Below are 288,358 nucleotides of genomic sequence, written 5' to 3'. Positions count from 1 at the left end.
CCTAGTGACTCTTCCTGCTGCCCATGGATCCAGATGTAGAACTCGCAGCTACCTCTCCAGCACCATGACTGTGTGCATGCTGTCATGCTTCCCTCGGTGCTGATAGTGGACTAAACCTCTGAATTCTAAGCAGCCCCAATGAAATGTTCCTATGGTCATGGTGTGTGTTTATGGCAATAAAACCCTAAGATACCTGCATACTTTTCAACCAGTCCCTGTCACAGATGAGTAAACTGAGGCACAGACCATCTATGTAGTGTAACCAGTCCTGTTACACATGAGCTGCAGCCTGGTCTCCTATGTGGTGTTCCTCAGAACTAGACCCCTGTCAAGTCGCAGCTGTGTTTCTAGGAAGGGACACCTGCAAGCAGCAGAACCACTGTTTTCCCTGAGGGGGACTCCTCAGAGGACGCCTCTGTGAGAAACGGTGATAGCACACCCATCAGACACAGTCCTCGGTGCACTTTCTCATCATCCCCAAACACGCCTCTGCCACGTGATTACTCAGGGATCTTGCTGGAAAAGAGTTGGGGTTAAAATTGTTTCCTCTTCTGGTTATGATTAGGCCATGGAAGGTCCAAATCCTAAGGCTACTGACAACAGGACGAATATTTTTCTTGATACCAAATATTAGCATAATGAGAAACTCTTCTTTTAAGATGTCTTTATTTTTATTTTAGAGATTTTCTTGCAATGTATGTATGTGTCCTGTATGTATGTCTGTTGCCCATAGAGGTCAGAAAAGGGCATGGATCCCTGGAACTGGAGTTACAGTTGAGAGCCACCATGTAGGTGCTGGGAATCTGGGTCCTCTGTAGGAGCAACCAGTACTTTCAACATCTGATCTATCTCTCCTATCATGGAACTCTTGATTAAACTAAACATCAAAAGCATTCCTGAAGAAAAAAGTCAAGTTAATAAAGACCAGGGTGGTAGTGACTATTAGGAGCCTCTGTCTAGATCCTCTTTGCTTGCAGGAGTCACTTAGCTTGTAATCACCTTCCCAGAGTGGCCCACACCCAGAAGCTGGACACAGCCACTGTACAGAGCGGACGGTCTTGATGAGCGTACGTGCGTGCATGTGTGCGTGCATGTGTCTGTGTAAAGATGGGAGTAGAACGTAAGCCCTTACTCATGCGGAGGACATGCTTGCCCACTGAGCTCTATGCCAGCCTACCTGTCCCTCGTACAACTCTAGAAACTGTTTTCCCTCCAGGGTTCCAAGGCTGCCACTGATACTCCCTACAACCCGACCCCACCCAATCTCCTGTGCCTCCCCTTCTCTACTACAGATGTACCCCTCATCTACCTTATAAGTGCGACCACCAGAGTCCCAGCTTACCATGGGTGAGACAGTGGACACAGGCAGAAACTAAGGCTCACGCTGAAGAGCCAGTATTCCCTCCATAGATACTGAGCCAGAGGGAACAGAGACTTGAGTTGGCATAATGCCCACTATCCAAGTGGGAGCTCTGTGTGGGGACCGTATCTTCCTTCCTACCATTGCCCCACAGTGTTCCCTAGAGTCACACTGTCTTAGTACATGAATTTCCTAGCTTTCTTTGGAGGGAGAAGTTTGGAGGAAACAAGGTTACGTCCAAGAATGTTCTGGGCTCCAGAGTAGCTGGACCAACTGGTCAGGTTGTCCAAGTCACAGAACCCAAAAAGAACGCCGCAGTAGTAGCAGTGAGGTCACTGATGACAAACATTGAGCATCACAGTGTGTCTCACATGAAGCTTCCGGCATCCCTCTATGTGGGGTTATTCTAGGCATCAGTCAGATTCCGCAAAACTCTGCTTCAGACATGGCCAGCAACATCCATCACCTGGGCAGTTACAGGGTTCCCTAGATAATTTCATGTGGGAACCTAAGTTCTACTTTCATCGGTCACAGGATGTGTTTCTTTGTCAACAGTGCCTGCCTGTGCTTACATCACTGCTACCTAGATACTTGCTACACCTGTCAGTCTCAGTGAAGACCGGAAAAGCACTGGGCTGGAAAGAAGCCAGCAGTCTCAATCTGGGTTTCCATATGCTCAGATATGACCTGTTTCATATGCTCAGATATGACCTGTTCCTTATGCTCAGATGTGACACGTTCCATGTGTTCAGATGTGACCTGTCACACATCACAGCACAGATCATTGCATGAAGAAGCACCCATACCTACACCCAGATCTCTCCATCTTAAATTTTCTTTCTCCATTGGCCCCTTTCTTTTCCCTTCCCCTGCCTCTTTTTCTGTTTTTCCTACCTTGCTTTGCTGTTGTGTCTGCAGAAGTCTAAGCAGATGTTTGTTTACATAGTTGCACGCAGTCTCACTTTAAAATTATGCTTCTAAAAGACTGTGTGGAACAAAGCAGGCTGGATGGGTGCAAAGTGGGTCAGAAGGAAGAGGAAACATCGGGCCTGTGAAAACACAAGGCCTGAGAATAAACAAGGACGACAGCTGGAAGCTAAGCCAGCGCTTGTGCTCAGTGTGTTTGTGTCCCCAAGCACATGATGCTGATGTACACTGGCATATGACTGTTCCCTCTTGCTCTGACAATGTCATCACACCCTGTGACGGCCCGTAGCAGGGACTGTGTCCTTTGTCTAGAAAGCTAATGTCAAAAGGCACTGAGGTGGGGATGAGCTCTGAAAGGTTTACATTCCTCAGCTCTGCATGCAGCCGTGGAATTATGTCAGAGCAAGGAGATGAAAGGAAGGCTCTTCAAAGGGAGCCGGCTCAACCTCAGGGCAGCCTCTCCCCAACCCCAAGCTTCCTACCTCCCGAAGTATGCAAGGAATGGCCAGGGTTCACTCAGGACCGTGGAGTGGCCTTCGTAAAAATCACTTATAACTTGAGCGCTTTTCCTTATTGGATTCAGTCGTGCGTCTCTTGTTCTCCTTTTTCTGTCACGGAAGATGTATACTCTCATAAAGTCTCACACACACACACACACATACACACACACACACAAAGAAAGAGGAGAGGAGAGGAGAGGAGAGGAGAGGAGAGGAGAGGAGAGGAGAGGAGAGGAGAGGAGAGGAGAAACACTAGAAATTTGGGTCTGAAAAAAATGCTCTCGGGACAATTTCTTACAAAGTCCTGCTGATGAACAGGTAGAGCTCCCGTGCTCTGCTACGGGGTTGTGGGTGGACCCTGTGGGTGAACCCTATGGGTACACACTGTGGGCAACCTACTGGGCAGCCTGTACTGAGACTCCACTGAGCCGACATCTAGGATCTCTTGGGTTAATCCCCTAAGGGTCCATTTTCCACATCTGAGAAAGTGGGACCATCAGCCCCTGACCGGGCTGAAATGTGGTCACTTTTATTCTTTTCCAGATGGATTCTATGTTCGTGACTCTCCTTTCTCAGAAAATGTCCATCTTTCCAGAAACACATGCAGAAACAATTAGAGGGATAATTCTACACAGTAGGTTTGCTCATCTGTCCCCGTCATGTACCTTCTGAAGGGAACACACAGTAGAGAAAGGGTCGCAGGGGCTTCCCACCTAGAAAAAAACCAACTTCTTTGTAAGTTTTGAGATGATCTTCGGGGAGCAGAAGGGCAGGCCACCACAAGGCCATTCTGATGAAATCTGCCTCTCTGGGTGGCATTAAATAGAAATACAGTTAATGAGGGAGACAGCTCTGCAGGTAAAAGCCCGATGAACTGAGGTCGAGCCCGAGAAAAGGCTTCCAGCAGTTGTTCCTCAACATCCACAAAATTAGATTGGAAGTCAACCGTAAGGAAAAGGAAAGGGCTCCTGGTTACCTAGCTCAGGGCTTGAGCCCTTGCTTAGCACACACGAGGTTACAGGTTTGTTGGCAGAAAGGGGAAAGGACTCTGATTTATGCTGTGAACACATGCTTCTCGTGGTTAGCAATCTCCCCGCCTGGCATTCTGTGCAAATCCAACGCTGTTTGCTGGTAACCGGATGAAGACAAATGACGGAGGAAACACGCCTGTCTTCAGAAACTGCTGGACTGAGTGTCTTTCTTGGCACATGATGGGAACATTAGGTAATGTGTGGCTACACTCAAGTGGTTTCATTTTCAAGCAAATACCACAACTTCAAGAGGAGACAGATTAATTGCCTAATAAAATATTAATGCTGTATTGACAAGCCTCTTCTAATATCTACAAAATGACATTCTTTTTAAATCTCTCTCTCTGTGTGTGTGTGTGTGTGTGTGTGTGTGTGTGAGAGAGAGAGAGAGAGAGAGAGAGAGAGAGAGAGAGAGAGAGAGGGAGGGAGGGAGGGAGGGAGGGAGGGAGGGAGGGAGGGAGCACTCTATAGCACACAGTCACGTGTGTGCAGACATGCACAGGCACATGTGCACTGAGAGTTACCTGGTAGTCACAATAGCAGCAACATCACCACTGTCTTAGTTGTAGTTAGGTCAGTTCCAGGCGAGGTCTCTAAGTGGTCCCTTGGAACTGGAGCTCATTCCACAGAAAAGAGGACTGTCTTTTCTTCTGTGTCAGGTCAAGTCTTGAAGTAGGGGCATTAGTTGGGTTTGTGATGTGTGGGAGACGCCCTCCCTTCCATTACACAGCAGCCAGAGTGGTCCTCGAGCAGCAGCTCAGAGTAGGAACAACTTCTTTGTGCTGTGTTTTCACCTGGACCAGAGTCACCCCCTGCAGCCACATTTTCACAAGTAGGCAACTGAGCCACAGAGTCCTCAGATGACTCTTATGTGGTAGCCCCCTCGATTGTCTCAAATTGCATTTGACATAGCTAGGTCTCCATGTGTAGGTTTGCTGACTCCGTGCTGCCAGCACAATGCAGATCCTAGAACCATCTTTGACTGGATTTATGTCTAATCATTTCCCTTGAGACCCTCCCCACCCCCAGCTAATGAATACTCTTGTTGTGGTCTGGAATTAGAAAAAAAGACATTTTCTCTAACTCCCCTCAGGTAACTGTGTCTTTTGTTTAAGATTTTTAAAATTGTTATTTGTGTGGTGGTGGTGGTGGTGATGGTGGTGGTGGTGGTGGTGGTGGTGGTGGTGGTGGGGTGTGTGTGTGTGTGTGTGTGTGTGTGTGTGTGTGTGTGTGAATCTACCACGTTTGCGCTGATTCCCAAGGAGGCCAGAAGATGGTGTGTCATCACCTGGAACTAGAACGTGAGTTTCCTGATGTGGGTGCTAGTAACTGAACTCAGGTCCTCTGGAACCTGAGCCAACTGTCTCTTTCAAGGAGAGAAAATTCAAACCTGTCCTTGACCAACCCACTCTTGACTGGTAATCTTTCTCAAATGCTTCCAAGTGGAAGTGCAACCACTGAGAGGCAGAGGAAGGACGATGAGGAGTTCAAAGCTCTCCTTGGACACAGAGCGAGAATTCCTCTCAATGAAGCAAAATGAATCAAGCGGAATGGTTCCAGACAGCGCCAGGGAAGACTCATGTGCTTCTGGGCGGCCCCTGGGAAGGCATTGGCGGCTGTCACAGCTTTAGTATGCAATGCTTCCCACAGCCTCAAATGTCAAAGTCTACCTTCGCAGAAGGAGACAATACTGTGGAGAGTTCTGGAAACTTTAATAAATGGGATCTGGCATGGATCTCCCTGGGAAGGGGAAATAGAATAGATTTCAGAGTAGACTGGGGGCAGGTGTGGATGCGAGCAGGAGGAATTGGGAGGAGGGAGGTTGAGAGTGCTGGGACAGATGACTGGAACTGGGGGGCATTTCAGGGTGAGGTAGAATCCTAATGCAGTGGAGACTCTCAGGAATCCACAATGGTGGCCCTAGTGAAGACTCCGTAATGGAGGATACTGGCAGAGACCCGCAGAAAGCATTAGATGGAGCATGGGGAATCCTGCAGAAAATAGGAAGGATTGTAGGAGCCAGAGGAGTCAAGACACCACAGAAAACAGCCCACAGGATCAACTAACCAGGGCCCAGAGGTGCTCAGGGAAGCTGAACCAGCAATCAGGGAGTCTGCATGGGTCTGACCTATGTCTTCTGTATATATATATATATATATATATATATATATATATATATATATATATATATGTTTATAGCTTGGGGTTCCTGTAGTACCACTAACAATGGGACCAAGGTTGTCTCTGACTGTTTTGCCTGTTTTTGAAACCCTTTTACTCATTCTGGGTTGCCTCATCCAGCCTTAATATGAGGGGATGTACCTAGTTTTATAATAACTTGATATGCCATGCTTGGTTGCTATCCCTGGGAGACCTGCCCTTTTCTGAAGAGAACGAGGATCTGGGAGAAAAGGAATGTTGTGGGGAGGAACTGGGAGGAAAAGAGGAAGAGGAAACTTCGGTTGGGATGTAATATAAGAGAAAAAAGTCTAAAACAGAGAGAGAGAGAGAGAGAGAGAGAGAGAGAGAGAGAGAGAGAGAGAGAGAGAGAGAGAGAGAGAGAGAGAGAGAGAGAGAGAGAGAGAAATGGGGGCCAGCTGGAGGAGTAGTCATTGTGGGGCCACAGGGAATATCTTGTCCCTTGCTCCTTCTGGTCTCTCTGCCTGCCTCCTGTCTGATGTGAGGCAGCTTCCTTCAGCACAAACTCTGCCCTCCACGATGTTCGGCTTTGACCTCTGTGATGCTCTACTTCCTCCAGATGAGTTCTCTGAAATCATGAGCCAAAAAAGAAAACATTCCTCCTTTTTCAATCTTCCTTTCAGTTATTTGATCAGAGTAACACAAAGGTGCGCTCCCTACCTGTGGTCCTCTAGGAATCTGTCTCTGTCTGTGTCTCTCTGCCCCAGCCCTGTCTTATCTCTTGTGACCTGTCTTAGGTTCTCCCTGAGCCTCTCCTTGGAGAGTTTTTCAAGCTCCACCCCCAAAGCACTGGGGCTACTAAGGAACACACAGGCCCTGGGATTTAGAAGACCTCTGGACAATGAGATAGATTTGGGGATTGGGTCATTCTCTGACTTTTACAAATGTCTATGAAGACTCAGGCCCTTCCACTCCACCTTCAGAAAGATCTCTCACTACAGCACGCCAAGATATTACCAGCTTGCCTGATCCCAGTTTTACTGTGGAGTTGGGTTCTGTTTATGCAAGAGTACATTCCATTCTCGATTTAGTTAGGGACAAACTGGTGAGGAGAATGAACCTCAAGCATAATACAGGCCGCTTGACAAAAGGAAGAGTCTGGGTTCTAGGCCTCTGGCAAAATTCAATGTATTTCCCTGCAACCACCACCTCCAAGTTGGGCTTCACAAATTGACCATTAGTATTCTTGATAAACATGTAAAGAAATAGACCATTTTGGAAGGCAGTCTGACTTCAGAGATGGTTCTCCATGTTGGTCGTAAAGGGCTGAAGACCAGATCATCACCCAAAGCAGAGCCTTGTTTGTTCTGTGTGAGAGGAATAATTGACTAGATAAACATCATTATCACTAAACATAAAGAGATGCTTGTCTTGCTGCTGGCGGGCTGGCCCTGGGTGGAGAACTCAAATGGCATTGTGTGACTAATTCTGCCAGCGACTATGGACAGCCTTATTAGGAAAAGAGAATGAAAAGGACAGATTTCAAAGGATCACAGCTACTCCTTCCTCCCCCACCCTCGCGGCGGCAGCTCTCTCCAGAAGACATTGTTTGTGTGCTGCCTCCCCTGCTCCCCTCTTCCCTGTGAGAGCCAGGGCTCCAACTACACTGCGATTTCTGACCCTGTCCCTGGTTTGAAATAACAGAACCCACATGAGATTCCTTTTGAATAAGCTGATAATTCTCGCAACGATGGGCTGTTTTCACATTTACCTTCTCGGTTTCCAGACTGAGCTCTGAAAACTGTGTCTGGCTTAGAGCTGCACTGGGCCACCTCAGCAAAGATCCATTTGCAAAAGTGACTGTCCCAGACCCATGGAGCCCAAGAAACAAAGCAAAGAAAAACTGTTGCCTAGCTCCCTAATATACAAGGCATTCTCTAAACACACACAACATACACACACACAAAACACACACACTTCTGAAGTCACATTATGTTCGCAGAACAATTATAAGGACAAACCCTGGGCTGGTGAGATGGACGGTGAGATAATTGGTGAGATGGTCAGTGAGGTGGTTGGTGAGATGGTTGGTGAGATGTTTGGTGAGGTGGTTGGTGAGGTGGTTGGTGAGGTGGTTGGTGAGGTGGTTGGTGAGATGGTTGGTGAGATAGTTGGTAAGGTGGTTGGTGAGATGGTTGGTGAGGTGGTTGGTGAGGTGGTTGGTGAGATGATTGGTGAGATAGTTGGTGAGGTGGTTGGTGAGGTGGTTGGTGAGGTGGTTGGTGAGATGTTTGATGAGATGTTTGGTGAGGTGGTTGGTGAGGTGGTTGGTGAGATGGTTGGTGAGGTGGTTGGTGAGATGGTTGGTGAGATGTTTGATGAGATGTTTGGTGAGGTGGTTGGTGAGGTGGTTGGTGAGATGTTTCATGAGATGTTTGGTGAGGTGGTTGGTGAGATGGTGGGTGAGATGGTTGGTGAGGTGGTTGGTGAGGTAATTGGTGAGATGGTTGGTGAGATGGTTGGTGAGGTGGTTGGTGAGGTGGTTGGTGAGGTGGTTGGTGAGGTAATTGGTGAGATGGTTGGTGAGGTAATTGGTGAGATGGTTGGTGAGATGGTTGGTGAGATGGTTGGTGAGATGGTTGGTGAGATGGTTGGTGAGGTAATTGGTGAGATGGTTGGTGAGATGGTTGGTGAGGTAATTGGTGAGGTGGTTGGTGAGGTGGTTGGTGAGGTGGTTGGTGAGGTAATTAATGAGGTGGTTGGTGAGGTGGTTGGTGAGGTAATTGGTGAGATGGTTGGTGAGATGGTTGGTGAGGTAATTGGTGAGATGGTTGGTGAGATGGTTGGTGAGGTAATTGGTGAGGTGGTTGGTGAGATGGTTGGTGAGGTAATTGGTGAGGTGGTTGGTGAGATGGTTGGTGAGGTGGTTGGTGAGGTGGTTGGTGAGGTGGTTGGTGAGATGGTTGGTGAGGTGGTTCAGTGGATAAACATCCTTGCCACTTAGGCACTAAATTTGGTCCCTAGAACTGACAAAAAAGAAAGGAGAGAACTGACTCCGGAATGTTGTCCTTTGAATTCCATATGTGCATGTGCATGCGCATGCGCGTGCGTGCACACACACACACACACACACACACACACACACACACACACTAATAAACAAGTAAATAACTCATTTTATGTCCTGCCACCCAAAATAAAAAAAAAAAAAAAACAAGGAACATCTCCTACAAACCAGTGTGTAATCACCCACCCAGAAATGAACAGTAACTCATTGCTGCTAATCTTGTGGTCGTTCTACTCTTACCAGTCAACCTCCCCAGTGTCTGTTCAGGTTGTTGCTCAGTGTGTGTGGTATAGAGGTCATAGGAGCACATCTGCTGTCTGCTCCATCTGCCTCTGCCTTACTTTCTTGAGGCAGGGTCTCTCACTCACTGAACCTGGAGTTCCAGTGGTTGTTAGTCCCAGCAGTCTATGGTGTCTGCTACCCTAGTGCTGGAGGTGCAGGCCATTGTGCAGCCGTGTCATTTGAACTCAGGTCACTCTGACCCACCGAGCCTTCTCTACACCCCGGAGTATTCTTTTTATAACAAAAACCCCACCTTTGCTGCTGCCCATCCTGCTGCTGCCCTGTGGCTTTAGTATCTCCTCTTACTTTTTATTCACTTTGATCATTAGATAAAGGCCATGCCCACTAGGCCATTTCTACCCTTGATAATCAGTAAGTGAGTTTAAGAGAAGTTACTTCGAAAGGAAAGACATTTGTATGACAGAAAAAGGTGTGTTTTGAGTCAGCCAGAGCTTTGGAAACACACTTATGAATACAGAAAAATGATGGGGAGTAGCTCTCCCAAGAACCCAGCTCAATCAGCATAAAGAGGGTCAAAGGTGGGGTTTCACAGGAAACCCTTAAAGCTAGAATGAAAACATATAAGCTTTATGAGGGGTGGGGACCTTGGAAACCCCTTTGCTACCTTTTCATCTCCAGTTTCTAGTTAGATTCCTAACAGAATAAAGGAAACTTGCCGTGGCAGTGTTAGGGGTTTTTGTTTGTTAAAACTCACTTGTCCTGAACACAGAAGGCATCCAGAAACCAGAAGCAGAATTTGAAGAAGTCAAGGGTACGTCTGAGATTATAGAGTTACAAAGCTCTGGCCGTGTATGACAGGAGTAAGTCCTGCCTGGAAATGTGTTTCACTAAGAGACTTCTAATCAGTGATTCCTAGTCTGTGGATCACGATTCCTCAGAGTCACTATCAGATACTTACATTGCAATTCATAGCAGCAGCAAAATTGCAGTTATGAAGTAGCAATGAAATAATTTTATGATCGACCAAGCTGGGGGGAGTTGGGAGGACCTTGGTCTTAGCATAGAGTGGGGAACCCTGATGGCTCCTTGGCCTTGAGAGGGAGGGAGGGGAGGTATGGGTGGAGGGGAGGGGAGGGAAGGGGGAGAAGGAGGGGAGAGAAAGGGGAGAAGGAGGGGAGGGAGGGGGGAGGAGGAGGGAAGGAGATGGAAATTTTTAAATATAAAAAAAAATAAACCATGAGAAAAAAAAAAAGAAATAATTTTATGGTCACCACAATTTTTAAAGTAAATTTATGGGGGTCACCACAAAGTCAGGAAGTATATTAAAGGGTTACTCTGTAACTTAGGAAGGTTGAGTACCACTGCTCTAAACGGTGGACACTCAGTGGAGAATCCCAACACTGCAGTTAGTAGTGTCCTGTCTGAAATCCTAAATGAAGGCAATTGAAGTTGTATCATTTCACTTCAGAGATAAGGTTATCAGATGATGAGTTATGACTCCCTTCTGCTGTACAGCTGACTTCTGAAGTTCCTGGGAAGGAACCAGGCACAGTTTCTGACTCAGCAGAGCCTCACTCACAAACCCCCCATCTCTCCTGGCTTAAAGATTCCCTTATTCCCACCACCAAACCGTGTTCATCCTGGCTGTAATTCCCTGGGAGTGTGAGTCCCATTTTATTGTCAATATTCCCTATAACTGCATGAAGACTCATGATCACCAACATTAACAAGACCAACCTCTAGAGAAATACATCTGTCCCAATAAAATGTGTTAGATAGTGAGCCATTTTATCCAGTGAAATGCATTTAGGAATAAAAACATTATTTCCCAGAAATTATTTTAATAATTTTGTTATATTTTGCATATGAAGACATTTTGATATAGTGATAATTTCTAAGATAAACAGGGTCCCTTACCTGCCATCTTATACTTTGAAAAGTCAGCACTGATATTTCTTTTTTGTTGCCAACATCATTTGTCCTTGGGAAGGCTCAGTGTTTGTCCTGAGGAGTTTTTGTGTTGGTCTTCATCATTTCTTAAATACCTTAAAAAATCACAACCTTAAAAGCACCCTGCCTTGCTCTAGTGCTAGGCCATGGTCAGACTCCTAGTGCACAAAGAGTCCAAGCATATGCATTCATATCAATGTGTGTGTCTAAATATCTCAGGGAGCCTAAGAAGATTCCAGTAACAATTACCCCAAGGTGTTACAGCTGTTCAGCTGTCTCAGGAGCAACTAGCATTGGAAAAGTAGGGTTTCCCACCAAATCGAGTCCCAGTTCCCACCCTAGAGGATATAAGGTCATCATGAAGTAAGGATAGTGATGTTGGCTTAGCCAAGTCCCCTTTGGTGACCAGAATCACAGAGCAGAAGGTCAAGAGAGAGCCACAACCAACTTGTCTCTTTTTGGTTAGGAAGGAAGGAAGAAGCCAAAACAGATCACACTAGGAACTGGGGAAAAGAAAGAGGTTCACAAAAATACAGGCCCATTCAAAAACAAGTACCAAAAAATTAAACCAAATAAGGCCGAGGGCTTAAAGAAGAACAATGGGTCTCCTCAAGCCCAGAAGATTCCAGTGGATCTTCAGAAACAAAATATATTGGACTTAAAGCAAGAAGAGAAAAAAAACGTTTTTAGTTTTTTGACTAAGCAAGAAGACCAAGCAGACCTTGGTCTCAAGGGAAACAAACCACAGAACTGTTTCAGACTCATTATCTCTTGGAACAGCCATCAATCTGAAAGAGGGGCATCATGGGAGTGACACAGCTCAAGAGAATGAAAGGAATGGACAGCACTCAGCAGCTGCCAGCCAGAGGCTGAGTCTCAGGTTTCATGGTGTTGAGTACAGTTATTGCCGAAGGGATCACAGTCAGCTGTGAGGAGGGGGTGACAGTTATCATCTGCCAGGCAAGATAATTCTCCTATAGGGGATTTCAGAAGACTCTTGTTCTGTCTTGGACTCTAGGACTCTAGAGATAGATAGAGATAATACCATCAAACCTGCTCATTGCCTTTAGAGCTGTGGTTCTCAACCCTTTGGGGGGGGGGAGAATGACCCTTTTACAGGGGTCACATATCAGATACCCTGTATATCATATATTTACATTATGATTTATAACAGTAGTAAAATTATAGTCATAAATAATTTTATGGTTTGGGGCCACCATAAGATAAGGGGTCGCAGCATTAGGAAGGCTGAGAGCCTCTGATCTAGAGGGAAGATTACTTTAGTTCAGATAACTAACCATTTTTTAAATGGAGTGCCTCTGAAGCAAAAGGCATTATCATGAAAGGGTGGGTATGATGGAACCTGACCATGTATCAGAATGACCTGTAGGGGAAACCCTACCTCACCAGTCTACAGTTTGGAAAGTCTGGGTAGAGCACTCTCATTTGGTCCCTACATAATGCCCAGGCTGCTGTCTAGGGAACATTTTTGAGAGCCGCTGTGAGACTCATGGTTGGCTGTTCCACGTGCAACAGAAAAAGGAGCACCTACAAACAACACGCAGTGTGTCGTGGAAACCAGCGTCCTGTTCTGACACAGCAGTAAAGGTGTCAGGAGGAGTTAGCACTGGCGAGTGAGGGAAGCCTGACCTGACGGTGCTGACTCTTCTAGAAGCAGGAGTTGCCTTGTTACCAGCCACTCCAAGAGAAAAGAACATGCACAAAAAAACGTGAAGGAGTGTGAAGCATGTGTCCACAACCTCCCAAGGTGCGCACGCGGCCAGTATCCAGGGCCGGTAGATAGAGACCATATTCTGGAGGGGCTGTGATCAGTGTGTTATAGGGCCTGGGGCTTGAGAGTTACTGAGTCTAAGGCCCTGGCAGTAACTTGGGTCAGTGTGTCGAAGGACCCAGAACAATTTGTATGAGGAATGGTGCTGAGAATTTGTGTTGAAAAATCATGATCAGTTTGGAGGAGCCACACCCATCTCTTCCCTGCTGTAGCACCAATGTCGGGCGTGCTTTTGAATGAGAGAGTTAGCCAAGAACTGAATGAGCCAATGAGCTCACTGGGAAAAAATCATTGGCCTGTGAACTAGGAGACCTTAATGGGTCCGACCAGTAAGGCACTCCGAGAGAGGAGGCAGTCTCTCCCCCTCTTCAAACCTCTGTTTCCTGGGCCTTAAGTTGTAAAGTGGATATTAGACCACCAGATCTCAGTGATGGCTACATATTAGGATAACTTGAGGAGTTTTGAAAATGTTGCTCCAGAGGAGTGTGCCAAACATGAAAGCAGCAGAGAAATTCAGAAGATGGAAGAGCCTGTAAAACTGTGGCAGGATTTCTTCCAGAAATGAATGGGAAGCAGAGAGGACGGGACCCTTCACACAGGAAGAGCCTTAGGAAGGTGCTTGCCAAAAGTATTGAGTGGCTCTCATCAGGATCGTGATTCGGAATCAGTTAATGAACTCATTCTTAAAAATGTATGTTTTCATTAGCATATATTAACTACACATAATAATGGGTTTCCGTATGGAATTTTCAGACATACATATAATATATTTTGATCATATTCACATGTTATCACCATGTTTTGTCCTCCCACCACCTTGCACTGGGTCACCTTCCTCTTCCCAAGTCGTCCACTTCTATTCTCATGTCTTTGCATAGATGAACCAGTGAGTTTTATCAGAGTTGCTTCGAAAAACATGAGCTGAAACATGAGCCAGGGGTTATTTAGGGGACCACTGGCACCTTCCCATTGACTATACCACTGAAGAAAATGTCTCCCTCTCCTGCAAACAACTGGTACAATATTTCCTCACTATAGTCTTTTCCCTACTTTTTGAAATAGTAATATTTCATTGTATATTGGAAGTATGTGACCTGTTTTTTCATTTTGATTTTACAGTGGATTACAGTTAAGAGATTTCATGAATCTCAGAAGAGATTTTGAGCTTTAGACTTTTAAACAGGGTAAGATTGCGATAGACTATGGGGACTTTTGAAGTTGGACTGAATGCATTTCTATGTTGCTATGGCTACAAGCCTAGGGGGCCAGGGAGTGGACTGTGGTGGTTTGAATAGGAATGGACCCTGTAGATGCATGTGTTTGAATGCTTGGCCCATAGAGAGTAGCACTATTAGGGGGTGTGCATTGCTGGAGTAAATGTGGCCTTGTCGGAAGAAGTGTGTTGCTGTGAGGATGGTCTTTGAGATCGCAGGTGCTCACTAGGCCATTTTACTCCTGCTGGCTATGGATCCGATGCAGAACTTTCAGCTCCTACTCCAGCACCAGGTCTGCCTGCGTGCTGCCATGCTTCTTGCCATAATGATAATGAACTGAGCCTCTGAACTCTAGGCCAGTCCCAATGAAATGTCTTCCTTTATAAGAGTTGCTGTGGTCACAATGTTTCTTCATAGCAAGAGAAACCCTAGCTATGACAGCCTGTATAGTGCAGTCTGATACTACTACTCTTTCCCTCCTCCCTCTATATTTCCCTTCTCTCCTGCCAACTTTCCCTCCTTCCTATAAATCCCTCCAATCCAAATTTTAAAAAACATTTGAGACTGCACCTGGGAAGGTGCAGTTATTTTATTCTGGGGTAGGGTTACTTCTAGTAGTGTGTGTGAGCCTGCACAGCTATGCACACAGCAGAGCTCTTGTCCCCTGGAGATACAGACTAACGTACTGGAGTCAAAATGATGTCATACTTGGGGCAGGTTTGTTTTAAAATACTCTTGGCCACCAAAAAGCAAAATATGTGTTGGAAAGGGAGATAACACGCTTGAGGAATGGTGATGGTTGGGCTTGAATATGGCCGTGTGGCTTGACAGTGGGGACTGGGAGACTGAAACATTAAGACCAATGAGTGAAAGAAGCTGGACCATGAAATTTCAACAATATGGTTGCCTAAACAACACAGTGACATCATCTAACATCCTAGTGTGGACAGTGAAAATTTCACAAGGCCTCACTCTCAGACAAAAAAAGCTACAGGTCATTAACGGCTGTCAAGAGACAAGAACAGTCTTCTCCAGGAGTGAGCCACATGATGGGTTAATCAGTCCCAAATGTCAGCCCTAAACACATGCACATACCAGCAATATATGTGGTAGGTTTGTGTGTCTGCATGTGATACAATAATAATTATAATTAAAGAAGGGGTCATGGAATTGAGAATGTTTGGGGAAGACAAAGGAAGAACTAGGGGCAGAGAATGGAGTAGAAATTATGTAAATGAAGTATTCATGTATAAAATTCTCAAAAAAATAGTAAAATAAATATTTTAAAAATTTAAATAGGATAGATTCGTTTTACTTGCTTAAAATGAAACCACAAGAAAATTGGGACTCCTAGAGCAAATTCTTGGCAATGATCAAAAACGTTCTTGTTCAGATTCATTGGCTGAACCAATGTTAGGGTTTAGCAGCAGAGTTTCTTGGCAGGTCTCAGGAGAGAGAGGAAGACTATCTTAGAGTGTGGACATGGGAGAGAGATAGAGACAGACAGAGAAAGAGAAAAAGACAGCCGGGAGAGAGCGAGACCAGGCTGGGAGACGGAGAGAACAAGAGAGAGCAAGAGAGGGGCCATATAAAGGGCTGGCGACTTGTGATGCTGTAACTAGCTGCAGTACACTGAGTCCCTGAGGGCAGGCTGCAGGAGTGCCTGATTTTCTACAGTTCTTCTCTTAGCTTGTTCCCATGTTGATGCTGTATAAATCTCAGAGAACATAAACAAACAAACAAACAAACAAACAGATAAATAAATAAGATTAAAAATAAATTTAAAAACAAAAACCACAAAATAAATAATAAATAAATAAATACATTTAAAAGCCGAAAAATAAATTAATTAATTAATTTAAAAACCCACCAAATAGTAAATAAATAATGTGAGTGGAGAGAGCTTAACATATGAAAGAATCCAGTTTGCAGAGGAGTCTGGAAGCTCTTTCCTAACCAGGCTTCTATAACAAACAGAACTTGTGTGGAAGGTGTGGGGGAGCCAAGGAAATATAAACCCAAAAAGAGGGGGACAATAGAGGGCCATAAAACCTTATGGTTGTGGTTGCATGGTTTGGGGACTCTTTCTGCAGTTCACGATCCCACTTCCATTCTCGGGAGTCCCTTCCCTTTCTTAGTAAACCATTTGTTTCTGTTCCTAACTGTGTGTCTGTGCAGCCTCGGAACACAGAAGCCTGAGGTCTAATACTGTCTGAATTTGAATCTTCAACCCTGCATTCCTAGGCTGCTTCCTCCATCACTGTGGCCTTTCTCTCTTGGACTTCCACGCCTAACTTAGAAGACTTTTCCAGCTTTCCTCCTGGCAGTTTCCAGGATTTTCTGCTTGCCTCTATTGTTGGTTTTGTCCCAGTCTCTAAGAAAATTGTCCTGAAACTTCTTTTGGAGTATGTGTTTAAATTCTTTTAGAAAATGAGACTAAGGACCCTCAAAGGGATGCTTGCTTTGCCTGGGCACAGCCACGGGTGTTTCATGGCTTGTTTCTCCATACATGTATGTGACTTTGAAGTGATCTGAAGATATCGTTGCTTGACACACAGTGATGAACAGTGTCCAGGATGAGGGAGGGGCAATGGAGTCCTTGTGTAGATGCTCTCAAGTCCCCAGAGGGTTCTAATGCTGCAGCTGCAACTGTAATCGGCTGCGTTGTTGGGGATATCATTCTACAAGAACAATTAGTCAGTGGGGAATATGAAGTCTAGATCCTTTCCCTGGGCGTTTAAGGGCTGCTAGGGAAGGGGGCAGCTTTTTTTGAACCCTCAGAATCCCAGTGGGTCTATCTTCTTGCACACACATGCATACACACACACACACACACACACACACACACACACACAAATTAAATCTGCTATTTTGACACAATTTTGGGTCTACATATACTTGTAAGGACTATTGCAAAGAGGTTGCATATAATCATTACCTAGTTTTTCCCAGTGGTTAACATCTTGCCCAACTGTAGCCCTGGGTATCCTCACTGGGAATGTTAGTAGTGATGAAGTCAAAGTGTAGAACATGGGACCTGGAAAGATGGTCTAGTGACTGAGTGTTTTCTGCTTCTGGGGGACCTCAGTTTAGTCCCCAGCATCCACGTTGGGTACCCACAACCATCTGTAGCTCCAGTTCCAAGGAATGTGATGTCCTTTTACAGCTTCCACAGGTACATAAATTAAAAAATAATAATCAAATAAATGCATGTTAAAGAGGAGGCAGAACAGCTTCATCTTCACATGAAAGCCTCTTGTTGATCTTTTCCAGCCACACCTACTTCCTGTCCCTGTACCTACTGAGCTCCAGCAACTGCTACTGTGTCTCTTCATCCCTGTAGTTTTGCCTTTTATAATCATGTTTGTATAATTATAATTATAAAGCATGAAACATTCAAAATTGCTTTCCTTCATTCCACAGAGTTCTCTATAAATCCTTCCAGAGTATTGTAAGTACCAAAAACTTGACACTTTTTAATTGCCACATAATATTCCACAATATGGATTTACGGGTTGGCTTAGCCATTTCATTGTTGAAGGATATATACTTGCATTGGGCATCCATTATTCCCTTTTTGTAGATTCTTAACGTGTGAGCTTAGATGAGTGATCTGAGGTGTTCACTTTCAAGGGTAAATCTTAGTTTTAAAGTGTTCCCTTTACATGCTGCTTTAATGCATTACCAGTCACAAATGCTGAGTTTTCATTTCATTCCGTATGATGCCTTCTTCAATTTCTTCTCCAGCTTCTGCATTGTTTAGAACTGTGCTGCTTAGAGTCCAGGTTCTCAGAGTCTGTCCTGTTGTGTTACTTAGTGAATCCTGATTTTATCTTCTTGCTGAAGAATGAATTCTGTGGGGCTTTAATTCTTTTTTTGTTTGTTTGTTTTTTGTTTTTTTTTGTTTTTTTGTTGTTGTTTTTTGAGGCAGAGTTTCTCTGTAGCTTTGGAGCTTGTCCCAGAACTAGCTCTTATAGGTCAGGCCTTGAACTCATAGAGATCCTCCTGCCTCTGTCTCCCAAGTGCTGGGATTAAAGGCGTGCGCCACCACTGCCCTGAAGGGCTTTAATTCTTTTAAGTACGCTGAGATTTATTTCATGGTTGGAATATGGCTTCCCTTTGGGTATGCTCTATAGTCACTTGAAAAGACCTGGTAATGTGTTATTGGCTGCACAGGTCTAGACTACTGGACGTCTACTGGACGCTCAGTTAAGACCCTTGGTCTTTTGTCAGCCCTCACTGATGTTTTTTCTAGCTAGCCTGACTGTTGTTCAAGAAGATGCTGATGTGAATTTCTGTCTTTTCTTTTGTTAGATGGTACACGCTGATTCTCAAGCTTTGCTGTTTTGAACGTGCCCACGCCAGATTGCCGCCGCTCCCTGGTGGATGCAGGCTTTCAATTTAATTTGCTTTGCCTCAAAATCGGCTTTGTCTTCCTCTGTCTCTCTCCTCTCCCTTCTCCTCTCCCCTCCTCCTCATCTTCATCACCATCATCAGCTCTCTTCATATCTCCATCTCTCTGCACTATCTAACTCAGGCTAACCTCAAACTCAAGATCTTTTCAATTTAGCCTTCCAAGTGCTGGAGTTACATGTATGAACCACACCTGACTTCTTTTGTTTCCCTTCTAATCTGTCTGTATCATTATATTTAAGGTGACTTTTGGTTTATTTTTGTGAGTGCTGTGTGTGTGTATTTGTGCATGTGGGTGTATAAGTGTGTGGAAATCAGAGGTCAACCTCAAATGTCTTCCTCAATTGATCACCTCCTTAGATTTTTAGACAGGGTCTCTCCCTGAACCCACGGTTCCCAGATTTAGCCAGACTGGTTAGCTAATGAGTTCCCAGGATTCACCTGTCCCTACCTCCACAGAAATGAGATTAGAGACTCACACTGCTACAGTCAGCTTTTACCATGGTTGCTGGGGATACGACCTCAGGTCCTTTTGCTTGTTCTTTACTGACTGAACCATCTCCTTCCCCCTAAAGTGACTTTCTTATAGACAGCATATAGTTGAAGCATGTTGTGTCCACCCTGCCAATCTCTGCCTTTAGATTACTGTATGCAGTCCATTGGCACTCAGTATAATACTGACACATTAAAAGTAAGTCATCAATTTTATTTTATTGATCTTTCTGCTTTTCCTTTCATCCTATGAGCTACTTTAACATTTTCTAGGATAACATTTTGGGGTGAGTTCTGTTTAATGTTTTGGAGTGTATCTCTTCTATATTTTTTTAGCAGTTACACTAAACAGCGTCTTACTTATGCATTATATTTATACAAAATAACCAGCACATTCTTCTCGTGTTGCCAGTTGGAATGACACGTAACCTCATCTTCCTTTAAACCCTTTACCTGCCTAGTTTATAATTATATAAATCATTTCCTTGATGTACATTTATAGTCACATCAGCAAGAACAATTGCATTTTTTGCTTCAATCACTGAACATAATTTTAAAAAATTAAAAGAAGGAAAATGTACTTTTTACTCAGGTATGTTCCTCTCTCCCCCTCCCTCCCTACTCTCTTCCCTCTCCCTTCCTCTCTCTCTTTTCTCTTTTTTTACCACTTGCTTTGTTCTTTCCTCATGTTCCATGTTTATTTTCTTTTTGTTCTTGTGATTTTTTTTCTGTCCCATGATCTTCTTTAGCTGTTCTGCCTGAGCATCCCTAGTGGGGACAATTTTTCTTAGTTTTCCTTCATCTGAAGATTATTTTTTCTCATTCCTGAAGCAGATTTCTGCTGGATATGAGGATTATGCTTGGATAATTCTGGGCATTTTTGTTTGTTTTATTTTGTTTTGTTTTATTGAGGCGTAGTTTCTGTGTAACCCTGGTTGTCCTAGAGCTTGCTCTGTAGACCAGGCGGACCTCAAACTCAAAGATCCGCCTCTACCTCCAGAGTGCTGTCATTAAAGACCTCTGCTGTCATTGCCCAGCTAATGCTGGATATTTTTAAAATCTTTATTTATTTTTATTATATGTGTGTAAATGCTGACCTGCATGTATGTCTGTACATCATGTGAGTGCCTGGTGCCCTTGGAGACCAGAAGATGCCCTAGAATTGGAGTTATGGGAGGTTGTGAGTCACCTGGCAAGGGTGCTGAGGACCTAACCTGGGCCCTCTGGAACAATAGAAAATGCTCTTAGGGGCTGAGTCATCTCTCCAGCCCCTGCTTAATTTTTAGCTTTGGCATTTCAAGATTGAGCCATTTTCTTCTGGTCCCAGCAGTCTCCTATGAGAAGTCACGGTCAGGGCCAGGTGCTGGTGATACACACCTTTAATTCCAACACTCGGGAGGCAGAGGCAGACAGATCTCTGTGAGTTAGAGGCCAGCCTGATCTACAGAACTAGTGCCAGGACAGTCTCCAAAGCTACACAGAAAAAAAAAAACCCTGTCTCGAAAAACCAAATAAAAAGTCACAGTTCTTAGAATTGTCTTCCAAATGCAAGCTATTGTTTCTCTGTTACTGCTGTTAAGAACTTCCCAGAGTTATATTTTGGAAGTGGTCTCTTGTACCCATCTGTTCAAGGCTACTTCCCACTTTCTCTTCTATGAGGTTCAGGGTGGCTGGACTTACGTTGAGGTCTTTGGTTCATTTGGATTTGAGTTTTGTGCATGGGCATAGATATGGATCTATTTTCATTCTTCCACTTGTTGACATCCATATTGATATGCCAGAACCATTTGTTGAAGATGATTTCTTTTTTTTCATTGTATAATTTTAGTTTATTTGTCAAAATTCAGGTGTTTATAGGTGTGTGGATTAATATCAAGGTCTTCAATTAGATTCCATTGATCCATCTGTCTGTTTTTGTGCCAATATCAAGCTGTTTTCATTACTACTACAGCTTTATAGTAGAGCTTGAAGTCATGGATGATGGTGTCTCCAGAAGTTTCTTTATTGTACAGGATTATTTTTGTTATCCTAGGCTTTTTGTTTTTCCATATGAAATTGAGTATTGTTATTTAGAGGTCTGTGAAGAATTGTGTTAGGATTTGGATGGAGATTACTTGAATCTTCAGCTTGCTTTTGGTAAGATTGCCATTTTTATTATGTTGATCTGCCCTATCCAAGAGCATGGGAGATATATCCATTTTCTGGTATCTTTTTCAATTTGTTTCTTCAAAGACTTAAAATTCTTGTCTTACAAGTTTTTCATTTCTTTGGTTAGCATTACCCCAAGATATTTTATGCTACTTGTGGCTATTGTTAAGGGTGATATTTCTCTGATTTCTTTCTCAGCCCTTTCATCATTTGTATCTAGAAGGGCTTCTGATTTTTTTGAGTTGACCTTGTATCCTGCCACATTACTGAAGGTGTTTATTAGCTGTAGAAGTTCTCTGGTAAAAATTTCTGGGTCACTTATGTATACTATCATGCTGTCTGCAAATAGCAAAAGTTTGACTTCTTCTTTTCCAATTTGTATCCTCTTGATCTCCTTTTGTTGTCTTATTGCTCTAGCTAGAACCTCAAGTACTATATTGAATAGAGATGGAGAGAGTGGACAGCCTTGTCTTGTTCCTAATTTTAGTCGATTCACTTTGAGTTTCTCTCCATTTAGTCTGATGTTGGCTGTTGGATTGCTGTGTATTGCTTTTTTATTATGTTTAGATACATTCTTTGTATCCCTGATCTCTCCAAGACTTTTACTGTAAAAGGATGTTGAATTTTGTTGAAGGTTTGTTCAGCATTTAATAAGATGATAATATAGTTTTTTCTTTATTTCTTTACTTATATAGAGGCTTATCTTGAGTGAGGGAGCCATTGTGGGGCTCGCAAGAAATCTGGCACTAGGGAAATTCCCAGGAATCCACAAGGATGACCCCAGCTAAGACTCTTAAGTAATAGAGGAGAGGCGATCTGAACTGGCCTTCCCCTGTAATCAGATTGATGACTACCTTAATTGTTACCATAGAAGCTTCATCCAACAACTGATGGAAGCAGATGCAGAGATCCACAGCTAAGCACTGGACCTATCTCCCAGAGTTCAGTCGAAGAGAGGGAGGAGCAATAATATGAGAAAAGGAGTCTGTGGATACCCACAGAAACAGTTGACCTGACTGAGCTAGTGGGAGCTCTGAACTGACAGTGGGGAACCCACATGGGACCAAACTAGGTCCTCTGAATGTAGGTGAGGCTTAAGCTGTCTGTAGGATAACTGGCAGTGGGGCCAGGATTTATCCCTAGTGCTTGAATTGGCTTTTTGGTGCCCATTCTCTTTGGAGGCATACCTTGCTCAGCCTAGATATATGAAGAAGGGTCTTGGTCCTGTCTCAAAGTGATGTGCCAGACTTTGTTGACTCTCCAAGGGAAGCCTTACCCTCTTTGAGGAGTGGAAGAGGAAAGGGATGGCAGGAAGGTGGGGGGGGGGAGGAGTTGAAACTGGGATTGGTATGTAAAATGAGAAAAGATTGTTTTAAAATAAATAAGCAAATAAAAACAAAGAAAATAGAGAGGAGGGAGAGAGAGAACTTTGCATGGCTTTCCATTTTCAGCAGTTTAATTGTGACGAGTCTGCAGGATCTTGCCTGGGGGGGCATCTCAATAGTCCACCCAGCCTGTTTGTTCTGCAGTTTTATGTCTACTGTCAAATGTGGAGCAGTTTTTAAACCATCATCCTCTACTACATCCTCAATCCTTTTGTGATGTGTTAGTCTTTGTTTCAGCCCCACATCTCTAGGGTTCCGACAATGCTTTTAGAGTATGTTTTTCTGTTGTTCATTTTGCAGTTTCTGCTCTTCCACCTTCAAGTCCACTGGTTCCCTCTTCATTTCCATCCATTCTACCACTGAACCTACTCACGATTTTTTAAATTTTTAGTTATTACATGCCTCAATTATAAGTTTAAGTTTTCCAAGTTGTTTTTTTTTCTTTATATCTTCTATTTCTTTGCTGAAAGTTTGATATTCCTTTGCTGGTTTCCTTATTTTGTTTTGTCTTATGTTTTGCTTGATTCTAGTAAGCCTGTGATTACTGTTGGGACATTTAAAGCTACTAGGTCCTTTTTGTCTTCTATCCAGTGCCGGAGACCAAAACTAAGGCCTCAGGATTCTGCCACGAGGTTGCAACCTGGCCCCCTCACATGACTGCTTAAAAACCCTGCCGGGGTGGACATCAAGGTTCTTTGTTTGGTTGGCATGGATGGAATTGGATCACAGATTTTTCTGAGTTATCTGAAGCCCAAAGCTGTTGCTTTCTGAAGGTCTGCCATCACGTAAGGCAGGCCCTTCTTGGTTATCTGGCCAGTGCTGGAGAGTCAGCTCTTGATAGGTTTACCTTGTTTCTGATTATCAGCATATTCAAACTCCAGGTCCTGAAGCTCCAATAGGCGATACTTGATGGACACATGCAGAGCCCACACCTATGCTCCTTGGGGTGCCCTGAAGTCTCCAGTCTACCCCTCCCACATTCTTCCATTTGTTTTGTAAGTAGCATCTGAGGTGGTTGCCTCAGTTACTGTTCCATTGCTGTGAAGAGACACCATGACCAAAGCAACTCTTATAAAAGAAAGCATTTAATTGATGCTTGCTTTAGAGGGTAAATTATCATGACAAGAAACAGACCGGCACTGGAGCAGAAGCTGAGAGCTTTACATCCTGGACAGCAGGCAGAAAGAGAAGAGTGAGGCTGGCATAGGCTTTTGAAACCTCAAATCCCACTCCCTATGAAACACTTCCTCAGATAAGGCCACACCTCCTAATCCTTCCCAAACAGTTTTGTTAACTGGGGACCAGACATTTAAATATGAGCCTTCAGGAACCAGTCTCATTCAAACCAGCAGTGTTCAACTGGACATGTGGGAGAAATCAGGAAAAATAGGTTTACCAGCAATACATAACATTTTTAATGACTATATTAATTCTTTGGTGTGTATAGGTTTGTGTTTATATGTATATCTGTGTACTGTGTACAAACCTGGTGCCAGTGGAGGTCAGAAGAGAACATCAGATGTTCTGGAACTGGAATTACAGACAGTTGTAACTGAACTTGAGTCCTCTGGAAAAGCAGCAAGTGCTCATAACTGAGAGTCATCTCTCCAGTCTGAAATATTATATATAGTATTTTATACAGGTAAAATAATACACTTAAATACATGTATATGTACATGTTGGTATGTTATTAGGAACAGTTCTTGACTGCTTAGTTTTTTATTATTGTTGTTATTATTATGTTGATGATGTTGTCCTGAAGATTGAACCCAGAGCCTTGTACATGCTAGGCAAGCACTCTACAGCCCAGATCTGGTAAAATGGTCAATATGCAATAGTGAATTGGTGGTGTTTTCCTATCTGTGGGCTCTCAGTTACACTTAGATAAAAGTAACAGGTTCTAGTCTGCTATTATTATGTAGTTGGGTGGCTTTAGATAAAGTTATTTCCACGTCTTCAAAACATCAGAAGAAAATCTGGGTATTTCCACCATAAAGAGAGGCTAAAGATACTACCCATGACAGCACAGGCCTCTAATCCCGGGGAGATAGAAGTAGGTAGATCTCAATGAATTCAAGGCCAGCCTGATCTCCATAGCAACTTCCAGGCCAGCTTGGACAGCATAATAAGATTCTGTCTCCAAAAACAGAGTCAAAGCAGATCAGGAAATAGATTTATACAATGTGCACTCATTAAAATGATTGTGTTTTCTATATCAATTGAAAAGAATTGAAATTAGGACCAGCAGATTGGCTCAGTGGGTAAAGGCATCTGCTGCCACGCTTGAAGAACTCAGTTCAATCTCCATGACCCACATGGCGGAAAGAGAGAACCAACTCTTCAAATGGTCTTCTGACCACCACATTCATGCCTTGATATGTGTGTGCCCGCACACAAAATAAATTAATAAGTAAATGTAAAAATGTTTTTTAAAGACTGATTTGATTTTAAATAAAAGGCTTATCTTCCCTGGCAAAAACTTCTTCATTGGATGACCTGAGTTTGGCCTTATAGAACTCTGCGACATCTTTGTTCTCCAGTCTATGGGTAACTAAATCTTGATCCTGTGATCTAGTTAACCCAGTTGGCAATTGTTACTTAAAAACCGCCTTCCCTCTGCTGTGATGTTTCCTGCCTAACTGCCACATGTCACCATCAGGAGAGGCACAGTCTTGCAGCAGCAAGCCTGGGAAGCTGACGGCTCACGAAACTAAAATAAACACTCTTCCCAGTCCAGGCTCCCACAGCTGCAGAGCCCAGGGGCCCCATCCTGTGCCTGCCTTTTGCTCTTCTCCCACAATCCTTCTCACTCTCTTGTGCAGCGTGGTCCAGTCACCACCTCATTTGCTGCTATTTTAATGAACATCAGTTGTCTGGAGAAAGCTTCCCTGCAGCTGTCTCATTCAAAAGAAATTTCAGCAGGTACACACGGATCAGAGCATACACAAACAGAGCTGAGACTTTGACCACACAACAGGATATGATAAGCCATTAAAACAGTAACTGGGATGGCACCAGGTAAGCCCTGCGTCTCAATGCTCCCCAGGGGGAACATGTGGAAGTCTGAGAATCTTCTTTCACATTTTCTCCACATGTCCTCTTTCTTCTGGCAGCCTTCCAACAGGCTTTTGGGAAATGAGGGATCTGAAGTCCAGACTTCAGACTGTTATGGAGGAGATGAGAGACCCTGAGATCCAAAGGACTCCACACAGAGTCATCCCCTGTCCCTTAGGCTTTGCCAACCTGATTAATTCCTTGTGAGGATCTCAGACTGTCCCAGCATGCAATCTGGCAGTCCAGAGGTGAGCAGCAGGGGCCGTGGTTCCATCTACAATACACAGTGTAAATAAATTCTGATCCAAAATGGAAAGCAAGCTAAGGAAGAATAAAGGACTGCAGCTGTGATCGCCTACCTGCTGAGCAACAACAGCTGGATCTTGCCTCTGAGGGCCTGTGCCTAGGCCTTACACCCTGCTTCTTCCATAGCTGGGGATGATGATGAGACATATGCTGGTTTCTGTGCAGAGGAATCCAGTTCTCGGAGCTGGGTGACCAGCGCTTGGGCCTTGGATCCTCCTTGTTCTTTTGGCTTTAAAAACTGGTGCCACTTGCTGTTGATTCAATGAGATGAAAACTTCTTTAATATAATGTTGTTGGGCTGGGCAATGAGGTTATGTAAATAATATCCTACCTGAGACTTGCTTTAGAATATTACAGAAGAGAATGCAAAGAGGAAGAAAGCGGGAGTGGGAGAGCGTAAACAAAGCAGGTTTGTAATGGTGTTTCCAGATGCTGGAGGGCGGTGCTGAGCCTGGGCAACACTACAGGCCGTTCCTCACCCGTGTGTTTCCAGATCCTGGAAGATGGTACTGAGCCTGGAAAATGCTACAGGCCATTCCTTACTCGTGTGTTTTGTTTTTACATCTGAAATTTTCAAAAATTAAAAATGAAAAGAAGGGCTGAAAATGTCACTCAGGGGAGGATCACTTTCCTGATATGCAACTACAGCAACAGAAAAATAGACAAAGGAGTAATGTCCACCTTGCATCCCAGTAGGTACAGCATCACAACGGATAGACATACCATTGGAAACAGTGTCTTGCTTTAGAAGAGGTCATTGCTGGTTCCGTATGCTGCTGGGGTACATATCTCTTCCTGACTGGATATCTTTGTCAGAGCTATGATGATTCTGCCAGCAAACTTCTATGGAGTCCCCCTAACGGCTATTATCTCCAGATGAAAGAACCACTAAAAGCTTTTCATGACACAGAAAGTTGGGGTGAGAAGACAGCCCCAGCTAAGTTTCAAAGACCTGCCCCTTTTTTTCTGGTATAGATGTTTCTCTGCCACAAGTTCACGGCTTCTCCATTTCCCCTTACCCTTAGTTCTCCTGCCTTTCCTCCCTGAAGAAGATGCTTTAATCTCTCCTGGGTCCTCTTTGCCATAATCGAGAGAGAGAGAGAGAGAGAGAGAGAGAGAGAGAGAGAGAGAGAGAGAGAGAGAGAGAGAGGACACAGACAGTTGAGTGAGACCAAGGGCTAAGGCCAAGGCCATCCATCTGGAAGGTGAAGGCTCCTGGGGTGGGACAGACAAGTGGCAGGTGGGTGAACATCATTGTCCATGAGTTGTAGGATAGCACATGCTGGATGCTAGATCTGGAAAGAGATGTGAACTGATTGCCTTTCCTAAACAACTGGTACCTTCCCATAGCCATTTTATGAGTCCCCACTTATAAATAGGGTTCTCTTCAACCAGACAACGTTTAAATCAACTCCTGTTCACTGTAAAAAGCAGTGGGATTTATTTGACACACTCATGCCTGCATTGAACTCACTCTTATCAGCTTTACCCCTGCCCTGGTTCTTAGCTTGTCTGCTCTCCCACCTCCCCTTTCTCTTTTCAACTAGTCCCCTTCTAAGGAATGTTTAACCAAAGGTCATTAGCAAGAGAAAAATCATTCTACCACTGATAGAAAGCAAGAATTTGCTGTCTGGTGTGTGCAGGAACCAACGGCGCAGATTTTTTTTCTGCAAAAAAAGAAAGTCTTTATTGTAGGTCCATAGACAAATAGGCAAGAGGTAGTCAAGTTTTTCTCTCTCAAGGATGATAACAGAGGGATTTAAGGGCCTTGGCACAGACAAAGCTAACCAAAGGAGAACTCAGGCTGCTACCCAGGTCCACAGGGGACTTGTGGGTGCATTAGTATTGGGAAGTGCCTACAACTGTAGACAGCAACCTCCTGTCCAACCTGGGACCACGAGGCTCTCTCCTCATTCTTCAGTTTTAATTGTGTTGAACATCTTGTTTCTAGTGAAGTGGAAGGCCATTGCAGGTCTAGGGGTTCTGCTCCAGTGTCCTGAAAAGCAGGCTGGACAACACTTTTTACAGACTGTTAGTTGCTGTTCTCTCCTTTGGGTCAGAACCAGGTAGATTTACAAGAAAGAAAAATGATGTTTTCCCCCAACAGTAATCAGAAATGGACAGACTAGTTCCCCTGCTCTCCCTGTGGGGTTCTTACAGGATGGAGGATATTTTCAAACATTCAGGGTTTTTGTTCTTTTTGTTGTTGCTGTTATTTCACTAACAGGAAGCCCTGTTTGTTTCCTAGGTCCAGTCTGGAGCCTGTCACCATTTCCTGTGTTTATTTTGGAGCACTGAGTGCTTCTCCTTCCTATGAGTGCTCTGTTCTGTGTCCTGGAGTCTACTCTGCTGTATTAGTAGTTTGGGTTTATGGTATATGCAGTTTATAAAAGACCACTAACCAAACTCATTGTGTGAAGATTTCCAATGAAAGACAGCTCTCCCCTAGGGGATCGCATTGTGAACTACTTCTGATTGCACAGTGAAGTCTAGTGTGCTCATAACGGCTCTCTTTCCTTCCTGCTCCCATAGCTCTCGTTTATACCTCCCTGCTGACTAACTGACACCAAATGTATCCACCGGAATTTGTGTCTTCCACCTGCGACTCATTCCGGGCATCCTGGTTGCTTTCCCATTTATGTGATAAAACCCCATGAGCAAGACAACTTTACAGAAGAAAGGATTTATTTGGCTTACGGTTCCTGAAAAATAGTAGCCCATGAGGCAGAATAGAGGTAGCTGGTGGCAGTTGGCTGGACCAACATTACAGAGCTCACATCTTCCACAAACAGGAAGCAGAGAGAGTACATTCAAGATGACAATAGTCTTTTGAAACCTCAAAGCCCAACCTCAATAACATTCTTTTTCCAGCAAGGCCACACCCCTAACCTTCTCCAAACAGTCACCATCCAGGATCAAGTATACCAATGCCCAAAACTTTCGGAGGCGTCTCAAACCACCACACCACCCTTACACTGTGCAGTAACAGGTACTTGTGCTCTGTCCCAGACCCTGTGTGTTCTACCACGCTGCTTCTCAGTGGCACCCTCAGGCAGTCTTCTGTTGCTGTGATAAATATCAATACCCGAGCTAAAGCAACTGAAAAGGAGGAAAAGCTTGATTTGGGTTCATGCTTTCAGTCTATGTTGACTTGGCCCTGCTACTCTGGGCCTGTAGTGGGATGGTATATCATGACGGAAAACGGAGGAAGCTTCTAGAAGCAAATGAGTGGGATGCCAGTGCACCCTTCCAAGGCATTCCCCTGGTGACCTCCTGAGGGTGCCCTACATGCAGTGCCGCAATTGGGGCACAAGCCTGCAATGCATTGGCCTTTTTTAGCACATGTATGGTACAGGTGCTTCAGCATCCAGTGGCTTTCCTCTGGACCCTCCTGTCTCTCACTTGTTCTTTATGCCACTCATCCCTTACCTCTTGAATCAGTTACTACCACTGCTTCTCCTCCTGTCTTTTAAAACTCATTTTTGCTGCTTTTACTAAACCCATGTGCTTTTTCCTGCTCAAGGTCAGTTAAAGTCATCACTAAGGAGAATCTTTATGCTAGGGCCCAACCTGCCTTCCCAAGCTCCTCTCTTCTTTCCACCCGCCTTAGTCTAGCTTCTGCTGCTGTGATGGAATACAACAGCAGCTTAGAAGAGAAAGGGTTGGCTATGGCTCATAGTTCAAAGGTATAGTCTGCTATGGCAGGAAAGTCAGGTGGGGGAAGCTTGAGGCCGCTGGTTGCACTTGGAAAACAGAGGTCAATGCACACAATCCTTGTGCTCAGTTTACTTTCTCCCTTTTACACAGTACAGGTTTCCAGCTACAGGATGGTGCTACCCACAGTGAGCTGGTCTCCCCACCTCCTTGACTTTAGTAAATGAAGATAGCCTTCTTCGGGCATGCTCAGAGGGCACCCCTAGCCAAGGTGATTCCTCCCAGGTATGCTGTGAGGTTGTCTTCTGCCTGATTCTGGACCTTGTCAAGCTGACAATGAACACTATCACATCACTCCAGGCACTAGCTGAAGTCTGGGCTGTCGTCTAAGCAGGTGTGTGCTTCCTGATTTCTGCTTTTGTACACCTTCATTACTCCTGTCCCTGGCATGTGTGGATCCTTCTCACTTTGTCCCGTGTATGGAAAACTGTATTAAACAAGCACCAGGACTTCATCCTATCTCCTGTTCTTCATTTACCCACAAAAAATTGATGGAGGAGTGTTTATGTGTTACTTTCATTATTAATAAAGAAAACTGCCTTGGCCCTTTAAGAGAAAATTAGGTAGGTGGAGTAGACAGAACAGAATTGTGGGAACAAGGAAGTAGAGTTGGGGAGACGCTTCAGGCATTCGCCATAGTGAGTCTCCATGCTGCTCCTCTCCGAGATGGACGCAGGTTAAGATCTCTCCTGGTAAGCCACACCTCGTGGTGCTACCCAGATTACTAAATATGGGTTAAAGGAAGATGTGAGAATTAACCAATAAGAGGCTGAAACTGTGGGCCAGGCAGTGTTTTAAAAGAATACAGTTTCCGTGTAATTATTTTGGGTAAAGCTAGCTGGGTGGCGGGACACAGCCCGCCGCTTCACACTACAGATTGGCGCCCAACGTGGTGACTAAATCCACTTAAAAACCTGAGTTGGCTTTAAATAAAGGAGAGAGAGAGTTTAACATAGCTTTTTGCTGTTTGCTGGACGTGCCGTAGAGAGATTTCCTGTTTTGGCAATAGTGGCAGAGAAAACGCTGAGTCATTTTAAAACGCGGCTTCCTGGTGCTGTGCCGCCAGCGCGAACTCTGGCTTTAAAGCATTTCAATGGCTTTTATGGACTGGATGTTTGTGTGCCTGCTTGGGATCAGAAAGAAAGTACTCTGAGACCATGCCAATGGCTCCCTGCTCCCTGCCTGCACCTGGGCAGATGGCGGAATCAGGCTTAGGCGAGCGGGAGAGCATGGTTTCCAGGCTGCACGGTGCTCTGCGCGTCAGATTTGGCTGTAACTTGGATGAAAAGAGTTTCTGTGCTGCACGCTCAGTCTCAGAATTAAACTGCTGAGTGCGGCTCCAATGTGGACTGCTGTGTGCCTGGAACTGTGTGCAGCTCAGGGGCACCAAATGACTGAGGCAGGAGCGGCTTTGGGTCTGCTCCGCCATGCTGAACTGTACTGATCTCAGGCAGGATCTATCGTAATTACCATGATAACAGCGCAGTTAAGGTTTAGACTTGGCTGGAAACATGCGGTACCGTATTACCTCTACACGGCGCAACTTAAGTTTTTAAGTGCTTAACCTTTTAAGAAGTGCTCCTGGATAGCAAAAAAATTACAGATTCACAATAGGAAAGATTCAGACATAGAAGGCCTTTAAATGGCTCACAATGTTGGATAAATATACGTAGGCTTGAGAGAGGAAAAAATAAATATATAGAGAATAAAGTTAATGCCTTAAAAAAGGGGTAAAGTCTTTAAAGAGACAGAATAAAGTAAGTGATAGAGTAAAAATAAGCCACGTAAAAATGGAAAATTCACAGAGAGTCTGGATGATGTATTTTATTGTGTTTTCTTTGAAATTTTTGACTGTAAAGGAGCTAAATACAGAGAGACATTTCATTATATGGGCTGCCAGTCTAGACCAGAATGGACTTCTTAATGGTATGACTTCAGAATTTGGATCTAAGAACATGATGCTTTGGAAAAGAGTTTCTTCTTTTGTTTTCACAGAGGATGAGACTCTGTGGATTGCTTCTATTCCAATATGGTATGATAGACCACGCCCTCCTGAAAGGTTGCTGTGAACATCTTCAAAAAATTACTTCACTCAACTGCCAACTGAGAGAAACCTAGCACACAGGTTACACCATGAAAGATCTGATTAACAGCACCCCCATTCAGCAGGAAGCAGTTTGGAGAGAAATAACTGCGACCATATTCCCAAATATTGCTTATAAATGTTCTTTTACATTTAAAGGGGGAGATGATATAGATATGAATTTGCATTGGTATAGATTTTAAGGTCAATTTTGTTATATGTATATGTATTTCTGATCTTTATTAAGCTATTGTGATTGTAGTTCATTTTAAAAACTGTAATGTATAATTAGGAAATATAGGTTGTTAATGGATAATCATTGATAATAGTCAAGCTTGTAGTCATGTTATTAGATTTTCTAGATATGTAGAGATATATTTCAGTTAGATAGACATTCTTCATATCTTTCAAAGACTGCAGAATGTGGCATTTAATGTTTTAATAACTTAGGGTTTTTCATGACAATGAGACACGTCTGCTCCTGGCAGCACCAATCTACTTCAAGAGGAAGATGGGCATCGAAGAGGCTACTTATGGAGTTTGTTAGCCATTTGGGCAAGAAACTGCTCTTGCCTGGACTGTTGCATAAACTGGACATAAAGAACCCGCAGAGAGAGGACTGCTGAACTTGCCTAAAGGTGAGATGTTCCTTCTGGGTTCCTGATTCATGAAAGAGTCTGCGAGACATTCTGCAGGACACAGCTGAAAGTGACTGAACTGTCTTTGGAATTTCCTGCATCATGGAAATGTCTGCTGGACACCATGGGCCTGAAGGCTGAAGATGGATGCCCCAACGGTACAGAGGAACTTTGGGTGACTGTCCAGGCAGCAAGTTGTCTCTCATTTCTAGAGTTTGAAAGCTGCATATTTCTTGTTTACTTAGGTAGTCTTATATCCTTCTGGAGTCTTTGATGGAGTTGAAGAATGGTTCAATAGTTATAATTTTCCTTAGTTATGATAAAAGATAAAATAGATTTAAATATTGTAACTGTAATTCTTGCTTGATAACTGTTTTGTTACATGTAATTTTACTATGTTAAAGTTAAAGCCTTTCTTTTTTGTTTAAACAGAAAAAGGGGAAATGATGGAGGAGTGTTTATGTGTTACTTTCATTATTAATAAAGAAAACTGCCTTAGCCCTTTAAGAGAAAATTAGGTAGGTGGAGTAGACAGAACAGAATTGTGGGAACAAGGAAGTAGAGTTGGGGAGACGCTTCAGGCATTCGCCATAGTGAGTCTCCATGCTGCTCCTCTCCGAGATGGACGCAGGTTAAGATCTCTCCTGGTAAGCCACACCTCGTGGTGCTACCCAGATTACTAAATATGGGTTAAAGGAAGATGTGAGAATTAACCAATAAGAGGCTGAAACTATGGGCCAGGCAGTGTTTTAAAAGAATACAGTTTCTGTGTAATTATTTTGGGTAAAGCTAGCCGGGTGGCGGGACACAGCCCGCCGCTTCACACTACAAAAAATAGTTAGTGGGCGTCCCCTACACACTGGTGTACTCCAGGTGTGCATGCTCTAATGATGGAAGACAAGCAAGTGATGTGTTTGGTGGTGATTATTCTTCATGTTGTGTAGTAATATAAAGCAGACACAAACAAATGCCAAGTGGGGGAAGCAAAACATTTTCATTATACCTCCCCTGTCAAAACTGTGAGGGCAATAGGTGCATTTTTCAGGTTTGGACCAGTTTTCTGTGACTGCCATAAAAAAAAAAAAAACAAAAACAAAAACAAAAACAAAAACAAAGAAAAGGGGAAAAATGAATGACTTGAAGAAGCAGAAATTTCTAGAAACCAGAAATCAAGACGTCAGCAGGACCTTGTTCTCTCTGAGGGTGCATGGGTTTTTTTTCCCCGTCTTTCTGGTAGCCCCAATGACCTTTGCTTTACCTGTGACTTCAATCATCACATCACTTTCTTTCCTCCATATTTTGCTGTGGCCTCTCCCCTTCTATAGGGGTCTGAGGCCTTGGAATTAGGGAAGGTCCCAAGTCCAGGGTGGCTCTATCACAGAATTCTAAACACTTTCAAATATCTTCTTTGCAGACAATATCAGATCCCAAGGCTCCTGGTGAGCATGAACTTAGGTAGGAACACACTATGTAGCCCATTGCGCTCCTCTGCAATGAACAGACAGTGGCAAATGTTGAATTATAAACATATAAAGAGTAATGGCGCTCTCGAAGTAAAGGCCTACCCGTGTCTTTTCTCTTGGTTCCTCTTGCAGTCTGGATGTGAAGTAGGCCTCAAAATGGTTCATGTGATGAGGTTCCATCCCCATATGGAGATCATAAGAGACTGGATTTAACCATAACGTGAGTTCGAAATATTATTGGCAAGGGTGGGAAGTAGCAGAAAGAAGGGCCCTGGGCCATTTCTTAGAAACATATGCCATTGTACAAGTCCCTTCCTGTCACTTTTTCCTGGCTGCCATGAGGAAATAGCTCGAGTCTTTCACACACTTTGACCATGATGCTTAGCCTCACAGCATAGAAAGACAGAAACTGAACCAAATAAGTCCTTCCTCCTTTTCTCAAGTATTTGTTAGCACAACCAAAAGTCTCATACACTGCCCTTACATCTCAATCAACCATCTAGGGCTGGCGCTTAAGTGATACCCCAAATCAAAACAGCCTGTGGGCTATATACTATCTCCTCAATCCTTTGTGGGAAGGGGAACAGGCCTGACTCAACAGCAAGGGGGGCAGGTGGGGCTCAGAAGCTGTCTCCACAAAGGCTCCGGGTCCTCTGTTTTGCTTTGGTTTTGTTGTCTTGCCATGCCCAGAACTGACTCGCTATCTGTCTTGGCAGTCCCTTCAAAACCAATGAAGTCTCACAGTCTTGATTTCTTGACTTTTGGTCTGTATGCTTGAGCTCTTGATTTTGATTCTCCTAGCAGAGTAAACACAGCTACATAATAACCACTAATTAACTAAATAACTGATTAAACAACAGCTAAATAGCCTAATAGTAACTGAGCCCCAAAGCTTCTACCTCCAGCATCTTGAGCAAACATGAGGAGGAGAAACTAGAAACGTTCTCATTTTGTACATGGAAAACACACCAAGGCTCAGCTAGGATTTCACTCTGCTGTTCTATCACTGACTCCCCGCAAGGGCTACAGTACCCACTGAATCACAGATCATAGCGTATGGGAAGCCACTCATCAGAGGAATTGGTATATTTAAAAGCATTTGCTTGCTTTATTTCTTTATATTGGAGTTTGAATTTCTACATCTATTTCCAATCCAGTTTGGCTCATGAAAGTGTATACAAGAGTCCTACTTGTTTCTGAGCCCTCTCTTACTTAATTGGTAACTTTGATACAGTTTTATAAGTTTTTTTAAAAAAATATAAACACAATTTAAATGGTAAGAGTTCAAGGAGCTGCACAAATAGACTCACAAAATCACAGAAGAGGATAAAGTCAAGAACCAAGCCAGCAGAGAGCACGGCAGACCAAGAGAGTGGCATATCGAGGTCAGGCCACAACAACCCGGAAGCAATAATCGGCCAGGAAGAACCCTCACTTAGGTAAAAATCAGGGGATTAGTGTGACCACACAGAATGACTGTTAAGAACAAGACTTGCATTCATGATAGATACAGGGCACAAGCCTGCGACATGGAGGAGTTTACCACTCCCCTGCTTGAGAAAGTTCATGGAACACTATGCTGAAAGCCATCTGGCCCTGCTGCGTGCTGGCGACTCCCTGCGCACCAGCTTTCCCAGCAGGCATTGCTGATGCTCTCCGCAGTCTCTCAGCATTGCATTGAGAAAAACAACTGTTTATGATACAATAAGGTAAATAATCCTGAACGAGGGGCATCGATACTTTAGGTACACCTGCCCAACTATCCTGTACTAACACAAGACAGCTCAGTTCCCCCCTCCCATCCTACACCAAGATGCCTTGTATTTTGGGGGTATCACTGGGACTGAAGCTGAGGGCCCTCTGCTGCATCTATTTCTGATGTGCCTGCTAAGTCTGTTTCCTCTCCCGGTTAAATTTAGCCAGACTGATTAAATAATTGCCCACCTCCACAATTCAATAACTGGCAAGATTTAGTTGACTCCTGAAATTATTGCAGTTTTTTTAAGGGCTGTTCTTGGTATTGAATCAAAAAAACCCACTAATTTTATAACATCAAAGTTTTCTGAGTTTTGTTGCTTTATGGCCATCTATGTTTCAAATTTAGTTTTGCAAAGAGGTATTAGAGAGCATTCAAGGGGTTTGAAATTATGTATATACAGACAGGAATTCTCACTATGAGAATTTATAGAAAAAATATCAAGTTACCATACTTTCTAAGAGAGTCAGCTGTGTCACGTCATCTTGAGAGGGGGCATGATAGATGGCCTGCTTGATTGGTGCCCTCACCTACCCTTCCCAAACACTGCACAGTACCATTTCTGCTTCTTTGGTGTGAACTACCATGTTGGATGGTGGAGAGGGGTTTAATACCCGCTAAAGCCAGCTCTCAACTGACCACTGGCATCAGCCGGTAGATGAATACAGCAGACTCCACACCCTTGCCTACAGTTCCTCAGGTCTGTGTCCTATGCTGGTTCCCAGGGTCCTCAGTGGTGCTGTGCCCAACCACCAGCTCACGGGTATTGCTTGCCTCCTTTTATTGCCCATTCTCCACTGGTCTCTTCTTCCTTTCTTCCATAATACGTATTCTCAAGTCATCTTTGGCCAGCTTCCAGAGACCCAAACAGAGGTGAGGTGAAAGCCACTGAGGAGTCATTCTTAATCTTGAATCTTTCAGATCTACTTTCAGATGTGGATAAAGCCCTGGGCCTGACTTCTGGGGTAGCTACCAGAAAATGTGAGGATTAAGCTTCTTAGCAGTGCCTAATTGTGCCCAATGAAAGGAGCTACCTCTCACTGCTGCTCCCCTGTGAACCACCAGGGCTCCTCCCCTGCAGTCCCACTGTAGGCAAATTGTTCCTGGGAACTCCATGCTGGAAGCCATTTGACCCCAGAGGGCTGCAGAATCAAACGCTGTGGTGAAGGCAAGCACTGAGCTGTGAGTCCCTTTGCTCTGATTTTTCCTGTCTTTTTGGTCCTCTCTGGAAATGTGTGGGTGTTTTAACATTGATCCACTCATCTTTCTGAGAATTCAAAGACTGGGGTGCCATCCAGTACAAGGCCTTTTCACATTGGTTTATGAATGCTCTTCTCTGGAATTAGCTCACACCATTCTCACTATTACTTCCAGAGAATTTTGTTTGGAATCCATATGTATTTGCTTTGAAGGAACCTTTGGAATTTGAAGATGTCTGGAGGTGACTCTGGTTTGTACAATCTGGACTTTGTCAATTTGGTGTCACCTAAAAGGCTCAGATAAGGACCGGTTTTCAAGCTGAGTCTATTGGCCAATAATTTTGCGGATTCAACACAAGCCCGGATTTGGTGTAGAAAGAGAAACTAGAGGACCAGAAGTACTGTGACAGCCTCCCGGTGTTGTAGTGAGGCTTAGACTAAACAGCAACATAGAGAGCGACTCACCCATCCTAGATTGTTATGGGTGTCACAAATATAATTCTTTTCTATTGCAGAGTGAGTCTTGAACATTTACCATGAAGTCTTAGCAAACTAAGAAGATACCAGAGAGGTTAGCATCCCGTCTTTGACAATATGTTATTCTCTCCTGGACCTCTTAGATGTCTCTGTGGGGCTGCCATCATGTCATTCCTGTGACTAATCAGGGTGCCCTGCAGCCCACTACCCTCTCTGTGCTCATGCTCCATGTTTGGAATTAAAGTGTATTTTACTTCATGGGCTCATAGTAACAGCAGGCCGTAGCTTTGTTTCTTTCCTTAATGCGAAGTATTGTTATTCTGCCTTCCTTCCCTGGGATAGTTCACATCGATTGACAATTTAATGAGATTTAGAATCAGCAAAGAGACAATTCTCTGGGCATAGCTTGGATGCATTATCTAGATTGTATTTATTGGGGTAGAAAGAGCTAGATGTGGATAGCAACATCTCGTGGACTGGGGTCCTGAAGTCATGTAAAGGAGAGAGTGAGCTGAGCAATACGCACCTGCTCTCTGCTTTCCGAATGTGGATGCAGAATGACCAGCGGCCTCAAGTCCCTGCTGCCCTGATTCTCTGCACAAATCCTTGAACTTTAGTCAGAATAAACCCTTCCTACTTTGAGTCATTGATATCAGGTGTTTTGTTGCAGCAAAAAAGAAACCAATATTCCACCCCTCCTTTTTAAGAATTACACATTGGTAAATTCTAGCTGTAAATATTTATGAAGTCCAAGCAATGTGTTGTTTCCTTAATATGATGTGGAATGACAAATTCAAAAAAACTAACCCATTGCCTAAAACATTTAACATCATCCATTATAAAAAAAAAATTCAAGATCCATCCTTAAGAGCCAGTGAAACACAAAATAGTCAAGCATTAACTGCACTCATCAAACCGAATAGCTTAGCTCAATAAACGCTCACACTTGGGGCCAGTGAGCTGGCCGGGAGGGTAAAGATGTTTGCTGTCACACACAGGAGACTGCACCCTCACATTGTGAAGCCAGAACACACCCTTTCTTCCCAAAGTTGCAAAAGTTAGGCTTTGTTTCAGCAGTAAGAAGAATGACTAACCCACTTGCCAACAGTCTAAAAGGGTTGGTATTCCCTCCTTCTAATGAACATTGTATGGGCTATTAGACTGGAAGTCACAGTTCTTCTCTTCTTCTACCAGGACTTCACTGTTGGTTTCCCTGTAGTTCACCAACCCCGGCTGTCCGTACTGAGCTATCCGTGGCCATGCTGCAAGTGAGACAACATGAATTCCTGCCACACTGAACACTTTCTTCTCTCTAGTCAAGGAACCTGCCCTTGTATGCAGAATGATTTCATTCATTCTACTGAAAGATCTTCTTACTCAAAATGTCCCTCTACAAGTTTTCCTGTGTCTAGAGGACCCACTACAGAGCTCTATCATTGGATTTAATTATGCTGGTCAATGGAGTCCAAGACAAAAGGTCAACAAAACTCTTAGGTATCTTTTCCCTAGACTCAACCCAGAGCTACCAGTTTCACTAAGATTTCACCATCTATAATACATCTCTCTCTCTCTGAAAGTTCTAAACAAGCCATGTGCAATATAATGCTCTATACCTAATTACTTTAGCAGATGTCTCCCTGAGAGACCACATTGGCATGATGATGTCTAGAAAGGCTAGTGATGGTGACGCCCAGTGTCACCCAATGTCAGACATTGAGTCTCTAGATAGTTCGAGTGTCTTTTGTGGCTGGATCTCGTTGCTCTTTGAACATGGGCCTAGTCCAAGTTTGCACAGTGCCTTAGGTCCCGTATTCTCCTATTTGAAGAGTCAGCCTGGCCTTCTTGCAGAACATTCCATAAAGAGGAATGCCTGAGCATATTTATCTTGCTGTCACTCAACTTCTCATCTACTCTGCTTTCTGTAAACTAAATCTGGAAAATACACTCCTTATCCTTCAATGGTCATGATCTTTGTTCTCTCTTTAGCTGAGAATCCTGTGGTCATACTCTTGGATTCTGTGACTCTTTTGTTATGTGCTCAGCATACAAGTTGTCTTTGTCCTTACCTGCCTCTGGAGCAGATTAATGGCCCAGATGGAAGGCCTCTGTTAGATATAAACCATCTTGCCCAGAGAAGCACCGCAGGAATCACTGGAATGCAGTGTTTATCCTTCCTGTCTCCCCCATTACACAGATGCAAATGCAAGTTTAAAGCATGGCTAAGCTGGAATATTAGAACCCAGAGAACAGTATCCCTGACTCTCTTTCAACTGATCCTGTCCAGTGAGCATGGGGTTTTCCCCATTCTGTGTTCTCACAGCTAACTCTCACTGACTTCAGGCTGTTTTATGAGTGTGGCCATCCTGCCTCCACAGCCATGTCTGCTGGCAATCTAAAGAACCACATCATTGTACAGTCAACGCACCTCTGTAGTAGCCCTGGCCCTGAGAATACACTGCACTCCGTACGCTATACTAGTATAACCTTTCCGAGTCCCTCTGCTGAAGAGTGAGTCTACTTAGGAGACCCGAGTGACAGCCCAATGTGGGGCAATAATTGGCTTCTGGAGTTTCAAGAATCCTAGAGCTTCTAGTTCACAGACTGTGAGCTGAAGATGAAATGTGTACTTTCTGCAGTGGGACAGCTGGAGGCTTACACCTACAGTGATCATGACAGTGACCTCTAAAGCACAGAGGGCTTGTAGGGTGTAATTAATTATGTGAGTTCTGATTCAGCCCCCCGTGTATCAGACCCACGAACGTGAGCACTGACGCTGCATGACACAGAGACCATTCCACAAAATCCAGTGGAAGCAGAGAAAGGAAGGGGATGCCGCCAGGCTGCTCCCTCATCCAATATACTTGCTGGTTGGTGGCCTGGTCTATCACTCTCTGGGATTTCCCAATAGGTTACTATTAAACCGCTCGGGGAATGCTTGCCTAGCATGTGTAAGGCCCTGGTCTGATCACTAGCACTGCAAAATAAATAAATACATACATAAATACTGTACAGTGCAGCTAGAGGCATGAGATGAACAAGTCTCTGCTCGCATTCTCTGTCATGTTGGCAGAAGTAAACAAAGCCACCAACAAGAAGCAAAGGATGAGAAGCATCAAGAAAATTGTACTTAGATTGAAAGCCTGGCATCCTATCCTTAGATCTGCTAACTCAAAACTGCTGTGACACTCGATAGTTCACTCAAGGGGCAGGCTAGAGATAAGGAGGAAGAACTGAAGATGGATCCACCTGATATCTGTGAGCTCCAGCACGGTGGGTCCTCAGGCCCTCTCCACAGAGGACAGGCAGGAGGTTGCCCTGTTGGCATTCTGTGTCACCAGAGCCTGCCTCTGTCAGTGTCCAGCATCTGGTCAGTGTGGGGACCACAGGCTGCCATCGACAGCACCCGGGATGGGTGAGCCAGAGTAGGGGGCAGACTGAGGCCTGGTGCTGGCGCCACACTTACAGGTCATCCCCCACATTGCATCTTTGGATCTGCTCCAAAGCCATATGGCTCACGATGGGAATAAAGTTAAGGGACGCTTTGTACAAAATGAGACCGAACCCAAGTGTCTGCTCTTCAGTTGACTTGGTAAATCAGCACAGTGCACTTCGATTTTTTTTCTGAGGGTTTGAAACTAGGATCTTTATGGAAGTAAGGCAAATTCAAACAAAAAGGTTTTTGTTCCTTTACATACCAACATGAAAGACTGAAAATTTTAGCAAATGTATATCATATGAGGATGTAGAGAAATAGTCCCTTTCATGGGTTGGTGGTTAAATATTCCAAATATTTCTATGGAGAACAATTGATAATGTCTACAAAAGAACTGATGTTCACCCTTTGATTTGGCAACCTTACTTCTAGGAGTTGATCCTACAGATGTACTTGTACAAGTATAAAACTATATACAAAAGAAAATTTGCATTACAGCATTGTAATTTTAAAAAATAAAGATATAACTTGAAAGTCCATCAATAAAGAAATGGAATATAAAGTATATTGCTGAAAAGAATACGATGAAGATGTTAAAAAGAATAAAGTAAACTTGTGTGTTTAAGCAAAATACAATATGAATTGTTATTAAGTCTATAATAAGTATGTATTAAAGTGAGTTTGATGCTTGTATAATAGTGCTTAACATATGTGAAAATATGTATTTTCACATATTGGCATGTATGGAAAAATCTGGAAGGATGTGTTAGAAACTACTCATATAGTGGTTATCATTCGGTTGCTGGGTGGTGTACTGGTGGGTTTTCATCAGTTTGGCACAAGCATCGACATATCCGGGAAGAGGAAATCCCGACTGAGGGACTGCCTCCATTAAACAGTGGAGCATTTTTAGACTGATGACGGGCGAGAGTGGTACCATGCCCGGGCAGGTGGTCCTGGGTCATACAAGGAAGTAGACTGAGGAGGCCATGAGGAGCAAGCCAGTGAGCAGTTCCATTCCATGGTCTCTGTTCAGTTCCTGCCTCCAGGATCCTGCCTTGAGTCCCTGTCCAGGCTTTCTTCCATAACAGACTGTGATCTGTAAGCTGAAATAAACCATTTATTCCCTAAGTTGCTTGGTCATAGCAATTTCTTACAGCAATAGACTCTACCTAAGGCAGGTGGTGTTCTACTCGTATTTCTGTTGCAATGACAAATACCTTGATGAAATGAAATTTAGGAAAGAAAGGGTTTTTGGCTTTTAATTCAAGTTTCAGTCCACATTTGGGGAAATCAAGGCGGGAACTTGAACAACCATTCCCATTACACTGGCGACCAGGAGCGAAGAAAACTGCAGGATCCTGTTTGCTGGTTCTTATCCAGTCTTCTTCTGCTTCACATGGTTCAGGTCCCCATCTAGGGAATGGTGATGTCCACGATGGGCAGGTCCTCCTACATCAGTTAATAATCAAGATAATCCCCCACAAGTACATTCACAGGCAATTCTTAAATAAAGCGTGATTCTAGGTTGTGCCAATTTGGTCATTAAACCAAGTCATAAGGCAAATAAATTTTTATTTATTATCTTCTCTTTAATTTAAAAGTTTTAAAAACTCCCGTATTACATTAGTATTTTTTTGAGATAGGATTGCCTTATGTAGCCCAGGCTGGGTTGCCTTATGTAGCCCAGGCTGGCCTTAAACTCAGGCTCCTCGTGTTTCAGTCTTCCAAGCGCTGGGGTGAGAAGTTTGTATAACAAGTTCTGGGGGAGGATGGGGAGAGCGTGGGGGAATGGGACGGTCGGGATGGAGGAGGAGTGGATATGGGAGCAGGAAGTATATATCTTAATTAAGGGAGCCATTTGAGGGTTGGCAAGAGACAGGACTCTCGAGGGGTTCCCAGGTGTCCAAGGAGATGTCCCCAGCTTGTTCCTTGAGCAGCTGAGGAGAGGGCGCCTGAACTGGCCCTATACTATAGCCACTCTGATAAATGTCTTGCATGTCACCATAGAACCTTCATCTGACGATGGATGGAGACAGAGACAGAGACCCACATTGGAGCACTGGACTGACCTCCTAAGGTCCAAATGAGGAGCAGGAGGGAGAACATGAGCAAGGAAGTCAGGACTGCGAGGGGTGCGCCCACCCACTGTGACAGTGGGATCAGTCTAATGGGAACTCACCAAGGCCAGCTGGACTGGGTCTGATGGAGCATGTGATCAATCCGGACTCTCTGAATGTGGCTTACATGGAGGGCTGACTGAGAAGCCAAGGACAATGGCACTGGGTTTTGATTCTACTGCATGTACTGGCTTTGTGGGAACCCAGTCTGTTTGGATGCTCACTTTCCTAGACCTGGATGGAGAGGGGAGGACCTTGGACTTCTCACAGGGCAGGGAACCCTGACTGCTCTTTGGACTGGAGAGGGAGGGGAAGAGGGAATGCGGGGAGAGGGAGGGAAATGGGAGGAGGTGAAATTTTGTAATAATAATAATAATAAATAATAATAATAAAATCATGAAAAAAGAAGTATGTATAACAACTTCTGACTGGTAACATTTTAAAGAATCATTTTTATTATTTTTCAAGTATGTGTGTGTGTGTATGTGTGTGTGTGTGTGAATATGTACATGTGGTACAGTTGTCCAGCAAGGACAGAAGGCGTCAAATTCCCCTGGAGCTGGGATTATAGGCAGTTGTGACCATTTTGTATGTGTGCTGTGAACTGAACTCAGACCCTCTGCAAGAACAGTAAGTACTCCCAACTGCTGAGCCGTTTCTTCAGTGCCCACATTCATAATTTTTTTTTTTTTTTTTTGGTTTTTCGAGACAGGGTTTCTCTGTGGCTTTGGAGCCTGTCCTGGAACTAGCTCTTGAGGACCAGGCTGGTCTCGAACTCACAGAGATCCGCCTGCCTCTGCCTCCCGAGTGCTGGGATTAAAGGCGTGCGCCACCACCGCCCGGCACACATTCATAATTTTTAAAACTAGCATCTATTTCTTTAGAAGTATTAGCCCTGAAGGGCTGGGGGGATGCCTCCACGGGTAGTGTTTTTGTTGTATACTTAGGACAAGCATGAGAATCTGAGACTAATCCCCAGCATGCATGTAAAAACCTAGGCATGGCCAAACGCCAACATAATTCCAGTCCTAGGGAGGCATAGACAAGAGGACACTTGGAATTCTCTAGCCAGATAGTCTATGAGTCAGTGAGCCCCTGGTTTGGGACAGTCCCTGACTCAGATGAGAGAGGTTAAAGAAGTCCTTTGTCAACCTCTGCTTCCACACCCATGTACCCAACCACACACATGAACACACACACACACACACACACACACACACACACATGCACACACACTCACACACTGAGGGGGGAAAGAGGCCAACACTGAAAATCTCAGACTCCTCTTCTATAGAGCATACCAAGGCCTCCTCCAGGGCTAGAGAAACATGTTGAAAACCTGAGAGGGGACGCCGGCCGCAGCATCCACAAGGGCCTACTTCTGACTGTCCTAACAGCCATGCCAGCCTTCGTATTGCTTGCAGAAAATCTTTCTATGAATTTGTCATCCCAAGTTTTCCACAGAATTTCTCATGTGCCAAGTGCATCTCACCTATAGTGTGGCCTGGCAGTAGAAGGTAAGGCTATGATTCTCTCTTCTGACACTTAGCCTTCTGAAGGGCAAAGAGCCCTGACATTTGGAGTTGCCAGCCCCGCAGTGGTACACTGTGCTCACTGGAGGCCTGTGTGCAGCAGTGAAGAGCAAAATGAAGTTCAAAGATGAGTTCCTGAGACCCATACCAGAGAATGGCGGGGCAGACTGGGGCCACACTCTTGATTTTCTATTTGGGCAGGGCGACCCGGGTGCCCTTGGTTTCACATTACTATGTGATTAGGGAATTATGACTGGAATCGTCTGTTCCTGAGCCCTCTGAGAAATTAACTCTTGCAGGAGAAAATATTGCTATGCTTATTTCTCCTTTCACAAATGTTCTCTAGTTAGCAATTTTTTATTCTATCTCTGATGTTTAGTACTTGCCTTTTCAAAGAATTGAAACCACCAGGTTCTGACTCTGCAGTTCTATGTAGTATTAATATTAGCAGGTTGCCTAGGAAACATCCAATTCAGAGACAAGTCCCTTGTATGAAGGAAGCAAAGGAGGCCAGTGGTCCTCAGCCAGGGAAGCAGGATCCAGTGTCCTTTGATACCAGGTCCAATAAGGTCCTACCTACTTGCCGGTCACCGCCTATTGTGGTGAATCAGCAAGAGGGTCGCACGCACTGGGGCGGGGTAAAGTGGGGAAGAGTTTTTAGAGCTTCTTAGGCCCACATCCAGCTCTTCTCCCCTGCCACCTCCCCCCAAGAGCCTGCCTCTGTCAGAGGAAATGCACTCACGCAATGAGCTCCTTTGGGGTCTGGTGTTTCTTTCTCACTAAATATCCTTTTCTGAGACTCAGTCTGCATCCCAAGATCCCCAGAGCTGAAAGAGAAGCCTGGTAAGAAGGCTTATGTGTTCACACTCAAAGTGCATGAGGCTCACAAGGTATCTTCATTTTTAAAAAAATGCAAATTCCTAACCGCCCTCTCAGAGAGGCTGCCTTGGTGCATGCTGGGAAGGTCCCAAAAGTCCACCTTTTAGAGCAAATTCACCAGGCCTCCCTTGGTTTCCCAGAGGATTCCAGCCACACTTGGAGAAGCAAACCCCAGCCTGGCATAAAGGAGGCACTTTCACAAGGGCAGTGGGGTTGGAGAGTTCATTAATGCAAGAAAATAAACGACTGAAGGAGAAATCAGGACACTGGTAATTCTTAAATCTCTGGGTTTAGAAAGTCAAGAAGGAGAAATGTGGAGCCTCCTATGTGAAGTAACATAATAACTCTTGTCTACAGTGCTTGGCAGTGGTCATTGCCAAAGCCTTAAGACCCTGTCCTGCCAGTTCTGTGAGAATCTGATTAGAGATAGCATTTGGGACAATGAGAGAGACCCAGAAGAAGGCTGTCTATCAAATCACCTGCTCAGAAGGGCTGGGGGCGTGTGGGGTGCCTATTCCCCCAGCTTTCTCTCCCTCCTTTATCTGTTTTCTTTGCAGCATGTTCTCAGCCACTCGCTACTCTCTGACCCATGTTCCTAGCCTGTTCTTACCCTTGGAAACCCAGGCTCCGAATGGCAACTCTGTGTGCCAAGTGGGAACTCTACGTTTAATACACACCCACATGCCCATGTTAGCACAAAACCACGGTCTTGTTTCAAAGGGAATAAAAGTGTTTGTTCAGAACCAGATTATGAGTGGCCATTGGCCCAAGAACGTAGATTCAGGTTACTGTGAGTGGAAGGTGGGTAGGAGCAGCTGAGTGGCGGCGGCAACCATCTTCTCTAGGTTTCAGACTGGATCCTGTGATATGTTTGATCTTAGGGTTAGTGGAAGCTAGTAGAATTCTTAATCATTCCAAAAGCTTTGCTTAACAGCCACAGAGACATGAGGCCAGATGCAGACGCTGGTGGTAAATGGCTTTGAGGAGACTAAAGATAGCCCAGAATAATGTTGGCTCTCGATCTGCAGAACCCACTTTCCACAATCATGAAGTTCCAATGAGGCTACGGAAACTTCATCATAAATGGACTTCCTCAGAGAACTTCAGTTCAACACCCCCAACACACACACCAGCGTGACAAGTACAGTGTTCATCGTGCGATAAGCAGCCCCCATCCATTTTCCTTCTCAATCCCTGCTGGGTAGTGGTTTCTCCAAGGTCAACTTTTCCATCCTGCAGGCAAGCTCATCGAGACTCAGGATGTTCCAAAGGGAGGGTCTTCAAGACTCAGGAAGTAAATCACACAGGCGATTTAAGAATGTCCTGAAACTGACCAGGTTTGCTAAGGTGTCCCCTCCCCAAGATTATATAAACAGTGAGGACATCTGAGAGACACTCGGACCTGTCAAACTGCCTGTGAGCCGCATGGTATGCTCAGGTTTCCAGGTTTTGAGAGCCATCACCCTTGCTGGGCAGGTGTGGGTGGGTGGGGGCATGTTGATGATGCAGCTGTCTGAGTCTTCTCCATTCAGGTGAGCAACTCCCTCATGCCACTTAAGGAACCCAATAAAACTCATTAGTTCACCAACTTGGACTTTGGCTTGTCATTGGTTCCCTATCTGGGATGAGTAGACATTTATTCCTATCTCCCTAGGAATAGTGTAACACAAGAAGCCCGACATCTAGATTCATTTCCAAATGACAGATAATGGTCTGTTTCAGTAAATATATTGTATCGCCTCTCTTGAGGTCAAAGAGGGGCTGTGTGATATAGCAGCAGCATCACAGGATGGCTCTATTACCTGCAGACAGTGTGTACCACCACAAGGGAGAAGGCATCTACCGGGGCCCCTGAGTATGGAATAGAGCACCCCTCCACCTGCCGCCTACCAACAACATGGGAATACGACACAAGGCAGAAATAACCCACTGAGCCTTGGGACTCATTACCATATGTGAGTTCAGCATTAGTCATGGTAATAGCCGTTCCCTCACCATAAATATCTAATTAACTAGCAGTTCTGTGCCCTAATTAGGTTTCATTGTCATCTTGACACAGCCTAGAGTCATCTGAGAAAGGAAGCTTCAGCTGAGGAAGTGCCTAGCTCAGAACAGCCTCTGGGCATGTCTGTGGGGGATTGTCTTGATTATTAATTCATGCAGGAGGGGCCAGTCCACTGTCTGGGCACCATTTCTAGGCAGCTAGTCCTGGGCTCTATAAGAAACCTAGGTACACATGAGCCTGAGTCATCCAGGAGGTAGCATTCCTCCACTGTTTCCACTTCAGCTTCCTACCTTGGGATCCTGCTCTCAGTTCCCTCAGTGATGGAGTGTGGCCTAAAAGTCTAAGATGAAATAAACCCTCTCCTTCTCCAAGTTGCCTTTGGTCAGAGTGCTTTAACACAGGAAGGCGGCATGTCCTACACACAGTAAACACGTCCTGACTCTCCAACTTCCCCAGGCCACCACCATCAGCCTGCTATTCTGGGGGCTGTTGTGCTCCACCTTGCAGCAATACAGGAGTCTCTATGCATTACAGCCCAGCCGGTGGGACACTGTATCTCCAAATTTGGCTTTAAAAGTTTCCTTTCTAGACCATTTCTGGCATTCATTAAATTCTGTATTCTCTGTGAAGCAAACTCTGGTATGGAAACAAACATCCTTAAAGCTTGTGGGTAAGTATCTCTGTCAGTTTGCACTACAGTAACAAAACACCACAGTCTGGGTTATTCATAAGGTACAGAAATTTATGTCTTCACTTTTCTGTAAGCTGAGAAGTACAAGACCAAGGCACCAACAGATTTAGGGTCAGGTGAGGGTCCAGCATCCCTGCTTCCAAGGTGGAGCCTTGCCGTCCTGTCCTCCAGAGAAGACCAGCATTGTCTATGGATTGGGAGAAGTACTTAGCTGGTTCGCTGCTCTGTGCCATCAACGAGAAGTGGGTCCTTGTGAATGAATGGATTCCTTACCATCCTCACTTATTATTCCTTACTTATCCACTGCGATAAGGAAGAGGTTTCGGCACAGTCTTGCCAGCTGTGCAGGAAGAGAGTGAAGCAGGGTTTCAGGTCTGAGATATAGCCCTGGCTCTGCTTCAGGTGGCAACAAGCAGGAGTCTCCTGGTTGTTAATAGTCTATACGTATATATTTAATTCCAAGAAATGTTGTAAATGAGTGGTGGAGCTTACAATTGTTATTTTTGAAGTTTTAAGGGGACAAGGGTAGAGCACAGTGAATTGTCTGTTAAAACATCTGAGTTCCTGACACTTCTTGGTATGTTACCGTGGACAGCCATGTAAGTCCTCTATACTTCATTCCTTCATGTATTTAATGGGGATTAACACCACTTTCCACATTGGCAGTGAGAATTAGATGACATCATGCATTTGTAGTAGCTTAGTTTCTCCCCCAAATTATGATCACCTAGAACCTCAGGATATTTAATTTTTGTTTTATCAGTGTATTTCTTTTGTGTGTGTATGCATATGTGTGTATGTGTGGTGGATCCACACATGTGGGGGAGGTACATGGCCCTATGCATAGGTAAGTGGAGGCTAAAGGAGGATACCAGATGTCCTCTATCACTATCTTCCTTATTCCCGTGAGACAGGGTCTCTCACTAAAGCTGGAGCTAGGCTGGAGCCACAAACCTTAGCGACCTTCCTGTCTTCCTCATCCTGTACTGGGATTATGGGCATGCGTGGTCATGGCCACCTAGAGGTACTGGGATCTGAACTCAGATCCTCATGCTTGCACAAGTGTTCTACCCACTGGGCCATCTCCTTAGTGCCTCTTTATTTGAAATCTAGTCTTAGTAGATAAAAACAGGCAAGATATGGCCATACCGAATTAGGGTGCCATTGAAATCTAGTCACTAGTGTCCCCCTAAGAAGAAGGAAGACCACTTAGAAAGGGGAAGATGTTCTCTTCAGTGATATAGGTGCCCAGGCTCCTAGATATAAGCACTCACTTATCCTCCTTGAAGCACTCCTAATGAAATACACTTTTAAAACAAGAAGGAGGCTAGCTGGCAACAGAAAAAGACCAATGAGGGGGAAACAAAAGAGGGTAATGTCAGGTGAATATGATGGAAATACATTATATACATGTATGAAGAAATGAAACTCATTATGTATAATTAATATATTAATAAAATCCCTTTAAAATCAATGTTGCAAATATATCATAGCATGTGAACTGAGGTACTAATTCCATTCTATTTTATATAAGCTTCAAGTGAAAATCTAACGTGGAGAAAGTGTATCCTAGTGATTTATAATGTGAAAAAACATTTTTAATTAAAGGTTAGTAATAAGCATTATAGTTCATGTCTCTGATAGAATTCTAGATTGATATGAAAATAGCCATCATGAAGCTTCTATAGCAATATTTTTAAAACATTAACAATGTCAATCTTTAAAGGAGACACCCCAGTAACTAGGAAAAGGAGAGCAAGGGGCAAAGGAGGGGAGGGAGGAAGCAAACAAGAGAAGCTGCACCCACATAATCTCCCAACTATGATCACCTTAAGAAGACCACTGCAATGACAAGACCAGTTGGCAGGCCACTGTGGGTGGGGAAATCTCACAAGGCCCCACCCGAGATGAAAAGCTTTAGCCAATTAATGGTGGTGAAAGGAGGGAGACTCGGTCTTCTCCAGTAATGAGCCCCCCCCCCCGTTATCCAGTCCCAAGTGGTTAGCCCTAGACACGTTTGCACATGAGCAGCACAGAACAGAGTCAGCAGGTTGTATTTATACACACATGTGTATATGTGTGTGTGTGGAGATCATAATTGAAGAAAAGGTTATTAATTTTAAAAGAAGTAGGCAAGCGGACACAGGAGTTGGAGGGTGTACAGGGAGGGGTGGAAATGATGGATGTACAATATTCAGGTATGAAATTCTCAAAAAGTTAATTTTTTAAAGGGTGGGGGAATATACAGAGGAAATAGACATGCAGGACAGAAGGGTAGGTGATGAAGGAAGTTGACTTCAGAGTGACGACCCAACAAGCCACAGGATGTCAGAGATTGCCAGTGACCCCTGGGAACTGGAGCAGGCCAGGGTTCTTCCTTAGTGCCTTGAGAGTAAACTGGGACCTGACAATCAACTGACTTTTGACTTCTGACCTCCAAAACAATGTGAAAACATTTTCTGATGTTTTAGAGCACCCAATTTGTAGAGTTTGCTACAGCAAAGCCAGGAAATAAAACCAGCATATAATCACCCTGCTGATCCTTAACACAGAGCCCAGAGTACCAAGAATCAATACCAATAATTAATTGTTACCCAAAGCCAAACCTCTGTGCCAATTATTCTAATGTGAACCTTCTCCCTGGCTGTCCTCATCTTGCCCAGCATTGAGTATAGGACCCACACCCCATCATCTCCTGCATTACAGTTCCTTTCTCACCTGTGTCCACAAGATAGAAACAAAGGACTCAGCACCTGTGTCTACTGCAGCCCTGCACAGACACTGCCATATCCAGCAATAAATATTTGAGAGCTTACAAGAGGCCAGGAGCAATGCCAGTCAAGAGGACTATAAAAGCTGATAGCCATGCCCTCTGTCCTCCAAGAGCACGGGAGATGGCCCATGAATCACCTCGTGGGCCTGGCTAAAAGGGCAGGCTCTCTCCCATGGCAGTTCACGGCAGACTTGACTCAGTAAGGCTTGAAGTACGGCTGAGCCAGGTTCCCAGACTCATAAATTAAAGCAATTTCCAGTCATAGGTCAAGACCAGGTTGTACCTGACACTTGTGAGGGAGGCTGAGGCAGGAGACTCTTGAATTTGGGAGTCAAACAGACTACATGGTAAGACAGGGTTCCCTAAACACACCCTGGACAACAATGGGCGGTAACAGCCTAGGCTTAAAGATTTTTGGACTATACCCTGTAGAAATGAAAGAAAACAAAATTCATTAGAAATTCCATCCTATGATTACTCAGGGACATGGCCACTTCTTCCACAAAGAAAGGTTTTACTGAGCAGACGCATTGTAGAGACACTGATTTTCTGGTGGCCATGGGATGCCTCGGCTCACGCTGTCTTTTCTAAGACTCTAGGTTCCTCTGTGATCTCTCGAATCTTCTCAGATGCTGTCCCATGAAGATGTTGGGGCACAGAGTCAGGGGACAGGAACAAAGAACCCAGAAAGCAGGAAGGTTCTAGAAGTTTGTGACTGTCGCAGATACCATTTAGGGTCAGTCATTAAGGTCTTCCTTGGAACTGTGAAAACACCTCTTATTGAGAAATGTTGGCAAACACAGGCTCCCTTAACTGAGCTGCTCAGAACTCTTAGCTCCATATCCCATGACTCAGCCCAAGCACTGGGGGCTCAAGGCGGTGGGGAGACAACAGAACGAATTCAAGTCTGTGAACAACTCCAGGGACTCAAGACTGCTGTGACAGTGTCCTAAAGGCAGGAGTTTCCTTATGTCGTCCACCCATGATGTGATGTTTTTACAACATAGTATTTCCTACTCGTTCAAATTTTTTAAAAATCAACTTTGTTGAGGTATAATTTTAATCTAATAAAATCTGCTTATTTCGAATGCACGTTCTGGTGGGTTCTGACAGGTTCACACACCCAGCTAAGCCACCACTGTGATCAGCCCAGGAGAGACTCCCTTGGGCTGCTTCCCACTCAGTCTTCCTCCCCCTCCAGCTCCAGGCAGCCTCCTAAGCTGCTTTCTGTCAGTATAGATTAGCTGTGTCCTCTCTGAAATTTCATATACATGAAGTGACACGGGATATATTCTTTGATGTACTCAGCTTCGTTTCTTCAGAACCATGTTTTTGAGATCTGCCCATCCATTGCGTAGATTACTAGTACTAGTTCATTTTGCATACGTGGCTGACTAGCACTCAGTTTATTTATCTATTCACCCTTTAACATGATTAGGGCCCATCCTGTGTTTGGCCTATCATGAATTAAGTTTCTGTGAACACATGCCCGCAAATCTTCTGTGAATAAACGGTACCATTTCTCCTGGGTAAACAATAGGAGGAGGGTGCCTGGGCATCCTTTAAAGTGTAGCTTCAGGTTTATAAGGAAGCGCCAAGCGGTTTCCATAGTGTTCGCACAGTTGTTTCCCACCAGGAAGCTATAAAACTTCCATTGTTTCACATGCTTGCCGGAGCTGGCACTGGTGTTTCTGCGTCCTAATTTTGAACATTCGAATGGGGTGTGCTCAGATATTTTGATCAACTTTTATTGGATTGTTTCTAAATATCTCAAGTATTCAGGATGTAAGTCCATTGAATTTCAGTTGCAAATGCATCACAAAATGACCATTATGTCCCTAATTTTCTCAATGCCCTCGTCAAAGTCAGTTATCTATATATGTGTGGCCCTTTTCAGGGCCCATGTTTCTCTGATCTGTATATATCTGTATGCCAGCACTTGATTCATTTAATTTTTTAGCCAGCTTTGAGATTTGGTTTGAGTATAGATCTGCAACTGTTTCTCTCCATCATTTCAGGATCTCCTATGTTTCGGGTCCACATGTGCCTTGTTAAATGATATTTTACCTTTTTCATATGGTAGTTTATTATAATTTCTAGTTTCCATAATTTCTTAATGACTTTGTCCTTGCCCCTTTTTTGTGTAATTCACAATAGCATTGGGCATAGAGCATGTATTATTCAAAAGTTGTCTTTAAACTTCCTGGAGAAGTTCACAGAAGGAGATGATATGTAAGAAATGGTTTCCTTTAAAGGAAGTCCTCAAACTGAGCTCAGCCAAGACAGAGAGGGCCCTGGAATAACATTTAGTCAAGTTGACAGACCTAGGAGCAGTTAGTCTGGCTGTGTAGGAAAAGGAGGTAAAGGGTTTGAAATGGGTTCGAGAGGTGGTTCCGTGGGTAAAGCATCTGCTGTGTAAGTTTAGGACCTGCTTTCGAGTCCCGGTACCCAGGTCAAGGCAAGCATGGCAGTGTGTTTGCAACCCAATACTGCGGCATGGAAACAGGTGGATTCCCAGGACGTGTTAGCCAGCCAGTTTAAATAATCTGGGAACCCCAGACTCTGAGGAGAGACCCTGTCTCAATTCACAGGACTGAAAGACTTAGAGGACAACACCGTGTGTTGACCTCTGGCCGCCACGTGCATGTATACACATGTTGCTGGGTAACAAAACTCTTCCAGGGAGATACAACACACGTCTCCTCACCTGTCGCAGACATGGCTAAAAGACAGCTGCAGCACCAAGGCCCACCCCAGCACGCGGGACACCTCACAAAAGTGGGGAAACCCAGAGCCCACTGCACAGAGTGCACTGCACAGCCTGTAGGCAGCTCGGCAGGTTAGAGTATCCTTTCCAGGTGACTCAGTTGGTCTAAACCTCTTCCAGGCAGCTTGGCTGGTTTCTGCTTCTCCTAGGCAGCTGGTCTGATCCAAGAGTCTTCTTTGCAGTTCGCCTCCCCTCATCTGAGATCGTATCTCAGCTTCTATTGCTTATTCTGGTAGGGAGGGACCTACTGAATCTGACCAGTTTCAGGGACTTCCTAAAGCTACTTTGTATTGTTTGCCTTCCTGTTTAAGGAACTTCTGGCAGGATGGACTTTTTTAATCTCCAAAGAAGTTGTCACACAACACATGTGCCCCCCAACACACACACACACATACACGGTGCATATACACAGTCCTTTGATCAACAATGCATGATATGTAATAGTGGAACATTTTTCATTCCCCATCCCTGCTTCAGTAACATGTGTCATTTATGGTTGGGAAGACAGAACATCTTCTAGGAGGTAAGAAATGGCTCTGAGTGACTTTGGATCATTTAGAAGATGTAACATTGGTTAGGACTTAACATAGAGCCCTGAAGAGAAGCCACTGAGAAGTGGGAATTGCTGTCACAAAGAGAATGTTCTACAATCTTAAAATGCTTTTAATGGGAATAGGTCAATCTCTCATTAAAATACAAATGCCCAGAGGTGGTACTGTTACCATGAAAAGGTTAGCATGGGCCAACAGGAAGAACTCAGAAGAACCATAGGAACACTCTACAGCTTCTGAATGTTGCTTGGGAACTTTTGATGGAAGAGGCTGAGAAGAAGAGGGAGGATGGGACAGACTCTGGGGTAGCCTGCACCTCTGGTCAAGTTCAGAATATGCCTGTTAAGGACAAGTTGGCTTGCTGCTTCCTCCACTCACCATGGCACTGGCACTGACCTAGTGATTCAGAGTCCAGACGGCTAACTAAGAGCCACTACCACATCTCAGCTGGACCTGAGGCTGGACCCGCCATCCAGCTAACCACACCTGCTGTTCTATCTACTTTGCTTTTTGCTGTTGTGATAAAACAACAAGGCCCAAAGCAACCTCAGGAGGAAAAGGGTTTATTTCACCTTTGGTCTTACAGCCCATCATGAAAGGGGCAGGAACTCAAGGCAGGAACCTGGAGGCAAGAAATGAGGTAGAGAGCATTGGGGAACACTGTTGCTGGCTTGCTCCTCATGGTTTGAGGTAGAGAGCATTGGGGAACACTGCTTGCTAGGTTGTTCCTCATGGCTTGCCCAGTCCGCTTTCTTATACAACCCAGAACCACCTGCCCAGGGCGAACCCCAGCCGCTGTGAACTAGATCTTTCCACATCAATTATTAATCAGGAAAATGCCTCAGAGGCTTGCCTAAAGGCCAGTCTGATAAAGGGGATTCCTCAGTTGAGATTTCCTTTTCCCCAGTAGGTCTAGGTTTGTGTTAAGACAAAAACTAGCCTACGTCCTAAATACATGGTAACCTCCATGCAGACCCAGGTTAGTTCGTCAAACCCTCACTCATGCACCTCTGCTCATCACCAGCAGTGTCTCCTCTGCGAGACCCAGCCTCACCGGTGCTTGTAGCTCTTCCCCTTCCCTGTTTATGCAGAACTTTTTTAAAGCTTAATATTTGTACTTTTTTATGGTTAACAGTGACGTGTCCCATGTCTCCGTCTTCTCCTACTATTCTGAGGACAATTTATTTCACTTACCAATTTCCAATTCCTGTTTAACTTTGCCTCTGAGCCTCTAAAATTGACCCGGTTTTTCTGCTATCACAATTTGGGTCTCTCAAAAGAACCTCAGCCTCAAAGTTCCCCAGGTTGAGCTCACGACCTCTTTTCAGTGTCTACTTGATCAAGGTGAATTCATTCCCCATTGCTTGATTTGCAAAAAGCCAGAAGTGCACAGTTATCCTTACACCCACATCACCCCCATTCTCCATGCCCATGTCACTCGGGGGTTCACTTCCTCCGTTTCCAGAGGTCCCGGTGTTCATCTCTACGCTGGCTGTTGTTCCCTAGCGCCAAGCTTGCAGTGCCCTGCCCGCAGCATGCTTGTGGCTTCCTAACTAACCTCCCTCACTTGCACTCCCCCTTGGCTCTAACCCATTTGCCCACATTTTGCAACCACCAATGCACACACACACACGCCCAAAGTCTTCCTTTGCTTTTGGGAATAAAGATCCCAATCCCTAACATCTCCTGTACCCCTGTGTAGTCTCCAGATGGCTGCCTCACGGGCCTCTTCTTATTTTCTACTTTCCAGCCATACTGGGCCCTCCCCACCTCCTTCTTTAAAAAAAGAATTAAAAAAAAACAAAAAAAAACCCAAATCAAAACCATTTTATTTTGAAATAATTTCAGACGTACAAAAAAGTTGCAAAAATGGTACAAAGGTTTCCTGTATGCCATTTGCCCAACTTCCCCAAGTGTGAGCATCTTACATAAGCATGGAGCAACCATGAGAAGCAGGGAGTTATCACTAAAGTGCACTACACCTCGACTCACTCATCTGCAGACGCCCGTGGATTCCCTTGCTGTTTCAGGACCTCCCAGTCTTCTTCAGCCTGGAGAGTCCCCTAGACTTTTCACCACCTGTGGCCCTGGAGGCTGGATGAATGCAGAGAATTATCTAACAGCTCAGTTTCCAGCTTGGGTTTACTCTCATGTTTTCTTATGTTGAAATTCAGGTTATATATTTTGGCAAGGATGTCTCAGAAGGAATGTGTTCAACAACATTGTATCAGGAGGGGCAGGTACCAACTTCTACCACCACCGGTGATGACATTCACATTGAGCCTTTGCTCGAGAAGGTCCTGGCAGCCCTTCCCTCTCTTTCAGTGAAAGAGAGATATTTTGGATCTCTATAATCATTCATTTTCTCTTTATACAGAGAGCTAATTTTAGCAACAATTAATAATCCTCACATGCAATAATCATCACTGTGGTACTTGCCCAGTGTTGCTTTTCCCTTTCTATCACAGGCTCCAGTTAGTCACTTGCTCAGTGGACACTGATCTGTTTCCTTCACCCGTCTGATACCACTATGGGCTGGTGCTATTGAAGCCCAGAGCGTATCTATTTAGTCATTGCGTATACTGTCTACACATTTTAACCTTGCTTCTTTTCATTGCCCTTAAAGTCAATCCTCCACAAGGCCTTTGACGTGCTGTCCTTTGGACTTGGAATAGTCTTTTAGTCTTTCCCGGCCCTCTTCCATGCTGGTTTCCTTGGGTAGAGAAAACCCTTTAGCACATTGAAAAGTTCAGCCCTAGTATCAAATCTCAGGGAAGATTCTCAGCAGACCTCTGAAAGTGGTTCTGTCTCCAAGGTGATGGCTGTTCCTGTTTGCTCCGTCAGTACACGCACCACGGTTGGAAATGGATCTCCCTGAACATTTCTGAGGGAAGGGCTTCTACCTGGTTTAGACTAGAACAATAATGAAGCTTTAATAAATTATTTAGAGTAACTGAAGGATGGATTTAACAGCTGACATAGATGAGTGGAGATCTTGGCCGAGCAATAGTTCATTTTCATTATGGGAAAGGGCTTCCCAGCATCTCAGAGACTCAGATGAGAAGTGGTGGACAGCTTGCCATGCCGAAGACTCATTTTAATTTCACTGATGGCTCACTGAGTGGGTTAGACTGTCCTAACAAATTCTTTCCCAGATAACCTCAATCTCATGCAGGATACTTAGCATTGTGTCTTTGTTTCGTATATATTTATTCAATATATTTTCATCTACATCTGACATGTGATGTCTCATAATTCTGCAGTGTCTTGTAACAGGTAATTTAAACTTTGGATTCTGAGAGGAAAAACACACTTTGTCAAGGACTGCAAACTCTTATTTTCCTGAGCCCCAAATATCTGGCATGTTCTTCTCACCCATGAGGCAGCTGGCTTAGTTAGAGGCTAGATGTAAAGGTTTATATTTGATCCCCAGAATCAACCCCACGCTCTGCTCAAGTGGGATTCTCAAATGGTATTTGGAAGCTTTGGGCACCGAGCTTTTCTACCACTGAGGACAGAAAACAAAGACTGCTAAGGGCGACAGACTTGCAGTGGGGCAGCTGGAAAGCCACATCCTATGTGCCATGCTCAGACTGTCTTTTCAGCTGCTTGCACCAGTTCTTAGCTGGACGTCACATTCCAGAGACATCATTCTCCATGAGGTGAGAAGAGCCGAGGCCAGGCCGAGCCTGGGAGACTTTGAATCATCTGAGTCAGCCAGAGGTAAGAAAAAAAATACAGGAATGTTGATTTTAAAATATTTATCCTTCTGTAAAAACTTGAGAGACAAGCAAGTTTCCTCTCAACTTTATCTGGAATGTTACCTGCATTAAAAAAAACTGGATTAGTTAGGGATGATGAGTCTCTGAGCATTTGCTTGCTCTACTTGCCTGCTAGGGAGCTCTCTGTATGATGAGTGAAGGCAGGAGCCTCAGAGTCCTGTGGTTGCAGCAGTAGCCGAGAGTCTGAATGTTTGCATAAGCATCTGTTCCCACAGAGATGCTTGGTCCACACCCAGTGACCTGTGAGAGGGGAAGCTTGTGCTCGATGAGGAACTCTAACCTCTTATGGGCACCAAACTGCCTGCTGGGCTCTGCAAGAGATTTTTTACCTTTGTCATACTCGTCAAAAGATATGCCCCGCTTTGGTTCCGAGAAGGATTCATCTCCTCTTTCCATAGTAGAGGCAAACCTGTTCCTATGCTTGGACTTTAAAATTTAGAGGAATCACATTGTATCTTCCAAGGCTCTTCACTGTACAAGTAAGTGTCTGGAAAAGGCAGCTGACCACAGAAGGGGGAGTTATCTCCACAGTGGTTCCCCTCCCTTCTCATCAAGGCTTTTCTGTGCGTACCTCCCAGTTCCTCTTTTGATGACTCCTATACAAATGCACAGTTTCTAAAGACTCCTGTACACAAGGGCAAAACCTTACTTGGCCTCTAATTCAAAGTGTTGTTCAGCCAGGCAGCCTCCATAAACACATCCTTGAGCAACCTCAAGCGAGCTGCCTGTTGGGATATATCTTATGCACATTAGTTATGGTCTACTTGACAGGCTTACACTAGAGTCACCCGAAAAGAGGGAACCTCACTGATGGGCCTCCATTAGACTTTCTGTGGGCATATCTGTGGGACATTTTCTTAGTTAATGATCGATGTGGAAGGGTCCTGATTTTCATAGAAGGTAGTTGAGCAAGCCAAGGAAAATGTTGGTAAGCAGTGTTCCTCGGTGTCCTGCTGGAGCAGGCTTCCCTGGCGATGGACTATATAAGCTATAAGATGTAGTAAACCTCTTTCTTCCCAAGTTGTTTGTGGCTAGTGTTTTTATTGCAGGAACAGATGAGCAAACTAGAACACACACCTAGGCTGGGGGATCTGTGGGCTGATGGGAGGAGTCTGTGCCACTTCGGATTTCTCATTCTTGTAGTGACTAGCTATAATGTGTCACCACACACATAGCACAAAGCAGACATTGTGTAGATGTGTCAGTCAAAATAAATAGGCTTTCCTGGCATAGCAAATTATCTCTATATACAAGTATGTGTGTTTTTCCCTCCTTCACTGTTTGTTACTGTTGGTGGCTTGGAGGATCCAGGGACGAGGCTGACAGGTGGACATTGCTGGAGAATTGCAAGCTCCCATGTTCAAGGCAAAGAACACTTTGTAGAAACTAGCCCTGGCCATAAACACTCCAGCCAGCAGGCACAAATGTCTCATCGCTCCTAAAAAATACGAGCAGATGTTGTCACATGCCCCACCCCCATTCAGGGAGCCAAGAGTACAATGGTCCCATGTGCCCCAAAGGCAGAGAGATGAGACGTTTGCAGGCCAATATGATAGCCACAGCTTTAATTATCATTGTTAAAATTATAATGAACACATCCTCTGCCAAACAACATTAACCTGCTTCTCCAGCAACTGTTCCACTTCCCCTTCCTCCTCCTCTTCTTCCTCCTTTCTCTTCTTTTCCTGGTAATGGAACCTCAGTTTTGTTCAGGGTTTACTCCCCACACAGTGGTCAACCCCAGGGAAGCAAAGTTAGCACCCTTTGTGTGGTCTTGCCTAGGTATGAGTGATAAGGGGCCCTGCCATCTCCCTGCTGGTCTGGCTCAGAGAGAAACACATGCATTACAGAACTGTGGCATGCGCACAAGGCTCTTGAAGGCTCTGGGGGCTTAATGATAATGTGTGACTGTCTCCCCAAAGAACTGGCAGAGATGATTTTTCTTTCTTCTTGTGGACACTGTCCAGTGCAGACACAAAGCCTGGAACCAGATGCAGCATTCTTGCCACTGGCCTGAGGATGACATCTACAAAAGGAGCCTACTGAGAAACAGGGCCACCAGATCAAAGCAATGTTTACCACCATCCCTGTGGTGGCTACTCTTGGTTGTCAGCTTGACTACATCTGGAATTAACTGAAACCCAAGTGACAAGGCACACCTGGAAGTGATTCTTTTCTTTTCTCTCTCTCTCTTTTTTCTCTTTCTTTCTTTCTTTCTTTCTTTCTTTCTTTCTTTCTTTCTTTCTTTCTTTCTTTCTTTTTTTCTTTTTTTCCAAGACAGGGCTTCTCTGTGTAGCCTTGGCTGTCCTAGAAATCACTCTGTGGACCAGGTTAGCCTCAAACTCAGAGATCTGCCTGTTTCTGCCTCCCAAGTGATAAGTGTGCCTCTTCTAATCTTGATCTTTAAGGTGGGAAAATCCACCTTTAATCTGGACCACCCCTTCTGCTGGCAGCCTGTATAAGGACATGGAAGAAGGAAGCTTGCTCTCATTGCTTGTTTGCACTCACTCTTCTATCAAGCACATTCATTCACTGGCGTTGAAGCTTACTTCTTTCTTTGGGTTTCCAACATATTCTGAAGACCAACAGAGACATCAAATCTTGTGTACTGAACAACAAGATTCTTGGACCTTTTGGTAGACAGTCATTGTTATACTAGCTGTGCCACAGCCTGTAAGCCATTTTAACAAATTCATCATATGTGTGTGTGTTGTGTGTATGTGTGTATGTCTATATATGTATGTATAGACATACATATATGTATATGCACATACACACGCATGTATAGATTTGTGTGTGTGTGCTTCATTTATAAGTTCTGTTCCTCTAGAGAATCATGACAAGCACAGGCCCTTAGACTTCCCATCACTAATTTTCACCCTTAAAGCCAGGATAAAGAGGATTTTGTTAAGTTAGCTAAAGTGGCCTAACTAATATTAATCATTTTTCCTAATAACCTTGGCAAAGACTGGCAGTGTGGAGTGAAAAAAAGGTAGAGCTGGGGACAATTGTCTCACATGGTGTAAGAATCCAGCAGGAGCAACTTTCTTGAAGTCTTCATGATGCCCAAGGTACACCAATAAAACGTATCTGCCTTGCACCCCCTCTTAGACACCTTGAGCCCTGGCACATGGACTCTTTGCTGGCTGAAGCCCTGTCTCTCAGGAGGGATCTTTACACTGTTTGGAAGAAAGCCCTGTTCCTGGCAGTGGTGATTAGCTACAGATCTTGATCGCCAGCACAGATTTCCTGCTGGTTCCCTTCGATCACTCTGGAGGGATGCTCCTATGAGCTTCAGCTGCAGGCTTTAAGGGCAGTGTCTTGGTATATATTCACATCTTTACCACAACCCTTCTTCTGGTTGCACCAGCACAGCTGCTGCCCAAAGACCATGTCCAGACCAGAGAGCCCTTGCTGCACCATAAGGCTGGATGATCTCCCGGAGTGGATTCTCATAACTCTCGGTGTGGCAGCTAAGCAAGCCTGTTGGCCTTTGCCTCCATCATCTGAGGAGTATCAAACTAGGGGCCGAGAGAACCCCTTTAATCAGCATCCTAGAAGAAGAAAGCTCTGTAGACCTGGGACTCTGCTGCTGCTGGCTATTTATTTATTGTCTGTGTTTTTTCTTAATATTGAAGGGGACATTGTTTTTTTTTTTTAAATTTGGCACAATGACTAAAATCTTGGCTTATAGTTAGGGGAGTTTTAAGGAGGATGGAAGGGTTATTTTTGATAGGCAGGGTGGACTGATAAGAAGTCTCTTATCTGCAATAACTCCATGACAGACAGAAGCATGAAGGTCCTCAGCCACAAGAAGCATTGTTACCCTGAGTATCAGCTGACTGTTTTTTGTTGTTGTTGGGTTTTTTGTTGTTGTTTTGTTTTTTTGGCAGGGAGAGCTTCATTGCTGCCATGGGTTTTGCCTTAGAAAGCTAAGGCAAATCTAAGGCAAAAATTCAAAGATGTTCAGGAAACTTCAAGTCTACAGGGACCATTGTCAATCACAGAGTCTGGATCTGTTGCAGGGGTGCCTGTGTGGAGCCACCAGGAAGCCATAGATTAGCTCTCTTCTGTGTTGAATGAGTGGAAACAGTAGTGAATTTTTTAGACCAATGCTGCAGCAGGTGAGGTGACATCACTGCCATTGTCCCTCAGACACTTCTGTGCTGATATCAGTGTAAAAATCTGAAGTGGGAGATGGTTCAGTGGGTAAGAGTGTGTGTGCTGTAAGAGGATCCTTAGCACCCAGACAATAGCAAAGCCTGCTGCATGTGCATGCAACCCTAATATACAGGAGGGTGTGGTGGGAACAGGGGGATCAGCAAACTGAGGAATGGAGAGTTTAAAAAATAGGATGCGAAGTGACAGGGGAAGATACTGTGTCCTTTCCTGTTCCACTCCTTCCATAGGTGTGTATCCCTCACGTTCACATATGCTACATACATGTGCACATGCATACACACAGTTACATGCACATTACATGCACACACACACATGCACACACCACCTACTATCTGAAGGAAATAACACGGGACTTCTGCGACTTCAGAATACAGATGCATCCTTTCCTGAGAACTTTCTTTCCAGTATTCCTTGTCGCTGAATGACTTCTACTCCTGTGTTACAGTTGAGTCCTTGTCCTTTGTACCTTTGCATGCTGTAGTGATCACTTTGAGGGGCACCCTTAAGAAACTGCACAAGTAACCAGCGACAGGAGACCCTGGGCATTTTTAGGAAGAAAACCCAGGCACAGAGAACAACTTTCAGTCAGAGCAGCTGCCAAGGGGCCACATGATGTGTTGGGAAAAGCTCGGCCGAAATTCCATAGCCCATACCTGTGGCCCCAGCACTCAGTAGGAAGAGGAAGGGAAGTATTGAGCTCCAAGTCAGCCTGAGTCACATAATGAGACTCTGTTTCAGAACACAAAACAAAAAACAGGACATTCCCAAACTTCACTTGCCAGTGGCCATGAGAAATGCCTATTTGTCCTATTAGCTCAAATACAGAGCTGCTGAGCCAAGTCCTTCTCCCCAGCATTTTGCACAAGTCCTAAAGAATCCAGGAAGAGTTTGCTATAGCACAGGAGTGAAATGTTTTTGATGAAACTTGAAGGTTCCATGCAAGTTTCCACATACAGACAACAACATTGAATGAAATTGAAATGTTGCTGTCATCAAATAGATGATTTTCTGAGGAACCAAGGGCTGAAGATGAACTGAGAATGATTAAGACCATCAGCAATATGTAGTGCCTGGTTGCTATGGTTGAGGTAGTAGCATTCTAAGTTGAGCCAGTATCCTTAGTTCTCGACAACTGCCTTGAGAAGTGAGTATTACTGTCCCCAGGTTACAGGTATGAAGACTGATTGACACAGAGGTTACATCACTTACCAAGAGTAACATAGCTCAGAACACACACCATCTGACTCTGTAAGTTTTAGAAGATAGCAAACCGTAAGACCAAATTAGAAAAGAGATAGCAGGCAACCAAAGGCTGGGGAGAAGCAGTGATGGGAGACAGTAGATAAACACGTCTCTTCTTGGTATAGCCTATGCATTGTTGACTTTTGCAGCTCAATCCATGAAGAGTATAAAGTAACTGGGCATGTGCTTTTTACAACCACTTTGACCAAACATGGCATGCTCCGGTGGGTGGAGCCAAGAGGGTGAGAGTCTGTTACCAACTTTTATAACCTTTTATTAAAGGCAAGCACATGCTGTAAATCCCTGTATCCCAGCTACTGCAAAAGCTGAAGTGGGAAGGTCACTGGAGGCCAGGAATTACAGGATACCATAGATTGAATAGTGAGACCTTTTCTCTTCAAGCTAACATACATGATCATGTGGCTGTATACCCCTCTTAGTAGCCATACTCCTGCTATTTTCTGAGTATTATTAATGATAAAGTCAGAACAGAGAGTGGAAAATTAAATAGAACTGAGGAGGTTTTTTTGCATTTGAGAATTAAAAAAAAAATTCCAGCTGACAGCCACCTAGCTTAGTTTCAATGGCCGAGACAGGCCCAGTAAAGAATAGCTTCAAAAAATAGTGCAGACTACAGGAGGATTTCACAACCACATCTTATTTTGATCAACTCCTTCTGATCTCACCCCTAAATCTGAAGAGGAAAAAGATTCTGGAACCCATTGTTAAGTTTTGTTAAGACTCATGCTTGTCCCAGCCTGATTTCTTTCAGATTCTGCCTCCCTTACAAAAACAAAACGTACTGGCTTAATGACATTCATGACCACCATGCTTGTTTCTATTGAGAAGCAGGACTACCAGAGCTGTCTTTTAAAGATCTTTCTTTTATAATTTTGGCTGTTTTCAGCTCACCTTATTTGTCGTCCTTCTAAAAATTTTCATCTACCATCATCCTGGGGTCCAAGTTTTAATTTTTCTAATCTGTCCAGACTGCAGTAACCAATGTAATGAAAAACTATTACAGCAAAAATATCTAACCTTTGCTTACATGGCAACATTCTTCAGCAGACTACAACTTCAGGCTAAGGAGGGAGAACACTGCCTTCTGAACACTTGTGGGCTGAGGCTTGCTTCCCCATGTAAAGGCATCTAAGATGTTGGACATACTTGGCATAGCTATAAAGGCTGTAGTTTCCAAGGCTCACTTGTTGTGTTCCCTTGTTAACAATGCTATCTCATTCTGTCCCCGTTCCTGGCCTTCCAGCCTCGGCATTATCAGAGCTCAGACACTGGGCACTGCAGATGGCTCTGGGCCTTTCACACCTGCTCCAACAGAGCAAGCCTTACTTTTATTTGTACAAAGCATGGTTCAATAACACTCTGCAGCCTTGGACTGTTCTTAACCCAAACTCATTGCCCTTCTTGCCCATTTGGGGAACCTCCATCCACACTGGCTCCTTTGGCAGTGAACCGAGCCTCTCTCTACTTTTCTGAATCACTAGTCTATGTCTTCCCACAGCAGGCTCACTCCCGTCTTGTACATCTGCATGTCTTCCGTCCACAGAAGCACTACAAGGCCACCTACTCTTTGTAGAGGGAACACTGTGTTTCAGTGTCTGCTCTGCTAGTTCTTGATTTGAAGTTTACCCCAGATCAGAGAATGTTCTCTTAACTGCACCCCTTCTCTGATCCAGATGTTCTTTGGTACATACTCTCTAGCTGCCTAAGGGAGGGACACTCAGGCTTTTAAATCGTGATCCAAAGGAAGAAGCCCATTTGGTGACACAGGAGACACAGGCCTACAGACACACAGACACACACACACACTTGCGTGCACACACACACACTGTCACTCACTCCCCTTGAAAATATAGTAAACTTAAATGCTCTACTCAGGATGTACTTTACTGTTTTATTTCTAATTTTGCTTCAGAAGTAATAAGATAGGCCAGGGGGTGTGTGCCTGTAATCCCAGCACCCAGCAGGTCAAGTCAGGAGAATCAGGAGTTCCTAGTCAGCTGTGTAGTGAATTTTAGGCCAGCCGGAGCTACATGAACCCGTCTCAACTAACTAAAAATTGTGGGTAGAGGGTGGCTCAGCAGGTAAAGTCACCCACTCCCAAACCTGACAACCCAAGTTCCATCTCCAGGACCCACTTGGTAGAGGGAGAGAGCAGACTCTGAGTTGCTCTCTGACCCATGGGTGCACTGCAGCACACGCACCTTCCATACATAGATCTGCGGGTAGATAAAAAATAAATGCAATAAAAAATTTAAAAACTGAAAAGGGGGAAAAAGAGAAGAAGAAGGTGTTGTTTGGCCAAAAGCACACTTTAGGACCAGTATACTAAAAAACTCTGATTCATGGACCCTAAGGCCACAGAAGCAAAAGAGTGCCAAAAGATGTACCGTAAGTAGGAGGTGACTTAGGGGAGAATTTTCACAAAATATTACCAAAGAAATGGGGACTGCTCCAAATAGGTAATTTGTAAGTGAATGCTAGGTTTTTACCAACGATTTTGGATCCAAGACTTAATTCATTCCTTAATGTGTGTATATGTTATATGCATAAATTTATAGTATATGTACATATTTGCATATATGCATTATAAATATTTTTGGAACATCGAGTCCAATCTAGTCTTCAGGCTTTCCCAAAGTGGATGAGGTCCCTGTTCTCTGGCTGTTCACAGTCGAATAGTGGAAGACACTGAATAATGGTGGGTGAATACAGGCCAGCGTTTTAAGGGTTATGACGAGGGCTCACGGACCGAACTGTGGGATCCAGTGGGAAGAGTGGGGGCCTCCAGGAGGTGGCAGGAAGGGGAACTAGACAGGCACGAGTGTGTCTGTTCTGGAGCTTGGAGACACGGCACCCTTAGGCATGTAAGGGGTCACATGTGAATTGTTCCCATGAAGGGAGGCCAGGGCAGACAGAGTAATTCTCAAGCAAGTCAAGGTGCCTACTGAGGCCCCAGGGAGAACTCTGGGTTTAAGCAAGACTCCAGGCCCTATTTGCAACACCATTTAAGGCAAAATGGGGAGGACATTGAAAAGTCAGACTGGGGCAGGGGTCTTACTAGGAGATTGCTAAAAGCCAAAGAGGAAGTAGTGGGAATGACTTAGATGACAGCAACAGTGGAGGGAGCACAGAAAAGGGCTTATGAGAGGCATCAAGGATTGAGTAGCTGGTGGCTTGAAGTCAGCAAAATGCAAAGTTTATGCCTGGGATTGCTCTCATATTCCCAGTAGGCAATGTCAGAGTCAGTGGGTTTGTGTCACACTCAGGTAGGGGGTGGACTTCGATTACAAAGTTAGGGTGGCACTGAGACTCTTCCGACCTCATTGTAGTTAAGGTAACTATTGCTATGGTAAAACACAATGAAGAAATAAGCTAGGGAGAAAAGGATCTGTTTGGCTTACACTTCTACATCTTAGTTCATCATGGAAGGAAGTTAGGACAGGAGCTCAAACAGGGCTCCTGAGAGCAGGAACTGATAAAGAGGCTATGGGGGAATGCTGCTGACTGGTTTGTTCCTCCAGACTTGCTCAGTTACTTTTTTGTAGAACCCAGGACCACCAGGCCAGGTGTGTTACCACCTACAATGAGCTGGGCCCTCCCACATCAATTACTGATTTAAAAAAATGTCCTACAGGCTTGCCTGCAGCCTGAACATATGGAGGCATTTTCTCAGTTGAGGACAAACAAGACTTTAGCTTGTGTCAAGTAGACATTAAACTAGCCAGCACAGGCCTGAAAGATGAAGGGGAGCCTGGCCTGGAGAAGAAAGGGTTTAGATGAACCCCAAAAGAAAGGTGGGACAGTAGAGTCTGGGGCTGAGGCCTTGAGAAGGTCTCCCGCTGAAAGGAGTAACTTACTCCGCTGAGCCTTTGCTTAGCTTGGCCTGGACACAAACACTTCCCTCCCCCTCCTGTCTATACCATCTGCAGATTCGCAGGCACTCTCAGATCCAAGCAGGAAGAAGCTTCCCTGTGCTTACTCAACACAGCCAGGTTCTGCTGTGGGTGTCATGGTTTCCCATAATTGTGTGTGTGTGTTTGTGTGTGTGTGTGCGTGCGCACACATGCATGCCAAGTCCACTCCACAGGTCAGCGTAGGTGGAGGGAAGAAGGTTAGGGTGGAGGTTTGGAAGAAAAACCCTCAATTTCCTCTCTAGTATATTGGTGTTGAATATATCTATATCAATGGTCTATATCCCATCCACTTGGTATGTTGAGATCCCAGCCCTAAGTTCAGAATGTTACTGCATTTGCAACATGTCTTCAAATGGGTAATTAAGTTGCAACTATGTCATAAGTTTTCATAAGATATTTGGATAGCGACAGGATCAGGGAAGACCATGTGAAGGCAAAGGAAAGAGGGACATCTATTAGCCTTAGGAGAAATGCCAAGCTTGCTAGCACCTTGATCTTGGATGACGAACTCCAGAGCAGCAGGGAAATAAGCCCTCCACAAAGTCCCGAGTTTGTGACTTCTCGATAGTCAAGCCTAAGCAAATACACTTACTTTCCTTCCTTTTTTGGGGCCTCTTCGGTGTGAGCTAGGAACAGACTCCAGAGGGGGGAAAATAAGAACTGAACACCCTGAATAAGCTAGCAGGTATTGGAAGGAAGTACAGTTCTAACACTCTCAGCTCAAACAGAAACGTAATGTATTTCCTTAGATAGATTTCACTGTCGCTCTGCTCGTCACACAGCGTTTCCACAAACTTGAACTCAGAATCACCTCGGAGCATGTGAGAAATGCAAACTGCCTGGCCCCACCTGCAACTTGAATGGTGAAGGTTGAAGTCTTGTGTTAACGGGTTCGAGAGCTCCAGCAATGAGGTTAGGTAAGTAAGTTCCCCTGGAGTCAGTGGTGGTGGTTGCGGCGGCAGTGGTGAGACTGGACTTTGCACAGATGTGAGTGTCCTAGCAAGGTCGGTCTCCTTGGCAACCAGCCCGGAGAGCTACAGGCTGCAACATTCACTCGGGTTGCCAGGTCCTGTCACTAGAACCGCTGGAAGCTCATGCCAGTCGCTTGGGGACTCGGAGGTGAGCTGCGTCTCTGACTCCCGGAAGCTTAGGGTAAATTGAGCCTAGGGCGGATGAGCCCAGGAGCGGCGGAGCGCGTGCGCGGGGCGCGTCCCCGGGCCCGGACTGGGCGGGAGCGCGCCGAGGGGGTGGGTCGCACCGGCTCCGCTGGCCTGGCGCGCCATCCGAGCCACTCAGAGCGCCAGGCGGCGGACACCCGGGGGCCCCACAATTAACACCCGACTCCCGCCCGCCGCGCGGAGATTCGCGCACCGGCTGTCCGGGGAGGAGGCGCTAGGTCAGTTCTGAGCCCGCAGATCACTCTATTCCAGACACTGCGACCATCCGAAGCGGTGCAGACTCTGCCCGCGGCCTCATAGAGAGCGAGCCCGGGCTGAGGACTGTGCTGCGGACCCTGAGGTGCTGGGCGATTGTGCGTCCCCCGGACCACCGGGACCTTGTTGCAGGCGCCGGGCGGCAGGTAAGCGAAAGCAGCTGCGCAGAAGCGCGGAGAGGGTGAGTAGGGTCGGGAAGTTGGGGTCCCAGAGGACGTTCTTCTGGTATGGACCAGGCCCTCGTGCCGAGATGTTCTCTCAACGGGACCCTTAAGTTGCCCTGTGGACCTGCGGGAGGCTGAGAGTTAAGCAGCTGAAGTGTATTTACCTCGCCGAGAGAGCGAGGCAGCATGTAGCCACACCCCCAGCCTGGCCTTCAGCGGCGACCCGACCCTGCGCCCCAAGCCCGGCGGCTGCCACCGCACCTGGAGCTCCCCGGGAGCTTCTTCCTACAGGGAGACCCTAGTATCACAGACTCCCGCCCTTTCCTTCCGTCCCTTCAGTCCAGGCATAGGAGAGGCAATGAGACTCGGGGCACAAACTTAGTTTGAACACTGTAAACGCTGCTCTTCCAGTGTTTTTAAAACTGCACGTGCGTATTGTGGATACGGGCGCGGGGCGGGGGAGGGGGCTGGTGAGAGAACTGCGCCGCTTGGTCTGAAAGGGGGTAACTTTGGACTTTCGTGCCTGTTGGGGAGCAGGCACAGCTTTTAGGATCTGGCTCAGACCGTCTCTGCGCTCTGAAAGGGGTGTCCCTGCTCTGAGTGGCCTGCGGGGCTGCTTTTGGTGGCCCGGCAGAGGGCGCCAGCTCCTGATCACCGCCGGGGCCAGTGGAGGGGAGGGGATTTGCGAACCTCCAGGTAAGGAGCGTGGTGAATCATCCAGCGGCGGGGGTGGGGTGGGTGAGCCTGGCTCAGTTGCAAAGAGGCGGCGAGAAGCTGGGGAGACGCCGGTTGGGACTGTGGGGCTGCTGTGCAGCGGAAGGCTGTGAAAGTGTCTAGGAGGCGCGGGGAGAGCCGGGCAAGGTGAGGAGTGGCCGGGCTCTCAGAGGCAGCACCGGGCCAAGGACGGCTGTCTCGGGATGCCGCTGTGTACCCTCCCCAGGCTGGGGTACGGGGTCGGTTTCACGGCTGCCCGCAGCTCTGCGGGGGCGAGGCTGGAACCCGGAAGACACCAGCCTGGACGGGCGGCGGGTCCACAGGCCGCTACCACCGGATGCTGATTTAGCTCGCGGGGTCCCGGGCGGTAACAAAGGCACCGTGAGGCTGCCGCTTCCACCCACTTCCGTCCCGCTGCCACTGAGGGGAGGTCCGACAGTGTTTGGATTTTGGAGTTTCGGGGAAGTTAGGTGAGAGGAGGGGCGGGGAGGAGGGCTCCTGGGCCTGGTGCACGAGCGAACACAATTCCAATTTCGCGGTTTCCTCCCTTTATCCAGTCGCCGGGGATTGCCTGGTCTCCTGCGCCCTGGGCCGTACCTCGGTAGGGTTTGCTTGGGTTTGAACTGGCCGCTGGGCGAGCCCTGCCACCGCCTGCCCATGACCCTCCCCCGTGGTGTCTGCGCGCCTGCTCCCCAGGGGCGGGGCTTAGCACGGGTGACAGTAGCCCCTGCACCTAGAAAGTGGAGCCCCAGAAAGTGTTGATTGTATTACTGTGAGCAGTAACAGAAGAGATTCCGAGTCTCGGGTCCGGTGCAGGTTTAAGGGCCTGCGGTGTAAGACTTGCAGACCTGTTGAAGTCAGTTTGTTGCAGTTGTGGTACCGTGGAAGGGAAGAGGCCATTTGGTTTCTACCACTCAGTCTCCATCTCAAGTTGTCCATTACAGACTCTAGCACAGGCACAACTATTGTCACGCCGATGGATCACAGGGGAGGCTTCTCTGTGTGTCTCAGGATCGGGACCTGAGGGGAAGAGGTGTTGCTTACAAGAAAGCCAGACAGCCACACTCTGCTGGTAGGTGCCCTTAGCCCCAGGGTTAGAACCGAAGTCACCTTGACACATCTCTCAGCCCAGCCTCGCTTCAGCCTGCTGCGGTAAGCATGGGGCTGGCTGGCTTTGATGACGCACTTGGTACTTAGGAAAATCCCTCTGATTCTGCTTTGCATCTCACCGCCTCCTTCAGAGGGTGAGCTCTGGAAACTAAAAGAGCCAACAGATCCACTAGTGGTCGGTCCTGCTCCAGAAGGGGTGCTGGATGCTTGCTGTTGCAGAAAAGGCTGTTTCTAAAGAGATTCTGCTTGGCTTGGTTTTGTTGTTTTGAGAGAGGGTTTCACGCTGTAGCTCAGACTGTCGGAACTCAGGGCAGCGCCTCTGACTCAGTCTTCTGAGTGCTGGGGTTTCAGGCATGGCATTTTTCTTTGTGGTAGATTGTTGAGTCCGTGCTGTCTTCCTGGACACATTGGATCTAGTTGGATTTTAGACTTCTTCCGTTAATGCCACCACTCGAGTGACACGAACTTTTTGTAAAGTTTAAGGAATGTGGAAGAATTAAATCTTTAAAAAGGCAAAAAACGAAAACCAAGAACCGTCCTGTAGAATTACAGGGCAGTCCCCTGAAAGGAGTCACCACTGCCTGTGCTTTCCTCACAGGTGGACCTGGAGTGGGGAATTATCCCCAGCACAAGACTGTCAGGCCCCACCCTATGTGACACGCCCACAGGGCTTAAAGTGTGTGTTAAATTTAATGAGAGCTGCTTTGGAAGTTGCTTTTCCTGAGGAATTTTTAACAACCCTCCCCCCACAGTTTCTTTTACAGACCTAAGAATATACTGTCTACATGGTTCTAGTAACACTGAGCTCATGTTTAAGACGGGCTTTGGTATGACCCTGAATGCTTCTGAAAGTGTGTGGCTTTAAAAAGAGGTGTGTGACTCTAGAATAACACTCTGAGGTTCAGATTGTCTTAGTGTGCCAGCCATGGGGACACCCAGGGGTAGTGAGTGAAGGCTAAACCTGTGGGGTCAAAGTGACTGGCCTCAGGCTGCATCTGCCACTAACACTGCCTTAGCCAATTGCGCAACCTCTCTGAGCTTCATTTTCTTCCTTTAAGATTGAGATAATAGTAGTCTAGCCTGATTTCCAGCTACAAGGATAAAATTAGATAATGTATGTAAGATTCTTGGCATGGTACCCAGCACATAGTAGCTGCTCACCCAACCAGTGAGGTCTTTCCTTCCGTGTGACATCTAGACAGGTAAAGACGGAGATAAGCAACAGTTTGCTCAGCCTCATCCCACCCCGCTTTGTCAGTTTTACAGTATTGTGTACTGAGGAATTTCTCTTCGTCAGCAAGCTGCGGGGTTGGGGGGGGGGGTTGTTGGTGATGGAAACTTTGTCCACTTGCAGGAGGAATTTGCAAGGGCCTCCGGAACTCTGAGGCTTCCCTCCTGGCTGCACCACTGGGTGATTTTGTGGCTAGCTTTCCAGTCATTTCCCTTTCCTTTAGATTTAAAGCCAGTGTCCAAATTACCACCAAGACAAGACTTAAAAAAAAAAACTTAAAACTGAACTGAGAAAGGGAAGTAAGCATTTCTTTTCTGTCCAGTTAATGAGCCATCTATAATACTAAAGAAAAGAGCGTCTGCTTCTGTAAAACTGTGCCTCGCAGTCTTGGAAAGAGGACCATTTTACTTGGAGAATGCTGCTGTTTGCTGAGTCTGTAAGAGGCTGGGGAGGAAGGGGAGCGGAGCTCTCCGTGTTGTTCAGCCATGTTTTCTCAAGCATGGTAGACTGTAGGACCTGACAATTGCTGTGCTTTTAGAAGCTGCTGGAAGAAGACACATGGGGGTAAAGCTGAACAAACACAGAGGAGCCAGGTTGTCCATTCCACATGAGAAAACCTGGGAGAGTTCTCAGCTTCTTAAACCCAGATGGAGGACTATTCTGTCTGCTCTCCCTCTTCTCCTTCTCTTCTGGATTTTGAACCTTTATCTTTCAAACACAAGTTGAAACCTTGGCGGTTCCGTCACGCCATTCGCAGCCATGGCGTGGTTGTCTGTGGTGTAGCTCGGAGACAGGGGCTCTGTCACTGTGCAGATCCCACGTGTGGACATGGAGTGTAGCTCTCCCACCCTGGAAAATGAGCTGACCCTATAACTGGGTTCTCCCTCCCTGAAGCTTTGTGCCTTTAGCTTCATTTGTAGCCACTTGTGCCCCAGTGTGCAGCCTGAAGCAGCTGCAGGACATGCGCCAGGCCCACCCTGCACTGTTGCTTCCTTTGTGGGGATGATGAACAGGCAGTGTTATTTTGGATCACATAGCAGACTGTTCCAAAGCCGCTTGCATTCCCCAGCTGTTCCACCACGTTTTTGCATAAGGGAGAGAACTTGCCAGCTGCTGGACCACTGAAGTTCCATTTACTTCTTTTGTCCAGTGATGGGGAGGTTAAAATCCTGGAAGCGTTGTTAGCCTGTAGCCTTTTAAATGGTCTCACTTGTCTCTGAAACATCAGCGGTGTCCCAGACAGAGTTAGGGTTTGTCAGGACAAGACTTCAAAACAAATGGCACAGCTTTTCTTTTCAAGGTAATTTTTTTAAAGATTTTCTTTTGTGTGTGTGTGTGTGTGTGTGTGTGTGTGTGTCTGCAAATGTGCATGTGCACACATGTCGTATTGGTATGCACACTTGGATGCAGGAGCCCAAGAAAGACAGAAGAGGGTATTAGATTCCCTGGAGCCGGTCAAGCTGAGTCTTAAAAGCAATGTCACAACTTTATTTTTTTTGTCTAAATAACTTTTTGAAATATTTTTTTAATATTCTTTTCAATTATGTATATATGTGTATGTCTGTACATGGGCATGAGGTGCTCCCGGAGGTCTAAAGAGGTCATCAAATATCCTGAGACTGGAGTTGCAGGTGATTATGAGCTCCCTACATGGGTGCTGGGAACTAAACTGGTATCCCCTCAAGAACAGTGTACACTCTTACTTGCTGAACCATCTCTCCAGCCCTTCAAATTAATTTTAAGGGATAACTAGTAGGTATAGTTTTCTCACACTTCAAACAACATCTGATTTATATTTCATTGACTAATAAAGTGTTAAATCTAGCAGTAGAATTACATGTTTTAAAAAACCGTGCCATAGCCGGACGGTGGTGGTGCAGGCCTTTAATCCCAGCATGCGGGAGGCAGACGCAGGAAGATCTCTGTGAGTTTGAGGCCAGCCTGGTCTACAAGAGCTGGTTCCAGGACTGGCTTCAAAGCTACAGAGAAGCCCTGTCTCAAAAACAAAACAAACAAAAACAAACCGGTGCCGTATGTATCTGCCTTAACTGTATACATTTTCTATTGCAGTGGTTCTCACCCTTCCTAATGCCGTGACCCTTTAGTACAGTTCCTCATGTTGTGGTGACCCCAACCATAAAATTATTTCATTGCTACTTCATAACTGTAATTTTTCTAGTGTTCTAAGTCATAATGTAAACATCAGATATGGCAGGGTATCTGGTATGTGACCCCTGTAAAAGCATCATTTGACCCTCAAAGGCTTTGTGACCCACAGGTTGAGAGGCAGATATTATTAGCACACATTGTATGTGGTTCTCAAAGAATTAATAGAACTATTATATTTGAAAAAGAAAACCTGTACTAAGAAGGGAATGCCTGTTGTTGTTAGGGAGACACTTGTCACCATCTGCGCCTCCATGCCTGCTAGTGCTTGCCCAGGACCCTGAAACATCCATCTTCATTAATGCGAACTGTGAGTTGATGGCCCTTCAATACCACAGTGTGGGTTACAGTCTCTATTGGACTTCACTTGGCCTCTGTCTCCTTTGCTCTGTGAGAATTTATAAGATGCATGGGCCTCAAGCCCCCTGGCTCCTGAGCCCTGCTATGGGCTCTTTCTGTTATCACTGAGTTAGACCCTGCTCTTCTCAGTTCTTCATCCCTCCCTCCATGGCCCCTTAACATACGCACACACTTTGTACTTCATCTGCTTGAACAGAGTCCAGAGGTTTTTACACTACTTCCATCTTTGGTTGGTTTTCTTGTTATTTTCACTTTGGGCTATCGAGAATGTCCAGCCTGGTCCTTAGGGCTGATGAGCAAGTGTCTCTTGTCACAGAAGAAACTGAGGCTAGCACTACACGAATCTCCTGACTCCAAGTTCAGCCCATCCCTAGCTGGGGGTTGGAAGGGTCCACAGAAGAGCGTTTAACTGAGCGTTCTTGTGCTTGTCCTGACCACAGTGGTCCTGCCCAGATCTACCCTTTAATAGATCCTCTTATTATACCTTTTGCATTGCCATTATTCTCTTGACAAAAAGCTATCTACAAATATTATTTCCTAAGGCACACAGCTCTCCTTTCTGTTACATGTGCATGTATGCCTGCACACACACACACCCCTGTGTGCGTATACCCCTGTGTGCATACAGAGACCCATAAAATGGCTCCTGGACCCATTTTCCTTTCTAAACCAGGCCAACATCTTTCGGAGATGACTCCACATTATAGCATAGAATGGTTCATTTCTGTTCAGTGGTTTGGATGCTGTAGATTTTCTGACGCTGTCATAGATGGGAGGCCAAAATTAACCTGGCCTGTGCTGAAAAGATGGCTCAGTGGTTAGGAACACGGCCGTGTGGTTCCAGCAGCCACATCAGGCAGCTCACAACTGTTTTTAACCTCAGCTCTTGAGAATCCAGTGCCCTGGCTTCTGAGGGAACTTGTACTCACATATACATACCCACGCGCATGCATACACACACACATACACACACACACACACACACACACACACACACCTACATGTGATTAAAGACAATAAAAATAAATCTTACAAAACCCAATCAACAATAGCAGAAGTGACCTGGCCAATCCTTCTTACAGAAGAGCCCTTGGGAAGTAAACCTGTTTCTCCCTGGGAGTGATATGTTCTCCCTTCTACCTCATGCTGCTCAGGGCTTGGAAACAACACCCATTTCTTTCATTTCTTTCCTATAGCTTGAAGGTGACAGACTCTGAGGTGCAGTCCCAGAGCCCCTCCTCAGCACCCTGGGGCTTGCTCTCTCTGCATACTGGGATAGCTCTCCCTCAGCCTTGGATGGACCTCTCTCTTGTGGCTGCCATTCTGCCTGTCCTGTCCTGGTCTGCTGCTGTCACCCAACTGGCCACCTTCTGGCAGCCCAGGGTTTCAAGTGTCTTAGGGAAACCTTGCCTTGGATGCCCTTCTGCCACCTGTCATTGGTATTCAATTGCATCCCCCCACTATCCAGCCTGCTCTGACTTGGAATAAGTCCCCATCACCCTGACCCCAGCAGCAGCCCTTGGGTTTCCCTGACCCTTTGTCTGCAACTTCCCTGGGTTTCCGGGAACAGGGCTTCACGTCTTTTAGGCTGCTTTGCTCTTTCTTATTTTACCCCCTTTTGGACCCAGCCTCCTAATTCTTTTCTCTTTGTCTTTACAACAATTTGCAAATTTATCTCTTTGTTCTGAGTTAGTTCCCTTTGGCTGTCCCTTCCCTCTAGCCTAGTAGATGCTTTGAATACACTATCAAAGTTTTTGTTTCCAGGCAACTTCTGCCTTTAGAAAAGGTTCTTTGGAATTGAAGTATGGAAATACCAGTTAAGAAACTGGTCAGGTCAGGTCTTCTAAAGGCTTGAACTTTGGGGAAGATTGTTTGGAATTTATTTTGGCTTTCCTTCCACGTGGCAGCACCCAAGAGCAATTGAAATGTATGCTTGTTTTGGAATACCTTCCTTTGTGCAAATGGAAATTGTACGTGCAGAGCAGAATTAATTTGTGCCCCAGCCCCACCCCCTTTCAAATTATATTGCTGGAGAATCTTTGGACACAGTTTGTGCCTCGTTGCCTGACTGAGTTGTGTGTAAGTCACAGAAGATTGGTCTTATATGGTTTTCCTGGGGCCTTTTGTCCTTGGGTATGTGACGGTGAGGCCGGGATCCTATGCTGCAGAGTGAATCTTAGGAAATCCTTATCAGACTGATCCTAATGAAGACATCTTGGGAAGGGAGCCCCTGACTGTTGGATGTCCTTGACTTCCTCTGTGTTGCTGAGGATCCCACGAATAACTTCTCCCTGCCCAGAACCTAAACTACTCTTTCTGAAGTGTGTGTGTGTGTGTGTGTGTGTGTGTGTGTACTTTCCCGGTGTTGAGAATACAGCTCCGTATGAGTCCTGCCCTCACAGAGCTTTCCGTCAGGGCTCCTGTGCACACGGAATCTGCATATGTGCTGGGGGGGAGGGTCCATTCCAGAGGATAATAGATGAGGTGCTGTAATCACCTGAGACCTGACAGAGGGCCTCTTGCTGTCTCTGAGCAAAAGCCACTATGGCCCAGCTCCTCCGAAGAGATGAAATAAGAAGACAATCTTGGTTTGAACCCAGATCCAGGGTCATGAATTATGGGCTCTATCAGAATACTCTTGTGTGTACTTGTCCCACTTTGACCCCTTTCCCCAGGGCTGTTTGTTGTGGAGGATAATCTAAGTCTGGAGGGACTTGTGTAAAGGATATTCAGTAGAGATTTAAAGACCCCCTCCCTGCTGTGTAAGGAACACAGCATGCAGATCTGTCTGAGTGAGTGTCCTTACAGTGTTCTCTGTATTCAGATTTCTGCCAACTGTGTTTGTAAAGAAATCTATTTTCCCTTTGAGTGCTGCAGCAGCACGCTCCCAGCTTTCCTGCCTTCCAGGACAGAGGGCAGCTTACACCTCTTTGCCTCTTTTCTGGGTGTTGTACATTACAACCAGTTGTCTCTAGTTTCTGCCAGGTAGCTTCCACACTTAAGATCTCTGCAGTGTAAATGGGCCCTTTGCTGAACAAAACATAATTATCAGGACAAGTATGTACATGCACACATATGTGCATATCAGTACAGAATGCCCAAGTGCACACCAATACAGGACACACATGCTTAATGGTGCAGGCACTTGTGTGTACCAGTGCAATACATGCATGCATGCACACCTGTGCAGAGCATATGTGTATACAAGTGTGTGTGTATACATACTGATGAAAGTGTGTGAACGTCTGTTCCTTGCTGCCAGAACGGTATAGACTGTCCTGTCCTGTGCTGTTAGCTCTTGTCAGGGTGTAGGTTGAGTTGGGTTCTAATGAGCAAAAGTCATAGTTGAAAATTTGGAGGTTAATGTGCCTTTTTCCAAAGACTATGGTTCTTGTTCATGGCTTTCAAGTCTAAAAGTTCTGTGTATAGAACTAAGGACTTAGATTCCTGGGAAAAAGTGAGCGAGCTGATCACGAGAGTGAAGAACAAGTGTAGAGGGGACATCCTTCAAGCAGTGGTAGACCGTGTCCATTCTGTTCCTGAAAACGAGTTTGGTGGGAAACGTTGGAACTGAACTCATCCCCCCACCTCTTAGCCCACATGCTTCATACTGGACCCAGAATTATTTAATCATCTTTTGAAAACCATTCATCATGATACACTTCTGACATTGAATTCCCAGGAAAATGAAAAGCATGCATAACAAGAAAATTGCAGGTTTATGAATGTTGGTTGATTATTTACATAAACCTAACATCTCTTTGCTAAAAAACGAGCAAAACTTCTTCAGCTTTTTTGTTAAACTAAAAGCTTTCACAAAATGATGCTTTTCCTGTTCTTGGTTCCTAAAGCGCTGGAGGAAGCTCTTTATTTTCTTCTGCGTAAAAATTGGTTCCATCTTAAGCAGGCCTCTAAAAACAAGCCCCCATCTACTGGTGGTTTAAATGCGAGATGTTCCCCACAGACTCATGAATTCACACTTGGTCCCCACTTGGTGGTCTGCTTGGAGAGGCTTAGGAGGTGTGGCCTTGCTGGAGGAAGTATGCCTTTGAGGGTAGGCTTTGAGAATTCATTGCCTTGCCCCAATTCTAGTCAGTTCTTTGCTTCGTGTGTAGAGTTGACGGTGTAATATCTCAGTTTCCCACCAGCATGCTTACAGCTCCCTGCCAAACACACACACACACACACACACACACACACACGCACGCACGCACGCACGCACACACACACACACACATACATACACACACACACTCACACACGCACACACGCACGCACGCACGCACACGCACATACACATACACACACACACACTCACACACACACACACGCATGCACGCGCACGCACACACACGCACACACGCACGCACACTTTAAGGAATTCTGGAAGCTCACTGTGGAGAGCTCACTTTGACTTCTGAGCAGATGCTCGTCCAGGCCAGACAGCAGCACTCCCAGAGCTTGCTCCCTTCAGACCCATTCACTTCAATGCACTTTCTTCCCCAGTTTACAGCGCAACTAGAATATTGGTTCTCAACCTGTGGGTCTCTAACCCTTCAGGGCTGCATATCAGATGTTTACATTATGAGTCATAACAGTAGCAAAATTACAGTTATGAAATAGTATCTAAATAATCTTACGTCTGGGGTCACCACAACATGAGGAACGGGAACGGCAGCCTTAGGAGTTGGGAACCACTGAGCTAGACGAAGCCTTGGCCAAGAGCAGTGCTGTGTATGCATGGACTGTATTCAATCTTTCTTCTCCTCTTAAAAGGAGACTTTTTTTTACGGTTTATTTATTTATTGGGGGGATTCCACAGGTGCCACAGAGCCTGTGTAGAAGTCAGAGAACAACTGGGGGGAACCATGTGTGCCCCAGAGATGGACCTCAGGTCGTCAGGCCTAAGGCAAGTGTCTCTACCCACTGAGTCATCTCGCTGGCTCTCCTCCCAGAGTTTTTAAATCCTCTCTGGTTGCCAAATTCACATTGGTTGCTTATAGTTTACCCAACAGTGGCTGCTCTGTTTCATCTTTTCAGAATGGTTTTTCCTTTGTTTTGGATTCTGGGGACAAATGAGCACATTAATGAGCTGTGGCAGCCCATCGCTGGTAGGCTTGGTGGGCCTGTTACCATTGCCAAGTACATATGAGAATGAGCATGTCTGCAGACTCTGTGTTCTGTAAGAGTTCAGCATAGGGAGAAGGCCAAGACAACACAAAGCTCATCAGAAAAGTTTCGTGTGTAGAGACTTTGTTTCCCTCCTTCTCTTTTGAAATATCAAGTTTAAATCTCAGATGGCTTTTAAAATGTATTTTTAGTGACCAAATACTTTTATCTGTTTGTATTTTATGTATGTAAAATACTTTTATGTTGTTTATGTACAAAGATCTCTGCTCGCATTTTTCATGATCTTCTTGTGATGTATTTAGTGGTGTTGTATGTTGTTTTGAATAACTGTCTCCCAGTCTCTGGCATTTGAAAACTTGGTCCCCAGTTGGTGACACTATTTGTTGAGGCTCATGAGGTATGGCCTGGAAGGTACTCACTGGAGACTGGCTTTGAGAGTTAAAGACTTGCACCATTTCTAGGGTTCTCTCTTGGCCTCCTGTCTATGATTGAGATGTGAGCACCCAGCTCTCAGCTTCCAGCTCCAGCTCCCAGGTCTGCTACCTGCTGCCTCCACTTGGCCTTGTGGACACTAATCCTTTGGAACCACAAGCACCAAATAAACCCCTCCTTCTAGAAGCTGCCTTGCTTGTGGTGTTTTTTTTTTTTTTTTTTTTTTCAACCACAGAAAAGGAACCAAAACAGCAAAACGGATATCCCCTTTCACAGAGAAAACAGCATCAAGGCCCCCAGAGGTAAAAACGTCTGATCAGAATGGCCCATGGGTAGCAATCAGTCACCTCTTCACGGTGTGACCTCTCTCCCACTCCCCTCCCTCCTTCTCTTCCTTCTCTCCCTCTAAGAGTCCATATTGTATTGAATTGTGGCATTGTCACGGGCTTCCTAACCTTCCAGGTTCTGGAAAGTTCTTTTTGTGCAGAAAGTTTGGGTCAAGTGTTAAATCATTTTTTTAACTTCCACAACTCTGTGTGATGATCTTGTATAAATTGTTCCAGCTTTCTCTTACTATTATACTTTTATTATTGTTATAATATTGACAAAAAATTCTTTCGCAGTAGTTTGGGAAATATCATTTTATAAACCTTTTATACTTTCTGACCCAGTAATGAAGTACATAAATCTATGAAGTGCTTGGTTGGTAGTTTAATACCCCCAGTACCTCCTGACAGCCTACTGTACCCCCAGTACTTCCTGAAAGTCTACTATACTCCCAATACCTCCTGACAGTCTACTGTGCCCCAATACCTCCTGACAGTCTACTGTGCCCCAATACCTCCTGACAGTCTACTGTACCCCAAGACCTCCTGACAGTCTGTTAGCAGAACACTGGCCTTAATCGGATGCCCTGTTGTACTTTTGTAAGCTCTGTGGTTTCCCATATAGCTCATTTAATTTAGTTTTTTTTCACCTTAAAATATAAGGAAACTATGACCCATCGTACGTTTTGCCCTCTTAAAAGTTGACTACAATGCTGCCCAGCCTCTTTTCTGTACTAAGGTAGCAGCTGCTAGAAGCCAGTTAGTTATCACCCTAAACAGAGCCCAGCCTTCTGCTCATTGAGAGACCTGACTCAGGAGGCCTTGGAGGCCAAGGAGAGAGGAGGGCTTTGCTGCCGCTGGATTGGTTTCCTTGTCTCTGATGGGATTATTCAGGCCTGAGAGATGGAGATCTGACCCCTGCAGGCTCATGGTGGTGTGCGTACATGCGGGGCCAGACCAGCATCTACTGAGCATGTGCTAGACCAAAACCAGGCATCATCTGCACCTTAGTTCAAGCTAGCTCTCAGTGCTTTCCCATGGGAATAGTGGTGTGCTAAGTCATGAGGAGTTGGCCTTGATTTTGTTTTTTTCTTTTTTCCCTCTACATAGCTCTGACTATCCTGGAACTCACTATGTAGACCAGGCTGGCCTCAAACTCACAAAGATGCACCTGCCTCTGCCTCCTGAGTGCTGGGATTAAAGGCTGCGCCGCCACCACCCTGAGAATAATGAGGCTTTTGAATCTAATGGAGGTTTGGTGTCACAGCCAGGTCAGTAAGGAAATGAACCCAGTCTTTTAACCAAATCCACCATGGTTTTATTTCTAAGCCGTGACTTTTTCCTTTTCTTTGGATGAGAAAAAATGATTCTTTTTCTTTAAAAGAAAAAAAGATGTATTTTTATTTGTATGTGTGCCCATATGCACCTAGAGGACAACGGTGCCCTGAGCTGGAGTTACGTGTGGTTATGAGCTACCTGGGTACTGGGCACTGAATCTGGTCCTTTGCAAGAACAGTGCACAGAGCGGTTCGCGCTCTTTACCCCTGAGCCATGTCTCCAGCCCCATGGATGATGATGGGGATGAATGTGGCGTGTTCATGTGCCATGTTGCACGTGTGGTGATCAGAGCACAGCTTGGAGTCAGTTGCCTCTGTTCATCATGTGGGTCTCAAGAGACTAAACTCAAGTCAGCAGACTTAGTGGCGAGCACCTTTACCCACGGACCCATTTAGCCAGTCTTTGAGTTTATAATGCAGTACACAGCTTGTCCACTTAGCTTTGCCACATAATCACCATTGCTGTTGTCTGTGATTTTTAACTCTTTTTTACCTTTGATCTTCTGATCACAGTGTTAATGTCCACATCCCCATTCAGTTTCCATCAGTGCTGGGCTCAGTGTGAAAATGTAACCATCTTTTTCTTATCAACTTAAATAATACATTTATGGTTTTTTCTTTTTGGTATAGCAAGAGCAAGTTTTTCCATGTAATTACCAGTCATGGTTTACATAATTATCACTGTAACTGCACAAAATGTTCAGGTGGATGCATAGGGCGCTTTGTAGTGTGGGGAACAGAATTGCCTCCACTGCCCCTCCCTTTGCCAGCATGGGACAGATCAGAGGTGTGCTCCTGGACCAACTGACACCCCCCCCTCACCGGTCACCATCTTTATGAGGGTAGCTTTGAGCCCAGCTCCTCCCAGAACAGCGAGGCCAGGCCTAATGGGAAAATATCCCGTGGTGCTTCAGTTTAAATAAAGTAAGTTCATATTGACTAAAGAATAGCACTGAGCTCCTCAGTCCAGTAGCCAAGTGTGGAGACTGGGTATCCTGGGACAGAAAGAAATAGCATTTGGGAATTTTGAAAGGATAGCCAAGGAAGTAAGTGGTGTCTAGCATGTCCCTGACTGTTCCTCAGGGGCTGGACAGCCACCCACTGCCAGGACCACTTGGCCAAGTTGGACCTTAGGCCATTCTGCCCTCCTAAGGAGGCCACTCGGGGTGCGCCAGCTCACCACAGTTGCTCTTGCCATGAGCTCGGCAGTACTTCCTGGGTGAGAGTCCTGTAGCCAAGAGGCTTTTCTTTTCACCACTCCCTTCCCTCCAGCATGAGGGTGGTGGGGAAGCTGCCTCTGGCTGAGTGGGCTATGGAGTTTTCAGATCTTCACTTCTATTAATAATTACAGGTTATGAAAGTACACCTATAAGTGGGGAAAATGGATAGTTTGTTAAGTGTGTTGAGAAGAAAATGATATAGGAGGCTATTCTAAAATTCACAAACCACCTTATGAACTAGAGTGTTCATGGATAAATGGATTCTGTTTCATTTCATCTTGTATGGACCCTCTACACCCCCCTTCTCAGCTCAAAAATTCAGTTTATATTAGGAAATTTATTTATTTGGAAATACATTTCTTTATATTTTAAAGTATGAATTTTACCTGAAATGGGGGAGTGCTCACTTAACTTTTAGGGTTCTTGTGCCTTTTATTTAGTCCATTATGCTCTTCAGTGTTTGTGTGTGTGGTGGTATGTATGTACATGTATGTGTTTGTGTGTGTGCACATGTGCTGTGAGGGGCAGAGGTCAAGGACAAGTGTCTTCCTTAGTTATTCTTCACTTTTGCTCACCAGGAGCTCCTCATTCAGCTAGACTCCTCCTGTTTCTGCATCACTCCCCCCCAAGTGCTTACGGGCAGAGGCTGCCATAGCCAGCTTTTATGTGAGTGGAGGGGATTTGAACTCAGGTCTTCATGCTTGTGCTGCAAGCCCTTTACCTGCATCACTTCCCAGTTGCTTGCTCCGTGCTGTCTTCTGTTGTTTGCTCAGGTAGAACTAAACTTACATGGAACAGAAGTCTGCTTAGTCACCTCAGCAGGCCTAGAGACTTGAGAAGATCGTTTCTCCACCCCATTCCTGCTATAGACACAGAGTATCTAGTAGAGTATCTAGTATGGAGTAGACACAGAGATGGTATCTAGTCCATCAAATGTTGCCTGTTTTCTGAAAAACAGCACACCATGCAGACCCTCTAGTCTTTTATGTCAGAGTGTGTCCCTGAAAGCCCTCAGGGAGGGATGGCTGGGGAGGGAGCACAGTGCAGTGGTGTGGGAGGCATTGGATCGTCTAGCTCCTACTTGACTTGTCCTTCTGACACCATCTGCTGCGTAGACAGGGAGCAACTTCACTGTCATTGGCCTTTGCTTACTCCTCAGTGTAGGAACTCCCTCGCAACACTGTTGCCCAGTCGACCTCCCTAAATTGAGATATTAGTAGTTGCCCCGCCATGTATTCAGACTATCTTGTGCATCATATACCTTGGGCGTTTTGATTTTAGAAGCTCGTAAACACATTAAGTGCTTCAAGGGGCCATGAGGTAAAGAATTCTGCTTGGCATTGTTAAGTCTAACTTTTTCTAAACTATTTGAAGATGAAGACTCCTAAATTCTGAGGAAAACCCTTAAATGTGTTAGAATATTATTAATGTGTCTTTTGTAGTTAGGGGTGTGTTGGACTAGCTTGCCTGCCAAATTTGGCATGATATCTGTTTGTGATAATACAGTTTTGTTGACAAACAGTCTCATTTGTTTATCTGTTCACCTACAGTGGTGGAGTTGGAAAAGTGCAGCAGCCCCATATGGCCCACAATGCCTAAAATACTAGGGAATTGTAAAAGTGTACTTGCCCCTGATTATCGTCTTCAATGAGATTCACAAAGACAGTCACAGAAAGATTCGCCCATCAGAAAGCAGTGGTCTCATTCCAGAGGCAGAACATTCGGGTTCCAATGTTACTGTTTTGTGTTTTCTTTTTGACTCTGTTATAATATGTTACACACACACACACACACGCACACACACACACACACACACACACACACACACACACACTTAAAATTGATGATAATGCACTTAGTTATTTCCTTGTTTCTTTTTGAAATAGGATCTCTGTGGCCAGTCTGGGCTGAAACTCACCGTTCTGCCTTAGCTTCGGCTTCCTGAGGGTTAGAGTGCCAGGCACTAGCCACATCCGCCCTGGTTATTCCTTTGACAGCCCTTCTAGTCGTCAAGTCGTGTCTTTGGGAGCTTTTATCCCGCTGTTGCTGTCAACATTATTGTTGCCATTGCCCTAGGGAGCTTTGAACAAGCAGAGATAGGAACTAGTGGGTTAGCTTAATTCAAAATTAATGGCATAGGATTAGAAAGATTTCATTTCTTCCTTTGGAATTTTTCTGGAAAATTTTTGAGAGTTTGAAAATGTTTAAACTCACAGGAAAATGGGAAGAGCAGTATATAGTCATATCCCTGGGGAGGGCACTGGGGGTTATGTGGGTGGGGTCGTTGTCATAATCCAGGATTATCTTCCAGCTCAGACCCATTAATACCTGCAGCCTGTAGTGTCTTTGCCATAGAGCTGCCAATCAAGGCTTGCACAGAGTGCTCTGTTACTCAGCCAGCCACAAAGATCCTTTCTTTTGGACAATGACTATTTATGTAGTTTACCTTAATTTTGGCTGTACAAAAAGATTCCTAGAGGGGCTGAAGATTTAGCTCAGTGGCATTGCCTTTGCCTAGCATGTGCATGCCTTGCTTCAATCCCTAGCAACACACACACACACACACATACAAACACACAAACACACACGCACACACACCCCCTTAGGAAAAGCGCAGATAGAGAAATACTCCCTTAAAAATATTTTATTTATTTACCAATATATGAGGCTGTAGAACATGATTTGCAATGCATACATCCATCAGTAAGTCATTAAGAAGTTCTCATTCCTTCTTTGTCCTGCTGCATAGCTCCCCTGGGGCTGGCACACACTCCACGTGGTTCAAGCAGTTCTGCTGGGAGCATTTCAGTCTAGCGCATAAGTAAAGGTGATCTTATGAAATAGCTTCTTTAACTATATTAAAAGCCAATGTTCCTCTCCAGTCTGGGACTTCTGAGAACTGTCTGCCCACGTCTTTTGATGTAGGAGGTCAGGTCCTGTGGTGTTCGGGGTTATCTTGTTGGTGAAGGGATGATAGAGGGGCAGTGGCATAGGCACCTAAGCTAGCACAGGGCTCAGCATGGAATACAATGTCGTGCTTTCCAGCCAGTCCCGCCCCCACCCCGAACACCTGGCTTCTGCTCATGTCACCTCCTTCATCTTTACCTTCATGCCACCTATTCAGGCCCAGTCCCTATTGGGGGTATGGCCCCATTAACTTGTGTTCCAGAGGATTTTATATTCTCTCTCTCCTCTGTCTCGGTCTGTCTGTCGCTCTGTGTATGTGTACATGCTTGTGCATGCATGTGTTTGCATGTGTGTTCACAGTTCACACGTCCTGGCAGAATGGACAGAATTGCTCTAACACACTCCACACTGGGTGATCCATGAGAGATGTTTTGATAGCAATGCTGTGCGGGAGCAGTTACCCCCACTTTGAGTAAACAGGAGCAGAGGAAAAAGGTGAACCTCTCAAACTGCTTCTCTGTCCCTGCAGGTGATCATTTGTCCCAGGAAGTTCCTCTTAGGACAGCTCTTTGGATGTCCGCCTCCTTTCATTGTGGTGGTAGCATTGGCCATGGCAAACATTTGTATTCTTGGGGTGTTTATTTGTTCCCACGCACAGTCTACCCTGTGAGAAGTGTAAGGATGCCGAGAGCCAGCTTGGCCCAGTCTTTAGGGAGCTTTGGTCTAGAAAGGGAGCAGGCGTGGGTGATAAACTAGGAAACACAATTTCATTCATGTATTATGCTGGGAGGAATGATGGGAATGGGGTGGTGAAGAGCTTCTAACCTGGTGATTGGGGTGGGCTTCTTAGAAGAGATACCCTGTTAGTTGGAATTGAGAGAGCACCCCTGGCAACTGGCACTGACAGCTTAGGTAAGAGTCCATGCTTGCCTTCACTGTCCTGGGGCTGACTTAAGTGTACCATGCCTGTTGTTGGAGGCTCTTCGGGGCTGGGATACGTTTTGTGACAAATCATTAAATCCCCAGAGGAATATTAGTAAGTGGTTGCATACTTTGAATCACAATTAAATTATTTTAGAAGTTTCTGCTCCATAATAAACCCTTTCCATCTCCTCTTAAATAATTGGGAGGAGAATTTCAGTTTCAGTTTGAGCAGTAAATGATTTGCTTGAGACAAGACTTTCAGTCTACGATTAGGTTATGTTCTCCTCAGAAAAGAGGTGGGGAGAGGAGAGAGTCCGTGGTGGTGAGAGACAGAGTAAGCATTTCAGAATTACCATAAAGCTGCACAAACACCTTTGCTTTCTTAGTTGACACAGGTAATCGTGCATCTTTCTGGAGGTGCACGTGATATTTGCATGCACATCTGCAAGGCACAATGAGCAAATCAGGCTAATTGATACTCATTACCTCGTGCATTTACTGCTTCTTTGTGAAAGCAGCATCCTGTGTTGTGATTTCTTGTGAGCTTGTTTACTAGTGAGTTCCTCCTCCACCCATAAACCGCTTGGTCCTGAGGAGAGGCTTGTGCACTGCTTCAGACTTTGTAACCCCGCTTGGCGGGTCAGCTATTCAGGGTCCTCTGAAGGGGCGCTACCTGAAAGACATGGGCTGGAGAGAGAAAGGAGACCAAGCAAGATTCTATTTGTCAAGGTCTCGTTTATTAGGGTGAAGGTTACAGCTTATATAGCCCTTGAATAGGGTGGAGGTAGGGGTAGGAAGGAACTTTGCTGGGGTAGCGAAAGGTCATCAGTCAGTACCCCTGGTATAAGCCGAAACATGTGATTCCATTAACATTTTTCAAGATAGTTGGAATAAGAGGCGGGTTCCGTTAACAGATAGTTCTCAAGATAGTTGGGATGTGGGGCGGGTTCTCCGCAAACATCCTTAGGGCAATGACCTCTGCTATCCTTTACGACAATGGTCCCTGACAAGACTTGGACGCCACAGCTCTGAAGGTTAGAGGAGCCATTGTGAACTTGGTAGGCTGGGAGCCTCTCCTGAAGATGCAGGAATTAGCAGTGCACTGAAGCAGTTCAGAACCCACCAGACAGCTGCCCAGAGGAAGTCTTTGCTGTTATCACAACTTTACCTTGGGCAGTTTCTTGGTCACCCAGGAATCCTACATAGGCTGAGAAATGCCCCAAAGTTAGGGGTACTGTTCCTCCAAGCAGAGCCAGGACCTTTTGACAATCCCCTCCTCCTGCCTCTTTGAGGACACTGGTGTCTAGACCCTTAGCAGAGATCACTGGCTAATTTCATGTATCTCTGCCCCTCTGGCCTCATGTGAGCCCTTTGTTCAGGGCAGGGAGCCCCTGCAGCTGACAGAGAGGCTTGTGTTCTTGCCTGTGCCCTTCCTGCTTCCATTGTTGTGAATGAAGAGAACCCTGGCTGGGAGGAGACGTGTACTTGGGGTGTACGTCTCAAGGGAAGAGCCCTCTGACAATAGGTAGAGGCGATGGTGGGCTGGTGCAAGCTTTCCAGAAGGGGATGCACACACCAGCTGGCATTGGCCCGAAGCTAACCAAGCTGCCTTCCAAATCAGTGTGGAGAGGGAACGGCTGAATTAAGAGAAATTGTAGATATCAGTGGGAAACTATGACGTAAAGGAAATAATCTTTAAAAACTGTTGTTGTAACAGAGTCTTCCTAGAGATCTCAGAACTTGCTTTGCAGCCCTTAGTTGGCCTCTGACTAGAAATCCTCTTGTCCCTACATCTGCAGTGCTGGGATCACAGGTGTGTGCCACTGTGCATGGCCACACCTGGGGGAGCAACCTTGAGCCTGCCTCAAACTTAGGGCTTTTTGGTTGGTTGTTAGCTTGCTTTTGTATTTACTTTTACAAAGATCAGTGTTTCTGTTTTTTGTTTATTAGAAGCAAGTGCCTGGCTGTTTATAGGTCACCAAGCCTATGCCCTTGTAAGTGCTGACTTAGGCTTACTAAAATCCAAGTGAGTTCTTATTCCTTTTACAGTGACCTGAAGGAAACAGTGTTTCTCATTTAATGAGCATACACTTGCTGAACAGCCTGGCCACTGGGTCCCAGAAAACTCTCCCTCCTGAGATGCACAGAAAGGAAACATGAGGAAGCAAGTCTGAGTACCACTCACCCACAGGCAGGTGTGCTCTGTACCTCAGAGAACAGTTGTGAGGGCAACCTGACTAGGAGCAGGTAGTTCAAAGCCACCCAGGGGCCAAGGCTGTGGGCTCATTGCTTAGTGTTCCTTTTAGAGTCAGTCACCACGGTGAGCTTTTCCTTCTCTCTGTGTGGTCTGTGTGTACATGTCCAGCCTGGGGTTGACATTGGCTGTCTTCCTCTGTCACTCCCAGCCTTAGATCCTGAGACAGGTTTCTCACTGAACCTGGAGGTCGCTAATGGCCAGGCTATCTGTGTTACTGACCCTGTGTGATCACATCTGGGTGTTTAATGTGGGTGCTGGGATCTGAACTCAGGTTTGCTGACCGAGCAGTCTCCATCCCCATGGTAAGTTTTGATGTGATGGATGCAAAGGCAGTCCACACAGAGCCATGCCTGAATTCTGACACAGGATGCTTTTACTGAGAATTTCTGCCCCATCTGAGAGGCTCCATCAACCATGGTGTGAGCCGATGTTCTTGTCAGCCCCAGGGACTGAGTCCAGGATGTGGAACTGCAGGGCTTGACTCTGTGGTGAACCTGCTGCTTTCTACAGCGGATAGGTCAGCTTCAGAGTTTCCTCAGATTCCGTGAGCAGGACAAACCACATGGAAAGATGTCTTGACGTTCTCTGGGTATGGAGTCGCCCCCTTTCTCTGTTTGCAGTATTGGGGATTGTAACCTTGGGCTTTACACTCTCCAGGCAAGCACTCTATCACCGAGCAATGTCCCCAGCAGGTTTTCTTATTTTGATGAAACATTTATTCAAAAACATGTTGTGTTCTGCAGAAATCGTTGTGAGGTATTAGCATGAGGCTGTTTGTTGGGACCACTTTTGCTCTCCATCTTTCTCAGCTATTTTGTCTTGTCTGATGTCAGACCAGCCATTAAAATAAAACTTGATTTTTTTTTCAGGTCTGGGGACACATGCCTTTAATTCTAAGGGGCTAAATTAGGAGGATCATGGATCCTCTTAAGTCATCTTAAGCCACACAGCAAGGCTCTGTCTCAAACAAAGAAACATTTTTATTTCATCTTCTATGTTTTTTTAGAATGTCAGCCATAACAGGTATCATGGAGAGTTGTAATTAAGATATTTGCTAATGACATTTGATAATAATAGCAATAGCAATACTTATACTAATATCAAGTTAGAATGATTTCCTGAAAATGTATTTTATAAATGTACTTATGCTGAATTATTTCCTGTACAAATGAGTAGGGTTTTTTTGGTGGGAACCCCATTATTAGATACTTTTTTGGATTATCAGCAGATTGTGTGTGTGTGTGTGTGTGTGTGTGTGTGCATGTGAGTGTGGCTGGTCTTAAAAGCACTTGTGTCACATTGCTGGGGAACCTTGACTGCATGCCTCTCACCTCCAGTCACACTGCCTTAAGGAAAGCGTGGCATTGGTTCACAGATCTGAGAGGAAAACCCAAGGATGAAGCCAGCTTTAGTTGGGAATCAGGTGCCCCCTGAGTTTCGACCCACTTGTCAGTTCATTGGATGACCTGAAGGATGGCCACCAGCTTTTGTGGCTTCTTCTTATTCTTCCTCCTCCTCTTCTTCTCCCCCCCTCCACTCCTTCCCTCTTCTCCTCACTCCTCCTCCCTTCTTTCCACTTCACCAGGGATTGAACCCATGACCTCATACACTAGACAAACACTCTATACTACCAAGTTATATCATTCCTAGACTGCTTTTGACTTAGTGAAAAGGCCTGAGTTATCAAGGCTGGCCTTGAACTCACTTTTTAGCCCACATTGGCTTTAAATGGTCCATAATCTATCCTACTTTGGTCTGAGTTTCCAGCTTTTGTTGGGGATCCAAAGCAGGTTTGCCTTATTCCAGGATGCACGCCAGAGAGAATGTGAGTTTGGCAAGAGCTCATCCACTAGGTAGCTGTTTACTAGGCAGAGGGACAACAGATTATTATGTCCCTGAGGGTGGAGGTTGGCCTTGTTTGGGGGACAGAGAAGCTGGGTGGTTTAAGGCCTGGGGAAAGGTAGTTGGAGATGCAATTGTCAGGGGTACAGGTAATCTGACTAATCTACTTCATGGCTCTATAGACATGTGGTGTTTATGAGAGGAGGGTAAAGTTTGGGCTGTTTGGGGTCAGAGGGTCACTTATTTTGGCACCTGCAGAGGGCTAAATGAAGAATCAGTGGCTTCAACAAAAGAGACCTTCAAGTGTCTGAAAAGTAACCTAGGCAACCATTATCACTGAGACCCACATGTGTGAGCATGAGCCAGAGCACTGCTGGCAGGAGACTGATAATAGGTGCTTAGCTTCCTGACCTCCCAAATTAGAGACTGAAAGGCATCGAAAAGCAAATAACTAAAAGAGGTTGGAACTAAGGGGATTATTTATGCTTCTCTTGGAAGGGAGGGAGGGAGGGAGGGAGGAAGGAAGGAAGGAAGGAAGGAAGGAAAGAAGGAAGGAAGGAAGGGGGAGGGAGGGAGGGAGGGAGGGAAGGAGGGAAGGAAGGTTCCTTTTCTTTCTGCTCTGAAGTTAATCCTAAGTTAAGTCTTGAGAAAGGAATGTCTTCAGTCTGGCTCACAAGCTCATTGTAATGGATGGAGTACAGGGCTGGGTAGGGCAGGCTGATGGAGAGAGGGAGAATCCCCAAGTGAAAAGAGGCATAAAGCCAACAGAAGTGGCATGTGTCCCTTGGATGATGGAGGAGACTGCAGAATATGGCGTTTAATGTTTTAATAACTTAGGGTTTTTCATGACAATGAGACACGTCTGCTCCTGGCAGCACCAATCTACTTCGAGAGGAAGATGGACATCAAAGAGGCTCCTTATGGAGTTTGTTAGCCATTTGGGCAAGAAACTGCTCTTGCCTGGACTGTTGCATAAACTGGACACAAGGAACTCACAGAAAGAGGACTGCTGAACTTGCCTAAAGGTGAGATGGTCTTTTGGGGTTCCTGATTCATGAAAGAGTCTGCGAGACAGTCTGCAGGACACAGCAGAAAGTGACTGAACTGTCTTTGGAGTTTCCTGCTTCATGGAAATGTCTGCTAGATACTTATGGGTCTGAAGGCTGAAGATGGATGCCCCAACGGTACAGAGGGACTTTGGGTGACTGTCCAGGCAGCGAGTTGTCTCTGTCATTTCTAGAGTTTGAAAGTTGCATATGACTTGTTTACTTAGGTAATATTATATCCTTCTGGAGTCTTTGATGGAGTTGAAGAATAAATAAATAGTTATAGCTTTCCTTAGTTATGATAAAAGATAAAATAGATCTAAATATTGTAACTGTAATAATTGCTTGATAACTGTTTTGTTATATGTAATTTTGCTATGTTAAAGTTGAAGCCTTTCTTTTTGTTTAAACAGAAAAAGGGGAAATGATGGAGGAGAGTTATCTGTCTATGTTACTTTCATTGGTTAATTAATAAAGAAAACTGCCTTGGCCCTTTAAGAGAACAGAAAATTAGGTAGGCGGAGTAGACAGAACAGAATGCTGGGTAGCAGGGTTGGGGAGACTCTTCAGGCAGTTGCTATAGTGAGTCTCCATGCTTCTCCTCTCCGAGATGGACGCAGGTTAAGATCTCTCCTGGTAAGCCACACCTCGTGGTGCTACACGGATTACTAAATATGGGTTAAAGCAAGATATGAGAATCAGCCAATAGGAAGCTGCAGATGACGGGCCAGGGGCCAGGCAGTATTTAAAAGAATACAGTTTCCGTGTAATTATTTTGGGTAAAGCTAGCCGGGTGGCGGGACACAGCCCGCTGCTCCTTCTACACTTGGAGCAGAAGTGATCCATGAATCCATGCTTTCTGCAGCCCTGCCTCTGTGAAAATGGCTGCAGGACCAGATTGCAAAGAAGAGGAAGGGTCAAAGCCAGCAGCATCTGCAAACATGTCCTCCCTTCTTCTGGTCAGTCTGGGGGGCCTTGAACTCCTAGGCTTAAGTACTATACTTCTCAAATGTGACCAGGTTAAGTACTCAGATAACCTGGCAGAATGAACTTGTGATTTTTAGGTCGGACAGGTAGCCCAATGCTGTCTCACATGAAGAGTAGCACCAAAAACATTTCCTCAGAGCTTTGTAAGCCATGGGAAGGGATTCACTGAGGGCATCAGACTGTCCTGTGACAGTGTCTGGCTCCTGGAAGGACATTGGCTGGAAGGGTTCAGTAATTGTATCTTCCTGGTGAGAGGCCATTGTGCTCCTGGATCACTCAGTAGTTTAGAGCATGAGTGTGAAAATGTATTTTGTGCTACACAACAACTCACAAAAACAAATCACATGATGTGTAATAGTGGCCCATAATAGGGTATTGCCTAGTGACACTGTGGCCATCTTAGCTTGCATAAATGTGCTCTGTGATGTCCTGAAATAACAGCTATGGCTGAGTTTAGATTTGAAAAGGAGTATCCTGGGCTGGAGAGATTGCTCAGAGGTTAAGAGCATTGCCTGCTCTTCCAAAGGTCCTGAGTTCAATTCCCAGCAACCACATGGTGGCTCACAACCATCTATAATGGGGTCTGGTGCCCTCTTCTGGCCTGGAGGCATACACACAGACAGAATACTGTATACATAATAAATAAATAAATAGATAGATAGATAGATAAATAAATATTTTTTAAAAAAAGAAAAAAGAAAAGGAGTATTCCATAGCCAAGTAACACGTGACTCTCTCAGTGAAGAGTGTGGCTGGTGACATTCTCTATGAATTCACATCCTGTTTCATTGTGGCTAGAGGCGGTACCTTCCCATGAGCACCTTCATCCAAAGGCTCTTATCTACACAGCAGGCAGGGTTTGTCTGTGGATCCACCAAGCATGCTCAGTCTTGGCTACATCTACTGCAAGAGGCAGCTGCATCTTTGACCTGTGGTTTCACTACTGCATCATCTTCCGACTCACTCCCTTAAGACAAAGAATGTGGCCTGAGTCTGGAAGGCAGACCTAGCAGAATCAACCCTCATGATGTCAGAAGGGAAAATAGAGAATGCAAGCCATTCTCTGCTATGTTGGATTTCATCATAGTTAACCATTTCCACAGCCCTAGGAAGCTGAGCAAGAACTACCCAGGGCTATGTAGGGAGGCTGAGGCTTTTGGGTGACTGAGACCCGGATGGACCCAGTTGCTTGTGCTCTTTTGCCTGGAGTTTCAACCTCATCTGGTTCTTGGCCAGCACCCCATCGTCATTAGCACGTTATAAATGAGTGAGCTGGCTTCAGTGTGTCCTGAGCTAGCAGTAAAATCAAAATGACCCAACAGCAATTATTCAAATATTAAAATCGATTCTTTTATTCAGCTTTTAAAGAAAGTGGAGGTTTGGCCAGATGCAGCCTATCCAGCGTCGTTCAGAGTATGTACAGCACAGGAAAACCCACAGGGATTTAGTTAGCTGTTTTATGTCATCTGCTGAGTGCATTTGCCTGCAGCTGGGCGGCCTGGACTCTGAATCTCACGGAAAGTTGTGCCTCGCTGCCTGGTGTGGAGTGAGTGCCATTAAAGACATGACTGAAGTTCAGCAGACCTGTGGCTTGCGTGTCCTTTCCCGTTGTGCTGGTGTGGCTAACCACCTACACTGCAAATGCGAAATAACTGACCTGTTTTCCTTCAAATCCCACTACCTCGTCCAGTGAGATCATTTAAGCAACAGTTTCTGCTTAGGAGATACAGAGGTCATTCGGCTTCCAGAACTTCAAATTCATGCTTTAGTGAGTAGATGTTCACATTTGCTGCCTTTGAGACACACAATCTGGCTTTCTAGCCCAGGCTGGCTTTGAACTCACCAAATTCCTCCAGCCTTCAAGTGCTAGCTTTGCAGGACTGTGTCTCCAAGCTTAGCTTCTGTGTGTCTGTGTATACGTGTACATGAACACATGGCAGCTGCATTACTTGTTATAAGACCTGAGTAGCATAGCCCCCCCCCCCAACATTCTGAGATAGAGAGGAAAGGCCCACAAGAATCTTCTGTCCCTAAGGACTTATGGGCAGTTAGTGGCAGTGGTGGGAGGAGTGGAGAGGTGGCTCTTCGCTCCTTGAGGTTTTATAAGCAGTTCATGGTTCTTAAGGGTTGAGGGTTGGAGAGATATGGGTAAGGCCTTATATGGGTAAGATCCCATGCTCCTGTGACTAACCTCTAATCTGTGATTCCATAAGCAACCCTAGTGAAACTCTCTGGGTTACACCTGCACAAAAGATCATGGAAATAGAGGGAAAGCCAATTAGGAAGAGGAAGGGGATCAGTGAGAGCAGGAGGGAATAAGAGAAGGCAATGGAGGTGAGTTCTATTGAAATGTGTCATATACGTGCATGTAAAAGTCACAATGAAACTAATTTATTATGTATAGTTAATGTATGCTGATAAAAACACAGGAACGAATCTAAAGAATCTATGAGTTTGCTCCTATGCCTGTTTTATTGAAGAGAAAAAGGGGTTTGGAGAGGGTTTGAAATTTATCTCAGGTATCAACTTAGACCACAAAACCCAATATGGACAAGTTCAACAGAACTGCCATATACGGGCTGCCCATACATGCTTCAGTATTGCCAGGGCATAAATTTCATTGTTCAGTTTTAGAAAGTGACAGCACACAGTCTGTGGTATACCCACCTCCTCTGTGGCACATGGCCACTGCCCAACATAGCCAGGGGAATTAGCCCACTGTGCCACATCCTCTGAGGAGGTGTGGTAACCTGAGGACTCAGAGGATGTGGCAACCTGAGGACTGTATAACCATTTAGAGGCAGATTTCCTGGGACTGCTTGCTAATCATTTTGCCCAAATGGGGATGTTTCCTATGGTTTCTGAAGTCACAGGGCTTGAAAATGTCTTTTATGTAGCCCAAGCTGCCTTTATCTTGTGATTCTCTTGTCTCTGCTCTCAAGACCTGATTGCAGGCATGCCCTGACATTCCTACTGCTCAGCTTCCTACCTGAGGTTGTTGGGGGGTGCAGCAAGTGAGCTGAGCAGGGACCCCTAGTCCCTGAGTCACTCGTTGGCATCCTGTCTACAGCTGGCATCCTGGTAAGCTGAGCAGGATGGCTCACCTATAAAGTCCCCAGTCTTTGCAAAGGGAGTCTAAAGCTTGCTTTTCTTCCTGCTCCTGGAAACAGTGTGGGGATAGTGCAAGCGCATGCCCACAGTAGAACATAGCAGAAATCTTAGAATTCCTGTTCATGCCCTGGTGTGGGGAGCTTGCCTGTCCTAGGAAACCTGGAAGGAGGTATCAACCGTGTCTTGGTCCCCAGCTTTGAATCTCCACTCATCGAGAAAGGAGTAAAGTTGACAGGAAGACTCAGTTACTGTGGTCTTGATCTGAGATGCCAATATTGATGGCTAAGTCGAAACGTGTTTGTTGCTTTGGTTGCGGACGCTCTGGAGAACCTGAGCCAGATGAATCTTTAGACCTCATTTGTTGTCCTCTTCAAGATACATTATTCATGGTTCCTTACTTAGACTCCGAGTTCTGGTGCAGAACTTACCTCTTTGCTGTGGAATGTTGTAGTTTTATTTAATGGGAAAACTATTCTCTTATTCTTTATTTTCTTGGAAGAAAATGTCCCCTGAGTAACTGATGCTTCTAAAATGAAGCCTTGGCATTAATGATTTGGGAATAGCTTTCATTATCCAAATGACTTCTGGATAGCCTCAAATATTAACTATTACTATATAATAAACATTTTGCATGTAGGAAAACTCAGTAAATTTGATAATTCCCAGGGAACTTCAGACCAGAAATGGCAGGCTTAGGCAATGAGGCTAAGCACGATATGCAAACCTGAGACTGTTAACGAACATGAAGGTCCCCATCTCAAACCAGGGACGATTAACTTCCAAGGAAGGTTTCAGAGCTTGAACCAGAGACTGAACGCCCAAGGGAGGGCTCAGTGCTCATGTCAGCAACTACTAACAATGATGTCCCAGAGCTTAAAGCAGAGACTATTATTATTAATTATTAACACACAAGAAAGTCCCAAAGCTTCAATTAGAGACTATTAACACACAGGGAAGGTTGTAGAACTTAGAGCAGGTACTGTTAAGACACAGGGAAGACCTCAGAGCTTAAATGAGAAATGTTAACACTCAGAGCTTCCACCTGGCAAGCGAGGGAGGTCTCAGAACTTGGTTCAGATAAATTGCATGTCAGAGCTCAGAACTCAAGACTGTGTAAACACTTCATACTCTGACATTTTGTGGAAGAATTGAGACAAATAGTCATTTGTGTTGGGATTTTTATTTTTATTTTGTATCAGCTAAAGCACATTATTTCTGATGTCAGGAACAAAGCAAAACATGGTGTTCCTTGTACTTAGGCCATGCTCTGGATCCCAGCACTCCTGTTTCTAAAATGTGTACTTGGCTCAAAATGACATAAATACTGTCCAAAGTACTGATTTATGCTTTAAAAAATTCTTCCTAGGGCCTCTACAGCATGTCTTTGTTATCTGAGGATAATGAGAACCAGAAAGGGGGCACTGGTGACCCACTTAAACAAGGACCAAGATTTCACAATATGTTTGCTGGGGGAAGACTTTATAAGTGTTGTCTTGAAAAACCAAACTGAAAAATTTGAAAATAATTATCTTTTAGTTTATATTTAACAAAATTTAGACAATCATTATTACTTTTGTAGATCTGAGTCAGGAAAGTAGGCGCTGGAAGGAAACCACAGCCTACTCTCAGAGAGATCAGTGCAGGTATCAAGGGTTGATTTTTTTTTTCCCCATGAGTATAAATATTTGGACAGTTTAAAAACTTCCTACCGGGCAGTGGTAGTGGCATTAAGGCATTGCACTCTGGAGGCAGAGGCAGACAGATGTCTGAATTTGAGGCCAACCTGGTCTCCAGGATGAGTTTCAGAACAGCCAGGGCTACACAGTGAAAACAAAAGAATCCCCAAACAAAAACTTCCTTATGATATGAATAGAAAAAGCAATAAAGAAGGAAAGGACACTTGTGCTTCTATGTATGGTGGAGGAGAAAGTTTACTGTAGATAAAAGGGAGAAGATAGCCAAAAGCAGGGACATCTGGGAGAGTCCAGAGTGGAACTGACCCTGAACCACATGAGTAGAGGTGGGGAGGGGCAAGCTGGACCGAGAGGCCAGGAGGGTAAAGACTAGATGAAAAAAGACCAGGTAACCAAAAATGGCAGAATTATATAGGGAAGGGCAGCTGGGGGTAGGGAAGCCCAGCCCAGTTCCTTGGCTGGAGAACTTTAGGGTCTGGGATGGAATAGACTAGCCATACCCAGTGACAGGTGTGGACCAAGGGATGCACCTCAGCCGGCTTCAAGACCTAACATGCCAAGTTCAAATGTGCTTTGCTTCTGTGTTCTCTGTGTGTGCGTGCATTTGTGTATGTGCATGTGTATTCACATATGTGGGTGTTTGTGGAGAACAGAAGCTGATGTTGGGTTGGGTGTTTTCCTTGTTACTTTATGTGTTGAAACAGGTATCTTCCTTGAAACTGGAGGTCGCCCATTTGGCTAATCTTAACAAGCCGGCTTGCTCCCGAGCTCCCCTTTCTCCTTCAGGATTACAGGCAGGCCACCATGCCTATGAGCATTTATTTAAGTGGATTCTAGGGAACTGAACCCTGGTCCTCAAGTTTGCACAATCAATATTTTACTTGATGAGCTATCGGTCCAGTCCCATTTTTTAAAAAATCCTCTACCTTGGGATCAATTTTACTAAAACATTAGATCAACATGAATTTAAATAGGGTTTTCTTTAGCTCTCAATACAGCCATTACATTGTAGTGCTTTTTGTTTGTTTCCATTTTGTGTGATTGTTACTATGTGTTAGCTTGTTTTTGAGACAGTCTTGCTACCTAACTCAGGCTGGTCTCTAACCTGGGCTGTTTTCTTGCAATGAGTTCTCAGGTGTTGAGATGACAGGTGTCCACCCTCACACCTGGCTTTCCAGTCCTTTCCCCACACATTTGATATGACCATCATGTCATAAAGATGCCTGGTGAAGGCTTTGGTCATTTTCCTTTGGAATCCTTTAGATTCTTTAACATGAAAATCATTCAGAAATGTCTCGTTTTGCTCCCTGCTTTATGCTGTTGTCTTCTGTGACTGCTTCCTTATCACTGCCCAGTCTCCATGTGTCACTGCTGTACCTGCTGGAAAGATTGGCTGTGTCATTTTGTTAACCTCACGCAACCCCACATTGGCAGCAAGGGTTACAGTGTTGTTTGCAGTAGAGGCACAGGCAGGAGCAGGTGCAGATAGACAGATTTCTGCATAGAGCATTAGTCATGAGGTGAATGTTCATTATAAGACAGCTGAGTGTTTGGAAGGTATGCATCTCCCAGCAGCTCCTACTGTAAGATTTGGGTCATGGGTACCTAACAAAAAGCTCTGAATTTTGTGTGAGTCAGTGGCTGAGTCTTAGAAAACCAGAGGCCAATGAGTGGACAGAGCTGGCTCTACTCTGTTCTGCCACAAGGAAGCAATGTTTTGCAAAGAGCATGTCAGACTTGTATCACAAGTGCATGCTCACACTGCATGCTCACACATCGCTACATCGTCGTCATTTGTTGTTGCTGTAAACAGGAAAACAAGCTAAGGTGAGCTCCCAGTGACAGGAAGCAGAGGACAATCAAAAGACAATGGCAGGACGATTGTCAGCATTGCTACCAGGCAAGGCAAAGGAGATGGAGATTATGGGCTGTCCAGGAGGCTGAGGAATAAGACGTAGACTCAAGGACTCTGGATGGCCTCCTGGGTGCTTGGGTGCCCTGTGTGCTATACCTTGAGTTTGATTACCTTCAGTTGTGACCTTTGACTTCTGCAGCTGCATGTTAGAGCCACAGCCCTGTCCCAAGAACAAAGCAATTAATTATCCCTAAAGCAGGTGAGCTCACAGTGGAGCAACACCCACAGCTGAATTAGCCGGTGTTAGGTTGTTTTTTTTAAAATGCAGCACTTTTATTTATATATTTACATTTTTAATTTATGGTGTGTGCGTGTGTGTGTGTACGTACGTGTGTACTTGTGTACATGTGTACGTGTACGTGTGCACATGCATGCTCCAGACAGTACACGTTTATCTTGGCTGCTGTGGTGATCAGAGATTAGCCTTTGGGAATGTGTTCCCTTTTTCTACCATTTGAATTCCAGGGATGGAACTTGAGTTGTTGACAGGCTTGGTGGCATGCACCTTACCCCCTGAGCTGACTTGATACCTGGCACTTTTTATTTTTCTCTTTCATATCTCGAGTATTTCCAACATGCCCATGGGGGAGTTGTTCATCTGCTTCCCCTTATCCAGATGAAGAAAGGCTAACTGACACTTTCCCTTCTCACCGAGTGACAAATGCAGTCTCCGGGTGTCCTTGCTTCCTTAACTTGTGTGGGCAAGTTATTGGCAATATGGGTTGCACATAGCCTGCCACAGCAAGAAAGAAAACTATAATTGCAGAAACTGGGGCAACTTAGTTGTTTGCAGTAGCAGATTCCCAAATGTTTCAAACGAGGCTGGCTTACGACAAGCAAGACAAGGCAAGTTCAGTCATGATAGAAATTACCTGGTAGGGACAGGAAGCGTGTGTAGTGGAGAGTATAGCTCTCAATGCTGAGCATGCTGAAGGCCCTAGGTTCAATCCCCAGCACCAGAGATAATCAAACAAACAGCTGCACAGAAGGTCAAAGGTTGCATAGGGCATCGCTAAAGCAGGAGCTCCGCTGTAACCGCAGCTTAAGTCCACACCACCTCGCCTCATCTCACACATGCATCTTCCAGCTTTAGACCTTGACTCCCCCTCCCTCCCCGTACTTTTCCTCTTAGAGTCGAACGCTGGAGATGGGTGCTTCCTAAAGCAAGGGGAGAAACCCAGGAAGATGACGATTCTCTTCGAGTCTTGACTGATGACTGATGACCACTTCACAGTGGTCTCCAGTCTGTGCCCATGTAGGGCACAGCTCACAGTTTGCTGTACCACTGCAACAGTGGCCCATAGAACTCTGAGCGTTGGCCGGTCTCTCTCAAAGAAAATAACACTGTTAACTGTGTTGTCCATCGGCACCATCATGATTTAGTTATGGGAGGCAGAGGGTGGGGGGGAGTGGGTGGGAGATGGGGTGGGGTGGGGTGGGGGCTGGGAGTGTTACTGGGTTTCTTCACAGCCTACATACCCTTCTCAAACATGTCTTTCCAGCTAGGTGAATGTGCCTGGGGATTAAAGTACCACCTGCCTTCTGTCTTTGTCATTGCCCATCCTTCCCGGCAGGAAGACAGAACCTAGGGTTCCATCTGAGTTATACTTCCTGCTCCTGACTCCTCATGTGCTCATCCCTGGTCTGCCCCCCCTCCCCACCATGCTCTGTGTGTTTTCTGTGCATTTTGAGAGCCCGCAGAAGTTTTACATTATAGCCTGGCAAGGCACAGGAACTCACTATAATCTCACAGAATTAACTATTTTTTCAGTGTTAGGGATCAAGCTAGAGATTCTGTGTGCTAGGCAAACCCTCCACTCCATACATTGTGTAAGACTTGATACTTACCCACCCTCTACCCACCTCCATTTCTAGCTCTTGTAAGCCCCAAGACAGCTGATGGTGTGAGCGCAACATGGCTGATTCCTCCTGTCTCTGTGACACTCCCCACTTCCTGCCATCTTCCCAGAGAGCTGGTTGTGTTTTCAGGCTGGAATTCCTTCCCTGAACCCTGCAGGGCCCATGCCAAGAGCTTGCAACTGAAGCTCAAGTTTGCAATTGACTTGTCACACCCCCAAACTGTTGTCTTTCTCATCTGCACACACTATTTTATTTGGGACAATCCCAGTGCCTGCCTCAACGTTTCTGTGTCAGTCTATGCTCCACTTGAAATAGCTCTGCCTAGTGGCTGATATGTAGTTAAGGGAGCTCATTTAAATTCATATCCATCTATTCGTTTAGCACATTGGTCTGAGGGTCAATGGATAGAGTGTGAAAAAAGCAAACAAAGATGGAGATGGATAGCTGGTTCAGTAGTTAAGAGCATGCATTACTTTTCCAGGGGACCTGAGTTCAGTTCTCAGCACCCGTGTTGGATGGCTGAGCCGCAGGTAGGGGCACCCACAATAACACACACTTCCATGAACACACAGACACACAAAATTTAAAAAAAACATTTGAATTTATCCCAAGGAGATTTTTGTTTTGCTTGAGATGCTATATAGACCCGGCTGACTCAGGTTATGAGCCTCCTGCCGCAGTCTCCTGGGTGCTGGCATTTCTGAGATGTCAAGCAGTCTGCTGACAAGCCTGCCTGGCCTGATGGAGATTATGCACTGATGGAAATACCCCTGTGGTTTTGATGGGGTTGCTGCAACAGAGGGACCTGGTTCAATTAGGAGATAGTCAAACCAAATGATTCTTCTGACCATTCCAACAAGAAAGGAAGTCTACCAATTCTTGGTTCATGGCTCAAACAAAGCAAATGTTTTTGGATTTTTTTTCACACACTTTAAAAATCACTCATAAAATGCTGGTCCAGTACTATGCTTGTGATGTGTAGGGCTATGTGGTGCTTTGAGATGATCTCTAAACCCTCATCCTTGGGAATCGTATCAGCTTTCGGGAAGGCAGAGGATGGGCTTGTGCCCCTGCGGTCCCTCCCTGGTGGAGAGCTGCTCAGGGCCCTCTTAGGGAAAGTCTCTGTTCTGCTCTGCTTCTTCTCAAAGCAGTGGGGCAGAATGTGCTCTGAGGAGCACAGGCAGAGGGTGTGCTATGCTGGTTCTCACAGTCCATGTGAGTCCAGGTAGGTGACCATGAGGAGCTCCCCCAAGGGTGGCGGGAAGTGTCCCTGAAGAGTGAGTGCTGGCTTGGGAGACTGCAGCTAGGAGCTGATTATAAATGTGACAGTTGGGAGGATCTTCCCGACCTTTAAACCTACCCACTCTGCTGGTGAACTCCTTCTGAGTTCTCCTTTTCCTGTTCTGTGGGGATGGCAGAGTAGTCATTAAACGTGGGTCTGTGTTTCTCAGCTGGGTGGTCTCATCTCCTTCTGTCCTGTACGCTGTCTGAACTGACTTATCTTCTTCTGTCCCCAGGGCCAGCCCTACAGGGAGCACCCATAGATTCTGGTTACTGTCATCCCCCCATCCTGCCCCCGTTCTTGGCTACTCCATACTTGGCATTGAACTCCACCATTATTTACATGCTCTGCTTTCACAGTATAAATCTGTCTGTGGTTCAGAGCCTACGTCTGGAACATCAGAGGCCGTTATGGTGCAGGCTTCCAGACTTCTGACCTTGTATCTTTCATTCATGGTGTCTCCTGTTGGCCACTAGATTCCCAGCCCCACCAGGAAAGGGTTCTTTCTTCCCAGTGATTTCACCATAGCACATTCTCTGTAAACTTTCATATGCGCTAAGGCTGTCTGATCAAACCAGAAATTCTTTAGCAGGAGTCTGGGGTATGGTGACAGTAGGTGACTTCCCTTTTCAGCTGTTGGGTGTGACATCATTTCATGTGGTAATGTGTCGGGAAGGGAGTTGCATTGCTTCTTTGGTGGCTATAAAAGTTGACTATTCGTGGATCAGGATAGAAGAGAAGCAGAAGCAAGAGCTAGCACCTGGGTCTCCACTAGGTCGCCTTTGGAGGCTGTGCATGCCAGCCCTCCCCAGGAAAAGGTATGGTGGGCTGCAGGCTCGGAGATGGGAGAGCAGGAAGGGCGTAGGCTGGTTGTCACCACTGAGCTTCCCCTGGGCTGGGTCTGGTCGGATGCTTGCGGTGAGTCACTGGGAGGTGAAATGTCTGTCTCTCAGGGTGGGTTGAGGTGGACCTTCCATTTCACTTCCCCATGTGTCTAAGCAGCAACCCCTGCTCACAGGGATGATACGGCTCCTGATGGTCAGCAGTTTAGAGACACAGCTGATGGAGGAGTCCAGGGTAGGTCTGATGTTCTGGTAGTCCCTTCCAGTTTTGCCTTCCCAGATGATGGGGAGGAGGCAGGAAGGGAAGCTTTCCCATGGCCTCTGTGCTCTTGTCATCTGCAAGAAAAGGAGTTGTGGGCAAGAGGACTTTAAGGCTGCTAGTTGCCTTCCTGTTGACTAGAAAATGATCCTGAGACAGCCAGGAGGATGTTACTTTAACAAAGCTGTGAAGCCCCTTGTTTCACATCCTCCACTCCACCACTCCAGCATCAGAAGTCTTCGTGTCCTATCTGAGTCCCTTCATCAGGACTTCACTAGCTCTTCTTGGGCTGCCCAGAGGCCACCCGTGTGCTCTCCCTCACGCCTGCTTCATCAGTGTCCAGTGTGGTCCTTTGTACTCTCTTGGTCAGCTCCCAGTTTCTCCCTCCCGTGGAGAGAATCCCATCCCAGTGTACCCATAGCCCCCGACCAGAGGCCAGCTGAAGAGAAGCACTGTGGTTTGACTCTCTAGTCCTTCACAGTGGGGATCACCTCATTCTGTCCTATACTCAGTGCCCTGAGCTGACCCACCTTCTGTCCCCAAGACCAAACCCACAGGTAGTGCTCACATATTCTGGTTAGAGTTATTCCCCTCATCCTGACATCCTTTTTGGCTACTTTTGATTGTCATCAAACTCCACCTTTCTTTTACCCACTCCATGTTTTTACAGTGTAAATCTTTGTCTGTATTCCCAGAGCTGAAGTCCTGGGCTTCAGTATGGCATCAGGGGCCTTTCTGCCTTTCTGATGCAGGCTCCCAGACTCCAACCTTGCCTGGTATCTCATTGTGGGCACACCCGTGGGAACTAACTCTCTGCAAATACCAGGCTCATTCTCAACCGTGTGGCTTCACACACACCTCTGCTAGCTGGAATGTCTATCCTCTTCCTTCTCAATTTGCTAAATCTGATGATAACTAACGGCGCCATTTCTTTGCCTCTTCCAGGAAGCCAGCTGTATCAGGTGCCGCCATTGCAGGAATGAGGAGAGTGGGCAGAACTTAGAACTTCTCTAAAGACTTCTTTCTCCAGCCTCTATGTAAATGTATAAGCATTTAATAAATGGCTGGCATTCTCACCTTTCATCTTTCTGTTTTAGGCAAATGCTTGACGAACAAAATATTTACTAAAGTACTAGGGCTAGGAGATGGTGCAGTCAGTAAAGAACCCACCACGCAAAGACGAGGAACTGAGTTCACATCCCATTGCTCACATGAAAAAGCCAAGCACGGTGGCACTCGTCCATAACACCAGAGGCAGGCAGATCCCAAGAGTTCATTGGCCAGGCAGCCTCGCTGAGTGGATGAGCTGCAGGTTCAGTGAAAGAAACTGTTTCCAAAACAAGGCAGAGAGCTATTGAGAAGATTCCCGACAACTTCTGGCATCCACATGCAGAGGCACTCGTGTGTCTGTAGACCACAATGCACATATGCAGACATGTACACACCCACAGGAATATGTATATATGCCACTATATACACACAAAGTCCTTTCTGTTGTGGAAGGGAGTAGATCCTGCAGACCACAGATCTGTAGACTCCATGTCCATGGCTTCAGTGGCTTCATTCACTGTCACTCCTAGAATCCCAAGACCATTGCACGTCTACTTCCTGCCATATCTGAGAATTTTTGAGGTCACTGGAAGGACTTATTCCTCCACTGCAAACATATAACCATACTCTCAGGTGTTTAAAATTTTACATATGCGCTCCATAAGAAAGCCAGTGTCAGAGGATGGTCAGGCGTGCAGCCCAGATCATCCTACGGTGTGTGAGGGTGACTGCCAGGAGAGCCTAGGCCTCCGGCGTGCCCTGACCTCTGCTGTGGTCCAGAAATGTGTCTCCTGAATACTCAGGACTCATTTCTGACTGCGATGGCCTGAACTCCTCCAGATGATGGTCTGTGGACTGCCTGGAGAGCCAGTCTTCACAAACACGATTCTAGTGAGATTCTCTACAACAGGTAGGCCTCCATTGCTGTGAAAATCACCATGACCAAAGTTGTGGAGGAAAGGGTTTGTTTGACTTACACTTCCAGTCTTAGTCTGTCACTGAATTCCAGAACAGGAACTCTAACAGGGCTCCTGGAGACAGGAGCTGAAACAGAGACCACGGAGGGGTGATGCTTACTGACTTGCTCCTCCTGGCTCGCTCAGCTTACTTTCTTATAGGACCCAGGACCACCAGCCGGGGGATGGCACCCACCCACAATGAACTGTACCCTCCCACATCAATCACTAATTAAGAAAATGCCCTACAGCTGGATCTTATGGAGGCATTTTTCTCAATTGAAGTTCCCTCCTTTCAGTTGTCCCCAGTCATAAAACTGGCTAGGACAGTGTCAATTTTAAGAAGGTAAATGACCCATGATACCCAGTATCTTTCCTCTAGTTGAGGGCACCTGGGCATCAGGGCCTGCAGGGAGTCTTCTAGCTTGAACACGAGCACTTGGGCTCCCTGAACCGAAGGTGGGACCTCAAGCTATGGTGACTGATGAGACAGTATCAAGCACGATGCCTTCTGTGACTTGCCTGATAGGGTGACCAACAGTATTCCAGGGAAAGGTCCCTGTGGGACCAAGAGGCCGAGGGAACAGCGGACCGCGGTCTTGGCAAACACTGAGGGCTTGGCCAGGCCTGATGCTCCTGATAAAACGTTTCTTTGGCTTAGGGATCTTCCCAAAGCCCAACTAGAGGAATGAGCAGGAGGAGTGGAAAGCTTCCCAAGTGGTTGCCTGAAGGCATTACTTGGGGAGGAGAGCAAATGACTCATCTTTGTGACATTTGAGTGCCCAAGTACAGGGTGGAGCAAGGCTGGGGACCCATCTACAGGAGGACGTACAGCAAAGGCATCCGGCATCTGGACACCGAGATGAGGACAGGACTGGGGGGTTCTTTCCTTAGGTTACAGCTCTCTCTCTCTCTCTCTCTCTCTCTCTCTCTCTCTCTCTCTCTCTCTCTCTGTGTGTGTGTGTGTGAGAGAGAGAGAGAGAGAGATAGAGAGATTATGCGTGTGGTGTGTACACGTGAATATGCACATGTGTGATATATGTGCACATGAGCGTGTGGATGGCAGCATCTCTGCAAGCCCGTGTTGAGGTTTGCACAGAGGGGGACATCAGGTCTCCTACTCTATTACTCGTCATGGTTTCTCTCCTACTGAACCTGAGCTAGGCTGACACCCAGCCAGCCCCAGCAAGCCTCTTGTCTCCACCACTCATGGCGTTATAGTCCTGGGATTATATGTGTGTGCATGCAACCACACCCAACTATATCTGTGGGTGCTGCGATCCAAACTTAGATCCTCATGCTTGCTCAGCAGGTGCTCTTACTCTCTAAGCTATCTCTTCAACAGTAAATGGTTGACCACAGGACTTCATTCACCTTAATTTTGAGATGTCTCTAAGGTCAGTAACTCCTGGCCAGGATGGGTTCTGGTGGCCTGAGAGGAACTCTTGTTACTACGGGCTAGTTGTCAATAGATGCTTCCAAGCCTGAGGATCATGAAAACACTCCAGCAGGAACAGAGAGCTGGAAAATCCTTTCCATATGGCCAAATGGGAGGGAGTTGCATCCCAGGCCAGTGCCAGCTGAAATGCTGCCCTAGTGTGGCCACAGGCTGTTGTCAAAAACAGAAGACATGGCTCCAATGTCCCTGAACCAAAATCCAGCTCAGTGCTCAGTGCAGGAGCCAGCTGTTCGGGGGCCCCTCAGGTCCAGAGTGACCTCCGCTGCCCTGCCTGCTGGGCCAGCCAGAGCCTTGCAGATCTCTCTGCTTACCTTTGACCAGAGATCTCTTTGAATCCCCTTGCACGTTCTCAGAATGTGCCTCGCTTTGTTTTCATGGCCAAAGACCACTGAGTGTGCTCACTGGATTGCAGTTACCAAGGATCTGTTGGAGCAAGTTAAACAGACTTTGCTTTTGGTGCTGATGGTGCCGGTCAGTGGAACAGCACATACTTAGCATGTATGAATCCCTGTGCCGACTCTTCAACACTAGAAGACAAAACCAAACACACGCACATGCATACACACACACACACACACACACACACACACACACACACACACAGTGTTTATTCTCAAGGGATTTATATCATGTGCACACAGACCCCTATCCCTTGAACTTAAGAAGATGAGATTGAATGATCTCATGGATGCTTCAGTAACACACAGGCATAGAAATGGCCACTTAACCTTTTGTATAATCCTTGAGTAAGAGATCTTTCAGAACAGAATGGAGGAAAGGGACTGGGTTTTCCATATGGAGGGTAGAGATCTAGGAGGAATAGTCTTTCAACTTAGAACAGTTTGAAGATGAGGAGATTGTAGAAGGGAACGGCGGGCTGTATCCTGCCACCCGGCTAGCTTTACCCAAAATAATTACACAGAAACTGTATTCTTTTAAAACACTGCCTGGCCCATAGTTTCAGCCTCTTATTGGCTAATTCTCACATCTTCCTTTAACCCATATTTAGTAATCTGTGTAGCACCACGAGGTGTGGCTTACCAGGAGAGATCTTAACCTGCATCCATCTCAGAGAGGAGAATCATGGCGACTGCCTGAAGCGTCACCCCACTCCTGCTACCCAGCATTCTGTTCTGTCTACTCCGCCTACCTAATTTTCTGTTCTCTTAAAGGGCCAAGGCAGTTTTCTTTATTAATTAACCAATGAAAGTAACATAGACAGATAACTCTCCTCCATCAGGAGATAGCAAGGAATAGCACTTGCTCGCGGGGGCTGGGAGAGCAGAGACATGAACCCTGCGGGGCAGTACGGACTGCTGTGGGCAGAGACATGAACCCTGCGGGGCAGTATAGACTGCTATGGGTAGAGACAGCTGCCAGCAGGTAGGAGAAGTGGTTCCAAGTTTCCTTCTGGGGTTCATGAATGCCTCTTGGGCCGCCTGACCTGATATCTATAAATATATGACACCTTACCCCAAACATTCCCCATATCCTCCTAATCCACAATGTGCTATTATGGAAACTGAAATTAAGGCTGCTTGTCAGCTGTCTTTGAGTGACCCTCCAGGTGACTCCTGAAGTGAAGAAATGAATCAAGGAGGTCACTGCTGCCCTGGTCAGGGAGATGCAAGAAGGGCTGTAGGCCAGGGAATGCAGGGCCCTCAGAATTTGCAAAGCAGGAAATTGGATTCTCTTCTGTGGGTCTCAGACAATGGCCCTGCCGACCCCTTCCCTCATAGCTCAGAGAAACCCATTTCAGACCCACCTTCTAGAAGTCTGACATCATAAGTTTGTATTGTTTTAAATGAGGACGGCATAGTAATTTCTTACACCAAGAAGCAGATATGATATGACAACCCGTTTTTATTTTGAAAACATAAAACCCTTATAAGTATATATGTATATATATGGAAAATTTATGGAATACAAATAACTTGAAAAATCTTGTTGAAATTAATTCTGGGATTTGTCTAAGCCAGTTTTGCTGGAGGAAGTGCAGGGATGCATCTCACTTTGCTTCCCTCTCTCTCCCTGTTTCACCAGGGAAGTGGTCTCCTTTCTCTTCCCGTTCTTCTCTCTTCCCCCCTTCCCATCCCCTCTCTCCCTTTCTTTCTCCCTTCCTCTTTGCCCTACTTCTTTCCTCCCTCCCAGTACCCTGGGTTGGCCTGTATCTCAGGCCCAGCTTACAGTGTGAGTGACCTCACCTCCATGGATGGACTTCCTTTACCATCATGTGCTCACTGTCTAGATCAATACCTAGCTCTCTTAACAAAATAAGAAAAAAAAGTAGCTGCTTTTCCAGGAAGCACATCTCTGTTACTGGATTGCATGGAATAGCAATGCCTTACGTTTTCATTTGGAAATGAGTGTCTTGGCTAGAATTTATGTTGAGATGAAACAAAAATCACAATTTAAACCCTAGTTTGAAAACTTAGGATCGCAGATTCTCCAAGATCTGACATTTCTGAATTGCTACCCGTCGGGGCCACTGGTGGAAAATTGCCCATCTGCCCTCATATGATGGTGTAGCAGCATGGGAAAATGATGACGTTCCCTTCAGACCTGGGGGGTGGCATGGAAGGTGTTTATCTCTGGGTCCCAGCCCCAAGGCACCCCAGTGTGTACATGCAGGGATTCCTGAATCTGGAACGGATCTGACATGTGGGGTCATCCCCAGAATTTTCAGTAAGGCATCGTCCATTCCTGTGCTCCACACCACTGGAAGCTGCTTCAGCTCATTTCAAACTAGTCTACCTAACTTTGCTGTACTTTTTCTTTTCCTTCTTCCTCTTCTCTTCCTCCTCTACTTCTTGAGACAGAGTTTCACTGTATAGCCCTTAGTGACCTGAAATTCCTTGTGTAGACCAGGAACTCATGGAGTTCCAAGCCTGTCTCTATCTTCCATATAAGCGATAACAGTGTGATCCACTATGTTTGCCTCATTAAACCTTCTTAATATCTAAGATAAACAAAAATAGTCTTTTTTGGTGAAACTTGGTTTGGGACATTCTGGTGTTATTTACTAATAAATTCTTAAAGTAGTTGGCATAGCATCTTCTAGAAGCAAGGCTGTTTCTAGTGCTGATCTATTTTTCCACGCATCCTCTGACCCCATCTTTGTTGAAATGGCTGTATGTACCTGGTCCTTGGAGAGCTGACTTTCCCCAGAGGATCCCACATCCTAGTTGGGAAGAAAGCAGGCAAGGTGAGCACGAGGCAGCTGGTGCTAAGATGATGAGCAGTGGTGGTGGTGGGCACTCCTGTCAGCTTCCCAGGGACATGCTGCCCAGTAAAGGGGCCCCTGAGACCAAGTGCTCAGACACCAAGGCATGCTGGCAAATAGACCAAGAACTGAGCTTGGGGTCCTGTTTTTGTGGGTCACTTCTTGGTCATTTGTTTCCACTAATTTTTCTCCCACGGAAACTGATATTCTTCTAGTTTATGAACTTGTGCATGCAATGACTTAGATATCACTGGCTTCAAAACTCCAGAGCATACGTTTCCATGAATTATCAGAGAGTGTTTCTGTCATCCTTATCCAGCTCTGCCATTGTAACATGGGGTGTGTGTGTGGGGGGGGGGGGGAGACAAAGCATAGGTAATATGGAAAAGAAAAAACATAGTTGTGGTTCAATAAAATTTTATTGACAAAAGGGGACAGCCAGGTGGAATTAGCCCTAGCAGTTTTAGCTTGCTGAACCCTGTTCTCGAACAACTGGTGTAAATATCAGTTTTTGGAATTTTCCTCATGCCCTACCACACCATGGATTTTAGAATGCACTCTTAGAAAGAACCATCCTTTAAAAACCGTACTGTTTTACTTCCATGTTTAAAATCCATGATGTGGTAGGGCATGAGGAAAATTCCAAACGTGAGCCTGGAGGTTTTAGTAGCTTCTCAGGTGAGCCAATAATAACTGGGAGTTGTGTGAATTTCTGAGAGTCTTCTAGAACCCAGCAAAGAAATGATAGCAGTCTGGATTCATAATGGAGACTCAGATTGACTCAATTTTCCAGTATTTTGCGTCTTGGTTAATATTTAACAGACCTCTGAGATTCCAGATCTAATCCATCTTTAGGTCATTATAGCGCAGGAATCCAACAAGAAAACTGCACTAATCCAGTCTCGGCAGAGGGCTCGACACTGAGTGAGCACACGTGTTTTAACTCCAAGGTTTTTGAAAACCTAGAGTGGAGCTGATTAGTTTAGAGCTGTTGGGAAGAAGTGTGGTGAATATCTGAACGGGTGACCTGTGGGAAGCCTACAACACGAAGAAGCCAGGAACTGCTGCTTAGTGTAAGGTGAAGGCTGTGAAGGGAGCCCCAAGTGCAGACTGGGGGAAGAATGCGTCTTGAAGCCAGAAAGTCTGTCTTTAATAGCAGATTCTGTGGGAAAGTCTCTACATTCAAAGGTTTGAGTAATCATTCAGAGCAAAACAGTACAGTTTTTAAAGGGTGGTTCTTTCCGAGAGTGCATTCTAAAATCCATGGTGTGGTAGGGCATTAAAGGACTTCAAAATCATCACCCCAAGAAAGCCATCTGAGTCACCTCTGCTGGCCTTATGTGACCACAAGGTGTCTGTTTCTTCGCTGATAATGGAGAAGTGAATGGCTCCAGAAAACTTTTTTTTTTTTGAGTAAAACTTCAAAAATGAGAAGCAGATGAACTGTCAGACGGCTCAGAGTGCTCGAACCATTTCTCTAGGAACAGATGAAGAGGGGAGCCTGTGGTCTCTGGAGACCCTGCGCCCGGCATGGTGTGATTTATTTGATCTAGCTTCCCAGCAGGCTCTGGGCTGCTGTTTTTAGGGAGGGATGGAGGAAAAGATGGAAGTATGAGAGTTGATAGCTTCCTGGAAGAAGCCATAGTAAGAGGCTGCAGTTATTCTAAGTAAAAATTACTTAAACCTTGTCTTGGGTTTCGAATTCTGGATAAAGGACCTCGTCTAAAACATAACATGTGGTTTGGGGGCATGCGCCACTCCCTGCCATGTGCAGCCTGAGCCTTGTCGGCCTGCCCGTCATTGATGTGCACTCTCGAAGGGATCAAACCGATCTGCTCCACGCATTTGTGGATTGTTTCATAACCTGTTTAGGGCTAGCTTCAGCCTCACAAAACTCAAAGGCTTTTCTTTTAAAAATGTCGAGCTGATGAAGGAATAATCCTTACTGTGGGTGTTTAACCAAAAGACTTTTAAACCAAGTGAACTGTAGGTTGAGTTCTCTTTGGCTCATAAACCAAGTAAACATAGCTGTGCTTTGGGTTCTCTTGCACGCGGGACAAAGCTTTTTAACCGAAGGACTATGGTGAGAAGACAGCCATCTTCTGCCTTCTTTTTAACGCTCTTCTGCTCCCTTGAGAATTAAATAAGAGACCTTCAAAAACATCATGGCTGTGTTTCACTAAGCTTTGAAGCTTTTCCTAGCTTTGCCAGAAATCTTTGTTTTCTGGAAAGTTCTCTAATGGGGTGTTACTTTCCATCACTATGATACATACCCAAGATAACTTCTCAAGAAATGTTGTTTAAAATTTTGGCCCATAGTTCCAGGAGACTCAGCGGCCCCATTGTTTTGGTTCTGTGGAGTGGTGGTGCTGGAGCATGCGGTGGGACACGACCACTTCAGGACAGAAGCAAAAGGAAAATACTGGCGTTCCCAAACCCCTTTGAGGGTACACCGCCAGTGACCTGAACAGCACCCACAGCCCTATCTCTTAATAGGTGTAGCCACCTCCTAGTATCACCACAGGCAGGCAGGGAAGAAGTGTTTAATGTGTGGGCCTTTAGAATATCTTTAGGATACACTTACCCAAATCATGGCAAGAAGTGCATGGTTTCTTATAGAACTCTCTCTCTCTCTCCCATGATGCATATGTGTGTGTACATGTATATATGTGGGCATACACAGGCCAAAAGGTCAATGTCAGGTGTCTTCTTCTGTCTCGATTTTGAGATGGGTCTCTCCCTGAGCTTAGAGCTAACCGATTCATTGATTCAGCTAAACTGCTGGCTGTCAAGTCCAGGAATCCTCTTGTCTCTACCTCTCCAGGGCTGGGGTTTACAGGTGCACACTGATATGCTCATTTCTTTTTTGGGGTTGCTTGGGATCTGAACTCAGGTCCTCAAGCTTGTGAGGCAAGCACTTTACCCACCAAGCCATCTCTGCAGCACCCAAAGTCTCCTTCTTAGCTTGTACAGCCTAATTAGTGGAGATAGCGTAGCAATAGCAAATGAATATCTAACCTAGTCCTAAGTAATCTATTTCCACTGTTAAACTTTTAGGGTCTTTGACACTATTTGAGTATAAATAGCCAGCTCTTTATCTTAAATCCGATCATGAACTCTTGATACCCGTGTGCTCAGACAGTTGCTGCTGACTACGTAACAAGCCCGTCCCGTCCAGCATAGTTCGTTCACCAGGCTCCTAGTCTGCTTTGCCACCGTCATCACATCCAGTCAAAGGGCCACCCGTAGGACCCCGTCTTAACTTTCGGTCCTACTGCCAAACTCCTGCTTCCTCTTGCTCACCCCTCTGCCTATTCTCTAAAGTCTATTTTCTTTGGAGTAACTAAATTGATAAAAACTTCCATCCTTACTATTACAAATTTGTGAGGGGTATCTGTACTCTGTTGTTTCCAGCCACCCTATCCTCATGGCTCCCTGAGTTTTCTTCCTTTCCTACCCTCTATTACAGCCAGACTGGCCATACTGCTTGTCTCTTTCACCTCTGTCTCCCACTCCCTTCTCAGGAGCTGGGAATCAGGCTTTCTTCCTCCCTTACATAGTGTGTCATTATTGATATGGACTGGCCTTTCTCAGAACTCCCGCAAGCCACCATTCCCGTGTTAGCTCCTCAGAGACACCTGAGCATGGTGTAGTCTAAAATAGAAGCCCTCACACCTACCATGATCCTCCATTGTGCTTTCTTACACATTTGGTGTGTATGGATCAATCAGTTCATTTGTCCATTCATAGATTTCATTTGTCCATATGTTTCCTACTTAGTTCAGTTACTTTCAGAATATGTGTCCTTGGTGACAACGGCTTTGGTGGATCACTTGATCTGTGTTCCTGGGTGTACATGGACCACCATTCTGTATAACCTAAGAATATATAACCTATATATACCATTTAGTATAACTTAAAGCTTTACAACCTAAGAAATTGGTTCTGGAATTAGTCTTTGTAGAAGGTGGAACTGAGACTAGGAGGGGACCCATATCCAGAACCATCTGAACACTCCAGGGGTCCTTTAGGAAATGTCAGATGATGAGAGGAGTTATCATTCCCTACAGATGTAGTCGTCCCCGCCGGTAATCTTCCTGTAAGCACAGAGTGAGGAAAATGGGAGCTTGAGTCTGCAGAACAAATGAGCCTCCTGTGTGTAGGGTCCTGGAAATGATGGCTTTGCTGGTGTGGTTGCTGAGTTGCTTTTAAATGTCAGAGTCATTGCTGCGTAATTGAGATGTAGAAAATTTCTCCCTTTTTTAGTGTGCCACTGTGTTGTAAGTGTGCAGAGTTGTGTGACTACCACATAAGCTACACACGAGCTTCTGTCTGCCTAAAATCCCCTTGCCTCCGTTTCCTCATCTGTAGAGAGGGGTTAATAATTGGAGCTAGAGATGACTAGCTGTTATAGTATATAACAGTTATATAGTATATAGTGTTGCAGTTTCTGTGGTCATTGTTAACAGTGCACTTAAAAAACCCCTTTCTTGTGTTTGTCACACTCCAGTGTGGGAGCTGGACACCTATTTGCTTCCTTCTCTGCCCTTTAAGATCAAGGGCAGTGACCTGCTCAAAACAGGAATGATTCATGCTCATTTGACAGGAAGCTGGTATCTGATAACGCCTGGGCTAACCTCGAGGGGCCAGCACCCTCAGAGAGCGTGTTTACATTTCCATCCATTGACTCAGGTCCCCTGTTCTTAAAGCTGTCATGTCTCTGTTGGAGCACACTTGTTTCTTAGACTCATAGAGGTGCAGGAGGAAGCTGTGGCTTCTGAGGTGCCCTGGTTTCTCTCAGCTGGGCTTCTTCCATTAAAAGGGTTGAGTTACGAGTTTGACTAGTATGGTAGGGCTAGAAGCTTGGGGAGCTTTTTCCTCTGTGTGTGTGTGTGTGTGTGTGTGTGTGTGTGTGTGTTGCTATTTAACCAGCTCTCACATTTACTAGCTTAGGCTGGCTTTGAACTCAAGACCTTTTTGCTCTTGCCACTGAAAGCTGCCCCTACTACACTCTCTGCTTGGAAGTTTTGGCAAAAATATTTTTTAATATTTTTCTTTTTTATTGCTACTTCCATCCCAAAATTGTTTCCTTTAGTACTGCTTCACCACTCTGTCTGACATTTCCTCATAAAGCAGTACACTCTCACCACAGCTTCACTTTTCATGGTTAAAGGAACCTGTGGCCAATGCGATCCAGAAATAGGAATTTCCAGAAGTAAGTGATATTTTAATTGCGTGCCATATTATGAATCATCCCTTTGCCAGCGTATCCAGGCTATAGATGTTATCTTCTGTTTGTTACTTAGTAGGTGTCTGGGTTGTCAGAATTTGGCATTATCTGTATTTTGAACACCCACTGCTCTTGGTCAAGAAGAAACTAGTGTAAGTGACCATTTGTAAACAAACAGACTTGGCCTTGTTTGCCTTTGAGATTCCTTGTAATGGGATTTGAGCTTAAGTTTGATTTTAGGGAACAGTGAGCATATACACAAAGAACAGGTAGGATCCACCCATGCCCACCCACCTACTAGGAACTGGGCTGTACCGGTTCTACCCACGTGTCTACAAGATCACTGATATAGTCTGGTTTCACTCGATTTCAGTTACCTCAAGGGAAACAAGGAATTTTTGTTGTGCTGAGCATTGTTCATGGGTTGTATATGATGTCCGCAAATGCACATTCACTTCAGAGAATTAGAGAATTCATTGTGTGCTCTTGGAATCTTACTAAAATGAAGGAAGGAAAAAGGTGGAGTTGATCTGAATTCGGTCTGCAACCTTCCCTCCCCAGCAGACTCTGAATGCACACACAGGGAACCCAAGCCCTGTAGGAATTTGCCTTTCTGCTGCTGTTTTGAAGCACGCACCAAAAACAACTTGGGGAGGAAAGGGTTTATTTCACCTAGCAAGTCACCATCTACCAGGAAGGGAAGTCAGGCAGGAACTGGGCAGGAACTGAAGCAGAGTCCATGGAGGAGAAATGCTTACTGCCTTGCTACTCATGGCTTGCTCAGCTTTTGTCTTACATACCCAAGACCACATGCCCGGGGTAGCACCAGTCATTTCAGTCATTAATGAAGAATCCTTCATAGACCAGTCTACAGGCCAGCTATGGAGACAATCTCTGTGAAGGTTCCTTCTTCATACGTGGCTCTAGCTTGTTTAGTTCATCATCACAAGCCCTACACACACACACACACACACACACACACACACACACACACACACAGAGAGAGAGAGAGAGAGAGAGAGAGAGAGAGAGGTCGTTGGAGTGAGTTGTGCTGTTCTTTGAGACATCCAATGAGAGGTTAAAGTGTTGTGTTCTATTTGTTCACCATCAGCCATTAAAGAAACAGTATGTGGTGTTCAATTACAATTATAATCATTATCATCATTAGTATGATACTAATTGTTAAATTATAAGGTTGGATCATAATCAGATGTTATAGATAATATAAGATCATTTTCACAATTTTGTGCCTGTCATATAGCAAGAAGGGATTTTTCTTCAATGTTTGCTACCTATTCATTTTGAGGTAAGGAGTAGAAGTCATCAGAATTTTTGTTTATTTTCGGTGCTGAGGATTGAACCCAGGACTTTGCATGTGCTAAGAACAGTTGATTATTGAGTTACCCCTTTAGTCTCCAACAAAGGCTTTAGAAAAAAAGTGTGTCTATATGTGTTTGTGTTCCTATATATGCAAGTATGAATATATCTATGTATATATATATATATATATATATATATATATATATATATATATATAATTAAAAGCCCACGAAATGGGGAGCTTGTCCTACAGGAAGCTGTCCCCAGGACAGAGGAGTGCTAGAGATCTGGACCTAAAGAGAGGTCTGTGGTTCTTCTTTTAGCTCCCTCTGCTCCATGTGTCCTCTGTCAGTTGTTATTTTGCCTGTGAGCACCTTGTGACCAGTGACTGCCCCTCTTTCCCTGTCAGTGTCTGTTGAACACTGGACTCACACCTATGAAGCATGAGAAACATACGATAACAGAAAAGAACATGGTTCATTAAACCTGCAGGCTGGTATAGCAGGAGGCTTTTCTGCATCCTACCTGGTATGGTTGCCACTTATAAAATCATCACTCAGAGACTTAATATTAACTATAATCATTTGTCCAATGGCTTGGGCTTATTACTAGCTATCATTACATATAAATTAACCCATTTCTATTAATATGTGTTTCACCATGTGGACTGTGGCTTACAGGCATTGCTCTGGTATCTTACTCCTCTGGTAGCTGCTGGCATCTCATCAGCCCTACCTTCTTTCTCCCTATATTTATCTTGGTTTTTCCACCTAGCTATATTCTGCCCTGCCAAAGGAGAAAGCAGCTTTATTCATCAACTAATAATGGCAACACATATTTTCAGCATAAAGAAGGACATCCCACACCAGGCTGGTTATAGAGGAAAAGATATGTGTGAAGACAGTGTTAGTGAAGAGTCAACTTTAATACCTACCTAGTGAAAATCACCAGCATTTGCTCAACTAGTCATCTAGTATTCAGGAAAACATCCATTGTGTTACAGATGTTGTTCTAGTGTGTAGTATCATAAGTCAGGATCACAAAATAACAGTCTGCTTGACAGACAACATGGGCAAATGCTTAAAGCTGTCAGGGTAGCCTATGATTTATTATTTGTCTCAGAGCTGTATGCAAACCAACACACACATGCACATGCATATGCACACATACATACACACACCAGGATGGAGCCCAGAAACCTCAGTGTGCCATGAGAACTGACTTTTGCGCTTTCTGAAGGCATTGCATCGGGCCTGGAGAGTTTTGTCATTGTCCTTTGCTTCTAAACTTGTCTCTTTCTTTCTATTTTTCCCCCTCAAGACAGGGTTTCTCTGTAGCTTTGGCTGTCCTGGAACTAGCTCTGTAGACCAGGCTGGCTTCGAACTCACAAAGATCTGCCTGCCTCTGCCTCCCTAGTGCTGGGATTAAAGACGTGCGCCACCACCTCCTGATTCCTAAACTCGTCTCTTTCACTGACAACCTAGTTTCCTTCTAATCGTTTTCTTTCAACTGGTTCAGGCCTAGATTTAACGCTAACAGAATGAAGCTGAAAGGACCAGTCAGTTGAGCTGCACTGGTCCCATTCAGGCACTTGGTGGTATCTATATATCATAATATAGTTCTGCTGATGGAGGCCTTTTAGTAGTAAGGTATTTTTAAAAATTTTTTCCAACTTGCAATTGTTTATTATTTAAATTGTTTTGGCAGTTTCTTAGAGGAGGCATGTATAAGAAGTCAAATAATGATTAGTCTGTAGTTCTGATTATGGAGATGTTGCTGTAGCTAAGGCAACCCTAAAGGTTAAGATTAGAGGCCAGCCTCCTGAGGATTCCTCCACCTCTGCAGTCCAGGCATGGTCAGAGCAAGCAAACCCCTGAACAAACAGAGCCTTTCCTCAGTGTTATTCCGTAAGTAGTGCAGTATCACTGCACTGAGTCATCTGGAGACAACAGACGTGGGGGCTGTGGCAACCATGGATGTGGGGGCTGTGGAGACGGTGGACGTGGGGGCTGTGGATACGGTGGACGTGGGGCTGTGGAGACGATGGACATCATGGGACTGTGGCTGGCTTATTCAAATACTCTATTGCGGGCAGCTGTGCTCCTGGTGTCCACGGGGAACCTGGAACCAGTCTCCTAAGGATGACCCCACTGCCACTGTCCTGTTCATTGACAGTTCAGTGTGTGCTTTCGGGAGAGGTCCCTGAGCAGGAAGCAAGGCAGTTTGGAAAATCTCCCTGGGAAGAAACCTGAAAGTCTTGAGAATTGTCTGAGAGTCTGGAGGAAGTGCCCCAGGCTCTGTGAAATTAAGAACCTGCTTTCTTTGCTTCTGGGCATCCTGGGAGGAGATTGAGAAACACCCTGAGTTTAGAAGCTGGGTCCCATGACAGGGAACATTCCTCACCCTATAACAGGGACTATTAGATACCTCACCAAAGGGGCCCAGACTCAGCTTATGAGAGGCAGCTGCCACTGGGGTAATTCAGTAGTAAGCAAATAAACATACTGGAAGCATCTGTAAGCTATGAGCAATGGCCTCTGTCAGCTCAACAAGCCTTTAGAAGCTCTGTCCTAAAGCTAGGCCTCCCATCCCTTCCCCACAGGTGAGCTTACTGTAATATAGGCCTCCTAGTCAGGTCAGAGCCTTAGCACAGATAAGGGACAAGAGAAAGTGGGGGAGTGCCCTGGAGGCAGGCAAGAGCTTCCACCTGCCCCTGACTTTCAGTTCTGTCTCTTCTCATTTTTATTACCTGAATGCATATGCACCTCACTGTGTAGGTGGTACCCCCAGAGCCCAGGGTGTTGGGTCTCCTGGAACTGGAGTTACAGGCGCTTGTGAGCCCCCTGATGAAGTGCTCTGAGCCAGCTCCTCAGCCCGCCCTTCCTTTTTGTATTAACTGCTCTGGGCATTCACTCTTCAGTGCTCAATTTTTGTTTTGATTTCTTTTTCTAGATCTCCCCCCCCCCCCCCGACCCCTGCGCGCACATACGCGCGCGCGCGCGCGCACACACACACACACACACACACACACACACTCACACACACTTGTACCTGTTTGTGTAGAGTTCTCACTCTCAGGCTGTCACTAAACTGGAATTTGCTCTTTTCTTTCTCTCACATTATCCTGACTGCACTGAGCAGACCTCCCCCACTGCCATGCCCCATGAAGGGGCTGAGGAAGTTTCTTTGTCCTGAGAAGTTTTTTGTCTTTGAGCAAACTGCATTCCTTCAACAACACAGTGGCTCCTCAGCTTTCAGAGTCTTTCCTGGTCCTGGTGCTCCACTGAAGAACTCCTACCCCGTCTGCACTTACACAGCCCAGGGTGACTTGTGCACACCGAGTTCAGAGGCCTTTGTTCTCTGGGCAGAGATGACAATCCCGCTCTCTGCCTGTGGCTTCTCCTTCCCTTTCTCTTCATTCTTACGGCTTTCTTGTCTTGCCAACTTTGGCACCCCTCTGAAGAGCCACATTCCTTCCTGGTTTAGGATCCTGGGAATTAGCCCCAGGGAGAAAGGCAGTCTCTAATTGGTGTAGCCCACTTTATCAGGCCTCCAAAGCAGTTTAGTAGTAAACAGATTTGTGAGGAAACAGAACACAAATTTTTTAAAACATATATTCATACAAAGAATGGTCTGTTTAGTCCTAGAGTTCATACACACGACAGCCATCTCGTGAATAATGCCTGTCTGAATTTCACTGTGTAGCAGTAGGAATGGTTTTGCTTTGTGGAAACTTCACACCAAGTGGCTCCTTCATAATCTGTGTCTGCCTCGGGTTCTGAAAATGAGCCCTTCCTCTGCACACCAGCTAGAGCACACTTCTACCATGAGTTGGAAGCAGCTCTGGCCTTCACAGTGCTGGGGCATCTCCAGCCTCCCACCCACTGCAGGACCCTGGTGTTCAAGTGGACAACTTCCTAACAATTTCAAAAGATGATACAAGACAGAAGTAATGGAGAGACTTGTCAGGAAACAGAAAGAGCTCGGTAGCCTACAACAAGATTGCCCCCCAAACACAAGGGGCCTGAGGCTCTTTGTTCTCCTTTGCATCTTGGGGCGGTAGCCTGGCTGTGTCAGCTCCTCTCCCAACTGAGCCATCAGAACGCCACATGGTCACTCGACTATTCCAAATGTGAGCAATGATTCTCCCAGTCCAGACACCTCTCATCACACATGGCACCTTGCTGCATACGACACATGCAGGCGTATATGTCGACAGTCACTCTTCTCTGGGGCCTCTAGTGCAGGTGCACTGTCCCCACAGTCTCTAACCTGTGAGGAAAGTACGCGTTCAAGATTGTCCCACCCTGGACTCCATACTCAGAGACAATCACTAATCACCCCCAGCAACTCTCTTTGTCTAAGCAGCCCAGCACTGTCAGTGCCTCTTGGATGTGGCATCTCACTCCCAAGGAGGTTATCTGCCCCTTTGCTTTCAGGTGTGCTTAGGAGAAAGTCTGTGGGCTGGAGGTGGGCTACTTTCACTCCTGGGCCTGAGCCTTGTAACTGCAGTCAAAGGTTGCGTGGTGTTTTATATCTTTTGCTGTTGTGTTTCTTAGACCTTAAAGTGAGAGCTTGTTCTCTCTCTCACTTTCCCAGGAAGACCAGAAAGCCGAACAGCCGATGATGAGGGTATCTTCATCTGAAGCCATGATTTAACTGTTCAGGTGAGTCTTTGGGTAGGGTAGCCCAGTCTAGGGCTGGTCTGTTTTCTGAGAACAGGCGAAGGCACACATGAAGGGTAGCCCTATCTAACATCTGTCCAAACAGAGCTCTGAGAAGTGTAAATCACTCCTGGCTGAGCATGTGTTCCCCAACTTACAGGACATGCAGTTCTTAGCATTCCTGTATTCTGCTGTTCCAGTGGGGGCTGCCAGGAAAGGGGGGGGTTAAAGGTAATGTGAGCATTCGTTCTGAGCTGAGTTGTGGTCCTGAAAGGGCCTTGACTGGCTCTAAATTAAACTCTCTGGGTATTTAGAGAAACTCTCATATGTGGTTCAGGCTGGTCCCAAACACTCAATGCTCCTCCTGTCTGTCTGTCTGTCTGTCTGTCTGTCTGTCTGTCTGTCTGTCTGTCTCTCTCTCTGTCTCTCTCTCTCTCTCTCTCTCTCTGTGTGTGTGTTTGTATGTGTGTTTTCCCATTTATTCCCATTTATTCTCAGGGTGTGTTCATGAAAAGTGGTCATTTTCTTTGTGCATAAACTAAATTCAAGTGCAAAGATGTGTCCGGCATAGAGTGAAGGGGTAGATACGAAACCCTTAGTTTCTACAGGGTTATCACATCGAGCCTTTGCCGTCTTGTCCTCACTTCTGATTTCTCATTTTTAGTGATCGCCTTCATGAACCTTTACAAAGTATTCAATCTAATCCTTCCACATAAGCTAATTTCTCAGTAAAACTACGTATACATAGAGATCACTGGACACCTCATTCTGCCTCAGTCTCTTGAGTGCTCGGCCAACGCAATAATCCAAATCAGACCAAATCAAACCGAATTAGAAAAAGCCTAGGTTTAATGGATGCCAGTGCTCCCGGGTGGCCTTCCAGCCCCCAGAGAGGAGAGGGAGAAGGAAGACCAGAAAGCCACTTGCTTGTTCTCTGGGGGCTGTTTAATTACCCTGTGGGAGGAGTGGTCTTTAGCATCTCTGAGGAGGGGTCACCCTTTGGCAGGCTTTCTTGGAGATGGAGTCTGGACTGAGGAGACTCCCAGAGGAGGGGGCTTGGGATGGAACTTCCCCCCAAACATTCTAGACTCTTGGGGTATAGGAATGCCAGAGGCTGAAGCCTTAACCCAAACACTGGGATCAGAGACACATTTCAGCATGTTCAGTTTACTTAGACTTTTTATAAAGGAGCAGAACCAGTGCAGAAAGGGAGGAACTGTTAGTGGCTTAACTCAGGGTGGTATTTCTCTGAGTGTTTCTTGGAGCACAGCGTCCCAACTGTGCAATGGGCACTGGTGGTGTAGTCAAGTGACCGGGGAACATTGCATTGGCTAAATGGTTATCCTCAGAACTAATGGACCTTCACGTTTCCATGGCTGTTGGTCAGCAGTGCTTGTCCTGGTTCTGTGCAAGCTGTGGCCTGCGACTAGCATTCCACTTGCGAATTTGCTCTTTTCTGACTATCAGCCACAAGTGATGTAGTTATAAATGAGAATGGCAATGCTGAGATGCAGATGCAAGTGCTGCAGGTGAGCAAAAGGAATTGCTCAGCCACAAGGGTTTAAGAGAATGAGCCCTAGAGCTAGGTGGCTTGGCTTTAGTACTGGATGGGTCTGACTTTTGTGTCTTCCTGATGGTGGAAGGACATGTAGCCTGTCTTCCATGCTCCTTGCCCACAGTGGAAATCGTATCTGCCTCATTGGAATGGTTGTTACAAGGACAGGCATTATGAGTGCCTGCAGGACTAGGCTATATACAGATGCCATTAGATTTGTTCATACAAAAAAATAGTCAAATCCTTTGACTCAAGTTGAAGCTTCGTATATATGGTGACTAACTGGGGAGATACAGGATGCCTTGCAGCAGAGACATCATGTATGGGAGAAATAGCAAGCTAAGCAGCTGGTAGGCAGAGGGCATGAGGAAAAGTAAGCAAAGGCGTGGTGACCACATTGACTGAGTCCTGTGCCTCACTGTGTTTAACAACACTCAGCAAACCAGGGCTGGCAGAAGACTTCTCCATCTGTAGAGTTCACGGCTGTTTCATTCTGAATGGACAGAAAGTTTCCCTCAGTGTCAGAGATAAGAGGAAGATGTCGTCCCCATCACTGCCCTTTAATATTTGTGCTGGTGTATTTAAATATATAGGCTTGACTAGATGAAAGGATCCTAAATAGCTAGTAACGCAGTGTGTGTGTGTGTGTGTGTGTGTGTGTGCGCACATATGTTGAGTATTTGGGGAGGAGATTGGCATGTGAGTCAGTAGAACACATGAGGAAGGTCTGCCCTTCGTGCGGAAACACCATCTAATCATCTGAGATTCCAGGTATATGAAAAGGCCACGATGTTAATTTCCTCTCGCTTCTGAAGCTGGCATACCATTATTTCAATCACTGCACATGACCAAGCATTCTAAGGACTTTGGATTCCCATCTTGCACCATAGCTCAGGAGTTCTCAGGCCTTCTGTTCAACTGGACTGACAGGTCTAGCACCACATTCTGAGGGCTTTGGACTTAGCCTGAGCTATGCATCAGGGCATCCTTGGGTCTCTCCAGCCTGTAGGTAGCCCATTGTGGGCTTAGTCCTCATTATTACAAGATCCAGAACCCCTAGAAACTTACCTATAATCCATCCACCTGTCCACCCACCCATTCGCCCATCAATCCACCTATCCACACATCTATCCACCAATTCATCCATCCATCCATCCATCCATCTGTCCATCATTTGGTTTGCCTATCTTCTTCTCTCTATCACTCTGGTAAACCTGGATACTCTCTCTCAAAGCTAATGAGATTAGAAAACTAATACAGTGCTCTTGTGGCATTTCAGTTGTATTTTAATAAATAAAGACTGCCTGAAGATCTGAGAGTAAAACAGTCCCACTGGTCAGCCTTCTACACCAGGTTATGGTAACACACACCTTTAATCCCAGTAGCCACAATAACACACACCTTTAATCCTAGTAGCCACAGTGACTCTCACATTTAATCTCAGTGGTGCATGCCTTAGATCCCAGCCCTAGGGAGGAATATCAAACGGGGGAAGATAGCTCTTAGATGCAGTTTCCTTCTGTGTTGTAGGAGGCCACTTGTTTGTTCCTGCCTGCTCAGCTACGAAATAACCACATAGAAACTGTACTAATTAAATCACTGCTTGGCCTATTATCTCTAGATTCTTATTGGCTAGCTCTTACATCTTAATTTAGCCCATCTCTATTAATCTGTGTATTACCATGTGGCTGTGGCCTACTGGCAAGGTTCTGTCCAGCGTCTGTCTCAGCGGGGCTACATGGCTTCTCCCTGACTCTGTGTTCTTTCTTCCAGCATTCAGTTTAGTTTTCCCTGCCTAGCTCTGCTCTGCCCTGCTATAGGCTCAGAGTAGTTTCTTTATTCATTAAACCAACAAAAGTAGCATATATACAGAAGGACTTCCCACATCACTTCTGAGATTCTGGGAGGCAGGATTACCATATCTGACTAAGATAGAGGTAAGAGGCAGTGGCTGGCTGGTTTGCTTTTTTAGTTCTTCAGGTTCAATTTCTGACTTTGAGGTTTTTTTTGTTTTGATTTTTGTTTTTTTTTTATTAATCATGCTTCATTTATCACCCAATGTTTTGGGGTACGAATTCATGAAAATGCCATTTGCCTGAGGCTTTTTAGCCACCAGCCCAAGTCAGACTTGGGATTGCAATTCCAGCTCTAGGAAGGAACAACAACTGCTAAAAGACATTTGATTATTAATGCTGCTAGATTAATCCAACCTATATATTTTGAAATGCCTTGACTTCAAAATTTAAATCAAAAGATACATTACTTTGGGGAAGAGGTTTTGCTTTTTTTTCCAGAGGAAGTGAGAGGCTGTGGATTTATTCTTGGTTAAGAAAAATAAGTTTTGATCGGTTGTGGATTCATTATTGCTTAAGATAATAAGGTTTGATCAAGGAAGGACCCCCCTGAGCGATCTCCAATGGAAATGGATGACACATATGATCCAATCTTTCAGAGTACATTTGTTGCAGTTTCTTCTGAGTTCTACATCCAGAACAAATTCAAGACTGCTAATTGAAATGATCCAGTCTCACAGAAAACTCCAGTAATGACTAGAACCATAATCCTAAATTTTCTTGGGTCCTCATAAGATTATTAGCACCCCAATCAGCAGGAAGTATACTAGAAAACTATGCCCACATCCTTCAAAAATGGATTATAGATATTTGTTTTTGTTTAATGTCTTGTTTATAAGTTGTTATGGATAATGGTCAGGAAAAAAACCTAAACTAAGGAAATTAGATTCAAGGTTCTTGTTTTGAATAAAAACAAAAAACAAAAATAGGCCAGGCAGTGGGGGTGCATGCCTTTAATCCTAGCACTCGGGAGGCAGAAGCAGGTGAATCTCTGTGAGTTCAAGGTCAGTCTGGTCTACAGAGCAAGTTCCAGGATGGACTCTATAGCTACTGAGAAACCCTGTCTCAAAAAACCAAAAAATTAAAGAAAGAGAGAGAGAGAGAGAGAGAGAGAGAGAGAGAGAGAGAGAGAGAGAGAGAGAGAGAAAAGAAAAGAAAAAAGAAGATATAAATATGATAAGATAGAAAGGTAGATTATTGAATCTACTCTGAAAAGGGGGATATAGATATGATAAGATAAAAAGGTATATTATTAAATCTACTTTTTGAAAGCAACTATTAGTTTTAAATGTTTTGCATTGGTTTTACTTTTGTATATTGTATGCAAATTTTGTATATTGATACAAATTTGAGATTAATTTTATTAAAATATACTGTACATGCATTTCTAATCTTGTTCAAGGTATTGTACCTATACAGCTCATTTAACAATGTAATGCAAATCTCTAGTCTTGAAAACTATTATTATTAACTGTTTAGGATAATAAAGAAATTTAGGTTAGTAGTTAATAGAACTTGTAGTCACATTAAGTATGTTTTCTAGGTCAAACAAAGATATAATTTAGATAGATAGGTCATCTTCAAACACTTCAAAGATCTACAGAATATGGCATTTAAGATGTTTTAATAACCTAGATTCTTCTTTTTTTATGACAATGAGACATGTTGTTTCTAGAAGCACCAATCTACTTTAGAGAAGATAATGGTCATCAAAGAAACTCCACATGGAGTTTACTTTCTTTGTGGTATAAGTAAGCCACTGGGCAAGAAAATGCCCCTGCCTCAACTGCTGACATTGTACTGTCCTAGTTAGATAAGCAGGACACAAAATACCCTGCTTCACAGAAAAGTCTGTCAAATATGCTAGGCCTGTAGGCCGAAGATGGATGCCCCAACATTGCAGAGGAACTTTGGGTGACTGCCCAGGCAGCCAGCTGTTTCTGTCATTACACACATGTTTTGGAAGTCACTTGCTTGCACTTCTTTCTTACTCAGTTAATATTATTTCCTTCTTGGGTCTCTGAGGGAGTTGAATATTAGATAGCTATAGTTATAATTTATGAGACACAGAATGCAAATTATGATAAAAGTTAATAAGGTATAAGACTTTGGACTCACCAATATAGGATAGATATAAAGTATTTTCTCTGAATTTGTCAAATGCAAATGGACTAGACATTATTGATATATTTATTGCCTGTATATATTGTATATAGTCATTTTACTTACTATATTTAGTTTTCTTATATTAGTTATAGCCTTTTTTATTTTTTTAGACAAAAAGGGGGAAATGTAGCATTTCAGTTGTATTTTAATAAATAAAGACTGCCTGAAGATCTGAGAGTAAAACAGTCCCACTAGTCAGCCTTTTAGACACCCACCTTTAATCTCAGTGGTGCATGCCTTTAATCCCAGCCCTAGAGAGGAATATAAGATGGGGAAAGATAGCTCTCAGATGCAGTCTCATTCTGAGATTCCAGGAGGCAGGATCACCATTTCAGACTGAGGTTGAGGTAAGAGCCAGTGGCTGGCTGTTTTGCTTTTCAGATTTCCAGGTTCATCCCCAATTTCTGACCCTGAGTTTTTATTAATCAGGCTTCACAGTGCTGTGGGAACTCCTTCAGCGTATAGCCTTTAAGATACTTGCCCACTTTGTGTGTGGTCAAATATACTATATATGCGATGTAAAAACATGTGCGGCCCCTTGGCTGCTGAATTCAGTTCCTGTTCCCTGCTCATGCAGAGGACTGCCAATCTGTGAGTTACCCCTAAATAAAGACATCTTTATTATACTCCATTCTGAGCTAGTGTGGGACTATTTTATTATAATCCACAATAATACAGTATTGCTAGAGGTTGTAGCCAGGACAGTTATGCAATGAGATGAAATGTGAGATGTTCAGATTAGAAAGGAAAACAGCCATCTCTGTATGCAGATGGCTTTATTTTATGTAAAGAAAATCCTTGAGAATCTATGAGAGTATGAAAAATAATGAGCAAGTTCGCAAGGTTATAGGATATAAAACGAATGTAAAAAATCAGTTATATTTTTTCAATTTTAAATGAATAATGTAAAATGAAGTTTTTTCCATGTAGTGGCTTGACAATAATAGAATAAATTTAGCAGATGTCAAAGGGAATACTCTTCACTATGGCACATCACTGAAATAAATAAAAAAACAAACAATTGTGAAAACATCCCATGTTCTTGAGTCAATATAGCTACTACTATTATCAAAATCTCAGTACTTCTCGCAGGGCACAATGGCACATACATGTAAATCCAGCATGCAAAAAGCGAGGATAGAAAGAGTAGTGAGTTTGAGGCCAGGCTACATATTGAAGGCCTGTCTCATATTTTTAAAAAAAAAAATCAATACTTGCCTAATTTATCCACTGAATTTGATTCAGTCTTTATAAAACTTCAGCTGGATCCTTTGCAGCTAATCCTACGACTGGTGTAGAGAATCAGAGGAACCAGGACACGCACAACAGGCTGGAAGACAACAAAGTAGAAGGTTCCCATTGAAAATTGCTACAGTAGTCAGAACTGGGTGTTGGTTGGAAATAAAGATGCATAGGATATAATTTAGGGTCTAGAAATATATCCATACATTTGTGGTCAATTGATTTTTGGCAGTTTAGCAAAGCAATTCCAAGGGGAAAGAGTGGTGTCTTTAGCACAGGGCCCTGGGACATGTGCAGAGGGAGGGGATTGAGTCCCTACCTCACACAGTGTCACAAGAATTAATTCAAGATGGATCACAGCTTATTGTAAGAGCTAGAAATGTAGAAGCGATTGAAAACTTAGAAGAAACTGGAGGAAAACAAGTCTTTAATGATTTTTGATGGATTCAGGTTTTTAAGACATTGCATCAAAAGCACAAACAGCAGAAGAGAAATGGATGGAGGAGTGACTTCCATCAAGGTTAAAAGCCTCCATTTATCAAGATACAGGAAAAAGAAAGTGAAAGGGCTGGACAGGCTGGCTGCCCAGAGGTCAAGAACTCCTGCCATGCAGCCATGAGGACCAGAGCTAGGATCCCAGCGCCCAAGTAGAAAAAAGAAAAAAGAAAAAAGTTCGGGTGGTCCTGCATATGCTTGTAATCCCTGCCCTGAGGGGACAGACCAGAAGGATCACCAGAGCATGCTGACTGCCAGCCTAGTTGAGAAATGCACAGTCCAAGTTCAGCAAGAGACCATCCTTCCAAAAAGAAACAATGTGGAGAGAGGTAGAGAAAGATAGGACACTTTCTGGTGCATGCACTTGCACATACTTGTGCACATAACAAATCCAACACACACACACACACACACGACGGGAACTGACAAAATGGTTTCAAATCATAGTATGATTAAGGGTTATAAGTAGAACATGTAAGGATTTTTATGACTTAAAAAACAAAAGCAGAAATTGGGCTAAAGGCCTGGATAGATGTTTTCTCAGAGAAGATAAGCTAATAGCGAAGAAACACAGGAGAAGGGTTTTAGAGTCATTGCTCCTTAGGAGTGGAATGCAAAGATGTCATTCTTCCCTTGTGTGAAAGACATGATGGGTATGATGGGAATTGGTGAGAGAGGAGAAGTCGGAGCTTCCTCAGGCTGCTCAGGAGTTTGTATGGACACACTAGGTGGAGATACCTGTGAAATAGTCATACATACATTGAAGATGAGTATGGATCTCTGAGGTGGAAGTCCAAATAGGAGGTGAGACATACAGACAGGCAAACCTACTTTCAGGGCAGACAGTGAGGTTAGTATGAGGTGGGTTAGAGTTACAGGGCCGCAGAAGAACCTGGGTGCACAGGTGTGGCCCGAGAGTGATCTCTGACCTAAGGTGACTTGCCAAGAGGGAGGCTCTACAGAGTTGAAGATCCCCCTGCCCCGGAGTGCTCAGTAAGAGAATTGAAGTGTTTGCTGGAACTGCCTAGATGGATGTCGTCCACATCCTCAGGAGTGGCTCTGCCCTAGTGATTCGAAATCAGAGTAGGCCAAGGCAGAGTGGGGAGTGAGCAGCCTTGTGATGCTGGAGGAGCACCCTGCAGGGGTGGCTGCTGAGTCTGAAGGTCTGATATACCCAAGATTTGTAATCCTGCAAGTAGCAGTGCCTGGGAAGCTGCAGACAGTCTATGTGCAGGAAGGCTTTGCCGGACCCAGGATCCCAGGAAGACTTCTGTGTTGTGCTTTGTTCTCCAGTGGGTTTGATTGTGTCTTTTTGTTTGTTTTGGTTTTGTGCTAGGGATAGAACCCAGATGGGGCAAATGGTAACCCTGAGCTTTACCACTGAGGCCCCACCAGGTCCATTTTGTTATTATGATCCAGAGAAAAAGGAAAGGACACTGCTCTTAGATATATTGGGGTCTTGATGGCAAATACCTTATTGCTTTGGGTCTAGTAAGACCTAAGTGAAATCCGGAGTGTGGATCACTGGGGCCATAGCAGGCCCTAAGGTAGAGGCACAGAACACACACTTGTGCACACACACAGAGATACACACACAGAGACACACACACATACAGACATGCAGAGAGAGAGAGAGAGAGAGAGAGAGAGAGAGAGAGAGAGACTTAGCGTACACTGTTTGGAAGACTGTGACTCTTGCCAGCTCCATTAGCATGCCCCCCTCACTCCCAAGCTTCTTTAATAATTTAGATGATTGAAAATTACTTTTTGAAACACATGTTCCTTCAAGTAACAACTGAGTCTTCCCTCTGTTGGGACACTGTTCCTTGGGACAGGATGCTCCTCAAACTGGGAAGCCCTATTGATGTGTATTGAGCAAATATCATGATTTGCACCTGCACACAGGTGTTCATTTTAATGAGTCTAAGCAATATTTATTTTTCCTCCTACAGGATGTGTGTGTGCATGTGCACGTGCGTGCGAACAAGTGCATATGTGCACACATTCTTTGTGGAGTCAGAGTTTTCTGTTTGTTTTCTCACTATGTATCCCTGGCTGACCTGAAATTCAGTTTGTAGACCAGGTTGGCCTCCATGGTGAGTAAGATTTTTAAGGTTGTAGTTGAGTGTCACTAGCTAAAAGCTCGACCTTTTCTTGTCTGGAATATAGACAGTCCATCATGGACAGTGAAAACTTAAAACTCCTCGCTTTCTCTGACTGAGTTGGCGTGGAGCAAGGGAATGCTCCTTTTTCAGTAGCCCCAGTTAATACCTCCTGATGTAAGGAATTGTATATACGTGTCTTGTTGTTGTTTATTCTTGACCCATGAGCTGGGAGTTGCTTGGTTATATTTTCTTGGTTATATACTTCTTGGAATAATACATTTATTATTTCATTTCCAGTATTAAATGTGACTATTCAAGAATAGACATCTTAACTATCTAGAACACAGATTCATAAGGTTTGAAAATTTATTATTGTGACAAAATGAGGGTGACAAGATGGCTCAGCAGGTGGAGGAGTCTGTTGCCCAGCCTGGTTGATGACCTGAGTTCAGTCTCTCAGAGAAAGAACGGACTCCCACCAGCTGCCCTCTGAGCGCCACATGCCCACCGTGGCACACGGGTACCTTACGTATATGCACCTATGCAAATAAAATTGAAGATGTAACAAAACTTTAAAAATATTATTAAGTTTCTAAACTACTTTGAGATGTTATATGCTGTCTTCATGGAAGTCCTGACTTTAAATCTTGGGTGTGTTTTGTGTTGTTATGTTTTTTAATTTTGCTTTCCGCTGGTTTAGGACTTTAATATCTCTCCGCTTCCAATCACAGGAGCTGGGTGGTTATCAGGAGGAAGTGTTGGACCTTCGACCCGACCTGGTCGCTTTGCTTCAGGGCTGTGCTAAAGGATACTTTTGATTATTTTTAAAACGTAAGAGAAAGTGCTACAGAGAGAAAGGGTTTGGAAGTCTCTGCTGGGGACTAAGCCCCAGAGCAGGCTGCAGCAGGCCTCATCATGGCCAGGGCCAGGCAAGGTCAGTGCGCTGGTTCTCTGGTTCTTCTCGGAGCTGCTATAAGTAGCAGGTGCTGCGGGCAGGCAGCTGCCTCGATGGAGGAGTTCCGATTCCATCTGCTTAGGCTGGATCTGTAAAAATCGCTTTGTTTCTCAGAAACATCTTATTTGTCTTGGGTAGTAGCCAGGCCTCTAATGTGGGTGGTGTGTGCTGTGTTGTAAACCTCAGGCCCCAGAGCTGAGTCTTGCCTTGCTGTCAGCTCAGACTTTTGTGTGAAGCCAGTCTGCAGCCTGTGGGAGACTTGAGGGTGGAGTGAGGAATGTGCTCTCGTCCGTGTGCACAGATGGCTGAGGTGGGTGATCTGGTGACATGAGACAATGGCAGCAGAGGCCAGGTAAGGGAGATGGAGCCTTCCTCAGCAGGGCCATGGCGTTGCATCTGGACAGCTGTTTGGTGCTTCATGGGTTCCGGGGTGCTCTTATCCTGTCAAGGATGGTTAGATGTTAATGGTGAAATTGGCTTCTTGACAGTCAGTTAAACATACCACTAAAATTCTAAGTAAAATTGTACGTCTGTCTTCCCTTCTCACTTCTTTCTCTCCTCTCCCCCTTCATTTCCCTCCCTCCCTCCTTACCCTCTGCGGTCAGCTACCAAAACTACCTAGGATACCCAACTCTAACAGGCAAAATAAACTATAATATAGCCCTTATAAAGGGATCATTTGCTTTTAAAATCTTTTATTGAGTCTAATTAATCTCTAGGTCTAATTTACAATAAACTTCATTGTGGAGCAGAAAGGAGGCGCCATGAATGGCTGTAACACACCTTCATGCGTCTGAAAGCCTCTGCTGGGTCTGCATTCTCCGCCTTTCTCCACCTCTCTCTCTCTCCCTCCCTCCCTCCCTCCCTCCCTCCCTCCCTCTCTCTCTCTCTCTCTCTCTCTCTCTCTCTCTCTCTCTCTCTCTCTCTCTCTCTCTCTCTCTCTCACACACACACACACACACCCACTGGACCTTGCACTCCTACCTAGATCTGCATGGAAATGGTTGCACGAGCTTCGCAGGGCAGACAGAACGTGCACTGCAGTGTAGTAAGAGGCTGACTCTAAATTGGAACGGGTCTTGATGTTTCTCATTTCAGTTTCTTTGGATCGTTTCACTAATTCTTGTTGTTGGGCTTAAGACTTTTTCAAACATTCTTTGGCCCTGGGAGGGAGTTGTATAACCATAAAACTTGAGAATCCTGGCCCTGAAATAAATGTTCCTTTAAAACCCCAAGGACAGAAAATTGAATACAGCTGTGTAGAAGGAAAAAAAAAAGCAGAACGCTGGTTCCAGGCTATAGGCATCCTGACCAGCTTTCCCAGGGCACTTGGGCTGTACTTCCCTGGAAATGGTGCTGCTTCGGGAGGGAGCCAGTTCTTCCTCAGAGCTGTGCTGCTGTTGGGCGGGGTGCAGGCAGCTCTCTTCTTTACTGTGCTCTGCCCGGGCTGTGGTCCTCCCTGCAGAGGTTGGGGTTTCTGGGTCATTTTGTGAGGCATGATTCACAGGCCTTACACTCCCTAGGAAAGTAACCCCAGAGCATAAATGCAGCACTTTGGGTCAGAGGAGCCCAAATAGATCCCTTCTGCTGCTGTGGCCATGGGGCTTCTTCGCCCAGTAGGCAAAGAAGTCTTCTGCACTGTGGTCCCGAGAACAGGGCGTCCCCTTCCCACAACCCCAGCCCAAGTATGAAAATCAAGATGTCGATTCTGATGTTTGCATGTTGGATCCCTCGAATCGGGCTGTTTCTCTCAGGGAGCACTCACCATGGGCCCTGACCTGTGGCAGCCTGGCATTAATCACGTCTCTCTTTGTCAGACCGTGTAACTATGATTTGTACTTCTTCCTCTGCAAGATTAGATTACTGTAAGTTTCATATCCTGGATGGCCCACTAGGGATTTCAATTAATACTCACTGGTACAGGAAGCAGTCTCATGTTTCTGGGGAGAAAGGAGTAAACTTGCCTGCTTGGCCATCATCTGAACACATTGGGCAGGGCCTCTCTGAAAAGCGATCCTGCCTTGAGGACTTACCATATCAGATAGCTGTCCATGAAGGTTGCCGTGCCTTTGTGTGAGTATGGTCCCTGAGAGGTGGGTTTGCTTAAGTGATGCCAAGCCTGTAGAATAAGAATGCACGGAGGAAGCCAGGGAGCTCAGTGCTGACATCAGACTCTTTAATGTGAGAGCTCTTCCCCAAAGAGGCACCCTGAAAGGAGGCAGACTAAGTCAGCCCAGAGCCAGCCTGGGGTACAATCACCGGTGGGAGGAAGCGAATTTGCCTTGAAAATATTCTAAGTTTGGTATATTTTCTATGGAACATACATCTCTGTGTTTGTGTATGTGTATGTATATGTGCTCTCTCTCTCTCTCTCTCTCTCTCTCTCTCTCTCTCTCTGTGTGTGTGTGTGTGTAGGTCACAGGTAGAAGGTATCTTTCTCAGTCACTCTCCATTTTAGTTTTTGGAACTCACCATTAGGCTAGACTAACCGGCCAGTGAGGCCCAGTGACCCTCTTGTCTCTCTCTAGTGGTGGAGTTACAAGCTGTGCCCAGCTTTTATGTGGGTTGTGGGGTCTTCATGCTTCCACAACAAGCCCTTCACCAACTCTGCCATCTCCCAAGCCCTAGAACTTACCCCATTGTAGTCTTTCAGCAACTCTTTATTGGCCTACTTCGTGGGCACTCTTCTAAGCTCTGGAGACAAACAGCAGGTCACAAAGTAGACAGAAATGTCTGTCCTCAAACCGGTCGTGTTTTGTGAGCCTGTGTCAGTGGAGTCATGAGCAGATGCATGGGTGGAAGGGAGGCCTAGGGAGGAACTCTGCAGTAACTGCTCATGCCGATATATTAACTTCCTCCCTTCTCCCACACAGTGGGCCTTGCTTTCTCTCCTACTGCAACATGGACCATGTGTGATTTTGAGTCAGTCCACTGCTCTTGTGCATGGTCGTGAGTAGTTCACCTGGTGTCTGGACCCAGTTGGGAACCCCAGATCTTTGAAGGGCCAGTCTGCCACACCAAGTCCTTGGAAAGGGAAGATGAAGTGTACCTTGTTCTTTCTGTTCTGTTTTCCTGCCTAACGAATCTCCTTTCTTCCCACTTGACTTGTGGACTCCATCTCTCTTGTCCCCCCTTCCTTTCTTGTTCCCTTCCTGTCTCTTACTCCCACCCTTGGAAGCTATTGTGGTTCTGCTCTGTGAAATTTGAGCTGGTGCTTTGCCTGGGAATGACAGAGTCTTGGTTCTTGTAGAACTGACTGTAGCCGCGGTAGGAGACCTCATCCAGGCCATTAATTTTCAGTGCTTGGATACAAACCAAACCTTCCCTGATGGCAAGGAAATGAGAACTCTAAGAAACCGAAGTGCATGTTTGATAAAACTAAACTTCCCATTGCTTATTTTTCGTCAGCTTGTACCATTGGGGACCTGTGTTTCCAATGCCCAGCTGAAGCCACAGGCACCTGCAGGGTGGGGCAGTTGAGTGTCACAGAAAGAGTGTGCAGTGGAGGGCTCAGTGCTGTAGCGTGTGTACCGTGGAAGATCACATAAGACACTACTGTAAAGGGAGCCAGCATCAGAGAATGACCACACTGTGTAATGGCCAGCACCTTAGGATACTGAGCCATGAAAATTCATCGCTGTATGATTACTATATCATGAGAGCCCTGTGTTACAGAAAACCTGTGCCATGGAGGGTCCAGTGCTGTAGGATGGTGAGTCCAGTTACAGTGTAGATTGATTGTGTAGTACAGGGCCCAGCACTGTAGAATGCTGTACCATGGAGGGTGCTAAGCTGTTGAATACTGAGCTATGGTGGGTACAGCTCTCTATAATGACTTTACTGTAGAGTCCAATTCTGTAGAATGGCTAAACTGGAGAGGGTCCAGCACTAAAGGATTACTATACTAGGGAGTGTTCGGTGATGCTGAAATACTGTTCAATGGAGTGCTCAGTGCTGTAGTATTGCTGAAGGTTCAGACTTCAGAATGACTGTCCAGCAAAGTCCAGCACAGATATATATATATATATATATATATATATATATATATATATATATATATATATATCATGTAGGGTCCAGTGTGGAGACTGACTGTACCATGCTGTGTCCAGTGCTGTGGAATAACTGTACCCTGCAAGATCCCATGTACTGATGAGTGTCCAGTGCTGTCAAATGGCTGTACCAAAGAGAGTCCAGTTCTGTAAATTAACTACTGTGCAGAGTCCACCTCTGTAGAATGATAGCACTGAGGAGGGCATAGGTCTACAGAATGTCGGTACTGTCAAAGGTCCAGAAGTGTACAGTGACTGTACTAAGCATGGTCTTGAGCTGCAGGATGACTGTACTCTGTGCTGTAGGATGACTGTGCTGTGAAAGGTCCAGTGCTATAGGATGACTGTACTCTGTACTGTAGGATGATTGTGCTGTGAAGGGTTCACTGCTATAGGGGGATGGCTGTACTCTGTGCTGTAGGATGATTGTGCTATGAAGGGTTCACTGCTGCAGGATGACTGTACTCTGTACTACAGGATGATTGTGCTGTGAAGGGTTCACTGCTGCAGGATGACTGTACTCTGTACTACAGGATGATTGTGCTGTGAAGAGTCCACTGCTGCAGGATGACTGTACTCTGTACTACAGGATGATTGTGCTGTGAAGGGTTCACTGCTGCAGGATGACTGTACTCTGTACTACAGGATGATTGTGCTGTGAAGGGTTCACTGCTGCAGGATGACTGTACTCTGTACTACAGGATGATTGTGCTGTGAAGAGTCCACTGCTGCAGGATGACTGTACTCTGTACTACAGGATGATTGTGCTGTGAAGGGTTCACTGCTATAGGATGATAGTACTTTGTACTATAGGATGATTGTGTTGTGAAGGGTTCACTGCTATAGGGGGATGGCTGTACTCTGTGCTGTAGGATGATTGTGCTGTGAAGGGTTCACTGCTGCAGGATGACTGTACTCTGTACTACAGGATGATTGTGCTGTGAAGGGTTCAGTGCCTTAACATAAGTGTAATATGCAGTGTCCAGTACCATAGAAAATTGTACCATGGAGTGTCCAGCTCTGTAGAATTATTGTACTGCCAGGGTCCAGCAATGCAGAGCAACTATATGTGCATGGTTCAGTGTTGCAGGATGATTGTACTGTTCAGATCATGCACTGTAGAAGGACTGTATTGTCAGGGGTCTAGCAGTGCAGAACAACTATACTGTGCATGGTTCAGTGCTACAGGGTGATGGTACTGTTCAGAATCTGGCAGTGTAGAATGACTGTACTATGTGGCAGCTAGCACTGTAGAACTGTCGTACTGTGTATGTCTCTAGAATTTTTGTGGCATGGTGTCTATCACTTTGTGATGACTGTACTTTTGAGTGTCCATTGCTGTAGAATGACTAATGTAGAGGATTCAGGGCTGTGGGCTTACCTTGCTGTGGATTATACCATAATACAAAATTACTGTCCCATTGCAGTACTGTCCAGTGACTTTCCCGTGCAGGTTCCTTGATGTAAAATTATCATACATTGAGTGTCCAGTGTTGCTGAGTATCTCTGGCATGCGTGCTCCTGTGTTATGCATGTTCCGTGTTGTTGGGTGACTCTACCATGCAGGATCTAGTGTTGTAGAGTAAGTATTCCATGCAAGGTCCAGCGCTGTTGAATATGTGCTGTAAGTATTTTGTACAGGGTCCAGTGCTATAGCATGGCTGTACTCTGGAGGGTCCAGCAACGTAGAATGACTGTGCCATGCATGGTACAGCTCTGTAGAATGACAATTGTTGTGGGAACAGTGCTGTAGAATTGCGGTACCACTGAGTGTCAAGTACTGTGAAATTATTTCTGAGGTCCAGCTCTATGGATTTATCATACTGCTGGTTCCTCTCATTATAGGTTGATTGGACTCTTGAATTGCCATGATATTCCCCTCACTTGTGTCTGGATGGGGTGAGGAAGTTCTGCCTCCTGGGTTGCATAATGTGCCCTGTGCTACCAGCTGGGTGATGCGCATCTCCGAGGCATGTTCTTCAAAGGCCACCTCACTCCCCTGGTAGCCAGTGTGTGTAATGCTCCTGGTATCATTGGCCAAAACACAAATGCTTCCCTTCTTCTGGCAGTCCTTGGGAAGAGGCCCATCATGCTCTACACTCATGTTGGTGTTTAGGCCCAGCAAAGGAAACTACCATGGTACTGTGCCTGGCAATGTCGATAGCTGTGTGGAAAGGACATCCTCACCCCCTTGGGCATGTCCGTCAGCTCTACCTCACTTTTAAGAGCCTCTGGGGTTCTGTCATGCCATGTCTACTTCTTCAGAGAGACAGAAAATCCCTGGTTTTAGACATCCAGCAGCCTAACTGGAGCATGCCACACTTTGTACATCTCTGGTTCCTTGTCAGACTCTTACCCTGGTGTCCGGGAAGGCAGAGTTGGTCCAGCCGAAAGTGAGGCGGAGTCCCTGGAGCCTGGGCCAGGCTCACCCCTGGCAAACTCCCATTTCATTTTGATCATGAGGCCAGCACTGTCTGGGCTGAGCCTTGTAGCACAGCCATTGCTCTGGAGCTGCTGCCACTTGGGAGAATCAGTTGCATCATTTGTTCAACCCACTGACTTACAAATGACCCTGGAGCTCAAAAGCTTCATCTGAGGCCAGTTAAGTTTGCCAAAAGCTTTCAGAAAGAGAGCACAGACAGAAAGACTCCACAGATTGACCGAATGAGCGGGAGAGCAGGAGATTGACTGGAAACCATCACCACCGAAAACATTTGTCTTTTAAATAAAGCTACTCACAAGCAAAATGACTATGGTACAGATAGCCACAGCATTAGACCCACACTAAAGTGTGGGCATAGATGCTTGGAGACCATGCATGTCCCTGTCAGAACCCAAAGCTCTCTGAAAAAAAAAAGAATGAATCCAAGTCATATCCTGCCACAGCAGGAATCAGGATAGTCTGTGGGTTCTGGCTGTGTAGCCTTTCATCCCCTGGAAATGAGTAGCTTTAGAAAGACTTTCAGTGATTGCTAAAGATCATTGCCATTAGAAAGCAGGACTCTTCAGAAGGCAGAATGCTGTGGGACAATGGTCTTGTATCCTGTAAAGATTTGCCACTTGTATTGGCTTAATAAAATGCTGATTGACCTATTAGCTCAGGTTTTCTTATTAACTAATTTTTACATTTTGCATTAAGCCATAATTCTTGTCTGTGCTGGCCATGTGGCCTGGTACCTTTTATCAATGAGGCATTCTCATCTTGTGTTCTCTGCATCTAGGTGATAACTACAGACTGAGCCTTTCCTCTTCCTAGAATTCTCCTGTTCTGGTCACCCTGCCTGTACTTCCTGCCTGGCCACTGGCCAATCAGCATTTTATTAAACAAGTACAACTGACAATTTTTAGAGGATACAAGGCCATGTAGCTGCCACGGGGAACAGCTGCCTGCACTGGAGCATACTGAAACTTTGCCAGGAGGCCAGGACCTCATGGTGATGCACAGATTAGTGGAGAAGGGTTAGTTTAGGATGTAAAAGCTAGCCAATAAGAAGCCTGAGCTAATAGGCTAACCAGTTTATAATTAACATAGACCTCTGTGTATTTCTTTGGGATTGAACGACTGCAGGACCGGGCAGGACAGAAACCTCTGTCAACAGCAGAAGGCTTAGAGTATTGTGGCCTTGTTTTCCCTGGTCAGACTCTGATGTCATTGCTATTTTAGAACAAGAAGGTACATAATGAGACTAAGGCTTTTGCCCAGAAACACTTGGGCAGCTCTACCTAGTTCATTTTCTGCATTCTGCATTGATTCATTATCCTGAGAAAAAGGAAAGTATCTTGTGGCTGTATCTAGGGGCTTGGAAATGTGCTATCCCCAGAACTCAGATAAAGAAGCTGAGTGGAGCAGTATGCTCTTAAAATCCCAGCATTGGGAAGGAAGAGCCAAGAGCATCCCTGGAGCTCACTCCCAGACAACTGTGTCTAATTAGCAGTTGTAGGTCTCAAGAAGAGATTGTCTTAAGACAAACAAACAAACAAAAATCAAAGCTGGATGACACTTCACGAAGAATGATACACAAGTTTGATATCTGGCTGATGTGGGACAATTGTATTCTGTAAATTATATTTTAAGTAAACACTGATTGGTCAGTAGCCAGGCAGGAGTATAGGCGGGTCAACCAGACAGGAAGTAGAGGTGGGTCAAGGAGAACAGGAGTATTCTGGGAAGAAGGAAGCTCTTTCTGCAGTTGTGATCCTTCACAGAAGAAGCAAGATGTGACTGCCTCGCTGAAAAAAGGTACCGAGCCATGTGGCTAGCATAGACAAGAATAATGGGCTAATATAAGTTATAAGAGTTAATAAGAAGTCTGACCTAGTGGGCCAATCAGTTTATAGTTCATGTAGACTTCTGTGTGATTTCTTTGGGACTTAATGATTGCAGGAACCGGGCAGGACAGAAAAGTCAGTCAACATCTGGCTGCCACATGCATGTGCACACACAAACATGTACATACACCAATACACATATAAAACAAAAGGAAACAAGGACAAGGATCAGGGAGGAAGAGAGGGAGGGAGGGATGTAGTAAATGATGGAGGGGAAGGAGAGAGGGAGAGAGAGAGAGAGAGAGCGAGAGAGGGAGAGAGAATCTCCTTACAAGTGCTTTCAATGCTAGAGATAGAACTTTGTATCACAACCAATTTTCCTCCAAAGGCTCTAGTTTATAAACAAATGTTTATTACATAGATGAAGTGGCTGACCGAATCACGTTCTGCAGGTGCTAAGAGATCATGGGTTCTTTGCCTTTTCAGAACCAGGGAAGAGTTTAGAAGAATTTCCAGGATGGTGAGGGTTTCCTAAGTGAGGATGAGGGAAAGGCATTCACAGGAGACAGGAGCACCTTTTCCCAGCAGTATGACCTATGTGACTTCTCATAGTTGTGTACAGACGCTTGATGCCACTAACAAGGCGTGAGGTTCCTGCAATGTCCCCACTAGACATATCTATTCTCACTTTTGTTTTCAAAAGTGCTAGGTGATACCTGGAGAAATTCCTCATAGTGCTCTAAGGACAAATTCGTTCTTGGTCTATAACAAGATCACCGCAAGGTTCAATGTAGTTTCTCATGGATTTATAAAAGACTTTTATTAAATCCTTTCTTTAGACAATTTAGTGTTACAGCTTGGCTAACGAGTGAGGGGAAGAGTAACTGCTGCCCACCTGTCCAGGAGAGGCAGCTCCTCATAGGTCGGCACTGAAAACCCAAACTGGGAGGGATGCCAGGGCAGGGAGCTGTTGAAGGCCAGTCTGGAAGCAGCAGCTCGGTGGTTTGAGGGTGGCTATGAGGAAGAGAAGAGCTTGGAGGGGCCCTGCCACAGCCCTGCCTGGACACTGAGAGAGAAGGCTGATGCTTACACCACAAAGCTCGGTGTTTTCAGAGATTATGCAGCTAGGGGTGGACCTGCTCCTGATTTGGGGGACCAAGATGCAGGGGTGAAAGGTGGTCAGTTGAGAAACATTATTAATTTCCACAGTCATAGCAGATGTGTGCAACATTATTTGTCATGCTGGGATACATCCTGGGCAGCTGGGGGAAGTGGCTCAGTAGGTAAAGGGCCTACCACACAAGTGTGAAGCATGAGTTCAATCCTCAGCACCTATGTGAAAAGCAAGCCACAGGTACTTGGCATGGAGACAGGAGGATTACTGGAGTTTATTGGCAGCCAGCCTTAAAAGAACAAAAAAACAAAACAAACAAAAAAAAAAGTAAGATTTAGGTTGAGTGAGAGACCCTTCCTCAAGGGAATATGGTGGAGAGTGATGAGGGGGGCACCCAAAGTCCTTCTCTAACTTCTGTGCATGCTCATAGGTGCACACAAACACACAAACAGCACATGCATATGCACACACAAATATGAAATAAATAAATAGAATAAATAAAAATTAAAAAGAATACAAGGATACCATGTCTCCTCCCCCAGTGTCCCCCAGTGGGAATGTCCTATAAAGAGATTGTATCTCCTTACCCAATCCCCGTGGGAAAATCTTGCAAACTTTGGAGCAGGATTCCAACCAGGACACTGCTATTGGCACAGTCAGTAGATGAATGGAGAGTCATGTAATAAGGGGGACCCCCCACATTTCTTCCTATAGCCTGGTTATTGCATCCTTAACCTCTGCTCATCACTGCGTGCTCTTCATTTCCCAGTATTTGGGAGGCAGGCAGATCTCTGAGTTTGACACCAGCCTGGTCTACAAAGTAAGTAAGGGAATAGTTAGGACTACACAGAAATCCTATATTAAAAAACCAAACAAGCAAGCAAACAAACAAACAAAAAGCAGACAGGGTTGGGAGATATCTCGGTGGGGAAGACTGAAATGAATTATTAAAAATGCTGCAGGATCCCTGGTGGCAGCAGGCAGCAGGCCATGTGGCAGCAGGCAGTGGGCAGGAGATCCCAAGAGCAGCCAGTCCCAGGTAGGGATGGCTGCAGGTCCCTGAGTGGTGGCTGGCCCAGGGCAGGGAGACACACAGTGGCAGGCAAGAGACAGAGACATGGATAGTCATGCCATGCAGAGTAAGGTTGAATATTTATTTAGTGGGTTATGGAGGGGGAAGGGAGAAGGGGAGAAGAGAGAGAGAGAGAGAGAAAGCAAAGGAAGGGACAGAAGGGGGAAGGGGAGAAGTGGGGAGAGGCAGAAGCAGCCTCTTAGAGAGGGAGACAGAAAAGGGGAGGAACTCAGGCTGGAAGCTGAAGATCAGTCTGCCTCAGTGGACTGGGGAGGGAGTGGGTGTGGCTTGTCTCTTAAAGAGACAGAACAGCTCATTAAAAAGACACTTGCTATCCTCAGCATGTAAAAACTTTGTGTTCCCCTAGCCCCAGTGTTGAAGGAGTGAAGACAGACAGCATCCTGGGACCTAGCTGGACAGACAACCTACATGAAACAGTATAAGCTTCAGGTTTAGTGAGAATCCTCATGCAATAAGCTGGAAATCCATAAAGGAAGGTACTCAATGTCTTCACTGGCCTCAAATGTGTGCAAATGGACAAACATACCTGTGCACCCACAGGCACACACAACACCAACCAGCATTTAAACAAGATAAAATAAGCCTAACAATGAGGGAAACACTAAATGTGTAAGAGAGACAATAAGATAGGGATTGTAGATCAAATTAGATGCCAAAGTTGTGCTGAAAAATTTAGTATGACTGTCATCTAGAAGTCAATTAAAAATTGACTTGACAAACTGTTCTAACCTTTTAACAAAATAGTCTGAAACTAATGTCTAATTGTCACACCTGTCCATGCTATCTGGCATCTATTTTTTAAATCTGCATATGAAAACCATACACATTTGTAAAGCTATGGGGTTTTGATTCATGGACGGAGTTAGGACATTTAGCTTCACCACGGACATTCTCCTTCCTCCATGGCTGCAGCCTTCTTTCAGTACTGTGAACCATGCCACACAGCGCTGTCATCTGTCCACCTGGCCATGGGTCATGTTTTTAGAAGTAGATATTGTCCTGCAGGCTTAATTAGTGACAGGAATTTTGACCCTTGTTGTGAGCCCTCCCTACCTCTGGGTGATGCAGCTGTTGGTCTGGGAACCTGTGACACTCAGAGGCTTATCAGCCAGAGGCCCCACACAGCAGGCAGCATTGCTCTGGGCCTGGGACTTAATGAGCTCTGTGATTTACACTGAAGCTATTGCAGACAATTAAGACTCACCCTTACCCTTGTAACAGCAGGATGCTTGCCCTCGTAAGTACTTCTGTAAATGGAGTTGGAATATTTAGTTTCCTTGTTGAGAAAGTGCAAGGGGCCATTTAAGAAGTGGTTACAACTGTTTTTTGTTTTGGTTTTTGTTCCCTTTGTTTTTAGTGGTTAAAGTCTGTCTGATTTTGAAGGGACAGCAGTCACTATATCCCGGTCCTGTGGGCTGGGAGGATAAACCCGGGTTGTACGAAAAATTTTTATGTTGCTTTACCGAGAGTTCTTCCAGTAATGCCATCTTCCTCTGCTGGGTAGTACTAAGCAGTGTCGAGGGCTGTGCCGCTTGTGTGCGCTGTGCCACTTGTGTCTGGTTCTTTGTGTGGTTTGGTCCACGACGCCTTGTTCTTTCTTTTAGTCTAACTCCTAGCATTGGAGGCTCGTTTGCTTGTCTAATTCTGTATTGTCACCTGTCCAGCAGCCTGCTGCACCTTTTAAACTTCTCTATAAGACAAACTGGAGAGAATGCAGCCAATTGAGCTGCACTTGAAGTGGCTGCCGGTCAGCCCTGTTGCAACAGCTGATGGGCTCTCTCGGTGTCAAGAGCTATTTCTGGTCCATTAGCTGCTATCAGGCTTCTCCAGTTCAGGCCATAAAAGGCTGGTCCCATGTGGAGTTGACACATTGCCTCCGACTGTGTCCTCCACTCAAGCATCCTCAGGTTTCATGTGGATTTACCCAGTAATGGATGACTCTGCCAAGACCAGACTGGGCAAGCGCAGCCTCGGAGACACCAGGAGCTTGGGGACTTCAAAGAGAAGACTCTTTTTGTTAATATTTTGGGGTTCTTTCATGAAAGAGACCTTTGGGATATAGCCCTCACCTATTTCCCGAACCTGGCATCTCAACAGCCTCTGGAAAGCACCGTTCTAAATATACTCTCTGTGAATCATCCCACCGATAGCGACAGATGCCTGGTTTGTTGACCGCTGATCTTATGCAGTGCCTGCCAGTGGTCTACCTTGGAAGATTTTACTTTTGTTTAGACGTTAGAGATAGTTTTCCTTGAAGAGACTCTACTCAAGAATACCCAAAGCTGAATTAGAGGGATACAGCTGTTTTGTTGTTGTTGTTTTTGTTTTGTTTTTTGTTTTTTTTCTTATTAAAACAATCAATACAGAATTTCAGTGTGATCCCGGCCCCTTTCACTTAGAGGAACAAGGATTACACAGAAACTTGAAGTAAGTGGAAAATCTTTCTATGTGTGTAAATGCAGCTGCCTGGAAAAACCTGTCTGTGAGCATGCTTCCCAGGGACCTGCTGATATGGAGCTTTACAGTTTCCTGCCATGCATGCTAGTTACTGCAGTTATTCCTGTGGCTACCCTGGGTGCAATTTAGGTGTGTGGAAGGCTGGATTTTCTTAAAACAAAAGGACCTACTTTATAGCAAAGAGAGGTTTGTGGCCGATAATTTGCTTAATGGAACTAAGTACATCCTGTCTACAATTTCCCATTTAAATTAGGATTTTTCACAATGCAGAATATTGCTTTATTTCACATCTATCTGTAAAACAGTCTCACTCTCTCTCTGTGTCTGTCTGTCTGTCTGTCTGTCTATCTATCTATCATCTATCTCCATTTATCTGTCTATCTATCCATCTCTTTATCTCCATCTATCTGTTTGTCTATGTATATATGTATGTATGTATGTATGTATGTATGTATGTATGTATGTATGTATGTGTCTTTCTGTCTATCTATCCATCTATCCATCTCTTTATCTATCTCATCTGTCTATCTATCTATCTATCTATCTATCTATCTATCTATCTATCTATCTATCATCTATCTATACATATCTTTATCTATCTCCATCTGTTTGTATATGTATATATGTATCATCTATCGATCGATCTGTCTGTCTGTCTGTCTGTCTATCTGCCTAACTACCTACCCATCATCTAGCTCTCTGTCATTCATTGTGGTTCTGAGTATCAGGCGTGCTCAGCACATGTTCTACCACTGGGCTAAATTCCCAGTCCTTGCTCATGTTATTAATTCAGGGGAAATGCAAATTGCTTGTGAGCCTTGTGCTTTGCTTTCAGGACTCTGCCAATGACGCTCAGATTCTTTAAGTTTGACATCTAGAATAGCTTTGGTCCAGAATCTTAGAAACTCTCACCTGAGTGTCTAAATTTTGAGTTGTAGTTCATTTTTAAATTCTCCAGTGAGGGGTCTTATCCTGCCTTTTGAATCTCTGCTTTAATTTGATAATGCAGGGCTGGGAAGTAGTGGCAAGGTATAGAACATGGCAGGTAAATTTGACACAAGCCACTGAAGGAAAAAAAAGATTACTTTTTAGTAATGTGTCACATGAGCAAGTATACATAGTAACTTTTTTTATCAGGTAGTAAATAGAATATTTATATGGAGACACATCACTGGAAAAATCTCCTGTGCTTCTCCACTGGAAGCTGTGCCACTGGTAAAACAGATTTCTACTACATGTACACATGGCTGGTGTGTGAGGGACTCATTTGGAGAGGGTCAGCACTCAGTTTGCATGCTGTATGTAGATGCCTATGTGTTACTGTGGCCAAGAGTGGTATCGCTGCCTGAGAGGAACTGTAGTATGAATTTCACGTGCGCGCGCACACACACACACACTCTGGAGTGGGGTGGGGGTGGGGCTGCCGCTGCTCACTAAGCCAGGAGAACTCTCAGACAAGCCTAGCAGTTGAATGCCTTGCTAGAAATAGGGCCCCGTGTCATCCTCTGAAGGTGAGTAGCTGTGACATTGGTACCCAAGAGAGATGACTTGTTACCGACATGCTTCCTTCTACTGGGCAGGATGATGCTCATTAGCTAAACCCCAGGGAGTGGCTTTTCAGTGATCAGTTGACTGATGCCCAGAGCATAATCTTTACAGTTTGGTAAAGTTCTGACCCTCTGTGGTCATCCCCCTATGCTTGCTTATCTTTGCCTGTACTTCTGAGGCATCTGGAAGACTTTGGGTTCTAGTCCCTAGTGCATACCTTTTAGCATACCTGGGGACATTTAATGCTCTCCTACAGAAGTGTTAAAGAACAGACAAAAGCCTTCAGATTTTGTAAGGAGGTACCAGGAACTGCAGCAGGCAGTCACAGACCATGGGCAGTTAGCCAGTGGAAACCACCTTGGTTGTTGGAACAGGAAGCCATGTCCCCGGGGTCTGGCTGTCTGGACCCTTTAGGATGATCCCTATAATTGTGTTAAAGCACGAGGGTGGTGATTGTCTTGCCAAGATAAGGATTATCTCCCAATCTAGAACTTCCTGGAATTTCTGGGCATCTTTGCTGATTGCTGAACAGGAACCATGCTGCCCTTGACTGCTTACCCTTAACTACTCAGGACACAGGTTCCCCAGGCCTCGTGTCTGTCTCTCCTGTGACTTGACCCTCCCTGCCAGCCTTGTCTGCAGCCTGTGCTACCGCTTTGTCTTTAGTAGATCCCTTTGCTCTCAGGTTCTCCTGTGTCCAGTCTGATGGCAGAGTGCTCTTTGTAAGTATACTTCGACCATGACAAGTGGATTCTTCATGCTCATCCATGCCTTGTGCCACTGCCCATACCCTGAGCCTCACTCTCAAGATCCCTTCTACCACCAGACCTTTGCTGGCATCCACTTCAAATGCCTGGGAGATGATATCACATGACATGGGCCAGAGTGTCCTCTTACTGTCTGTCTGTCTCTGGCTCCAGGGCCTTGACTCCAGCCTGTACAGTAGGGCTACTGGTGCTACAAACGTCCTAGTACCCTCCCTCTGCAAGGGAAGTGGGGTACCCAACAAGCATTGGATCTTAGTACCTTTGATCTCATCTTACCCAGGGGCCACTCCACAAATGTGAGTTGTTTGGATTGGGTTGAGTTGTAGCAGTGTGTGGCTTTGTTAAGTCATAATGTAGCTGTGTTCTCTTAGAAGCTCAGCTCTTCCCTCTAGAGTGTCCACTGTGAAGGCTGGTGTTCTCTGTTATGTAGATCTCTTTTTTTCTCAAATCAAAATACTCATGCAGAAAGATGCCTTCCTGTTACAAGTCTGATGGTATTTCTGAATACGTGCTTTTACCAACACAGGAAATTGAAGTGCCTTTGACAAAGGCAGCCTCTTCAGTATTGGAGCCTTGCCTGGGATGAGAAAAATCATCTGGGTACTTGATTTGGGTGCTTTTTCCAAGGGCTAGGCATCGACTCAAGTGGTGTGTCTTGGGAGGGACTTGAACTGTTGACCTTGGGGACAACAGTGTCTTGATGTAGTTCAGAGTGTCTCTACCCCTTAGAGACACTCCCTTCTGTGGGAGTGAAGCATGTATTTTGCTCATAACTTGCTTACCCTCTTCTGAAAGTCAATCTGCAATTCCCAAGCAGGTTTCTGACCCAGACTTAGCTGTGTTTTGTGTAAATACAGTAAAGGGCGTGGTTTTGCTGCCTGGGGATCGGTGATTTTTCTCATCACTGGCATATGCTTGCTCATATCTCCAGTTTCATTTGTGCAGAGCTCTGGGTCAATGCTGTAAGATGCTACAGTGTAAGATGAAGAAGGCTGCAGTGTGTGCCTGTCCTTGGTGACTGCATTCCCTGAAATGACTCAGAGAGGAAAGTGATAAAGCCCCTGTGCCCATCATGCTGGAAGTAAATACAATCAAAATAAATGCACACAGGGACCTGCCACCCAGTGTTGCTGTTTGAACACTGAGTACTGCACGAGGGCCCTTTGCATTGCATCCAGATGTCATACCATCCAGAGTTCCCGAGGCCTGGTACCCTCAGTGTGCCCATTCTACCAAAGAAAGACGTAAGGCTTGCCTGGACAGCCTTGCCCAGGGACATAAGCCATAGAATTGGTTGAACCCAGACCTATGTGATGTCACCTCAAATCTCCTAACTCCTGAAAACCAGTGTAGCTCAAACTGTTACAGTAATTGCCAGCTGTCTTAGTCTACTTCCTGGGACTGTGTAATTTATAAAAAAAGAAAAATGAGTATTGATCGCAGTTCAGGTTGAAGGCTACGTCAGGTAGAGAGCCCCAAGGCATCATGGAACCTCGTGTGGTGAGAGAGCTGATGTGCCACAGAGCACGCCCTCCGCTGACAGAGCAGCTCTTGGTTATCCCAGTAACTCAGCCACTCAGGAGGCCTGTGTGACCAATAGTCCCACCTCCAGGTACCATCAAAATGAGTTTTGGGGATCCTGTTTCCAGCATATGAAGCTTGCGGGATCAATTCAGTGTCTGCGTGGCCCTGGAGTCAAGCCTACTACCACAAACACAGAAGAAGTGGGGAGGGAGGACAGAAAGGGAACGGGGCTTTGTCCTCCCATCTGTGACCCAGTGGTCTTTTCTGTGGACACTGAAATGGACGCTTTCTGGTAGACTGACGTGGGAGAAGGCTTCCCAGAGGTCCACTTTCTATTTCAACAGCCCCTCCCATCTTTAGTGCCCCCCCTTACCATCATGCTTATCCCCATTCCTCTGCCTTGAACTTCTCTCGTCTTCCTGGCTCCCTCTCTTTGTGTGGAAAACATACTCAGGTGTCTTCCAGACTAAATAAAGCTCCTTGATCTCCGACCCAATCTCGCTCCTTTCCCTGCCAGGCACTCTCAGCACACACTCAAGCCCTCCTGCCTCTTCTTGTTCAACCTTTAAGGCTGCCAAGTGTCCTGAGTCTCCAATAGGGAGCCTGGGCCAGCGGAGTAAATGCCTTTCTCTATATTCTGTACACTTGAACTGTGCCGTGGGCTTTGGCGTTCTTATTTTGTTGTCTTTCCATTTTTAAATTTTTAAGCTCATACCATGCTGTCGGCATTTGTGTGTTGTTTCCGTCCTTGCACATGGAGTGGCCACGGCAGCTGCCTCGATCCAGCCTTGTCCACTGCTTCCCGGTCTCTAGAATTCAGTTTCATTCTTTACTTGCTCGTTTGTCCACTCTCTGGCGGTCCTTTCCTGAGGGTCACGCAAGGCACAGTGCACATATTGCTCGTCACATGGTCCACTTTAAGACCTCTCCTTGTTAGCTGAGATCTGTTCATTTGTGATTAAACAATGTATTCTAATTAGCCGTGTGAGCATAGGTAGTCTATACATCCAATGTTGGTAGAATTGAGCATAGAAGATGAAGAGTCAGATTCTGAATGACCATCCAACAGCTTTTATACATATGGCCATGTGGGGGGTGTGTGTGTGTCCACCACAGGTCAACTTGGAGCATTTTTCTTAATTGCTCTCCACTTTACGATTTGAGACACAGTCACTCACTGAACCTGGAGCTCATCCCCCAGCCTCACTGGCCAGTGAACTCCGGGAATCTGCCTGTGCCCTCCTCCCCAGCACAGGAGTCACCTCCCCAGTACAGAGGTCACTTCCCCAGTTTCAGGGGTCACCTCCCTGGTATAGGGATCACCTCACCACACCTCACCAGTACAGGGGACACCTCCCTAGTGCAAGGGTCACCTCCCCAGGGCAGGGGTTATAGCTTCTATATCTGACTCAACACATCAGGTTGTACAGAAAGTGTGTTACTGACTGAGCCAGCTCCTCCAGCCCCATGTGCCAGCCCCATGTGCCAGCCCCAATGCGCCAGCCCCACACTGGCAATTTTCAGTTTGTTTGTTGTTCAGAGGCTTCTTGTTTCTTGATGGGATTTTTTCATTTGTTTGTTTTTTGCTCTGATCACGCAGTATTGTCTGGCCACTTGGGCTCAGCCATATAGTCACTGAACAGAAAACATATATATGTACTCAAAGACATTAAGGTTTCAGTGATTCAGCTGTTTTAAGTGAATGTTGAATTCTGAAACATGGTGCATAAGTTTACTCCACCTCACCAAAAATACACAACGTTCATGCATTTTATTTGTGCATGTGTTACACATCCCTCCAGCCCAAAGTGAGGATGGAAAGCAGTGGCCTTTTGGGCTTCAGTTATACTACTCCACCTTTGAGGAGTTTTAATCTATTCTCGCAGACATGTCTTAGGATTCTGATGCCTTTGAACTCATCCTGTTTTGCCAGGGGCGGGAGGTCTTGAAGTTCAGCTGCACTCGTCCGTGTTGTATCTGGCTCATACCATTCCTGGTTGCTGTTACCAAACACAAAGACAGCACTTTGATCGTTTGTAGGTATTGTTTCCGATTTTTCAGTCAGTTCATTGTTAGATTTGATTCAGGCCAGACGAAAAAGGGCTTGGTGCGGGAGGGGGATGCTCGGTGGTAGAGCTCTTGCCTGGCTGAGCAAGGCCCTGGATTTTATCCTAGTGGTACAAGAAACAAATAAAAATGAGAAACAAAATTCACAAGTCTTAGTTGTTCTGTTGAGTAGGTTCTTCCCCTGATTATACTTGCAGTCTTCATTTCTGCCAGACATTCATTCTAGCCAAAGAAACAGAGTCAGTGAGCTTTATGATTTTATATATTCTCATTGAAAGTGATAAATATTTTAAAATTCTTTGCCTAGATTAGAAATGTGGCGCTGGAGATAGGAACCACTAAATGCCGTGGGATGTGTCTCTCAGAGGAGGTGTCCACTGGAGATGAGCCTTGGTGTCTTCATTTTGGAGTTTCTGTTATGTTTTTATTACTTCCAAGCAGGCTCTCGATGGCAAAGCCGATGTGTTTGGATTCCTAGTACTTCTTCCCTAGAGGCAGCTTTCTGGCAGCTGACTCCCTTAAATCTCCAAAAGGACCTTGCTGGGGTGAAGGTGGGTTGGCAACAAGTGCTGTGGAGGCCAAGGACAACTCAGCTGGGGCTCCTTCACCACTCCCACGTAGTAAGTTTGCTTCCTGCTCCCAGCAGAGAGTCAGTTCTGTGTAAACTTGGAGATGTTTGACCTCTAGGACTGCCTAGAGCCATGACTGCAGGAGAGGAAGCCTTGTGACCTTAGCAGGCTCTTTGTCCTTTGGATCTCAGTGGCATCTCTGGTGAACTGGGGTCACACAAGAAGATTTCTAAAGTTCTTTAAACATATTTGTATTCTGTAATAGAGATCTTTCAGAGACTGGACATATTTCGTCTCTCCTGGGACGGAAAGTCAAGGTTCAAGAAAGGATTAGGGGGGAAGTGTGGATTGGCTAGAGGGAGGCTTTTGCTAGGTCTTCCTGGTCTTCCTGTTCTGAGCTGTGTCTGCTTTAGCACACCCCACACCCCACACCCCCATTCCTTGTCTGTTATGGTCGCCCTCTTCCTCTCCGTGCCTTTATATTGGGACAATTTCCTCTTTTCACATTAAGCTCTTGCCACTTCTTCTTTGTACATTTAAGTATCAAATTTTCTTTCCTCTAGTCTACCTTGCTCTCTCCTGTCTTTGAGACTTGAGTTATGTTATCCTTCTGTGAAATACCATGTGGCCCCAGCTAACCCAGCAGGGCCAGCAGAGATAGGCAGAGCTATTCTCAACATGGATGGCAGCTCAGCTGCCTCTGCCCTTTAGGCTTAGTAGCTCAGTGCCTGGGGCCACTCTCCACCAACCCCGACTTTCTGAGTACTTAAGATCGTGTAGGCTGGTCCACATGTTGTGAAAGACCAGCAGGAAACAGCTGGCTGTTTCCTAGGAGGTGTGCTCCACACCTGCGCACGCCTGCTTCTCTTCTTCACCTTGGACCTTGCAGGTGTTCGGTCTGCTACAGTGTGGAACTGACTCATCTTGGAGCTGCGCCTCCAACAGCTGCATTTCCGACTTGTCCCCTACCTGCCAACCAACCACTCCCCTGCTCACTTTCTGTGACTTCTATACCATTGCATCACGTACATTCACTGCATGACCCTGTGCTTGCATTTTCTGTCTTCTGTAATTCAGTTTCCTTGTAACTTATAGCAATAATGCTCATTCACTGTTACAAAATTCACTGTTTGCTTTGTGTAGCAAGAGCAAGTCAGATGCCCCTTCCTGACTTCATTTTAATCTGTGTCCTCTCTGCTGTCATAAAGCTCTGTCTATAAACACTAATTCACTCCTGAGCAAAGGTTGATGGCAGCCTCATCCAACCAGGGTGTGACAGAAATAGGTCATTCAATCTACATCTCTCTGACTTTGGCCCAACACTTTATTAAGTGCCTCCCAAATTTACAGTGAAGATAGCTCTGCTTGAAGATTTTATTTTTATTGTAAGCTTGTTGCAGTCCAGGAGACTACACTCCGTGTGTGTGAGAGACTAGTGCTCTACCACGAAGCTCCGCCTCCAGCTCCCTCTTGTTCTTTTCTATTTTAAATTGTCCAGGTCTGGAGGCAAGAGGCTTGTCACCAGGCCTGACGACTGGGGCTCAGTCCCTCAGTCCGAGAATAAATAAATGCAATGATCTCTTCAATTGCCCAAGCTGGTCTTGAACTTACTTTAGAGAATGGCAAGCCTTGAACTTATGATCCTCCATCCCCAAATTTCTCAAGAAACTGAGATTACAGTTTAAGGAGATGCTGCCTGAAGATTTTGAAGTGATGTAAGTAGGAGTTTGGTCACGTGGGATAAACGATTGTGTGTCAGTGGTAGGGTCAGCAAACCTAGTTTCCAGCTGAAACTTTGGCTCTGTGGGATTTCTTCGCCTTTTTCTCTCTAAGGTAATTCTTCTGGTAACCTCTGTCATGGGTTTATACAGACATGTACTTCTCTCCTTGTCTACTTGTGTTATGCTAGGACTCTTTAATTTTGTACATGTTTAAATGCTTGGCTCATGGGGTTATAAGCATTTCATCATTGGTTCTTCACCAGGTAATTATTTCATTAAAAGTAAATTATAATTTATTTAGACACTCAGATGAAAGTGCAAACCGGCTAGTGAATGGATGTTCTACAATCTGAGAACAAATTTCCTTGGTATTTTAATGAGTGTTTTCTGAGCCCACTTCTGTGCAGGCAGCGTCTTTTTGGCTGGCAGAAGAGCTCCTCACAGGTGATGTCTTTGATATGTGAGATCAACATTTAAACAAAGGAAAAGGCTGGGGGGGGGGTCCCCTGGGGAGGGTAGCTGTGTGCAGTGGTCACTGCGAGTGGTCAGAGGAAGAGGTTGGGGTGTCCCCTGGGGAGGGTATCTGTGTGCAGTGGCCACTGTGAGTGGTCAGAGGAAGGAGGAAGAGGCTGGTGGTCACCTGGGGAGGGTAGCTGTGTGCGGTGGCCACTGTGAATGATCAGAAGAAGAGGCTGGGGTGTCCCCTGGGGAGGGTAGCTGTGTGCTGTGGTTACTGTGAGTGGTGGTTTCTTGAGTAGATGTTTTAAGGTTAGGTCCCCAGACCTAACAGACTGTGGGAACTTAGGATGCCCCATAGACTCTCCAAAGTCTTTCTTTTCCCAAAAACTCATGTAACAAGTAGTGGGGTGGGGGATACCCAGGGGCCCCCGTTGTTTTCATCTTTCTTTCTGAAGGGCCCGAGACTCAGAGCAGCTGAAGTCACGCTCTTCTGATTGTCCACACAGGCCTTCTAGCCTGCACCTCACAGCTCTTTCCAGGATACACCGGACAACCTCATGGGTCTGGTTCAGACATGTTCAGGAGAAACAATCCGTGTTGACAGTAATGGTTAATTGATGGTGTTCTGTCATGTGGCTCCTGACCACCTGTGGCTGTCTGGTACTTGCACATGTGGCAATTGCAGCCAGGTGCAATCCCAGTCATTGGGGGCTGTCAGACAAGAAGGTTTGTATTCAAGGCCAGCCTTGGCTACAGGGGTTGTTGATGGAGTGAGAGCAAGTTGCACTGTGCATTACCTGTCCGCCTATAAACATGACAGAGCCTCAGTGTGCCATCTGTGGACCTGTGTAGTTAATGATGCTGTGTTCCCAAAGGAACCTGGAGGAACATCTCGGGGTCTTTTCCATCCTTTTCACCCGTCCACACAGGCACATTCTCAAACATGGGCAAGTGAATACAGTTTGGTCGGTCCTTCGAGGCCCTGATCACATTAAATGTTCATTTCCACATTCTGAATTATGCATGCTGAGGTCTGCTCTTTAGTCTTATCGCCACTGATGACACTTGAGTTGAAGCCTTGAAGCCAGCCTCGCCGGGCAGCTCTCCTCAGGGAGCAGCGTGGCCGGAACACTCTGACTTCAGGGCATGGGGATGAGGGAAACTGCAGTCTCTAGGTTGTCCACAGCATGCGCTTTATCTACTGTCTCGTTTGAGTTGAAGTGGTGGGAAAATTGGTTGAAATGGTCTTCACTATGTATTTGCCTCTAACTTTTTAAGCCTGCGATGGCTATAGACTGAGAGCGTCCAGGGGAAGCTGGGCTGTAGTAGAAACGGCTGGCATGTTCCTCTGTGCTGATGGCTTCCTGAGGCAACCCTGCCAGGCATTCATCTCTTAGTTGCTAAGTCCAGCTATTTGGGGATACCGCCTTGAAAAGTCTCAGATTCAGGTCAAGGGAACTCCAAGGTGGGTTCATGGGGAGGACGTTCACGAGCAGAGTTGATAATGTCACTCACAGGCAGCTAAACAACAGGTGGGTGGAGGCCCTGAAGGGGGCTGAGGCCTCAGCAGAGACAGGCATCATGGTGGGGATTTCTGAAGAGGAGAATCAAGCCCATGTGGCCAGAAGTGGGGTCTCTTCTTATGCCATTTAGAGGATGAGACGGTCTCACAGCATACTCCTGTGGTCCATGTTCTCCATTTCCCTCACAGGAGTCAGGGAAAGTGGGAAAAGGGTGTGCAGCACCCAGTATTCCCTTGGACTTAACTCACTTCTCAGGTACGAACCCTGACACCTGAAGTCTGTTAGCTAGTAGGTTACCTGCTGGTATCTGTGTCAAGGGAAGGCTGCTGCAGGTCTGGTGGCCTGAGCAGCTACTGGGTTCTAGCATCATATTCTTACACAGCCGTGGTACCTAGAGCTGCCGCGTGGTGGGCTGGGGATAAGTGCAATGCCATGCTGGGAGTGCTTGCCTGACTTGCTGGAGGTGGCTGGGTTGGTCGTGGTGATGGTGATGCATGTTTTCATGCAAACATGTACACCTCAGAACCTGGCAGGTGCATGAAGAGTCCGAAGGCCTGGTGGGAAACAGGAATGCGTGCACGGCAGACTTGTGAGATACCGTGTGGCTCAGAAAGTTTGCACAGCTGGGAATGAGGTGTGGGCCCACATCAGCTGTTAGCACTGCTGCCTTCCGGGAGAGGGGGGGCAGAAGAGTGGGGGAGGGGAGGGGAAGGGAAGGAGGGAGGGAGGGAGGGAGGGAGGGAGGTAGTTTAGCTTTTACGCATGACCTTTATCATTAATGTGAACCAACAACAGAGAAGAATAAAACTTTTCCTGGGCAATGTAGGAACGTCAGGCCGAGGGCTGAACAGGATCCAGAAGGGCAGCCAAACTACAAGGCTGTGACTCTCAAACCTGTCAGAGGATATAGCCCAGGAGCTGCTGTGATGTCCTTTGGAAATCTAATGAACATCCAGTTTCTAAGCCTCGTATTTTTGTGAGAAGCAGCATTTCTTATTAGACTTTAGTTTACTGGTGAACTGGGAAGTTGTTCTTCTCAGCTGCCTTGCAAGCAGCTGCTTTCTTCACTGGGCGTGGTCCTGAGTGGCAGCGCCCAGTCTGAGTGCTGTGGCCCCTTTGCCTTTGTTTTGCAGTTCTGGGGTGCTAAGGCCTCACACATGCGAGCCAAGGTCCCTGCCACTGAGCTATGCCTATAGCCCTGGGTCTAAAATGCCCCCTCTTCTTAACCCATTGAGCTTTGGGTTAACTGGTTTCCTTCCCTGCCTTCCCCTGATCAGTCAGTCCGGCCATTCTTTTTGGCTAAAATCAAACTAGATCAGCTTGTATTTCTCCAAATACAGGACTTTCCTGCTTCTTAAAAAGAAAGAATGCTGTGATCTGTTATTAAGTTATTAAGTGAAGAAAAAAAAGGAAAGGTGGAGTAATTCCTGCTTCCTCAAGTTTAACCCTTGCACCCCGAGTCAATGAATACAGGGATTTAAGTGGATTAGTGGCCGCGTATCTCAAACGCTCCAGCCCAGCTGTTGAACTGATGGACTTTTTAAAATAACCAATGCAGTTGCCACTTGGCCTTATTTGGTTGTCAAAGGGTGTTGAATATTTAGGGACAATGTAAGGAGAGCCTTCTTTTCCTCCTTCCTCCTCCTCGTCTGTCCCCTCTCTCCTTTCTCTTCTTCTTCTTCTTCCTCCTCTTTCTCTTTTCTTCCCTTTCCATTTCTTCCCATTTCTCTTGTTTTCTGAGATTCTCTTTTCTTCTTCTCTTCTGCAGCTAGCAGGTCAAGACATAACCACACAGCCATGGATATCTGTAAGTCCTCCTGGTTTCCATGGATGCCAAGATAATTTTTAAGCCGCAGATATGTCAATGTCTACCTTTCAGGCATGTCTTCCCTGTGGCACATGTATGGATCACAGGCAATCTGTGAATGTGGTCCAACATGAACTAAGCCTTACAGGGAATATTATGAATCTTTTCCTTTGTTGTTGTTAGCCTGAGTGTCTCACGTGTGGACTTTGTAGATGGCAATATTGCATTCATTGTGGTGTCAATGCTTGGACACACCCGGTCTGGTAGCTTTCATAATAATGGTAATTCTGAAAACGGTCAGTTAGAAATTCTTAGGTGCTGAAACGTGGAATCTGATTTCTAGGCACCACCCTGTTTTGTGGAGAGAGGTTTATTGTTTGTTAAAGTAATTGGTTTATCTCTGTTATCTGTGTGCATGCGGGTGTGTGCGTGTGTGTGCACATTTCATATATGTGTGCATACCGATGAATAATAACTAGAAATGTATGTACTAACATTTTTGAAATAATTTAGTTTGCCCTTGATACTAAGAAGAAAAGACTGTGACATTCTAGTTTAATTTTAGGAGAGCAAAATTTAAAATCAAACCTCAGGTTCTTTGGTATTCATTAACTCAAACTTAAAATTAGAAACATGGCAATAATTTGTCAGTGTGAACTTTCTGAGGGAAGACATATCGTATGTGTGTGGACGCTGGCCTTTAAAAATAGATCTCGTCACAGAAAAGTAAGCTTCATCATCTGTATTCCTGGCTAGTTGCTGCAGAGGTGAAGTGAGCTTATCAAACAGAGGCTGTGAGTTCACGACTCTCCCGAGAACGCTGGATACCAGCTGTGGCTGTCTTCAGTTCATCTTTGGTCAAAGCTCTTTTGTTTTAAAAGCTAACTGCCAAAGAGTAAACGCTCTTGACCCAGACTGTAAATATTTGCCACACATCTGGTTAGTTTAGCTTTTAACAAAATCATTTTGGCAGAAGCGTCATTAAACGTTGACAGCCCAACAAATTACACAAAATCCTGAACTTTACATCCCTCATTTTTCTCACATAGGCGTCGCCTGTGACCTGTTAGTCATTGGAAACATTTCTTCTGTGGTGTTGGAAGTGCCCTAAAACATGTATTCTTAAACAAAGTATATAAACATGGTTAAGAAAACATGAGCCTTGTGTAAATATGTATAATGTCTTCTGTCAGGCCCTGGAGGGTCATTAATTGAATAAGTTTCCAGATTAAGGGACAATGGGAGATGGCTCTTAGGATGACAGTGCTTGCTATTCAAACGTGAGGACCTATTCTGGGTTACGTAGGTGGTGGTGAAGCCACCAGGGTGTTGAGTTGCTAATCTTAGTATAAAGCCCCTTTACTGAGCTCTGGAACCTCAAAGTACGTGTGACCATCCTTGTTCTTGGCATGCATGTGTCTACAGAGCTCATTGGTGGTTAGGAGTATAGCTCGGTGGTAGAGTAGAGAGAGAGAGCTCTTGCTTATCATACATGGAGCCCTAGGTTCTACCCCCAGCACTGTGACGGGCCATGGATTCTAATTTGTATCCCAGGAGAGGGGAAGTGTGGGTTTGGGAGACGCCTAGTGTTTGTGAAAAGGCCCAGTCGTCTGTCTGTCCAGATGAATGACACATGAGTAGCCAGGAGGCATTTGGGATTTGCTAGAGAGGGTCCTGCCTGGGCTGGGTGTTGTGATTCTGTGAGAAGCTGAGCTGAGAAAAGTTCCAGTCTGACCCCACTTTGGCTTGTTCTTTGTGCAGTCTCTAATCCAGAAAAAAAAAAAATCTTGCCTGAGGCCATGAGGCTGTGCCTGTCTTTTCAGTAGGGTCTCCAGCTGTCAGGGAGCTGCAAATAGCCTGCTGCAGTCAGAGAAGACTGTTTTCCTTCCAAAAACTTTCTGACACTAAGTCAAACTTGAGGGAGACAAACCACCATAAATCCCTTCCCCAGGAGTTATGAGTCGAGGCCTTGGTTCCTCATCTGAGCTGTGTGCAGCTGCTGGGCTTGGCTCCTTATAAAGCCCTGAGGAGAGTCAAGCACATTAAGCCTTCTCCTATTCTGAAGAGGCCTGGATTAGCCAGCAGGACGAGAGCATTCCTCTCTGCCTTGTGTTAGTGAGCCCTCAGCAGCGGCCTTGTGCATGTGTGACGCAGGGGTTAGCAGGACGTTTTTGTGTGGTCCGATATTGACAGCTAGTGTTTTAGGACGTGTATTTTAGCCACATTTTAAACTATCCATACAGGTGTCCATTTTAAACTAAAATTTGCTGGCAAATTGAGCTGCACTTGCCCAGCGTTTCCGGCCAATTCTGTGGGGAGCCACAAAGAAACGAATGTGAGAAAAATTTAATCCCTTGTAAAAATACAGAGCCTACAGGATCTTTCTATGCAGTTCTGGCTGTCCTGGAACTCAGGATCTAGACCAGGTTGGCCTTGAACTCACAGAGAGACCTGCCTCTTCTCTGCCTCCCAAATGCTGGGATTAAAGGCATGCGCCACCACCACCCAGCCAGAATTTTTTGATATGAATTGTCCATGTCTCTGGCTGACTTCAGTCTAAAGAGCCAGGCAACATCATAGGGAACATTGTGCATGTTCCCCATGCACAACCTTTGAGAACCTTGACATGAGAGACTATTCTAGAGCCAATTAGTGATTTGGCTTCTGTGTGGCCCTGGCAGACAGAGCAGCCATATTGCTTGGGTATGCTCTGTACTCTAGTATTTTAGGATTGAGCAAAAGACTTAACATATTATTTGAATTTAAAGTAAAACCTGTTGCTTTTAAGAGACAGGCATGACCCACCATGTACTTGCTAGGGAGGAAGGATTCTTTACTCTCATGGTTCTGTAAAGGGGGACATGCAAATATAATTGACAAAAGTCGGATTGACAAGGGAAGAGGTGATAAATTTTACTAATACTTTATGTGCATGGGATTCACAGGGAAGCAACAAAGCTTGAAGAAGAGTTTGGGCTTTGTGAGATGACAGATTGTGATGCCGTGATAGGACTTACATGGAGAGCTCATTGACAGGTGGGTCTAGCTGAGCCCATACATACATGAGAGCTCATTGACAGATGGGTCTAGCTGAGTCCATACATACATGAGAGCTCATTGACAGGTGGGTCTAGCTGAGCCCATACATACATGAGAGCTCATTGACAGATGGGTCTAGCTGAGTCCATACATACATGAGAGCTCATTGACAGATGGGTCTAGCTGAGCCCATACATACATGAGAGCTCATTGACAGATGGGTCTAGCTGAGTCCATACATACATGAGAGCTCATTGACAGGTCCGTCTAGCCGAGTCCATGCATACATGTGGAGCTCATTGACAAGTCAGTCTAGCTGAGTCTGAACTCTACATGCACCAGCACACATAGATGTGCGTTTGCACACACCCCCACACATTCACCACCTCCCCAAATTAAACAAAACATTAGTGCACTATAGTAAATCATAATCCGTTACTATAAAGTTTTTAATGTGAGGTTTCATTTCTCTGGAATTTGTCTTATATATCAGTTTGTCTTATGCTTTAGTTGATTTTGGAGAAACTGGACATTTAATTGATGAACCCCAATGTTATGGAATAGTCTTAAAGTCGTAAATACAAATACAGTTTTCTCAAATTGGTAGAAGTTTATTGAATAAGCCACCTGCTATTTGCAAAAACAACCACATTAATAAATATTTACTTGGAACTGAATTTGCTCTTATTTAGAAGCACAGTCTTGAGCTACAGGCTGTCACACGATGTTGCAAGTTTCTACTGACTGGGCTGTGAAGACTTTGAGGAAGTCAGAGTGGACATTCTTTGAAGTCTGGCGAGCTTGCCGATGTTCCACAAATAGGATATTTAAATAGAAGTTTGCCTTCAAGCAGATATACGCAGAGTTTAATGTTCTTAGGGCTGGGCATATCCTCAGTGGTAGAATACTTGTCTCTCGTGTGAAGCCCTGAGTTCAATTCCCAGTACCACAAAAAGTTTTGCTATTGTATATGTTTGATATGTAGAGTGTGCCTGTTACTGCTCAGTGCTTGATACATAGCAGGTACTTGATAATATTTGTAGAATGAAGAAATTAATGAATGGGACATGAGTGAGTGAGCTGAAAGTATAAATGCCGAATGTCTGAGTTTTTTACATCAACTAAAATTAATTAAAAGAAAGGTTCTAAAGTGCTTTGTGCCACTCGTGAATCATTCAAAGCTCTCCAGAAGGGAAGCATGGGATGTTTTTGTTGTAGATAGTTCCATTCTTACACTGCAGATGGCAAGCCCAGCATGGCCCATTCCGCTGTTAACCAAATGAGTCGTTAACACAGGAGGTGTTGCTAATGAAGCTGAGATCAACCTGTTGCTGAATCCAGCGCTGTGTTTATGAATTGGTGGGGAATGGACTGATTATTGAATCCGAAGTACAAGCTGGGAAAGTTACTGTGATTTAAACAGGTGGCAAATGTCTAGAAAATTCTTTGTTTGATTGATGGTAAGACAGACTAGGTGTGCTCAGTCCCTACACAGGGATCACAGCTTCCCAAAATGACCACTGCCATATCTGATTCCTGACTAATTTACCTTACAAAGTTCACTAGAATTCTGTCTGACATTAGGCTTACCTGGAATCTGGCATGCTTCGGGTACTACTTGTATGAGCATGAGCTAGTAACTTAACCTCTGCTTTGATTTCCTCATCTGTAAAATGGGAATGATAGTAACACATGGTACACAGGGTTGCTGTGGGGGTCGAGTGTGCATGGGAGTGCAGTAGCCCTCCCCCCCATCCTCACAGCATGCTCTTGAAATGTTAAAAATCCTCTTTTTAGGGTGGCACAAAGCAAGAGGTGTCTGGAGGTGCCTGGAAAGCCAGATGGTTGTTTAAGTCTTGCACTAGGATGATGGTAGCAGGACAAGACAGGAAGGGACCAGAGAAGACTGAGGGAGGAACTGCCCAACCTGAGGAAGGGGCTGGACATCTAAAAATCCATAACAATTGGAGAGACAAGAGTGGGGCAGACCACACACATCCACACTGACACAGGTCAGACGTGAGACAGGGGGATGGAGAGATTGGAATTGGTGGGGAAATGGATTACATAGTGTGCCACTGAATCTTAAGAGTTCAGCTGGTTTAAACAGGTCTTCCAGAGGACCTGGGTTCAGTTCCCAGCACCTGCATAGTGACTCACAACCACAACCATCTGCAACTCTAGTTCCAGGGGCCTTGACACTCTCTTCTGACCTTTGTGGGTACCAAGTAGGCATGTGGTAGACATACATAGGTGTATTCAAAACACTCATACACATTTAAAATAAATAAATCTAAAACATAAGTTAAAAGAAGCAAAGAAAGGATAAAGACACCCCCACTTCCACTGCCCAGACCTCATCAGCCTGCTTGTTTGGTCTTCACCAGGCCAGCCTGACAAATAATGGCAGGCCAAGGGCAGCAGGGAAGTTGTGGCCAGTCTTCTTCCATTGCCATGCTGTTCTTGTTACAGAGGAGAGTCTGGAGGGAGGCCATGAGTGACAGGAGACAGAATGAGAGAAGCTGCTGTGGGTGCAAGCAGGGAGATGGGAATCTACTGCTCCAAATGGTGGCCACATGCATCGCTGTGCATACAGACACACCATCTCCTTTGTAAAACCGTACTCAACAGTACTGTCCGTAGATAGGGATTTCACAGTTTGCTTAATCAAACAGCAAAGTGCTGTATATTAAAGGAAGGTCAGCTTTCTTAAGAGGTTTGGGAGAAGAGACAGAATTGCACAGTGGGCAGCATGCTTTTTCTTGGAGTTGGCCCAAGTCTCCCCTTTATCCCAAATTCCAAGCCCCTCTGGCCCTGACCATGAAAGGGATGGGAGTCAGGAAGGCCTGGGCCTGCCTGGACCTGCTACTAGTGGTGTCAGGGGTATATCCAGCTTGTCACAGTGCAGGTGAGCAGGGTCTCTGAGCATCTTTGGAGGTAGAACAGGAGCTTGACCCTATTGAAAACTGTTAACCACCCGCCACAATCTATTCCAAGGTTTCAGGGAGTAAAAATTCTTTTGTAATCAGTAGATTGTGTACTAAGGAATGAACTTGACACTAAGTACTTAATCAAAATCCAAAAGGAATTCCAAAAGAATACAGAAGAGGCCTAGAGAGGTGGCTCAGTCATGAAGTACCTGTCACCCAAGAGTAAGGACCTGAGTTCAGATCCCTAGCACCAATGTAAAACCAATGTATGTCATACAGTCTGTAACTGTGGCACTGGAGGTGAGAATGGCATATGCCTGGAACTCACTGGGGAGAATGGCATATGCCCGGAACTCACTGGGGAGAATGGCATATGCCCAGAACTCACTGGGGAGAATGGCATATGCCCGGAATTCACTGGGGCGAATGGCATATCCCTGGAACTCACTGGGGAGAATGGCATATGCCTGGAACTCATTGGTTCGGTCAGTCAATCAGTGAGCTCTGGGTCTAGTGAAGGAGCCCGAGTAAAGATCAACTGAGGAAGACGGCCAGCATCAGCCTCTGGCCCTCACACGCACACATCACACATGTGTGCAATATACAATAACAATACACTATAGAAAAGTAAAGTTGAGGGGCTGGAGAGATGGCTCAGAGGTTAAGAGCACCAGTTGCTTTTCCAGAGGTCGTGAGTTCAGTTCTCAGCAACCACATGGTATTATCTGAAATTATATCTGGTGCTCCCTTCTGTCATGCAGGCACACACACAGGCAGAACACTGTTTACATAATAAATAAATAAAATCTTAAAAAATAAAAATAAAAGATAAAGTTGAAAACAAAAAAAATCTTTAAAAAAATCATGTTCTTGTATAGAAAAATTCAAGATGACAAACATATCATGTTTCTTTGAGTTAATTTATTAAGTTGAATGTCAGTCATTAAAAGCTAACAAGACAAGTGGATCCTAACATCCACATAATCAGACAAACATGAACTGCTGACTTTTATCAAGTTACACAGTCCTGTGGATTGACATAGTGTGGTACTGGCCTGTGAGAAACGGGGCAGTGAGGCAGACTGGAGAGCCAGTACTAGTCCCCAGTATGCAGTCATGAAGATGAGGGCATCCTTCGCAGCACTGTACAGACAGGGGAAGGCACTCATGAATACGCTGTGGAGCATCTATGAAAAATGTAGTGCCAGCACAATGGAGCGCTGAATGGCAAGCCAACCAGAACGACAGTCACTTTGTTGCAAGGGAAGGGTGGGACAGGAACCCTGTGTGTGATTTGGGAGTGGCTTTTATTTCCAGAATACATTTTTGATAGATCAAATATGTAAATTGCTAAACGTTGGAAGAAAGGGAGGTATGGATGCATGCTTGTATGAATAAGCCAAGTAGGAAGGACATTCTTGAGGTTTCTGGATAGTCTGGATAAGTTTGTGTCAACTTGACATAAACTAAAGCCATTTGAGGGGTGGGAACATCAGTTAAAAATACTTCCATAAAATCAGGCTGTGGGCAAACCTGTAGGGCATTTTCTTAATTTATAATTGATAAGGGAGGACCCAGACCCTTGTGGGTGGGGCTACCATTGGGCTGGTGGCCTTGAGTTCTATAAGAAAGTAGACTGAACAAGCCATAGTGGTACTAGCCAGTAAGAAGCATACCTCCATGGCCTCTGCATCAGCTCCTTCATTTAGCTTCCTCCTGCCCTGTTCGAGTTTCTGTCCTGACATCCTTTGATGATGAACAATAATGTGGAAGTATAAGCCAAATAAACCCTTTCTTCCCCAACTCACTCTTGGTCATGAGATTTCATCATAATAATAACCCTAACCATGACACTGGAGAAAATTGAATGTCAATCAAGTTTAGATACCAATAGTATTTTAAATTTGGTTCCTTTGGAAGGAAATGTCAGTTATCTTTAAAGTCATATTGAAGGACAGCAGGCTGCAAATGACATGCTGTCTTAGATTTGTCCTTAAAGCTGGTGAGGTGGGCAGTAAGGATGCCCTGGATAATTGGTGGTGAGCTGAGCAACTGGGTTTTCCAGAGTTTATTGTAGCATTGTCTGTAATTTGTATAGATTTACTTTTGTTTAAAATTAAAACAGCCAGGTACCGTGATTCAACAGGGGGAATTTTTCACAGTTATGGATTTGTCAGAGCTTTCCAATTGATTTGAAATTCAAAATCCATAAAAAGATCGCTAAAAATATGATTTTAAGGTGCTTTTTTATGCAAAAAATTCACTAGAGAGAAAAATAATCAGTTGGTTTACAACTTGTCTCACAGATCATTGGCTAATATACTAACATAGAAACATCTAGAAATCCTTAAAAGTCTGCCAAGGATCTGAACAATCAGTTACCAAGGGAAAGACATTCAAATGTACTGAAACAGGGAAAGACTCGGTCTCGTTTGTGAGGGGAAAATGGGCAGTGCTTGGGCCGCCTCTGACCAGCGATCCTCTAGCTGTAGATCAGACACTAAGATTGGTGAGGCTATGGGGAAACTTCAGATGATGGGAATGTAAAATGGCACAATGCCGAGGAAGAGCAATTTGGCCGTTTCTGTCAGGATTCTTTCAGATGTGATTGCAGTCGGGGTTACACACTGCAGCTCTGTGAGAAGTTGCTCAAGATTTGAAACCTTCGTCTCCTCTAATAGGTGACCTAGCAAACTCCGTGCAATGGAGTCCTGTGCAGCTTGCAAAGAGAAGAAGCCACTTGCATGCCTGTTTCGGAAGGCCTCCCAAGTCCATCACTGATGACACTTTGCACTCCGATGCTTGTGTATGAAATGAAAAATGAGTATCTTAATTAATTTGTGTAAAGAAACTATATAAAAACACAGAGGAAACTCACACATACACGCGAAGTGGACAAGGGCTTCATTACTTCCATGGGAACCTTCAGGCCCATGAAGGCATCTGTGTAGGTTGAGCCCTGGCTTTATGTGACATCCATTAGTGGTCGACTTTTGTACGAAGCTGAATAAAATTCCATAAATAACAGTTAGGTCATTTGAAAACATATATGGTAGGTGCCCTTGAAAAGTTTGCTTCAATATGTGTTTTGTGCAGATTGTGTCTGTCCTGCCAGCCCAGGATGGGTCCTTAGATTAAGTCAGAGATTGTGACTGCTGAGAGAGAAAACACCCTGCTCATCCCTGCAACATTTCATCACCTCCCTCCCGTCCTGCCAGCTGCTCTGCTAAATATGAGCACCGAGCATGCTTTAACCAACTGGGGAATCAGATGAACTGTCTGCCCATAAATTATATCATGGCTCTTAGGAGAGTTCTGGAGCCTGCAGCCAATGCTGTTTCACTGTCTTAGGCTTAAGTTTGAGCAGCTGTGTGCTGAATGCTTTTCCATTTTTTGTTTTAAAAAAATGTGTGTTAGCACACCCTCCCTCCCTTGTTACTCACACCCTGCCCCGACCCCAGACTCTGGATTGGAAACACAAAGCTTTTTAGTCTCTTAAGAAACAAATTAGGAACTTTAGGAACTTCTCTTCTTCCCACCCACTTTCTTTCCCTTCTTTATAAGGAAAAAAAGCATTGGAGATACTTGTATGTGCATTTGATGTATCTTCTAAGAGGCAGAGGGAGGAAGGCAAAGTTTGGGGGGCTCAGTGCTATATTTTTTTAATCAGTACATATATATATATAAATATATATATATAAATATATATATATGGTATGTGTATATATGTGTGTGTGTATGTGTGTATGTGTATATATGTGTATGTGTATGTGTGTGTATGTGTATTTGTGTATGTGTATATGTGTGTGTATTTGTGTATGTGTATATGTGTGTGTATTTGTATGTGTGTGTATATGTGTGTGTATTTGTATGTGTGTGTATATGTATGTGTACGTGTGTGTGTATTTGTATGTGTGTGTGTGTATTTGTATGTGTGTGTATGTGTGTGTATTTGTATGTGTGTGTATGTGTGTGTGTGTATTTGTATGTGTGTGTGTATTTGTATGTGTGTGTGTGTGTGTGTATTTGTATGTGTGTGTGTGTTGGTGATCTACACTCAAGTCCTCATGCTCGTACAGCAGGCATCTTATCCACTGAGCCGACTCTGACATCTCTATTCTTTAAAAATTGTCTAGTCCTGTTCCAGATCTGACTATTTGCATATTTAACATTAGACACTGTCTTTAAAGCAGCCTGGCAGCTGATGTCTCCAAACACTGTTAACAGGCTTCCTTGGGAATGCTGACTTCTTAAAAAATTTATACCCATATCTCCTGTCTTCCCTGAATCACCCCATTGGTCAGTATTTCATCCACGAGTGCTTCGTGGATAAGTTCAGTGCTGTGGGTGTCTGTGCAAGGGAGCCTGGCTTCCAGGCATGCTGGAAACTGTTTCCTGTGCAGAAGACATATAATGAGGCATCCAGAAATTCTCCTTGTTTTTAAGTTATTGCAAATGAACCCAAACTCTTGGTACTCGGATGTTTAGGATTGTTAACAGGTGAATACTTTGGTAAAGGAAGATAGACTGCAGTATGATCTAATGACCAGGGTTTGGGGGTTTGAAAGATCCACCTCGGACAGCCCAAATGCTATCTCTAAGTTAGTAAATTAAATTTATAATGAAACCAACAAACGTTGGACTAACAAAAGGAAAAACTAACAATGAGGTGTGTATGTATCCTGATAATTTAGAGAGGCTGTGTGTGCATGTGCTCACTGCCACAGCAAGAAAGAGAAGGGATGGGGGACAGAGACGAGGCAGAGCAGACAGTAACTGAGGCCACCCAAGCCCAAGTCCGTAGTTAAGCTTGGTACTCTGTTACAGATGTCAGTGTTTGCAGAACAATCTGGCCTGAGAGCCACACAGCTGGAACACTCCCAAGCTGAGATTGGACTCATCTGTCTTAAGACTCCATGATTTCTATCAGCTAGACTGCTGTGTGTGTGTGCGCGTGCGCGCGCGTATATGCGTGTTGTTGCTTTTTCTCCCTGCTGTATTGCTGAGGATAGAACCCAGGCTCTATTATTCAGCCCTGAGCTGCACCCAATCAGGAAACCCATTTAATTAAGTATCACCTACAATGTGTCTAAATGTTTCCATTAGGGTAGAATATCACAGATTCTATCTTGAAGTCGACCTTCGGCAAGAACCATCTTGCATAACTACACCCCAAGCATATGGCTCTTTAGAATAGAGGACCCAAGGAGACAGAATAAGAGAAAGGATGACTCAGCTTAAACATGTCTTCAGGGTTGGAATAAACCGACTCCATGCTTAGCGGGTCCTCCCTGCAGTCGGCAGCAATGCTTTCATCTTTGTGTTTCTGCTTTTACCTCCAGCTTTAGGTTTGGTAAACCTGATGTGCTCATTGGTTCTGATGAAACCTGGCACATAGCAGGAAAACGCTGTGCACCAATGAACTGTGGTGGGTAGGAAGTGTGTCCGCCTGCCCCGGTGGGAGAACATGTTTATGCTGCTATTATTAGCTGGATTTTTTGGAAGACAAGAGCTCTACAATTGTTGTAACATGTTTCTGAGATACAAAGGATGAAAACCGCAACAAAAACGCGAGCCTTTCAAGTTAGCACATGAGCTATATGCATCGGTGATGGGGAGGAATGGGGCCAGGAAGACTGATTGTAAAGAAAGAGCACACATGGAGCACATGCCCCGGCCGATGAGCGAGCACACATGGAGCACAAGGTGTCTCGGGCCAATGAGCGAGCACACACAGACTGTGAGGTGCCTCGGCCGATGAACGAGCACACATGGTGCACGTGCCTCGGCCCATGAGCGAGCACACATGGAGCACATGCCTCGGCCAATGAGCGAGCACACACGGACCGTGAGGTGCCTCGGCCCATGAGCAAGCACACATGAAGCACATGCCTCTGCCGATGAGCGAGCACACACGGACCATGAGGTGCCTCGGCCGATGAACTGACCCACTGCCATACCTAACCACCTGAGGTCCTCCCCAGGACTCATATGGTGGAAGAAGAGAGGTGACTCCTACAGGTTTCCCTCTTGACGGACACACATACACATATCAGGAGGCTCCTGCCAGCACTTTGTGTTGGATCTAATTTCTAGACCTGCAGTGCATACCACCCCCTGTTAGAGGTAGCAGGAACTCCATAAGGCTAAGCATTGGCCAGTGCAGAGCTGCACGGTGATAATCTCGCTTACCGTGTAATCCACATGCTTTCCCCACATTGTCCAGAACTACAGTGCTTCACCAGCTGGGCACCCAAATCTTGGCTATTAGGTTCTAGGGGATTGGTTTTCTTCTTACTTCTGCCTAGAGGAGAACAGCATGCTTGGGAAAACAAACAAAACAAAAAACCTGAAGAATAAACAAGGAAGAGCTCAGAGAGGGCACCAAAGTTTGTTTGTGTGGGGTGCGCTCAGTGATAGATCCCTAACTTGTTTGTGTGGGGTGCGCTCAGTGGTAGATCCCTAACTTGTTTGTGTGGGGTGCGCTCAGTGGTAGATCCCCTAACTTGTTTGGGTGGGGTGTGCTCAGCGGTAGATCCCCTAACTTGTTTGGGTGGGGTGCACTCAGCGGTAGATCCCTAACTTAGCATGCTGGAGGCCCTGGGTTCCAGCCCCAGTTCCCTTGGAGGAAAACCATGCTATAGAGCTTGTCCCAGACTATTTTCTGTGTGTTCAGGGGAAGGTCATGGGCAGCAGGCATATTACTTGTGTGTTGTGTGATTGTCTGCAGAGATCCATCCCCTCCATCTGTCTGACTTGCTCAGGCAAGTTTCTGCAGAGATGAAGCGCTCCTGCGATAGAAAATCTTTTTTCTTTGCCAAATCATGACGATCAAATATTTCTCCTGCTAAACTAAACGACATGTTGACTGGCAAGGATTACCAAACCCTCACCTCCATTAAAAGTCTCTGCTGCTGCTGGGAAGCAGTGGTGAGAACTGTTTTGTGCTGAGAAAGATGCCTGAGGCAGCTGTGCTTAACACTGTTTCTGTTAAACTTTGGCTGGGCTCCTGAGTCATGAGCTTGTGTTCCAAATTTGTCACCAGAAGAATGCAGGCAGAATCTTTTTTCTTTTCTTTCTCTCATATCTCCCCCTTTTTTCTTTAAGATTTATTTTACTTTTGTGTATGTGTGTGAGTACAGTTTATTGTGTGTATGTATATGACATGCCTATGGTTCCCACAGAAACCAAGAGAGGGCAGCAGATCCCCAGAGCTGGCATCACGGACAACTGAGAGCTGTTACCCAATATGGGCGTTAGTATCTGAACTCAAGTCCTCTGCAAGTATGCCTGTCCTCCCAGCCATTTCCTCAGCCTTCTCTCCTATCTGAGTCTAACATCTTGGTGTCTCCCATTGCCAAGGTTTAAGAAGAGCAGTTTAGAATCAAAGCAAACAGGCTATCCACACAGCACGGTGGCTCTGCTGTCCTGTGCTCTCACAACATTTGTGATATGCTGCCATCACCCCCACCCGTCTGCAGGACTCTTCTTATCCTGAAAATCAGAACTCTTGTTACACCTACAAACAATAACTCCCCAGTTCCTCTCCTCCACCTGCTGGAGTCACCATTTCAATTTTTGTCCTTTTATGTTATTATACACATTAGAATTGCCCTCTTTAGAAAACAAAAACAAAACTGTGTGCGGTACCAGGTGGTGGTGGCACACACCTTTAATCCCAGCATGTGGGAGGCAGAAGAAGGTAGATCTCTGAGTTCAAGGCCAACCTGGTGTACAGAGTGAGTTCCAGGACCCAAGACCCCTAGGGCTTCACAGAGAAACCCTGTCTCAAAAATAGTGTGTGTGTGTGTGTGTGTGTGTGTGTCTGTCTGTCTGTCTGTGTGTGTGTCTGTGTTGTGTGCGTGCACATATCCTCCTGTACACACATGGCAGGGTTTGTGGTTATGGCAATCATTAGGCAATGTTAGATATTAGTCCTTGCTCTCCACCCCGTTTGAAACAGAGTGAGTGCAAGGTTGGCTGGCCTGTGAACTTTGGGAGATCTTCCTGTATGTGCTCCCACACTGTCTTGGGAGTGTTGGGATTATAGATGCACACTGCCGCATCTGGGTTTACCTGGGTTCTGAGGATCCAAACTCGGGTCCTCATGCTTGCATGGCAGACTCTACCCATCTGCCAGCCTATCCTTTTTTTTTTTTAAGGCTGAATATGATTTCATGATCAAGTGAATGCATGCACCTTTGCATTTTGCTTACTCATTCTTTGATGACCATGTAGCTACCACAGCCATGAACAAGGCTGTACAGGTACTTTCTCAGGACTCTGCTTCTGACCCTGTCACTAGCCCTTTGTTTAGGCATCTCTAGAAGTCCCATTTTTCATCTATGAAGTAAAGATGGTGGCACTGAACTTCTGGTCTGCAGGAATGCAGAAAACCATCATGTTGAGCGAGCACTTTGTAAATTAAGAAATGCTTTCTGGCATCAGTTTTTGTGGTGTGAATATGGAGTGAGAAGCTGAGAGCACACTGTATGCTGTATATGGGTGTGGCTTTGTTTTAATTACTATCTACTGGCAAGGATTCTGTAGAAGGCACAGGCTGAGAATTTTGATTTCCATCATGAGAAGGTGGTATATGGGAGTGGAAACCTCCTCCGGCTTCCTATCCAGGAGCTGCGTGTAGTACCCCTAGCTGGCATCACCCTTCCTCCCGCACCTTCCCGGCACTATCACTGCTTTAACATGTGGTGCAGCTTCTCCAGAATCTGTGCACCCAGAGAATGCCTGGGTACAGATGAGCACTCCATGGCCGAGGCACTGGGCATGGGAGAGCACTCCCTGAAGAACATGCGTGGAAAGTGAGGGGCCTGCTGCCTGTCTTGTCTTACCCATGACACCTGCTGCAGTCATAAAAATGATTTGGCTAATGCTGTAGAAGAGGGATCCTGGGACCTGGTTCCCAGGCATGTCTGCAGGAAACAGGATTCTGGGAGTGAGAACTCTTGCAGCATAACCTAGGGCACAGGATGTGGGAGGCTACCAGGGTGCAGTAACTAACACCCATCTCATTTAAAGGCAAAGGAAGAAACTCAGTGGTATTTATGAAGCAGAGAGTGGTCACTTAGTTACTGTCACTTTGGAATGGGGAACTGAAGATCAACCTAATGCCAGAGAGCTGTCAGGTGCTGGAGGATGGGCCGGAACGAGCAGCAGTGCCCCCTGCAATTGGGTTCTCACCTGAGAAGATGATTTGAAAAGATTCCGCAAGCATTGGTGCGTTGGTCCTTGCTCTTTCTCTGTCCTGAAATGGGATGTGAGGTGAGAGGGTCCGACAGTGATTGCCTGTGTTCTACCATGTTGAATCATTGCTGCTCTTTCAGTCTGGGGCTGGCATCCAGCAGCATCCTCACCTTCCCATCCCTGCCAGGATCCTCCCCCAGCAGTGCCAGCTGGTCTAGAGAGTGCCACAGTGGGTCTCAGTTCTAGCCTTAGCAGGCTCTTTCAAATGTGCAAAAACCTTAATATAATTCCATATGTAATTACAAAAGCTGTCTTTTACATGTGCCTTCTGACCGTTTAAATACGAGCATGGCTGCTATCAAAAGTGCTAAGTGCAGTCCTGAGATGAAGGCTGTGGTTTTGGCAATGCCTGTAGCTAGATCACTGTGTTTGATATCTTTCTATTGTGACCTTGAATGCCTTGAGCCTTATTTCTGTGTAGGACTGTTAAACAGATTGGTAAGTTAGACCCCGAGAATTCCCTTCCCTTAAATTTAGAAGCTCAATTGAATCTGAACCTGTCTCCACCATCTCTTTTTTAGGCCTGAAAAATTACTTAGTGTGGAATCAGTGGGATGTGAACTAGACCTTGGTGGGAAGAAATATTTAGATGAACAATTTGAACTTTGTTGAGATGTAGAGTCTAATTGCCCAGATTTTGTCAACTGCGCTCTCTCTCTCTCTCTCTCTCTCTCTCTCTCTCTCTCTCTCTCTCTCTCTCTCTCTCTCGTTCACTTGTCACGTTTTAACATGGGCTGTTTGTGCTGACCTTTATCCTTGTACTTGTTAGGTCAAAAAGGTCATAGATTAGGTCTTGCAGAATGCTCTCTTTCCTCCATGAAGATTCTTCACAGTGGCCTCATGTCAGGTGAGAAGCTGTTATGGGACCCCACTGCCAGCTGAAGGGTCTTAGCAACAGGGTGAGATGGAGTTTTGAACAAAAATAAGAGAAATGTCAGCTTACACATATTCAGTTGTTTTTTTTCTTTTTGGTGTGGCCTTCCTGTGTAGTTCTCACTGGTGCTAGTTTAGAACTTTGACACTGTAGACCTGGCTGGCCTCGAACTCACAGAGATCCATATGCTTCTGCCTTCTGAGGGCTGGGATTAAAGGCCCTACTCAGCTTTTATATGAGGCTGATTCCCTGGCCTCTTGTCATATATCAAAGTGTCTTTATTTTCTTTGAAAATAGGTAATATGTTGGCAAATAGACTGTGCCCATTACACATAAGCACAATCTTGTAACATGCTATATACGTATAAGTTGCTTCTAGGCTCAGTATAAAGGACCAGCAACAGTCAAGGCCAGATGCTCCCCAATCCAGCCCTCAGAATGGGCATCAGAAATCACCAGAGCCTATGGGTTCACACATGCAGCCAGAGCATACTAGAGACATTCACATGACCTTGTCTAGAACTCCAAGCTGGTGTGGAAGTCTTCTCTGCTGTCCTATGTAACAGTTAATACATCTACACTGTAAGGACTATTTAGGTTCCGAGCCATTCTCGTACTGCCATTAAAAATCAAAATGTCAAATTTCTGAGCAACAAGGCAAAGGTGAAGTCTTTTAGTCTGGGCATCATGCTTCCCGTTCCATCAGACGTGAGACTTTGAATACAATGTTCACACAGCTGTAATGTAATGTATTGTAAAATGTAAAAATGTAATGCAAAACATTTATTGCTGTATGCCAGTCTTTATGGCAAGACCTGTTACTTTTTTATGAGTCTGCTTCACTTTTATAAGTGTAAATATTTTAGTTTATAATATGGACAGTTAAAAATGGCAACGCCCTTCTATTTGGCTGACGAGAAAAACCTCTGGGTCAGGATGACAGTTGGATCTCTCAGCACCCAGGGTACTAGATGAGGGTGAGGTGAGAAACTATGTGGCAGAGAGGGTTGCTGAAAAAGGAAGTCGGTGACATGAAATCACAGCAAATCGGGAGCTTGGTGATACTCATACATAAAATGCATTGCTCATACATGTGAACACAAGGCCTACGGGCATGCTGGGCATCATATTAAACACTGAATATATGAACCTATTGCTGGAACCAGGGTTCCTGTGTGTCCCAGCCCACATGTGTCCCGAGAGTGGCGCATTGGGAATATTTGTTGAATAAGTAGCTGGGCAGATTTTCTAATGTTTAATGTCACACAAATCCTGGAGATTTCCAAGCTGTTTTAAACAGAAATGTCTTCGCTTCCAGATATGGTTTGATTTGTAAAATTGATTTTAGAAAAATGAAAAAAATGCTAAAAAAAACAAAACAAAGCAAAAAACCCAAAGCACTGATCTCTCTTTGCCACTAGGGGGCCGACATAGTGCAGCGAAGGGATGCGTTTTTAAGGAACTGGTTGAAGGACCAAGTAAACTTAGTACTGAAGGAGAAATCTTAGAACTGCATCAATATATTTTAAACTTAGCACAGGGTGAGCATGTGTCCGAGTTAAAAATACATCTATGAAAATAGCCCGATAATGTGTTTAAAAATAACACCTTATAAATAGACAACAAACAATGACCTTTTTTTCCTTAAGTGCCGGGGAAGCTCTGCACATGCTAGACAAGTGGTACTCTGAGCCTGATTTATTCTTTAACGATTTTTAAGAACACTTCCCACCACTATTACACAGCATATTTGATCTAAAGTCAAAAGATAAAATGTACATGTTAACATAGAGAGTGCCCTTCCCCCTTCCCCCTAAGAACAGGATAAGGTCCCTACAAAGCCCCTTGGTCAGCCTGCAGAGTTGGCGTGGTTTCAATGTGGAGCAAGACATAGACAATAGATGGTGACTAATTCCACACCTCCCGCCCCAGAGCCAGCCAAGCACAGCCAGGTGTGTGAATGGGGAGCCTGTCTGGATGCTTGTGTCTGCAGGACTGCAGGCTGACAGTGACTTCACTGTTAAGGACAGAGGCACAGGGATTTCAAGAAATGATTTTTCTTTCACATCCTTATAAACAGTTAGAATAAAATCAGTAATACTTTTGTACACATTACTAATGGTTTTATTTAGTGTGTGTAGTGTGTATGTAGTACGTGCCTGTATGTATATGGCATATGTGATTATGTGTGTGCGGGCACACATGTGAAGGCCAGAGACACCTGGTGGTCTCTTCTGTCCCTCTGAAGACAGGCTTTCTCACTGAGTCTGGAGCTCACTGTTTTGGGGCTAGGCTGGTTGCTCCCAAAGTCCCAGTGATCCTCCTGCATCAGTTCCTCACGACCCAGACTCGCGTTCTCACATTTTTGCAGCACTCTTACCCATGGAGGCAGTCAGCTCTTTAGTTCTGTTTTCGTTTTGTTTTTATTTGGTACCGGGAACTGAACCCAGAGCCTTGAGGGGGCCAGGCAACTGGTCTGCCACTGAGCCATAGCACATGCCTTTTTAAAAAAATTTAACTTTTAATTTTGAGATGACGTTTCCCAGTCTGGCCTTGAGCTCACTCTGTAGGTAACAGTGCTCACAGTCCTGCCTCAGGCTCCCAAGGGGGATGTCTGCACCATTGCTGTTGTCTTTTCTTGAGAGGTTCTGACGTCGGACCAGGTGTGGCTGGTTGAGTAGACCCTGATCATACTGCAACCCTAGCTGTCTCTGAGGTCCCTTGGCTGACAGGTTGGGAACAAAATCTGAAACCACTAAGTAAACTGTCTCTCTTCCTCTGGCACCTGGTGGAAGTGTTAGTTTGGTTTCCACCAGAGCTGGCCTCTGGGGAAGAAGAAGGGGCACTCAATGCTGCCCTTATGCTTGCTCCTTGAAGAATTAGCTGCTTGGGACAAACACAGCAGCCCAGCCAGCATTTTCTGGGTATCACAGTGGACTTTTGAGCCGCTCCACCTAAACCTCCAGCCCAGATTGTTACCACGGAAATTGGAGTCTCTTTTTAAAGGCATATCAGTCTCCTGATAAAACAATTCATAAACAGATTAGAAAGGAAATCCAAGGAGAGCTTTATTAGAGTTTGAGAAAAACAAAACTGGATAACCAAGCTATAAACCACTATAGTTCCTGGGAGGAAGGAGATGAAGGAGAGAAAGAGAAAGCCATGCCTTTTAAGTAAAAAGGTCTGAGGAAGCAGGCAGGCTCAGCAGTGGAGCCGCATGGTGAGACAACAGCCGCACAGTAGAAGGTGTTCTGCAGAGAGGGAACTGTGGAGAACCAAGGGAAAACTCGGGGTGGTAGGGAAAGCGCCCCAGGTCTTGGCCAGTGTCTGAGAGAAAACGGAGTCCATCAGGAGAATACCTTAACAGGGCTTCTTGGGGGCGGGAGATCCCCTGGCTAGATGATTGCAGAAATCCACCTGGATTTCTTAAGGGGAGGAAGCAAAAGTGTGTAATGTTTTGGGTAGTTGAGAATGTCAGGTAGAATAGTTTATTCTTTTGACAGGGGGAAGAAACTTTCTCTGAATGGGCCTCAACAAAACCCAGAGGTCTTCATCTTTTGATATGGAAATTTAAATGCTAAGAAGTCTCGAAACTGATGTTTACTTTCCTAGTGTTTCCTGGGCAGTGGGGCTCATTAAGCAGACTGTCAATGCCTGCAGGAGACTGAAGCACACCCGCTGGAAGATGCAGTTACTGCCTGAATTGCCTGGCTTGGAAAAGCCAAAGCAGATGTCTCCAGGGTCAGTGTTACCAGCGAAAGGAGTGTTGAGGCTGTGGGTGACGCTTTAATTTTGGCAGCCATGCTTGGGCACAGGACACCACTGTCTGCAGTGCTCAGAGAGGGAGCTTGGGCTGTTAATGTCTCCTAGACAGGAATTTCCAGTAACCACCAAAGACCCCCCTGGGAGCTATTTGATTTAGATGAAGGAAAACTAGAAGTTGACCTGGCATTTACACCCCAGCCCATTAGCATGTGATAGACCTCTGTTTTTCATAGTTCTGTCTCAAGCCCCACAAACTCAATATTCCCCAGAGAAGCAAAGAATGCTGCTGCGTGCTAACTGTTGAGTCCTAAGAAAGTCTAGGGAGAGGATAATGTGAGTGTCCAGCTGCTCCCGCTGGACCCAACAGCAGTGGACAAACAGGGCACCCACAGAGCTGGGGGCGGGGCACACGTTTGGCCTGGCGACTCTGAATTAGGTTCCTCTGAATTCTGTCCCTGAATGTCTTCCTCTCTCTTTGGCCTGCCCTTGCCAACCTTGCCCCAGTTTTGAATCTCCTATGAGCCCCTGCTGAAAGTTTAGAAGCCGATGTTTAAAACTCTGGAGATGTGTGCATTTTGGAGAGTGGACTGCCCGCTGAATGACAAAGGGGCAGATGACTGGAAGCTAGAGGAGACTTGTCACAGGGAGGAGTGGAGTGCAAGGCATCCCTGCTCCTTTTCCTTATATAGAAGTGCAAGGGGCCTGGCAGTCTCAGAGCTGCGTCTTAATAGGATCAGGATAATGAGTGCTTGTATCTAAGTGTGGTTTGATCGCACTCTAAAAATATGGAAACATATATTTTTGGTGTTTGTCTATTTTCTGGGATGCTGTAGACTGCTGGCTGCACCTGGCCCATAAGCATCCAGGACATGCGTGTGTTTGCCACAGTGGGTTGCTATTTTGAAACCAGGGACCTGCCTGGAGAGAGGTACTCTGCGAAGCCTGGAGATGGCCTTTGGGGAGTTCTCTGAAACTTCCAAAGGCTTGGCCCAGTCAGTGAGAAACAGAAATTCCCTTACTTCAACCAGGTCCAGGTAAAGTAGACCCTGTCTCTGGAGTCTGTCTCTGCTGGGAGGAGTTTCTATTATTATGTTAATGGTCTCAGTGCGGGGGGGGGGGGGGGGGGGGGGTGGTGGGAGGCTTTTAGAGGCTTTGGCAGTTTGCAGGGTAAACAGTGGGTGACCTATAAGCCAGCCAGTCAACTTGCAGATGACCTTATTAGGCAGCCCCAGGAGGCTGGTGTCTGAGGACAGACTGGCAGGGCCTGCGGCCAGGCGACTTTTCTGTGAGGAGCAGGAGAGTCCACACCCTGGAGGCATGGCCTAGTACCGTTCAGTTAATTATAGTGCTCTCCAATGACAGGACTATGTGGGCTCTTTGGCAGACATGCTTTATGATGTGGTTAGCAAATAAGTCTGTAGTAGGGGGTGACTTCTCATAGGACAAAGAGGTTTATCTTTGTTTTCCTGGGCTCTTTCTGCTCTAACATGTACTGAGTCACTCTATGAAGTGTGGACTTTATCAGAAATGTTTGTTTCCCTTCGGAGTGGGGGTGGGGCAGCTAGAAAACCTAGGCCCTCAAACATGCTAGGCAGATATTCCCTGCATATAGTCGTAATGACGAAAGACAGATGTAGATGGGGCGAGAAGTGCCAACCTGGGATCCGAGTTCCACCCTTGGTTCTCCCATGAAGGTGGGTGGAGAGACCCCACAGAGTTGTCCTCTGACCTCTGCACAATTTGTCTTCGTACTTGAGCTCAGAAACACACACACACACACAGAGAAAGAGAGAGAGAGAGTAATAATAATAAATAAACTTTTTAATGGGAGAGGGAAATTAAAATTCATCTTAAAAGAAAAGGTTTGATGTTAAGAAGTAACCACTCTTTTGGGTATAGTTACATCTTTTGTTTTTATTATTGTCTTTTTTTGTTTGGTGTGGGGGGATGGAATTCAGGGCTCCAGTGAGTCCCATACCCAAGCCCATGCTTTGCCCTTTCTAAGGAAGAAAGTCAATCACTGACCCTGTGGCCTAGGCTGCTTTCTGACTGCTGTGAAGGGACAAGCCACACCGGACAGTGATTGTATTAAACATACCTCCGTCTAGGACAACACGGCTTATGGACTCTGGCCTGCACTGTTCCAGCTGTTCGCGTTAGCATTTGGGTCCTCACAGCAACCCTGTAGCAAAAACAGCTTTTCTTCAAACATGGCTCTGGGTGGGTCTCTCTACCTGCTGCTCAAGGATAGGGCGGGCGTCTGTATGTGACTGACCCACAGGAAGCTAGAGAGATGCTTCAGAAGAATCAGCTGGTAGCCAGGGTTTTGAGGGCCTTGGGGCTTTGTTTAAAAATGTGTCTTTAGCTTGATAGGTGATGTCCTTTCTGTAGTCTGAAACCTCACTAAAGGAAGGAACTCACTTGGGCACATGAGTGTCCAGTGTCCTTCAGTGCTGGTTTCCCAGAACTCCCAGAGGATACTCAAGCATGAACATGCTAAAATACTCTCTACAGCATTCCATGGTATCTATATGTAATTTAAACACATCTGTAGCTATAGCTAGCTGTTACACGGTACTGTTTAGGTAGTATCTTACGGGTTCCATCGCTGTGATCAACAAGCAGGCTGGGGAGGAGAAGGTTTATCTGGCTTATACTTCCTCATCACTGTGCATCACTGAAGGAAGTCAGGACAGGAGCTCACACAGGGCAGAATCCTGGAGTCAGGAACTGATGCAGAGGCCATGGAGGGGTGCTGCTTACTGGCTTGCTTCCCCTGGCTTGCTCAGCCCGCTTTCTGATAGAACCCAGAACCAGCAGCCCAGAGACAGTACCACCCACAATGGGCTGGGCCCTCCTGCCATCAGTGGCTAATTAAGAAAATGCCTTACAGCTGGATCCCCTCCTTTCAGATAACTCTAGTTGTGTCAAGGTGATGTAAGACTAGTCAGCACAAGTAGTAATGACAAAAACATCTGTAGGTATTCAATATAGATGTTATCAAAGATTTAATTACATTTTTGGTTCAAGAACATGGAGGATTGACTGTGCACACTGCAGAAGTCAGGAAAGGTTAATAGGTATAAGAATAAAGCAGTACTGGAGATGGAACCTGATGCGAGAGATTTGAAATAACCAAAAATAGTCCTTTTAGAATAAATCAGTTTTAATAAAAGGAGAGAGACACTTACAAAGCCAAGGCTCCAGCGAAGCAGAGAGTGTCACGGGGGGGGGGGGGGGGGGGGGGGGGAGGGGGAACAGGGCGTCTCTCTCCCACCTAGTTCTTTATAAAGGTACCCCTCTGCCCTGGGGCAGCCACGCCCCTGAACGCAGGGATTGGGCCAGCTGCCCCAACAGGAACCAGACCTTATGTATGCTAGGCATTCTCTCTTCCACCGAGCTGTATCCCAACTGGGATGAGATGCTAACTGAACTGGAAAGTTCTGCAGGTAATGGGACACCAGTTCCCATTCACACTATAATCTCACAACACTGAATCCTCTGTACATCCCGGGCAACCCTTTGCTTCACAAGCCTCAAAGGGCCAGTGATATGGTGGCTGTTGGGTTATATGTGGTGACCAGGTTGTAAATATCTGTGGAGGATCGCAATGAGAGGGGGAAAAAGGGAAGGGAGGAGACAGAAAGAGAATATAAACATATGACTGATGAGGGAAGAAAGAAAGAAATGAAAGAAGGGGGGAATAAAAGCACAGCCAGATAGATAATATATCTTTTCCTATGCCTTTCCATCCCATTGTTTCTAGACCTCAAAGCCACATGTGAAGAAATGCTGGGTTCCTAGGTATTTTCTCCCTGTCTGAAGAGACAGCACGATATAGTTTAGCTCAGTGTCAACATCTGATGAGAATCTACGCTTCACTGTTTTTCTCCTGCTGAACTTCAGAGGTGGCTCTGGGGTTTTCAGAGAGTGCCCATTGCCTTCCTTCCCTCATCCGTAATCTGACAGGATCCATTTACACCTTTGCTCCCAGGTTCTCCTCCCAGCCGAAGTGCCTGGCACACCCAGCAGCTCTTCCTCACCCACCTACCACTATTTTTTCCCTCCTAGGTAAACTCACTTAGCACTTTTTCCAGGGAGTGTTCCGAGTGTTCCCCATCTAACCCCATGTCTTCGAGTTGGACATCACATGGCTTTTACACTGATGTTTCAGCTCTGGACCCTGGTATAATCCCACGAGACTGGGGAGGCTTTTAGGCTTAACAAGTGTGCGACTTTGAGGCACTGAACACACTTGTTTATCTAGCCATTCCAACCCAGCGAGGACTGTACTGTCTTCCCATAGGCACGCAATGTGCCTTCCTGGTGCCAGTGGCCCCTGAGCAAAGGCGCGTCCGTCTCTCACTGGTGTTCCACCAGTAGTTAGCAAATGGACCCTCTGAGAGCCAGAGTGCATACGACACCAGTGGGAAGCCTGGCAGGGTGTGGATCACTGCCACCGTTGTTCTTAAGATGCCCTTCAGAGGTCCCAGGAATAGTCAGAGCTCCTCCTGGTCATCCTCATATATAGCTCTGGAACTCATGTGAGCCACCAGGTACCATGCCACCGGCTGGACTGGGAGACTCACAAAAATCCTCCTAGTGACTGGTGTTTCCTTGTATCTGTCCATGTAAAAACCATCAAGCAGTGAGTACTGAGGGGAGGGATTGTGGGAGAAGTCTCATCCGCTTCCCTTGGTGACCCAGATAGTGCCAACTCTCCTGCTGCAGGAGAGCACTTTCTCAGTGAAGCTGCTACATGCCCCCCCCCCCACAGTATTTCCAGAGGTGCTGTGTATTGTGCACAGTAAACCCTGGGACTTTGTTGGCCAAATTCATTTCAGAACCTTTGTGGGTTGATGCTTCACACGAATTACACGTGTTCTTAGTGCCACTCCCTGAACACTCTGGACACACCTGAGGCCTCAGCTCCTCTTCCTGGAACTCCTCCCTCCTTGACTCTGTATTTGACTTTTGTACGGATCTCAGATGAATGGAGCCATGAAATATTTGGCTGGTTCATCTCAGTTAGTGTAGCAACCTTGTTTTTCCTCTTGTTGAACGTGTCAGAACACCATTCCTTCTGAGGGCGCCAGTGTTCCGTTGTATGCACATTTCAGTGCTCATCTGTTCATGCTGTGATACTGGCCGCCAAGCCTTCCTAGGGTCTTGTGCAGGCTGGGCAAGTACATGCATTGGTGAGCTGCACCCCCATCCCCAGTGCACGTTTTAAACGTGAGCCTCTCTTTGGTCCTCTGTTGTTACTCTGGGAATCCCTGGCCCATTTGCTGAGGGAACCTGGACTTTCTTCCCAAGAATCATTAATAATAAACCCTAATTCAATGTGAAAGTTTTATGATTAATTTTTTTATGACAACTGATGACATTTTTCATTTGAAGTTTTAATTCAAAGGCATTAATGACTCTTTAAGAAGATGTCAGGAAGCCTTTGCCTCAGAAAGGGAATTCTGATGTATAAAGGCATGGTTTCCTTTCAACACAAGTGATAGAGAGGTAGCTGCGAGTTGTAATATATCTCATTGTTGAACGTACTTCTGCCCTTTCATCCCTGCACACACAGCCTGTTTTAAATTACCTTATGTCATGATGGAAGGTAAAATTTTATTTGCAGACTTGTCCAAAATATTGCTATGAAGCAGGAGCCAAAAAGCCTCCAGGAAGCCCTGGGGGAAGGAGTGAGGAATGCAGAGAGGGTGTGATGAGAGGGGAGGGAGAGAGCCCACTGGGCATCAAGCCTTCCCACTCAGCACATAAATAAAGTCCACCAGAGGCGTGGTCATTCTGGCATACAACACACTCCTTCATGAAGCAATAAAACTGTATATTCAGCCTTGGAATTTCCACCATCTTTAGAAGTGTACGTGAGCTTTCGGGAAAACAGTTTCTGCGGCGCATCTTGATTTTAGAAATTGTCACTAGCTCACGGTAGTGTGTATCTGGATAGCTGTTCTGAGCCGTTCTGCCTGTCATTTCTGTTCAGCTCAGTTTCCCAAGAAGAGTGGAAGAGCTTCCGTCTTCATTGGGAGGTGTGGAGTAGCACCCCAAGGCTGGCACAGAAGTGATGTGCACCAGTGGGAGATGCGGATGGCACCCAAGGCTGGCACAGAAGTGATGTGCACCAAATCTCCACGGAGTTGCCATGTGGGGGTCAGCTGAGAATGAGTCTGAGAGTGAGGCCACATGAACCTCACTGACCTCACTGTGGTTCCCCTCGCTTGCTTTCTTCAGGCTAGCCAGAGAATGCTGTTCTGCCTTTAGAAATACATTTTACAGGAGCAGGGATGTATGTCGGTTGGCAGTATGCTTGCCTAGCATGCATGAAGCCCTGGGGTCAACCCTTAAAATTGTATAAACTAGACGTCCTGTGTGAGATTCCCTTCCTGTAATCTTAGCACTCGCTTGGGAGTTCAAGTTCAACCTTGGGCTACAGAGTGAGTCTGAAGCCAGCCTGAGATACTTGAGATGGGAGGGAGGGGCTGAAAAAGGTAAAATTGAAGGGAAGAGATTTTCTAAGTAGCCCGTTCATGGATACACACACACACACACACACACACACACACACACACGCACATCTGTTGCATAGTTATTTCCTCTGGATTGGACATGACCACTGCTATCTTGAGTCAAACACCCCACAGGAGACTCTTCGGAGACCATGCCTATAAACACTCCCTTCTAAAGACCCTCACAAGGCTCCTCTCAGGGTTATGTGATAGATGAACAGTTGACTGGGAGATTCTTTGGTAAACAACCTATGAGTTATCCAGGGAACTTCCATCCTGTGGCTCACCCACCCCTCACTCAGTGTTCCCTGTCCAGGAGCCCAGTTAACCCCTGACATACCAAGGTCTGCGCATGCCCTCACTGGCTGTAGTGAATAGACTCTGTCTTTTCCTAGGAAATGTCAGCTTTCTCATCTGCGGTGGAGTCATAACAGGCCCTCCCTGGCAGGCTTTGGGAGGACACAGGGGTCCAGCACCTGCAATCGCTAAGCACGGAAGTGAGGACATGAAGGATGCAGGTCTTCCCATCATTACAAAAGGAGTGGCCTTTAACCAGCTGGTAGGCTCTCTCGTGGTTGCCCTGGTTTCTACATTCTCCTTTGTGAGAGGACCTCTATAAGGAAGTTATCTCTTGCATTGCAAGGGCCCCTGTAGTCAGAACTACATCAGTGAGCCGTGTTGTGCTGTCCCCTCTGGGCTTTGTCACAGCAAGTACCTTTACCCAATGGGCCGCCCCTCCAGTCCCTCATGGATGCTTTCTATTGACATGAAATGTAGGATTCTTTGATCTCACTTGGTTTCCTACAGATTTAGGAGAAGATTACATTTTATGCCCATTGTTTCATAAAGAACGTTTCCTCTTTTCTTCCATGACATTTGCTTTGTTCCGAGGTTCTTGGGCAAGGCTAACTGTTCTAGTAACTCTTCCCTTCGTCTGTCTTGTTCCCAAACATCGTTTCCCACACTCTGCGAGGTCATGTGACATCCATCCTTTGCCCAGGAGATGACCATTCGGCAGTTTTTCCCAAAGGGAACTGTATCCACAGTACCTTGTTGTTCCTCCAAGGTTCGTTCGTTTGTTTGTTTAGATTTTATTTTTAACAATTTTATCTACCACATTCTTCCTGGATTAGCAAGAGGTAACTGAGCAGGTAGAGGAGTACAAAAGGCTGCTGCCTGGTGGTGACCTACAGTCTCACATTGTCTTAGCTCTCTTGGCATAGGGTAAGACACCCGACAGAAGCAGCAAGGAGGAGGATTTAGATCGGCTCTCAGTTTAAGAGCGTACAGTTCATCTCGGCAGGAAAGCACAGTGGGATCCATTGCTGTGGATTGTACACCTAAGGCTCCTCACGTCTCAGTGGACTAAAAGGCAGAGAGTTTGGACAGTAATCCCTACAGGTCTATCCCAGTGACCCACCCCTGCCAGCCATACTTCCTTCCTCAAACATCCCATAACCTCCCTAAACACTGCTACCAGCTAGCAGCCAAGTGTTCCTATATCTGAGAGTGTAGAGTATCTTTTGTTCCAAAGAGTAACACACTCGTCCATCCATCCATCCGTCCGTCCGTCCGTCCATCCATCCATTGGTTCTTCATTTTCAGCTGTATCTGCATCTGAGATGATCTGGTTTGGTGATCTAAACCTAAAGCCCAAAGTATCTTTTAGCCTTCAGAAAAGACTGTTCCATTATTTCATGCAGTCACTGTGCAAATATTTACTGCAGACCTATTATATGCCGGTTAGATACAAATAAATGTTCAGGATCAAAGATACAAAGGCTGACAAACTCAGGGTCCCTGCCAATGCATAGAGTTGGGCTAAATAATGACCTTGACTCCCCTCCCTGTTGATCCCATGACTCCATAGCTACCAGGTTTCCTTCTTAGCCCAGCTTCCTTAGCCTGTGATGGAGCCTGTCTCCTGTGGGTTTCTTTAATGTCCCTTTGTAGGGAGGAAACAGTCCATCTCTAATTATTGTCAATTGTTCTTCCAAATTTATTATACGGCCTTGAGCCCCCCAGTTACAGGCTGCAGATGGAACAGTGCAGGCAGCAATCTTACTGCTAAGGCTTGACAGCTTCTGTCTCAGATTAAAATGGTTGACTCTCCTGGTAATATCTGCCTTTTCTTTCTCCACAGTTTTGCTCATATGTTGCTTATAAATCTTAACTCTTAAAGTATGAATTTTTGGCTCCAGGTTAAGTGAAATATTTTATTTAGCTCTGCCAAAGCCAAGCTTGGGGCAGCCTGGGAACACTTAGGCAACTCGCCGTGCCCCAACATGTTGGGTCCCTCTCTGGGGTTTTCTTCTTTGGGGCTATTTGGTTTTAGGTTAGTTCTTTTCGACACTGGCATGATAGTCTCAGCGTTATCTTCTTGGGCAAAACATTCTCTGTGATCCCCCAAGGCCTTGCTGTGGCATCATCTGAAATGCCCTCTCTGGAACCCTATCTGCTGCAGCATCTCCAGCTCTAATTTCTGTTCATATCTGACGAAGGAGTTTGATTTGCTGCAGCCTTTTGCTTTGTGTGCAGCCCAGGCTCAAAGACACGTGTGCCTGGTTGCTCACTCTAGCCCTGCACTCTGGAAATTTGCAACCCAATTTTGCTTAGAGTGGCCCAAGGCCATTGCTGGTTAAGAATTAGCTGTCAAATTGGACTGGTGGTGCCCCAGTGTTCCCTGTGCAGCCATGTTTAGAAACCCAGGGCTTTCTAGCTGCCTGGGAGCCTTCAGATTCTCCGAGAAACAAGGTAAGATGGGAAATCTGGAAAATGCATTTCTGTATCCATTTTCTCACGTCTTTGCTGTGGAAACTAATATTCTCAGCATACAGCTAATCATCTAGCTGACTGTCTAAAAGGATGCTTTAACTATCGGAGTCCCTAGCTACGCTTATAATTGTTGAAAATGTCTTTTTCCTTTCTATTGCTAAACCACAAAAGCTTTCATATAACAAAACTGATAATTAAATTCCAAGCTTCGGATCAAATTATGGATATGCTGCACTGTACCTAAAATATTTTCTGAAACGACAGTCTTACATGTGAGTTTCCTTCCAGCAGGCAGTAGTGGGCAAGTCTCTCTTTCTTAACTCTTCATGTGAGACAGTTTGGAGAAAATACTATCTTTCCAGTGGCTTCTTTTCCAGCCCAGAGAAAGAAGTGTTTCCTGTCTGATTGCTGGAGTGCTGTTATGTATGTGGTGTCGGAACAAAGTGAGATGCAGTGGGTATCTAAACGCTGGTCTGAAACCCAGCCATTATCTACCCTGAATATTTCATAGCACAAGTGCTCTGCTGGACAAGACTGGAACAATCCAGCAACTTCCTTTTATAACATCTGTTAGCTTTTCTTTCTTTCCTTTTTTTAATTAGAATTTCTTTGTAGAGTTACGACAGGATGCTTGTGTGTGCTTGGAATAAAACTTGGATGTCTAGTTGGCTTTATACTCTTAATTTCACTATACCTCCCTGTTGGTCCTAACTTCCAGTTTTTAGGACTTGAGATACGTTTTGAAGGATGAAGAAGTATTGGCATCTGTTATGTCTTGTACCTTTACCCCCGCCCCTCGGGCTCTGATTCTAAATAGTAAGCTACAAAGGTCCTTGCTAGGGGGAGGAATTTCTGTCTCAGGTCTGCTAGAGCTTGGTCTCTGTGCTTGAAGCTGAAATGCAGATTGCTAACTGTGAACCCCATACATCCTGTCTCCACCTGGTTTTCATTAACACGTCCACCCTGGATGTGTGATTTCCCTGTGTGGAATTGTTACCAGCTGTCTTTACATCATATATCCTAGCTTCAAAAACAAATGAGTCTGTCCAGTGGGGTTGCTCAGTCGGCAGCACTTGTCGCCAAATGCAGTGACTTGAGTTCAGTTCCAAGGACATTACATGGTGGAAAGAGAGCCAGCCGACTGCTGAAGGTCGTCCTCTACCCCCACCCCCCCTCGCTGTGTGCTGTGGCCGATGCATCCTTCCACACAGTACACATGTGTCTCCTGCAGCTTGTCCTGCGACCTCTGCACACATACCGGCACACTGTGTATATGTATTGTTGTCGAGATTTTAACAAAGCAGACAAGACACACAGCCACGGCACCTGTTGCTCTTCAGTGCCCGCCACCTCCCCACCTTCTCTAAAGGAATCTCTGATCCTCCACACACATTACCTCATTATCTTGACCCAAATCACTTAATTATTTTCTCTTTCCCCCTTCCTCAGTATATAACTGTTACTTGGTATTTAATTGTTTCAAATTATTTTTTTCCATAACAATTTGAAATGACTTCGAAGAATGTCAGAATATTTATTTAACCTGTGAGCTGTGCAGGGGCCTCTTGAGAAGAGAAGAAAGCAAACCAGGACTTATGTGTGTGATTTCTGTGTCGAGTTTGATTCTCAAAAGTTTTTTTTTTATTTAGTTAATAATGTCCTTTTTACCTAAATTACAAGTTCAAGGGGAGTTTGAAGGGTGTCTTCTCATTTGAATGTTCTTAAGTGACTATGTAATTATTTTAACTTCGTGCTATTTCCTTTCCCTTAGATTTCAACAAGAAAAACTTAACCTTCATTGGATTCCCACATCAAAGAAAAGCTGACAGGTAACGTGGCCTCTGTTCAAGAAATCTTATGCTTTGGAGATACACGATGGCTTTTAAGATAATCCCTTAAATCCCCCCTTCTTTCCTGGAAAAAGGAAGAGCTGGGAATAGAAGCCAGCACCTCACACGTGCTAGACAAATGCTTCCCAGGGAACTTCATGCCCAGCCTCCCAGGGCTCTTAGATTTCCAACCCTTGGGTTTATTTGGCAGTTGTTTTTTTTTTTTTTTTTTTTTTTTTTTTTTTTTTTTTTTTTTTTTTTCTCAGAGTGTTATTTAGTTAAATCGAGAGCTGGTGGCCTGATTCAGTGGTACAGTTCCTACCTAGCCTATTTGAAGTACCAGGTTTAGTTCCAAATCATGGTGTATGTTTGTGTGTGTGTGTGTGTGCCTGCCTGTCTGTCTCTCTGTCCGTGTAAAGCAGCTGACTTTACAGTGTTCCCAGCAACAGTGACTCTTCTATACACCACGCTGTTTCTGGGACCTAGTTTGGGAATAGAATGTGTGCTCATGTCACTTGTAGCTAATTGTCATCTTAGGAGTGCTAGCTTTCTTTCTCACCAACCTCTTTTCAAACTTCATCAGGGAGCTTTTGATTTTTTTTAAAAAAGCTTAGCCTTGTCCCTCCTGTCGTCTTTTCCTCCCATCCATCTTCCTTTCTTGCTTCTCTCCCGGCATCCACTCACTTGTGAGTTCTTGTTGTCAAGTTCCTTGCCCTTGGAGCATTATGAGTGCCAATCTACTTTACCTACTGTGTCCAGACCCTTTGCACATTGCTGATGTAAGACACTACAAAAGTGAAAGAATGAGCCACACGAGATGGGTGCACTGGGTCCCTCCCTGGAGATCACTGCCCACGGCACAGACAATACTAAGTACAGGTCCAGAGTCATCCCTGATACACTTGGGCGTGGGTCTCACTGAAAATGTATATCATTGTGCTAAGTAGAACCAGCCCCAGTGCCGGCCTCCTTTCCCCTCAGATGCTCTTGTCCCTACTCTATTGTGGCTCTCACACTTGGCTGCAAGGACTTGGTTTCTTCACATTGTAGTAATGAGTTGTCTGAATCCGCATTTGATATTGGAGAGTGGATCTTATAAACACACTACACAGGAAAGTCTCTGCTATATTCCATGCACATCTAATTATACAGTGAATTAGAACTGTGATTCGGGATAATGGTTAACAAAGAACAAATGTATTATTTGAGTCACCCATGGTTCATGTCTGTGGCATGTTTTAATGACACCATGGGCTTATTCCCTATCCTTTCCCTAGCAGATTATTTTAAATGTAATAAAACTAATAAATAAGGAAAGATAAGGGCAAGGAGAGAGGAGGGAGACATTATTTATTCAAGGATAGGAAAAGTATAAACTGGAAGTCAAACACTTTGGTGACCTTGATACAGTGGGACACCTTTGCTATTATTTCATGTGAACTGACTGCAGTAGCCTGACTGGCAGTGCACCAAATGTCAGATGTGCTAGTGGTATACGGTCTGCATGCATGCAAGAAATACAAGCTGCTAGACACCAGCAAAGAAAGCCCACATTATGAGGCAGCAGGGTTTCACCTTCCTTGTCTCCTAATTTACCTTTTGATAATTAGCAAGAAGTCATCCCTGGTGGAAATATTCAAACCACAGCAAGAACTGCAAAGCAGGCAGGCCGTTGACCAGGCGTTTAGACACCTCCAAGTTTGCGGACGTGGAGTCTTCTGGAGATAGGAGAATCGTAGCTGGGTTCAGGGTCAGTATTACAGGGACAGATAGGTCACACCCCTTTCCTTACTAGTCTCCCCTTTCACTTCCTCTTGTATTTATGACAAGTTTTCATGGGGCTTTCCTGCCTTTTGCCCATGCTGCTGTTTAGTGGTTTGAAGGCACATGCAATATTAACATAACTTATCACTGGAAAAAGAATCCACACCTCCTCAACAAGCTGCTGGCCTTCTGAGGAAGACATGGTAGCCCAGGAAGGGTGGGTGTGTACGTCTAACATACTCAGCTGTTCTGGGGTCAAGAGGTTGCTGCCAGTCTGAATAGAGGTCTGGCTGTCTTTTTTTCCACCACACACACCAGTGATGCCAGTGTAATTACATAGTTGAACACATATACACAAATTATCATGTTAACCTAAGTGTAGATAAATGAAAAAGTCACCAGTATAAAACACAAACTTAGTTTTGTTTTTATGCTTAGTGTTTTCCACTCAGTATTCTACATCTTGGTTTAATGCTATATTAATGGGATAACTTTCAGCTTTCAGAAAGAGTTTTGCTTTGACGATAACGAAGAGCCTGCCAACCACAGGAGAGGCCTTGATGCCAAGTGTTTAGCTGCACTCCCTAAAGGTAAGAGTTCCTTTAAGGGGCTTGACACTGCCTGGGCACAACTCCCATGACACTTGTGCTGACGGATTCTCACTGTGGTCTCTTCCACGTCCCTTCCTCCCCTCTCCTAGCACAGCTTCAGTTTAGAGAGTTTCCTGAGCTTTGCACCCCCGTCCTTCTGGAGTTTATTCTTCTCACCAGTGGCTTCTGGAGGCTGAATGAAGAGGAGAGTACAGAGCCCATACTCTCTCTGGCCTTTAGCCTTCCCAAGGGGGCTGGGAATAGCTCAGCTGGCAGAGTGATTGCCTAGCATGCAGGAAATGGCTTTGATTCCCAGCACTGCATAATCCAGGCTTGGTGGCAGAAGCTTAAAATCCCAGTGCTGGTGAGGTGGAGCCTGAGGACAGGTAAAACTCTGTCTTTTAGGGAGCTAGAGAGCTGGCTCAGCAATAGTCCAGAGCACTTGTTCTGGCAGAGGACCTGGGTTTGGCTCCCAGCACCCATGTGGTGATCACAACTGTCTATAGCTCCAGTTCCTGGGGATCCAGCACCCTCTTCTGACCTATGTATTCATCAGGCATCAACATAGTGCACATACATACATGCAGGTAAAATATTCACATGCTTTAAAAAAGAGAGAGAGAAAGAACATAAAGTTGGGTGGGTAGGGAAGTGGGGAGGATCAGGGACGAGCTAGGGGAGGGAAAATGTATTATATAAAAATTTTAATTAAAAATTATAAAATTAAAATGTTGCTATAAAACATTCAAACTAATTCTAAAGGCAGCTGGTCTCTCCTTCTCCATCTGCCCCTCCCCATCCCCAGGGCTGCTCACTTAACCTGCTTCTTCCTGACTTACAGAATTGGGATTTATCCTCAGTAGCTTTGAAGCTTCATTTATTTGTTTATTTGTTTGTTTTGTTTGTTTGTTTATCTGAAACAGGATCTCACTATATAACCCTGGCTGTCCTTTAACTCATAGAGATCCACCTGAATTGCCTCCCAAGTGCTGGGACTAAAGACATCACTGGTCTGGCTTTTCTTATAGGCAACAGAGCTAATGGACACTCTACCCATTATCTTTTGAAGTTTTAAAATATTTTATTACACTCATTCATTTGTGTAAGTGTGTATTGGTGTGTATGTTCCAGAGAGTACATTTGGGAATCAAAGTGAATTTAGTTCTTTCCTGCCACCATGTGGGTCCTGGGGATTGAACTCTGAGCCACCGAGCCATCTGAGTGGCTTCCACAGTTATCTTTTCTGGGTTACGCTTCCCATTGGCAACAGGTACACTTGCATTGGCTTCTTGCGCCTGCTCAAAACTGGCTCCCTCTGCTTTTGCCTCTGACAGGATTTAAGCACTGCCTGATCATTACTTCCCAACAGCAACTGCAGTGTGAAGAATGATCACTTGAATCCAAATATCTGTATCCAAACAGAGCAATGGAGCTCTTCCTTTAGAAAAAGCAGGCTGAGGAAAGGACAGGTTTTTATGGGGGTCCCTGTCCCCGCACTGAAAGGGAAAAAAGTGTAAAAGAAATTCGATCAGAAGATATCTTCTTTTAATAGGAACTAAATCCAGTTTCAAAGGCACACGAACAAGCTGGAAGCCGAGCAGACGATATGCCAAGACAGACTCTCCTGAGGATGGGCACTCGGAAGAGATCCAGGACTTGGCATGTGGCAGAGCGTGTTGCCGTTTCTTAGTATCTGTACAACTGCTGGTGAATGCATGCTTGACTTACAAGGACATAGATAAAATTTTACATAAAAAGCGTCGAGCATTATAGCACCAGCGCCCCATGGGGGGAAACGTGCCCCAGGACTCACAGTCGGCATCTGAAACCAGGACAGCACTGACCCTGTGTGTGCCTTTCTTCACTGTGCGTGTATACATATGATCACATTTAATTTATAGCTTTGGCACTGTAGAAGGAACAGCGGGCTGCGTTCCCGCCCGGCTCCCACACAACTAGCTTATACCCTGAAATAACAACACACAAACTGTATTCATTTAAACAATGCTTAGCCCATTAGTTTCAGCCTCTTATTGGCTAATTCTCATATCTTGCTTTAACCCATATTTAGTAATCTGTGTAGTACCATGAGGTGGTGGCTTACCAGGAAGGATCTTAGCCTGCGTCCTTCTCAGAGAGGCATGGCGACTGCCTCACTGCCTTCTCTCTCCCACAATTCTGTTCTGTTTACTCTGCCTGACTAATTTTCTGTCCTATCAAGGGCCAAGGCAGTTTCTTTATTAACCAATGAAAGTAACACATAGACAGATGACCCTCCTCCATCAAGGCACAGCAAGAGATGACCAGTATGCCACACTGAGAGTTGTGTGAACGTGGAGCCTAGCTCTCGAAAGACTGGAGACTGTGTCCGTACTTTGAGAACAGAGCTGAGTCCAAGAGCCCAACACTGGGAAGCAGGGCTGGCTATCAGGGGTACCACTGCCAAGGGGAGAAGTGGCCCACGCGCAAGCTCACACTCTGAGTGTTCAGGAAAGCAGATGACTAGATGTGTACATGGCAGGACTGTGCTGTAGAAGAAGATTCATGTCTGGATGGCTGTGTGCTCCAGCATGAGATGAAATATTCCTTCAAGATATTAGGAGTCTTTGTACAGGACAGACAACTCAGTTTCATCTGAGACAAAACTGTGTTTAACGTCTAGGACTATGATCAAAACTACCTGTAAAAGGGAACAGTTGGGTTTCACTGTAGCTGACAAGAGTTGCCTGATCAGACAGGAATCTAATGGCAAACAAGGTCATTCCCCATCAGCAGAAGGCTCCCTACTTCCATTGGGTAACTACGTCAGTGAGCAGCAGTATGGTCAGGAGGCAAGGAGAGCCACTGGTTCCTGAAAACGCATACTGTAATTTCAACTGTAACAACTTTGAGAAAAATTTATTGACCGATTTTATTCCAAAATTCATATGTTGATTATGAAAATAAGTCCACTTTTTCCAAACTGAAGTTTTGAACTACATGTAATAAGTAGATTCCTGTTTCTAAACTCCTAAGATGTCAGCCCTCTGCTGATATTTTCTGTCGGTTTAGTGGCTGCAACTGAGTCTACTGATATTTTAATTATTGTCCATGACCCTGTGGAATAATGCATTCCTCATCCCACTGGCCACCCGGGCTACAGCCTTGACTGACCCATGAACTCTTATTAGAAATGGCAAAAGACTCATGGATGCAGAGGGACCATTCAGAATTCCTCAAAAGAACTTATGGCAGTAGCGGTAAAATGGATAATTTAGTTTAACTGAAATCAATGCATCTGAAAACAAATAAAGTTTTTCTTTTTTGGAAACTAGACCATCCATGGTTGTTAATACCTGGACTGTGCTTTGACTAGCATATGGGACATGTGGCATTTAGAAGTTTTAGGTATGGCACAATATTCAGTCAATTGAATTATGGATGTTGGCTCTAACTTTAGGAAACATTTTTGTTACATGTTTTTAGGGAATTCACATTGAAGGATCTTAAGATAAAAGATATACTGCATCTTACTCGTAAGTGGCTTAAGAGTATAATGAAAGTATCCACAGAAAGGAAAAGGGAATCAAATAAAAGAGTATAGTGTTAGCATGACACAAGGAGTGCCTTGGCAAGCTTCTGTGTCTGAAATCACATAAAAATTTCTTAAAGGGTTTGAAGGATTAGGGTTAGATTAGGTTTTTTCCTGTGTATGTGTATATGCATCATGTGTGTGTCTAGTTTTTTTTCATATGTGCTTTGAGTGTTTTTCCTGCATGTATGTATGTGCACCATGTGTGTGCCTCATGCCTGCAGAGGTCAGAAGAGGGCATCAGAACCCTAAGAGCTGGAATTATTGATGGTTGTGAGCCTGGGTCCTCTACAAGAGCAGCCAGTGCTCTTAACTGCAGGGCCATACCTCTATTCTTATCTGCAAAAGTTTTAAGGCAAGTGTCACTTAAAAATAAACACTTGGCTTCAGTTTCTGAGTACAAAGACCATTTATGAAAATCACATGTATGTATATGCAATTTGACTCATTGTAAAAATGGTCACTTAAAAAGCAACAACAGGCTGGGCAGTGGTGGTGCACGCCTTTAATTCCTGCACTTGGGAGGCAGAGGCAGGCGAATCTCTGTGAGTTCAAGACCAGCCTGGTTTATAAGAGCTAGTTCCTGGACAGGCTCCAAAGCGACAGAGTAAACGCTATCTCAAAAAACCAAAAAGAAAAAAAAAACAACAGAAATTGAAGTGACTATTAGCTCAGTAGCAGAGAAGCCATGAGTTCAATCACTAGCAGAGCAACAATAGTTACTAATTAATTAGTTGCCATGTCCTAATTGCCTCTTTATTGTATTTCTTCTGAGTTTGGCTTTCAAAATGTTGACCCTAAACTATCAGTCTCCTTCCTTTCCTGCTAACTCCTCTCATGTCCTGATAGCCCCTCCTTCTGTCCTGCTAGCTCCTCCCATGTCCTGATAGCCCCTCCTTCTGTCCTGCTAGTTCCTCCCAGTGTCCTGATAGCCCCTCCTTTTGTCCTGCTAGCTCCTCCCAATGTCCTGATAGCCCCTCCTGTTCTGCTAGTTCCTCCCAATGTTCTTATAGCCCCTCCTTCTGTCCTGCTAGTTCCTCCCATGTCCTGATAGCCCTTCCTTCTGTCCTGCTAGCTCCTCCCATGTCCTGATAGTCACTCCTTCCGTCCTGCTAGCTCCTCCCATGTCCTGATAGACACTCCTTCTGTCCTGCTAGCTCCTCCCATGTCCTGATAGCCCCTCCTTTCATCCTGGTGCTCTTCCACGTGTCCTGTTAGCCCCTCCTTCTGTCCTCCCCTGTTCCAATAACCCCTTTTCCTTTTCTAGTGTCCTTGGGTCCTTCCTTCTTTTTCTGCTAGCTCTTTGCCTTTAGGCACTCTTAAGAATTGAACTACAAGAGCTAGTTCCAGGACAGGCTCCAAAGCCACAGAGAAACCCTGTCTCGAAAAACCAAAAAAAAAAAAAAAAAAAAAAAAAAAAGAGAATTGATATAGTGAAGATGGAGACAGATTAAGCGCCTTTATCTGCAAACTTTGGCTATTTCTCCAAAGAAGCAATTGCTTGTCATCACATTTGCCCTGCAGCCAATGTCCTGCAAGAACCTTCAGTCACACCAGAGGTTTTTCCTGGTTCTTCAGTAACCCTCAAAGAGTCACACCATTCTTCTAGATTAGAGGGTGAAAGCAGATGCTACCACTTCCTTCCAGCTAAGTTCTAGCAGAGTCTTGGGACCTGATTTCAACTGTGGATAAAGGAAACATAGTCATGTACTGACAGATGCTTACAGATTAAATGACAGGGTGAAGTAGAGTGGCTCTGTGTGATGCTGGGAGCTTGCAGGTGACCTAATGGGAGCTCATGGCGTATACCTTGCAAATGTTCTCCAAAATAAAAGCCTCAGATACGTGAGTAAACATAACAAAATTTAAAATAGATGCTAGGATTCCTGACAAGCAAAACAGTTTTAAAAACAGCTTTACTAAAGAGGCCATGTAGGTTAAGCTTCCTGAGGTTCTGAGCGATACTGTCTTAGCCTGTATGAGTTTACTTGTTAGCCCAAAATACGACATGTGTGTATGGGGGCAGGGATTTGTGTGCACACACTTACTTTTTTAGTGTTTCTCTTCTTACCTGAAAACAAAGTATAAGGGAGCAGGAAGCTGGCAGCGTTATGTGGGAGCTGAAAACAGATCCTCGAGTCTTCTCTGGTGTGTCGCATGAGTGAATGAAGCAAGCACAGAGCCACTAAACACCACCCTGCTCTTGTTCTTTTCTGCTTTGTTGTAGTTGCAGAATTAAGAAAACTCTTCGAACCAAAGAGAAAAGACTTTTTAGAGATGAAAAGGTAACATGTTTGTGTCACGCCACTGGTAGGTAGAGACCTTCATCCAGCAGTGTTTAATGTGCTCTTAGCATGATTTTCCATACTCACAGTGTCTTTTCTCTGGTCTATTGTGCAGGAAAGAAAGAATTGCCAGGCGCTTAGAAGGAATAGAAAATGACCCCCAGCCCATCCTGTTGCAGAGCTGCACAGGGCTGGTGACTCATCGCCTGCTGGAGGAAGATACACCCAGATACATGCGCGCCACAGACCCTGCCAGCCCTCACACTGGTGAGTACACAACCATGATAGGCAGCGTGCTTGTCATGCCACACCTTCACCTGCCTGATCTGGTGGGGCAGAAGGATGAGATTCCCGACACCGGGATAAAAATGACAGCCCAAGGAGCTAAAGGAAGGGAAGCTTATCTAGACTCAGAGTTTGCAGGGACACAGACGATCATGATGAATGGCATGGCAGGGGAGCAAGAAGCAGCTGGTCGCATACACTGACAGTCAGGAATCCGGATGGATGCTGTTGCTGCTCTCCCCCTCCCCTGCCTTCTTCTTTCTCACCTTTTTAATGCCATATACATCAGGCTCCTAGTTAAACCTCTGTAAAAACGACTCCAAATCTAATCAAGCTGATGGTGCACATTAACCACCACAGCCAACAGCAGTATATTTTGTGTGTGTGTGTGTGTGTGTGTGTGTGTGTGTGTGTGTGTGTGGTTTCTTAAGTATTCTGGCCATTAGGACCCTCTAGATAGGGACCTATCAGAGGCAAGCATGGTGCCCATTTCTCCATACCTCATGACTCAGCACAGAATCCGCTGTTAAAGACTATTGGTAAACGTCTGTCTGTAAAGGAAAGATCCAGCCGTGTGAATCATAGGCTATGCTGAATATCTAGACGCCTACAAAGTGGATGGATTCTTGGAGCAGGGAAAGCAAAAAGCAAAGTCGGGCCTTGGGTAGTTGCAGTTACTACTCTCAGGTGTGTTTTCGGGTGTGTAAATGTATTGCATATTGATTTTTAATATGCTGAGTATGAATTGGCTTTCCTCGTGCATGCCCAGTCACTGTATAGGCATTAGTTAACCTAATGCCTCAGAGGGTACAGCTTTGCAGCCTGCTCCATGATCAGGCTATGAGGTGCTGCTTTTCTAGCCATTGTTTCCTTTCCCTCCTCAGAGAGGGCTCCTGATCTCATAGCATGATGCCACAGTTTGCTGGTACTGGTGGCTTTTGATAGAGAACGATATGAAAAGTCAAGAATCTACACCCAGAATCGATACCCAGAAACAAACCTTTGCATACATAATGTCTTCATCCGTATAACATTTAATTTAACCACCAAATATAGTAAAGAAAATAAGGCTTGATTTTAGAGATAAGTTATGTAACCCATGTTGGCTTAAACTTGCCGTCTTCCTGCTTCAGCTGCGTGCTGGTGCTAACGGCGTGCACAACCACAAAAGAATTCTTTGTTTAGATGTGAGGAATTGAGCTAGCCAGAAGATGAGGAAAAGAATTCCTTTTCCATTTCATACCAACCTCCAGAGTAAGTTCTGGTTAATCTTATTATAATTAAAAAGAAGTCATTGGAAACTTGAAAACATAGGCATGTGTTTCATTCATGTGGACTTAAAAAACAGATGAAGAAATCTCCAAATGATGAATGAGTCAGTATTACTTAGAATGGTGTAGAAATTAATTTCACAGCCTAGCAAGTGACTGAAAGGTCTCAAATGCTCTCCTAAATAGTTCAATGTTTTGATGTGTATGTGTGTTTGTGTGTGGGTGGGCGATTGGGAAAAATCACATCTAAAAGTGCGGGTACCACTCTTCTGTTAAATTAACAGATGCTCCAGTGTCTGCTGTCTTTTCTAGAAGAATCTGAACTTGCCCTTTGGCCTCATAAGAAATATTAAACTCGGAAACAAAACATAAAATAAAGGGAAATAAATGTGAGGCTAGAGGAGCCTGGGAGAGGGTGGGGGACAGATGAAGTGTGGCTCTCTGCTTCCCCACTTTTCCTGGGAGAGCCCAGGCTCCTTCCATCAGCCAGCCTAGGTGAGAGGGGAGCTTCAGGCTGGGCCCTCGGTGAGCCATGCAGCATGGACCGCTCTGTGTGTTACATGGCTGTCTGTGTTTGGCCTCATATGTTTTATCCTGTCGTCTTTTTGTAGGGCGATCTAATGAAGAGGAAGACACTCCTGGGTCTTCCTTGGAAAAGCAAACTCCATCTAAATACTGCACAGAAACCTCGGGCATCCATATTTCGGGCTCCATGGACGTCCACAGTATGGAGTCCAAAGCAGAAAGGATTGCGCGGTACAAAGCAGAGAGGAGGAGACAGCTGGCGGAAAAGTATGGGTTGACTCTGGACCCCGAAGCAGACTCCGAATACTCGTCTCGATATGCCAAGTCTCGGAAGGACACAGATGCAGGTGAGAGACGAGGAAAAGGTGACAAACAGGAAGAACCGAGCAAGGGTACCAGTTCCTTGCACTCCAGGGCAGAGCTAGGGCCCAGGACCAGCTTGGTAGAGTCCCAGGACTGTGCCCCTCTGGGGAGCAACATGTCTGACCAGGAACTGCTGCTCAACTTGGAGAACCAACGGCGAGGCCGAGAGCCCTCGCTGGCAGAAGATGGTTCCCCTGCCTTCTTTTCAGAGCGAGGCACCTCCTTCCCTGAAGTGCCAAGGTCCCCAAAGCAGATGTCCAGCTCACCACTGCAGCAGCCAGCCTCCCCGAGCCACCCCGGTGACCCACCCCTGCCCATGGAGGCCCGAGCCAGGTAAGCCCTGAGCACTTGTTTTGCCGTGGCTGTCATAGGTCTCTGCAGTTCTCCACTCACTGTAGAGAGCCTTTGTAGTTTCTACAGTATCTGAACAAGTCCCACCAGAGCCGGCTATACTCCCTCATCTTTACTCTCTCCTCTGTCATTGCCTTAAATTCTCCTTCAAGTAAACTAAGCAGGTGTCATGAGGTCACTTAAAAAGAAGCGACCATACAGGACTCTTGCTGTGTTTCTGACCCAACCTAAGTTTATCCTTTTATTTGCTTTTTGATTTTGCCCAAGACTTAAGTTTAGGGGGGGTGGTGACTTATGCCTAGAATCACAAGGCAGGAAGAACCAGGGTAGCAGGAGAAGGGTCTTTGTTTATGGTGCAGAGTCTGATTGATTGATAAACACCAAAAGACCAGTAAGGCATTGCTATATAAATATATATGCAGTAAGAGGAGTCACAACTGAGAAAAAAAAAAAAAAAAAAAAAAAAAAAAAAAAAAACAGATAAAACCAGCCAAACACAAGAACAGCTCCTGTGTGGGAAAATCAAATAAGTCAAAAACAAATCCCAGAATTCAAGTGGCAGAACAGAATGTGTGTTCGTTTCTAAATTTAAGTTGAAAAGAAATTGCTATCCATGTTAAAACACTATTTACCTAAATACCTGGTTTAAAGAGTCAGCCTGAATTTCTGGGTGGATTCCTAACCCTCTTCAATTCAAACAAGCAACAGCTTTATGGGTGAACTGAGAAGGGCTGGGAATCTGGACTCAAGCAAATTTATTCCGGGGGAACAATTGTGTGTGACACATAGATATATATGTACACACACATATGTGAACACATATTTATCTGATTTATTTTAAGTACATGTTGGGAGCATTTTTTGTCACTTTCTCTGGGACATGGTGGCAAACCTCTACTCCCTCTTACGTGCAGTGATGCACCTGAGGGAATCATATTAGGTGCTGATGTTTTATAACCCAAGCCTATTGTCAGGTACTTAGTCATGTAGACTCAGACACTTAGATACCAGCCTCTAAGATAATTAGATTTTAAAACTCCTAAGGACGTATTTGAAGACCTTTGTTCAGCCTTGGAGCTAAAGTACTAGACACTGACAGAGACCCATTCCACGTATTTTCAAGAGGCGTGTCTTGGCAGGAAGTGAGCATTTCATTGTACAAGTATTGGGTTCTGTTTAGCTATTTATATAAAAGGAAATCATGTACATATTTTTATTGTTACATTTTATTTATTTGTTATGTGTGTGCATATATGTGAATGTGTGCATTCACAGTGTGGTGTGTTGTGCTTGAGGAGGTCAGAGGACAACTTGCAGGAATCTTTTCTCTCCTTCCATCACGTGGTGACCAATCTCAGGTCATCAAGCTTGGTGGCAAATACCTTTACCTACCAAGCTGCCTTGCCAGCTGGCCCTCTTCATATGATTTGTATGTAGAACAAAGAAACCCAACAGATGCTGACTTAGAAATAAAAAATTGGTCTGTCCAAGAAAATGAAGACTCTAGTCTCAGATTTTCATATACAACTATTTAATGTCACTTCCTTATGAGGAACAATCTGAAATATTACTAGTGAAATAACAGTTTGGAGGCAATGCATATTTGTTTTGGAAGTGTTTAGTATGCCATAAAATGATTGAGAAGGTTTTTAAATTAAAGGTTGGATAGAGGGATGGATGCTAGAGGGTCCTAAGCTTATCCTAACATGTGCTTGGGAATTGATGCACATTGTATTGTGAAGAAAATGAAGAGTACATATTCTAAGGAAGTTGGAGGCTCTCTGGCCCAGCCCCACTTTTTGGATGCTTCTAAACCCTTGGAACTTCAAGTTTTACATCATCTGAAGAAGGCTGCTCCCAAGATGAACTGTCGCCACTGGATCCAGCAAGACAAGGTGTGGAAACAAAAGTGCCAGTACGTTTCCACCAGCGATACTAATATCAGTGTGAGGGGTAATCTTGTGGATTGTTCAGCCTTGAGAAATACGAACTCCTACTCTACCAAAGTCCTGAATCTCAAACTCTTGTTTAGTCTTTTATGCAACTGTTATTTTCTTATTGGGAAACACACAGATGACAAACAGACAGACAGACAGACAGACAGACGGGAGCACATAGCTGTTGTTCTATGAGGGGGCATGCAGAAGCTCTGGCCTGGGGTCCCAGCTGCTATGTGCCTGAACATCACCTATCACCCCATGTGTTCAGCCTGACACATGCTCTCAGAGATGACTTATCACCTCTTCATCCCTACACCCCGGTTCCTCACCAGCACTGTGTCTCCCAGATTGTGTCCTTAGTGACTCGGACCTGGCAGTAAAAATGTTGTGGAGAACAGCGCCGAAGCTGGATCTTAGAAGACTCACCTTTGGTGGGTTGTGTCCTGGACAGGGTTCACCTTGGGTACCTGGGGACAAGCAAACCATAACTCCTGCCCTGAGGCAGGGTAGCATTCCCTGTGTGGACCAGGCTGGCCTTGAGAACTTGCAGGGATCAACTCACCTTTGCCTCTGGAGTGCTGGGGTTACAGCCATATCTGTCTTACCTGCCGCAGTGCTGGAGCTGGATGGCCTGACTCATCTTTGCTACTTCTCAAAGCTAATCTAGCTTTGTATTCTGCACATACCAGGAGACAGTGACGTATGTCAGATTAGCCTGAGTGTGAGCTTGTAGCTGCCCCATTACTTGGTGATGAAAGGACAAGGCCAGTAAACTGACCAGGCCAGTAGTGCAGAGGCTGGACATGGGGTTCTTCCCTCACTGTCTCCTCTGAAACAACCTCCAGAGCCTCTGGTCCTCGTGGTTCTGGTTACTGCCCTGCCGAGACATGTGCAGCAAAGTGTCATGCCTGCTGTTCGTCCTGCCTCACCCCCGTCAGCTCTGGTCAGCAGCTCGCTACCATGTCCTGTGGACAGCAGGGCAGAGCCTAGGAAGCAGGTCTCAGATCCATCCTCTAAAGAGGAGCTTTCTGCTGCTCCTCACAGATCCATTCTGTTAGAAGGGAAATTATGTCTGCTTCCCTACTATATCAAATATCTGCTGTCCAAACTTATCCCACTATCTTTGGCTGCTAATAAAGGTTAATTTATTTCTTTTTTGGTTTTCATTTAATTCTGTCCTTACCGGAAAGTGACAGTTCTATTGAATTAAATGTGGAGACATTTCCTAAAATGCCAGCCTGTAGCACATAGCAGGCATGGTGTGCAAGTGAGATTTCCAGAGTAAATTGTGTCTAGGATTGTGGCCATTGCTGTACCCACACTTGTATGCAAAGCAGCAATCTCCCATACAGGTGACTATCAGCAGTTGGCTAAACTGAATGATGTGACAGAATCCCACCCGTCTGTAATCAGAGCTGAGTGAGACTTTGCTGACTACAGATGGGGCATTCTTCTTCCTGGGAAATCAATCTCCACTGGCCAATCACATCCAAAGTCCAATCCATTGGTCTGGAGTTACTGCTTCCTCGTTCCAGGGATGCCACAGTCCTCTCCCAGTGGAGTGGTCTTTGCACAACGGATTTTGACTCACTCTCAAGCCCCCCAAATAAAATTTAAGTCTGGAGAATGTAGCTCAGTTAGCAGAGTGCTTATCTAGTGTGCATGAAGCCCAGGTTCAAATCCCAGCACAGTACAAACTGGTTTGTGCAGTGGTGTTTCATGCCTGTGACCCTGGGATTTGAGAGGTTGAGGCAGGAGTAAGAGCCTTTCAAGTTCATCCTTGGCTACTGCATGAATTTAGAGGAGGCTTCCTTTGTTTTCTTTGTAAATCATAAAAAGATACAGACTGTGGTATGGTTCTTCTTCCTGTAGCTACTTTACATTAACAGGCTTTTCTCAGAGTTAAGGGACAAGTGTGTAAGTTGGATGTTATCTTAACAGTATGCAAGACCTTTTCATGATTAGATTGAAGCCCCATTTTACCCTGTTACCTCTCAGAGTCTTTAATTTTGTACTTTATACCAAATAGTTAAATAGACATTTGTCTGATTGTTGACCCAGATTACAAACTGATATTTGTAACTGGTTTTAAAAAAAAGATAAAAGGAAAATGTGTAACAGAGACAAAAGGTTCACCCTCACCACATCTCTTTTTATTTACTTCCTTTGTTGGGTGTGTATCCATTCGCATGAACCCTTTTTCCACTTGTCTGTTTACCTGGGTGACTCAGTGAAACTTATGGAAGTTAAGTTGCCTTATATTTTAATTCCAACTTCCCATAAGTGTGAGCTGACTATGATCATAACACAGACTCATGTTAATCCTAAAACCCATTTTCTTCAGTGGCCTTAGATGTATTTATTTTTGCTTCATGCTTCCTGTGATGAGCCAAATGACCAAGAAATTCCAAGAAGTAAATGCAAACTCTAAAGGCACCATGCACATTAGGTCTTTTCCAAAGCTAGCTTGAGCATCTTAACTAAAAGCAACCTTTGGATTTTGGTTATAGTAAAACGTTGTGGTGTAGGCACCAGTATTTTGATAGCAATGTTCTAAAGTTTTGTTTCTTGTGCATGGTAGTACAGGGAAGGCCACCCATGAGTGGTTTCTGCAGAAAGATGCCGAAGGGGATACACCTTCACTTATCAACTGGCCTTCCAGGTACATCCCAAGTTGGAAGTGTGTGGCTGAAGCATGGTGGATATCCTTCTACTCCCATCACCTCTCCTTGCTCTGCCACACCTAACTAACTCTCGTGCTCCTCCTCCCTCTTTGCAGCATCTCTGACAACCATGTGTTCAAAAATAAGCTGCTTCCTAATCCTGTTTCTCCAGATTGCCTGTCCACATTGACACTCATTAGCCTTCCTGGTTCACTTCCACACTTAACACACTTCTTGCTTGCTCACTTTCTCACTAACTCACTCTGGAACTGGTCAACAGGGGGCAGTAAGGAACACTTCCTCCAGGGCTATCCTACGCTTCCACATCCTTTTCTGTACCAACTTTAGTTTCCTTGTTTCTAAACCAGTAGTTAATTTTTCATAGTTAAATTTAGGGCATATGGCCTAATAGCAGACAAATACTCCAATCATTTCATGATGGAGAGAGGGAAAAATAAAGAATGAACAAGTCACTGCCTAGACAAAGGTCCCATGTATTGAGTTTCTGACAGTGACTTTGTTCTCTTGAGATGACCTCAGATAAGGGGCACACATCCCACAAGGGAGCTTGACTGCAGCTCAGGCTTCAGAGCAGCGCCCTCCACTGCTGCCGCGCTTCAGAAAAGCAACAGCTCTGAGTGCTTTATCCAAACCCTCACCACAGCCACACGCAGCCACCTTTCTGTGTGTCTTTGGTGTTTCCTCGGGAAGTCTACCCATGATGTCCTGTTGGAAACCAGAACGTGTTTTACGAATTTCATACAGCCAACTAGGCCCAAATGGGACAGTTCTATAATGTGTAATGAAACTTTTACATTTTCCCAAGAAATCTCTTCTCCTCTCCCAAAAGCCGTGTGTCCAACTTTCTGAAAGTCGGACCTGGTCAGCAATCCACCGCAGATAAATGAGTTTCCCCTTTGCGCTACCCCGAGTGGTATTTCAGAAAGTAACACAAGTGTGCTTTTGTTGTTGACTGTGTCATCTTCGCTAAGTAGGAAGGCATGTGCTCTTCCAAACCCTCCTGACCTTGTGGCACTAGTCCTGGTTTCTTTCCCTGAGGTGGGAACCAAACCCAGGGCCTCACACATGCCAGGCAGCACCCTCCCTTCCCCCACAGCCTCTGTTTCCACTGTATTTATTTATTTAGTGTACACTGGGACTTTTGCCTGCATGTATGTCTGTGTGAGGGTGTCAGCTCTCCTGGACCTGGAGTTACAGACGGTCGTGAGCTGCTGTGTGGGTCCTGGCAATTGAGCCCAGGTGCTCTGAAAGAGCAGCCAGTGCTCTTAATGGCTGAGCCGCCTCTCCAGCCCCATTGTGAAGGTGGGAGGGGCAGGTAAGGTCCCCAGCCAGGGTTCTTTGTTAGCAGGCTTCTGCAGAGAGGGGAACGGTCTGCACTTTTGAACATCTTTTTCAGTTTTGATCTCAAATTTTTAAAAAATCAGAAACAACAAAACACATTTCCTTCTTAAGTTGGCTTTTAATTAGGGTGCAGCATCGATGGAAGGGAGATGAGGGGTCCTGATTCTCTTGACAAATGCCTTCATGCTGACATTCCTGTGGTCATGAGTAGTGATATCCAAACTGGCCATGTCTTGGGATCAAATGACATAGTCAGCTTAGCATTCAGATCCTGTGTGTATGTGCTTAGGGCCTCAAGTGATAACTAAACTGTGAAACTTAGTAGGAAGCGTTAGCAATCATAAATGCCCGCATGTCCCGTGGACAGGGAAGTGGCCGTGTCTACTTGGAGCATGCAGTCACCCCCACAGCCCATACCTAGGTCAGGACCTGTACAGAGTCCCGACCTAGGCATTGCCTCCTTCAAACTACCACTTACAGTGATGTGTATGAATGAAGCTTCCTGGAGTGGCTAGGTATTTTGTTAGAATAAACCCATTCTCCCTCCAGATAGCATGTGACTCTCAGTTTAACAGGGGGTGGAACTTTTGGGCCATGCTAGAATATGAATGCAAATTTGGAGATTTCACTCCATCTGACTGACAAACACTAGGGGTCTGTGTTCAATGCCCGAATGTGTTTTCATACATGTTCTCTTTGCATTGGCTCCACTGCCACCCATGGTCTGTGCATGCTTCCTTCCCCTTTGGTGACTACGTATCGCAACATAAATCCTATTTTTTTCTTAAGAGTTAAAGTTAGAGAAAAATTGGTGAAAGAGGAGAGTGCTCGCAGCAGCCCTGAACTCACCTCAGAGTCCTCACCTCAGAGGAGACAGCAGCCAGCACCTGCACGTTTCCTGTCTATCCAGTCAGAAAGCTCCGCCTTTGATAGGGTCACCAGCAGGGTAGTGAGCTCACTGCGGCCAAGCGGGAGCTGTGTCCTGCCAGCTGACCCTGTGCATGCCATCAAGCTGGTGACCGTGGGCACCCCAGAAAGTGCATCTGAATGCAGCTGGGTGGGGCCAGGCACCCCAAATGTCATAAAATCTACCACCTTGAAGATTCTAGAAGGTGAGTCGAGGGATGCTCCAGGGCTCCGTATTTGTGAACCAGAAGCAGATGTGCTCCCCGCGGATACTCTGGAGAGGAGCCCCAAATCACTCTTGACCTTGGAAGATGACAGGCTGGTGAGAGGCCATAAAGGCCCCTCTGGTAATGAAGATTTAGATGAGCCCACTGTTCGCTCCATCACCTTAGAACCTGAGAGGGAGAGGCAAGTTCAACATCAGCCTACTCAGAAAACTGGCCGGAGTGAAATGATTCTGTATGTTCAGAGCGGTCCTGTGTCCCAAGATGCCTCATCAACCAGTCACACAAAAGAGGCCTCTTCAAAGAAACGCAAGGTCATGGCCCGCTCCCTGTCGGATTACACGGGTCCCCTTCAGTTCCAGGCCCCCAGACAGAAGGATCCAGCTCCAAAGCAGGAGCTAGAGCTGCAGAGTTCCCGGGCAGAAGGGCCTGGTGCAGAACCTAGCATGCTGGACACAAGAATCTCCGTTGCCCAGCTCCGAAATATGTTTCTGGAATCAGCCAGAGCCAGCAAGAAACCTGAACTGTAGGTGATGTTCCCAACATCCTTCCGAATTGTCACTTGCACGTCCTGGGCAGCCGATTCACTTATCTACCTGTGGTGTGTCCTGTTAGCTTAGCTCACAAGTGTGTGCAGGGCAGAGTGTACAGGAAATGGCTCACACACTACCATTCTGCTTCTGCCTACTAATTGGGATCTGGAGGAGTGGGTCTCTGGAATGTTCCACCTACGATGCGCATGGTTGAGCATGTAGAACCTAGCGCTGTGTTTTTCACTGAGATGCATAAACTTTTCCTCTGTTTCTCTCTCTCTCTCTCTCTCTCTCTCTCTCTCTCTCTCTCTCTCTCTCTCTCTCTCCCTCTCTCTCTCCCTACCCCCCTCCCTCCCTCTCTTTTTTCCTCTCCTTCTCCGTATTCCTATTTTGCACTCTTCACTGCCCTGTTTTCCTAAAAGCCAATCCCGGGTTGAGAAGTCAGCTGAAGGAATTGGCTTGCCCACTGAACGGGAGAGAGGGTCTCGGAAACCAAGGCGCTATCTTTCTCCTGGTGAAAGTAGAAAAACTTCTGAGAGATTTAGAACTCAACCTATAACCTCAGCAGAGCGAAAGGAGACAGATAGGTAGGCATGTGTGTGTATACTTCAAGCAATTCAAACACGGGGTTCTCACTGCCCTGGCGGGCCTGATGCTATTTGCATAGGATTCTAAGATTATTCCATCTCAACCGGAAGGATACTTATTATATTTATTGAAATGTATTCCAAAAAATATTGATTTTTCTATTGATTTTCTAAAGTTTTGAACTACTTGCAGATCAGGTGAGGAGAGACATTTTTCTTCAGCCAGTGATATTCATTTTTTTGTTCTTTTATTAAACTGGCATCTGAATTTGAGCATCTACCACTGAGCATAAGGAATTTTGTATTCATCTTCTAAATAGCTTATTTCTTATATTTACATTTTAAATGGCATCATACAATTATAAGGTTTACCGGCAATGTGCCCTTAATCCCACGTGATAATTTCTCATCAGTGCTGCTTTGTCTTCACAAGGTGTGCCCCAGGCTGGGGTTGTGTGCACAGCTCCACAGTGTCAGCCAAGTTTCTAAGTAGCTCACTTGTGTTGTGTTTCACGTGTAGCTTGTGTGTCCACCACTAATCACCATCACTATCTGTTCCTGTCTGTCCTAGGTACCCTTCCGCTTCAGAGACGCCAATGGTTGAAGGCAAGTATCTCTCTTCTTATTCTTCCACATCTTGTCCAGATCAGATTTAAGACCTAAGATTTGAGGCTCTGCGGGAGATGAAACCTGGAACCTATCAGTGCCTTGCTTCCTTCCAAACTGCCTCGCTGTTAACCCTAGCTGTTGGTTTCTGATAAGCCTTCCCTTAGCTTCTGATAGGAACAAGGAGGCTCATTCGGTGAGCACGGTGGAGCGGGTTTCACTGGTGACCGCTGCCATCCACAGCAAGGCAGTGTTCCTGAGGTCCCTCTTAGTCAGACTGTTACAATAAACACCACCGTCTGGACACAGTTGGGTTAGAATTGCCATGAGAAAGCAGGAGCTCATGACGGGAGTCCACCTCCTCTTGGATTCAAGGGGTTGCCAGGTCAGCCTTGAGAAGCATTCCAGAGAGGAGGCCTGTGCCTTCTAGTGATGCTCAGTTCTTTCATGACTTCTTACAGATGAGGAGAAAGTGGATGAGCGGGCCAAACTGAGTGTCGCTGCCAAGAGGTTGCTTTTCAGGGTAAGGAGTGCCAAATGGTTTGCTTAGAGACCGTAGCGGCTACTGAGGAAGACGCCGGGGTCTGGTACTCCACATACTTCTGGGAGCTTCTGTGTTCTCCTCACCTGTCGTGCCTGTTCTTCTCTTCCTGTGCTGGCTTAGACAGTGTCCCTTGATTGCAACAGAATGGCTAAAGCTATCCCATTTCTTTTTTAAAAAGAAGTTTATCTAAGCACAGACCATCAGAGGTTCTTCTCTGTGGCAGCTGGCCTGCTGGCTTTGGGCCTGTGATAGAGTAGCGCTCGGGACAGGAGCAGATGGGCAGAGGAAGCTGCTCCCTACCTGGTGGCAGGATTCTGGGACCTTCGTGTGTGTGTTGGGCGGGGTTGATGGCATCGCTCCCAGCCCCACCTCTTATATTCTGCCAATACTAAACTGTGGGTCAAGCCTTTAATGCAGAGTGTCTAGAATCAAGCTGCAGGATCTGCTCTGACTGGTTTTGACTGAGCCACTCCAGCCTGAAGCATTCACTTCTGTTGGCAGGGGCCCTCATTGGTGCCCCTCCTCTGGTCCTTCGGAAGAGCAGCAGACAGACACTCTGCTACCCAGTAGTTTCTTTTCTTTGAATTCACGGGGATCCTACAATGTTTTCTAACCGCAGGAAATGGAGAAGTCATTTGATGAACACAACGTCCCAAAGAGACGTTCCAGAAATGCAGCCGTGGAGCAAAGACTGCGTCGCCTGCAGGACCGTTCTCACACCCAGCCCATCACCACGGAGGAGGTGGTCATTGCAGCCACGTATGTTTCCGGGGAGTCCTTACCCTGACCTATGCTGTCATACTTAAAGGGAGAGTCGGGAGTTTCCTATAAGAATGAGGCAGTTTAACTAGGAGACGTAGAGAGGCTCATATTTCATAATGATTTTTGTTTTGATTTTCCTGCTATTTGACAGTAATGGGATGTACCTGCTGTAAGTCCTACAGTGACTTCTTAAGTGATTTTATCATTGTGTTTTGTCTTTCATGAAAATAAAAACATGGAGATGAACTATAGTGAGCCTCAGCTTCATGACCCTCAGTTCTTAGGCAGTTTTCCTCCTCATGCATTATCTTCACCTGCCCCCCTCCATGTTTCCGACTTAAATATTTTAGTGCCTATCTCTAAGAGATAAGCATTTGTTTTGTTTTTGAATCACCACCAAAATGTCTAAAAATTAATTGGCAGTTGGACACTTTGCAAACAACAGGAGGTCTGCGTTTGGGCAGTCTGCTCAGATTGCCTTGACTGGTTCATTCAAAGTTAGCAGCTCCAGTCAGCTGAGACTATTTATTTGTTCTTAAAAAACATTGCTGTGGAGTGTTGCCGCCAGAGAACCTCTGTCTGAAGACTTGCTATTGGAACATGCTGTGAGGTTGTCCACCTTCGCCTTCTTCTCCAAGTGTGCGAGTTTCACAGTCCTGGGGTCCACATACGCTGAGGAAGTGGGCAAGTGCTCTACCACTGAGCAAGCCCTAGGTGTCTCGTCTGCTCAGTGTGCTGATGGACAAGCTCATCTGTGCACTTCCAACACTCCTCGCATATCCATTTGTTTAAAAAGTAATTTCTTGGATTGGCTGGTAAACACTGTAAAACCCATGGAAACAAAACAACAAAGGAGTGGGAAATAACCGGCTGGCATGGCTCGGTGGGTCTCCTTTGATGACGCTGTTGATTGACGAAGTCACGGATGCTGCTAAAAGCTACACTGAGAAGAACATTCTAAACTGTGGCTATGGTTGACGCTAGCTTTTTAAAGGACGTCTCAAAATGAGGCTGTTTGTTCTAAGTTGACTCTTTTTCAAGCTTACGCCTCTGCTTGTCCCACTTACTCTGGACAGCCCCTGCCTCTGTCCTTCCATCTGTATTGCTTTCCACGTTCTTTTGTGATCTGTTTTCCCTCAAAGTGTTTAGCAAATATTTTTGGTAAAATATTTGGTTTTTGCATTTCTGGATTTATAGCTGTGCCTTCCTTAATGCTTCTTTTCTTCTCTCTCCTCATGAATGCTCCTCCTTTGGCCATTGCTTTTAAAGTGAACCTATCCCTGCTTCGTGTTCTGGGGTCACCCACCCTGTAATGGCGAGACTTCCTAGCCCCACTGTAGCTAGAAGCACTGTGCAGCCTGCCAGGTACCGGACACACATTGCTGCATGTAGCACCCAGTGCCAAGGTGCTGGGCAGCAGATGCATTTGGAAGCCTTGAATGCCTTTCATTTGTTTGACAAACAAATTAGTGCAGTGAGTGTCCCTGAAATGTTTGGTGTTTTGTCCTGCCATAGTGCGAGGTACTGTTACTTTCACGGCTGTGTGAGAAACATGTTGTCTGTCTGCCTGTTTCCTTTGTTGGTGTTAGGCTCACACTAACTCACTTATACTTTTTTTAACATAAAAAACTGTATTTTTCTTCTAAAATACTAATGGGTAAAGACTAATTTAAAAATGGAACATTAATGTGAATATTGAAATGTTGGTAAGATCTAGTTATTTTTAAATATGTATACATACAAATCCATACTAAAATCAAATACTCCTGCTTTCTAATTTGAAGAGAGGAAAGGCAGTGCCATTAGATTTTAGGATTGGTTATAGATGTAACAGAGTTCAGTTTTAGATTGTGATGTTTTGAAATTATGTTCTTAAGCCATATAACTGTCCCCTTTGTCTTAACTGTGACGAGACAAACACACAAGCTACAGATGGAGTCAGAGGTATAAAATGGCAGAGCTAGAGCAAACTGCCTAATCCAGAAGCAGGGCTGTCTTGGGAAAGACTTCGTGGCCCTCCTGGTCTGTGCTCTCAGACCCCTGGAAGGTTCCGATCCTCACTGCCCTCATGATCTATCTGGACACAGACACTGACCTCTGGTCTAGGACTGCCTGGGACCCGTGATTAATGAGAGAAAAGGCTGACTAGCCTTCTTACTAGAACAAAGTGTTGCCAGGGGCAGGGGCAATGCTGTCTTGGAAACCTTTTGAGAATCTCACTGACCTCCTGGCCTGGAAGCCTCCTCTGCTAGCAGCGGAAGCTATTGTTATTACTGTTGTTGTGGGGGGCTGAGCCTCAGGGCTTTGCTCATGCTAAACAGTTCCTGCCTCTATAGTCCCTCTCAGGATTTGGGGGATTTTCTTCACAATTCAAGTTATTGGGAATTAGATGTAAGTAACTTCTGAAAATGGGTAGCTACATGGGAGATAAGTATATTTAAAGCCCACACATTTGACAAACAAAAACCTGCTTTGCAGACTGTCACTGTCGGGAGACCATATTCTCCCTAGCCATTCAAAATAAAGATGCCACCTTCCGAGCAGTATCTATAGAGATGTTTGACCCAAGCAATAATTTCTGCCTATACCTTTAGTCCCTGAGAGAGGAACCAACCGGGATTCTCTGGGGGAAGCTAGATCCAGGCTGACATTGGTTCCTTCAACAGGAAATGTCCTTTATAGAAATGATCCAGAGCTAAACATCTGCCTGTCCTAGAAATGATGGTGCTGGTGTCCCAAGCTGACCCTGCTCACAGTCGCCTGTCCCTCTCCCAGACCTGTGAGGGAAAATTAACCCTTTACTAAATAAGTGACATTTTAAAGACAGTTAATAAATGAATTAGTAGTGGGCTTTTGTTTGTTTTTCTCTGTGTGACTAACTCTTCCTTCCTTCCCTCTAGGTTACAGGCGTCAGCTCACCAAAAGGCTTTAGCCAGGGGCCAGGCAAATGAGGGCAGAGAGTCTGCTGAACCAGGCGAACCTGATTCCTCCTCTCTGAGCTTAGCAGAGAAATTGGCCTTGTTTAACAAATTGTCCCAGCCAGTCTCCAAAGCCATTTCCACCAGAAACAGAATAGACGTGCGGCAGAGAAGGATGAACGCAAGGTATCAGACTCAGCCAGTCACACTTGGAGAGGTGGAGCAGGTGAGTGTGTGAGGTCTAAGTCCAGTGTAGGGGTGTGTGTGTGTGTGTGTGTTTGTGTGGTGTGTGTGTGTGTGTGTGTGTCGCCACAGGACGGGGTCAATGGGTGCACTTGAACGTGGCATTGTCTTCTCATCCCTAAGGAAGAACCATACCCAAGTTTGCTTTTCTTCTGTTGTTTTCATAATTTGCTTGGAATGAGTCCATTTTGGTAGGATATAATAGCAGAGGCAAGGTGCTTCTCCAGGGGGCTTATTTGTTATGGATTCTGTGTCTATAACCTTGCAGGCTGGTTTTCCAGTAAGATGAGCCAGCTGAGGTGTATTATGCCCATGCAGTCCCCTCAGATGACGATGTCCTTAAACTGTGTCCTCGCAGGTGCAGAGTGGGAAGCTCATCCCTTTCTCCCCCACTGTGAGAACATCTGTTTCTACTATGGCCTCTGCAGTTGCTCCCACATACGCAGGGGACCTTCGGACGAAGCCATCTGTTGACGGAGGTGGCAGTGCAAGTACCACTGACTCCCAGTTTCCTTCTCCTGTGGAAAATTCGGACTCTCCAGTTAGAAGCATTCTGAAACCACAAGGCTGGCGGCCTCCGGCAGAGCACAGTGGGTGCAAAGGAATGCCGGGGGAGTCAGGAGAGACAGACAGCAAGAACACTCTGACTGGGGTAGACAGTGGCCTTCAGACACACACAGCCTTCGAGGAGGAAGCGCAGCCCTCCTACCCTGTCCTTGGCAGAGTCAGAGATGGTGATGTCCAGAAGGAGCCTAAACATGCCATTCTAAGGAGGGGGAGCTTAGAGTTAGGTAATCCTCCTGTCACCCACCTTGGTGATGAGTTGAAAGAATTTTCCGTTGCTAAAATCAGTGTGCAAGAGAATCTGGACCTGAAGGACAAGCAGCCCTCGGAGGAGAATGCAGATGTGGGAAATGCCACGAGAAAGTTCTCTCTCAAAGGTAAGCTCCTATGGCTCCGCTTTTAGGCCTCTGTGCTCGACAGACTTGCCGCGCTGCTTACCCGCTCTGCTGGTTCCTGGTACTTACATCTAGAGCAGTTTATCGCTAGAATGGATCAAGTGCAGTGAGTCACACTCCTTTCCCCAGACCTCTCTTCCCCTTGAATCTGACACGGTCGGTGAGCTGATGGAGTCTGGTCTACAGCAGCAAATTGGCTCCAATTCTTAACAGCCCTTTATAAGGGTTTCAGGTAACTTCGGTGACATTAACGCACACAGTAGCCTTCTGAGCTCCTTAGCCGTGTTGGCCCCTTTTATTAAAAGTCCTGCACCCTGTCAGCACAGGGAGACAGACTTGAACTGGTATGTTTTTAGACTCCGCGTGCATTCTGACCATACAGATGAGTGTGCTGTCCACAGAGGAGACGAGGCAGCTTCCATTCACACACCCTGATAGCATATGGGCTAGGTTTGTGAGTGCAGCTCACTAGAAATGAGGGTGTACTGTCTAAGAGAGGCCAATTCCACTGTGCAACACAGCAGGCACAGGCTAGCTGTTTCTTTCGGTGAGTTGTGCTACAGTTCTACATTAACCCCAGTGGTCTGGGTAACTTGCCATGCACCTACAACCTGACTCGGGTGCTGCACTGTGGGGCCGTGAACATCTGTAGAGATGCTTGCTGGGGGTTGTGCTGACTCAGGTGCCGCACTGTGGGGCTGTGAACATCTGGAGAGATGCCTGCTGGGAGTGATGCTGACCCTGCTCTCCTCTCCAGCAACAGAGTTTGGAGAACCTGCTTCTGAACAAACAGAGCCGGCTGCCTCTATTCAGAAGGCATCCCCAGTGTCCTGGAAGCAGCAGGACTCCTCTGAGCAGCTAGCAGAGAAACTCTTCAAGAACCCCTGTGCCATGTTTGCTGCTGGAGAGGTCAAAGTGCCAGTGGGAGAGACGCTTCTGGATTCACCCAGCAAAACTATGTCAATCAAAGAAAGGTAGGTAAGCCCGTCTGATGATTGACAGGCAGTATTGGAGAGGGATGTGAACTTGCTTTGCAAGGCTACACAGGGAAGCTGGAATAACCATGGAAGCCGAGCCCTATGAACATGAGCTGCACCTAATTTAGCAAGTTTGAGTGATGCCCAGTTCAGACTCTGGGGCAGAACGAAATGAGGGACACCTCATTTCTCTGTGGTCTCTGTTTCTTATTTCATATCCAGTTCTTCGGGAAGCTGAGATAGCGCCTCTTTCTCCTATAGAAACACGTGATTCACACTGCAAGTCCAGTGATCCACTGGTGGTCTGGGTTAAATAAATATTGGATGAAGATAGATAAATTCACATAAAAGATCTTTGTCTTTGAGATTAGAATCTAAGTTTGGTGTATTTTATAGAAAATAAGATAAATTACTTTTTTCTAAAATTTTATGACGTTTTCATATTTGTGTGTGTGTGCATGTGTGTGTGCTTACACGTGTGCCACAGAACATGTGTGGAGGTCAGTAGATATCTTGCAGAAATCACTTATTTCCTTCCATTATGTGGGTCCTGGGATTGAACTCAGGTTGTTGGTCTTGATGCCAAGTGCCTTTACCTGCTGAGCCATTTCACTAGCCAAAACTGAGTAGATGATTGATTTGACCACTTAGAAACTTCCTTCCTTCCTTCCTTCCCTCCTTCCCTCCCTTCCTCCCTCCCTCCTTTCTTCCTTCCTCTCTCCCTCCTTTCTTCCTTCCTCCCTTCCTCCCTCCCTCCTTTCTTCCTTCCTTCCTCACTCCCCTTTTCTCTTGTTTCTTTCTCCCCCTTCCCCCTTTCCCTTACATCCCTTTCTCCTCCCCATACTTCCTCCTCTTTCCCTCCTCCCCATCCTTCCTCTTCCCTATCCTTTTTCCCCATCCTCCCTCCTCCCTCTCCCTCCTCTATATCCTTCCTCCTCCCTATCCTTCCTTTCCCTCCTTCTCCCTCCTCTGCATCCTTCCTCTTCCCTGTCCTCCCCCACATACTCTCCTCCTTCCTTCCCTCCCTCTCATGCAGGTGATTTCGCCCAGAGTCTGGTACCTGCTAGGCAAGTACGTTACCAATGAACTGCAACTCCAGCCCTGACATTTTATATTAGACAGTATCTGTGGGGTTTCTTGATTCAGCTGCTTATTTTCAATAAGTTCTGCTTAGTCTGTCTCTATCTGTGAGTTTTACCCTGAGGGGAAATTATTCTATTTAAAGCTGAGCTACTGTGGAGCACAGCTTCTTAACCAGGCTTTGTGCTGAAGTTAAAAGATGGCAGAGGCTCTGTGAACTCTCTCAAAGTGAGTCCACATATGGGGATAGGTAGCACAGGTGCACCTGTTGCCTAGCTAGAGCCAAAACCTCTCAGAGCGGTTCCTGACCCGAGTCTGTTTAGAATCCTGTCAGCAATGCTTGCTAAATATTCAGCTACTCCATTTCATTGTTAACATCTGCTTTTTCAAAGGTCAGGGTCCATTTATTTAGCAATTTTGTTTGCTATCATCAACTGTGTCGATAAGAAATATCTCACCCATGACCTCCCTGGGCCTTGATAGTACTTTTGTGTGTGCTTTACTGAAAATACCTATGTGTCTATTTTTACCATTCGCTTGAGAAGGTCCCCTGAGTGGGGGCCTCCAATCCTTCTCTTTGTTAAATGCGAAGCTTGACCTATTGAGAATGGAGGTGTTGTTCAAACATTTATTTGGACATTGCTTTTGTTTCTGGGGTGACATATAAAATTCTAGGTCTGTAAACCTCACTTAGTCCAGCTATTGTGACTACCTCGATTTCCCACAGGAGGAACTTAGTTCCAGCACCCTTGGCACTGTGTACTCGCTATGCCTGGCAGGATCACAGTCCTTGGACACAGGCAAGCCTCCTGACGCCATCTTCCGAGAGTCTGGGACTTGCAGACACTGTGTTGTTATGCCCATTTATGCTCACACATTCTTTACTTGGTTTACTTCAAATTACACTTTCACCTTCAGATCCCTGCATCTGTAATGAGGAGCGCAGACTTTGTCATGAGTTCCAATAAGCTGTGGCCTTCGACTGACTACCTGGGTCTCTCCTACACTAAGTTCTGGCCATACCAAGCTCTCTGTTCTGAGTGCTACCAAATGCTCTTAGCACCTTAGTTCCTGTTCCTAAGGAGACAGGCAGGGAGACTCTGTGTGCTCAGAAGTCTGAGGCTAGTCTAGGATGCATAGTAAGATGAAATAAAGTGTAACACTAAATCAAAAGTGTAGTAACTAGGAAATTAAGTTTTAGAATACCTTTATATACTCCTTTCTAAAATGTTTTCATTTACTGTGTGTGTGTCTCTGTGTGTGTGTGTGAGAGAGAGAGAGAGAGAGAGAGAGAGAGAGACAGAGAGACAGAGGTCCTTGTGTACATGTCCCTCTATTGCTCCTCTGCACCCCACATAGCCTGTGTCCATGAGCTTCTTGCTTTGTGCTGAAGAGTTCAGCTGCCAGTGAGCCCTTCGATTGCTATAAAAATAGAGAAAGATCTGGCCTTTGTCTGTCTCTGACTCAGCCTCTTAGTTCTGATGCTGCAAGGAATATCTGGAGTTGAATAATTTGAAAAGCAAAAGAATGTACTTTGTCTCACAGTTCTGGAAAATCAAAGACTAACATTGGCAGCCACACTAGGTAGAGGGCCTTGTGACGCATTAGAACATGGAGGGAAGTCACACTAAGTCCATAAGACCTTTCTTCTCTGTGACAACTACCTGGGAAGCCTGGCTTGAAGGAGAAGAGGTTTATGTTGGCTGTCTCAAAGACCTCTGCTGGCTAGCCCTGATGCCCCTGGCATCCAGGAGACAGACAGCCAGCAGGCAGGGGCTGGCTAGCCCTGATGCCTCTGGGCACCCAGGAGGCAGACAGCCAGCAGGCAGGGCTGCCTTCTCCCACTAGGTGCCCCATCTCTAGAAAATTCTACCACCCCAAAAAATGTCATTAAATCCTGAATCCTCCCAGGGATTAATTCATCCACTGAGGGAGGCTGACCCCTAGTGGTCCTGCCAGCTCTCAAGGATTGACTCCAGCAGTTAATGGGCCTTTTGAAGGACGCGTCATATCTACCCTTCACAGAGGGGAAACACCTATGCAGAGAGCGACAAAGAGCCGTGCTTTTGCAGGCAGCTCACTCATTACTAATCTAAAGTCCAGAGCATAAAGTCACTCCCAGGAAAAAGGCATTAATCCCCTTAAAGTATCTCTTCACCCCCAAAGGTCTGTTCAGGATACTGCCGTAATGGCAGAAGAGGCACGCTGTACTCAAACCATGGCAGCCTTCCACTTAATAGATAAAAAGGGCTGGAGGTCTGGCTCTTTGTCGAGTTAGCACTTACAAGGCTCCAGCCCCAGTCTTCAGCACCAGAGAAGTTCAAGTAAATAAGAATCAAGTGGTTGAGTAATAGCTCAGTAGGCACAGGGCTTGCTACTCAAGCCCGATGAACTGAGTTTGAATCCCTGGCATGAATCTAGAAGCTGGGCATAGGCACTCATCTGTGCCACCACCCCGCCCCATGCTGGTAGACCCCAGGTTCACCCACATATACTACATAACATCAGAAGGGGGGTGAAGAAAAAGAAAGCATAACAAGGGGGTGGAACCAGGGTTCCATGTGGAGCTCTTGCTTGGACGTACAAGGTCCTGGCATCTTAGGCGCCAGATAAAAACCAAATGCAGACACAAAGCTTATTATTAATAACTCTTCCAAGTTTCTCATTGGCTGTGATTAGGGTCTGATGCAAATACTCATCAGTGCTGCTAAGTTCACTAAGTCCGTGGTTGCCTCTTTCTTTGAAAATAAGGGAAATGTCTAAGGAGGAAATACCAATACCTCAGTTGGCATTAGAGGCACGTGGTCTGCCTGTCCCTTCCTTGACCCATCCCTGCTATGAGGCTGGATGAGGCTTGTCCTCATCCAGGAAGCTCTGAAGCTAGAATTCTTGCTGAAGAGAAAGGGCTGTGGAAAGAGCTGTAGACACTCCCATAGTGGCCTGGTCAGCACATGTCCCATTGGCCCCAGGCCAGGCCAGTGTGTTAGCGGCTGATACTGTGCCACTCACTGGGTATGGAACCTCAGACGAAGCAGATGCCCCAGCACTCCACATCACAGCCCACAAATAGCCCTCAGACTTGGCAGATGTTAAAAGCACTGACAGTTGTTGGCACTGCACAGGGGGGATTTATGTCATGTGTCGACCCAGACCTTAGCCCTCTGCATGGTGATGAAGGACTGAGAGATTGCCAGAGTGGAGAACAAGACTGGAAAGTCCGCCACCCTCCACAGCTTGTTGAACAGCAAACAGGAAATCAGGAGGGACGGGATAATGCACTCAGATTCACTGTGTGTTATTATGAAGTTATTCATTACTGGAACTGTGGAAGTGAGGACTGGGCCAAGTACCACATGGCCTCAACTGAAGCACTTTCTCCCATGTTATTTTGGTTACTCTGGAGTCTTTGGAAGCAATTTTTCAGAACTTTAGAATGGAATAGTTCTGTGGAAATCAGTCTACAAAGGACTGGGAGAACATCACAAGGAAATTGGAAGACTCTGCTCTTGCTGACAGAGACAGGCATTGTGTATCTTCTCAGAACGACTTCTCATGGAAGGGAACAACTGGGACTTCGAGAGGCAGGATTTGGAATCACGCCTCCTCTCCTACCCACATGCAGGAGGCCCTCGCTCAGAGGAGCCTTGACCTGTGCAGATGCCTGTGCACATCAGAGGCACGTAAGGAAGGGGGCTTGAGTGAGTTCAGACTCCGCAGCTTGCTTTTTCTGAGTTAGTCTCATGCCCCTCAGAGCAGCCCCAGGGGAACCCGTTTGTTGAGAAGCTGATTGTCGGCTACATCGTTTTTAACAGTCTCCATTCTGAGGTCGAGGGTTCGTACTCTGGAAGTCATTTAGATTCCAATCTGATTGAGAGGACAGCAAAAATGCCTGCTCTGAGTCAGAAGTCAAGCGAGAGAGTAGCTGGTTCTGAGAGCAGTTTATGGGGTGAGTGACAGTGTGGACGCCTCCTCCAGGTGATGGTTTGGACGCACCCCCTCTTTGGGGTGGCGAAGGCCTGGCATGCCCACCAGCTGGAGGCCTTGTTTCCCGGTGTTTTTGGAGCTCACAGTCATGACTGTTTCTTTCTAATAGTTTGATTTTCTTACCACAATAAAATGGGCACATTCAGAGTAATTGGTGCAGGAGAGATAATAGTCATAACTATGACCTGAAGTGAGAATATATGAAGGAGTTCAGATTCTATGTTCTAATACATGAGAGGTCATGCTAGTGTTGTAGAACTATAGAAGCTGCATGAGCCTGTGTTAGATCTGTAAGACAACTCAGAGGAGTTCATAGAACGGGTCCTTCTGTTGTCTTATCTGCTGCCACACAGGAAAGAGATTAGAAAGAAGGAAATAATTGAAGAGGGGCTAGACCCGGAGTTCAAAGTTCTGTATCTTTTAGGACGTTCTTCGGAGCTCATTTACATTATTTGATAGAGGGACAGAAACTATAAAAGAAGATTATGCATACATTTGTAAATATAATGGATTCTTGTTTACTATAAATTTGGTTCCTTATTTTCTTAGCAAAAACTCCTTTTTTATGCAGTTCTGTAGTAGAGCACTTGCCTAGCAAGAACAAGCTTTGAATTCTATCCAAGAACCACCAGCAAATGAGTGAATATGTTTTTATTACAGAGTGTAAGGCATCCCACCTCCAATACAGATATTGAATAGATAAGGAAATTTAGCACTTGGGGCCTAGGAGAATCCTGTGTCTAGTTCATGTATGACAAGGCAAGGAGAACTACGTGCCTGAGTCTCAGGTCCCATTTGCCCTTTTGTCTGTCCCACTCTGTTAAACTTAGATGACTGAGATGTTTTCCTTCGTGATAGCAGAGCTGTCTGAAATAGCCCCTTGTTCTGGAAAATGGCTTTTCAGAGGGACCCAAATGTGCAAGCAGCTTTCGATAGAATCTTGCAATGCCTGAGCTAACGTGTGTTACTAATAATCCTTGTAATGAGATTCCTTTTTTGGTATATTTTTCCCTTGGAGAAAAATGAACTAATAATTTTTAATGGGTCTTTAGGAGGAAGTTTTTTGTAAGAATACACTGTAAAGACAGGGCTAGTCTATGGGGGGATACCAGGGCTGAGAACAGAACAGAGCAGTATCATAGTTTGTCTTTAGTTGAGGTATATAACAAGATGCCATATCTTTCTGTTTTCACTAGTGTATATTTAACGTACAGGGTTTCATTATGAAATTTTCATACACGAGCATAATTTACTTCGTTGGAAATTACCTCTACTATTGTGCAATGCCTATTTGTATTTTTAAGCCCTTTTCAGCAGCGTTTTCTGCTAAGAACTGCAGCTTGCATCTTCAGGTGTTATTTCACCTAGTGGCCAGAAGGGGTCACTAGAAGACATTTTGCTGGGGATGGTTCCTTTTCTCTCTTCCCTAGCTCCCAGCCCCAGAGCAAGAGGAAAGCAGAGTTGTGGCTTCCTTTACTAAGATGATAGAGCATCTTTTATCGGACAAGTCGGTTTTCAGCTTTTCTTTCCCACCAACTAAACCATCTTGGGGCTGTCTGGGAAAAGAGGTTCTTGTGGTTCTAAGCATGTGGTGCTGGATTCCCCATTGCTGTGTCTTCCCCCAGGCTGGCACTGCTGAAGAAGAGCGGAGAGGAAGACTGGAAGAACAGACTGATCCGGAAGCAGGACTATGGCAAAGCCACCAGCAGCCTGCACATCCAGGAGGTGGAGCAGTCCCTGAAGAAGGTACTGTGTCCACCGCACTAACACCTCTCTGTGTCTCGGGAACAGGCATGTGTGGCCTTGCACCCCCTGCTGTAGAACACTGGCACTTCCTTACCCTCAGGAGGCACAGTTTCTCACAAAGCTGCTAAAGCTGGCCATGAAGTCAAGGCTTGAGGTCAAGTATTGGTACCAGCACTGCCGGTTGCCTCAGCAAGCAAGTGCCTCGGTTTCCAGATGTGTTCACAGTTACATCTTAAGTGAAGTCTGTGTTAGAATGTGATCAAAGTCTTTCAAGTGAGACAACAGCTTGTCACAGTTTATAAGTCACATATCAAACGTGGACTTAAATTTCTTGTGCAGAGATTTAAGACCTACTTCTCAAAACTAAGGGCCTATTGTAGTCCATGAGGACTTTCTGCCTAATCTTGAGCCTGTTTCATGATGACGAAGTGTGACTTTTATTGAGGACCTATATATGAATTTCAATTAAATTAATTTGCATTTGCAAGCATTTCATATGTGGGAATGACTTTTGAGTCACAAATGTCGTGCTCATCAGCCTTAGCCAGGCATTCTTTGCTTCAGCCGAGACGTCCTTGCCCACTGATTCTGTAAATACAAGTATGCTTGCTGGCTGAGGCAAAATGGCACACTGAGCCACGCCCAACTATCCAATTTCTAGAATCTTCTAAAGTGTTCAGACAGAAAACATACAAACCCACACAGGCGCATATAAAGGTTCAACTAATGGATCTCAGGGGCTTTCAAAGGAGCTGTCTAAAGCCAGATGTGCTGGCTCGTGACTGTGTAATGATTTCAGAGGTCGAGTCAGATGAATCACGTGGGCCCCAGAAGCTTGACATGAGCCCAGGCGACATAGTAAAAACCCATTTTACAAATACAAATAAACAAATAGTAGCGTAGCAGAGAGAAAAATTCTGAATGTAACCTTTGCATATTAAAAACATACATGAAAATGAATGTGTACATAGGACAATAAGGTGAGGGTCCCAGAACATACAACACAGTACTGCTGTGTCCACACAGGTGTTACTGGAATGGCAATTTGAGTTCTCTTTTTGAGACATATACATTGTTAAAGATAATGCTTGAGGACATTTAATTCCTAGCCATGTGTGTGCTCAGGTGTAAAATGCATTTGAATTATTTAGTGTGAGACATATATGTTGAAGATGATCCCAAAATAGCTTTTCATTCTCAGCCATTTATAATGGTTTTAACTATACCTAGATACTAAATATATGTGTAAGATTGAGATTCTAAGGTTAAAAAAAACAGTTCCCTCAAATAATTTATTCCCTGACCCAAAACTTTATTTAAAAGAATCTTAGGGTCGGAGATGTTGTAGCTTGGTGGGCAAGTGCTTGGCCTAGTATGTACTAGGTCCTGTGTTCTCCCCAAACACCACAAAAAAGAGAATCTTGAAACAATTGGTCCAAAATGACTTCAGCATACACCTGAGTAGCAAAGCTATTAGCTGTACATGATGTCACTTCCCAGTGCAGCCATTCTGAAAGTTTGCACCTACAGTTAGGTGAAAACAACACCCAAGCTGGAAGTGATGGGCTCTCCATGGATGGTGCGGAAGAGCATCAGGGAGAATGAGAGCTTGGGTTATTTCCAGAACACGTGGGTAGAGGGTGGGTCTGAACTGCCCTGACACTACTTGGCTAATGTTCTTACAGGCAAGACTTCAGCTACCCCTGCATTCAATCTTAGAGTAGAAAACCCAGTTCTGGAAAGAGCAGGGCTCTAGACTCAGCCACTGCAAGTGCAGAGCCACCTGCGCTCCCTCGGCTTCTGCAGCCATGGTGAACTCACCGTCCCTGGGCTCTCCGGTGGCCTAGTTCACCCTGGCTGAGACAATAAGCTCTTTGAAGTTAAAATAAGCCAGTTTATTTCAGACTCTTGTCCCTCGTGTGGGGAAATCTCAGGTTCTGTTGAGGTCAAGTGACTTTCAGCTGCCTCTGATGGCACGCAGTTCTTCCCACGGGCTGCCGGTCTACTTAAGTCTGCTATTTTACGGTGCTCACATGAGGTAGGCAGAGTGCCTTAAATCTGGGGTTTCTTCTAGGCATGCTTAAAAGGTCACTCCAAGGGCCTGTCTGAATGGCACCCTGGAGAAGGGAAGAAGACATTGGTGGCATGCACATATAGACAAGAGCTTGCTTCAGTTAGATGAAGCTTGCCCATGGTTGACTCCCCAAGGGCAGGTACCACCATCCATGTTTACAGCCAGGCCCTAAACATCTGGTTTTATGGTCACTCACACCCCAGCTTCTGAATCCTTCAAATAGCATACATTTGTCTTAACAAACATTGTCTAGGTCATCGTATTTGGTACACAGACACAGGATGCAGCTGTGGGGACGTAGAAGAGGCAAACGTGAGGGAGGTCTCAGTAAGTCATGCCCATCTCTCCCATGAAGATCCATGCATTCCTGGGCAGGAAGCATGTCATGGAAGCCATGGGGAAAATTTAAATGTTCCAGCAGCCACCTGGAAGATAGGCCAGCATGGTGACACATACCTGCAGTTCCAGCCCTTCCACTTTGGAGGCTGGGACGAGTTCAAGACTAACCTAACAACATAGTGTTAGGCCAGCCTTGGCTACAGAGCGAGGCATTGGTTCAGAAAAAAAAAATAAGAAAAATAGGGGCTGGAGAGTTGGCGCAGTCAGTAACATGCTTGTCATGTAAGTGTGAGGCACTCACATAGAAGCCATGTCTGCTGAGTGCTTGCCACCCCATCGCACTTGCTGGCCATCGTCAAGAGTCAGGTTCAGTGACTGACACTGTCTCCAAATAAAAGGTGGAAAACACTGGAGACACCCAACATGAACCTCTGATATCCGTATGTGCACAGGTGGACACACACACCCCACAAAAACAAAATACATTCCTATTTCTATTAATGTCATATTGATAATTTAAAACTTTGAGGATCTAGTAGGAAACAACACTAGCAAGGCTGGGGTGATGGCTCATTGGTTAAGGACACTGGCTGCTCTTCCAGAGAATCCAGATTCAATTCCCAGCACCCACATGAGAGTTCACAACTCTCTGAAACTCTGATACCTTCTTTTGGCTTCTGTGGGCACCAGGCATATGCTCAGTGCACAGACATATGTGCAGCTAAAACATCCATATACACAAAAAAGATGAAATTATTTTTTAAAAAAGACTAGGGGATGGGATTGGCATAGTGGCAGACACTTATAATTCTAGTACTGAGGAGACAGAGATGGGGGAATTGCTATGTATTCAAGGCCAGCCTAGGCTATGTAGTGAGTTTCAGACCAGCCCAGACTATAGAATGATCCCTATTTCAAAGCAACAACAACAAAATAAATAAATGCCTTGAAAATCTATAACCATTTTCTCTTTCAAAGGAGTTGTCTCCAAAGAAAAGAAATTGGGGTGTTCACACCCATGTCTTATTTGGGGTCCTTTATGATAATATGGTCTTATTTGGGTCATGAATAGCTTTGAAGAAAATAAAATTAAAAAGACCTTTTGTTCTCAGATTTCAGCCCCAGGGAGCATTTGTTCGCTTTCTAATTATATTCTTCAAATATTAAGATTAATGAATTGACTCTTCAGAGTTCTGATTATCCCCCACTATCCTTACTTCCCATGGGAATCACTCAGATCCCTTCCTTTTCCTCCTCTCTCACCCAGCACCCTCCATGCCTGGCTCCTGGACTTGAGTTAGAGCAGGTCAGGGAGCATGGACAAACGTCTGGCTCCTAGATATGGCACATGACCTGGTGATAAGGACCCGAAAGCCATGAAGTGGTGGCACATACTAGTTCCGCACTTTGAGGGACATGCGCACCTGAGAAGGCTTTGTTTCCATGTCCATCAGGAGAAAGGAAAACAAAACAAGGTCTTAATGAAGTGTCCTTCCAAGCCGGGTGGTGGTGGTGTACATTTTTAACCCCAACACTTGGGAGACAGACAGGTGGACCTCTGTGAGTTCGAGCCAGCCTGGTTTACAGAGCAAGTTCCAAGGCAGGCTCCAAAGCTACTGAGAAACCCTGTCTTTAAAAAAAAAAAAAAAAAAAAAAAGTGACCTTCCAGGTATCTTCTTTCCAGCAAATTCTAGATTTTTATTTTCACCAGCTAACTAATCCCAGCCCAACTTGGGCCCAGTAAACGTTGCAGCATATAAGGTGGCTCCGTGTCCCTTTGAAGACAGTCATCCAGTGTCTGGGGCTTTCTCCATGAAATAAAAGCCCATCGTAGATCTGGCTGTTAAAACAGTCTCTATCTGTGTGAGTCCCAGGTGAGGATGGGGCGCTCTTTCTGCTTCTGCTTCTGGTGAGGTCACTTAAGGCTGAGATCTCAGGTATCACCAAAATGCTACTGAAAATTCAAGGAGGGAACCTCTGTCATCTTCACGCCCGTATTGTCTGCCACAGCTGAGGAGAAAGCATATTGATGGGGGAACCGGCAGGGAGAGCAAGCCGTTGACTGTTGCCTGCTCACGGGTTGCCATCCTGCCCTGATGAGTGAGACTGCTTGCTTTTTATCACACTGGACTGTGAACGCGTGCATGCTTTTGGCTGACTGAACCCAGGCACAGAGTGATGGTGACACCCGGCCCTCTCCAATGTCTCCTGTTTGTTTTAACCTGTAGGAGGAAGGAGGATTTACAGATGATAATGCCATTTCTAATCTGCTTTGGGTAAGACTGATTCTAACGCAGGTGTCTTCTGTAGCACGGTGGGTTCCCTGGGTGTGTGCAAAGCTTAGGTACGCAGCCTGGAGACAGAGGAGCAAAGAGAGGGGGTTCTACCCTCAGGAACACTACTACATAGACCCATCAGAATCATGGCTTTGAAAAGGAAAGCCTGGGATTTTTATTGGGAAAACTCAAATATTTATATGTATGATATGTATATTTGTGTGTCTATATCGTATAGAAAAAACTTGTCTCATTTAGAGGGAGGCGGACACATTCCTGAGCATCCTGAGCATGCTTAATGGTCCTAAGCAGCAGGGTTTTTTGTTTGTTTTGTTTGTAACGACATGGGAACATTTCAGGTAAGTGCATCTGGCAGTGTCACAGTGACTACAGTTTTGTCTGGCTCCTTGTGAAGTTCTTTGGAATCCTTACCTGAAAATGAAAACAACCCAGCTAATGCATCACATTCACTTAGAGGGGCAGAGGCCCGCTCTGCTCACCCATGCATAGGCAACTGTCCCTACGGCCGCTAACATGTCTTCTAATTTCATAGTACCTATGATGCCCATGCCTTCTCTGTTGGTCTTTTGTTTTGGTTTGGTTTTTGTTTTGTATTCCTAGGCAGCATACAGCTCTCATCCGGTCTGGAAGCTGATCCTGTGTCCTTAAACTATTTTTAAGTCATATTATGAAAATGCCATAAAGAAAGCAATTATTAAATGTTTTAATAGTAAATACAATAGTTAATACATAAATGTATTTAAACTGTTGACAAAAGGCCCAGACCTCATCTCAAACTAAATATACATCTATACGTATATTGCAGTAATCTGCCATTAACGTATTCAATTACTGCACAACCCTGCTCGGGTGCATGGGCTGGGCTGTGTGGGATGTATGCCTGTCAGCACTGACACCCAAAGGAAGGATGTTCTTAGAGGGAACCACAATTGCAATGAGAAAATTAACTGTTAGACCATTTGCTGTTTGCATCTCTTCTCCCCAGCTCACTCCCATCCCACACTCCGGTCTACCTTCCGGTTTACTGCTAATCCTCCTGCTTTGCCCTATAGGAACCTGTATTTGCTTCTGCTTATTCTTCTGCTATGCCTGCTGCCAATAAATACCTCTCTTGTATCTGTTAATCGGGTGAGGAAAAGCCTATACATGTGAAACCTCATTGCAGTTTCTGAGTGGAGGCATGTGGAAGGAAGCAGCTTTCCTGTGGCATTTCATTTGTGTGTGGAGAAAGGGAGATCTTGTGTGTGTTTAACTTTTTCATATTTTTCAAAGTGGGTCAATCCACTTTTTCACTCCAAAATTTTAGGTGGATTCAGTAGTGTGAATTTCCCTTGAGGTCATGAAACTAGTATAAGGAAAGTCTCTGAACTTTCAGTTCTAAGGCAAGAGCCCAGAAAACACCAGAGTATCCATCGTCCATCTATCTGAGTCTGTACGGTGCTTTCCTGCCCAACTCCCTGCTGGGGAATGCTCAGTCTAATCCACGTTGTCCGCTGCTCCACTGGCATTCAGGATGGCGTCCCTCCCTGAACATCCTCTGTGCTTCCCTGAGCATCAACTCAACCACCTGATCTTTATCAGCTGCTGATCTTAATGTTTCTGAGATGTAAACAGGCAGCTTCCCTTGGCCCTGTGCCTTCTTGTACCTTGATAGCTCATTTCTCTCCAGTGTGTCTGAATGGACTAAGTTTATTTAGGCATTTGCCTACTCAGTGTCATCTTGGTTGTTTCCAAGTTTTGGCAACTGTGAATAAAGTAGCTACAAACAAAGTCCACGTGCCACAGGCTTTACTAGCCGGGTGTTAAAGGGTGTGACCACAGAAACCTTCCAGCTATGCCGCTTCACCTTCCTCCAGCATCCAGTGAAGAGTCCTGTTGCTCAGTGTCTCTACCACATTTAATGTCAGTGCCTTAGATTTTGGCCATTCCAAAAGCTGTATCATAGGGTCTGGTTTTAAGCGTAAGTTTCTCAGTGTTCCACGTTGAATACATCGCCATATGCTTGTTTTCCAGCCATACATCTTCTCCGGTAGTGCATCTGTGTGTATGGTCGGCCCATTTGTTTCCCAGCCGTTGGCTTTTAATCTTCGGTGACAGTCCCATGTTAATACGGCTTACAAATATTTCTTCCCATCCTGTGGGTTGTCTTCTTGTTCTTCTGACAGGATCCGGCAGGATCTTTCACAGAGCAGCTTATTAATCTCAGGGAATCACAGTTTGCTAACTAGTTATTTCATGAATATGCCTAAAACTGAAGTGTACCAAGGCTGGGAAGTTAACACGCACGAGGCCGTAGGTTTGATCTTAGTAGTGGGGCAGGGCTGGGGGTGTGTATGCACAATTAAGTTCATGTCTAGATTTTCCTACTATCTTCTAGAAGTTTCATAGTTTTCCATTTCCCATAGAAGTCTATGAACCACTTGGAGCTAATTTTTGTGAATGATATATGATCTAATCTGTGTGCTTTTATTTTACAGTTAAGCAAGTATGCAAGTATTGTAGCACATGGCTCCTTTAAAATGCTCCTTTCTCCGCTGTGTTGCCTTTATTCCTGTCCTCCTCAGAGTTCAGTCAGGTCGGGTTCTGGGCTTCCAGTCAGCACCATACTGTCCTGAGTCCTGTAGCTTTGTAAATCTTAAAGTTGAGTCTTCCACCTCCATTCTTCTTCTGTGGCTGTCCCAAAGCTTTTGCTTTCCAATATACATTCAAGTTTAGGATAAGTTTGTCAATTTTTAAAAGATGCTACTGGGATTTTGTTGGGACTGCATTACATTTGTAGATCATCAAATTGCTGAGAACTGAGCTGACCATCTATCCATGAACATGGACTGTCTCACCATGAATGTTTTAGACTGAAAGAAAAATAATATTTATCAAAAGCAGCTTATATTTTATGACCTCAAACTTTAGAACGTCTGAAACAATGCATTTTTACTACTTCACAGTTTGCCCAGATAATTTCAGTGTTAACGTGGCTATGATTTATCAGTGGTCAGTGACCAGGTAAGTTGTTGAGCTCCAGCAGTGGTGATGTCTTCATGTTTCATGATACAAGAGCACAGAGAAGGAGACAGTATGTTTAGATCCTGTGAGGCGTTGCGTATCCTCTGCTTCCTCGCCTGCACCAAGGCTGTGGAGAATAAGGTGCTAAACCCATCGTCCATCAAAAGCCACCAGCTGACTCTAGGACCAGACCAGAATCACTTTAAATTCTGAGCACAGGGCTTCTTTGTCATTGTCTCCAATTTTAGATCACTTGACACTGTATGTGAGCATGGATCGTAATCTTTGGTCGGGGGAAGGCAAAGCTAAATCCGGATTTTCCATCATACAGAATTCTGCAGGTTCACCTTATCTCTGCTAATTAGCATATGGTCCTATCGTTTCTGCTGTTGGGCAAGCCAGGTTATCATAGTTCCTCCTGTGAAACTTACCAACTGTGGAGGAATTTTGCCTTCTAATTTGCTGCTAGTCCTAATGATACCCGAGCCGCTCACTCCTCTGCATTATCTCATACCTGTGGGTGAAATGTGTGGCTCAGCTATGATTTCCCAGGAGCTTAGAGGGAAACAAGCCAATCTGCAGCATCCTGGCAACCTGGAAACAGCTCATCAATTGTCCTGATGTGTCTGCCACCTTCCTTTCTTCCCAGATGTTTCACTTTCTTCCACACCCTCCTCCCACATCCTCTTTCTCATTCCCTCTGCTTCTCTCCAAAACTGATGGCATCTCTATTTGAAAGAATGACTTATGGATGAGGTAGGTCCTCTGCCCATATTCTGCTTCTCTCTCACTGTTCCAGGCTCCTAAACATCCATCTGTTAAGCCTAAGACAGGATACAGAACTTAACAGAATTAAAAAAGAAAAGAAATGTTTAGAGAGAAAAGCAAGACAATAATGTCATTCCAAACTGAAAAAAAGAAAGGGACAAGGGTAGATTCTTTTTTCCATACTTTGAGAGGTTTCATACCTTCGGGTGGATTTTATAGGTTTTTCAGGGAATACACAAGTGGACATTCATTACTCCTTCTAGAGCCTTGTAAGGCCAAGGGGTACAAACTAGGGGTTCCCAAGCCACGCATGCCAAGTAGTCAAGTTATATAGACATTTTCAGGGAAAGAAAAACTTATTTGTTTAATACTTGCATTTAGAAGGAAATCAAAAATATTCCTTCAGGAAGCTTTGGGTTGAGTTGCTTTCATCTCAGGGCTCAAATTTCATCTTCCATGCAGACATTTTAGGTGTTTCAAGGAGAGCTAAGCTATTGATTCAAGCATTTTCTGAGTTATTAACTGTACCACATTACCGTGCCCTGCTCTCTGGAGAGACCATGAGCTCACCATAGAGAAAGGAACCAATTTTAAAGGCATTCTGGATATTTTTGGAAATACTTTTAGCCAGCTCCTCTATCGGTTTAATTAAACTGTACTCTGGACATTTAATTTTCAAGCAAACTTATTCTCTCAAACATTATTGAATCTTTTATCAAGACTTCATAGTTTACTTAGTAAAATTACATAACTCAAGCATTCTTTGGAATTAGGGTCATCTTGTCAACCCTGAGTGAAAAAGTTGTCTGTGTTCTTGCTTTTGTTTTTAATTCTTGGTAACGACAGGTAACTTACATATGGCAACAGTTAAAAGTCCTAGAGAAGTTTCCTTACTGGGCATGGCCTCTCTTTTACCCACTCCTAACCCCAATTTCTGATATTCACTCTTCCTGCCTCTTCCTTCTACCACCCTCCTGATCTCTTCTCCCATTTCATGTACGGTCAAGGAGTCTGTGTCTGTGTCTCTGTGACTATACTTATGCATTTGACTGTGAGTATGTGTGGCTGTGTATATGATTGTATGTGTGTGATTGTGAATGTGTAAGATTGTGTTTTGTGTGACTCTGTATGAATGTGTGTATATATGTGTATCTCTGTGTGTGGCTGTGTATATGAATATATATGAATGACTGTATGTATCTAATTTTATCTTTCCTTCCCAAACCATGCACAAGAAGTTTGAGTAACATGGAGACCTGCTCCATTGGGTATTTCAATGTGTACTTCCTAAAGGCAAGGGTGTTTCCCCCATGCCCGTGATACAGTGATGCAATGATCAAGACAAGACTTGACATTGACATCATGTTTACCAAACCCATATCTGTATTTGAATTGTGTCAATTTCCCCTATAATATCCTTACTAATCCCATTCCTGGACTCGTACTAGGATCATACATTGCACTTAGCTGTCATATGTTGGAACAAGGTCTTCACCTCATCTGAATTAAGGGTGTCAGAATCACTTCTGGCCATGAAAATGTGCTGAAGAACCATGTGCAAGGAAGATTCATAGATTAGATGATAGGGAAGCTGGCGTTTGTCACTGAAATCAGCCATGTTAGAGACTCAAATGCTGAGAACCGTTGTTCTCTGTGTGGGTTATGTCTAACAAAGTAAACCCTGGGTGTTAGGCCTGTTGTTATCTAGAGCCTTCTTCTGAGGTCCCCTGGCTAGCTGACCCCCAGGTAACATCCCCCAAAGGTCCATCCAGTCCTGGGGAATCCTACAGTTCATACTCCGGCTAACCAGTCTTCCTGCTTCACTGTCACTCTTGGGGAGCTGACTTAGACCAAATGTTCTAGAGTAGCCATGCTCTTTGTGAGCGCCTGTGGGTGAGCTTCCCTCATGAACTCATTCAGCACACAGGAGACAAGTAAGACACGGCAGCTTTATTTCTTTACCTATTTTCTCGCTTCTCTTATTTTCCCTTCTGTGCATTTTGCACACAGCGGGTCACAGAAAGTCGAGAGAGCCAGATGACGATTGAGGAGCGGAAACACCTCATCACTGTGCGAGAGGAAGCGTGGAAGACGAAGGGCAGAGGAGCTGCCAATGACTCCACCCAGTTCACCGTGGCAGGAAGAATGGTGAAGAAAGGTCAGAGCCTGTCTGTAACCATGTGTTCGTGCATGCACATGTGTGTGCACACACATCAGGGCACTCTTATTCATGAATGTAGAAACTCAGCAGAAAGAGGAGAAAGCCCTGATCTTTCAACTCACACTGCATGGGTGTTAAGTAGATGGGTTTTGATGGCTGTGCGGAGTATTTCTGCTGCAGGCTTCTTAGTCGCTGTCCTCTTCAGCATAGGAACCCTGATTCAGTCTGTCACTCTTTCAGAACCTACCTGTTTAGAAACTGAGTACAGTTGTAGGTTTCAGAAGCAATCAGCTCTGCCAAAAAAAAAGAAAGAAAAAGAAAAAAAAGACAGAAAGATACAAGTAATTTTAACCAATTATTTCCCACATTCCTTTTAAATTGTTTCCATCTTCTTGTGTCCTAATGAGCATCTAGCAGTGCCTCCCTACCACCCCACCACTATCAAGTAAGCTTTTGGTAGTAAAGGCATTTTAGTATGAAGGAGCCCAGCCCCTCTTGTCCCTTGCAGGTCACTTCCTATGTTCCTTTGGCTCTAGCTTTGTAAGCTGTGGCTTACAAAGTCAATTTGCAGACATGTGACAGATGTCTAAAAGATGCTCTGAATTTCAGGGAGAAGGATCCTTAGTTCACCAGGAACGCTAGGACTGCGTGATGCTGGACCCAAACGTGCAGGAAACTGAGTGCCACATCCCTAAGTCATCTCCAGAGAGTTTTGAGGGTGTTTGGGGCTTTAATTCCTGTTCTTTGGGACATGGTTAAATGTCAGAATCTCTTCAATCTTCAAGTTCTGCCATGTACTTCCTGAGTTGAGCATTTCCTCTCCTTAAACCTTCCGTTCTGTGTAGAGTTGAAGTCATTCACTGTGTGAATGTTTGCAGGGGAGAGGGCAAATCTCGGAGGGAAATTTCCTTGAATCTCCACTGAAGCCTTTGAAACAAATGTGTTAACCTTGGGATCATCCAAGGACAGCAGAAGACCATTTACTTCCACAGGTTGAGGCAGGACCTGGATTTTCTTCACAGGAACATGGAACTGTTTAGTCAGGTGTAATCTTGAGCTCAGCCCCCACCCTCTACACACACACACACACACACACACACACCTCACCCTCCCCCCACTAACAAGAAGCAGCTCAAATTGATAAAAAAAAAAATTGGAAATGAAAGTAAACCCAAGTCTTCATCTGTTGGCTCCAACTTATATCCTGATGGCAATTTGCTTAATTTTTGTGTTATTTTATTTTGCCATGTCATCTGAAAAGCCCTAACTAAGCCCTTCCCACTGTATCCTTGCTCTTGTGCCCTGGCCCACACTGACAACAGGGACACACATTTGCTGGTCTGGATACAGAGCAGCCTATCCCACAGTGAGCATATTCGTTCCTGTTTCCCGCCTGGCACAAGCCGTGGAACCCAAAAGCTGCACAGGTTCGCATCCCAGTGTTCCGAGGGCACATCCAGACAAGCGCAGGGTTTCCTTCTTTCTCCCAGGGAAGCACCAGCTCTCCCAGGTTCCTCTGGGCAGTCTCTCCTTTTTAATATTTGTTTGTTTGTTTTGTTTTTGTTTTTCGAGACAGGATTTCCCAGTAGCTGTAGAGCCTGGTCTGAAACCTGCTTTGTAGACCAGGCTGGCCTCGAACTCACAGCAATATGCCTGCTTCTGTCTCCTGAGTGCTGGGATTAAAGGAGTGCACCACCACTGCCTGGCTCCTTTATGTTCTTATACCCTGGATAACAATCAGCATAGCACAGATCACTCTAATAGCCTACAAGTGGAGGGAAGGTACTCAGAGTGTGATGTGAAAATATCCCTGTCACTTCTAGAATTTACTGAAGGAGCTGTGGGGAGAGCTTTGCTTATTTCAGCACTCTGAAACGTCACTCTTTATACCCTGTTCCGTTATAGGGAAAGCCCTGTCTCTAGCTGGGAAGGCAGTATCCCCCTTCTAGGAACCCTCTTCTGCTCTGTGGCCTGACTGGCAGCAGGGGTGCAGCAGTGGTGGGATTTGCCCAGTGTCCATGTAGAAGGGCAGATTTTGCTCCTTTCTTTGGGACTATCACCTGCTGAATCATCTGACTTACTAGCGTCAGAGCCAGTGGACTCTTCTGGTAACTCTCAAGCACCCCTTAGTAAGCAGTGGCTTGGTATCTGTCCTGTCCTGTGACACCAGGTTCATGTATATTACTGTGTTTACTTATATTATCTTTTCTCATGGGACTGAGCTTTCTGCAGGCCTGGAACTGAAATCAGTTAGTGTCCGTGCGAAGGGATATTGAGAAGTCCCAGCCTGTTGCTCAGAACTTAAGTCTTGAGTCACTTTCCAGTTGCCCTTCCTGCATTTTATGCTCTATTTGCCTCTCTCCAGCTTGTGGACGGAGCAAAGCAAATCCTTTGTCTTTTCTCATAGATGAGAACAACTTACATGTTCTCTGGCTGTCCTAGGAGGGCAGGGTTGTGTCCTCTTAAACTTCACACCACAGACATACCTACACACACACACACACACACGGATGCAGAGGACACACCACATACACAAAGGATGAAGAGGGGACACACACACAAAGATGCAGAGGGCACACCACATGCACACACACACACACACACACACACACACACATGGATGCAGAGGACACACCACATACACAAAGGATGAAGAGGGGACACACACACAAAGATGCAGAGGGCACACCACATGCACACACACACACACACACACACGGATGCAGAGGACACACCACATACACAAAGGATGAAGAGGGGACACACACACAAAGATGCAGAGGGCACACCACAAGCACACACACACACACACACACACACACACGGATGCAGAGGACACACCACAAGCACACACACACACACACACACACACACACACGGATGCAGAGGACAGCAGCAGCTCATCCAGTTCTTTGCAAACTCTACACTTATTTCTCACCCTGGTGTCTTCCACTTGGGTGGGGGTTGGTATCTCTAAACTCTGTTTTATTTCAACGGAGTGCCCACTCTGTGCTAAAATTTCCCTTCTTACCTGTCATCAGCCTTTACCTGAGTAAATACTTCCCACCCTGTGTCTCAGGGAACATAGGGTTGTTTCCAGCATACCTCAGCTGTTGAGTATGACTGTCCCACAATCCCAAATCTTTCTTCGGAGGTCAGACCTCTGGGCTATTCTCCATCTGTTGGTGTACAAAAGAGTTCCACAATAGCCCGAAATGGAGTATAACAAAGGTTTATTTGTCTGGGAATAAACTCACAGAAAGTGTAGCAATCCGCAGTTCTCTGCATGAGCTGGGAACTAGAACCAAATTCGCGCATGCTTTTTGTCTGCATTTAAAGTACAAGAGACCACGCTCAAAGTGGAATGTTATCTTAAAGGCTATAGGCCAAAAAGCACCTCCCCCTTTTGTCTAAATAAGAGAGTTCTAAACCTAATATAAAACTATATACAGTAAGAACAAATATTAAATATTGTCCAGGGAAAAGAAAAGGAAAACTATACATAAAAATTAGAATTATAACCAGCATGAACAATATCAAAGAAGAAATATATGCTAAATGTTTTAATAGTTATCTTATCCTAAGGAGTCTAAGTCTAATGCTTACAAGACCACATTGTCACTGCCCCTGCCCCCGCCAAACTGGACAAGAATCTTGATGCCCAGGGCCCCTTGCTGCCTAGGACAAGACAGCCTACTCCTAACCTCCTCTGTGGGAAATGGTACCACTTGGTTTTTTTCTCTGTGACCCTGCCACTCAAATAGGCCTTCCAAACTTCATTGTTCCAGGATATCCTGGGAGCCGTTTACATGCTGTGGGTATGTTTCCCCATGCCTTTTCCGTTCATTTTGAAACACCAGCTTGACAGCTGTGTAATTCATAGGAATAGGAAAATCAAAGGTATGGCTGCATTTGGCCTGCACAGACCTGTACAGCACAGTGTCTAACCTGTGCATACTTGTGTATCTGCTCATACTGTAGGGATATGTACAGATTACTGGCTTTTGTGAACTTCCACAATTAATCTTTAAGATGCTAAACTGTCCACTTGTGTGTTCTGTAGGTCTGGCATCACCCACAGCCATAACTCCAGTCTCATCCCCTCTCTGCAGCAAATCAAGGGGCACCACCCCAGTTTCCAAACCCCTGGAAGGTAAGTCATCCCATCCACAGTGATGCGAGCATGAGCATAGGGAGGACCCAGGGGCACTTGCTCACTGATGGTTTCTGTTGTTTAGATATTGAAGCCAGACCAGACATGCAGCTGGAATCGGACCTGAAGCTGGACAGGCTGGAGACCTTTCTAAGGAAGTTGAACAACAAAGGTACATTCCAGAAGGCAGAGGGGAGCTTCCGCTACCGCACACTGTGCTCTCTACTTCCCATGAGTAACAAAGAAAACCTTAAAATCCCTGACACCATCTACTCTCTCAGAACCTCTGAGTTCTAAGTTTCAACTTCTTAACTTTTGGGGTATTTGTTTGTTTGTTTCTGTTTGTGTTTGGCATTTGTTTTTGTTTTTACTGATGTTTTGCTTTTTGAAACAAGGTCTCGTGTAGACTAGGCTAGCCTTGAGCTAAAGATAACCTTGAACTCCTAGTCTCCCGCTAGGAGCTAGCACAACAGGCATGTATCACCATAGCTGGCTCTCCAAATCCTACTTCTGATTGCCTTCCCTTCTCAGTCAAATTATCTCCTTTCTAGTATACTTTTAACAATTTATACATACACACACACTTAAAGTTTCTATTGTTATCCTTCAGAAAATCAAACTGTAGTCGATACTAATTAAAGTTCAAACTCTGATCCACTTGATAATATCCTGAATTTGGGATACCCAAGTTTCCAAACCCTTGGGATGTCATCCAGTCCAAGTATACCTCCATGATATTGCCTTTACACCACAAAGCAGATACTGTACAAATACAAAATCAACATCCTCTTGGCTTTGAGTTATAGGTATCATTTCTGTTAAAGCAAAAGTTATTTTTTCTTATAATACCAAATACTTTCAAAAAGACAATTCTAGTAAAAATAATGCAATGAACGTTTTACTATAATAGTTGTTGATACGAAAGGGGGTATGCAAAAATAGCTTCTTCTCTCGTGATAAACCAGTATGTGGTACTAGTATTCCGCACTGTTGACAGTGACCCCTAAAGGCTGTAAGTTACACAGACACTGAAAACCAGATGATAAGGGTGTAATACAATAGCTAATTTGACTGGGTAAGATATATTAACAATGAAATCTATTATACCATTGTCTTAGTTAGGTTTCTATGGCTGTGATAAATTCCATGACTGAAAAAGACTTGGCGAGGAAAGGGTTTTCTTTCATCTTATAGTTTGTAGTCCATCATCCAAGGAAGTCAGAACAAGAACTCAAGCAGGGCTGGAACCTGACTGCAAGGGTCATGGAGGAGTGCTGCTTACTGACATGCTTCTCGTGGCTTGTTCAGACTGCTTCCTCAGAATGCCCAGGACCACCTGCCTGGGGGTAGCACCACCCATTATGGGCTGGAGCCTCCCACATCAATCACGAATCAAGAAAATGTCCCACAGGCCAATCTCATAGGGGCATTTTCTGTTGATATTCTCTTCTTCTAAATGACTGTAGCCTCTATAAAGCTAATATAAACTAGCCAACATGATGGAATAGCAATGATCTATCCCGTGGTCAGCAGGCAGTGCCGTGACCTCCCCAATGTTCCACCTGCTCTTATTGGAGCACAGCTCTGTCCCCTCATGGTCACATTGGTGCTGTAACCTTAGGATGGAGGGAGCAGTCACATCATGTATGGTCGGTCAAATGCTTCTCAGCCCTTAGCAGAAATGTTTGCAGAACCCTTAGATGGAACAAGGCTGAGGTTAGCTCCCCTCCAGGAGAGGTCAGGTTCAGAAATGCTCATGTGCTTGTGTAGACACAGTCAGATGCCCTAGCCATCACTGTGCAGCTGGGAGGTCCTTATATGAGAAGCAGAGTGAGCTGGGAGCCCGGGGTGGGGGGGTGGCGGGAGGAGGCAGAGAGGGAACTTCCCCCACCCTGGGAACTTGAGGAAATTACCATTACAACAGTGCAAAGAAGGGTCACAGGGACTGTTCCTCTAAAGCTCATGGGGGCTTTGCTCCGTTTTGATAGTTGCCGGGATGCAGGAGACGGTTCTCACGGTCACTGGGAAATCCGTCAAGGAGGTGATGAAGTTGGATGATGATGAGACCTTTGCCAAATTCTACCGCAGCGTGGATCACAGTGTACCTAGAAGTCCTGTGGATCTGGAGGAGGACTTTGATGTCATTTTTGACCCTTATGCCCCCAAGTGAGTTTGAGATTGACTTCCTTCACACGCCTCCTCGTCTGTCAGCAGACACTTCCGCCATGTGTCAGAGAGAGCGCACGTGGTCGCCCTGCTGGACTTGCAGGCCTACTGTGTGTGTCCTGGGTATTTGTGCATTCTTGAAAGGTGTGGCTGGCCTCACATCACTCACATGTTGTGGTGTCTTAGAGCATTGCCACCTAGCAGATGCCCACAATGCCCCACTGGACAGCACTAACTTACCCATAACTAGATATTTGGATGAAAACAGCTTAGCAGATTAGGAGCTAAGGTTCCTTTGCTACCAGCGATGTATAAAATTAGTATGTTCATGGGTTTTCTCAGAGGCACCCAAATGTTATAGAAAGTGATTATGTGTTAGGATTCCATCTGTGGCATATGCCAGAAAAATACATGTGTTGAATTGCAATCAGAAAAAAAAAAAACACTAGGGAAGAATTTAGTTCAAACTCAGGTGTTCCCTGAGTGTACAGAACAGCGCAATCTCTCAAGGCTGTCTTTCCATACACCGGCTTCTCTCTTGGTCAAGCTGCAACTGTAGGGAAAGAGGTGGCCACCTCTAGCACCAAATGATCAGGCTACTCAGTCAACACAGCAGTCTGATTCACTTCCCAGTAGACTATCAAAGTTCAGGTTTGGCCTTCACTGTTTCAGTTTGGGTCCCAAGTCTATCCCTAAAGTCATTCATGGAGTCAAGGGAACAGATGATATTATCAGAAGTAGGGGCACTTGATCTAAGCAAGTTGCACACAACCACCCCCGCATGGCTCTGCTCTTCCCTATAGAATTACCAGAGTGACTGTCTCCACGGGTGTGTTTACTCATAGTAAAGTTTCCCTAAATGGTTCCTTATGTGATGTGCTGCTTTGGGTATGTCAACCTGTTCCATTCACCTTCTCCCCATCCAACTGTCATTGCTGACGTGGTATATATAGTTGCGATAAGTAATGACTTAAACAAATGTGTACTTGTGCTCACACGCACAGTAGTTGTATACAAAGAATGCTTCCTGGCAGAGACCTAAACATTTGACAGTTGCATGTCAGCACAGGAGTCTATTGAAAGATTGTATCGTTGACACACTACCTCCCCAGGCTGCTCAACTCAGTCTTGGGACAGTCTCAGGGACCAGAGATGATTCTGAAGGCCTATTTTATTCTAGTATATTCTTCACAAGTATGGTTAATTTCCTCAGGGAGCTGGTAGGTTGAGTTAATACTAGCTGTGGAGGGAACAGAAAAGCTGTATTTGAAGAAAAAGATTTAATATGGGGCAAAGAGGATTCAATAGAGGTTCAGTGGCCATCTGGGGAGTCTCTGAGAACTTGCTGGTGACAGCAGCAGTAGCCATGTGTGTACAGAGAATCCTGGGCTCTCTAGCCAGCAGTGGAATGAGCTGTCCTATAACACTGGAAACCCTCCAGACAGAGACCAAAGGCACAAGTGGGCAAGGCTTCCAGAACTAGAGTAGGCTCAAATCTCCCTTTACCTCCAAGATGTGACTACATCACAGCAGGAGTAGTGGGATGAAATCAGGAAGTAAAAGTAGCATAGTGTATTGTCCCAGGTCTCAGACAACAACCTGAGCCACATCTGCTCTGTCCACAGATTGACATCTTCCGTGGCCGAGCATAAGCGCTCGGTTAGGCCCAAGCGCCGAGTCCAGGCTTCTAAGAACCCTCTCAAATTGCTGGCAGCAAGAGATGATCTCCTCCAGGAATACACGGAGCAGAGGCTCAACGTTGCCTTCGTGGAGTCCAAGCGGATGAAAGTGGAGAAGAGTGAGTGGGAGGAGCTACAGCCTTCTTCTTCGGGTCCCTGAGCACTGCCTACCTGTTATTTCCTCTTTATCTGCCTTGAGGGGCCATGGGAGTTCAGAGAGCATCCATTAGCAAAAGTGAATTCACACATACACATGTATGCTTGCCCAGAGTTTAAAGGCTTCTCACTAAAGTGCTGTTTAAATGATGCTGTTTTGCTGATAGTAGGAGACGTCTGTTTCTGGATTTGGAATTCTGCTCTGGAAAACCCAAGCACAGCAATTCTCCACTTACTGCTGCTGCTGCTGCTGCTTCAGCTTCTTCTTCTTCTTCTTCTTCTTCTTCTTCTTCTTCTTCTTCTTCTTCTTCTTCTTCCTTCTCTTCTTCTTCTTCTCCCTCCTCCTCCTCCTCTTCCTCTCTTCCTTCTATTTTAAATTTTTTATTCAGTTTACATACCAACCACAGCTCCCTCTCCTTCCCCTCCTCCCACTCCCCCTACCTACCCCCAAACCACCCCCCATCCATCCCTCAAAAAGGATAAGGCCTCCCATGGAGAGTCAACACAGCCTGGCACATTAAGTTGATGCAGGACCAAGCCCCTCCCCACTGCATCAAGGCCAAGCAAGGCATCCCACCATAGGGAACAGGTTCCAAAAAGGCAGCACATGCACCAGGGATAGATCCTGGCCCTACTGCTATGGGCCCCTCAAACAGACCAAGCTACACAACTGTCACCCACATGCAGAAGGCCTAGTTAGGTCCCATGCAGGCTCCCCAGTTGTCAGTCTAGCTCCCATGACCTCGGGTCAGCTGTCTCTATCTCTACTTAATCTTATTCAAGAGTGTCTTAGAAGATCACGTGTGGATGTCTAATTCACTTTTTTCCTCACCCCAGCATTTTAAACCAGTACTTTCAGAAAGCATCAACTGCTGTTGACAGGTGTCAACACAAGTCACAGCACTTGTCACCCTGTAGGAGGCCAACTTGGTGACACAGACCAGAACCACCTACCCTGCTAAACACCAGATGTAGACTCACTCCATCCAGTTCTACCAACAGTGCTCAGAATTCCAACCCCCTTAGAGATGCTGGGACTGATTCTCCCCGGTAGGCGTCTTTCGCCAAGTCTTCACAGGTACAAAGGTGACAGCCTGCAGGGATGATGTCATCATTTTGTAATTAACGTGTACCTTGAGCCTCTGCCCTGGCTGTAGTCACAAGATGCTGGGTTTTACGTGTGGAACAATAGCAGCAAAAGCCAAACCTGAGATCCATAGAAGTGGAGGTGGTGGAGAGATATGTGAAAATTGTGCCAATAAACCTTTGTGTCTTCTCAGCTCGTTGTTTTAAAAATGTTACTACTGAGGCAAAAGTCAGTGAGTGATTTCAACTAGGATCTAACACTGAGTACAGAACACTGATGCTGTTTGGTACTTCGGGTGGCCCTGGCCTTTTGGAAAGCATTTCTTAACTGGTAGGGATGCAAAGAGAACTAGTTCATATAAATTCTCCCTCTCTCCTAAGAGATACCCGTAGTCAGCAAGGGAGAAGAAAGGAAAGAGATGAAGGAAGGAAGGAAGGACGACCGAGGAAAGACACTCGAACAGGAAGAAGGAAGGACGGAGGGGAGAGCGCGAGGGGAAATGAAGGAAAGAGGGCCGGACAGGTGAAAGAGGAAAGAAAGAGAGTCAAGGACAAGACGGAACGCGTCCTTTCAGTTCTCCCTCCATCCCTCCCCTTCCATTCTTTCTTCTTTTCTCCCTCTCTTCCTCCCTCCCTTCTTTGCTTCCATCCTTCCTTCCGCCCACCTTTTTTTCTTATTTGGAAGCTATAGTCTGATATGTAGTTCAGACTAGACTGGTACTTGGTAGTCTCCTCTAGTGCTGAAGCTGCAAGTGTGCCACCACTAAACACTCTTTCAATAAAAAAACAACAACTTTGACAAATTGATTTATGAATGCTTCAGGAAAATAAAAATTATAGCAAAAAAATACTCAAATATCAAGATGGTGGATGCTATTAATGCCATGAAAATCACTGTTTGACAGTAGTGGAACCCACATTCTGGGCCAGTTTAAAACAGGTGTGTAGCTCAGGGTCATGTACAGTTGGAGACCAACCTCACTCTCCATTCCAGAGTCTATTCCAAGTCCGTCCCCGTCCCCCTCCCCAGCTCATCAAACTTAACTCCAAGTGACCCCGGGACCTCCGCGTTTAATTCTGTACACAGTAATTAAGCTTGGAACGGCACAGCTCCTCAGCTTGGGTCCTGTGGGTTAGGAGTCACCTATGTCGTGAGCCTTGGCTCCGCCGAGCATCCTCCCGCATCTTCCTTCACAGTGTCAGCCAATTCCAACTTCTCAGAAGTGACGCTGGCGGGCCTAGCCAGCAGGGAGAACTTCAGCAGCATCAGCCTGCGGAGCGTCAACCTGATGGAGCAGAACTCCAACAACAGCGCCGTGCCCTACAAGAAGCTCATGCTGTTGCAGATTAAAGGTATTCCTCCTGGTGGTCTAAAGGAGCTGTGGCAGCCTGTGGCTTCTGGCTGGTCACGGTGGGACTCCTGGCTGCATCCAGTGTTGTCCATGAGGGGAGGGCGGGCACTCTCTCTGAGTCTCCCTTGCCAGTGCTGTACTGTCTCCCTCACTACGGCATCACAGACTCCACACAGCCGCTGGAGCTCTGCAGTCTGTGAATGTGGGCACAGGCACTGCGGGGGAGACCCAGAGCTGGACTCAGTGCTTTACCCTCCCAGAGTCTCAGCTTCTGCTTCTGCTTCTACCCCGGTAGCCCTTACTCCAGCACTGCCATGCACTGGACCAGATGTGTCTGAAGCCTCAGCATGGGTCTGCGCACCCTCCCTGTTCTCCCTACCAGGATAAGTCATGATTCATGCCAACCAGAGTTAGGAAGCACATCCCTGGGGAAGGAATGGAGGGAATTCAGGAGTGAATGAGCCTCACCCATCCCCAGGTTCCATTCTCCTGTCCTGTTTGTCTGCAACACATGAGACTTGGAAGAGTAGTAGGAGGGAGGGCAGCTTCACTCCTAGAGGTGACCTCTGTAGCTGGATCATCACAGGAAGGTGGATGGAATTGTGTCTGCCTCTGCCAAAGAGTCTGAAGTGTTTTCTACAAATCCATTTCCTTCTCGATGTATTTAAAAGATGAGTGAAGGGTAGGGAGATGTCTCCCTGGGTAAGACTGATTCTTACATAAGCACAAGAACCCATGCTTGAATCCCGGACACCCATATAAAAATCCGCCGCGAGTGTATGTGCCTGAAACCTGAGCATTGTGGGGCAGAGACAGGAGATCTCCAAGCTCACTGGCCAGCCAGTCTAGGTAAAATGGCAAGGTCGGGTTCTGTCTCAAGGGAAGAAAATGATTCAAGCCCTCCTCTGATCCCCATATATCCATGCATGGGTACATACCTGTGCACACACCTTCACACACGTGTGCATACAACATACACATCTGTGCATGGGCACAAACACGTGTGCACACAACACACACAGACGACAGGTGAGGGGCTCTGATGTGCAGTTATAACTGGTATGTAACCATAGAGTGCTCCAACTTAGTCAATCACGTAGAAGTGGGGGTAAAAGTGACGCGAGGCCGTGCCTCCCTCCTAAGTGCTCCCTAAGTGGTGGGAGGATCCTGTGAGGAGCCCTGTCTTACCCTGCTGCACGGCCAGATTTTGCAGTATAGGCAATAGGCTGTGTGGAGAAAAGGCAGCATGAATGTGAAAGAGAGAGCAGGGTGTCCTCGCGACCACTCTCCCAAGATGGGAGGAGCTCACTACATCCACAGACATGCTAAAATCCAAGGCTCTGAGACCACTTCTAAGAAGCACAGAGACTCTGGGCAGGCACTCACCAGCAACATCAAATGATGGTGCTGTCGTGTGGCCCGTCTTAATTTCCACGTCCTGCTGGTCCGAGAGTTCAGATGAATAGAGTCTTTAGAATGGGAGGTCTGTAGAAGATCTGTCATGGATGTCTGCATGGCGGAAAAAGGATGCTGGGGTTTGTCCACAGGCAGAAGACATGTTCAGACAAGGCTGGTGGAGCCTCGCGCCTCGTCACTCAACAGTGGGGACTGCTTCCTTCTGCTCTCTCCCCAGTACTGCTTCCTGTGGGTAGGAGAGTTCTCAAATGTCATCGAGAAGGCAAAGGTAGGTGTCCAAATGATAAGATGCCTCTAATGCTCTGTCCTTTACACAGTGAGGTGTTCTACCAGCTGATCTGTGGCAAGCTTCTCAGATATCTTGTGTTTCATTCAAGCAGGAAGGGACAGGTAGTGTTTTCTTTGCTAGAATCTCTGAAGAACCTTCTACGAGGTGCTAAAGTAAAGGTCTGTGATCTGCCTCAAGTTTGAAAGCCCTGAGACTGAGCTGACTTCTGGGTGTCCAACACATCTGTGCGGTGCCAGTGTGGCTTTCCTGAGTGCCCCAAGGGGGAAGCCCCGGTCCTGGGACAGTGTCCAAAGCCCAGAAGTTATCAATGAATATCATACACTGAGCGTCACCGCTCCAAATATTGGACCCACTTTCTCATACAATTCCACTTCTCAGCTTAGGCAACCAACGCCCGCCACCCTATGGCCTACTCTTTTGACATGTATTCATTCTCTGGTGGCTGTGTGTATCCCTTTGTGCAAATCACACTAGTTTTGCTTCCTAACTCATTGTGTCCCTCTCTTTTTCAGGCATCTGAACTTGCAACATTAATTCAGACAAAGAGGGAGCTTGGTTGTAGAGCTACATACATCCAGACCATTGAGGAAGGGATTAACACACACACTCACGCAGCCAAAGACTTCTGGAAGCTCCTGGGTGGCCAGACCAGTTACCAGTGTAAGAGCTTGCTATTTTTCGAAGGGGGGAGGCTTGAGCATCCTTTCTCCTGGCCCCCTCCCTTAAAGGATCCTTTAAGTCAACCACTTTCTAATGTCCTGTCTTATCCCAAAGCTGCCGGAGACCCAAAGGAAGATGAACTGTACGAGACAGCCATCATAGAGACGAACTGTGTCTACCGCCTGACAGACGACAAACTCGTCCCTGATGATGATTACTGGGGGAAGATTCCAAAGTGCTCCCTTCTGCATTCCAAAGAGGTACCAGCTCAGGGACACAGTGCTGCTGGGGCTAGGCCAGGGCAGGTTCTAGCCACTTCCTTGCTAACTATCGAACACAGCATTTGCTAAGGGACACTCACGTGCTATTTCAAACCATTGCTGCTATCTAAAACACTAACAAAGTTCAGAGTATTTTTCAGAAATGTCAGGAATCATTGAAGGCATTTATATTTTATATAAAACATAAATACTATCTCCATGTTTCCAGGTATATAAAGATGAAAGTGAAATTTAGTTGGTCCTAAAGTTTCAGGAATAATTAGTATGAGTACATGTAATTAATATAATTTACAGTTTTGCCAGGTATTTTTTCATGCACCACAGTGAGTATTTATTAACTGCACTTATTTCCAGCATCATTAAGTATTCTAATGGCTGAGAGGAAGACATACAAAACCTTTAAACTCCATTAGGTAGAAACATATTACAAAGAATTCAGGGCAGGCACAATGAATCAGTGAGTAAAGGCTCTCACTGCCAAGCCTGAAGACTTGTTCCGTTTCCAGGTCCAACACGGAGGGCAGAGAAACCAGCTCCCTTGAATTATCTTCTGGCTTCCTGTGTGTGCACATGAACTCACAACAAACATGCAAACAAATACATAACAATGTTCTTTTCAAATGTCACAGGATTTTCTTTTTTAATTTTCTTAATATTTGTATGGGTATGTTACCTGAATGTATGCCTATATACCATATGAACGCAATGCCCCAGAGGCCAGGAGAGGGCATCAGATCTTCTGGTCTTGGAGTTACAGACCACTGTGAGCCACCATGTGGGTACTAGGAATTGAACCTGGGTCCTCTGGAAGAACAGTATGTGCTCTTCCCCACTGAGCCAGTGATCCAGTCCCATGTTTTCTTTTCTTGACCCTTCCAGCCACTCTGCCTTTTGATTAGAGAGCTTGTTCACTTACTTACATTCCTTACACATACACAAAATAAATGTAATTTAAAAACTCTTAGGAAACGCAAACAATGTAACTCCTAGAGCTTACAAGATGAGTGAAGTAAGTCAGGCATGGAGAGAGAAATATTGAAATATTGTGTGATCTCACCACATGTGGAATCGTCCCCGGAAAGGGGGGAGGGGCAAAGTCAATTACACAGAGGCAGAAAAGAAAACAGAAGCTGCTGAGGTCATTCGGGGGTGGGGGTGGGGACTGAAAGCACCCAGGGAGGCAGGTCAAAGGGCAGAATAGGCAAGTGGGAAGCAGAGTGTGTCTAGGTGTCTGTTACTTGGTGTGCAGCTACCATCAGTCAATGTTACCGCCAGAGACCACTGCAAAATGTGGAGATTTTCACTGTTCTTGCCACTGAGGCAACAGAAAGCAGAAGTGAGCAGCAGACAGTGATAATTGTGTCAACTCCTGCACTGGTGCAGCCACTGTCTCTGTCTGCATCCCAGAGCATCCCACCGCACACATAGAAACCCTCAAACATGTAACAGTGTATTTAATAATAAAGAGAGGAAAATGCCATCCAAAGCTAGACTGGGGATATGATATATATGGACATGTAAATGGGCACAAAAGTCACAGCAAAAGAAATAATGAGCAATAATCTTAGGAAGAAAATGAAATGGAGCCTACTTGAGAGTTAAAGCAGTGTCTAGGGTGTTGGAAATGAAGGCAAGAAAAAAGGAATAACGAGCATTCCAGTTGTTCATGCCACAGCCACTTAGCGATAAGCCCTTATTATCGTAGCTACTCACTCATAAGTGGCTTCTAGACATAAAGCAAAGCAAACCAGGCTACAATTCACAATCCCAGAGAACCTAGACAGCAAAGAGGACCCTAAGAGAGACATACATGGATCTAATCTACATGGGAAGTAGAAAAAGACAAGATCTCCTGAGTAAATTGGGAGCATAGGGACCATGGGAGGGGGTAGAAGGGGAAGGGAGAGAAAGGGAGGGAAGCACAGAAAAATGTAGAGCTCAATAAAAACCATTACAAAAAGAAGAAGAAGAAGAAGAAGAAGAAGAAGAAGAAGAAGAAGAAGAAGAAGAAGAAGAAGAAGAATGGCATGACCTCTGCTTCAGGGATCTTAGCACTGCACACAGGAGAGATGGCATCGAATCCTCAGGCTCCTCAGCACCTGCCACGTGTGATAAGCTGCGTGTGTGAATGAATGAATGAATTAATGAATGAATGAATGAAAGAAGGGAGGGAGAGGAGGAGTGAGAAGGGGAGAAACAAGGAAGAAAGGAAGGAACAAAGACAGGGAATACTTCCATAACTCTTGATTTAAAGCTTTGGGTGGTGCGAGTGTTAAGAAGTGTGAAGTCATCAACAGGGCCTGAGTCTGGAGAGCGCCTGTGAAGCCCACACATCCTTTTGTGCTGTCTCCAGGTCCTGGTGTTTGACTTTGGAAGTGAAGTTTACGTGTGGCATGGGAAGGAAGTCACGTTAGCACAACGGAAAATAGCGTTCCAGCTGGCCAAGCACTTGTGGAATGGAACCTTCGACTACGAGAACTGTGACATCAACCCGCTGGACCCTGGCGAGTGCAACCCGCTCATTCCCAGGTGCCGCTGCTGTGCAGGCCTGCTCTTCTCACGGGTGTCATCTCCAAACACCTTAGCTGTCACCTGACTGGTAGAATGTGGAGGTTGTAGCTTTAGGAAGGACCCCCCCCACACACACCCTAGTGTCTCAGGGTTTCCTCTCCCTACCCTGAGCCCTGGACACTTTGTGCTGCTGTTTTATGTCTTCTGGGGTGGAAGGAAGAAGAGGATACTGGATTTAAAGAATGGTTGTGATTTTAGCATTCACTACCGTGTACTGACTTTTAAAAACTATTTGGGGAAATCAGAGATAGCACAAATTCTTAAAAAAAAAAAAAATGATTGTGAATTTAAAGAAAAGCACTCCTGCATTAATGACTTTTCACTACCAGATCCTCCAAAATCCTCTAAAACTGTGTGTGTCATGTAATAAGGAGCAGGCACGGCATGGAGCCACACAGGGCATCGCACAGACTTCAAGGTCCTGCACAATCCAGTAACTTCAGTTAATCCAATAATTTCAGTATTTAGAGCCAGACCTGCAATCCCAGCACTCAGAAAACTGAAGCACAGGGACCACTCAGGAGATTAAGGACATCCTGAGGTACAGAGTGAGAAGGACCCTGTCTGGAAAAAAAAGCAAGAAAACCACAAAAATTAAGTTTTATATCTATGCATTGAAAAAATAAATCTTTAAGCAAATTCTCATTAATACTGTAAGAACTGCGATTCTGAAGGCTGAAGCAAAACCTAGAGTGCATATTTAATACGCTAGGATAATGCTGGCGCATAGATGCTGTATCACGGCCAATCAGTACATAAGTGTGGCGTGCCTGTGCCAAGGAGCGCCTGGCCCGGTGGCTTCTGCTGTTTATGCCACAGAATCATTGGAGGAGCTTTGAAAACATGTCTGCCAGGCCCAGGCTAGGGGACTGCAGCTGGAACAGGATGGCTTATAGCCTAACATGTCTTAAAGCAGTGGTGCTCAACCTTCCTAATGCACCCCTTTTAGTACAGTTCCTCATGTTGTGGTGACCCCCAACCTTAAAATCATTTTTTTGCTATTTCATAACTGTAATTTTGCAACTCTTATGAATTGAAATGTACATATCTGCTTTCCGATGGTCTTAGGTGACCCCTGTGAAACAGTTGCTTGACCCCCAAAAGGTCTTCACCCACAGGTTGAGAACAACTGTCTTAAAATCTCCCAGGGGATGCTAAGGTGGAGCCAAGATTGTGCACCCAGCTCCTTTTAACACTCAAGCGGCTGACATCCGCTTCATTGAAATGACCGGGCTCTGACCAGCACGTTAATCACAAGAGGAAGTAGACAAGGGGCCAAGACCCTGCTCCCAGGGTCATGCCCTTCACCACAAGCTACTGTGTCTCCTACTCCATCTTGTGGCATGTAAGAGACAGATTTTCAAAGCAGAGACTGAGCCTGTTCTACAGTAATCTCAGCGAGCCTGCAGAGGAAAGTTTACAGAACATACTTAGCTATTCTCTGAAACTTAGTGAGGGGTGCGAGCCTGGGATACAGCCGCTTGCAATGCTGTGGTTGTCCCAACAGCTGGCACAGCTCACCTAGGCACTTTTCTTACCACCCTGCAGGAAAGGGCAAGGGCGACCTGACTGGGCCATATTTGGGAGAGTTACGGAGCACAACGAAACTATTCTGTTCAAAGAGAAATTCCTCGACTGGACAGAACTGAAGAGGCCCTCAGAGAAGAATTCTGGGGAAGTTGTCCAGCAGAAGGTACAGTGATCAAGCCCCAAGTGCAGGCCCTATGTGGAAGCCAGTGAAAATGACTGTGATGGCAAAAACGCCTTCTGGGGTACACTAGAGATGCCACAAAGTGATTTCTGACTCCAGTCTCAGCTTCACTTTGTGGCAGTGAGTATGCAGGACCCCCATTCTTTCCTCTGAACATAGCCTTCTCCTATGTGCGGGCAGACACCCTGAGATACCATGAAAGCTATATTTCTGCCCCATCCCGTTAACAGCTAAAATGGGACTAGGGATATAGTCCTATGGTAGCACAATTGTCTGGCTGGCAACCAAGCTTTGGTTTCCACCCCCAGAACCACAAAAAGAGAAAAATTAAAAACAACCAAAACTGATGGGGTATAGCAAAAGATGCCTGCAGCAAGGGGACAACTGAGAGTCTCTGTTCTCTTGCAGGATGATCCTAGGGCTGACACCAAGCCCTATGATGTGGCACGAATGGTGGCAATGCCCCAGATGGCAGCCAGCACCATCCTGGACGGGGTGAATGTTGGCCGCGGCTATGGCCTGGTGGAAGGAGATGATAGGAGACAGTTTGAGATTGCCACGGTCTCTGTAGATGTGTGGCACATCCTGGAATTCGACTACAGCCGGCTCCCCAGGCAGAGCATCGGGCAGTTCCATGAGGGGGATGCCTATGTGGTCAAGTGGAAGTACATGGCGAGCACAGCAGGTTAGTGAGCCTTCACCATCTCTGTTCAGAAAGGCTGGGGGAAGACAACCCCGGAGCAGGGTGCCTTGCATCACGCTGGGTGCTTCGGCTGCTCCAGAGCCCTGAGGCAATCTAACCAAGTGCACGTAAGAACCCGGAAAGAAGGACAGTGGGATTCCTGGAAGCCTGGAGGGCCAGGCTGGTACTCACATCCAGAAGCAAACACATGCTAACGCATGTCTGCTCCTCACTCCTGCGCTGCCCTCAAAAAGGCTTCTGGAAAGGTCATGATTGGCTTCCACATGGTCTTGACAGGTGGCCTGTGTGCTGTTTGAAGAAGTCAATGAGTGTAGCGCATGTGAGTGCTTTAAACTGAAGCTAAATGGTGTGTCAGCTTGGTAGTAAATGCGCAGCCGAAGACTTGCTTTTGTTGTTTGTTGTTCAAGCAGAGGTGCAGGGCTGTAGCTTAGTGGTAGAACATTTTCCTTAGCATAGGCAAGGTTCTGGATTTTAGCCCCAACAAAAATAAGCTGCTGGAGACGGCGGTGGTGGCACACACCTTTAACCCCAGCACTCGGGAGTCAGATGCGGGCAGATCTCTTATGAGTTCGAGCCCAGCCTGGTCTACAAGAGCTAGTTTGGACAGGCTCCAAAGCTACAGAGAAACCCTGTCTTGAAAAAAAAAACAACAAACAAACAAACAAACAAAAGCTCTTTGATGTAAACTAAGACTGTACCTTTGTTCCCCGCCACCCAGACCTGAATAATCACACAGAAACTTTATTAATTACAAAACTTCTTGGCCAATAGCTTAGGCATATTCCTACCTAGATCTTATATCTTCAAATAACCCATTTCTATTATTTTTATATTTTACCAGGAAGCTCATGGTTTCCTGGTGAGGTTCTGGTGTCTTTCTCCCTCAGCAGCTACATGGTGTCTGCCTGACTCTGCCTTCTTTTTCCCTGCATTCAGTTTAGTTTACCCACCTCTCTATTCTGCCCTGCCGTAGGCCAAAGCAACTTCTTTATTAACCAATGGTAATAAAACATATTCACAGCCTACAGAGGGAATCCCACATCTCTTGGGGCTGCAGAGATAGCTCAGTGGGTAAAGTCCCCACCACACAAGGATGACAATCTGAGTTTGGATGCCCAGCATCCACATTAAAGCTGGGCATGGTGGCTGTAACTGTATCCTCCCTCTGGGAAGGAGAAACAGATAGCACAGTCTGTAAACTCTGGGCTCATTGAGAGACCTGTCTCTAAAAGTGCCATAGATAATGACAGAAAGATACCAGACTCTGCCTCTGACCTCTTGGAATACGTTATTCGTTCATTTTCTCTCTCTCCCTCTCTCCCTTCCTCCCTCCCTTCCTCCCTCTCTTCTCTGAAACTAAGAGCAATAACTTTGTTCTATGGATCTGAAATAATAACTATTAATTGGATTCATTTTTAGATTATTTATTTATGAGGTTTGATTTTTCTTTTTGGCTTGGCTTGGTTTGTTTTTTTCTGTTTGTTTTAGTTTGGTTTTGGTTTTGAGAGACAGGGTTTCTCTGTGTAGTCTTGGCTGTCCTGGAACTCACCCTTGTAGACCAGGCTAGTCTCGAACTCACAGAGGTCTTCCTGCCTCTGCCTCCCAAGTGCTGGGATTAAAGGCATGCACCACCACCACTTGGCTGGTTTGGTTTTTAAGACATATCTCACTATGTAGCCCAGGCTGACTCAGTCTTCCTTCCTGTCTCAGCCTCCTGCGTACTGAGGTTATTACAGGTGTGTGGAACATGCTCCACTAGAGTCTTTTGGGCGCCAGTTGGTGAAATACTGCAGCAAAGTGTTCAACTGGACACCTCATACTAGAGACCACAGGGTGTGTGTTAGTGTGTGGGGGATTGTGAGCTTGGAGCTTAATCCTTCTTCTTTGCCAAGAAGCAATCATTGTCCATAGTGCTCTGCCCTTCTATTAGAAGGCTTACATCACACCTCTGTGACTTCAAGATTCACTTCCCAAGCCAGATCCTAGCTTCCTCTAGCTGCCGGGAGCCTAGATCCAGCAGAGCACAGGACCATGGGACTAAGAACTTCTGGGTTCTTCCCTGATGTCTGAGAGATAGTCTGCTACTAGGCAGTTCTTTATGACCACCTACACTGTGCAGCCTGCTTTCTGAGAGGCTGTTTACCAGCCCCTCCAAGAAGTGTATGGCAGGAAGGAGAGTAAACCAAGCGCAGGGAGAGCAACGGGATGTCATGTCATGTGGGGGCTGATTCCCACGACCTGGGGCCTGCCATCAGTGAGGAAGCCAACCTGGACAGCCAACACGTGATTGCTGGGTAAGGTGGCTGTGAGGGTTCATGGGTTATGCAGTGTTCAGTGCCAGGTTTCATTCTGTGGCACTCCTCACTGACACCTGCCCAGGTAAGATGCTGGGGTCTTCCCCTGCCCCTCACAGTGGCTGTTATTATCTGGATTTCTCAGATGAAGAACAGGGCCACCTACAGTCCCATGGCCAGAAGAAAGCAAAGCCACAGGCTAAAGTCTGTCCTGGCCTCTTTAGAGCCAACTATGACATGACCCCACTGTGCTGTTGACACCACAGAACAGGGTTGAATCTGACCCTGGTGTGGGATGTGGGGTTCTGCAGGACTGAGTCAGGGTTGGACCCAATGCACTCTAGACTTCTGAGGCCTCTTAAACAAGCAGAACCAGAAATGGGGTCTCCAGGACCTGATAGTTTGGCCTCTCCTTCCAGGCTTCCCAGGCAGTGCGTGTGTGTGTGTGTGTGTGTGTGCGTGCGTGTGTGCGCGTGCATGCGTGCATGTGCATAGCTGTGAGGAGGCCAGAGGCAGCCTCACCTGCTGTCCTCAGCACCCTTCACCCTTCACTGGCCTGGGCTTACCAAGTGGGTGGGGCTGGCTGGCCAGCAGGCTCCGAGGACCCACCTGTCTGCATCTCTCCTGAGCAGAGCTTTGCTTTTCCTTAGCGTGGGTTCTAAGGCTGGAGCTCAGAATCTTCAACTGAGCTATCTACACAGCCCAGAAATAGACTTAATCTCAAAAGTTCTCTAGCGCTGTGTTGTGTCACAGGGGTCTGGGTCATGACTACAGTCTGGCGGATTACTAATAGACCTTCATATTACTAAGTTAAAAACAAATGTATAAGCAATGAAGTTATTCTGTGTAGAACTAAGTTTGGGTATACTGGAGAAACTGGTAAGACAATAGTCAAAATGTCCTTTAGGAAATAGAGTGTGTTGTAGGCATATACACTGAGGTCTGCTTCAGAATGGTAGGGTGAAGTTTCCTGACATGTGAATTACATTTATACAGTGGATTTAAGACCCAGGGGTGTATAAACAGTCATGATAGGTTTTAAACATAGCTTTTTCCAGTTACTCAGAGAACAGAATGGCCTTCTATCACATTGGACAAAGGTTTTGATGCTATTTAAATTAACTGTGGATGTCTATAAATGATCACGGATGGTTCACAGTTACACTTTGCCCACTCAAGACTATGCAGACACAATCTGCTCAGAGCCACAGTAGATGATACCGAAGTCCAGGCTTAGGCAAATAGTTTGAGGAATCAATAGAATCACTTTAAATACTTGGGAGTATTTTGCTAAGCAAAGGGCCCAAAATCAGATAAAGATGAGCTGACCTCTTTATGACTTAAGGGGGCTTTCTTCTCACCTTCAGATCTCAAAATAATTTATCAACAAGATTAGATTAGAGTAAAAATGTGGTGATGGCAGACCCTGGGAGCTCCTTACCCCACCGTGTGGTGATGGCAGACCCTGGGAGCTCCTTACCCCACCGTGTGGTGATGGCAGACCCTGGGAGCTCCTTACCCCACCGTGTGGTGATGGCAGACCCTGGGAGCTCCTTACCCCACCGTGTGGTGATGGCAGACCCTGGGAGCTCCTTACCCCACCATGTGGTGATGGCAGACCCTGGGAGCTCCTTACCCCACCGTGTGGTGATGGCAGACCCTGGGAGCTCCTTACCCCTACCTTGTGGTGATGGCAGACCCTGGGAACTCCTTACCTCCATCCTGTGGTGATGGCAGACCCGGCGTGGGCTCCTTACCCCACCTTTTTTGGCTTTGTTGGTTTGGGACAGGGTCTCCATCCCACAGCCATTCTTCCCCAGTCTCTGGCAGCCCAGACTACGGTCATGTACTAACATGCCTCATTGAAAATCCATTATGTGTGTACATTTTACATATTTGGGGCAGTGTGTGTATGTGCTCTTGTGAGTGTGGCTGTGTGGTGAGCACACACATGTTTGTCTGTTTGTGAGAGTGTGTATTCATCCCTCAATCACTCTTGATCACTCTCACCCTGGTTTCTGAGACAAGGTCCCTGACTGACCCTGGAGCTCCTAGACCAGCTACACTGGCTGGCCAAGGAGCTTTCGAGGATCTGCCTGCACACACACACACACACACACACACACACACACACACACACCGGCCCTGACGTTACAGATGTGTCCTCCACTCCCAGCTTGGGTGTTACTTTTTAAATACATTTGTGTTGCCTGCAACTGCGTTCTTCCATTGCTGACCCGTTGTAAGTCAGTTCTGTTACTATAACAAGACTCCAGAAGCAATCACTTTGTAAAGAGAAAAGGTTCATTTTGACTCTCAGCTTCGGAAATTCTGGTTTATGACCATGAGCTGTGCTGCTCTGAGCTGTTGTGACAGGATACATCAGGGCAGAGATGGCTCCCCACACACGCCAGCCCTGTCCCCACACACGCCAGCCCTGCTCCCACACACGCCAGCCCTGTCCCCACACATGCCAGCCCTGCTCCCCACACACGCCAGCCCTGCTCCCCACACATACCAGCCCTGCTCCCCACACACGCTAGCCCTGTCCCCACACACGCCAGCCCTGTTCCCCACACACACCAGCCCTGTCCCCACACACGCCAGCCCTGTCTCCACACACGTCAACCCTGTCCCCACACACATCAGCCCTGTCCCCACACACACCAGCGCTGTAGTTACAGATGTGCCCTCCACTCACCAAGCCCCTGCCTCATGGCTGGGACAAGAGAGGCAGAAGGTAAGCCTCCACCATTCCGTTTTAGCGGGCTGTGCTGTTCCCTTTGCTCTTGAAGCTCCTCCAGCATTTGCTGACATCATTCCTTCTTCAGCCAATCCTCTGCTAAGAGTGGCAGATTGTAGGAAAGTGTGTCTGTGTGTCTGGTCCTGCTGTCTGTCACCATGCCTCCAGGCCACACACTGGGGGTCAGAAGGAGTCTGTCTCTGTCTCTTTGGGTTCCCAGAAGACCCTTCGGTCAACTGAGAAAAAGATGGTAGCCGTTTTGGCTCCACCACCTTTTGTTTTTCTTGGTATCTGGCCCTCAGAGACTCTGGAAAGACGGCCAGACATTTCTTTGCTGCCCCTTTGGTGTCCCAGCTCACCTCACTCTGCCATTGCTCTCTACAGTGGGAAGCCGACAGAAGGGAGAGCATCCGGTGAGAGTGGCCGGTAAAGAGAAGTGTGTCTACTTCTTCTGGCAAGGCCGGCACTCAACCGTGAGTGAGAAGGGGACGTCAGCTCTGATGACGGTGGAGCTGGATGAAGAGAGGGGGGCCCAGGTAAGCTCTGGGGGCCATTGCACACCTGGCTGCTGAGGTCAGATTCCGTCAGAGCACGTGTGCCCTGGTTCTTCTGCAGACTCTGAACCCTACCCACCCCACACTTTATCCCACCCTTCTGCAGCCCCGTCTTCAATGAAGTGGGTACCAGGTGCTGAATCCAGTCAATTGCAAGGGCCGCTGTTCTGAGAAAACACACACTACCCTCCCTTTTCAGAGGGAGCAGGTCCAAAGCTGACAAGCATTCACGGGCTTCCCTTGGGTGGTGCAGCCATGCTGGGGAACAGTTTAGGCCTGAGAACTTTAAGAACCAAGTTTCTGCTTAAACATCACTTTCTGTTATGCAAGCCCCTCTCCGTCTCCTTTACTTAGCCCCTTTACCCCCTTCCTGTGTTTCCACAACTTAAAATCACACGGCCATTTTGTTGGCTTTTTTTTTTTTTTTTTTTTTTTTTTTTTCTATTTTTCCCAATAACCAAGAAAGAAATTCCAGTTTCAGGCTTGTGACCTCAGAGCCTACATGGAGCCTGGCAGGCACTGCTATCCGAATACAAGGACTTTAAGACTTATAAGCTGTTCTTCTGTTATGTTTTATTTCTGGTGGGGGCAGGTCAGGGCATTGTTTGTGCTGGGCAGGGGTTTAAGCCTCCTGAGCTGCATCCCTAGCACGGCCCCGGGTGTCTTTTAACGTTTGACTTGTCCATGCTCTCCTATGTCGCATCCATTAGTGCCAATAAGGAGGAACTGGCTCTGGAGTTTGGGGAAAGCGTGACACTGTCGGCAAGTGTTTTTACCATCTTAGATGGATGATGAACTGGCCAGAGCCTGAGGGGTGAAGGCAAGAGAAATGTTCTCAGAACTAGTGACGTTCCCTAAAAATAATTGGAAGACAGAATGAATATTTTCACGATAGATCATATTTCAGAAGTAGACCTTAGCAACAATGGCGTTGTAATGTGTTCCCATTAGTAGGTGATTTCAGTTGTCTCTTTTCGAAAGGCCATGAAGGAATATGTTTTAACCCTGTGTTTATCATACACTAAGAGTTTGAGGTTAATTTCTCTCCTTCAAGCATTTCATTTTTTCAGTCCAACACATGGAAAATAAGCATAAATAAGCATAAACACATAAAACACTGCCACAAAGTGGCGCATGTCTGTGCCCAGCAGACCTGAGCTATAACTTATGGTGCAAAAGTTTTCTACCTTTTTGGGTACCCAGATGTCCAGGATGTGCAGGCTCAAAGAACATTACTTCTGTAAGGGATGGAGTCTGCCAAGGTGAGAGCAAGTGGTGCCACTTGCTGCTCATGAGAGGACACCAGAGCAGTCAGGGAGAGCCATGTCACCGAGAAGAGACCAGTAAGATGCAGTGTTGGCTTCCCGCCATTATGACAGACACCCCGGTAGTAAGATGCTCTGTTAACTTCCCGCCATTATGCCGGACACCCTGGCAGTAAGATTCCCGCCATTATGACAGACACCCTGGGTGTCTCAGGCTTCGCTGCTGTAATTGGTCAGCCGTGTTGGTTTGGGGCTTGTGAGGAGGTGGCATGGCACAGCAGAAACGTGTATCAGAGTGAATCTATCCCCTTCAAGAACATACCCCCAGCGACCTAATAACTTCCCTCTAGACCCACTTAAATACCGCTGAGCCTTGAGGGCATGGCCCTGAGGGGCACTGAAAACTGAGCCAGCACCATGGAACAGGAGGATACCCGGCAGTGAGCCAGCAGCTCCTCCTCCTCATGGCTGAGAGGTGGGCTTTGCTGAACACATTTAAATCAGTCACGTCTAGCCCTACATAAAATGCCAGAGTCCATGACTTGAAGGATGGTCCATGACAGAAAAACGTGCGTGGTGAAAGGCGGTACACTTGGCAGCAGAGTACCGTTCCTGTCTAACATTGCAGGGAAAGCTATACTTGAAAATGCTTGGAAATTACACTTCTAATACTGCCTGCCTTCAGATGGCCGTGGGGACGCTGACTTGTGTGTGTCCTGTTGGTGTCGTCCAGGTTCCCTGAAACAGTCAAGTGTTTGTTTCCATGACCTGTTTTCCCATGTTTCAATTTGAAGGTCCAGGTTCTGCAGGGAAAGGAGCCCCCCTGTTTTCTTCAGTGTTTCCAGGGAGGTATGGTGGTACACTCTGGACGAAGGGAAGAGGAAGAAGAAAATACACAAAGTAAGTTGCTTTTGGTGTCAGAATTCAGTTTTTGTCTCTTCTCCCTGAAGGTATTTGGAGAGATGTCTCAGTGGATAAGAACACACACTGATCTTACAGAGGACCCACATTCGGCTCCCAGCACCCACAGTAATCAGGCAGTCCACAGCCAGCTGTGACTTAAGTTCCAGAGGGATCTGATGCCCCCTTCTGGCATCCACAAGCACTGCACTCATGTTTGCACACACCCATAAATATATACACATAATTAAAATTTTTTTAAAAATTAAAACCTTAAAGTAAGTCTGACCTCATAAAGCTGTGTCTTTCCCGCTGAAAGCTGCCTAGTGCTGGTCGGGTTCTGCATGTGGGGACCCCCACCCTGCAGCGCTTCCTTCCTGATCTGCCCTTTTGTGCAGAGAGGTTAAGAGAGTTGTCTTGCACTGAATTCTCAGTAACTACCCACAGTCTTTGTGAAAATTAGAAACTGGCAGATTTTCTACCATAACCTTTTCATGGCCAGCACCCCAAAACTAAATCCTTACTATTTCTCATTTAGAGTCTTAGTATTTTATGTAAATCTTGGAGAGGTTTTATTTTTTTTCTGCTTTGTGAACTTTTGGCGACCTATCTCTAGCTCCAGAAGTCCTCCCACTGTCCTTGCTCGGCATGTCCTCAGATGCAGTCCTGCGATCCCTACGATGTGTCTCTGACAGCACATGGGGGCCTAAGGGGCCCCTCATAACCCGGTGTCACTGCTGTGCCCTGCAGGTGACTGGAGACTGTACTGTGTGCGAGGAGAGGTGCCCATGGAAGGGAACCTGCTCGAGGTGGCCTGTCACTGCAGCAGCCTGAGGTCCAGGACTTCCATGGTTGTTCTGAATGTGAGCAAGGCCCTCATTTACCTGTGGCATGGATGCAAGGCTCAGGGCCACACAAAGGAGGTTGGAAGGACTGCTGCAAATAAAATCAAGGAACAGTGAGTGTTGCTCCGACTCCTGCAGATGCTAAGGCAACAAGGGATGTCCCCAGTGCTTAAAGTGTTGTGCTCCTACAAGTCTGAGGCAGGAGGCACAGGCTAGCCCAAGAGCTTGGGGGTATATAGCCTAGGTTATATAGTAAGATCTTGTCTGAAACAGCAAGGCAGATGTCCCCAGCAAACACGGTCACTTTGGCTTCTTCCCATAGGTGCCACTTGCTCTGGAGTGGGGCTTGCAGCCTCTGCTGTTAAAGAGGTCCAGCCCATGCCTGTGATTTGTAGGGGTCTGAGGACATGTTTTCTTAGAATGGCAGAATTGGCAAAGCTAAAGAAGAAACTGGGGGACCAATAACTTGGCCCTTCTTTAGAAAGCAGGGGAGCCCCATCTGTGCGGCAGCAGCTAGCAGTGAGTTCTCAAACCCCCAGGCCAGGAGCCCGGGGGCATAGCACTGCTGGGGTTCTCTTCTGGGGGCTTCTTGGTAGGTAAGGTCCTCAGGAGGAGCCACATAGCCAGAGGTGCCTGCCACTGTGTCTCTGCTCTTACTGGCAGCCTGGGCTGTCTCAGTTCTTTGAGAACTGTTGGATTCTTTCCTAAAAATGGAGTGTTCCACCATATACCACCAAAGGGTTACTGGGTCAGCCTGTTCTGTGGACATTGACATGGGGCAATGAGATCTGCCTTTCCTCTGGCTCCCCTGAAGGTCGGTGCTGAATAGTAAGGGCAGAGAGAAGGGAAACAAGCAACCTTCCAGCAGACAAACAGATGGAACCGGCCTCTCAGAACATACTCCTGTGGCCGGTGGAGACGGAGGAGTTTAAAAGATGTTCCGTGAGGAATCCAATAATATTCAGGCCCCAAGAGGCTTTTCGCTTGGGCCACTAAAATCAATGCAAAATGATGAAAAAAGCATCCACTTATTCATTTAGCAAATGCTCACTGAGCACCTCCTTGGTGGGTGTCAGCAGTGAATAAACTCCTCTTCTACGAGTGAAGTTTGTGTGCTACCAGGAAAGGACGATAAACAGGAGAATGTTGTGTTAGATACAAACATTTTCATGGTCTTCGTGGCATATCGTGTGTATCTGTGCATTCTTCCTCAGAGCTAACTGGTCCTTACAGAACAGACGCTGATAGAATGTTTACAGAATACGTTTCCATTCATCAGTGAGAACTGCTTTGAATTAGAGACACGGTGATATGTGGATTTGGTCTTGAGTAATTTTGTGCTGCAGACACTCCCCAGGCCTGTAAAGCCTCTGCCATGTTTCCCATGCAGATGTCCCCTGGAAGCAGGATTGCACAGCAGCAGCAACGTGACAATTCATGAGTGTGACGAAGGATCCGAGCCCCTGGGCTTCTGGGATGCTTTGGGGAGGAGGGACCGGAAGGCCTACGACTGCATGCTTCAAGGTAACAGCACAGCCCAGTGTCCGGCTTCTTCTTTTTCTCAATTCACTCACTGATTTTTTTCACTAGAGACTTACTGAAGTCTAGAGGGATGGTTCCACTTGCAAGCATGAAGACCCAAATTTTATCACCAGAACCTGTAGTACTGTAGGGTACGGTGGTGCACCCTTAGAATCCTAGATCTGGGGAAGAAGAACAGGAGGGCCCCCTGGGCCTTGATCGCCAGCCTAAGTGATGGAGCTCGAAGCCAACGACAGGCACTGCTTGTCTCGAAGTCAATGGATGGCTCTCCTCGGGATGACACATGCTCAGGCTCCACATGCATGCATTCACACATGCGTGTATACCACATACACATATCTGTAAGATCTACTGAGCATATGCTGTGTACAGCACACAATAAATAAAACCAAAGGTAGGTCTCCCAGAAGAGGTCTTCCAGAAAAGGAAGCTAAGTCGCACACTGTATGTGGCTCATTTTCATGCAAATAAAGTCATGTGTCATCAAAGAGTGTGAACCGGGAAAAGACACGGGATTTTTCCCACCAGGAATAGTTGTGTGCGGCCCTGTGAGAAGATAGTGTTTGCGCTGTGCCTCCAAGGCTGGTGTGACTTGACCAGAAGAGAAGGAAAGACTGAGAAACCAGATGAGCAGTAACATGACAGTTGGGCTTGGCCGGTATCCATGCCGAAGGATGCAGTGGGAACCCCAGTGTGACAGGGTGTCCCCACCAGGTCAGCCCTAGGCCGCACAGAGACAGTACGTTCTCAGCAGTCATGGCTGTGAAGCTTCAGGGGCAATGGCTGAGACCCCGTGCTCTGTGATGAGCATGTGATGGTTACCAGCAGCTTATGAACGGGAACTTGAAACTCAAGGGTGGACCATTGACTAGCATGACCTTGAGTTTACCAAAAGGGGGCAGGGAGAAGAAGGAAGAGTTGTGGGGCCCGCGTCCTTCGCTTAGTTGATCTCAGCCTTTTAGGATTCAGAGATCCCTAAGAGAAAAAGGAACATAACCCTTGCAGAGGACTGAGAACATATGTGTGTAGACATGATTTGGGGATTCGACCTAGGAACTGAACCGTAAACATTTATTGTCATTTACAAGGCAGTAGGCAGAGACAGAACACACAAGATGCAGGACTAGATCAGTAGGATGTCACAGGGATCAGGAAGGGAGAAGGCAGTAAATCGGGGAGACCTGGAGTGCTAGAGGGCAGAGCAGCTGGCGTGTGTATCAGCGTAAGCGGAGAGGGAGGGACCGGATCCAGAGCTGCAAGGTTTTCTGAGTTTTGCAAGACTGAGATACCTTGGGGATGGGACCCAAATCTAAACACAAAATTCCTTTGTTTCATGCACTGACTTCAGAATAGCAGTCCCCATTCATCAGAGTGAAGGTAAGGACTTTGAACATGTACCTTCCTGGCTTCCCCTAAAATATATATAGTTATACTATACAAATCATAAGACAAACTTCCTTCTATTAACCGTCTCTGCTGGGCAGCCCCTGCTCAGCAGCTCACAGGTCTCAGATACCCAGAATTCATGTGTTCTCCATGAAAACACAATCACAATGACTGTCTTGTAAGCCACCCTCACCCTTTATTGCCTCGGTGCCCACCTTGCTGCCACTGAGACCTTAGTGATGCCAGAGCATTATAATATATTCCACTCTATCTAACCATCCTTATCTAATAATTATCTGAGAATAATGTCCAGTATTTTCTGTATTGTACAATAGTGTGGTATAATTGGCATACCCTTAAAAATAATTATTTATGAGACCAGCCTGGTCTACAATCACTAGTTCCAGGACAGGCTCCAAAGCCACAGAGAAACCCTGTCTCGAAAAACCAAAAAAAAAAAAAAAAAAAAAAAATAATTATTTATGTCTATCCAAATTAAGTAAATTCCTAGACAAGTGACTTCTATATCAACCAGTGTCCTCCTCCAAGACATTAGGCCAACCTTTTGTTAAAATTGCTTTTATTGAGCTATATATTTTTTTCCACTCCCCTCCCTTTCTCCCCTCTCCCCTTCAGCCCTCTCCCATGGTCCCCATGCTCCCAATTTACTCAGGAGATCTTATCTTTTTCTACTTCCCATGTAGATTAGATCCTTGTTTGTCTCTCTTAGGATCCTCTTTGTTGTCTAGACTCTCTGGGATTGTGAATTGTAGGTAGGTTTTTCTTTGCTTTATGTTTAAAAGCCACTTTGAGTTAGTACATATGATATTTGTCTTTCTGAGTCTGGATTACCTCACTCAATATGATGTTTTATAGATCCATCCATTTGCCCGCAAATTTCAAGATGTCATTTTTTTCTGCTGTGTAGTACTCCATTGTGTAAATGAACCACACTTTCTTTATCCATTCTTCGGTGGAGGGGCATTTAGGTTGTTTCCAGGTTCTGGCTATTATACATAATGCTGCCATGAACACAGCTGAGCCCATGTCCTTGTGGTATAATTGATCATCCTTTGGGTATATGCCCAAAAGTGGTATTGCTGGTTCTTGAGGTACCAACCTTTTTTCTTAACAGAAATTAACAAAAGGAAGTATTTCCCATCACTCAGAAACTGAGTACAGTATCCTTCTCCTGTGGATAAACTGGATAAGATACTGGAGATAAACTGGAGAAGATACTGTTTCTTTTTAATTTGATAGCTAGGAGTGTTGGGTGACCTTTCATGTTTCCCTCTGCACATATATGTGTGTCCATTTGTGTGTCTCCTGTGTTACACACACACACACACACACACACACACACACACACACACTTAGCTACTGTTGATCGGTAGAATGCTTGCCTAGCATGCTGGAAGCTTACCTCTGATGCCCAATGTTGCAAAAAACAAACACACAAACAAAAAGACTTCTCCATTAGAAAACGGATATAAACCAAATCTGGCTTATTTTCCACCAGTTCTTTGAGTTGTTTCACATTTTACGTTCAGTCCATCCGGAAGTTGGCGGATATGGTGTCCTTAGCTTTGTTCTTTTTTCTTTGGAAGATCCTGGAAGTTTTAACTTCGCGCCCCGACTGTTCATCCTCAGCAGCTCCTCTGGAGACTTCTCTGCGACAGAGTTTGTGTACCCTGCGCGAGCGCCCTCTGCCGTCAGCTCCATGCCTTTCCTGCAAGAGGATCTGTACAGCGCGCCACAGCCAGGTGAGGCCTGCGGGGGGTGTGGTTGGGTTGCGTGGCGCCCTCCTGGAAGCCTTTCTTTCCCTTTCTTTTTGAGCAATTCCTGTCTGCCAAGCACACTGCTAGCGTACTTGCTTAGGACATTTCCTTTATCCACCCACGGCAAAAGCTAACAAAGGCAGCCACGTAGCATTGTATCAGGAACTGAACTCAGTTGCTTCCTACATCCAAAGAGGCCGATGACAGTACCACATGGCATCCCTGCCATTCTCCCAGCCTTCCCCTCCAACTTTCTGCTTCATGGTCCCTTGCGAGCTGCCCTTTCTCCAGCTTTCATGTTTGGATATAAAATTGGGGAAACGGGAAAGGCGCAGTTTGTTATGTACCTCCGGCTCCAGTAGATGTTTCTGCTTTATCCCATTGGCCAGAAGATGTCATGCAGCCACTGCCAAGAAGCCTAGGAAAGCAAGTGACCAAGGAAAAGGACATAGGAAAGCTCTCTGCTGAACTAAGACTGCAGACTAAATCTCCCACTTCCAAGACCAGTAGTGTTCCCGCCAAGCCATGCCCTAATTCCCAAACCTGTACAGAGGAAATGTTCTCTATAGACCCTCCCACTTCCTGCCAATCAAGCACCTGGATCATAGCTTCCTCAGCCTGGAGCTGCAACAGTAGTTGCCCTACCACCATTGGGAACTTGGCAGATGCATATGTCACAGTCACACTGTGGGCAGTAGCCGCGAATATCTAAGAGAGAAGGCTACTCCCTGCCCTTCCATTCCTGGACTCTGGATGGATCATCAACACCCACGGGCTTTTAAAACAATTCTAAAATGTGTGTCAGGAGGGGTCTCGGTGCCAATGAGCTGTCAAGTGGAGAGCACTTGTCACATAGAGGAGTCAGGTGATGGCTTGAAGGCAAGGAGAAAGAGACAGGGGATTCTGTCTAAAATCCGCTTCCCACTATGACTGCTCAGAGCACCATAGGAGTTGAGGGCAAGCCAGATGTGAGCTCATTAGAGGCCAGAAGTGGCCAGCAGCAGAGGTCTAGTGACATCTGAAAGGGCTACCAGCACCTGTGGTTGAGCTGGGAAAGAAGGAAACAGAGAACTTTCTTGGGTTACCTCCTTGTCCTGCTAGGGTCCTCGTAGTTTAACCCAGGAGGACAGAGTGTGCAGGAGCTCGGGACTGGGGGCAGCTAATAGAGCAGCAAGGCTTCCCCTGGGGCAGTATGCACCAGAAGGTCTGTGAAGCACCTCATGGCCTGGTTCTGCCCTTACCTCGCAGCACTCTTTCTTGTTGACAATCACCACGAGGTGTACCTCTGGCAAGGCTGGTGGCCCGCCGAGAACAAGATAACTGGCTCTGCCCGCATTCGCTGGGCCTCAGACCGGAAGAGCGCCATGGAGACGGTCCTGCAATATTGCCGAGGTGAGAGCAAAAGGGAGGGGGTGGAGAGGCAGCACAGGCTAACCATGTCCCTTCTGAGATGCCCCCAGGTTGAGAAGGCTCCAGCCCTCCCCTTTAACTGCTAGCGCTTGTCAATATGAAGGTCAATACATTCTCTGCCACCAGAACAAAGGAGAGTCCATATGATGAGCTTACCCACAGGTGTATTGTCTGCACTGACACCCCTCTGTATGTGGGGGTGAGTAGCTGAGTGACCTCCACAGCTCGCCTTTCTCTTCAGGCAGCGCCTACATTAGAGAACAGAATTGTGCTCAAACTGGTTAAGAACCAGTGCCAGCCTTTCTTTTAGTATTTTCGTGTTGTATTCACCAATAAAAATAAAACTAAACTAAGATTCTGTAGTGAATCCCTGGCTCCTTAGCTAGCCTCCACATGAAATCTGGGGCCTTTTATGTAAAGTAGATGCCAGTTTTGTCTTCATGTTGACACTTAATACACCTGAATGTGTACAGTCGATTCTTTCCACGGAAACTCTCTGTGAACAGCCTAAACTTGGCCTGCTTCAGGGAAACCCTTCACAGGCAAATGAAAGGAAGCCAACCTGCCTGGTGGTTCCCAGAAGAACATCGTCCCCCTAGGGGTCCAGAAACATTTGGTCAGGTTCAGGAAGTGGGGGGGTTCAGTAGATGTCACATCTGTGTTAAAGAGATAAGCCTAAAAGCATTGTTAGAGTGACCTATAATCCACATTTTAAATGTGAAAGTCAAGAGTGTTGAAGGAAAATGGGCCAAACCTGAGGAAAAGCAGGGAGGCCAGGCTCATTGGGTCCACTGATGTGTGCCTTCTGCACCCCAACAGGAAAGAATCTCAAAAGGCCACCCCCCAAGTCTTACCTTATCCATGCTGGGCTGGAGCCCCTGACATTCACCAACATGTTTCCCAGCTGGGAACACAGAGAGGACATCGCCGAGATCACAGAAATGGTGAGCTCCCACCCCTCACTCCCCAGCCCAGGCCTCCGCTGGGCTCTGCACTGGGTGGCCCCACCAGAGAAGCAGCAGACTGCACTCTGAACATGGGAGCAGACTGCAGCCCTTAATGGCTAGCCTGTGCTATATAGTGAGCTCTGGGCTAGCCTGCACTATATGCCAAGATCCTACAAATAAAATGGGGAGGCTCTTTTTCCTGTTGCCATGTGCTACCTGCGCTGCATAGACTTGCTTTAGGAGGAAAAGCCTAATGGGAAATCATTGAAGTACTTTGATCATTTTCCAAAGTACTTCAAGATTTTAAATACAAGTAGACAACAAATACAAGCTGCTCTTCTTCATTCTCTTAGCACCAGGCCCACCACTTCTCACTGTGTGTGGAAGGCTTAGCCAGGTCCTCTGGTGTTGCGCTCCTGTAGAGGAGATGGCCTGCAGCACAGGAATGTGCTCAGGCAGCTAAGGGGGAGCGCACATTGCGCTCCTCCCATGGTGTCCAGACAACTGCGGATATCACACAGCTTTACAGGACACGGTTCTCATCTCTTTGCCTTCCAAACCTGCATTTGTTCCCCACTCGGAGGCTTAGTGTGGCTGTGTAGAATTTCTTAATTTATTTGCTAGCAATAGAAATTTCAGGGGTTAGCCAGGCAGTGATGATGCACACCTTTAATCCCAGCACTCAGGAGGCAGAGGTGGGCGGATCTCTGTGAGTTTAGGCCAGCCTGGGCTACAGAGAGAGTTCCAGGACAGCCATGGGGTTACACAGAGAAATTTTGTCGGGGGGTGGGGTGGGAGGGATTCCAAGGATTGTTTTTGGTTTTAGTAGGAGGTAGGAATTTTCCATTTTAATTTTTTTCATCTATAAGAGAAAGCTGCTTTTCTGGGGTACAGGGGTAAAAGACAACATCCAGAATTTACAAAGAACTTTGAAAATTAAATATCAATGAAACGAAAGTACCAACCAGTAAACAGGGATGAGCAGACGGCTTTCAGAAGATGACCATTTTCTCCAAAACAGGATTTCTCTGTATAACAGTTCCGGCTGGCCTCAGACTCACAGAGATCCACCTGCCTGTGCTTCCGAAGTGCTGGGATTAAGTGCGCCACCACCATCCGGCTTTGACCAATAACTTTTTTAAGGTGTCCAACATCCCTAGTCTGAGAGATGCAAACTAAATATACTTTAAGATACCACCTCACCCCAGTCAAAAATGGCTACCATCAAGAAAGAATATGATTGCCAGGCGATGGTGGCGCACGCCTTTAATCCCAGCACTTGGGAGGCAGAGGCAGGCGGATCTCTGTGAGTTCGAGACCAGCCTGGTCTACAAGAGCTAGTTCCAGGACAGGCTCTAAAGCTGCAGAGAAACCCTGTCTCGAAAAACCAAAAAAAAAAAAAAAAAAAAAAAAAAAAGAAAGAAAGAATATGATCAAAATATATTGTATGAAAAGTCCAAAAACCTAAAACCATTTTTAAATTAAGTGAATAAATAAAACCTTTATTTAGTTTCTAGGAAGGAAGGAAGGAAGGAAGGAAGGATGGATGAGAAAGTTGATCACAGATGTTAGCGAGGATTAGGAGAAAAGGAGCTCTTATTCACTGCTGGGTTGAGTGAAGATTAATATAACATTATGAAAATCATTTCCTCAAAAAAATAAAAATAGACCTACTATATGACCCAACTCTGCCACTCTTGGGCATCTACCCAAAGAGCTCTATCTCCCACCACAGAGACGCCTGTGCATCCATGTTCATTGCTGCTCTATTCCCAGTAGTTAGGAAATGGAGCCAGCCTCGATGTCCACCAACAGGTGACTAGATGGTGAAGTGTGGCACATATACACAGTGAATAATATTCCCTATAAAGATAAAGACTTGGACTTACACTATTAATCAGCTTAACCCAAACTCAAAAAAATAAACACATATTCTCCCTTATCTGCAGATCCTAGTCTATTATGTATACATGCAGGTATGTAAGTAAGTCTAAGTATAGGTAGACCTGAATATATCTTAGAAGTAATTTTTTTTTTTTTTTTTTTTTTTTTGTTTTTCGAGACAGGGTTTCTCGGTGGCTTTGGAGCCTGTCCTGGAACTAGCTCTTGTAGACCAGGCTGGTCTCGAACTCACAGAGATCCGCCTGCCTCTGCCTCCCAAGTGCTGGGATTAAAGGCGTGCGCCACCACTGCCCGGCTAGAAGTAATTTTAAATACACAAACAAATTTTTAAAAATCATCTGTTGCATAGCAATAGAGAGCTTTGTGATGCAAAGTGTATCTGCCCACCTGACCTTTCTGCAGTGCTAGAAATGGAACCCAGGGCCTCGTACATGCGCAGCCTCGGCCACTCCTACCTGGCATTAACCAGATAGGTTTGATCTATGTAGGGAAGGAGCTGATTGCATCCTGATCTCTGTTCAGCAACAATTTGTGGAGTTCACAATGTGTGTGGATCTCATAGCCCAGGGGCTCCAAGGATTACAGACATTGCAGCCACCCCATGTTGTCTAAATCCAAACAGGGGGTGCTTTCATATTTCTGGACTCACGGTATCTCACTATGCTTGGGGGGTGGGGAGGGGAGCTGCATAGTGTGGAACAAGGCTGTAATTAAGACTCACTGTGTGCTGCTCTGGTGAGGCCCAGCACGAACCATGTTACATTTGACTTCTCATTTAATTACCAGGAGAGTATATTCATGTTCCTCTCACTGTCGTCCCCACTTTACCTGTGAGGAGCTGAGGCCTAAAACACTTGCCCCAGATCTCTGAGTCACCACGTGAGGAGGGGTTCATCCCGATGGGCTCACTGTAGCACCTACCTTTCTCCGGGCGGTAACATGAACTCATTCATCCACCACCAACTGCCCAAAGGGAGGGCAGTGCTTCCCAGGGCCAAGCATGAGAGCTGAAGATGATTTTCTCAGAATACCCACCCCCGTGTGTGTGCGCGCACACGTGTGTGCATGTGTGAGTGTCTGTGCACATGATTGAGTGTATGCATGTGTGCGTGTGTCACCTAGAGCCTTATGTATTCCAGGCAGTGCTCTACCACTGAGCTACCTGATCTGTGTGTGTGTGCACTCACGTGTGTGCATGTGTGAGTGTGTGTGCACGTGATTGAGTGTAGTGTGTATGCGTATGTGCGTGTGTCACCCAGAGCCTTATGTATTCCAGGCAGTGCTCTACCACTGAGCTACACCTTTACCTTCTTCCTGCCTTAGTGTGGATTAAGAAATGAAGCCTGGAGGGAAGGAGAGAGGGCGTGATTTCTTCTTAACTTAATTATTTTAAAATATGCTCAAACAAATTCCACTATGTGGAAGCATCTCATGTTTTGATTTCAGATCCAATAATCTTTCTCCACTGATCACGTAGGTAAGATGATGAGTCCTATCAACATTCACTAATAGCAGTTCAAACACAGGGTTGATTTGAAACTTGGCAGGGGAGGAAAAGCTCTGAAGGTCAGGAGGTAATCCCTGGATACTCAGAGCCCCCACTCCACAGTGCAGTGACACCATGCTCCTGACCGGGCTGTACACTCTGGGACAGAGCTGGGGGTCTGCAAACTCCACAGATCACCTGTGTCCGCTCAACTGTTCTCCGCTGTCCCTCCAGGATACTGAAATTTCCAACCAGATCACCCTGGTAGAAGATGTCTTAGCCAAGCTCTGTAAAACCATCTACCCACTGGCGGATCTGCTTGCCCGGCCACTCCCAGAGGGAGTAGACCCTCTAAAGCTTGAGATTTACCTCACAGATGAAGACTTCGAGGTGAGTGGTCCCTTGGGTGGGATGGCGATGTCACACTGGTGTGAGCATCCTGTCACTCGGCCACTTATTGGGCATCTCTTGCATTTCCTCCAGTTTGCACTCGACATGACCAGAGATGAATTCAACGCACTGCCCACCTGGAAGCAAGTGAACGTAAAGAAAGCAAAGGGCCTATTCTGAGGGTGAAGTGACAGGCGTCACCACGAGGTTGCTTCTGATGCCGCTAGGCCAGAAAATGGATATATTTTTGGACTGGTATTTTTTCTGTCAAAGAGCAAAGTATTTTCGAATCAGAGTTTTTCCAAACCTGACCTTATTAATTCTACGGCTTGTCCAGGAGTTGAGCATTTTGTAAATGTGTAGGAGGACTCTTGGGATCATTCTTTTCCGTGGTTCAGGTAAACTGAGAAACCCATCTCTTCCGTTCACCCAGCCTAGTGCTGCCTCAGCGGCCACTGCAGCCCTGCCCTCCTGCTTCAGCTCGGCATTACCTTTTTTAAAGCAGTTCTCTTTATAAAGTGTTATTTTGATAGTTTGTGGATTCTAAATATATATATATATATATTTATATAAACACCGTATAAATCAAATATGTATTTAACAAAGCAATATGTATTCATTCACTTTCAATTCTTTTCCTTTGGTGTAAAAACAATATTACAAGGTAGACAGAGTGGCTTCTGTTGAGTTAGGTCTGCCAGCAGTCCGTCATTAGTGTGTTGTCTGTCCCCTCCCCCGATTCCCCCATCCCCAGGAGTGCCTCCTTCAGCCTTAGGTCTGGCGTGTGCTGAGTTCTGCTTCCGGTGCTAAAGCAAACAAAGACTTACTTCCTGGTGTGGACTCTGAAGAATCTATGCGAACCAACCTCTCTACCTTAATACCCCCCAGAAATGTATAGTGCCTTGTTTTATGTACAGTTTATATACAGAAAAGTTTGCTCTGCTTTTTTTGATGCTGGTTTGGAACATTATCTATAGTTTTATTCTCAATAGTAGAAATAAAACATCTCAATTTCTCATACCCATTGTAAACATTACACATGTCATTTTGTGACACGGGACCCCAAAATAAAATTTCAGAATAATCATAATTTATTGATCAGTTTACATTGAATTTCAGACCTGTTCCTTTATAGGAAAAAACTATGTAACTTCACTCAAATACCAATATGATGCATTAGGTACCAACTGCTGTAACTCTGGATTTCACACAGGACAAGGATTGTAGGGTATAAGATTAAATAAGCTAAGTAGAAATTCGACCCAGAAATTTGCTCTAAGCATTGTAGATGCTCTTAACTCTACGGCTGTGTCCATACTCACTTTAAGAGCTCAGTGCCTCTTCTCAGAATATGAGTAGACATATAAGGAATTAAATATAAAATACAGTGACGCACTTGCCTAGCATGTGTGAGGCTCAGAGTTCAATGCTGGCACTGCCAGGAATTGAAAAAAAGACAAAACCGTGATTGTGAGCATGCTCTGTACCAACTCTGTGAGCTGTTACAAGCCTTCCCTCATCCACTGCTCAGTCTGGATCACATGTCTGTCTTAAACCTCCTCTCCCTCTCCCATGCCCCACCATGGGACTGTGCCAGGGCTAGCCCTGTAAGCTGCCCCTGGACCCACAGCTTTCTGAGTGTTTAATATTGTCCAGTCACCAAATGTTCCTGCCTTATCTTCCTCAAGAAAAGAGACACCACCTGGCCTCTCCAGCATCGTGGGGCTGTTGGCAGGGATGGAACTGTCCAGGGCTGTGGACCTTCTGCTGCGACAGGGAGTGAAATGGGAGGCACAGGAGTGAGTAGATGGAGTTGTGTACCAGGAAATGGTGGAAAGGGGGGGGCCTCAAGTGCATCCCTCAAATAGCAGCAAAGGAGGGTGTTTCTGCAGCCAGTAGAGCAACCTGAAGAATGTCACAGGGGGACAGATTTGCCACCATCTGCAGCCAGCTCTGAAAGTTAACTGGGAACTTAGACACGGGGCTTCGGTTGGGCTTCTCTGGAGAGAACGCACAATCTATGTATCGGGTGTAGCTAGATGACACATGTGTACATGGATGGAAACTGGGGGAAGAGACCCATGCCATTGGGCAGACTCAGGTTTCTCCAGTAGACTACATGCAACCTGGAGCCCTGGGAAACCAGTACTTAGAGCTGTCTGAGCCTGAGACACTGGAGAAAGCAATGTGCATTCCTCTCAGCTAAGGCTAAGGCTGAGATCCTGCAGACCACATGCATGTCCTGGAGACAGAGCACAGACCTGGAGTTCTGATGTCTGCAGAGCGCAAGCAGTGTCCCTGCTGCCTGAGAGGGAGAAGGAACTCACTTTGTGTGTTTTAACTGCTTCCCTCCAGCCTGTCCCCTCTCCGTGCGCAGGCTCCTGCTCTTCTCCGGCTCACCTTCACAACTAGAGTGGCTTCATCAGATAGTCTCTGCATCAGCATATCCCCCAAAACCAAGCTGCTCCAGCTGCCCTAAATTCTGTGTATGCCCTTGTACACAATGCTGTCCTTGTAGTCAACGCTGTCCCCCGTCATGAGCAGACACCCTAATGCTGGCCTCTGAATGGGCACCGCTCGGGATCCCAGCTCCCAGAACAAGAATCTTGGGTGTCTTTTCAGATCTCCTCAGCTGCCATTGACTTTATGTCATCTCCAGATGACTTCTAACACCTAAGGCCATGAAAGAGCCATGTGAACTGCTGCTGCCGTGTCGTCTAGAGAATAACAACTCCTAACATACTGAGCTCAACCAGCCTCAGAATCTATTTTCCTGTGCTTGTAAAATGTGGCCCGAAGATATCCTACTTTTACTTAGTGTGTGTGTGTGTCTGTGTGTGTGTGTGTGTGTGTGTGCATGCGTGCACACATGCACATGTGTAGAGGACCGGAGGTGGGCATCTGGTGTCTTCTTCAGCCACACCCCACCTTATTCTTGAGATAGTGTCTCTCCCTTGTCTTAGGAGTTCACCAAGGAGGCTTGACTAGCAGACTAGTGACCTCTGGGGAATCTTCCTGTCTCTGCCTCCCCAGATCTGGGACCACAGGCACACGTGGGTGTTGGGGATTGAACTCAGGTCATTGTGTGCATGCACCTCACTGACTGAGGCATCTCACCATACCAACTTCCTTTGCCCACTTAAACTGGACCATTTAATGACTTGGATCACAAGAGAAGGTGAAGAGCCCACTAATGCTTCAGTATCCCCATATAGTCAACTTTCCCAAGGACCCCACCAGGAGGAAATGTGTGGTAGTTGGCAGGTAAGAACACAGCTGGTGATCTGGCGTTGTGTGTGTTTCCCTAGAGATGTCTACCAGTACCCTCACCTGTGGGACCCAGTCCCTGCACTAGCACACTGCCACAGCTTGGCTCTGCCTAGGAGTCTAGAGGATGACCTGGCCGTGAGGTGGAGCGGGTAGGGAGACCCTTGTATAGTGCTGCAGACAATTAGCTGGCTAAAGAATCAATCCTCGCTCCAGCTGGTGGGGCGAGGGGAGCCCCATCCCCACCCCAACCCTGCAAGTCCCTTAGCGTGCTGCACTCTCTGTTCACATGTTCATGCAGCTGCAGCAGGGTTCATGCAGCTGCAGCAGGGTTCTGCCCTCCTTCCTTTCAAGCCCTAGTGGCCCCGTGTAGAGGGGCTGTTTAGAGTATGTGATTCCAGTGACCAGTGACACTTGTTTGACTTCCCAGTGGGCAGACAGACTGGTAAGTTGAGTCATGCTGCCTGGACCTGGCTGCAAACTATCAGCAGTGAAGTCTTAGAATTCAGTTCTACCATTTGAGGAAACAGCTGGACACACTTCCATCTCTGTTCAAAGGAGAAAGTACAGTGTTGATAGAGCCCTCCACCCCATAGTCCCCCTTACAGCTTGAATATGAAGTGTCTCCCAAAGAGGCTCTTACGTTGAGGTTGTCCCCAGCTGGTAGCAACTAAGAGGTAATTGGATCACCAAGACACTGAGATCAAGGGGTTAAAGCATGGGAGTTCACATTGAATGGGCTGATGTGGGAACCCCCCTGTATGCTTGAATATATTTTATTACCATTGCTTAATAAAAAAGCTGCTTTGGTTTATGGTGTTTGGGGAAGCCTTACCTGAGTCCCCGGCATCCATATACCCAAAGAGTCTGGAATGTTTGGGTTGAAGCCTCATTATTGTGTCAGCAGAGAGGCTTATCAGGGTGCAGAAATTTTTAATATGGCAAGGCAGAATATAGCCAGGCTGGGAGAGAGAGAGAGTAGGCGGAGGCAGAGAGACACCATGTAGCTGCCAAAGTATAAGGACCCGTACACTTACTGGGAAGCCACAGCTTTGTGGTGATACACAGATTAATAGAAATGGGTTAATTTAAGATGTAAGAGTTAGTTAGGAATACACCTAAGCTATTGGTCAAACAGTGTTGTAATTAATATAGTTTCTATGTGATTGTTCAGGTCTGAGCAGCCAGAAAGTGAATGAGCCATCTCTGTTTACAACAGGCTGTTAGGAGGTGGGGTCTGGTGGGAGAAAATGGGGCATGAGGAGCAAACTTTTGAAAGAGGTCTTGTTCCTGCCCCTCCCTTCTCTCCTCTGTCCACTTCCTGGCTGCCGTGGGGTGGGCAGCTTAGCTCAGCCATGCTTTTCTAGCGTGATACTCCTCCTTGCTACCCGTGGGCACAAAAGCCATAGAGACAAGTGGAGATGAACCCCTGAAACCATGGTCCAGAGTGAATCTCTCTGACCTTGTTTTCCCACGCAGTTTGTTACAGAAACAAAATAATAAAAATAAAGTTAAAAAAAACACTGAGGCCCTGGGGCTACAAATGTGTGTAGTGGCTGTGCCTACCCTAAGATCTCTATCAGCCCTACCTTCCCTCGACCACCCTCTTAGACCACAAAAAGCCCAGGGTCTAAGAAAGAGTCTTCAATGCCTGCTTGTGCAAGCAGCTTCCGCCACCCTCCCCCCAGGGAAGAGAGCTACCAGGCCCTCTGCTTATTCTGCTGTGGGCTAATCAGTCAAGGCTTAGATTTCATTAGTCCTAATTTAAATCCAGAGAAGAATAGGATGAGATATTTGTGGAACTAGCTCTCTGACAGATTTGCACACTTACATACACACAGGCGCACACGCGCACACACACACCCTATCCGCTGTGGTTCTGGAGAAGTGGGGATTCCCAGCTGGGACCAGCAAGAGAAAAGAAATAGGGAAGAGACAAGAGGAAAACGGCGGCTTTCAGCCTGCGGTCTGCGGCGCTAAGGGCTGCTGGGCCAGCAGGTGGCGCTGTGGCTGGTCGTGTCGGCAAAAGCCCAGGCTTCACTGCAGCACACACCTGAGTCACCGTTTCCAAAGGAAATGCCAGCTCTGACGCAATAGGGTGGGGTAAGGCCTGCCTAAGACCCTTGTCTTAGGCAGATGATTTGTTTCTAGCACAGGGAACTTGAATCTCAGTAACGATTGCCAAAGACTAAACAAATCTTGCCGCCTCCCCTTCAATTCTTCCTTGCTGGGGCTCTGGGGGAACACCTCCAAAATCATAGCTGTATAGCTCTGGTGGACACTCATGCAAGCACGCACACCTTCCCTTTGACGAGTCTGCATCTGTAAGATGAAGGTGATACTTTTGTCACTCTCACTTAGTTAATGTCAGAAAAGTTTTATGCCTGAAATCCCCAATTCTTCCTATCAACTATCATCCTCTATTCAACTCAGAATAACACAGCAAAGATACACGGCAGGATTGGAAAACCTGTTTAAATGCCGGTTTTCCAGCATGTTGTACCGCCCAAGGCCTTCAGCAAATTTCTGCAGAACAGGCTCCCTTCCCAGCCAGTTTTTGCTTCCGACCTCGGCAGCTCACTGCAAGCTTCCTGCCTGACCTGAAGATCACAGGAAGAGCAGACGTTTCCAGGAAGTGGGATCACAGGAAGAGGCTTCCAGGCCTAAGCTTCCTCACAGCCCACAGAGCCCTCCTGTCTCCAGCTTGGGCTGCTCCCCTCCCTTTCTGTGGGCCCCATTCCTGCTTCTTCTGCTCTGAAAGTCAGGAAGAATCCAGATGTTAGCCAGGGCTCTGCCACTTTGCCCAACTCCTCCATTCTGGTTACCCTACAATAATTTGGTCTCCAGAGCTCCAGTGACTTGTTTCTCTAGATTCTTGCTTCCTGCCCCAGAAACACCAGCAACAGCTGACCAGGAGTGATATGCACCTACCAACTACCATTCCAGAGCCTTCAGTGTCTGGTGACTCCTAACAACAGTGAACACAGAGATGAAAAGGAACTTCCAATAGCCTTCCCATACACCTTCCTGTGAAAGTTATAAGGGACCCCACTCTGCTTCTATCTGTCTATCTGTCTGTCTGTCTGTCCATGACATTAATAATTCTTTTAATAAATCTCTTACCTAAGTAGCCAGCTATCTCAGGATCCCCCATGAGACCCAAATCTGGAACCTTCCACGGAGAAAATGGGAAATCTGGTCACTTTCCAGCCAAGGATTATCTAGTTGTTCTAGTGGTCCCTAAGCATCACCCTGGGCTGTGCCCACCAGGAGGGTCATCAGGTATGGTTCCTAAACATCACCCTGGACTGCGCACACCAGGAGGGTCATCAGGAATGGTTCCTAAGCATCACCCTGGGCTGCGCACACCAGGAGGGTAGTATCACACCTGTACATGGGCCTGCAGGCAGAGAAGTGGATTTGTTTGTCATCATACAGCAGTTCTGGAATATTTTTGAGCATATTGACACAGATGTGCAGGCCAAACTGGTCCAGACTATTGTCTTTGATTTGCTGGCCAAGTAAAATATTCAAAAAGTTAAAAGCAGAGTTCTTCTACAGACAGATCTGTGCCATTTTTGCTTGTCTGGGAAGCAGCACCAAGGGATGGGCCTGCATCCATCAAGAGGAGCATTTATTGGCAACACCCAGGGAGCTAAAGGAAGCAGCAAGAAGCCGCAGAAGAGAAGGCGGAAGTCTGAGAGAGTTGAGGGAGAAGCAGCTGAGGAGGCCTGCCTCTGCCCACCGGGAGCCTGAGAACAGTGGTTATACATGAGAGGCCTTGGCAGGCCAGCTGGTCTCCATCTCTAGCCCCAGGTCACAGGCTTGTTCTCCCTCAGGATTGTAGAGAAGCTAGCTTCTTCCCTGGTTGTCTCGTGATCCTTTTTCTTAGATATTAAATTGCTAAGGATGGAATTGTAGGGGTGCAAATATTAGAAGAGGCCAGGTAGGGAAATATACATACACAGATAAATATGGGGAAGAGAATGAAGAAGGGATGATGGAATGAAATTACAAAATTACATTCAACCCGCATAACATCCTTCAAGGTCATAAAGCCATGGCATGTGAGGCTCATCTCTCTGCAGACAACTTGCAGGTTGTCACTTCCTGGGTGTACATCAGGACCAAGGTAACTTCTAGAAGAAAGAGTTGACTTGGGCTTACAGAGGCATAAGAATCCAACACCAGCACAGCGGGGAGATGCGGCAGCAGGCCGACAGGGTGGCTGACGCAGCAAGCAGAGCTCACACCCTGAGCCACAAGCAGGAACCAGAAAAGGCAGAGCCCCAACTGGCCCCAGGCTGAAAGCCCTTCATCTTCCCTCTCACTTCACGGTCTACCTTGTAAAGCAGCCGCTATGCTTTCCCTTCATCCATCAGATACTCTGAAAACTGTCCAGGGAAGAATGCTGTTCTTCTGACCTCTGCAGAGAATGTGTCCCACAGTCGTGTGTGGAGGTGCATACGCTAGCAGAGCAGAAAGTTCTGGCTAGTTCTGTTGATTTCCTCAGCCCCAGCTTCACCATCCTGCCAGAGTCCCACCTACTGAGTGAGAAGTTCCTAGCGAGTTTCCCACCCAAACCTAGAGCACACTGGTCCAGGTCACTGGGAATATCCGGGGTTAAGGTGAGCACCCCCCCACCAGGAACAAATTCAGCCTCTTTAGTGTTCTCAATCCTCACCACTTGCTCCCTGTGTGCTTTGGGAAATTCATTTAACCACTCTGATTTTTGATTTGCAAAGCAGAAGTAATCATAATACTGGCCCAGGAATGTTGGGGTGACCACATAAGGTGTGCATAGAGGTGTTTGGCACAGAGCCTGGGGGATAGGATCCAAGTCATGAATGACTAATGGAACTGGGAGCCATATGGAAAACAGTGACTGAAGTCGTTGGTTTGACCAAGTTATTAAGCATGTTTAAACCTTGACAACTGTCAGTCAGACTAGAGAGAGTCCCAAGAGAAGGTACTATCGGTAACTGTATAAAAGGATCCTTTTTCTTTAACAGGAGTTGAGCCACATTTACCATGCCCTTGGAAGTGCTTACACCATTTACCTAACCAATCACTTCCCAGGGTAGAGCAGTGCTTCTGCATGATAGAACTGCAAGACGCACATAGAAAGCTTTGCTCCCTAGCATCAGCCCCAACATTTACCACAGCAGAAAACTGGAATTAGCTAGCTAAGGGTAATGTGCATGCGCATGCGTGTGTGTATGTGTGTGTGTGCTTGTGTGCATGTGTGCGTGCGTACATGCATGCGTTGTGTGTGTGTGCGTGTGTGTATGTTAATGTGGATGTATGCACATGTACCATGTGGGTGTCCTGGCACTTGTGTGCACATGTGTGAAGGCCACACATTAGCAATTGCTCACTCTCCACTTTATTTTTTGAGGCTGGCTTTCTCCATTGATTTCATAGACTGGTTGGCCAGTGAGATACAGTGATTCTTAGTCTGTCTTCTCCATTGCTGGGGTTGCTGATATGCAGCACTGAGCCCAGTTTGTATGTGGGTGCTTGTGTGACTGGCACTCTACTGACTGAGCCATCTCTCTAGCCCAAAGATGAGGTTTTTTTCTAAGTTGGGAATGGTATAAACAAAATATGTGTAATTATATGTAAACATACATTTATAACCTCTCTTAATGACTAGAGAAAATGTGTTCAGTGTTTAGTGAGAAAAGTAGACTACAAAAAATGTTATGCAATGATTATAATTATGTAAAAAGTATGTGCATAAAAAGACTACATAATAAACCAAAGTGTTGGTTCTCTGTTCTTTTCAAGGAGAGATAACATATGTTTTATTTTCCTCCTGTTATATTCTTCCTATAGTCCTTTTTATTCTTGTGTAAAATGAGAGTGCACTGTTAGAGCAGAAAGAAAAATGACCCTGTATTCAAGCCAGTTGACAATGGTTGGGTTGTCTTGAAGGGTTTGCCCAGGTTATATGTCTGGGAACGCTCTGCAGGCAACTTATGAGAGAGAAGTGTGGCCTTTTGCTCACCACTGAGCTGCTTTGGAGCCTCGGTGACCTCAGCAGCCCCCTCACCTGTGAGGGAACACTGGTCTGCACCCAATGGAAGCCAGGTGGTCAAACCGGTGCCACATGAGATGCCTTTCCAGCTCTGGTGTCTCCCAGTCTCCTTTCCTGCCAACGTGGAAATTGGCGATTAGGACCCCACCCGGCTGGTTGAGGGAGTGGGAGGCACAGAGGCTGCCTGCTTTTCTACTCTGGGATGGAGCAGGTGATGACAGAGGACCAATTCAGCTGCTGCAGCTGCCCAGAGCCCAGGCAGGCTTGCCTAGCCAGCTCTCAGTGGGAACTTTAGGGAGAGCCAGCCCCAGCTCTGTCCCTTTTTCTTTCCGGCTGTCACACTGCCAGCTCTTGTCACCAAAAAGACATTTGATGCTGGCCCTCAAAGCTTCTTTAGTAGGGTCACATCTGCAGGCCCCTTTCGCTAAAATCCTTCAAGTGTAGAGGGCCGCATGAGCGGAAGTCCACATCCTTCCTGCCTCCCCCTTTTCCCTCATTGGGTATGAGTCAAAGGGAGACCCTGTCTCCTATTTTGAATATTTTATCTGGGACTCCAGAAGCCTGGATGGAAATGCATGGTTGTGGGCGGTGAGCACAACCCAGGCTGTCTCAGGCACACCAAGTTCAGGAGAGAGGTGTGGGCTCCTGGGGCTGGCATTCCAGGAAGAACTGGCAGCCTCCGCCTTCCACTTGGGTCCACTGTGGCAGTGGATAGCTGGGCTCAGTGCAGTCATGTGATAACAAGGTGCTCACCTGTGCCTGCCTCATGGAGGGGCTCGCTCTGCCAATGTTTGCTTTCATTATAAAGCTCTTTGTGGGCTCAGCACCCCTGGGGGAAGTGAGAAGGAAACAAAATCTCCAATGGCATCCCATCCCTAGGTTTGGAGAGGAGAGACTATTCCCAGGAAACAGTGGACCAGCAAAGCAGCTGCTGATGAATGGAGAAGCCATGGAGAGGTGGCAGAAGTGCTATTTATGATAGCCAGGTGCTGGACGCCACCCAAACACAGCAGTCCTGTAATGACTAAGCAATCCCGGAGCTGCTCCCATGCCAGACCACTGCAGAGCTGCTGGAATAGGCAGGCATGTTGCCCATGGCCATACATGGAAACGTGCCTCCGAAATACAAGCTTAAAGCATGTGCACATGGTCTCTCAAGATGTGTAACTATCTGTGAAGCTGCTCACAATGTCTGAGAAAGGCAGTGGGGGCGGAAAGGAGCTGAAGAAGTTGGTGGGCCTCTGGTCAGTTTCCCCCGCACAAGTGGCTTCGGCGGCTAGTGTTTAGAAAGCACAGCTGGGAAGTCTGAGGCGGTTCCCAGGAGGGAAGGGGTGCAGGATGAGGACTGGGAGCAGTTTGCTGAGGCCAGGGTGTCTATGTGCACTGGGGAAGCACATGTGGGTTTGAATAAAGAGGACAGAGTTGCTCCAATGAGACTGTGTCCCTCTCACTTTTCAGTCTCTAGCTAAAGACATTGAGGTGAAAGCTACCGAGGAAGACTTGAGAGAAGGTGTCGCTCGGTAGTCCAGTCCTGGCCGTCATAAGCCAGGCTCCACGTTCCATCCTAGCGCTGTTAGAACATAGGGGGAGGTCACAATGAATTAAAATCTTGCCCCTGAGACCTAGAGCAACATGTCAAGCTTCTGTAAGATTCTATTCTGACTCAAGAAAGCGACAGGGACAGGTTAAGACTCTTCCTGAAGACCACACAGGACTTTCTCATGCTATTAGGTTCCAGACTCATTATTGCTCCACAGCCAGGGCAGGTGGTACCACTGCCTCTGCCTCTCATGAAGCTAAGACTCTAGGTTTGTATCGCTGTATTTGGTTTAAGAAGTTGATAACTAATTCATCAATATTACAGGTTCATTAAACAACCCTTGACTATCTACATGCTATAGGGTCGCATGTATTGTCTGGGGTTTCTAGAGAGCACACTATTACTATATTTTGAAGATATCTTTATTTTTAAATTCATTTATTTTAGAGAAAAGGTTCTCATGCATCCAAGGCCAGCCTCAGGTTCTCTTTGTAAGAGCGGGTAGCGATGAACTTCTGATCCTCCTGCCTCTATTTCCAGGGCACTGGGTTTACAGGTATATGTTGCCAAGCCCAGTTTTGCAGGGCCAGGACTGGGCCCAGGGCTTCGCTCCCTCTGGGCAAGCACTCTCTACCAACTCAGTTCTGTGCCCAGCCTTGAAGCTGCATTTAAACAGGGGCTTTTTCTGCCTCTCGCTCCACTCCTGCCGGAGTGATTCTGTCTCCCTTGCTGCTTGTCATACTGGGGGAGCACCCCAGCATCCGGCAGAGCCATCAAGAAACGGAAAACATAGCAGAGCATAGATGCTCTCAAACACTGATGCTGCAATGTGCTATCTGCCCCCCTCTGTTTGCACTCTTGCCCCAACCAGACGATTGCAACCTTAAAGCCACCATATCTGAAATGATGAAGGAGTGTCTATGTGTTAATTTCATTGGCTAATAAAGAAACTGCCTCGGCCCTTTAATAGGATAGAAAATTAGGTAGGCAGAGTAGACAGAACAGAATGCTGGGAAGAAGGAATGGGGAGACGTTTCAGGCAGTCGCCATGGTCGCCGCCATGCCTCTCCTCTCCGAGATAGACGCAAGTTAAGATCTCTCCTGGTAAGCTACCACCTCGTGGTGCTACAAGGATTACTAAATATGGGTTAATTAACCAATAAGAGGCTGAAACTAATGGGCCAGACAGTATTTAAAAGAATACAGTTTCCGTGTGATTATTTTGGGTAAAGCTAGCCGGGTGGCTAGCTCCAACAACAATCTGAAAGTCAATGTGTGTTCTCCCCTATCCCTCACTGCCAGCCCTATGAGCCTGCTTCTGGAATTCTACACCAACACTTGAGTTTCGAGGTCACTCAAGTAGGAAAACTGAAAAATTTCAACCACTGCCTTTATTCACGCCGCTCCAACCAACCCATTTCCAAAGCACTAACTATAGTAGCTCTGAAACCCTTCACTATCTGCTGCTGCTGTCCTAGCATAGGCTGTCCTTGCCTCTAGATGGCCTACAGTGACCTCCTCCCAGACTGGTTGGCTTCTCTTCCAATCTGGTCCTCACATGCTCGCTGTGATAGTCATTCCTAAATGCATATCTGATCCCCATAGCACGGTTTAAAGCTTTCCAAGGGCTTCTGATTGCCTAAAATAAATAACAGTTCTCTAACCAGCCTCCAAGGCCCCTGGCAAGATGGCCCTGATCTCTGTACTTTGCCACGCTGGCTCTTTTCAGTCCTGCACACCCTGCACCCTCGAGGCTCCTAAATGGGCTTTGCTCTTCGTTCCATCTAGATGATCAAACAACACCACAAATGCCTTTATCTAGCAGGATATTCGACGCTTGATCTTGGCTCTAGCGGCATCTTGCTAAGAGCATTTTCTGATAGTTCAGCCTGTACTGCTTTTATAACACACACTTTTAACCTGTTCCTTTCCTTTCCAGAGCCATGCATTCTGCTTTGCAAAGATATATTACACAAATGAGATTGCTTGGTTAATTTCTTTGTTCATTGTTCTACTGTGGCATCCAACATGACTTTCTTAACAAACATGGTGGGACTTTCTTAACAAATATTGATTTTGTGAATGAATAAATAAATGAACGAGTTAAAATATTGTGTCCTTAATTCCTCTTTTGATATTTTGAGATTTATGACATCGCAGGCTCAGTAAAGACCACAGGCTGGAACTATCCAGGAAGATAAATTGGCGGAGGGTTGGGGTGTGCAATGCTGTCCTGCAAACATGGGCAGTCAGAGCCAGGGCACTGGCGATGTCATGACAGCCAGAGGCACCCAGGCTGAGACAGCCAGCCCTCTTCTGTCGGTGCTGGGCCTTCATGTGCCAGAAGTGACTTTGGAAGAATGGGAGAGGCAGTTGAGCATCACAGGATCAAAAGATTCTTTCTGACCTTCAACTGGGGATGCAAAGAAACCAAGTACTTCTTGAAGCATGAATTCTAATCTGTCAATAATAAAAACTCAGAATCAGTTATCAGGGGGTGAAAGCTGAAGCATCCGAGAAACAGAGCAGCCAGCCACGAGAGTTCTTGCCTCTACCAATGCTCAGACCAAAGAGGCATTCCTGTCCTCAGACTGCCTCCTCAGACTACACTGAGCTCCTGTCTCCTCCCGCCTTATATTCCCCTCTCCACCAAGCCATCTCACTCCTTCTCCCTTTCCTTAGTACTGGGATTAAAGGCATGGGATTCCAAGTGCTGGGATCACCTTTGTGTGAGCTCTGTTTCTCTTAGAAAGATTTAATATTGTATAGCCCAGGGTGGCCTTGAACTCACAGAGAGGTCTGCCTCTGTCTCCTAAGGATTAAAGGTGTGCACCACCACTGCCTGGCTCCTATGGCTAACTAGTGTGGCTGGCTCTTCATCTGATCTTCAGGGAAACTTCGTTTGTTATATCATTAATAAAATACCCCACACCTCGAGTGTTAGGTGTCAAGTCTGTATCAACTATTCTCAATGCTATGACTAAAACAGCTTAGGGGAGGAAAGGTTTATTTTGTCTCAGAGTCTCATCCATCTGGCAGGAGAAAGGTGGCAGATTTCACAGCAGGGAGAGCAGCACACAGAGTTGTTGACATTACAATGGCAGACAGAAGCTGAGCACACTAGAACAGAACCGGGGGTAGCTATTCCCTTCAAAGACCACCAAGTGACCCACTTCTATCATCCAGGCTTCACATCCAAAAGGTTCTAGAGCACCCAAGTGCACCCACGGAGGACTGAGCATTCAGAACACATGCATGTGGGAGACACTGCAGATTCAAGCCCAACATCAAGAGACAACAACTGTCTCTGCTCTAATGCCAGTCTCACCTCCAGTGAGGATTCGTGAGAGGAGGACACAACACATTGCAGAGCCCAGAAACAATCAACGGGCTCCTGAGGAAGAAGGGAGTAAGACAAAACAATAGTCTAACAGCTGGTCTACTGTGAGATCACCACCCTGCAGCATGGCGGGCCACTCACAGACTGCCTGTGACGGGCACACAGACAAACTATGTACAGGTGTACACACATGGATAGACCATGGTTAGCATGTACTGGTACACACAGACAGATCATCACTGTTATGAACAGGAGACACGGCTATATTATGGCTGGTACGTACTGGTGCACACACACACACACACACACACACACAGATGGTGGCTAGCATGCACTGGTACACATACACAGACCATGGCTTTGAACCTCCCCCCCACATGGATGGATTGTGAACATGCATTGGATGTATATATACATACTGAAAGGTCATGGCTAGACACATGGATACACTTAGACACACATCCTTCTGGCATGACTCCATCTGAGGCATAGGATTAGCTCTCCTGGACCACTATGGCTTGAGTAAGAGTTCTGGGCTGCTGAGGATAAAGAACTGGGTTAAAACACCTATAAAAGCAACTTGGAGATGAAAGGGTTATTTGCCTTATAGGTTACATTTAATCACTGAGGGCAAGAACCTAGATGTGGGAACTGGAGGGAAGGCCATGGAGGATCACTGCTTACGTCTGCTCCCAGGCCCACTGTCAACTATCTGATATACCCAGGGCCTCTACAGAGGATGGCACTGACTACCATGGGCTGGGCCTTTCTATATGAGTTAGCAATTAAGAATATTCCTCAATTGTGTTCGCAGCCGTTGTCTAACGCCAGCACCGTCTCTCGCTTGCCAAGCTCCAGCCGAAGGAGAAGCGGGGTAAGTAAGGAGGTCCCATACCATGGCTCGTACAAAGCAGACTGCCCGTAAATCTACTGGTGGTAAAGCACCCAGGAAACAACTGGCCACAAAAGTCGCTCGCAAGTGTGCGCCCTCTACTGGAGGGGTGAAGAAACCTCATCGTTACAGGCCTGGTACTGTGGCACTCTGAAATCAGACGCTATCAGAAATCCACTGAACTTCTCATCCGCAAACTCCCCTTCCAGTGTCTGGTGCGAGAAATTGCTCAGGACTTCAAAACAGATCTGCACTTCCGGAGTGCAGCTATTGGTGCTTTGCAGGAGGCAAGTGAGGCCTATCTGGTTGGCCTTTTTGAAGATACCAACCTGTGTGCTATCCATGCCAAACGTGTAAAAATTATGCCAAAAGATATACAGCTAGCACACCGCATACGTGGAGAACATGCTTAAGAGTCCACTATGAGGAGAAACATTTCATTCTCAAAAAAATTTTTTTCCTCTTCTTCCTATTAGCAGTAGTTCTGAATGTTAGATATTTTCCCATGGGGTCAAAAGGTCCCTAAAGTATATGGTTGCAAGTGGAAAAATCGGGGACAGAAATCAGGTATTGGCAGTTTTTCCATTTTCATTTGTGTGTGAATTTTTAATATAAATGCAAGATGTAAAGCATTAATGCAAGCAAACTGTTTCAGTGAACACATTTTAAGAGTTCAACTTTATAACAATTATAAATAAACCTGTTAAAATTTTCTGGACAATGCCAGCATTTGGATTTTTTTTTAAATAAGTAAATTTCTTATTGACGTCAACTAAATAGTGTTTGTAGCATTTTTATCATACAGTAGATTCCATCATTCACTATATTTTTCTAACTGAGTTGTCCTTCATGCAAGTACATATTTTTAATGTTGTCTGTCTTCTGTGCTGTTCCTGTAAGTTTGCTATTAAAGTACATTAAACTATAAAAAAAGAAAAAAGAAAATTCCTCACAGACATGCCTAAAGGCCAACCAGATGAAAGCAGTTCTTCAGGTGAGGTCTCTAGGAATAGCGGTATCAAGCCGACAGCTGATAACTCTGATAGCATCTTCTAGAGGGCTGCATAGTCCGGCCTTAGCTGCCAAGCACCATTGGGACATAGTAGACAAGTTTAGGGGTGGAGCCTAATGGAGGAGCTTCTAATCATTGAGAATATGCCCTTAAAGGAGACTGGGGGACTCTGACTCCGTCTCAGTTCCATTTACACCCTCTGCCATGTGGCTCAGGAGGAACTAGGCTGCCGCAACTCCAATGCCAATCCAAAAATCCAAATGCTACTCGCTACCCATCCCCTCCTGACCACATGCTTACAGAGTATGATATAGCAAAGCATGCCTGAGTGTGATAAATAAAAACTCAGAGAGAGAAACTGAGGTTGAACCTGAAGATCTGAATGCTAAGCAGCCAGCCACTGGCTTTTACCTCTACCTCAGCCCGAAAATGGTGACCCTGCCTCCAGGAATCTCAGAATGAGACTGAGACTGAGAGCTGTCTCCTCCCGTTTTATAATCCTCTCTAGGGCTGGGATTAAAGGTGTGCACCACTGGGATTAAAGGCGTGCACTGCCCAGTTTCTATGGCAACTATTGTGGCTACTGGGATTAAAAGTATGTGTCACTGTTGCCTGATCTGCAAGGCTGGCCACTATGGCTGTTTTACTTTTCCAATCCCCAGGCAAGCTTTATTTAGTAAAATACAAATGAAATGCCATTATACATGTTGTGTGGGTTTTGTAGTTTTTTTTAAAAAAAAATTCTGGGGCTAGTGAGAGGGGCTCAAAGGTAGAGGCATCTGCTACCTCGTCTAATGACCTGAGTTCAGTCCTGGGTCCCATCTGGGGAGGGAGAGAACCGACTCCTGCAAGTTGTCCTGTGACCTTCACACACACACTGTGGCAATTAATTACATGACCCCACTCCCAACAAATAAATTAATTAATCATTTTTAAAAAGAATTCTGGCGACTTTGCCAGGTAAACTCTTGGATAATCACTTTGCTTCTTTCTCTCTGGTAACAAACCTATGTGCAGCTTGTCACATGGTGTTTAGAAAAGCATACAGGAGAAAAGGGGAACTTGCCGAATCGCCATTCGGAGGTTATCATTGTTGCTGCTTTGGTGAGGTGTGGTCCTGGAGTGTGTGTTTGTGTCCTGAAATGTATCGTTGTCTTGAGCTCCTAATTTTAAACTTGGCCTTGAGATCACACCCGCTTTTCCAGGGAATAGGTAGTGGATGTCTGGATGTCTGTAGTCCGACATCTGTGACAGCTGGGCTGTGGGCCTCCTTCTAGATCAGTTGATTTGGTTTGCTTTCTAAGTGGCTTTCTCATGGAGCCATAGGTCTGTAACATGCCCCACGGTGCTGTTTGATAACTGTGTCTTGTTACATTTCATGGATGTCCCAACACGACCCTTGTGCCATTATCAGCGCATTGCCAGAGCCAATTAATTAGCGAGGAAGTGGGGTACCAGGAGAGTGAGTTCTTCAGGGAAGGCTGACCCTTTATCTCCCTGTTTCTGGCACTGCTTTGTCCTTGGGCCATGTTGTTCACAATACTAAAGCCTCACCAGGTGCTGGCACCCTGCTCTTGGACATCTCAGCCTCCAGAACTGAGTCTAGATACTGGGTCTTACATATTATGGAACCTGTTATGTTTTGATTAAGCCTTTGCAAATGGACAAAGTTTCATCAAAACTGTCCTTTACAAATGTCATGGACTAATATCCTGAGCCACTTAGCATCATGTGTTGTGGCCTCTTCTCTCCTGGATCCTTAACCAATTCAGTAATTGTGGATGTGTAGAATGCCCCTGAGCGCTTGTGCATACTAACCAAGCACTCTACCATTGAAGCTATGTTCCCAGACCCCTTTAAATTACTTTTATTTTTATTTTAAGGTAAGTATGATGGTTAATCTTGTCAACTTGATTGGATCCTGGATCAACTAAAAGTCTACTTCTAGGTGGGTCTGGGAAGGTATTTCCAGGAAGAATTCTGTGAGGGAGGAAGACCTTCCTTCCCTATAGGGCCCAGATAGAAAAGTTCCCAAAGGGGGCTAGAGAGATGGCTCAGAGGTTAAGAGCACTCACTGGCTGTTTTCCCAGCAACCACATGGTGGCTCACAACCATCTATAATGAGATATGGTGCCTTCTTCTGACCTATAGGGATATATGTGGGCATAATACTATATACATAATAAATAAATAAATCTTAAAAAAAATAGTTCCCAGAGAAGACTGTGATGTGACTGGTGACTGCATCTGTCCTGCTGCCAAGGGAAGGGAGTCACCTACCAACTGTCTACTGCCCCAGTAACAAGACTGAGATGCAGCTTGAGATGTGGATGCAGGAAAACACCTGGGGTTCATGGGGTTCATTGACCTCTAGGGAGCCAGGGAAAGTGTCTCATTTGGAATTCACCCGAATCTTCAGCATACCCAGAGGTTCCTTCCATCTGTAAAGCTCCATGGGATTTATAGCCCTTGGCTATTGCAGGAACCAGATCCAGAATCTAATCATCATATTGAACAACTGATTCACACTTAGGCCTGCAAGCAGCACCGCATCCCAGGGATGGTAATTAACATTTGCAGCCAGACACTACGTGGACTCCTATTGTGTGGCTCTGTCTAGATCATGGTGACGCATTACCGACAAAGGCATCTGCTTATTTACTCCATAAATTAGGTGCTGTTTATAATATCACAGCTGGAGCTAAAACACTTTTCCACAGCGCTGCTGTCGCCATGCAAAGCCATTATTCAGTGTGGACTTAATGAACTAGTCATCATTCACAGGCAGGAAAGGAATCGATGGGGCTGTATTACACAGAACTGCAGTGTGTTCCGTTCTTATTGCATGCTGGCTTTCCTACCAGGCTTGTGCTACCGGAAGGAGTCTGT

The 288,358-nt window shown here is 45.7% G+C and overlaps 1 protein-coding gene and 1 pseudogene across 3 annotated transcripts; both read left to right on the top strand.

The window, feature by feature from the left end:
* Positions 1-68,325: 68,325 nt before the first annotated feature.
* Positions 68,326-270,468, top strand: Svil (supervillin). 3 transcript variants are annotated; one of them, XM_038334785.1, is made up of 36 exons: positions 68,326-68,362; positions 68,674-68,822; positions 187,975-188,032; positions 190,295-190,386; positions 196,185-196,242; positions 196,358-196,509; positions 198,410-199,019; positions 207,088-207,252; positions 207,824-207,858; positions 208,320-208,381; positions 209,022-209,161; positions 212,065-212,308; positions 212,684-213,266; positions 214,042-214,258; positions 220,951-221,071; positions 231,563-231,710; positions 235,777-235,866; positions 235,952-236,038; positions 237,855-238,032; positions 239,658-239,830; positions 242,151-242,306; positions 243,853-243,989; positions 244,523-244,670; positions 244,785-244,930; positions 247,305-247,480; positions 249,071-249,215; positions 249,642-249,918; positions 255,358-255,509; positions 257,587-257,692; positions 258,443-258,650; positions 259,928-260,061; positions 263,073-263,228; positions 264,492-264,635; positions 265,473-265,597; positions 269,223-269,378; positions 269,472-270,468. In XM_038334785.1, the coding sequence occupies exons 5-36, from the start codon at positions 196,235-196,237 to the stop codon at positions 269,556-269,558; spliced, it is 5,466 nt and encodes a 1,821-aa protein (XP_038190713.1). In that variant the 5' UTR covers positions 68,326-68,362; positions 68,674-68,822; positions 187,975-188,032; positions 190,295-190,386; positions 196,185-196,234; the 3' UTR covers positions 269,559-270,468. The 3 variants fall into 3 exon arrangements, with proteins under 3 accessions (XP_038190713.1, XP_038190712.1, XP_038190714.1); XM_038334784.1 differs by lacking the exons at positions 68,326-68,362; positions 68,674-68,822 and adding an exon at positions 121,629-121,697; XM_038334786.1 differs by lacking the exons at positions 68,326-68,362; positions 68,674-68,822; positions 207,088-207,252 and adding an exon at positions 121,629-121,697.
* A 13,993-nt stretch (positions 270,469-284,461) lies between these two features.
* On the top strand, positions 284,462-284,870 carry LOC119816498 (annotated as a pseudogene).
* The last annotated feature ends 3,488 nt before the right edge of the window (positions 284,871-288,358 follow it).

The sequence above is a fragment of the Arvicola amphibius genome, chromosome 6 (assembly GCF_903992535.2).
Source record: "Arvicola amphibius chromosome 6, mArvAmp1.2, whole genome shotgun sequence".
Lineage (NCBI taxonomy): Eukaryota > Metazoa > Chordata > Mammalia > Rodentia > Cricetidae > Arvicola > Arvicola amphibius.
This window is presented reverse-complemented; position numbering and strand designations above follow the sequence as displayed.

Bases quoted from the DNA above. Each gene is read 5' to 3' on its own strand.
- Svil (XM_038334785.1), top strand. The intron at 199,020-207,087 runs GTAAGCCCTGAG...TTTTCCTAAAAG, and splicing joins CCCATGGAGGCCCGAGCCAG to CCAATCCCGGGTTGAGAAGT. The intron at 249,919-255,357 runs GTTAGTGAGCCT...TGCTCTCTACAG, and splicing joins GTACATGGCGAGCACAGCAG to TGGGAAGCCGACAGAAGGGA.